The sequence below is a fragment of the Anabrus simplex genome, chromosome 1 (genome assembly GCF_040414725.1).
Source record: "Anabrus simplex isolate iqAnaSimp1 chromosome 1, ASM4041472v1, whole genome shotgun sequence".
NCBI lineage: Eukaryota > Metazoa > Arthropoda > Insecta > Orthoptera > Tettigoniidae > Anabrus > Anabrus simplex.
In genome coordinates, this window is record NC_090265.1 from 1,259,717,171 (window position 1) to 1,260,005,528 (window position 288,358).

Here is a 288,358-nt window from a genome sequence, read left to right on the forward strand (position 1 = left end):
TAGACCTACCTAATACCTGCATCCCACAGTGCCAAAGTTACAGACCTTCCTCTCTTTCAAGAGCCAATAGGAGATGGCTTACCTTTTTTAATTCTTCTACATACAGTGCATTACTTCCAAGAAATTAATAATTGTAATCAGTATTAAGAAACCCAATAGTTCGCTTTTGTGCATCAGTGGTAGAATGTCGGCCTCCGGATCCCATTTTCATTAAAGTTGCAGCGTAGAGGTATTCGGATTTTTGAAGGGCGGAAGGAGGTCCATTCGGCATTCCCTATCATTTACATATTGTAGGGAGATCATTTAGTAGCTGATCAAACATCAGTTCCAAATCAACAACAGATTTCAGAGGTGTACAAGGCTGTTTTCAAGGAACGAACAAACTCCTCTCAAAACTCCATAATTTTAGACTGTTGATAACGAACAGCGTAGTTTGTGACCTGCGAAAACAGGTTGGGTTGATAGGATTCTGTCGAGTTTATACTGAAGTAATAGGTTATGAATTTTTTAATGTTCCTAGAAAGTTGTTCGTAATTTTATTTGTTTTTATTATATTTTAAAGTCAGCAATTTCCGATCTTCTCTCGAAAGTGAAATTTGTTTATCTTCTACATGAGAGTTTTGTCTGTACATTGCTCAGAATTTAAAAAGGGTAGTATTTCTGTATCAGTCGCGTCCAGAGTAACAAGGAAATACACTTTATAATTTTCCGTAATTGTCTGTCTGTCTGTCTGTCTGTCTGTCTGTCTGTCTGTCTGTCTGTCTGTCTGTCTGTCTGTCTGTCTGTACACACATCACGAGAAAATGACTGAAGAGAATTTAATGAAAATGGGTATGAAAATTCGGAGAATAAGTCGTTACAATTTAGGCGATAAGTGATTTTATTCACGCTGAGTGAAATGGTAGTTTAGGGGAATGTTTAAAATTTAATTCTTAAATACGCATATTATTAGTGGTCGTATCTTAACGAAAATCGGTAGGCGAAGTCGGGGAATAAGTTGCTGTAATATAGGCCATAAATTAATTTATTCGTGCTGAGGGAAATGGTAGTTTAGGGGAAGACCTAAAATGTAATTCTGATATTTGTTATTAGTGGCCGTATCGATAAATACAATACTGCATAACTAAAGTTATATAATAATAATAATAATAATAATAATAATAATAATAATAATAATAATAAATTTCCGAGCATTTTTATTTTATACGTTGTTACCGCACCGGTCATGATCGCACAGATATTCATGAATTTGAATTTTTGTTACAAAGTCCATATCAGCGCTGAGTCACGAGAAAATGGGTAGACAAAATTGAATGAACATCGGCATGTAAAAGTCGGAGAATAGCGAACTACAGTCTGCGCTAAAAATAATTTTATAAGACGCCCTAATATTACAGAGTCGAAAGGAAACTAAATGCGAAGCCCTGCGATATAGAAAGCTAATACAGTTGATCAACAATAACATTACATTCACCATTCTTTGTTGTGATGTGCTTTGTATCTTCTGTTGCCACTCATCTCCGATAGATAGGATTACTGCTGCGTGCAGAGTATTTTTTTAAATTTGCCTTAAGACGCACCTACACGGGTCTTACGGCGACTATGTGATAGGAAAGGGCTAGGAGTGTGAAGGAAGCGGCCTTGGCCTTAATTAAAGTACAACCCCAGCATTTCCGTGGTGTGAATATGGAAAACCTCGGAATAACGTCTTCAGGGCCGCCGACAGTGGGGTTCGAGCCCACTGGATGCAAGCTCACAACTGCGCACCCCTAACCACACGGCCAACTCGCCCGTTCGTACCGAGTGTAACAGCCTGCCTGATTTGGCGGGAAGTAGCTGTGGATTTAGGTAACTTTCTTCTTTAGCATGCCTTTCCTCTGGTTCATAATTTTCTGATACTACTGCTACGCAACACTCTGGTACATCATAGCATTCGCGCTATTCAATCCCTACTCTGAGGCACTGATTAGAATGAGCAGTGTGCATGTTTAACGGAATAATGGCAGAGGAGTGTTCGAAGCACGACTATGTAACATGATCGAAGTTAACTACTTCTTTTTCTACCGCTTTTTACCCTACACTTTGTGGGATCGCTGGCGCGAACTGTGTCGAAAAAATATGTGGATTTGGCCCTATTTTACGGCTGGGTGCCCTTCCTGATGCCAGCCCTATGAGGAGGGATGTAATCAGTATTGCGTGTTTCCGTGGTGGTTGATAATGTGGTGTGTTGTGTGAATATGAAGAGGAGAGTTGAGACGAACACAAACTACCAGTCCCCGAACCAGAAGAATAAATCACACGCGATTATAATCCCCGAGCCGGACGGGAATCGAACCCGAGACACTTTGAACCGAAGGCCGCAACGCTGACTATTCAGCCAAGGAGTCGGAGATGATCGAAGGTAACTACCATTCTCCTTTTTCTGTGTGTCCAGTTTTTGTAAAGTTCACAAGAGAAAAAATTGGTTATTGCTAACTGAATCGGGAATCGCTTGGTCAGTAGTTAAAGTTGTTCACTGTAAATTTTTTATCGATATTTTCTACATATGTCAATTTTATTAATCGGCTTTGTTGCCTCTTAATTATTTTTTTCAAGTAGACCTACAGTAGTACGAAGTTCTTGCACCTCCATAACGAAGCATGCCACACGGTTTAAAGTAGGACTGCTGCGCAAGGAACATGGTCGTAGTATTATAAGAGCGCATTTAGGCATATACGATATCTTAATAACAATACCGTACACGTTAATGAATTACTTACTTTTGAACCAATCAAGCAAACCACATGGCGCTACAGCCCTATTGAGCCACATCGTATAAGTCACCACTCTTCAGTCCGAGGGCTGCAGTTTATGAAGTGACGCCGGTGAGCGTAACGAATACTCAAATTCTGACTTTTAAGACCGTCGCTGCTATCCCTCCGTCAGGTAGCTTCTCAATTGTTATCAAAGGCTGAGTAGACCTCGAACCAGCCCTAAGATCCAGGTAAAACTCCCTGAGCTGTCCAGAATCGAACACGAGCCTCTCGAGTAAGACGCAGGCTCCGACTCTCTTCCGTTCAAACAATACGGGGTTTATTCGCATTTTGATACACGAGCCATATTCGTTCCATTACCAATGTAAAAAAAGATCAAATGATGAAAGGAAATTGTGTTAATTTTCGTGCAAAGTATGTAGAGCCTGGACACCAACTTAATGCTAGCTTACGAAGAAGTGGACTCGCCTCCGGTTCATCTGGGGCCCCGTGATCATCACACATGCATCACAAGCTGTGAATTCCTGCAGCGAGCCTTTGTTTTTCACTCGCTGAACTGCTTCGTCACAACTCTTCGGAGGGGTATCAGATTGTTTAGGAGCAAATTGAGTTGAAATCAGAACAGTCTTCCGTGCCAACGGAGGCAATCGAAAACTAAAACTAATGTATTGCCTGAAGCACATTGAGCGCTTGCTTTGTATTTTTTATTACCATGAAAATAAAAGACTAAAGTATTGTTTGATGTGAAGTCTTTGATACTAATTAAAAGTGAGCTTCTGTAGTTTCCATTACAAGACAGTCTTCTTCGTAGCACGAGAGATGATGAATGCGTTGGAGATAGACAGCGCTCATTCCCCGAACTGAAGACGGCAGACCCCGCTCGTGATTACTAGCTTGATAACTAAATGTAGATGAAGGCATAAATAAACAAAAATTGACGAATACAAATTACCGTGGGCTAAGACCGCAGGATGACTCGTTTGAAACTGAAGGGAGTGTGTTTCTGAGAGGTCTTCCGCATTGTTATGTCTCGGCTAGTGCTGCCAACTGTCGTAATACGTAAGACTCCCTCACGCATAATAGAATTATAATAGTGGAGAATACCGAGCTCGATAGCTGCAGTGCGGCCAGTATCCAGTATTCGGGAGATAGTAGGTTCGAACCCCACTGTCGGCAGCCCTGGAAATGGTTTTCCGTGGTTTCCCATTTTCACACCAGGCAAATGCTGGGGCTGTACCTTAATTAAGGCCACGGCCGCTTCCTTCCCACTCCTAGCCCTTTCCTGTCCCATCGTCGCCAAAGGACCTATCTGTGTCGGTGTGACGTAAAGCAACTAGCAAAAAAAAAAGTTTAGAATGGGAATGCGAAGATGGTAAACCATGGAAAATGTAACGAGTTTTGCTTTTTTTATGAATGGGCGGTGGCTGTGACGGATCCACGGCTGTAGGTTTTTTGAGCTTAGAAAAGGCTACATACGTGGGTGTTGGAAATATATGAATACTCCGAGTTTAAGAGAATTTTATCGGGTAGCTCTCCTTTTGCAAATGTTGTCAAATCACACTATTTCCAATCACCATGAACTCTATTACTTATGAGGGTCTCTGTGCTGGACGTGACCAGTAGTAGACTTACTCTGTTGGTCTCACGGCGTTCAGCCTGAACTTCCCAACGTTGTCAATATGCTCCCTTAAGCCGTGTACACACAGGCGTACAAAACAGCGAGCCGCACGCCGAGTGATACGGCGAACCGAACGACCAAACCAAGAACGGAAGTGGTGTTATATGTTCGGTGCGGGGTTCGTCTGTTTTCCTTGTAGTTCAACCCAGTGGATCCATTTCTCGGGAAGCCGAGGCATGTATTTACATTAATCTAGCCTTGAAGAAAGAACTTAATATTAAGAAGGAAAATGATTGTGGCAAACTCAATAGTCTGTAAGTGTTCGGAGGAAGTTCGTCGTTAAGTCACTTGAGAGTAAAAGAAATGATTGGGCAGTTTCATAATTTTGAGAATGGAGTTCTTTATTAAGTAGAAACGGTAGGTTATTAAATGTAAACCAAGCCGATGTGTAAATCTCGTTTCACCCTTAAACAGAAATTATTTTTCCTTAATTTTTGCTATTTAATTAAACTTATTTTTATTAATATTTTACTGTATTAATTAACCAACTAAATCAGTCAAGAAATGACAGCATTGAGAAATGGTATGGGCTGCTATTAATGTATGTACGTACTCTTTCCGGTTCGTAGACTTATTTTCCATTTTTCCACTGCCTCCTGAAGGTAGATTTTTTTTTTTTTTTCTTATCGATTGGTATTTGACACGATGTGTCGACCGATATTTCTGTCACTATTTCATTCCAAGAGCCATTCTTTTAAATTTTATTAAAATGGTCCTTATGTTTCCGATTCCAAATAATTTCCGAGCACGCCTATAGACTTCTATCCTATGCAGTGTGTCAAACCTTTTGGGTCAAATAGGAACGGGTGATAGTGGATCCACAACCGATTATATTGAGACCAGTGGTCGCACCGACACAGTCAGGTCTGATGACGACGATGGGATAGGGAAGACCATGAAGTGGGAAGGAAGCAGCTGTGGCCTTAATTAAGGTACAGCCCCAGCATTTACCTTGTGTGAAAATGGGAAAGGACGGAGAACCATCTTCAGGGCTGCCGACAGTGGGATTCGAACCCACTATCTCCCGGATGCAAGCTCACAGTCACGCGCCCCTAACCGCACGGCCAACTCGCAAATGCATATTTATTGCGCTGTGGACATACACAGTGTACACCACATAACAACAATGTAGCTCATAGTAATTGTTCAAAATGGCGACCGCCAGTCTCAATGCATGTATTGCAACGGCGCAAGCATTTCTGCCGCACTCTCGCATAGATCGCGGGTGTCTGTTGTATGCTGGAACAGGCAGGGGGTGATAAACAACGTACACCCTTGACCACCAAACAGACGTACTGTACACAACTTAGCTCATAGCACGTAGTCAATGATGGAACGTTACTCGTCACGAGAGTTCGCAGACATGCATTTAATGTACGGTGCGGCAGGATGTAGTGCCCGTCAAGCAGCACGAATGTACAAAGAACGCTTTCCCAACAGGAGTCGTCCTAATTGGAAGAAGTTTATCTCCGTGGATACCAACTTGTGAGAGAGGGGGGTCATTCACGCCACAGAGAGCCGGTCAAAGTTTCCGCCAAAGACATGTCCGAACACCAGACTTTGAGGTGATGGTGTTGGATCCGACCACAACATTGTTGACCGACCACACAGCAATAAGAACCCGTCAACTTGCCCGTGAAACGCACTCTTCGAAGCACACAATGTGGAGAGTATTGACGGAACAGGTATTACACCCCTATCATAAAGAACGTGTGCAAGCACTGCGACAAACGGATTTTGAGCCCCGCGTTTACATCCGTCAGTGGATTATCCACCGCAGTACAGTAGCGCCAAACTTCGTACAGTTTGTATTGTTCACGGATGAGGCCTCATTCGCCCGTAATGGTATTTTCAACAGCCATGTCTGGAGTGAGGACAATCCCCACGCCACCAAAATGGGTGGCCACCAGCAACGATTCTCTGTCGGCTGAGGACCTAGCTGTTAGACCCCTTTAAACGACAAAAAACAAATGATCCTCTGTCAACGTATAGGCGGGCATTGCCCAAGATCACCTAATAGGTCATTATTTGATGCCTCCCCGTTTGACTGCTCCACGTGACTTGGTGTTCCTGCGAGATGTGCTGCTACAGTTCCTGGAGAATGTACCACTTTGTTGTCCGCGGAAGGATATGGTTTCAACACGACGTTGCACCACCTCACTTAGGTGTTAATGTCCTCGAGCACATAAACTAAACATATCCTCATCGTTGGATTTGAAGGGGAGGTCCTGTCCCATGGCCGGCACCATCGCCGGATCTCACACCTCTGGGATAACGTCAACTCGTTGGTGTATAAAAACTCCGTAGAAACGGATGAAGACCTGCTTGCTAGGGTCCAAGCTGCCTGTCTACTGGTACAACAGACACCAGGGATCTTTGAGGGAGTGCGGCAGAAATTCATGCACCGTTGCCATGCATGCGTTGAGACTGGCGATTTTCACTTTGAACAATTACTATGAGCTGCGTTGTTGTTATGCGGTGTAAGTTGTTATGTCCAGAACACAATAAATATGCATATTCGAGCATTGGTTCCCTATCCCAATATAATTGTTTGTGGACCCACTACCACCCGTTTCAGTTTGATCCAAAAGGTTTGAGATATCCTGTAGAATTAATCGTTAATTCTTTTAATCACAGCATTGCACTTAGAACTGAATAATTGGAAGCATAAAAATACCACTCGCAAATAAAGATTTTAATAATAAAGTTATGACTGCCCTGCCCTTCATTCAAAAGCAACCTATCAACAGGCGAACACCGTCCACACTAGTTGCAGCATCCGCGTGCAACTTCCTTCGATGGACCGCTGACAAACCTACACTCAAAGAATCGGGGCTTTGTTACAGGCTGGTACTGCAGGATCGCCGAAATGCACGCCATACCGCTCGATTTGGCATTTTGTATGCTAGTGTGTACGCTGCTTTATGGCCAACCTCCTTCATTCTGGCCTTGTCCGATTCCTTCTGGCAGATTCTTTCTACTTATTTTCTTTTGCGATGGGCTTGGACCTTCCTTAAATGACGATATTGGGATTTTTTTAAATCACAAAATTCAAAACTATTTCAAAATTCTTCATCCACCTGATCAACTTTTCCCACAAGTATCATTACATACCGTCGTTTCGCCTGCAGAAACAGCTGTATGAAATATTTCACCTTTGAACGTCGACCAGTAAGGTTCAGTCATCTACCGCTCAATATTGTGCGTGTAATTCCAAAGAATTCCTTCATAATACCACCTATCACCTAGTAAAGGTGATAAACTTAATACACTGCTCGAAAATACATTTGCTCACTCTTGCATATATTCATACCTCCTATGATACGCATTCAGTACATATTGAAATGAAAACATAGAGGCAATGGAAACAAACTTCCTTCTTTTCAACAATTGCGAATTGAAATGTGAAGTGGTCTTTGGACACTCACTACACGACGTCATTCTATAACATATCATAAACAAAGTGGTACGTGCTAATTAAGCGTCTTAATAAGGCATATTGCCACCCTTCTCATGGATAAGTCCAGAACGTCTTGTTATGGTTCTGACAAGGAGCCGGTTTCAAGTCTTCTGGAGAGCACGTGGTGCTCTTGCAGGAATCACCGAACAGTGTTAGCATCAAGTGCTCTGGCATTACATAAATTAAGAGCGCGCATCTCTGAGGTTGCATTCGGGAGGTAGTGCGTTCGAACCCACTGTCGGCAACCCTGAGGATGGTTTCCGTGTTTCGAATTTTCACACCAGGAAAATGCTGGGGTTGTACCTTAAGGCCACGGCCGCTTCATTCCTACTCTTAGCCCTTTCCTGTCCCATCGTCGCAATAAGACCTCTCTGTGCCCGTGCGTCTTAGGGCAACTTGAAAATTATTATTATTATTATTATTATTATTATTATTATTATTATTATTATTATTATTATTATTATTATTATTATTATTATTATTATTATTATTATTATTATCGCCACGGCCGCTTTCTTTCCTATCCCATCGTTGCCATAAGACCTATCTGTGTCGGGGTGACTTCAAACAACTTGTAAAAAAAAAGCTTCCTACTTATTCCAAGCCCTTACTTCTTCCATCGTCACCAGAAATCTTTCTAATATGGTGCGACTTTAAAATATTAGCAGAATATGTTCGTAACGCTATAATCCTCCATGCAGATCTTACTAGTATACCGCAAGACAATGCGTGTCATACTCCTGTCTTCTTCTTGTACGTTGAATAGAAAGTTTTAATTAGAGCTTCGTGATCATTTTGTAATTTGTCTTTCCTGAGATACTTCCAGCCATGTGAGCTAACGTTCTTTCTCCATTGCGTGGGCTGATACAAATTGCCCGATAACAGCCGCTGACCTAAATAAATGGCTGCTGATAGCAGCTACCCGCCGGCGTCTTTAAAGCGTCTGCTGTAATCCTCGTGACAAATGTTGTACTAACACTAATGGATATGATGCCGCTCGCCGTGCGACTAGAGGGCATTATCGTCGGCCGCGACGGGTGTAAATTATTTTTGAATTACGTTACACAGGCTTCTTGATTTCAGTCCGTTCGGAGGTACGTTACGGTAGATATGGGGACCAGTTGAAGGAAGTTGTTGATTAAGCTTTCGGTTTTGTTTGTGTGATATATATATATTTTGCTCATTGTTGTGGGTTCGAATTCTGGGCCAGTCTCTACAACCATTTCAGAATGACAGGTTAAAGAGATCGTTCTCACCTTCACCGTGCGGCTCGTGCAGATATAAGCTTACTTTCGGTCCGTGGTGGGTCGGAATTCCGCTACCAGCACTGAAGGTCGTTTGCCATAGTATCGCATTTTAATTTACCCAACGAGCTAGAATGTAATATTATTTTCTAGTTCGTTGCATTTACCGTAACGCACAGTAGGAATGTATGTTTGCATGACGTATTTATCCACTCGTACCTTATAATGCATTTATGGTTGAGTTTACTTTACACAGAACCAGAGGAAAAGACTCAACGAAAATTGTTGTGGTTGTTGTTATTTGTTGTTTAAAGTGGCCTAAAAACTAGGTAATCGGCCCGAAAATTGTTCTGATGGACTGCATATCAGTATGTAGCTTCGAGGCGTGACGAGTCTCAGCGAAAATAATGGACAGGAAGAGCATTGTCCAATTCGCGATATTAGTTCTTAAACGAGGATATCCTTCGTTCTCTATGATATTTCTTACATATATGGCCGGGATGAGTGGCTCATACGGTTGAATCTCTGACCTTCTTACCCTAACTTAGCAGGTTCGATCCTGGCTCAGTCCGGTGGTATTTGAAGGTCCTACTTCAGCCTCGTGTCGGTAGATTTACTGGCACGGTAAAGAACTCTTTTGGGACTAAATTCCGGCACCCCAGCGTCTACGAAAATCGTAAAAATAGTTAGTGGTACGTAAAGCCAGTAACATTGTTATTTATTACATATATGAATTTATTCCATTCAGATTCTTACCTGAATTTATTTTCGCTGTCCCTTGCGGTCTGTCTGTGTAGATGTTCCTTTCTGTATATCGATGTTTATGCAAATACAGTATACAGAGTTGTTGAATTAGGTCTGTATAGATTATTAATGTTTATGGCCTAGGTAAATGTTTGTATATTTCCTGTTTTCGGTTGCTGTAACTATTTTACATAAGCGAAGATATATTAATGATTTATAGATAATTCGGTTCTCTGCTGTTTCTCGCTCTTAATTAATAAATCTAAATGTGCTCATATGATCCTCCATTGACGTAATGGCAAGTGATTTTAACGGTATCCCAAAAAGAATTCCCAGCCACAGCACTGGCTGTATCTTAAGTTCACGGTCGCTCACTTCCCAGTTCATCACATCCCATCGTTACCAAAATACCCGTTGAAATGATGCCACGTGAAACCACTAGCAAAGAAATAGCCATTTTTTTATCGAGTGCGTTGGCTACACCGTTATATGATGTGGGGTGTGCAGCTGTAAGCTTACATTTGGCATATGGTGGGGGGTTCGAATCCCACCATCGGCAACCGTGAATTACGTTTCTGCAGCTTCCCGTATTCACTTCAGAATGTACATTAATTAAAGCCTATATTGCTTCCTTCCCAGTTCTAGCCTTTTCCTTACTGTCGTCGCCGGAAACCTGTGAGTGTAGTCACGACATTTTTACACAGTCGAGAAAGAAAACGTTTACAGAGAAATTGTTCCAGTATTTTACCATCTCGTAAAACTGATAGTACCTTAATAAACGATAAACGCATTTATTCCATACACCCACGAACCTGCTACGTTGGCGTAGCAGGGGGAGAGGTGATACTCCCACGTGGCGCGTCCCAGGTGGCGGATAGGGGGTCCTCACCGGCTTGCCGGCGGACTTGAGGGAAATAAAATACCTCTCGCGGAACAAACACACTACCCCTTGTGGGTGGGGGACGCAGATGAAGAATACACCCACGGTATCCCCTGCCTGCCGTGAGAGGCGACTAAAAGGGGCGACCAAGGGATGATTAAATTGGAACCATGAAACTGCTTTTGATTCGTGCCATCACGCGGGGACCACCATGGGTTGCCTGTACTAGCGAGTTGTACCACTATATTTGGTACGAAATGGGTTTGTGATTAGTAGCCGCAGAGAGTTGGTTCCCCTGTGGGTTTTCCAGTACCCGTGCGTCGTACCCATGTGAGCAACACCGCGGGTCTGGGCGTAGCCTGTGAGTTGTACCACTATATGAGCGACACCGTGGGTCTGCGTTGCCTTTGATTAGTATCCACTATGTGAGGAACACCACGGAGCCCGTGGGACCGGCATCCGTGCCTAGTACACCTAGGTGAGGAAACTCATTGTTTTGCGTTGGCTATGAGTGGCGCCATTGTGTGAGAAACACCTTAGGTCTGCGTTACCTGTACGAAGCACATTACTTGTGAGTAGTACCGTCTTGTGTGGAACACCGTGAGTTTCGCTACTTTTGATTAGTACCGCAACATGACAAGTACCATGGTTCTACTTTACTCGCGACATGTACCATTCTGCGGGGCCTTAGGTATGGAGTTTGCACCCCTTTAGACATCAAGCATCATTGTGCTTTATGAGTGGTCCCTTGGTCAGTAATCAATTATGTATGATTTTTGTTTGAGTCTGATCCACTGTATTTTGTTTGTTTGTTTCCTCTTGTTTTTTTCTTTTTTTTTTTTTTTTGTGGGGTTCATGTCCATCCATCCATTCATTCTTCATGTCATTATTATTATTTTGGTCAGTGGATAAATTTGACATTTTTGTTCTTTCATTTCGTACTATTAGGGGCCGATGACCTCGATGTTAGGCCCCTTAAAACAAGCATCAATCATCAATATTCCATACATACATACATACATACATACATACATACATACATACATACATACATACATACATACATACATATATAATACACGCATACATCATTATTGTAGACCGTTAAGCCTTTCAGCGTTCTGTGTATTTACTAAACGTCGCCACAATCCTCTGTTTGCAACTAGTGCTGTGGCCTCGCTTAGTTCTATACCTCTTCTGTTTAAATCGTTAGAAACTGAGTCTACCCATCGTCACTTTGTTCTACCTCTACTTCTCTTACCGTCTACAGCAGAGTCCATTACTGCCCTAGGTAACCTATCCTCCTCCATTCGCCTCACGTGACGCACCACCGAAGCCGGTTTACGCGTACAGCTTCATCCATCGCGTTCATTCCTAACTTAGCCTGTATCTCCTCATTCCGAGTACCCTCCTGTCATTGTTCCCACCTGAATGTACCAACAATCATACTCGCTACATTCATGTCTGTTACTTCTGACTTATAGGCGCGCGCGGCTGTAAGCTTGCATCCGGGAGATAATGTGTTCGAATCCCACTGTCGGCAGCCCTAAAGATGGTTTTCCGTGGTTTCCCATTTTCACACCAGTAATAGGCTGGGACTGTACCTCAATTAAGGCCACAGGCGCTTCCTTCAAACTCCCAGGCTTTTCCTATCCCATCGTTGCCGTAAGACCTATATGTGTCGGTGCGACGTAAAGCCACCTAAAAAAAAAAAAAAAAAAAAAAAAAAAACTTCTGGCATATGAATAAGATATCCTGAGTCGAACCAGCGTTCACTCCCGTAAAGAAAAGTGGGTCTGAAGACAGACTGATGTAAAGTTAGTTCCGTCCGAAAGCTGACTTCCTTCTTACAGAACACTGTTGATAGCAACTGCGAGCTCACTGCATTAGCTTTACTACAATTTGATTCAATCTCACTTACTATATTACCATCCTGGGAGAACACATATCCTAAATACTTGAAATTATCTACCTGTTCCAGCTTTGTATCACCAGTCTGACATTCAGTTCTCTTGGATTTCTTACCCGCTGACATCAATTTAGGCTTCGAAAGGCTAATTTTCATACCATACTCAGTGAAACAGTTTTAATGTTAGAGGATATTAGACTCCCGGCTTTCTGCACAATCTGCCATTAAGACGAAGTCGTCAGCATAGGCCAGACTGCTTACTACATTTCCACTTAACTGAATACCTCCCTGCCACTTTATACCTTTAGAAAGAGTCTGCTTTCGTGAGCGCACAAGGCAGGTCGTGCTAGCTGCGCTCCTCGCAAGTGGTTACACATTTGACTCGGGCAGTCGGAACACAGTGTAGCAAACGTTGTTTGTTTGTGTTACGAATCTCGTACTCTTTCAGTTTACTACAGTGTATTGTACATAAGTGAACAGTGTTTTATGATGGACGGTGGAACATACGGGGAGGGAGGCCCTCCTCCTATTCAACCGAACAATGCCATAGCGGATTTCCCCACGCCTTCTTTACATTCTACACTGAAGGCAGCTCTCCTCACCCTCAATGAAGACCAGCATTACGACGTTGAAATGGAGCGTCGAAGCAATTCAGTCCAGAAGTGTCAGATGGATCACCAGCCACACAACAAGGAAAAAAGTTAGCGACACCCACTTCTGAATTACAAGGTAAACCATCTTTGCTATCTTCAGATAAACTTCGGAGTACAGTTAACACGCGCCCCTCCCCCTATGCGAACAACAAAAACAATAGATACAAAGACGATTCTCCTGGTCCATTCTATATTTACATAGATGGTACGGCAGGCAATATTGGAAAATTTCATCCAATGGGATTAGGGAAATTGCTTTACAGTAGTCTGCCAACACTTAGGCCTAGTATTTTGAACATTAGCCCCATTGGACGGAACAGAATCAAGATTGACCTAAAAACAGCTCGCGCTGCTAACTTACTTGTAGAGTCCCCCCTGTTTGCTGAGAAACAATTGCAAGCTTATGTTCCAGCTCATGTAATTACTCGCCAAGGAGTTATCCGTAATGTTGATGTCAGTCTAGGTGACGAAGAGCTCATACAAAACATTTGTTCGCCGATTAGCATTCTCAGGGTACGCCGTATGATGAAGAAAATCCATCACAATGGCACACAAGAGAATATCCCTCTTCAGACATGTGTAGTACAATTCGATTCCCAGTTTTTGCCAGACAGTGTGTCTATTTACGGTATGCGGTGTGAGGTCACCCCATAAGTTGCTCCTGTACGCCAATGTTTTAAGTGTTTGCGGTTTGGCCACACTCAGCTATATTGCCGTTCAACAGGAAGATGCGCTAAATTTGGTAATCAGCACCCTGTAGAACAGTGCTCATCCTTGCAATTAGTGTGTGTACATTGTAATGGTGCACATACTGTCACAAGTAAAGATTGTCCAGAATACTCTAAACAGCAGAAGGTGAACGAACTATCATCTACTAGGAATATTCCTTTCAAGGACGCACTCAACGTTTTGGAACACCGACCCTACGCAGAGGTAGTGGGATCAACCCTTCCCATCGCAGATGAACGGACCTTTCCCTCGCTCCCAACGCAGCGCTCTAATAGATTTACTGCCTTCAAAAAACCTCGCCTAGCCCCACCACCTGTCTCCCGTGCTTATGAGCAACCACCTCTGCTTTATTCCCCTCATGAACTTCCACAAGGCCCCATCAGACAAAACCCCTACCCACCTCAACCTCATCGTATTCCCTCCCAAACGACCGTGGATAACTCGGTTTCAAAGACTAATTCTCCTTTTGTGGTGGATGTATTAATATCCAATGTTCACAATCTTATTTTACATATTCTACAAGGAATAACCTCATCTTCGACAGGCCCCCCAACGTCAGACGAATTACGTGAAATGATTTCTCGGTGCATTAACAATGGCAGTTAATCTAAAAATATTACAGTGGAACGCTCATTCTTTGACAGCTAACAAAGACAGTTTATTAAAGGAGATTCATGGCAGGCAGATTTCTGTCGTTGCCATATCTGAAAGTTGGACATCTCCAGATCTGGAGGTGCGGTTTAGAGGCTTCAGAGTGTACAGAGATGATCATGTGGATGGTTACGGTGGAGCAGCTCTCCTTGTTTTCTCTCAAGTACGACATAAGATGATCCATCCGAATTTTAGACAAGTGCCGTCTTTCCAGGCCGTAGCTGTACGTATAGACTTGCCTCCCAAGCCTTTTACCCTGTTATCAATTTATTGCCCTCCTCGATGTATGATTGAGCTTAACGAATGGTACACTCTGATATCACAACTCGACCCGCCATACTTAATATGTGGCGATCTGAATGTACATTGTAAAGCCTGGGGTTGTGCGTTCACCAATACTGCGGGTACTGCCCTATTGAACACCCTTGACGAATTTAACTTTGTTATTTTAAATGATGGATCTCCAACTCTCGTCCCTCGACTTGGACAGCGTCCTTCTGCGTTGATGTTACATTGTGTTCTTCTACACTCTTGAATACAGTGTCTTCGAAAACTTTCCATATGTCATCGGTTCGGACCATTATGCGATTGAAATTTTGTTGCATACTCTTTATATCTCACCATGCACTATTTACCCATCCACCAAATGGAATACAAAACTTGCAGACTGGTGCGTCTACACTTCTAAAATCGACAACGATCTCCAGTTATTGTGGACTCCGTTAACCCCGTTAGAAGACTATACTGCTTTCCTGAAAATAATAAATTCTGCCGCCCACGTTTCAATACCTGAAAAGCACCCATACACTCTTAAAAGAGGACCTCCAAATCCTTGGTGGGACCGAGGATGTTCATTGATGACTGCAAAGCGTAAGCAAGCTTTTGCCCAGTACCGACACCAACCTACTTGGAATAATTATGTGTTGTACCAACAGACAAGTGCCAAAGTGAAGCGTTACTTAAAAGAACGAAAACGTCAAAGCTGGAGGAGTTTTTGTGAACGTATTAATAAAGATACACCTCTAACTACAATATGGTCGCAAATCAGAAGCCTCCGGAAAGATAGCCACACTACATCCTTTCCGTCCAACATGGCAGAGCTGGGAGAACAGTTTGTTGACATTATTTCACCTCCGTTCGTGCCTCCACCCATAGATACAGTGGATGACGTCTGCGATGATCCCAATCACTTCCTCACACGACCATTTACATTGCGTAAGTTTCAGCGGGCTCTTAAAGACTGTTACAATACTGCTCCGGGAAAGGACAACATACAATATTCCATGCTTAGTAAATTGCCTCTCTCGGCTCAAATTCTCCTTGTCCAGATTTTTAATTCCATATGGACACATGACCCACTACCGGCAGACTGGACTACTCAAATAGTGGTACCCATCTTAAAACCCGGTAAGGATCCTCAAGATGCAGCATCTTACCGACCAATAGTTTTATCCTCTTGCGTGGTTAAAACACTAGAGCGGATGGTTAAAAACAGATTAGAGTGGTTTCTGGAACACTACAGGTTACTGTCTGTATCTCAACATGGATTTCGAAGAGGACGCGGAACCATGGATCATCTCAGCATACACACCACTGACATCGAGCGTACTTTTCAAACTCGGGGTTATCTGGCCGCACTTTGCTTGGACATTGGTTCTGCTTACGACAATGTGGACGTATCTCTACTGCTGCGTAAGTTAGCAGCCTTGAAACTACCAAGAACTCTTATCTTCGGCATTGCAACTTTGATTAAAGAACGCACCATATACGTTCGGAACGGCCCTACTTTTATTGGACCGCGTATAGTCTCTAAAGGCCTTCCACAGGGCAGTGTATTAAGTCCCTTACTCTATGCTATCTACACCTCTGACTTGGACGCAATATTTAGTCCCGCCATCCGTGTTTTGCAATATGCTGATGACGTCTGCATTTATACATCTTCAATCAATTTGACAATTATTCTTCAGCGTCTGCACACAACATCACAATGTCTTCAAGAATGGACTACACAGAGTGGACGTGCACTTTCTCCTACAAAATCATCTGTCACTATATTCACCAAATAGAAACTGATTCTTCCGTCTCCTACAATTCAACTTTGACCATATTCTTTTCCTGTGAAGTCTACTGTACGCCTCCTGGGGATGCATTTGGATAGCAAACTCACTTGTAGTGGACATATTGCTTACATCCAGACTCGGGCACTGCGTGCACTGAACGTCCTTCGTTTCTTAACCCGCACTTGGTGGGGCGCTGCTCCTGCTTCTTTGCTAATTCTTTACCGTTCCTTGATACGGACAGTTATTGACTATGGCAGTATGTTGTACAGCAACGCTCTGAAGTATGTTCTGGAGAAATTAAATGTTCTACAATTTCGTGCTCTCAGAGTATGTCTTAGTGCTATGTCGTCAACGCCTACAAATGCTCTACAGGTCGAAGCTCATGAACAACCCCTGCACTTGTGAAGGAAACTACTGCCATTCGCAGCTCAGCGCTCGTGCAGTGCAGTCCTGTAAGCACTAAGCTCCAGCTACCAAGAACCTAGCACCCAGAACGCTAGTTATCCAGTCGCCAGCTGCGATACCTACGCTCCAGCCAAGTCACAGGAGCCCCTTCACCACGGGAATAGGCCACCTGCAATACTGCCTATTTCAAACCAACAATTGCCAACTGCCACCAACAATAGGCACAAACAGCAATCGCCTGCTCGCCAAGTTCACGGCAGGCCCAAGCAATTTGTCAGAGCCAAGCAATTGTCAGAGCCCTCAGTGTGGTCACTGGTTCGGAACTCGTCCCGTTGCGACACGGTAAAACTACACTTGTTCCGACCGTGCCCACTGAGAGAGCACCTAAACCGCGCGCCGGTCCTCGAAAGAGTTTGACCGTTTCCAGTGCTTCATAGCACCCCAGAACCCACCAAGCACATTCCCTAACCCTGAGCCGGGTCAATTCTGGTGGATTGAGTAGCCAGAACCCCGGCCCCTCCCATCCAACCATGTCCACAGACTCCAGCTTTGACTACAGCAACTGGTCCTGGAAATCTCCTAACAATCCAAAAACTGATACTCTCATCACTGAAGAAGATTATGAAATCCCGTTCCATTACATACGCTTTGATTCACCATTTCCTACCTCTGAAAAATGCGACGTCCTTATAATCCCACTCCAAACAGCCGGACCAGTACCACTTACCAGAAAAGCCGTATTACAATGCATCAAACCCATCCTGGAAGACTACATAGCAGTGGCAGAAGAAACTCATAACAACCTTCTCCTGATCACTCCTATCAAAAATAAATTCACCTCCATTATCATGCAAACCTTCCAGAACTCAGGACTCCCACCACCCATCATGATTAACCCCATCCACTGTACATCAAACCCTAATTACACCCCCGCATCTTATCCAGAAACACAAGACGTCAGCACCATAACCGACCCCGAACCACCCGTCCAAACCGAACCAGTTCCACCACCACCATCACCACCGCCTACCCAATCCACAGAATCCCAAACTAACCCACAGCCGCCACTCAAAGACACTTACACACAAACAAAAAACAAACGCAGAAAACCAGCTCACACAGCACCACTTCACCACCGAACCCAGGCACCTACACACTCATCCCTCATCACACAGTGCTTTAATTGCCTGGAATTAAACCACGTAGCAAATTCCTGCGCTAAACCTACCAGATGCAATAGGTGTGGCGGCTCTCACCACCACACAAATTGCGAGGTACCACGAAAGCAGGCGAGGTGTGCCAACTGCCAAGGCAGTCATGCCGCCTCGTTTCCTGGCTGCCCTTACATCAAGCGCGCAATTAAAGCACACTACAGACGCTCCAAACACTTGCATCCTACCTCCCAACCACCCCCACCACTCATCCAACCGACCCCACCACCTATGCAACCGAACCCAGGACCCATGACTACCCACCCAGCACCGCCCACTCCAGACATAACCGCACTCCTACAGCTACTCCTACTCAACCTCATTTCAACCCAGACCGGATCACTACCCACGTCCATCCCGCAAAACCACACCACCCCCCAGTAACCGCCCCCACCAAGTCATTTTTTCCCCGCCAAGACAAGAGCAAGAACCATGAAATTTCTCACTTCCTAAAAAGCGACCTTCTAGCCTACCAAGCTCACCTACATCATAAAACAGCCTAAATACCCAATTAAATCCACCACTACCACCAAAAATCAGATTACCACAACCAAAAAAGCACTGGAAACATAGCCGACGCCGAGGCGGGACTTTCACTAAGCTGCAAATACATATGCTGTACTTCTAAATTAATAGTATTATAAACACCGAATACTCGTGAATACAACTGTATTCTAGCAAAAATCCAGCGGCAAGGCTCGATTAACCAAGCAACATCGGGCGCGGCTGACGTCTGGATGGGTGACCACCCAGGCTTAGCCCTTGCCGCTGGCCCAAAGCAAATTTAGAAACTTTTAACAACATCCAGCCATGGCACATAATGAATAACGTTGCGATTCGCCATATTTTACATACAACAGCACTCACCTAACAGTTCCAAATTTCACCATTTTTATTATTATTATTATTATCACCATTATCAACTTTTATATATTTTATTCTTCTTATACTTATTATTCTACAACAGGCCAGGTGAGGAGCGCGGCATAGCGCACCGGTACTGGCACCGCAAACGTCACCCCCTAGGGGGTGTCCAAACAGTCATATGGCGAAACTACTGCCAACACAATTTCTCCTTCAACGTTCTACTCTGGAGGATCACCCGTTATTCAAAAGCCTACAACTTCTACATAACCAGTATCGCGAACGTCATGGAAAACATCCACCTCTACTTCTAGAATGTTTAAGAGAACTGAAGTTCTGTCTACCCTTGACTTTGAAGTCCCACACAATTCCGGCATTCCATTTTAACTACGCCTGTTCGATATCTCCAGCTTCCACGTATTATGTCCCTAGGTACCTACTAGAGAAACCTGCTCCAAATAAACACGTAATTGATTTTATTGAATCTACTTGGTCCGACTACATCCACATTTATACCGACGGTGCATAGTTTACAGATTCAGTTGGTTTTGCATATTTTTGCGTGCAAACACAGGAATATGGCCATTTTTCTCTTCCCGTTGAAGCATCCATCTACACTGCTAAACTTGTCGCCATCCGGGAGGCACTGTATTACTCACAATCCAGAAATTTCCCCAAGATATTTATAATTTCAGATTCTCAAAGTGCTATTAGGAAATTGGGACATCCTCGACGAAACATACGAACACACTCCTACATTATGAAATATTAGAATTATCGTCTGTCATGCAATCGCGCGGAAAATGTGTGTCATTTTTATGGGTGAAAGGACACTCAGGACTTCCATACAATGATCTGGTTGACAGTCTGGCCAAACAAGGTGCACGTACTGGCTTATTCCTTTCATTACGCCTCCCCTGCACTGATTTGTATGTTACTAGCAGAAGGAAAACTTATGTTGAATGGACAGCTCTGTGGAACAGGACTACTCAACACAAAGGACGATACTATGCCTGCATTCAACCAGCTATCCCCCACAAACCATGGTATCAAGACGTCATATGGGCCCGAGGCCAAGTAACTACCATTATTCGAATGAGGTTCAACCATGCTTCATTCCCCGCTCACCTCAACAGGATTGGAGTTCTCCAATCAGCACAATGTCCGTGTAGCGCAAGAAACGCGGGAGATGTGAACCACATTATCTTCGAGTGCAGTAGAACTGTATCCTTTCGCAGAGAATTGTTCGCTACCCTTGTGCACCTTCGTGTTCCCTTACCCACACATATTCAGCTATTACTGGCAACTGGAGACTTACGTGTGTACAGTGCAATTGCAACATACTTCACAAAAACTGGTGTTAATATCTAAAGTGTAAGTGTCTTTATTTCAAGTGTGTTTTGTTTCCTTTTTTGCTCTGTTCTAGGTCATTTCTGTTATTTTGTATGTCTTTTAACTTGTTGTCCGTTTTTATTTCTCTGATAATCCTTTTTTACGTTAACAAGCTGCTCTCACTTCATCATTCCACCAAGATGTTCGCTTTTTCCCATCTTTTCACACAGTTGTTCCTAGGCATTCCCTTGCCGTTTCTATTACAGCATCCCGGTATGCCACCCATTCTCTTTCTATATCCCGAATCTGCTTACTGTCCACTGTTCGGAACTTCTCACTAATCATATCCAAGTACTTCTGTCTAATTTCATCGTCCTGGAGATTTTCTATCCGTATTCGTTTGCAGACGTGCCTAGAGATACATAGTTCACTACATATCAGATAGTGGTCTGTATAATCGAAAAATCCTCTGAAAACTCTTAAATTCCTAACAGATATCCTGAATTCGAAGTCTAGTATGGATCTGTTACCCCTACCCTCCCATGTGTAGCGTTGAATGTAGGGTATTCGTAACTGCTAAACCCATACTGCACAGAAGTCCAGCAAATGTTTCCCATTCCTATTAACATTCATATCTTTCCCACATTTACCAATCACCCTTTCGTATCCTTCAGTTCGATTTCCAACTCTCCTATGAAATCACCCATTAGCACTATCCTATACTTGCAGTTGACCCTGAGTACTATGTCACTCAATGTTTCATAAAACTTGTCAACTTCATCCTCATCTGCATCCTCACATGGTGAATACACTGAGACTATTCTCGTCCTAAATCCTCCAGATCTACCCACATCATTCGCTCATTTACGTGTCTAACAGAAACTATGTTGCGTGTAATAGTATTCCTGATGGATAGCCCTACCCTACACTCTGCCCTTCCCTTTTTAACACCCGACAAGTACATATTATAATCTCCTATATATTCCTCGTTATCTGCTATTACTCGAATATCATTTACTCCTAGCACATCCAGATGCATCATCTTTGCTGACTCAGGCACTTCTTTCTTTATTCCATAAGCCCTATTAATATTGATAGCTCCCATCGAATTCCATTTAGTTCGCCAAGTTGTTTCCAAGGAGTTCCTCGCCTGTCAAATGGGAATGGGACTCCATTACTCCCATAGGCTTGCTTAAAATGCTCTGATCTCGGTAAATTCGTGAGGAAGGATGCTACCCTACTTACATTTAGTCCAAGTGAGAATCTCTCCTCTTAACTGGTTAGGGTCTACCGATGGATTGTATAGTCCTAGCCGCCTGAGCACAGGGAAGGCCATGACTCAGAATATGTCCGAGAAACCCACTACCATTCCGTAGCAACTGGTATCCCGACTCTCAGGACCACTTACTAGGCCAGTCAGCCGTTGCGCATGGTTCGCGAACTAGGGCGTGACTACAGTAACCCACACCATGAACCATTATATTCTATTATTATTGAGGCGGTCATGGCGGGTATGAGAAGTAGTGGGAGACCAAGGCGACGATGGATGGACTCTGTTTTTTAATGTTTTAGCAATGTGGGGTATGGGACTAACTTTCAAATACGATACCAAGTGTACGGAATTATTAACCACCCATGCTAATACCGTTAGTGAGCAAAAATGAACGGCGCCTATTTTAAATGGTCAGTTCTTGAAGTGAATAAAATTGCGCGTGGTCCGTTGCCCATTCTGTTCAGTGTTCATTCAACAATTCGCTGTCTTTAAAAGTGAATTAACTGATAGATATACAGTGATTTAACATACCTTGTATAACCTAGTATGTAGTTGGTTGTACTGTCAGCAGGGTCTAATGCCATTGAATAAATGCAAACAAAGTTATAGGACCACACGTCGCCACAGAACTATTGTGTAGGCAGTAGGCACGTTGTTAATTTATAGACTTGCAGACTGAATGCTGGCTGGCATAAAAAATCAATAATGATGATATATGTTATTAACGCATTATTTATTATTATTATTATTATTATTATTATTATAGCCACCCTGGCTCAGGCGGCTGTGCGCCGGCCTCTCACCACTGGGTTTCGTGGTTGAAATCCCGGTCACTCCATGTGAGATTTGCGGGACAGGTTTTTCTTTGGATACTCCGGTTTTCCCTGTCATCTTTCATTCCAGCAACATTCTCCAATAGCATTTCATTTCATCTGTCAGTCATTTAATCATTGCCCTAGAGTAGTGCGACAGACTTCGGCAGCCGGCACAATTCCTATCCTCGCCGTTAGATGGGGGCTTCATTCATTCCATTCCTGACCCGGTCGAATGACTGGAAACAGGCTATGGATTTTCATTTCATTGTTATTATTATTATTATTATTATTATTATTGTTATTATTATTATTATTATTATTATTATTATTATTATTATTATGGGAATCCTAAGTATTAAACTGAGCCAACCCCATAGTGTAGGGATAGCGTTGCTGCCTGTTATCCTAAGGTCCCGAGTTCGATTTCCAGCCAGTCCAAGGAAGGCTGGAACAGGGTTCATTAAGACTCGTGATTTCAACTGAGGAGCTAACTGAAATGAGTGTGAGCGGACCCGGTCACAAAACTAAGCAGTAGAGTTGAGGTTGTTATCTCACTGGCAACGTGGCACTCTAAAATCTGTAGGCCACCTGCGTGGGCAATCGTCGTCTTGGCAAGTAAGGGCACAAAATGGGCTTGTGTGTTACGGTGTTCGCGGGGGGGGGGGGGGGGGGGGGGGGCAGAGAAATAATTGCCAGCGCTAGAGATAGTAAGAGAAGGTGAGGTTGAGAGGTTTCGAACTTAGGGATTATGGAGGCGCTCATTTCATTCATGGAACCTTGCAGACAGAATACTGAAAGACATAAAAGTTTATAATAAAGCGTATGTACGTAGTCCTATGTATGTATAAGAACAGACTGCACAATTTCGATTTCATACTTAACTCCTTCATTCATTGTGCGCTCAATGTCAACCAGATACATCATGGTAGTGAGCTGATTATTATTATTATTATTATTATTATTATTATTATTATTATTATTATTATTATTATTAGCTGACGACAACTGTTCATAATATTATGTTGGTGTGAAGTCATGGACTGTGGAATAGTCAGTATTGTTTGCTAAACAGCTTGCAGACTGCTGGACTTCATGTGAAGCGAATGCATATTATACGCTAATAATTCTGCCCAGAGCCATAGTCTTTGCGTCATGCAACGTAGTAAGCATTGTATTGATAATGTGTGCTCACTGTCACTACAGCTTGTGGTCATGAAGGTCATCAAATTGCAACATACAGTGCAGACGCTGACCAAATAACAGAACTGAAGCTCATGGTCCTTATACAAGGTCTGTCACACTCAGCACCTCACGTGATTTCTTCTTTCAGCGGTAACCATATTCACAAACACTGTGTAGAACGTCATTTAGATGTTTCTTGTTCTTTTGCTTCTTTTTCATGGATGACAAAAGGTATCCGGTGGATTTCTTTTGCATAAAATGGCATGACTTTTCTTTATATATTCCTGTTTTCATAACTGCACGTTATTACAGCTCTCTACTGCAGAACATGACAGTTCAGTACTGAAAATAATATTAGTCCAGCATATTTCCTATAAAGGTGGCAGCTTAGCACATTGTCCTCCAATGCCTGTCCCGACGAGCTGATTATCCAAGAGTGGAGTAGGCTAGAAACGATATGCAATTCATAGATTCGGTAAGGTACGGTAAGGTTAGGTTAAGTTTTTCTTTTCTTACAATTGACTTTGTCACACCAACACATATAGGTCTTATGGCGACGATGGGAGAGGAAAGAGCTACGAGTGGTAAGGAAGCGTCCGTGGCCTTAATTATGGTACGGTCCCAGCATTTGCCTCGTGTGGAAATGGGAAACCACGAAAACCATCTTCAGGGCTGGCGGCAGTGGGGTTCGAACCCACTATCTCCCGACTGCAAGCTCACAACTACGCGCCCCTAACCGCACAGCCATCTTGCCCGGTGTTAGGTTAGGTAACCAATAAACGTTTTCCTCAGCGCCATCTAGCATTTTGAAGTTCCCGAGTTTTAAATGTCTACAGGAAGTTTAATCTGAGACTGTTGTGAGACATCTTCAGAAATTATGTTTTATACTTAAATGCAATCCAAATGAACCGTCCAATTCCAGCCTGAAGGCATAGGACTTGCAATAGGCTTATGCATTAACGCCACTATCTTCACTTATTCATGATTTATCATCTCTTGAATTTAATTGAAAGGAAGTTCGTGATATTCGGGAAATAGCGTTATGTATCGAGATTAGCCTACCTGTCTCGTTACTGAAGATTATTATTATTATTATTATTATTATTATTATTATTATTATTATTATTATACCTAATACGAATACCTTGAAGGGCTTGAAGAAAATACAAATAGAAACAGGAAAATTATTACGAGGGATCTGTCTGAAATAAAATAAAACAACCACAGCGCGAGTTAATGCGCTACGGCTATGGAGTCGAGTACTGCATTCGAGAAACAACTGACTTTGAAACCCATCGTAGGCTGTTCTGAGAATGGTTGTATGTTTTCCATTTTCACTTCCAGGAAAATGCTGGGATTGTTCCTACTTATGGGCCACAGCCGATTCCTGCTATCTCCTTACCGAATTTCATTCATTATCACTCACTGAAGGCGGTAGAGATGGGATCCCTCGCTGAGTACGAGGGAAAAACCAACCCTGGAGTGTAAACAGATTAGTAAAAAGAAATCATTCATTTAATCTTTATTATCTCCTCAGCTGTGGTTGCCATTAGGAAGGGCATCCGGATATAAAATATGTCATATAACTTCATTTCGCCTTACTAAAATCACTGAAAGGTGGGTGAATCAGTGGACCTTTTTCACTCACCCCTGTCTGAAATTAGACGTGCCCTATCAACCTAAAGAATATAAGGTCTTCTCTGTAAAATATATAAACATGTGTGTGTAAATGACTCTAGATTTAATTTAATCATGGCAATTATTTAAGGAGATTCGTTTTTATTTATTTAAGGTGTTGTAAATATGCTTATATGAACGTCTCTAGATTTAGTTTAAACTTCGTAACTATTTTAGGAAATTAGTTTTATTCATTTAAGGTGTATTTGTTGTTTATATTGTTTTATTGAATCATCTATAATCGGGTAAATAACCCGTTGATTATACATAAGCGTCTAAATCTATCTAACGCCGACCCTGTATGAGGAAACGTGACAGTGTAGACATACAAGACTCACCTAAGTCTCCTTTATCACTGTACATGCAACATATAGCAGTGTGCTGCGTTATTATCTAGAGTGTCATGTCGGGAGCTGTTTCGTGCAGAGCCACGTAAAGGTGATTAATGGATACGATACTTAATGTGTACTAGAAACCTCTGCATTGCTTTCTCTCCGGTGTAGAATGAAGACATCATAGAAATAATGTGATCACGCGCATTTTAATTAGTAATTAGAGCCTAGGCTTTGTTTAACTGAAGTGTCTTGTTGTGATAAAGGAACAATGCTATGTAATTTGATAGTGCATTTCTTTCCACGATCATTAACCTCGCCGTATGCGCTTCTTTTTCTTTTTTTCTCTGGTATAGGCTAAAGCTTTCCTTTACAGTACTTTATTTTACTCGTACCAGAACAATGGTCAGAATTCCCTCTCATGAATGGAGTGAAAGGGTCGCTCATTGGGTCCATTGATGTGTACATTTTGTTAGGCTACGCAGACCGGTATGTAACATCATCTTCTGTCTCAGTGAGTAAAGCATCGGGAAACTCCTCTTTTCCGTACTACGCTATTTCCGTGACGCCTAGGTTACCTATGACAGCTGACGATGGAGCTGTAGGGAATTCAACCAGCTTTCGAACTGAGGAGTCAAAAATATTAAGATCATGTCCGTCAATTCCAACTAGCATTGCGAAATGGCAAACTTCGTGCCGTCAAGTAGGCCTTTTTCACATGATTTTCAGCGTGGTTGTGTTATCCAATAGTTGTGCCAAATATTGATTGACTGAATATATTTTCAGGATATATTTTACAGCATATAAAATTATATTAACGTAACATATTGTACATTCCTTCAGCATATTTTTCAACATAGTCATGACGATTGAAATATTTGCTGACACCTATTTTCCAGTGCTTTCCACATAGAATTGTATGTCCTGTGAGTTCAGCCAGTGCTTTACAGCTGTCTCGTCATTAATTCTGAACTTGTGGCTACAGAAATGTTATATTTAATTAGATCCGTAAACAGGGAAAGTCGGCCGTCATGCATGTTCCCGGTTGTCGACAGTGACGTATTAGGATCCTGCCGGTTCATAGCAGTTCGTCATAATTTTTTTGTTCACGTTTTCTACACAGATTTCCACAAACTGATGAATTCTGACAAACATTTTCCTGGAGATTGAAGAAGCCTCACAGAGAGCTCTTCCGTGTATCACTGGTTCAGTGTCGGTCTCCTCTGGATCCGAGGATCGTTGCTTCAAACCCAGCAGAAGTAGTCTGCTTTTTGGAGGGCACATAAGATCTATTATGCGTTCCATGTTTGATTACAAAAGATCTTTGGCGGAACATTCGATGAATCTAAACTCAGCGATAGGTCTATCTATCTATCTATCTTAATCGGTTTACCCTCCAGGGTTGGCTTTTGCCTCGGACTCAGCGTGGGATCCCACCTCTACCGCCTCAAGGGCAGTGTCCTGGAGTGTGAGAGATTGGGTCGGGGGATGAAACTTAGGAGGATGACCAGTGCCTCGCCCAAGCGGCCTCACCTGCTATGCTGAACAGGGGCCTTGGTGGGGGATGGGAATATTGGGATAGACAAGGAACTGAATAGGAAGCGGCCGTAGCCTTAAGTTAGGTACCATCCCGGCATTTGCCTGGAGGAGAAGTGGAAAACCACGGAATACCACGGAAAACCACTTCCAGGATGGCTGAGGTGGGAATCGAACCCACCTCTACTCAGTTGACCTTCCAAGGCTGATTGGACCCTGTTCCAGCACTCATACACCTTTTCAAATTTCGCGGCAAAGCCGGGAATCGAACCTGGGCCTCCGGGGGTGGCAGCTAATCGCACTATCCACTACACCACAGAGGCAAACACGTTGCGATTGCATGTGACAAGTTCCCAAATTTTTCAAAATCTCTTTGTCACGTGAGCTAATCTGATCAGAAGAACAAGTTCAACTCTGATAGTGGACGTGTCAATAATGCTTCACCCTTCTCGTATCTTTCTGTTGATGGGAAATTAAGAGACAATATATCCCCTGCCTGTCGTAGGAGGCTATTAAAAGGTGAAATCCACGAGGGGGGGCCTCTTCTTGATAGTATGGGCTGATGACGATACCAGCTGAATCTCTCACTGCTTCCACTTGCTTTCACCAGGCTCCTTTCTTTCATCTTTCCTGTCTGACATTCCTTCGGCAACTCTTCTTTTCTTATATTCTTCACGCACTTCATGATCCTTACCTTTCTTTTGCCGTAATCCGGGGGCTGGGTGCCTGTGCTGCCCCCAACATTGCTGTAACTCATATTTCACACACGACGCGGTACTTAACCACGCCAACTTACAGTTTCCCTCACACGGCAGATGCCACCCACCCTCGTCAAATAGCCTACCTTACAACGACTGCACCTGGCTAGCGATAGTCAAATGAAATTCAATTAATTATTGTTAACTACCTTAGTTTATGATTCGTCGGAATAGCAGCATTTTAATTAATAAGGAGTTTTCACGACACAATTGTACTCGAAATATACTGTCAACGTATTAGGTCATGTTCAGTACGTACAGTATGTACCGAAGAGATGTTTAGTACAAAACAAAAATTGCAGCGGTGCGATCCAGGCCTCTAGCTTAGATCCTTTCGAAGAAAACAAATATGCGCCAGGCCAACATAGTTTACCTGGAAAGAGCATCACAAGCGACATAGAAAGGTTGAAAGATTGAAAGGGGGTGAAATTTATAACATTTAGAACATACCTTCGAGGTTCAGGCTGCAGAGCGTTGAAGGTTGATACAGCGAGGGATGACTGGCGAAGAAACGCTGTTGAGTTAACCGCACTTCGTACCGAGAGAGAAGCTGCTAGGTGGTCGATTTCTATGACAACCAAGTAAAGTTAACTACAGTAGCTACGATGGGTAAATTGTTTGGCAGCGACATATTTAAATTCCAGCAACCAGTCTCCTATTTTAGTGTTACGGTATGTTTCAATTTCAAACAAACAAACAAAAGTAGTGGTAATAATAATAATAAACAAGCTGAATCAGCCATCACATGCAACAGGCATAATAATAAAATTTTCTGTATGCTGTTGTTTAAGTGCTTGACCATGGTAAGATGTAAAATCAGATATTATCGTACTTGATTAAATGAAGTTCTTTTAAGTAGATAAAATGATGCAATAGCGTAAAAAATGTACAATTCTCGAAATATTTATATTTTCGATAAACATCAGTACAGTACTTTGAAATTTCGCTCTTGAAAGTTGGCTTTTCATTGTGCACGGCCAGTAAGCAGAATTGTTCACGTTTGAAAAATTGTGGTGCGATGTTGGTCTGCTGGAATCACTAGGTTTAGTTCTACCCATTCCATGGACCTTGACCTGCGAGGACTAATGCAGATCTTCAGGTAATGAATCCTTCAGTTTCACTCATCCTCCATTTTCACTGATCAAATTTGAAAATAATATATATGTTTGAACGCTACAATGCCTTCTTCATCAAGCATAAACAAGTAGAAATCCTTCTCGTGAACAATGAATTTAATATGTGTTTTCCAGTTGATTCCGTACTGTTACCATCTTGAGACCTCGCGGGCCACATTGAATGATGCAGGTGGAATATTTTGCTCCCTTTGTTTTGTAGTATGGATATGATCTTTTTTATTAAATCAGGTTGCGCTGTATTACAACTTTTCAGAACTTCTGGTACTGTTGTGAACGAATCTGAGAACATGTAATTATTGTAGTGCTAGAATGGAGATGTGACTGGAAATGAGTCAAGTAGTTCTCCGTGGCTGTTCCGTAATAACTATTTACATTACGTGACATTGGTTCACTCTCATCCAAATGACATGATGTAGGACTGAAACATGACCATCTACATGGCTTAAATATTGATCGACACTATCGTGTAATGGATGTCTTGTAAGTTGATAACTTGTCCTACCTTGATTTTCAAATAGTTCGTGGAAGAGATCTCATACATTCTACTCCTTACTAAGTTAACTGGACTGTCTTTACCTTTCCAAGAATTTCTGGTTATTAACCTTTCCTAACGTCATGCGCAATTAATTAAATACGATGAAATGCAGTCATATGGACACGCCTATGTGCATTCAGACACTGTTCGAAAGAACCGATTATACGCAAGGGAAATCAGGGATTGCAACACAGTGCAGGGGGTGGCCCACTGTGTGTGTGTGTGTGTGTGTGTGTGTGTGTGTGTGTGTGTGTGTGTGTGTGTGTGTGTGTGTGTGTGTGTGTGTGTGTGTGTGTGTGTGTGTGTGTGTGTGTGTGTGCAGTGCACGGGTAAGGCGGAGATGTACATGCAAACACTGGTCAGTACATGGTGTGCCCACCTCGAGGTTCACTACATTGCACGGTTTGGAAGGAATAATTCTGAGGATCACGTCCTAGGAAATTGGGGCCTATGCCTGTTACACCTCCTGGATCTTCCACAGCTTCAGCTGGTTAAGCGGAGGTGTCTGTCTGCACACTTATTCAATAGGGCTTAGATTTAGGGACTTGGTGGGCCACAATAAAGCATGTCTTGGGAAGCTTACCTGAAGATGCCTGCAGTGTTAGGTTGGGCATTGTCCCGCTGAAATATTCAATTTGGAGCTGTCTCTATCTGTGGGAGACATACTGTCAAGCAGTAATCGTGCTCTCAACAATCACTAATGGCGATGTAACATGAAAGCAAATAGCTCTCGTGCCTGTAATGCCTGGAACTGGCCTCGTGGCTCTCGAATATCTGATTGCGCGGCCCCTCTTCTCGGTACACCGTCGGATATAATTGCAACGATAATCGAGGGAAAGACAGAAGCGCGGTTCACCACTGTAGACGATACTATGCCGTTCGTCGGCCCAGCGTGACACTTTGCGACACCAGGACAGACTCACACCTCGATGTTGTGGTGTCAGAGGAACACTTGCTACAGGAACACGGGATCTTATTTTGCTCCTTTCACACGGTCCACTTGCTTTCCACGCCACGCCACGTCACTCCACTCCACTTCTCAGACACTTGCCGTCCACTTCCGTCAACTTACCGGCAACTTCTCGTCCCCACCTCATATTTGCGTCTCGGTTTGAATCTGGTCCATGGACGCGCACATTATCCTTGGGATTTTTATTCTTCCGAAAAGAAGGTTGAGGTGAAAGAACAGTACTAAGGTTCATTGGGTCCATCCATTGAATTCATATCGCCTAGAACGAGGAACTCATCGTTCTTCTAGATGAACGTACCAATGATCTAAAAATGTTCCGTAATTACTTTCGTATGAGTGGGAATTTGTTTGAATTGTTGTCAATCCTTGAAGGAAGTTTACAGCGTCAGGACACCAACATGAGAAAATGTATTCCGCCGATATTTTGAAACAAAATCTTCAAACTTGTGACGCACACAATGTTGACCGTTTGAACGACTGATTTAGTGAGCTACCAGTATGGCCTTGCTACCTACACCTACCTTCTGTAAATAAGACTGGTAGTTCTCACGAATGAGATTTTTTTTTTTTTTTTTTTTTTACAAGTTGCTGTACGTCGCACCGACACAGATATGTCTTATGGCGACGATGGGACAGGAAAGGGCTAGGAGTGGAAAGGAAGCGGCCGTTGCCTTAATTAAGGTACAGCCCCAGCATTTGCCTGGTTTGAAAATGGGAAACCACGGAAAACCATCTTCAGGGCTGCCGACAGTTGGGTTCGAACCCACTATCTCCCGAATACTGGATAATGGCGGCACATAAGCGACTGCGGCTATCGTGTTCGGTCCGAATAAGAAAATGTTATTATGTAATTTAATTGGAAGCAGTTCTTTTGAAATGAAGACTGCTAAAAAGCCTTAATTAATTATTTTTCAATGACAGTAGTATAATGGGAGAGTTCGGCGGCCACCGCCACCTCCGGCTCCCAGTGGCCACCTCCACCTCCACCTCAGCCAGAGGCCTCCCAGTGGCCACCTCCACCTCAGCCAGAGGCCTCTTCCAGTGCTGCCAACTTAACCTAACTAGCGCGAAATTTGAATTTGTAAACAAAGCCACGTGCTTTTTGACAGCTGACATCGACAACAACGCATCGCTAACCTCAGTACTGCCATCTTGACGGGCCTGAACCTCAGTAGTGCCAACTTAACCTAACTAGCTCGAGATAAACAAAGCCACGTGTTTTTTGACAACCACGTGCTTTTTGACAGATTTGTAAACAAAGCCACGTGCTTTTTGACAGACAACAACGCATCGCAAACCTCAGTACTGCCATCATGACGGGCCTAAACCTCAGTAGTGCCAACTTAACCTAACTAGCATGAGGTAAACAAAGCCACGTGTTTTTTGACAGCCACGTGCTTTTTGACAGATTTGTAAACAAAGCCACGTGCTTTTTTTGACAGACAACAACGCATCGCTAACCTCAGTACTGCCATCTTGACGGACCTAAACCTTAGTGGTACCAACTTAACCTCACTAGCGAGAGGTAAACAAAACCACGTGCTTTTTGACAACCACGTGCTTTTTGACAGCTGCCATCCGCCATCTTTGAGCACCGTGCTGCCCTCTTTCGTCACCTGTCATCGGCAGTGCTGCCATCTTGACGGGTCTAAGCCTTAGTGCTACCAACTTAACCTAACTAGCGCGAGGTAAACAAAGCCACGTGTTTTTTGACAGCCGTCATCCGCCATCTTTAATCCATAGAGCACAGTGCTGCCCTCTTTAGCTACTTACCTTTGAAATGTGGTGGCGGATAATTTGAAAAATGCTTTTTGACAGCAGCCATATTGCATCGCAAACCTCAGTGCTGCCCTCTTTAGCTAGATACCTGTGGTAGCAGACAATTCCACGTGACAGCAGCCATCTTTAATCAAGAGAGCACCGTGCTGCCCTCTATGTGGTGGCGGCAAATTGAAAAATTCCACGTGCTCTTGTTTGGAAACAAACTCACGTGCTTTTTTGACAGCTACCATCCACCATCTTTAATCAACAGAGCACAGTGCTGTACTCTTTAGCTAGATACCTTTGAAATGTGGTGGCGGCAATTTGAAAAATTCTATGTGCTCTTGTTGGGAAACAAAGCTACGTGCTTTTTTTTGACAGCTGTCATCCGCCATCTTTAATCAATAGAGCACTGTGCTGCTATCATGCGGGCAATTTCGTTAGCTGTCATCCGCCATCTTTAATCCAGAGAGAACAGTGCTGCCCTCTATGTGGTGGCGGCAAATTGAAAAATTCCACGTGCTCTTGTTTGAAAACATACTCACGTGCTTTTTTGACAGCTGTCATCCGCCATCTTTAATCCAGAGAGAACAGTGCTGCCCTCTATGTGGTGGCGGCAAATTGAAAAATTCCACGTGCTCTTGTTTGAAAACATACTCACGTGCTTTTTTGACAGCTGTCATCCGCCATCTTTAATCCAGAGAGAACAGTGCTGCACTCTATGTGGTGGCGGTAAATTCCATGTGCTTTACAAACCTATGTGCTTTTCTGACAGCTGTCATCCGCCATCTTTAATCTAGAGAGAACAGTGCTGCACTCTATGTGGTGGCGGCAAATTCCACGTGCTTTACAAACCTATGCGCTTTTCTGTCATCCACCATCTTTAATCTAGAGAGAACAGTGCTGCACTCTATGCGGTGGCGGCAAATTCTACGTGCTTTACAAACCTATGCGCTTTTCTGTCATCCACCATCTTTAATCTAGAGAGAACAGTGCTGCACTCTATGTGGTGGCGGCAAATTCTACGTGCTCTTATTTGGAAACAAATTCTACTCGCTCTTCAGCTGTTATCTACCATCTTTAATCAAGAGAGCACCGTGCTGCCCTCTTTGTGGTGGCGGATAATTTGAAAAAATTCTTTTCGACAAGCAGCCATCTTTAATCCAGAGAGAACAGTGCTGCCCTCTTTAGCTACTTACCTTTGAGGCGGTTAATTTGAAAAATTCTAGCTGCCATCTTTAATGAAAAGGGCATCGTGGTGCTATCTTGCGGGTAATATTTTACGTCACAGCTGTCATCCACCATCTTGCATTGCTAACCTTAGTGCTGCCCTCTTTAGCTACTTACCTTTGACAAGCTGTCACCCGCCATATTGCATCGCAAACCTCAGTGCTGCACTCTATGTGGTGGCGGATAACTTGAAAAAATCTTTTTGACAAGCAGCCATCTTTAATCAACAGAGCACCGTGCTGCCATCTTTAGCTACCACCATCTTACATCGCTTACCTCGCTGCTGCACTCTATGTGATGGCGGTTAATTCGAACAAGTTTAATCATGCATCGGGTAAGCTAGAGTAACCACGTGCTGCAGTGATGACGTTATCATGCATGTTTAAACCCGTTCGTTGACTAAAAGCTTTAGTCTTCGGGAAACAGTGATAGAGTGTGGAGTGCAAACATGACGAAAACATTAATAGTTGATGTGCAAGGCTTTAAAGTAAACGGAAACAAGTTTGTGTTTAAAGAGGTGGCTGTGTTAGATTGCTGTGTGTTGTGGGCACCAAAACTTGTTAGTTTAGTATTTAGTCCACCGTTCCCTTACTGTTTGCAAACAGATGAAGATAAAAAGCAGACTCAGTGGATTGAAAACAATTTAGGTTTGAAGTGGGAAGAAAAAGGAATACCTTATCGTTTTCTACCTTTAATGATGAATGCACATTTGTCAAGAGCAGATCTTGTTCTTTTAAAGGGTTGTGAAAAGAAAGAATGGTTGCGTGATTTTCTACCATCGTCATGTGAAGTTATCGACATGCATGAATTGGGGTGCCCATCATTTAAAACTCTTCCGAAAGAGCATAGTAGAGAAACAACTAAACAGTCTTTACAACATGTATGCATGCTTTTTGATTGGTTGTGTCGCAGTGCATGTCGGGAAGTGAACAACATATGTAAAGTGCAGTGTCGAAATAACCTTAGTGTAAAAGAAACATTTGTAGAGTAAAGACATCATGTCATTTCTAACAGATACTAAGTGTAACGCAGTTGAAAAGGCGATCGTAAAGTTTTATGCATGCAAAAAGAAACTAAACACTTTTACTGAAGAAGAGTTAAATGCATTACCAAAGGCATTTTTGGTCAATGTAGCTGCGAATGCTGTAAAGAAGATTTGGGATAAGGTGCCTCGTGAGTGGACTCAAGATCCTGTTTTGTCAGAGCTTCAAACGTGTAGTTTACATCATGAACACGTGAGTTTAGCTAGAAGACCTTCTGTGAGACAGTGCCGTACATGTCAACTAATTAAACTGTATCACGGACCTAAAACTAACGAGTTGTCTTCCTTTATAAACACTTATCATGGCTGTGGAGAGAGTAAACAAGGAAAAGTTGAAGAAACGTGCTGGGAGAAAGATGAGGAAGCATGTTGGGCGTGGACTCATCAATAGAGTGATTGATCTTCTTTTCTTCGTGCTTCATCTCCCCTGCGGCCCTAGAACACGTTCGCCTGATACGTAGTTACATGCTGCCTGCATAGAGTGTAGCTGTTAAAATCTGCTTCGTAAAGTTATGCTGTGTGTGTGTGTGTGTGTGTATGTGTTATTACCTAGTGCTTTAGCTGCTCAGAAGAATATAGCAGCACTTGTCGTTGTTGGTGCAATAAAACGAAAAACTGAGTGACAAAGACCGTAACATGAACAAAGGATAAAAATGTATGTATATAGTCTAAAATAAATATGAATTGTCAAAACATATTACAGGTGTTGTTTAATCCTACAGCATGTCCTAGTGACTTAGAAGAAAGGAAACGTAGAGGATTAAAAGAAAACACACATAAGATTTAAAGTACATCCTCTTTATTAATCCATGAATTAAAGCTGTTATTAAAACCAAGCCATTTAACATACAGTTTATTACCACGACGTCGAATAACACGTTCAACTAAATAGTGATCAGGATATTTTGTTTTCTGCAGTTCTTCGATGTAGAATCCTCCTTCAATAGGCTGTCCTCTGAGATCGCGAAGTAAATACGTAACTGGATTAGTAAGCTTAACACTTCTGATTTGAAAAATTGCAGTGCTCCAGTTAGGTGTGTATCCTTTTGCAAAGATAGACTTGTGTTTGCTGATGCGAACGAAATCACCTTCTTTAAAGCGATAGCGACGTGGATCAGCTGTTTTGATTACAAGATGAATAGCATCTAGACGAGGTGTATTCTTTGTAACAAGACGTGGCTTTGTTCCGATAGTGCGATGAGGTGTATCGTTGTAGGTAGATAAAAGTCTAGGTAGCAGATCAATCCAACGATATGAACCTTGCGCTGTAAATTCTCGCCACATCATTGTTTTGAGTGTACGATTAAAGCGTTCTACAACACTTGCCTTGAGATTACTGAACGTAGAGTAGTGTTGAATGCCAAGTAACTTGAGGTAAGAAGAAAAATCCTTGTTGTAAAACTCTTTACCTTGATCAGTTTGAAGAAGCCTTGGGCAGCGTTTCGATTCTTCAACAATATGTTTAAATGCTTCTTTAACTTGAGCTGCTGTTTTAGAACGCACGGGTTGAGCAAAAGCAAACTTTGAGTACACATCGATAACAGTAAGTAGATACTTATAGCCCTTATTACTAGAAGCATATGGAATCATTTCTACTAAGTCTGCTTGCCAGAGATCATCTTTTCCTCGTGTAATAACGCGTCTGCGACAGTAGGTGCGACGTGCTGGTTTATGTAACTCATGTGCGATGTTTACCTTTACAGGTGAGATCTTCTCTTGACGAGCCATTACAAAATAATACCGGCATAACGTAGTTCTCTTTCTATTTCTAGAATTTCTGATCCGTGACCAGTGTGACCAGCCTCTTGCGATGCTCTTAAAAGTTGTAATCGTTCAACGAGTAAGTTTGGGTCATTCCAGTATCTTACATCCACATACGGCAACAAAGGCTTGTAGATAACGTCTAGACTACGTGCAGTCGGAAACAGCTTAGAAATAAACTCACGATACTTGTAACTCTTATTCGCATTTACAGCTTCTGTTCTCTTGTAATTACGTCGTGTTGCATCGGTAGCAAAAAGTATTGCTTTATACTTTTTAAGATCATCTTGTAAAATTATATCCTTGTCAGGTATTCGTGAGAAAAGAAGTTCTAAGAGTCCTTTCGTAGGTTTATAGGTAACATCTTTTACAATGAGTTTGTTGCTATTAATCTTAACATTTGAATTTCCTATCCGGAAACAGTCATCTTCGTAGCGAATACCATAGGTAGTGTCAGTTTGTCCTGTAAAAAGTTTTTCTATATAAGGTGCAAAGAGAGATCCATAGGTATCTTGAATAAAAGTTCTAAACTGATTGCGATATTCTGGTGTAAGCATAACCTCAGACAAAGATGGTAGATTTTGCGTCGATGTAGTAGGTGTTTCTGCAATAACATCTGTAGTTAAAAACTCAACACGCTTAGATGGTGATGCATCATTAAGTTCTTCTTCTTCTTCCTTATCTTCCTCTTCTTGATCTACATCCTGCTTCTTCTCTTCCGTATCTTCTTCATGCTTTTCTTCTTCATGCTTCTCTTTATGATATGATGTTTGCATAGAAGCAAAACTTGAAGTAGACTGCGGTAATGAAGTAGAATTAAAAATTTCTTTGAGTGGTGTACTTAGTTGTGTTTTTAAAAATAAATCCGTGTCTGCTTGAATACGTTTAAGCTCTTTAAATTTCCGTCGAATATTGTTTCGAGCTTGGATGATATGTTTTGTGATCTCCTTGCTAGATGTTAACATGATGGTGGTTTTTAAGCAAGTAGTTACTGTAATTCTGTGTTAATGCATATAAAATGATCGAAACCCATGCGATATCGTCCATGCTGTACATCACTTTCTTTATCAATAACTAAAAAGCTGTAACGGTGTAATGACCAACATTTAGCACACATACGTTTAAAGTCATCGAATGTCATATCAGTGTTAACATGATCGTTATACACATGTCGCATGTTGCGCTCATCTTGCCGTAAAAGCACAATAACATTTGCGTTGTCGCGTATCAACTGCTTGGGCACACGAGAATAGGTTTGGCACAAATAGATGCAATCAACATATTTATGTCGACCCATACTAAAGAATGCACGAATAACGTTTTGCTGTTCTGTTGCGACATCATCAAAGATCATTAGAGAATTAGGAAGCACATCGTCTGGTGATGGTACTTGCTCATGTGAATTAAATTTAAAATATCTTATTCCATCTTTAACTAGATCGTGCATTACAGTTTGTAGAATAGTATATAGCGGCTGATAGAGTGACTTTGCGAAAACGTAAATATTCTCGAAGCGTATACCATTTACAGAAGTAATAAGTGTGAGTAAAAGATTTGTTTTACCGCATCCCGACGGACCTGATATAATACATCGCACAGTAAAAGGAAACAACGTTCCATGACGTTTTCTTGTAGTTGTACTAGAACTAGGTAAGAGATGTGGTACAATGTCGGTAACAGGTAGCGTGTCTTGCTGCTTTATAATCTTCATGATAACTGAATCATAAAGTACGTAATAGTAATATATATATATATTAAACGAAACAAGAGGCAACGGTTAGTTTATGATTTGCTCTTGACTAGTAAAGTCGTGTCCAGCATGGTGAAACAACGATATCCAAACGACATGAAGAAGAAGAAGAAAGTAAAAACTGTTGGATGGAAAGATGTTATAAAGGCTGCGCAAAAAGCTATTCGAGGGGAATACAATCCTCGTGTAGCTATTACTAAGGCGTTACGCGCAGCAAGAGCGATAATTTCTCCAAAGTGCAGAGCAATATTTAGTAAACGTGCGCGAATTATTCCTGTACCAAAACGAGGAGGATTTCTTCCTGCGCTGTTTGCTGGCTTAGCAGCTTTAGGGTCATTGCTAGGTGGTGCTAGTGCTGTAGCGAGAACTGTCAAAGCTGTAGAGGAAGCGAAACAACAGTTGAAAGAGAGTGAACGTCATAACAAGACGATGGAGGCAATTGCGTTACGAGGCAAAGGTGTGAACATGAAGCTAGCGCCATACAAGAAAGGGCTTGGTATCTACATTTCTCCAAAAAACGTCTACTGAATGCACTGCCATATCGAGCTCTAACGCATGATGAAGTTTTTACGTTTGCTAAACAACTAGGAATTCATTATTTTCGAGGAGTGTATATGCGTGATCAACTACCAGCACGTCCACGTGAACGTGAAAGTGCCGTAATTAACTTGGACGACAGTCGTGGACCTGGAACTCATTACGTTGCTTATGTAAAACGTAAATCTAAAGTATGGTATTTTGATAGCTATGGAGATTTACCTCCTCCTTTTGAGCTCATACGTTATTTCGGAAGCAGTGCAGACATTGTTTACAATAAAAACCGTGTGCAAAACTTTAATACACGCATGTGCGGACGATTATGTCTTATGTTCTTATATCAAACCCAGACAGTAGAGAAAGTGTATTAGTGTCTACGTGATGACGAACAGTGAAAGAACGTTTGCTGTACGTGGAGAAGGACCTGAAACAACCATCTATTTTAATCCGCCAATCGAACTTGGTTATCAGCCGCATAGTCTTGGACTAGTATCGTTTGAAAGCTACAATAAAATCTATAATCTGCGTGATGGTTTAAACAAGTTCTATTACGATGAGTATGTGCTAACACTACCCTCAGGTAGTTATACAGTAGATGATATTCACGACTATATTGAAAGTACGTTAATTGATCAGTTTGGGGAAGATAGTTTTAGTAATCATAATTACAAGTTCTCAATCACTATAAGCAACATTACGCACAAATGTGTTATTGAATCATCATTTAAGATTGACTTCAAATCACAACCTGATTCGATTGGTCCACTGCTTGGATTTTCATCGAGGGAGCTCCTACCGAACGTACGTTACGAGTCTGATCAACCTATAAAACTCTTCGATGATTATAATGTGAACATTACTTGTAATATTATTACAGACTTGAATAGTAATCTACAACCTTCGCACGTCCTGCACGACTTTATTGTTACAGAGGAACGTGGATATACTATTTGTGAGAAACCAGCAGTAGTTCTTTATCATCCTGTGTCTGTAAAACACATTAGCAACATTACTCTTAGACTTGTAAATAAACATAATCAGCTTATTCATTTAGATCAGCACGCGTACGTAGCTTACAAACTACATCTTAAACCAGTATGAAAACCATCTATAAAACACGGTGTACATTCCGAAGGCATACTACATGTGTGCAGAGACTCATCGAGTTAACAGATACCCATAAGCAGATACTCCAAGATTTAGGATATACACTACTACAACAGAATGGAAGAAATGCTAGACATTACGAATACAGTAGAAAGTCGTGAAGGTGTAGTACGAAGTGAGCTTCATTCTTATCAACCTTTTACGTTTGGATTAAATAACAATGATGAAATTCATTTTATTATTAATCAACAAGATGTTTACACCTTACCACACGAAAGCTACCTCTATATTGAAGGACGATTAGAAAAGTCTGATGGAAGTGGACCAAGCACTTCACAACTAAACAACCATGCTCTAGCTTTTCTCTTTTCTGAAGCGCGATATGAAGTAAATAATGTTGAAATAGATCGAACGAAGAATGTTGGTATTACAAGCGCAATGAAACTCTACCCTTCTTTCTGTGATGAAGAAAGTAATCTTTTGCGGATGGCTGGATGGTGTCCAAAATCTACTAACAACTGGATGATTAATGAGGATGGAACTTTTACGGGTATGTTATCACTGAAACATATTTTTGGATTCGCAGAAGACTTTACACGTATTATAATCAACGTAAAACAAGAGCTTATTCTAATCCGTGATCGAAGTGATTACAATTCTCTTAAAGCAGTAGAAACACCTGTAGAATCGAAAATAACACTGCATCGTATACTGTGGCGGATCCCACATGTAACCTTATCTGATCGTGAAAAACTTCGATTGCTCAAGATTGTAGAAAATGATACACCATTACCTATACGTTTTAGAAGTTGGGAGCTGCATGAATATCCTGTGTTACCACCTACAAACAAGCATAGCTGGGCAGTTAAAACATCACGTTTTACTGAGAAGCCCTTGTACATTATTTTTGGATTTCAAACTAATCGTAAATTCAATCACGAAAAAGATAGCTCACTGTTTGATCACTGCAAATTAAGACACGTTAGACTATATCTCAATGGAATTACGTATCCCTACGAAAACATCGACATTAACTTTGAGAAAAATAAGTTTGGGATGCTCTATGACATGTTTTGTAAATTTCAATCATCGTATTATCAGAAAGAAGATCGTCCGCTATTTACACCTCAAGAATTTAAAAATAAAGCACCGATTGTAGTTATAGACTGCTCTTATCATGAAGAATCTATAAAAGAATCTCCAATTGATATTCGTTTAGAATTTGAAACATCTGAAAACATTCCTGCTAACACAGCAGCCTATTGTCTTATTATTCATATGAGTGATGTTACTTACCATCCGCTAACGAATATTGTTACGAGACTATAAATAAGAATAGATCTTTATCATTTTCATTAGTGTGTGCTTCGACATCGTACGCTATGGAACAAAACTGTAAATGTGCATGCTGTTTGCATGCTCATACGCAACATCTTATTTATGTTTCACGAGTGAGTGAGGCTATTAAGATGTTCTATAAACGTAGATCATCGATGCCGAAACATCTTATTCAATACTTACCACCAGGATTTTTATATACGTACGCTGCCTCTTACGTACATAATTTTCGGGACATCCTTCCTCTACACAGTAAGATGTCAATCGAAGTAGCTTTATGCAGAACTTGTGAGCGACATTACAAGCATCGAGGAGAAAATGGTGATGATGATTGGGATGGACCAAATCCGAGGATTGAACACTGTACACAGTGTATGAATGAACTTTCTCTAGTACTTCATGATGATGATGATGATTCCGAAAAGGAATAACAGCAAGGTAAGAAGTACATGGTCTTCTCTGTAAAGCATAACATACTTAGTATAATATATTTCTAAATGCTTTGTTTAATTTGAATGTTGCAGGAGGCATTTCGGAAGCATACGTTGTTAAGAAGCACACCAACCTTGTCAGCAGCAAAAACGAACACTGTTGTAGTACATTTGTAAATAAATATTTGATCGCATTCAAAAAATGTTGTACTTATTGCATTGCTTTACACCGACTTACTCTTAAGAAAAACGATCAGGTCTAAACATGCACAATGACGTCATCACAACAGCACTTGCTTACTCTAGCTTTCCCGATGCATGTTTAAACTCGTTCGAATTTACCGCTACCACATTCCTTTACATCGACTTACTCTTAAGAAAACGGACAAGTCTAAACATGTATGATGATGTCATCACAACAGCACGCGCTTACTCTAGCTTACCCGATGCGTGATTAAACTTGTTCGAATTAACCGCCATCACATAGAGTGCAGCAGCGAGGTAAGCGATGTAAGATGGTGGTAGCTAAAGATGGCAGCACGGTGCTCTATTGATTAAAGATGGCTGCTTGTCAAAAAGATTTTTTCAAGTTATCCGCCACCACATAGAGTGCAACACTGAGGTTTGCGATGCAATATGGCGGGTGACAGCTTGTCAAAGGTAAGTAGCTAAAGAGGGCAGCACTAAGGTTAGCAATGCAAGATGGTGGATGACAGCTGTGACGTAAAATATTACCCGCAAGATAGCACCACGATGCCCTTTTCATTGAAGATGGCAGCTAGAATTTTTCAAATTAACCGCCTCAAAGGTAAGTAGCTAAAGAGGGCAGCACTGTTCTCTCTGGATTAAAGATGGCAGCTTGTCGAAAAGAATTTTTCAAATTAACCGCCTCAAAGGTAAGTAGCTAAAGAGGGCAGCACTGTTCTCTCTGGATTAAAGATGGCTGCTTGTCGAAAAGAATTTTTTCAAATTATCCGCCACCACAAAGAGGGCAGCACGGTGCTCTCTTGATTAAAGATGGTAGATGACAGCTGAAGAGCGAGTAGAATTTGTTTCCAAATAAGAGCACGTAGAATTTGCCGCCACCACATAGAGTGCAGCACTGTTCTCTCTAGATTAAAGATGGTGGATGACAGAAAAGCGCATAGGTTTGTAAAGCACGTAGAATTTGCCGCCACCGCATAGAGTGCAGCACTGTTCTCTCTAGATTAAAGATGGTGGATGACAGAAAAGCGCATAGGTTTGTAAAGCACGTGGAATTTGCCGCCACCACATAGAGTGCAGCACTGTTCTCTCTAGATTAAAGATGGCGGATGACAGCTGTCAGAAAAGCACATAGGTTTGTAAAGCACATGGAATTTACCGCCACCACATAGAGTGCAGCACTGTTCTCTCTGGATTAAAGATGGCGGATGACAGCTGTCAAAAAAGCACGTGAGTATGTTTTCAAACAAGAGCACGTGGAATTTTTCAATTTGCCGCCACCACATAGAGGGCAGCACTGTTCTCTCTGGATTAAAGGTGGCGGATGACAGCTGTCAAAAAAGCACGTGAGTATGTTTTCAAACAAGAGCACGTGGAATTTTTCAATTTGCCGCCACCACATAGAGGGCAGCACTGTTCTCTCTGGATTAAAGATGGCGGATGACAGCTAACGAAATTGCCCGCATGATAGCAGCACAGTGCTCTATTGATTAAAGATGGCGGATGACAGCTGTCAAAAAAAAGCACGTAGCTTTGTTTCCCAACAAGAGCACATAGAATTTTTCAAATTGCCGCCACCACATTTCAAAGGTATCTAGCTAAAGAGTACAGCACTGTGCTCTGTTGATTAAAGATGGTGGATGGTAGCTGTCAAAAAAGCACGTGAGTTTGTTTCCAAACAAGAGCACGTGGAATTTTTCAATTTGCCGCCACCACATAGAGGGCAGCACGGTGCTCTCTTGATTAAAGATGGCTGCTGTCACGTGGAATTGTCTGCTACCACAGGTATCTAGCTAAAGAGGGCAGCACTGAGGTTTGCGATGCAATATGGCTGCTGTCAAAAAGCATTTTTCAAATTATCCGCCACCACATTTCAAAGGTAAGTAGCTAAAGAGGGCAGCACTGTGCTCTATGGATTAAAGATGGCGGATGACTGCTGTCAAAAAACACGTGGCTTTGTTTACCTCGCGCTAGTTAGGTTAAGTTGGTAGCACTAAGGCTTAGACCCGTCAAGATGGCAGCACTGCCGATGACAGGTGACGAAAGAGGGCAGCACGGTGCTCAAAGATGGCGGATGGCAGCTGTCAAAAAGCACGTGGTTGTCAAAAAGCACGTGGTTGTCAAAAAGCACGTGGCTTTGTTTACCTCTCGCTAGTGAGGTTAAGTTGGTACCACTAAGGTTTAGGTCCGTCAAGATGGCAGTACTGAGGTTAGCGATGCGTTGTTGTCTGTCAAAAAAAGCACGTGGCTTTGTTTACAAATCTGTCAAAAAGCACGTGGCTGTCAAAAAACACGTGGCTTTGTTTACCTCATGCTAGTTAGGTTAAGTTGGCACTACTGAGGTTTAGGCCCGTCATGATGGCAGTACTGAGGTTTGCGATGCGTTGTTGTCTGTCAAAAAGCACGTGGCTTTGTTTACAAATCTGTCAAAAAGCACGTGGTTGTCAAAAAGCACGTGGCTTTGTTTATCTCGAGCTAGTTAGGTTAAGTTGGCACTACTGAGGTTTAGGCCCGTCAAGATGGCAGTACTGAGGTTAGCGATGCGTTGTTGTCGATGTCAGCTGTCAAAAAGCACGTGGCTTTGTTTACAAATTCAAATTTCGCGCTAGTTAGGTTAAGTTGGCAGCACTGGAAGAGGCCTCTGGCTGAGGTGGAGGTGGCCACTGGGAGGCCTCTGGCTGAGGTGGAGGTGGAGGTGGCCACTGGGAGCCGGAGGTGGCGGTGGCCGCCGAACTCTCCCATTATACTACTAATGACCCATGTTATTGTAATATCGAAAATTGTTAACATATAACACATATAGCCTATTACTGTAGATATCAACTTCTCTCTCTTTGGAGTTGTCCAGTTCGGCAGAAAGCAGTGGCGGCTCGTGGATATCAGCAGTGGGGGGCGCGCCTTAGTTTCATAATTCCACAAATATCTCAAGTTCTTCAAACTATTTTATCAAGATACACACTTCGAACACTATACGGTGCAATGCATATGCAATTATGATGATTATGATGATGTTGATGATGATGATGATGATTATTATTATTATTATTATTATTATTATTATTATTATTATTATTATTATTATTATTATTATTATTGTATGTATGTACAGTCTTCAGCCCTAAGGATGGTTGGATCCACAAGAGCTCCGCGATCAGCTGTCACAGATAGCCTAGTCATCACTGAAGAGGCGTACTAGGGAAATGAGGAGTGAGGTAGTTTCCCGTTGCTTTCCTCACAGAGCCAGAAGTTGCTATTACATATCAGTCTGCCAAGCCCACTGAAATGTATGCACCAACCGACCCTATGAGCAACATTTTCACACCATTCATAGCAGGGACTGGCTGCAGAAGGAATGGCATTACTAGCATCGCTCATACCTCAGTCACTTTCATATTGTCAAATCCAAGGACAGGACAGACACAGATCAATGAAAGTAACAAAATTACTCTAGCCCATACCAGAACACATAGTGCACTGTAAACACTAGGTCCTGCTGGCAAAGGCAATATTATTATTATTATTATTATTATTATTATTATTATTATTATTATTATTATTATTATTATTATTATTATTATTATTATTATTATTAATGCAATTTAGTACAATATAGTGCATACCTTCATCCTCTGGTCCAGCGGTTACCGTTTTTGGTTGCTCTACAGGAGGTCCCGGGTTTGATGCCCAACTCAGCCAGAGAAATATGAAGCATTGATAGCATTTGGTTCCTGCTACCCCATCCTCGACATAAGAAGTAGAAAATCACCTAATGCTGTGGGTGGAAGAGCGTAGAAGAACTGACCACCCTGCCGCAAATAAAGTCCTGCACAGGCTGCCTGTTCTCTGCATGTCTCTTGTTCCGATTCCTGGCGCTCAGTATGAAGATACTTGCTGAGAAATTTCCAACGTCTCGCGAAGAGGTTATTTCTATTTCACAATTTCACAATAAAATCACGACACTTTTTCCTAACATAATTAACGTGAACAGATGGTTTGATATTTAATTAAATTATTTACACAGACCTAATTAACTAACCCTAATTTCTATAGGAAAAATCCATTCGCCGCTCTTTCAATTTCACAAATTCGTCCAACACTTTCTTGTCAAAGTCTGGAGTTGATTGTATCATATCTTTGCTTATAGACATCATTGCCAAAGCGTTCAACCTCTCGTTTTTCATTGTGTTCCTAAGAAACGATTTTATGCGTTTCAACGTGGAGAAACATCTTTCTGATTCAGCCGTTGTCATGGGGCTGGTAATGATAATTTTGAGAAGTTTATGAACTTCACTAAAAACAATTGACAATCTATTTTTCCTCAGAAAATTAAACAAATTAATTGCTCCTCTAATACTCCGGAAATCTTCTCTTCGGTACATAACTTGAAGTTCTGTTTTGAGTTTTTCTCTTTCAAGCATAGGATAAAATGAACAGACATGGTTAAAAGATTCCTGTGGGAACTTGGTAGAATGTGCCTCGAAGTGAACATCATTCAATAAAACAGAAACTTCCAAATGGCCAGTAAATGAAAATCTCTCTCTTACTTGCATAGAAACCACGTCGCATATTTCTTTGGCCGACACTATTCGTCTACTATGTGGAGAAATATCATCCTTTTTCCTCTTTCGATCCGGTTCTGAAAAGTTTTGTTCAATTTCCCTGTGAATTACATCAACTTGTGCTCTTTCTCTCATTACGTGTTTTTCGAAAGAATCAATGTAATTTCTTATTTGAACACTGTCTTTGTTTCGGGACTGAATTTGATTATATAGAAGATCAACGTGAGGAAATAGACTATGGAACACATATAGCCAGAAAACAAATTCAGGATCACAAAGAATACGTCTTAAGCCACTTGCTTCATTTAATGTGATCTTGTTTTTACATTTCTCTTCAATTTCTTCAAGGCAATCTATTAGATTTTCTCTGTTTTCGTACACCACGTTCACAGTTCTTATGTTATAATTCCAGCGCGTGGGTACAACTTTCGGCATTTTCTTCTTAACGATATTTTCGAGGAAATCCGATCTCTGAGACGAATTCGAAAAGAATGCAGGTATCGCTGATAAATTTGAAAAGAAAATCCTCACTTTAGGAATATGATTTGTTGATTGTTCCATGATAAGATTAAGCTTATGGGCATAGCAATGCACATAATATGCGTACGGATAGTGCTCACGAACCTTTGCCTGAACTCCACCAAGAGAGCCGCTAAAAACATGAGCTCCATCATAGCTCTGTGCAATCAACTTATCGCGAGAATGGCCTACCAGGGGATTAATCTGTTCCAGTAAGGTTTCTGTTATTCCATTCGCCGATTTGTCAGAAGGATAAAAGAATCCCCAGAATCTTTCATGTACCGAGCCGTCGTGAAGGTATCTTAAAACAATGACCAACTGACAATGGTTCGAGATGTCGGTTGTTTCATCACACTGTATACCAAGAAATTCAGCCTCTTTAATCTGTTCAGATATTTCCTCCCTACACACTGCCAGCATGCAACTTAAAATGTCATTTTGAATTATCTTTGACGTTCCTTTAAATACACTAGCTGTTTCTAAGTGTTGCTTCATTACGCTATCCAGATCAGCCGTGAAGTTAACTAATCCCTTAAATACACCTGGATTTAAAGAATTATCTTCTTCATTGTGGCCTCGGAGCGGCAATTCAAATTCCGCACAAAAACGTACGCAAGTGATGAGTCTCTTTAATATTTGCCTGTTCTTGTCCACGATCGAATTATGTTTACGAATAGTTTCACTGTAGTGATCACTTAAACAAGACACGACATTGACTTTACCAAGCATTTCAAAGTCCATAGTACTAGTGATATGTTCTTGGGATCTTTCATGCTTTTTAATTTTCTCATTAATATGCTTGATATCACTTACCCCTGTGGTGATCCATTTATCTCCTTTCCTAGAGCGGGAGAATAGCAGGCAAGGAAAGCAGTAAAAGGTTTCTGGATATCACTTCCACATATCCACAGGTTCTTGTTATATACGTCAGGAGAATTAATTTGTCTTTGGAAAGCCCTATTTTCATTTTTCTTGATCTCCGATTTTTTCAACGAGAAGTCTGGTGTCGGCCTACCGCACTCCTTCAGTTCGACTTTCTTCTCGATAGAAAGAGAAGAAAACGTAAGTTCTTTAATATGTTCGACGGTAATCATACTGTACGAAGTGCAAACATAACACTACGCCTACATATAAATAACAACCTTTCTCCTAATTTCACCTCGTCACAGTCACCTCACGAGATCATTCATCAACACAAAGCTAAACATCGCGCTCTCCAGTGAGTATGGCCAACATGAGTCAAGTGCGAAGAGACAGTAGTTACAGTCATTACTCGTTTCGTTAGTTAATAATCCTAAAAATTACAAGACTATTTTAAATATTTACTGGCATATTTAACTCAGATAAGTGCTTCAGTAAAATAGTTCCTAGTTTTAGGAGAGAAATGACACAAATTGACCCCTGTTAAATAGAAATCAAATCACCAATGTTTCGGGTAGGTTGGCTGGAACGATGGGCCGCGGCAGAAACGCGCCGGATTCTCCGTTAGAACAGCACATCTCTACCGTGCCTCTGATTGGCTCCCTCAAGGCCAGTCAAGCGAGACTCGGAGCTTTTGGTCCGCTATGGAAGAGCGCCCTCCTGCGCTGGGCCAGCATGATCCTTGGCCAGCAGCGTATCGGGCCGCGGTACAGTTCAACTCGCGCCCTTGATAATAATCTTATAGTAAAATATTTCCCTTGTTAACATTTAAGATTAAAATTCCCCATTTTAATGGAACCCCGTGGGGGGCGCGCGCCTTAGCGCCTCCCAGACGAGCCGCCACTGGCAGAAAGTGGAATCACTTCATGGGAAACTTTATTCCACATTTGAAGCCTTTTATTTTATTTGAATAGTCTGTCGTTCGTTAATCCCACTGACAAGGCCGATTTTGTATTTCTATTATTAACTTTTCAGTATCTATGAATGGAACCGACATTTTGAAACGAAATCTTCGAACTTGTAGCTCATTTATATGTTGACTGTCTGAACGAGCTAATCTGATTCAGTGATGAGTGAGCTTCCGGTCGCCCAGAGTGGAAGACACTTCAGGCCGGTCGACAGCAGCCTGCTGTTGACGAGAGTGGACGGAGGTTGCGCCACACGAAGTGTCTCGTGTGAACACTACCGGCCTTTTACCACACCTCTGGTGGAGTGGAGTGGAGTGGCGTGGCAAGCAGTGGATCGTGTGAAAGGGCCCTAACTGCACGGAAACGTTCAACAGTTTTGTTTGTCGCGTATCGTATGTTGACACAGTTTCCCGTTTCCGCTGCCTTTGCTCGGGTCATACGAATGATGCAGCGATCATTCCGCACTGTTGGGTGTCAGGATGGTCCTGTCCCAGGTCTGAGTATCTTTCCCCTTTAATTCGCCACTGCTGCCATACGCTTTGTGCCTTAATGCATTTCGGCCAACATGTGCAGCTACAGCTCACACAGATAATCCACTCTCGTGTAGACCAATTATCCGGGCCCTCCCAACAGATGACAGTATTTTTGATTTCCTGATCACACTCTCATGTCATTGCACCTCACACACTATACGTCAACTAACCTTCGCTTACAGCAGGTGGTTCATCCGTGACGAAACAGGCGGGGAGGGCCGTACTAACAATCCGTTTTGTTTGAAACCGGTGTCGTTAACGTACCCAATTGGCACAGTATCCTATATCTTAATATTAACACGAAAGACCTATTTGATCGTAGTGTTGCAATTTTTACTTTTCACTGTGTATTTCGTTCGATGCGACATGTTCTAGTCTACATTTAAGCAAGCATATCCAACCTCGAGCAGGAGATGCATGCACTGTATTTTGCACGTGCTTTTAGTGGGAGATTCTTTAACATTGTTCTGGTAAATATGAAAACTTATGGAATAGTATGGGTCTTTTGAGTGTTTTCCATCACAACCGTGGAAATGACGAAATGACCAGTCAATAAGGTGGAAGTCCAACCGGCCGACTAGGAACCTGTGTGTGTGTGTGTGTGTGTGTGTGTGTGTGTGTGTGTGTGTGTGTGTGTGTGTGTGTGTGTGTGTGTGTGTGTGTGTGTGTGTACGCAGCCTGAATAGTACTTTTGCATGTCACAATGTAAGAAGCCTCCTGATTGCATTGTTTTATATTTCATAAATGGACATTATCGCAAGAAATCTACTGTACATTTCCACGTTGGTACTTCTTTTAGACAATAAATAAACTATACATTACAATTATATTGAAATATTTTATACTGGCGCCCATGGTTTTTATGTATTTTATTGAATTATTTCTGAATGAAAACTTCTTGTTTCTGTTTTTCTTGTGGATGAAGGATAACACGAGTTACAAAAAGGTTACGCTATGCACAAGCTGCATTATACATCTGGTATCTGTGTGCTCACAACATAGGTATTTTAATGGTATCATTAGCATACGTCTCATTATAGAGTTAATGAAATGTTAGTTCTCTCTCAACAAATAAACTAACTTACGTCGAAGTCCTGATAACGTCAGGCTGGTTTCTTCTCTCCGAGCTTTTCTGAAGCGTAAGAGGAATCAGTTTTGTTTTGATTCGTGTCTTAATCTATTTGTTGTTGGTTGCTGAAACTACATTCTTAAAGCAGATGCGATACTTGGGATGCATGAAAGTCCATCGAGCATGTGTTTCCATTAGCATCGTACGCGGTTTTGTGCGAAGAATAACAAACCTGGAAGTCGTACGAAGCAGTGTTGATTCATGGAGAAAGGGTACTGATTTCTTTAGATACAAGTTGGTTATATCTGATAAAACTGAAAGAGGTGATTCTCATTAAATGAGTTGAAGAGCAAAGTCATGAGCCCATACTTAGATGACTCCACACTTCCTTATTCCTTAGCAAATTAACATCAGCAACATTCACCGATATACTTGAAACGGGAGATATTTAGTTCTCTGGGTTTTGCAAAAATGCAATTCTGATTGGTTCAGATATAAGCTTCAGGCTCGAATATTACTTTATGCGTTTATAACTGTTCAACTTGCATCGTCTGCAGGTCATGTGGCTTATCATCAATCTCAGTAGACCAAGGCTCCTCCTCTGAGCGCTCATGATGGAAGCAATTTTCAGGAGCATACCAACGTGATTATTGGTCCTTTGTAAGATTGTAGATGGAAGAATAATAATAAGCTATTAAGGAAGATTAAGGCGTATGTTAAAAGGTGATATTGTGGAGCTTCTCTCAAGTGAATGTTAGCTAAGTTGGGAATCCGTATTTGCCGCATACTCTTCGAAGTTGTAAGCTACTGAGAAATATTTCTTTAGTCTGGGCTACTGTTATCGAAGTGGATAGGTTCGAGAAGCGCAGATGCTATTCGTCAGACCTGTATCTATCTATGGGTCGCAAGGGATGTGGGTCCAGGCCGGCGATTTTTTAAATTACTGTAGTCGAAACTGAAATTACCAGGCGCTCATTTTTAATATGTTTACCTAGAATGGAACCTAATGAAATCAACATCTGTGAAACGGAGCTGATGAAGCTTTATTCTAAGGATTTAGAGGAGTCTTTTGGAATAAACTATGTTAATATCTAAAGTCTTCTTGTGGATCCCGGCGATTCCTCGACATTGCCAAGTCCCCTATCAGTTGTTTAACCTAGTCTTTTATGAAATAATTTCAAAGAGGTTGGAAATTTATTAAACATCTCCCGTGGTAAATTATTTCAATCCCTAATTCTTCTCCTGTGAACAACTATTTGCCCCAATTAGCCCCTTTTAATTCCAAGTGTAGCATCATACGATGATATTTCCTACTTTTATAAACTCCACTCAAGAGGTAAACTGCTGATAAACGACCAACCCTTGCTCAATCGGGATGGATCCTTTGTCAGGACAATGTGCCCGTTCACCGCACCATCAAGACTGCTTATCCCACACCAGCCTTATCCGCGGGATCTAGTGCCGTGTGATTTCCATTTATTTCTTACAGTGAAAAAAGAGTTTCGGTTCGTCATTTTCATAGTGATCAAGAGTTAAACACTACAGATTCGGCTATACTTAGCAGACTGTCCATGAAATACTTTCGGGAGTGTTTTGAATACTGGAGTGAACGCTAGAACCGTTGTATTGTGTCCGAGGAAGAATACATTGAAGGTGTTTAAGTGAGTGTGAATAAAGGCAGCCAGTATTATCCAGTAATAAAATAATTCCGGATATTTTTTGATACCACCTCGTAGATTTCACTTTCAAATAACGTCGAATCCTTATCACAGATCCATTGTACATCGATTTTCTCTTAAAGATGTGTAAATTTGTTTAACGTTATGAAATAGAGATCAACAACAAAATTTCAAGCTCATACGGATTATATACCGGTACATTATTTAGACAATACCTATCACACGATGCGCATTATTATATTAAAACTTGCAACCGTAACCTGGACACAGCCTCGTTCTATTTTCATCTGTTCTGAGAAGACTCGAGAAGCTCAAATTCAAGAAAGTTTGAATCATATGGCTATACTATATTTAGAATATAATAAATCTGTGAAGCAGGATTTGAAATTCGCTTGAACCAAATAAACAAGACAACCATTGCCTTGTGGAATGCTGTGTTGTGGTAGTCATCAGCTGGACGTGGAAGCTTGGGACTTTTATTAACTGCCGGGCTGGGTGGTTCAGACGGTGAGGCGCTGTCATTCTGACCTCAACATTGCAGGTTCGATCCTGGCTCAGTCCGATGGTATTTGAAGGTGCTCAAATATGTCATCCTCGTGTCGTTTGATTTAATGGCACGTAAACGAACTCTCGCGGGACTAAATTCGGGCACCTCGGCGTCTCCGAAAACCGTAAACGTAAAACCAATAACATTATTATTATTACTTTTATTATGATGTAGTCTTTGCATTAGTAGTTTCAAAGATTTCTGTCGTTATTCTCTTTCCCAAATACCTTACATTGATACTAATAAATAATAATAATGTTATTTGCTTTACATCTCACTAACTACTTTTACGGTCTTCGGAGACGCCTAGGTGCCGGAATTTAGTCCCGCAGGAGTTCTTTTACATGCCAGTAAATCTACCGACATGAGGCTGTCGTATTTGAGCACCTTTAAATACCACCGGACTGAGCCAGGATTGAACCTGCCACGTTGGGGTTAGAAGGCCAGCGCCATAACCGTCTGAGCCACTCAGCCCGGCTACATTGATACTGGTGCTTGTGTATTTAGCATGCCAATATTTTTAACCATTCCTTTCCGCTGCTAGCATTTGGAGACATAAAATTGAATGCTGAGGACTTACGATGCGATGGTAAAGACACGTGCTCCTCAGTCTCTTGTGTATTTTCAGTTAAAACTGATCAGCCTTGAGAACTCAAACTTGAGTAATTTATGGATTTCGAGATTCTTACCAGATAAGAATGAAACACAGAGTGTGATATAGAGCCAAGATTCTGGCCACTATTCAAAACCTTCTTCTTGAATTTCTTATGATGTATATAATTTTCACGAGTTCACGCGCACAATTGACTGGAGAGCGTTGTGTTGGGGCGTGTTCTCACGGGCTGTTGTTAAAGATGCAGAAGATTGCGGCTGGAACTTCCAAGACACATGTGTTCGCCATTAATGATTATTTAGATGTTGATATAATGTTTCTATTAAAATAAACAGCTTTAACCTTTGATCCAACACAAGCACGATCCTCTCTTGATAACAACGTAATGATAACATGACAACGTGAATATACCTCCTAAATTCTTGAAAAATACTTAGGAATATGCTGTAAATGTGGTTATGAAAGACTTGAAAGTCTGCTTGAAAGAGTTCCTACGAAAGCACTGACCTTTCATCTGAGGATCAGCTAAACATATAGTTGTATGTTGTGACCATTCAGAATGCAAAATTAATAACTGGCGCCAGGAAGGTAAACTACCGAATAAATATCAATTCAAAAATAAAATTGTTACGATTGAAGTTAATAGATTAGATTAGTATTCCCAAATATAGTGTAAGACTTGATATAATATGATGTTCTTTCAATGAAACATGCCATCCTTTGTTTAATACTGTGTATACTATTAATAATGTGTTTTTACAGGTTTTACAGCTTTTAAGTTGCATTTAACGGAGTTGACACTGGAAAGTGTGGCTTCCTTCTTAAAAAAAATACTTAAATAGTCAAAATAAATACAACTCGAGGTGCAGATTCTCTTTACCTACATTCTGGAGCTCTCATTGTATTACTACAGATCAAAGAGTTCCAATAGAGTATCAGTATACCAAGCGAGTTGGCCGTGCGGTTAGGAGCGCGGAGCTATGAGCTCGCATCCGGGAGATAGTGTGTTCGAACCCGACTGTCGGCAGCCCTGAACATGGTTTTCCGTGTTTTCCCATTTTCACACCAGGCAAATGCTGGGGATGTACCTTAATTAAGGCCACGGCCTTCCTTCCCATTCCTAGGCGTTTCCTGTCCTATCGTCGCCATAAGACCTATCTGTGTCGGTGCGACGTAAAGCAACTAGCAAAAAAAAAAAAAGAAACAAAAAAAAACAACAGTACGGTTGTGTTTCTTGCCCTGAAGGTGACGAACGATACGTTTAATACAAGATTATTGATCACTACAGCTGGGGTGTTTGTTAGTAATAGGCTAAGTTAGAAAGCAAAGTAATTTGGCTAGTACGAAGTGTCATCCAGCTTGTTCGTCTGCAATGAAGCGAGAGTAACATAACAGCCCGCAACAGCACTGATTTAAATACTTCCGTGTCAGTTATTTCACATAAGCACAGAACTGGTCATTCTGTCTACAGAAAATCTAGCTGACCTATTTATTTCGGATTTTCCGAATGGGTATATACAGTGTGATTCAGCAGCCCCTTCCAATAACGTTTGCTGCATACCAACTAACGTGCATATGGTTATAGGGGTGCTATTCCCCTGCAGGTGCACTGTATGGTACTAATGTTCAGTGAGTGCATTTTGCACACGATTCTGAACCCTAGCGAAGTATTATACTATCATCCGTTCGCAAAACATGACGCCTTGAAATCATGTAGCAACGTCCTTTTACCATGTAACCATGTCGTGCCTCGTGACCGGGTGTAACGAAGAGGGGAATCAATGCATAAAATTAGGTAACAGTGCAGTAATTAATGTCTTAAACACCGAACCGGTTGGCGTATGTACTCTTCTCCTGTTGTACTACCAGCACAGTGCAAGCAGAGTAGCGTAGCGGATGTGGTTAGGCGTTCGCCTAGCAATCGATGGAATGTGCCCGCAGCGGTTCGAATCCTGCATCGTTTAAGAATTTTTGGATCGGTATGATGTTTGAATACGTAAGCACAGGCCCACATTTGCCACATTCAAACACTAGAATGACGCTGTTATTAATCTTGTGCCCTGCGCATACTCCGCTGGTTAGGGCCTGACTCTACTAAACTTTGCTGTCATTCGGCATGTTTTCCACAGAGGAATACGTTGACATGCTCCTCAAAACGCTACGAGGCACTACGTCTGCATCAGGAACGTTATCCCGACAGGCGACACCCGGCTGCTACGACATTACGCAGTGTTGAAAGACGTCTAACGTCAACAGGCGTGATTTCCAACCAGCCACCAGTCTGCGATAGGCCCGTTACATCGGGTGAAACAGAAGAAACAGAGTGGTTTCCCATTTTCACACCAGGCAAATGCCGGGGCTGTACCTTAATTAAGGCCACGGCCGTTTCCTTCCAATTCCTAGGCCTTTCCTATCCCATCGTCGCCATAAGACATATCTGTGTCGGTGCGACGTAAAGCAAAAAAAAAAAAAAAAAAAAGAAGACAGGTGAACACCAGCCAGCTGTCTCTGTGGCGAATACTGCACGGACATAAATTTCACCCGTACCATCTTGAGCTACACCAAGGGCTCCATGGGTGGGATTTCGAAGCTCGAATGTAGTTCTGTCGGTGGCTATTAGGCAGGCTGGACAATGATGCAGCATTAGTATCGAATATCTTGTTCTCGGACGAATCGCGCTTCCACGACAATGGAAACGTCAATCGCCACAACATGCACTATTGGAGTCCGGACAATCCTCAGTGGGTGCGACAGGCGGCCCATCAAGTACAGTACGATGGGGAGTAAATGTTTGGTGTGGAATCTTGGGGTATCGCCTGATTGGATCTTATTTCTTTGAGGGCCTTTGGACGGGCCCACGCTACTTGCACTTTCTGCGTCAGGAAATCCCACTGCTGCTGGAGGGTGTGCCCTTGCACGATCGTTTGACAATGTAGTTGCAACAGAATGGAGCTCCCCCACATTCGACTTTGCCCGTTCGTAACCATCTGAACGAGGAACTGCCAGAGAAATGGATAGGACGAGTAGGCTCTGTTTCTTGGCCCGGCAGATCACCGGATTTAACGCCGTTAGATTTCTTCTTGTGGAGACATTTGAAGAACGTCGTTAACACTCAAGCGCCGGAAAACCAGCTCCGGCAACTCATCACGGCCGCCTGCCGATCAATTACACCTGGAATGCTTCAGCGCGCAAGACGATCTATTGGACAACGGGCCCGAATGTGCATAAACAAACGGTCATCACATCAAGCATTTACTGCCATAAAACATTGTCAGGACAGTTGTGTTCCTGTTATTTCCGGTCTATATGTGTCCGGCCTGCTAACTATCACTATCAGCCATATTCAATCGCTTTTACGATGTGGCCTCTTTAAGTCCGAAGCAAGGTAGGTTTTCATGAGGTCTCCCCATCTGGGACGGTCTTGAGCAAAGTTCTGCCAATTGATCCCAGTAATCTTACGGATGTCTTTATCCCATGTGTCCGGTGGTCTTCCCCTAGGTCTCAGATGATCTTTCGGACTCCACTCAGTCCGGCCTGCTAACTAAATTTGTAAAAATTTGCAATATTCTCCCCGGACTGGAACCTCCCACCTGACATGCAAGGTCGCTCCTCCTCTCCCTTACCAACTACACTACGATTCCGTACGACACACTGGGCAGTTTATAGCAAGTATTAGGTTTACTGCGGTCACAATATCAATTTAGTATTTCGTCGGTGTATCGGGTTAATATGATCTAGTAGGCAAACGCACGTCTTCCCGTCTTTAATACGAGTATAACATTACGGCGTCCTATCATGGTGAGGCGGTAAATATACCAAGATATCCTGTTGTGTTGTCTGAGCATACCGGCAGGGCAGATGTTTTCAGGACGGAATTATATTGTAGGTTGCATAAAAATACATTGAAAGGGGCGGCTGAATCACGCTGTATATTAAGTTACAAACTGTACGCCAGCCAAGTACCAGCGGTGTTCTTTTATCTTTACTTTCCCCTCGCAAGGGCATTGCAATGCGATTGAAGGCTGGTGTACTTATGACAGCTCTTGATAAAGTATAAATAGACTTTCTTTGGTCTTTCCCAGTTTTGTTTTGTTCGAATCCTAAGAATTTAGATTTGCGAGATCTTGGAGTCTTTCGTTTTCACACCCTTCGTGACCCTGCGCTTTCTTTTGTGGATAATTCGTTATTCGGTGAACCAAACCTCTCCCATTTTCTCCTCCGTACAGAGTTTTGAGGGAATGCTAATCCTGTTGTACTCCACCGTAAAACAGTAATCACCACCAGATAAGCTGAGAGGAAAATCAACACATTCTTTTCTGTCGATTATATTAGTTCATCTATTTTTTAAAAACTGTAAATCAACTGAAGATGATGGGATAAGTTTCTCTATGTTCATTCTACTTTAGTCCCATATATGTATTTTATGTTTTAGGTGACAAGTGTTATTTCTCGTCATGAGCAATGTTTCGCGTAATAGTACACTTGTTAGGATTCATTATGGAACTAGTCTCTTTATTATCGAATCATCTCGTTATCACTTCGAAGTGTGTAATATCTGCTACATAACTAGCAGAGATTGCATTTCAAGCTACGATTTTCAGAACAAGGTATTTTTTTTATAAATTTGAAATCTTGGAGGTTCATCGCTAAACTATTCGGGCTGGTATAGTATGTTCGAATTACAGTACATCGAGTGCTGAGGCAGTCGTGCAGCCGCTTTCGTCTGAGCCACTCAGTCCACTACTCAATCTTTCAATCTCTTCCAACGTCGCAAGGATTTTAATTTGGATTCACTCTACTTACGATGATGACATGCCATATCACAGGCTCTAAATTAATTTCTGTTTGCTAGAAATATTGTGCAATTGGTTTGTGCCAGTGTTGAATTCAAATGAAATAGGTTGCATCCTATTCATATGTGTACGGATGTGCTCTGTCTGTATTTGTAAGTCTGTGCGTTTGTATCTTGAGTACAGTCGGTAACTGCAGACTTTGGTAAGTCTTTCTACCTCGTTTTAGTAACTGCTATTTACTTTACGTCGCACCGACACAGATAGGTCTTATGGCGACGATGGGACAGGAAAGGGCTGGGAGTGGAAAGGAAGCGGCCGTGGCCTTAGCTACAGCCCCAGCGTTTGCCTGGTGTGAAAGTAGTAAACCACAGAAAATCATCGTCAGGGCTGCCGACAGTGACGTTCGAACCCACTATCTCGCGAATGCAAGCTAACAGTTGTGTGCCCCTAACCTCACAGCCAACTCGCTCGGTCATTTGTAGTAAGTATATTATGCATGTCTCATAAAGAAAGACAGCTTGACAGGCTACAAAGTATGTTCAACATTACTACTGTTCGAAAAATACTAGCTTTAAAAACAAATAAGATTCTAAAATTTCATTAATTGCCGTGTTTATTTTTCGTAAAATTGTATCAGAAGTTTGGTGGCTCCTTAGCTGTTCCTGTAAACATGTACACGCGTGCACAAAAATGGTGTTCCAACATAAACAATCAACACTACCTCACAGAAAGACAGCACCTAAGCTACTGCACTGATTGTAACCTTCTCAGCATATACAAGAATGAGTACTGGGAGGGTTAATTTGGGACGGGGGGGGGGGGGTGAGCGAAGGTTGTCAGGTCTAACTACGGTATCCCACTGAGCACTGAGCGGATAGTGGATGCCTTTACCTTCCACTCTCGCATAGGTCTTATAACTGAGAAGGGTTCCTTGCATGCATTTATTCTTTTTCAGTTTTCATAAATTCACGTCTTCAAAATGTGTCGTTAAAATAGGTTTCCACGTCTCCACATTAACTTTTAAAGTGTTGTAAGATGCAATCCAATATTCACAGAATTGTTATTAGCAGCATGTTCGTGAAGGATTCATTTGATTAATATTGCTGATCTAGTTTAATTTTTATAAACAATGTTTTCTATTAAATTTATGGAAAACTCAAGCATAAATCATTGAGCAAGTTGTCTAATGAATTTGTGAATAGTTGTTGGAGTAGGCCTATACTTCCACTGACGATTGTTTATTTTTTCTCTGTGCTAGATGATTATGATCATCATAATCTTCTCTCTACCAATCATCTGCTGCCTCCAACAGGTTTAGGTCTTGTTCTAGCTCATCTCGCCATCGCAGCCTTGGTGTATCAAGGGGTCGAGCTTTTTCAGGTATTTCCTCCATCACAGCTCTAGGTGTTGCCTTCTTTGGCATCCTCGCCGCATGGCTAGCCCACTGGATTTCTGGTTGTTGATTGGGCGTAGGGTTAAATATCTCGCCCTGTAATTTGTTTTTAGGGTACTCTTATGAATCCTAAACTGATGCCTTGGAATCTGCGTCAGAATTTGACAAAATTTAAAATATGCGAAATCTGTGTATTTGCGTTCTAAAATTAATGTTATGAATGTTGTTTTTTTTTTTTTTTTTTGCTATTTGTTTTACGTCGCACCGACACAGATAGGTCTTACGGCGACGATGGGACAGGAAAGGGCTAGGAGTGGGAAGGAAGCGGCCGTGGCCTTAATTAAGGTACAGCCCCAGCATTTGCCTGGTGTGAAAATAGGAAACCACGGAAAACCATTGTCAGGGCTGCCGACAGTGGGGTTCGAACCTACTGTCTCCCGAATACTGGATACTGGCCGCACTTAAGCGACTGCAGCTATCGAACTCGGTGTTATGAATGTGTCCTCTGATCAAGAAGCATTTATTTCAGATCATGAACTTGTTACAGTTTGAAGTGAAACAGTTATTAGACCGAGTTCCAATGAATTTCATGTAGAGATTTCAATCTGTTCACTTCGTGTTCGGGAAATTAAATTGTTCTTGATATCGTCAGGTACTATTTACGCATCGAGTACTTCGTTAGTCAAATACTGTAGGTTAACGGACTTAATTCATAGACACATCAAGTGCATAATTCTAATGATCATGTATGCTCAGATTTTATAAAATGGAACACAATCACCAAAGTATTTTTTTTTCTCGAGTTTCTAATAGAGACTTCAGGCTCTTCTTTGAGTGCTGAGGTATACTAGATGGGGATGAACATAGGTGAAGGTATCCTATTGTGAAAACAATTGCTTGAGGTACATTCTCCGTGTGGAGTTGTGATGTTTTAAGCAGCTACCTTGTGCTACTCGCTTGCTGTAATACATGGGAGGTGAAGTGGAGATAAAGATCAGAACCTCTCCTTTGTGCGTGTTATTTCAACAGAAACTTCGGTATTGCACATAAAAGCTTAATCTAGGAATCGGTGTTCATCTAAAACCGTTCTAGATTATTGTTCGCTTGAAATATTTTTCCAAGGCCGGCGAACTCATAATAGACGTGCACTGCTAGTCGTACATCATATCGCTAGGTGAATTACATTGTCTCGGCAAGTACCGGCAAGACGTTAATTCGATAGTGTTCTCTCTCCAGTTGGATGCTAGCTACTTCACATAGGAGGCTTTCTAGCAGAGGTGACAGTCGTGTTGGGTTAGTCCGGAAGAACGTGGGTTTGATTCTCGTCAGAAAGTCGAGAAATTTAGAAACGAGATTTCTACTTAGCCTACTCCACTCAGCCTACACCAAAAATGAATGCCATATTAATTCCTACAGGAAGAGTTGGCTACCGGCTGGGCGTATGACATTTTGTGCCGAGGTTACGAATAGCTGATTCCTTTCATTTTCACTCCGAGGACCTCCATGATCTAGAGTTGGCTTTGTCTACTTACATTAAATAAGAAAATGTGCTTTATGTTAGTCTTCTTATTCCTGTTCTTGTTCTGATCAAATGGTAAAGCGCTGGCCTTCTGAGCCCAGCTTGGCAAGTTCCATTCTGGCTCAGTCCGGTGGTATTTGAAAGTGTTCGAACAGTCAGCCTCGTTTCGGTAAATTTACTGACACGTTAAATCTTCTTCTTCATCTTCTTGCTGTTCTTCTGTGGTCGGCGGCATAGAGTATATCCACAGTAGCCGATGCCTATCGTAAATGGTAAACAGAGTAACTCCCCATGGGATCAGATATTGAAAGCGTAGGTTCGCGGTAACGAGGCAGGTAGCTAAGTCCGGTATTGCTTTCACTTACTTGTGACAGGCCCCTCATTTTCATCTTTCCTATCTGACCTCACTTGGTATTTACTATTCTTTTCCAACCCTAACCGTATTAGGCTTAGGCGCCTTGGAAGTCTCATTTTCACGCCTTTCGCAAGCCTTTCTTTTCTTTTTCCGAAATCATTATTTGAAGGGTACCGGGCGAGTTGGCCGTGCGATTAGGGCGTGTGGCTGTGAGCTTGCATCCGGAAGATAGTGGGTTCGAATCCCACTGTCGGCAGCCCGGAAGATGCTTTTCCGTGGTTTCCCATTTTCACACCAGGCAAATACTGGAGCTGTACCTTAAAGCCACGTCCGCTTCCTTCCCACTTCTAGGCCTTTACTATCTCATCTTCGCCATGAGACCTGTCTGTGTCGGTGCGACGTAAAGCAAATAGCAAATATATATTTGAAGGCTAGTGTTTTTTTTTCTCTCCTTTTTCAAGCTGTACTTTCAAACAATATTCGCCATAATCACCACCCTTCACTTCAGGACAGTTATACGTTTTACATGATTTGAACATAGTTCTTTGATACATATTCAGTATTTATCGTGCTTGATGTGGGCTTTTAAGGTATATAGAATCCTACTTCGGGAATCTCTCAATTTACCGTCTCAAATCTTCTGTGGTGTTTAATGCAACACATGGTATCAAAATTCACTCATACATTTTCCCAACCGACGTTCACTTGACGAAACAAGGGCTCACTCCTGAGAAATAACAAACTATGACATTTTATTTATTAATATACCACTACCAAGACGATGCTCATCCTCGGGCGAACTCTAACTCTATTGCGACCTACCCAGTGGAAACTTGGACAATTAAAATGACTTATCACCGGACAATTGGCGCTATAAAAATGTGGTTCTGTAATAGAAAACTCCGAATACCTTGAATGCAACATCAAATGAATTAATCTGCATGAAACAGCTATGCATCACAAAAATACTCGACTCTTATCTGCCATAAGCAACTCAAGTTCTTCGGCACATTTCCAAGAGGCCAGATCAACGGATTGACTCATCATAGAGGGCGAAGTCGATGGTCTAAAAAGCAGAGGACGTGCACAATTGTGTTGATGAACCAAATCAACAACATGGTCGGGATAATCCTACAGCAGACTCCTGGAGACAGACCGTTAAATACCACTACACCCTCATATATGACTGAACCAAGATATAGATGTACATCGTTGGTAATATTGAATGGAAGACAGCAGCGTGAAAGAGGAAAGATATTCGAAGTTTTGTGTCCCCTATCTACTTACCTCGGTCGGCTGTTATAATTTCAGAATGTTTTCACTAAGCTATTTCATTCAAATGTTAATTATGATTTGAATTTGTAGCGAATGACCATTATCTGGCTGCTTCCATAATATTATTTCTTTAGCTCAGCATATTTTTCTCATCGTTAAAGAATATTTATTGAATAATTATGATATTTTTAAACAAGTAATAATTAAGACCTTAATAACACAGCTTGGCGTACTTATTGGATGCCCCAGAAGTAAAACTAAACATAACGTGTTGCTTATGTTTTACGGGTCGTGTTTTTAGCCTGCTTTCTGGAGAGGTTGGTTCGAACGCCATAGTCGAGATCCTTGAAGATTGTTTTTCCGTGGTTTCCTTATTTTAAATCTAGCGCCGCTTTCCTCCAAGTTCTAACATTTTACAATCTAAAAGCTGTCTGTGCTTGCGCTTTATTAAACCACTAGCAGAAAAACAGAATAGTCTATATGAAGAAAAGCGTCCTTGAATGGTAAAACAAATCGACATCAAAACGGTGTTACGTAAGTTCTGTAAGTTTCAGCATAGAACATAATCCTCTGTTTATTTAAAATGTACCGAGCAAGTGGCGGTTTGGGTCACGTAGCTATCGGCTTGCACTCGGGAGATAGTGGGTTCGAACCCCACTGTCGGCAGCCCTGATGATGGTTTTCAGTGGGTTCCCACTTTCACACCAGTCAAATGCTGGGGCTGTCCCTTAATTAAGGCCATGGTCGCTACCTTCAAAGTCCTAGCGCTTTCCCAACCCATCGTCGCCATAAGACCTATTTGCGTCAGTGTTACGTAAAGCACACTGTAAAAAAAGAAAAAAGGTTGCCTTTAAAACTTCGGTGGCTATAGTCTAATTTGAAGTGAAGTCTTCCTTTGACCCTGCGTACTCGTCATGGTTTTTAAGGGGTCGTTTGCCTTTCGTAGATTGGAACAGTTGTTTGAAGGAGGAGTAGATTGTTAACTATGCTCACTCATATTGTAACAAGGGCCTATGCTGAATTCCTACTTCAATCAAACTCATTTCATAGTTAATTCATTTTATATTTAACACCCTCTCGTGTCTTGACCTTAAATGGACACCACTTAACTAAGGCGCTAATAAGACAGGATGTCGTATAGGCGGTCCGCTCACAAAATACAATTGGTGCGTATGGGCTAGTTCAGAGTGGGCAACCCAGTAGACATTGAGTATGCAGATTATGAACCATGAAAATCAATAACAAGAAATGAATGAGTTATCATGGACATGGTGTTGACAGGTTTTTGGTGCCGCCAGTTGTCTCACCAATTGAAGGTGTCATCCCTGATTACACACAAGTTCCGACGCCAACGTCACGTTCTACGAACAAGTCACTTTTGGTGTATGTCGCTGGCTATAAATATTCAACAAGAGGTCTCTTGGGTCAAGTCTGCACTCAAAAGCGTGTGGGTCATTGACTATTGCATTGGACCGCAAGTTCAGGACCTAGCCATGACTTCGCAACTTCACTGATACAGATCAACAGAAAGTTTCCCCGCGAATTGCTATCAATATTTCTTTCGTTTATTTTGTTGAACTGACAGTTGTTAGGTCATTTGTCTAGAAGATCCAGTGAATGGAATGCCTCGCATTGTCCGCTCAGATATTCAAAACACTGCCGCGGGGAAGAATTGATTTACATTCTATTTCGTAGCAACGTAAGTAATATTCAGTTTTGTTCACAGGCAACTTAATCTACATTTTTGATTTCCTCTCAGCATCGCTGTAGTCTTGCGTCACCTTTCTGCCTGGATGACTCTGGTTCAAGACTTGTTTGTGAATCTGAAAGGAGTGCACGCTAACCCAGGAAAACAAATGGGAAGAAGGAAGGTTAAAATCAATTTAAAATCAATTCTCAGCTATTCTAGTTTCTTCGGTGTGGTTTCCTATCGAGTAGTTCATGATACCGGTAACATTATTTCAAAACTTCTTCTCCTCTTGTTTATATGCCAGCCCACTAGTAGACATTAAACCCTTGGAACTCCTTTATCTTTTGCCGCCATGGTTAGGACCATGGAGAATACATCCACCATATCCTCTGCCATCGTAGGAGATGACCACTGTAAATAGCAACTTCTCCGGGGAACGCGACTGGGCAGCGTTGGTTTACGACCACGAGAACCTGAACCAAGTCTGATAATACTTCCACTTACTTATACCAGCTGCCTTTGCTGGCGAGACCTAGTGTTCACTTTATCTTCTGGTAAGGGTTAGAACAAATTTGTTACTTTAATTGGCCTGTCTCTAGCTTTGACAATATGAAAGGCACTAAGGTATGAGCGATGCTAGTAACACCGTTCCTAATGCAGCCGGTCCCTGTTATGAATGGCGTGAAAATATCACTCATATGGTCGATTGGTGCGTGAACTTCAGTGGGTTTGATTGAATAATACGTAATATCAACTTCTAGATCGATGAGGAAAGCAACGTCCGCCTCCGTAGCGTAACGGTCAGTGGTATTATCTACCGTCCTTGCGGGGTGCGGGTTCGATTCCTGGTACTGCCAGCAATTTAAGAATGACAAGAGGGCTAGCAAGTACCAGTAATTGAAATGGTACATGCAGCTCACCTCCATTTGTGGGTGTGCCTATACAGAGCTACACCACCTGGGGATTAGGACACGAGTTTACTTACTAGGAAAGCAACGGGAATTTTCCTCACCCCTCTTTTTCCCTGTACGCCTCTTCTGTGACGTCTAGGCCATTTGTGACAGCTGATAGCTAAGACCCAGCCGTCCTTTAGGCTGACTGAACATGCATACACTTATACCAGGCTCGTCACTTCCGTATTTCCATTTTGACCTCCGTTGGGCAATTATTGTCCTGTTGAGACTTCGACTTTTGAGACCTAGGGAAAATTCCCACCCCAATCCTTCCATTTCCTTTGACGAATGTCCCCATTCATCAAAAGTTCGAAGCTATCCCATTTACGAGTGTATGGTTGTCTTGGTGCCTGTCCCTTAAAACTATAATCAGTGACACTAACTTTTTCAAATGAACATATATGAACAAAATCAACGTAAATGCAGGAGGAGTGATCTTAAAACTGTTGGATAATAAATGTGTTTTCAGTTATCACACTCCTCAAGTAACGATTACAGTAGTTTTGTTGAGGCAGAACCGTACAGCTTGTAATTGTGGATACTACTAAAATATAATAAATTGTAAAACCATTTTTATGTAATTAACTTAACCACCGCCATTGGTATTATGTCTTTATTTGCAATTGTTTCATTTTCCAACCTTAGCCTTTTATATTAACATTTTTATTCGAGATTTCAAAACATTCCATCACAGAGAATGAATCAACTTTCAAAATGTGGTACAGTTTTATCTTCTTATTGTTTTTTCATTCTCATCCATGAAATCATGACACAAAACACTGGAGGATAGGGCGAACCACATTATGTGCAATATCATAAAGTCTTTTCATTGCTGCCTAAAATATTTGAAACCGACTTTAGTGGCAAAGTGGGTTAGTCGTACTTCTGATTACAGGGTATCGTGTTCCATCTTGGCTGTAGTACACCCGGGCTTAGTAGCTCAAATGGTAGAGCGCTGGCCTTCTGAGCTAAGGTTGACCGTTTCGAACACGGGTCAGTCCGGTGGCATTTGAAGTTGCACAAATATGTGAACTTCGTGTGGGTAGATTTACTGGCACGTAACATAATCCCTACAGGATGAAATTTCATCATTTCGGCGTCTCCGAAAACCGTATAAATAGTTGGTGGAATTAAAACCAATACGGTAAAATTATTGCTTGTTTAATGGTATCCACTACGCCATGACTCCGTATCGTTGGCTTCTTGCAAGTTAAATGCCTTCTGCTACACAACATTACGACGCCTTGACACCTCTTCAAATCCACTTCAGTTGAATGTGCGTTAAGAAAATATTATTTAAATTTTCGCGCGGATGTTTTGAGACATTGGTAAAAAAAAATGGCAAATCTCATCAAACGAGTTATCTATGGTACATTATTCGAAGTCCAACCTCCCGAGTTATCTGTGTTTCCCGCTGGTTAGGAGCGGGTGGGCGAATGACGATGTCGGCTAGTGGTTGGCAGTCGGCTTGCACAGAGCGGTGATCTGCGGTCTTGGCTCGGAAAATTACCCCGTCACTCAAGCTGTCTGCACATGATGAGCCGACGCGACCAGATAACACCAATAATTCCATTACCCTAACCGCAACACGGCGTTCAACAAGTTCTCTCTCTATCTTCCTGTATTATTATGGTAAGAGAAAAATGTTAAGAAATTTCAGCCCTTCGTTATCTTTTTTTGACCTCTATGTAACTCCCCTTAAAATATCATTGTCATCATCACCAGCATTTTTTAAATTAGCGATTTAACGCCGGAGTGGCACTTGCTGGTTATCAGCGACGCTGGGGTACAGCAGGGGTTATAACGTCAGTGGCTTTAAGGTACAGCTGAGCATTTTCCTAGTCTGAAAATGGGAAATCATGAAAAATATTCTTCAGACCTGCTGACTATAAGGTTCGAACTCAGCATTTCCCAAATGTAAGCCTATAGCTTCACGGTTCGAATTATATATCCCTTTCCCAAAGTTTCCTTTTTTAATTGAGTATTGCACTTTGGTTTTCATGCTACTGTAATTTTACCTTGAATTATCATTGACTACGTATTGAAATTAATATAAGTCCGTAATGCGTTAAAAATTATCCTTAGATAGAAAATGTTTCTGATCCTGCACTTTATTACGTGACTTGCAGTATAAACCCAACATTTTCAGTGCCGTATCCTGGCCTTCCTCATTCTGCTGGTTAGTAACTGGTGGTTGGCACTAATCGTAATAGAATTGAAGGAAGGAAGCTTGTAGTTGTACGTTAGTGTTCATATCGTGACCAAGGCCGCGGGACCTCCACTTTTACTAAAATCCAGTACTAACCATGTCTCGGCCGGGATTCGAACCATGGCCGTCTCTGTGAGGAACCAGCATCAATGTCGCTCGGCTATCGTGCCCCTCGGCCATGGGTTTAAATATCTAGTTTCCTGAACAAAAAAAAAACAAACATATTTTGCTCCATTCAGGTCTAAGATGGGAAAATCTATAAATCGCCTGCATTTCGATATGTAAAAGATCCAAAAGCAGTCAAGATCGTATTTTCATGTAAATGTTAATGTCCTGACCATGGATGAAATTCAGGCCACAGAATGGCGACTTTTCATTTAAAGAAGAAAACATTTTATCTGTCGAGACTGGAACAGTCTTTTTATTATGAGGAATATGTCTATAGTTTCGGAACCGTACTTGGACAGGCGAGTGTTACAGTAAGGCCGCTTCCTTCCCATCCCTAGGCCTTTCCTCTCCCATGGTCGCCATAAGACCTATCTGTGTCGGTGCGACGTAAAGCTAATAGCAATTTGTCCCACAGGAAAGAAATCAGGCGATCAAGGCGGCCAGCTGATTGCACTGTCTCTGTTGATTGTCTTCTCCTCACCGAACATCATGTACACTCGTGACAAGGTTGTCAAGGCGGTGGTGTGTGCTGTTGCTCCGTCTTGCTGGAAATAACCATACAGTCGTTCATCTTCTGTGAGTTGATCCACATATGGATTAAACAGTGTCTGGACATATCGGTTAGCATTAACAGTTTGGTGAAAGAATCGTGTTACGATACGGATACCATGCGCACCACACACACCAATCTTGAGATTATGCAACGGCTTTTCGACGTAGTGACGGAGATTTTGCGATACATAATGGCGCGTGTTCTGTGAATTCACATACCCTGACAGGATGAACCAGGCCTCATTTGAAGAAATGAAGAAAAACTGAGGACCAAAAAATCCTGACTCCACTTCCTTCAGAACCCACAGCAGAAATTAGCACTCGAAGGTTCGTCTGGACGCTTCAACGCATGCACAACAGTAAATTTCCAAGTATAGAGATCTCCTTTTTGGTAACGTTTCAACACGACGATCTCTTCTTTCCCACTTGCACGTATACACGCTGTTGAGATTTCGACGGACTTCGTTCTTGGCTTTCCTTCACTCCAGCAGTGATTTCTGGTGTTCGAGTCCGGCTTCATGGCTAAATGGTTAGCGTGCTGGCCTTTGGTCACAGAGGTCTCGGGTTCGATTCCCGACAGGGCGAGCCGAACATGTCCTCGGACACTGCCGGCACTAAAAGCCATATGCCATTTCATTTCTGGTGTTCGAACTATTTTCGGATAGCTACGGTTTTTATTCGCCATTTTGCCACTTTTTAGTGACCAGTTGAATGTAACGCAAAATGATACGATAAAACAGCGCGTGTTAATTGTCGAGTGTTATGTGAAGCACGATGCGTGGAAAACCAGTGCGGAACTGTTTGCGCCAAGGTATATTAATGGAAGTGTTTTGGCAAAATCTCCAGCAAATTCTACACTACAAAACTTAGTCGCTACGGTCTCTGTAGGGAATAAAAACCGTAACTATCCGAAGAGAAAACATTGCTCGAGTGAAGGAAAGCCTGGAATGAAGTCCCACGAAATTTCAACGCCGTTTATATGTGCCAATGGGAATTAAGAGATCCTCAAGTCGAAATATGATCAAAAAGGGCCTGCATCTGTATCCTTAAAAATTTCCTGTTATGCATCCAGACGAACCTGCCGGTGGTTTCTAAGTGAAGTGGAGTCAGGCCTTTTGGATCTTCGGTTCTTCATTTCTTCAGATGAGGCCATTTCCAGCATCCCACGTCAGTCCTGTTGTAAATATTTCCTTGATTAGTTTTATCTTTTCCACCCGGTAGAATACTTGCCATATACAGGCTTCGTCGTCATCATTTTCTACAGACTACGCATTGTCACTTAAACCAATCGTCTCTTCTCTCGGCAATCATGTTCATTATTTCTTCGTAGCTCCAGTATTTGATTGTCTGTGCGACGTTTTCTATGATTTTGTCTCATAGTCTTCTTTTCTTCTTCTTTGTCTTTCTTTACTATGGTCCCCATAAATATTTATGAGGAAATTATGTAGTTCCCAAAGAGTGATGATAGCCTTTTCGTAATTGCCTTCACCAGGTTTCTGTTTTCATTTTCTGTATCAAAACATACTCTTAATAACGGAACTTGCCCATTTGTTTTATTTTGTACTTGCCTAGTTTAATATTTACGTTACTTTTAGCTTTCTTTCATCAATAATATTAACCTTATTCGCATTTATTTGCAAACTGAAATTATTTCAGAATATTAAAAAGAAATTGCGTGTCCCTTTTCGTTCTCAGCCAAAAGTTCTTCAGCAAATCTGATGCAGTGAATGGTATTTCCATTTACTTTTAGTCCTAATGTATCCTGTTAGAGAATTTTAAAAAATATACAGTGTTACTTTAATTCACTAGCGTTGAAAGATTTGTAGTATTTGTGTTTGCTCTTAAAAGAGAGGATGCACTCTTAACTTAATTCGGGACCACTTCAGTCAGACGCAGCGAGTTGTAAATATAAGATAATTCTTATTTCCTTTCCGGACTTTGGTAAATGACTTGTCAAGTTCAGCCGTGGTAACTTTTGTTTTGTAATTGATTTCTTCAGCTCTGCCCCAACATTGGTGCAAGGCGCCATGTTATCGCCCTCGTAAGAGCTGAGATGACAGCTGTAATATCGTGGTGACGTAATGGATGAGAGCCTGTCTCGTAGTTAAATGACAAAGCGGAAAATGTTGAGTTTAATCATGGCTACGACTTAATCAGCTGATTGTTATGGTACAAGGTTCCGCCCTGCACGGATTATCCAGTTTATCTTGGATAAGCGCCAGAACAAGCGGGGTTCACTTTCTTCTGGTGTCTCCCACCAGCGGGGCCACGCTGATACAATCTGGAGCCTCTAGTTCACGCCATTGTTTGGAAATACAGTGATCGACGGGTATACCTCCGAGCGAGTACATCACATGGCACAGACATAGTATATCGCTAGATTCCATCGCTGTGGTATTTCTATTGATGAATGGGTTCATAGTATTGGCAGAGAAGTGTTATTTTTATGTGCGGAAGATGTGCGCTCCCCTCCCGTGACTGGATGGAAAATGTTAATGGTCCGCCACCGTGTTCTGGGGTATTAGGATAATTGGTTTCCATTTCAAGTTATCTTCTAATAGCCAGACTGAGTAACTTGGAGGGCAAAGCGCTTATATTCTGACCTTGTGTAATTAGAGAGCATAAAGCAAACAGTTCGTCGCATAAAAAGCAACGTAATACAAAACGAGGAGAGAAACTTCACTGCGAATATTTTGTAGTGTTAGGAAAAACAGATGTACTTTCAAAAGGGTTGCGGATTGTCATAATGTGTAATTAAACTGCCAACACATACTCAGAAAGTAATGAGTCGAACTTTCAATCGAATATTTTGCAGGAACAAAATGCGTTTGTGGAACATGAGCAAACTTTCATACTATTGCCCTCTTGAGGCCTCTACCCCTTTGTAGCGTAGTTCAAGAAAACTGACACAGGAAGTGCGTCAGCCTGGTGCCGGTAGATTTACCGGCACGTAAAAGAAAGCCTGCGGAACAATAATTCCTGCACGTGGGTGTCCATGTAAACGGTTGGGATGTAAAGCCAATAATATTATTATTGTAACTTTTAATACGACGAACAGGGCCAGTATCATTAACCTTTTCATTCTGAGTTTATTTGTAGGCTCTGACGTAAATTCCAGATGGATTTGAGTGATAGAACAGGAATGTTCTCAGCCTCAGGTAGCGCAGATGAAAACAGTACATACATACATACATACATACATACATACATACATACATACATACATACATACATACATACGTACATACATACGTACATATGTGCCGATGACCTAAATGTAAGACAATTTAGAAATAATAATAATAATAATAATAATAATAATAATAATAAATATACATAGTCACTACTGTTACGTCTTTCAGCGTTGGGTCTGCGAGTTTATGTGGATTAAGTATAGTCTCCTTCACAATCCAACTAGCTCAGTGGCTTGTTTAGTTTCACACTTATCATGCATTAATTAAAAACAGAGTCCAACCATCGTCACCTTGGTTACACACCAGGTAACCTATCATCCACTCGCATCATATGCCCCCACTACTTATGCGTACGGCTTCATCATCTTTCGAGTTTATTCCAAACTTAGCCTTTATCTCGAGTGACCTGCCATTGCTTCCACCTGTTTGTGCCAGGAATCATTCCCGCTACTTTCATGACTATTACTTCTGACTTATGAATAAGAAATCCTGAGTTAACACAGCTTTCACGCTCCTACAGCGAAGTCTGTCTGAAAACAGATCGATGTAAAGGTAGCTTTAACCGAAAACTTTCCTCCTTCTTACAACATACCGTTGGCTGCAACTGCGAGCTTACTGCGCTCGCTTTTCTGCACCTTGATTCCGTTCCACTTAAAAGTACACCACCATCCTGGGAGCAATACACTCGTAAGTACTTGAAATGATCCACCTGTTCCAGCTTCGTATTCCCTATCTGGCATTCAATTTTCTTTAAGTTTCTTCCCTGTTGACATTTCTTTAGTCTTGGAAATATCATACTCGCCGTACTTCGTTTTAGGCTCCAAATTATCTGACTGCAGGCTTTCAGCACATTCTGCCATTATTGCCAAATCATCGGCATAGAGGAAACTGGTTACTGCATTTTCAACGAACTGAATCCCTCTCTGCCATTTTATGCCTTTCAGTACATAATCCACGTGTATTACAAAGAACGGATAAAGAAGTTTACAGCCTTCTCTAACTCCTGTAATTGATTTGAATCAAAAAGTAATTCTACCGTCATTCGTCGCTGCGCCCAGTTCTAAACATAAATGCCTTCTGTTACCTGTAATCCCATAATTCTACCGTATGGTTATTACATTTTCCCTGGGTACTGTGTCATTCATACCTATGCCTTCTCTTGAACTACGAATTGTAAACATAGCTATCTTTTCCTCTCATAATATTTTTCATTATTTTCTTGATGCATACTGAAATCATGGTCCTGACCGCCCCGCTGTGGTCTGGAAATACAGTACACTGGTTTTTATCCAACTTACACCTTATTTTCCAGTGCGCCACTGAACACTTTGCCTGGTATACTGACCAGTGAAATTCCTCGATAATTATTCCGATTCTGTCTGTTCCTTCGCTTATAGTTAAAATTCCAAACTTAGACATTCATGACGTGGTTTTCAGAGATTTGTCATTAGACGATTAACAGTTTTAATTAGGAGAATTCCTACTCCCTCCGCCGGGCTGTGTAGCTCAAGATGATTTATTGCTGGCCTTCTGAGTTCAGGTGAGCAGGTTCGATCACATTTCAGTCCGATTGCACTTGATGATGTTCAGATACGCCAGCCTCGTGTCCATCGATTTACTGACATGTAAATGAACTCCTGCGGTCAAAATTCTGGCACTTCGGTGGCTCCGAAAACCGTACAAGTAGTTAGTGGGACGTAAAACCAATAACAATAATCACTTACTTTTTATATGTATATATGTGCCAAATTGACTTTGGTATTTAGAAATATTTTCATCGATCTGAGAACATGTTTGGAATCTACAATTTACAGTAGTTCTTAGGTTGAAAACGGCGCAATCAATCGTCCTAAATTATAGATCACTACCTCCTTTTTTCCTGATCCTAGCTTTGACTGACTTAAAATATTACAATATTACAATCTAGGCTCATCAGATAAGTTGTTAGTACAGGGCGAATCCCGCAAGTGTTGTCCTTGTTGCAACGAGAGTTCAAAGGCTTTCGCATCGTTCCCGTACGCCAGTAGAAAATCTGTCAAATTCGATGGATAATCAGTTATTAAACAATCAGATACATAAAAATTACAGTAAATGTTCAAGATGCTCTCCTTGAGTCCTTAGGAAAGTCTTGTAGCGCGTGATGATATAACGCTTCACTTTCTACAATTCAGACAACCTCATCAATCTTCAAATATGAATTTATAGGGCGATGAATTTGGAATAATTTATCCAGGAAAATGTTCGATAACTTTCCAAGTTCTCTGAAATCATTTCAGAAAAGGCTTGGTAAAAATGTATGTGGAATCTGCAACATTAAGTGCGTTGTAATGATTGATCAAATCATTCATTATTTGATCTTCAAAATTTCGGTGTGAATTATATTGAAATATCGACAGCACACGAAAATTCGTTGTTAAACACAATTCAGAAGCCACGAAACGCATTAAACCCTTCAATTACAGCTGCAGAAGTAGCAATCACGCTGTACGCAAGTTCATCACAGACTAGCTAAGACCGTAACTTCCCTGGGCGACCTATGACAGGAGGCTATTGCATGATCCACCGGCAACTCCACTGAGACTTGCATTGTACAAGTTATTTCGTTCTATTTTTTTTTGTTTGTTTAACGTCGCACAAATACTTCAAAGGTTTTCGGCGACGGAAGGATGGGAAAGGGCTAGGATTGGGAAGGTAGTGGCCGTGGCATTAATTACGGTACAGCTCCAGCACTTGTCTGGTATGAAAACGGGGAACCTCGAAAAACCATCTTCAGGACTACCGAGGATTCAAAGCCACTATCTTCCGAATGTAAGCTCACAGCTGCGCGCCCCTAACCGCATGGTCGACTCGCTCGGTTTTCGTTCTGTAAGACAGTGTAATGCAAGGCATGTTGACTGAGTGTCTTTCCTGATGGTGGTGATTGTTGTTTAGGGGAAGTACAACTAGGTAACCATCCACTCAGGGACAATGTCTACCAAAGCGGACGTGGTTTGATTATGTAGTCACCCTTTTAAGTGAAAAAATCATCCCTGTGATTCGGATCGCACATGAAACTGTAGTTCTCGCCACTGTAATCATGATATCAACAGTTACGTAGGACTGCAAGCTTTATTTTATTTCTTAAACGTTTACCTTCATACTTGTGTTGACTATGTTGTGAATATTCTGTCTTCATGCATATCCTTAATGGCTATTATTAAGATTCTTAAATAACACGTTTGAGCTTTAATTTATTACCCAAGTAACAAGCAAATGTCTCCGCAACTTATGGAGTGGAACTTCCTTCTAACGTGCACCTGCTGTCATTTATAATCGCTGTATCAGCTTAAGATTTATCTCCCATTGTCACGTAATTTCTGATTGGCTACACCCTGCACCATTGAATAGCAAATGCACAATGACACAATGAAGACACTGAAAACTATTTTTTCTTCCTCTCTAGCTTGCGTATGCTCCCCACCGCAATTCCTCATCACGTTCATCCCCATTTCTCAAGCGGGACTCATTCTGTGTTCTCCGCTGGAGAGGGTCAGATGACTACGCCGGTGTCTGTAGCTGAGTCTGGCACAGTTTGCACTTACTTGTGTCAGGCATCTCGCTTGCATCCTTCCTATCCAAACTGTTCTCCGACCCCGGTGATATTAGGTTTGCGAGTACCGGAAGTATTTCATTTTTACGCCCTTTGTGCCTCTTCCCTGTATTTTGCCATTATCCTCACTCATCGAGGATTATCACCATTACTTTCATCATTATTCTTCTAAAGACAAGAATTCTTTCTTTTTTCCCCTCTGAATAGTGAAATGAAATGGCGTATGGCTTTTAGTGCCGGGAGTGTCCGAGAACATGTTCGGCTCGCCAGGTGCAGGTCTTTTGATCTAACTCCCGTAAGCGACCTGCGCTTCGTGGTGCGGATGAAATGATGATGGAGACGACACATACACCCAGCCAACCAATGGTGGTTAAATTTCCCGACCCTGCCGGGAATCGACCCCGGGACCCCTCTGACCAAAGGCTAGCACGCTAACCATTTAGCCATGGAGCCGGACCACTGAATAGTGTTAAGTGAGAATGGTTACATTCTTACACTTCCTTTTAAATGAACACAACGACTTCCTTGGAATTCATTTTGATGCCCTTCATGCCCCTTCTCTATATTTCGTCATTATCCTATTCCTCGAAGTATCGGAACTGTGTAATTTTCTCCCCTGAATATTGTTACGCAGGATTGGTTACATACTTGTTCTTCCCTTTTAAACAAAAATCAGCACCAGCGGTCTTTCCTCATCTCGCCCTTCGTCCCCTTTCTTATTCTTTTGCCGATAAGTTCGTTGTTCTGATTAATGTTAAGAGACGATGGTTACCTAGCTGATAGATGATAATCACCACCATTATTCACACTGTGCTTTCATCTGGAGGAACAGTCAGAGAACCAATTGCGTACACAATATGTTCTTTAAAACGCATTACCTTATGTACGATAGGGTGACCAAATGTACCCTTTGTAAGAGTATTACACTTTGGCGGAGGGAGGAAGTTCAAAGTACTGTATCGTATTCTTTTCAATCAATAAATTAATCCATCAGTCAGTCAGTGTCGTCATAGATCTGCATTTAAAGCTGTCGTTTAGGTGGCACGTTACCTACAAACTGTTTGCCTAGTCCTCTCTTAAATGATTTCTAAGAACTTTGAGGTTTGTCGAACATTTCCCGTGATAAATTATTCCAATCCCTAATTCCTCTTCCTATAATGAATATTTGCCCCAATCTGTCCTCTTTAATTCCAACTTTATCTTCATATCGTGATCGTTTCTATCTTTGAAAGCTCCACTCAGGCTTATTCGTCTGCTAATATCACGAGAATAAAGAATTTCTAGCAGCAGAGACATTTTTACTGGTATTGTACTCCTCTACTTCAGTAATATTTATAACAGTCGTCTGGCTCAGCTACAATGTTCAAGCATTCGACCCGTTTTAGTTGCCTGCTTTTCAATGTAGAAGTCCTGTTAACTCTACCAAACTACAAAGGAAAAGGATCTCTATTGGCATTTTTAACTACAACCACCGTTCAGGGCTGTTTTCTCTCATTTTGATCGTTCTCTTCACGGTGAGTGGAGGAGAAACAATCATTTTCATGGGTTTCTCGTCACAGAGCTAAGAAGTGTTTCGAACATGGGCTTTGCATTCATTTAAAACCTGCCTGCCGGGCCGAAATCGCGACGGGTCTCCTCGTGTTATCCCCGCTTCACTGAGCGAGCGAGGGAGGTCGGTACCCAATGCCGAACGTCCGCATCGAAGGAGACGCGGCCACGCGGACCGCGACACTCCCGCTGTCGGCGACGGACGGAGCCGCCGCTTACAGACTACGTACGGGACTCGCCTGAGCTCGCAACAACGGGCTCGGCAGGAGTCTCGCTCCTCGAGGGAGCCTCGCCGGAGGAGAGGACCGCGCGGGGCCGTCCGACTCCTCCTTCTCGAAATGTTTTTTGATAAAACAATTTTGGTAATGATCCTTCCGCAGGTTCACCTACGGAAACCTTGTTACGACTTCTACTTCCTCTAAATAATCAAGGTTGGTCATCTTTTCAGACACGTCGGAAACTGCGCGAAGCAGATCCCGCGCACCGGTCCGAAGACCTCACTGAATCATTCAATCGGTAGTAGCGACGGGAGGTGTGTACAAAGGGCAGGGACGTAATCAACGCGAGCTTATGACTCGCGCTCACTGGGATTTCCTCGTTCATGGGGGAGAATTGCAAGCCCCAATCCCTAGCACGAAGGAGGTTCAACGGGTTGTCCGATCCTTTCGGACTAGGAGGACACGCTGATTCCTTCAGTGTAGCGGGCCAAGGTCCTTCAAGGGCTTGGCCAACATCGTAAGGCATGGCGATCCGTAGACATTTTTCCATCTTCAAAGATCCTACTACTCCTGCTGACCTTGAACCCGCATTCTTGGCGTCGCTTTACGATACAGTAAATGGAACGAAAATGACACTTAAAGTTGTATGTTGGGTATTCAGCCCGAAGGCTGGTTTGATCCTCTACAGCTCCAACAGCTGTCATAGATAGCCTAGGTGCCACTGAAGAGGCGTAGTAGGGAAATGACGAGCGAGATAGTTTCCCGTTGCTTTCCTCACTGAGCCAGAAGTTGCTATCACATATCAATCTGCCACGCCCACTGAAATGCATGCACCAACCGCCCTTCGAGCGATATTTTCACACCATTCATAACAGGGACTGGCTGCATAAGGAATGGTATTACTAGAATCGCTCATACCTCGGTCACTTTCATATTGCCAAAGCCAAGGATGTGACTGAGACAGATCAATGAAAGTAGTAAATTTATTCTAGCCTATACCAGAAGACAGTGTACTGTAAACACTACATCCTGCCAGCAAAGGGTTAACACTTAAAGTTATAAATGCTAATGTGAGAGACTCTTCTCAGTGATTGCTTGAAAAAATGTGAAATGTTGATGATCTCTGACCACTGCCCACGTATTTCTTTAGGCGTTGGTCTCCTGTGTTCAAGGTGTCGAGTTCGAATGGTAAGAACGAAATCTTAACGCTTACAGCGTCGTGCATGTTTCGGATAAACTCTATGGGGAAACAGACATCCTTTTCTAGAGAAAACAGCTTGCAATTTGCCTCGTAATGCATTGATTTAATTATCACACATAAGCAACTCGTCTTGTTTCTCGTGTTATTAACGTGTTTCAAATTGATTCGCGCGGTCCTACCTAGCAAGAAAATAAAACGCCTAATGTCCTAATTCTTCTACGCGTACCATGTATATGAAATTGATGCATTTGAATTAGGCGATGAGAATATAACAAGGTTTTAGTCCCGTACTCATCGCTCTACGTTGGGGACTTCCACGAGGGAGGGTATCTGTACCAGGAGTTTACACCGGGCTGAGTGGCTCAGACGGTTGAGGCGCTGGCCCCAATTTGGCATGTTCGATCCTGGCTCAGCCCGGTGGCATTTGAAGGTGCTCGGATATGTCAGCCTCGTGTCGGTAGATCTACTGGCACGAAGAGGAACTTCCGCAAGACAAAATTCCGGCACCTCGACGTCTCAGAAAACCGCCCAAAGTAGTTAGTGAGACGTGAAAGCATTATTATTATTATTATTATTATTATTGCCCAAAAGTTTACTTCGCGTAGGATGGCGAGTTTCCTTATCCCTCTTCCTGATCTTCACCGATTAACATAATGCGGCTAGTGACATCCTGATTCAGGCCTTCTCATTAATCTTAAATCTTTTAATAGAGCTGGGTATAGAAACCTGGCCATCTGTGTTGAAAGCTACTATGCTATTATATGGCGTTCTATAAAACCGTTATTTTTTCGTGTGTGCATTTGAACAAACTAAGATATTGTGATGTTGTAATTTAATTTAATTCGTGACAGTTGGGTCATCAGAGTCAGACAGGTCACAAAATTCACTAAAATCACTTTCTTCACTTCTTCTTCACTGTTGTACAGATGTTCCAGTATGTCTTCAGGGATGGAGAAAGAACATAGCCGGAAAGTACAGTAACAGCAGAAGGTAACACACTATCCTCAATGCAAATGACCTAGCAACTGCCAACTGTCCTTTGAATTTCACAGCCCTGCTCACTGGACCATTCAATATAATTTTCCCAGGGATCTTTTTTTTTCTGCTAGTTGCTTTACGTCGCACCGACATAGATAGGTCTTATGGCGACGATGGGATAGGAACGGCCTAGGAGTTGGAAGGAAGCGGCCGTGGCCTTAAGGTACAGCTCCAGCATTTGCCTGGTGTGAAAATGGGAAACCACGGTAAACCATCTTCAGGGCGGCCGACAGTGGGATTCGAACCCATTATCTCCCGGATGCAAGCTCACAGCCACGTGCCCCTGACCGCATGGCCAACTCGCCCGGTTCCCAGGGATCAGATCGGTTGAAATCTACATTGATATCCATCGTAACTAAGAAGCTCACATACAGGGTGAAACGAAATTCGCGCACGCGGGCGTCGCAGCGCGACTCCTTACATGCCAGAAATAAAAAAAATTATCTCACAAAAGCTCGTTCTTCGAGTATATCAGGCAGGAAAAGGACGCTGACGAGTGGCAATCTGGCAACACTGTAACCAAATGTACGGTAAGTACCTCTGTCAGCAAATATCTGTGCTGTACAGTTGGTGCAGGAGGTCGTGGGTTCGATCCTGGGTTGAGGCGCAATTTTTTATTTGCTAATTTCCATCGGACATTACATACTGTAACACAGTAACGCACCGTTTCCTACATTTACAACATTTTGTACCGCTGAACACAACAAATACTTTGCTAGGCCTACTGGTAACGTAAGGCCCTAAGGAAATGTAATGGACCTGAACGAGGCAAGAATAATATTTGGTACTAATCTATGAGATAGTTGGAGGAGGTTACAAAGAAAACAGGTTTCGCATCTAGTATATGAAGTGGTGCGAATAAATTCACGCCCACGACGTGGAACCTGACCAATGGAAACGATTCTTTGTCCATTTCTAGGATCGTAGTATGTAAGTGGTTTCTACCGAGCTCGATAGCTGCAGTCGCTTAAGTGCGGCCAGTATGCAGTAATCGGGAGATAGTGGGTTCGAGCCCCACTGTGGGTAGCCCTGAAGACGGTTTTCCGTGGTTTCCCATTTTCACACCAGGAAATTGCCGGGGCTGTACCTTAATTAAGGCCACGGCCGCTTCCTTCCAATTCCTAGGCCTTTCCTATCCCATCGTCGCCGCAAGACATATGTGTCGGTGCGACCTAAAGCAAAAAAAAAGGGTTTCTAGAGAACCCGCTGCAATCGCTGTTGACGATTAAATTGCCAGATACGATACCAGCTGGACTACATTTACGGCATAAAACAACATACGCTTCAACCCAGGATCAACCCCTCGACCTCCTGCATGCTAACCCAAAATTCTTTCCATTGCACCAATTGTACTGCACGAATAATATGTGCTGACAGGGTAGTTACCCTACATGTGGTTACGGTGTTGCCAGATTGCCACTCTCCAACACCCTTTTTCTGCCGGATATACTCAAAGAACGAACTTTTGTGAGATACATTTTTTTATTGCTGGCATGTAAGGAGTCGCGCTGCGACGCCCGCGTGCGCAAATTTCGCTTCACCCTGTATACAGTTGACGGAACCTCACCATTACATGTGTATCATTCCGATACATACGACCACTGTAGTAAACCCAAGTGTGTATCACAATGAACATATGCGACGCTCAAAGTGTTAAAATGAAAAAGAAAAAAAGCTCTAGTTTCAACACTGCAGCATTATAGAAACAGAAGTAAACTTAATTTTGCTATAACTAGAATATCCCTAGGAAAGAAGTAGTTAAGCCAGATACAAAAATAGCAGTATATAGTTCGACCAACATCCCAACACGTCGAATGGAAGTGAATCAAGGACACTGACCAGAACGCAAAAACAAAGCTTACAAACGGAAAAAAAAATATCTGAGAAGAGTTACGGGGAAAGTAAGAAAAAAATAGTTAGTAATCAAACTATTAGAATGACATTAAAAATTCTCCCTGTGCCAAATCATGTGGAAAAACTAACCCATTAGCGCCTGAATTATTTTTTTTCTGAGATTTACTTATTTACTGAGTTTTGCCGCATGTTTGAGAACAAAATAAACTAATTAAAAAGTTTCAGAATTTTGGGACCGCTAGGTCATAAGATATTTGATGTTGCCATATGGCAAAGCTAGGCGTTTGCACTACCTATTTTTAAACATTGAGTTTTGAAAGTACAATTCAGATTGCAAAGGGTTTTTTTCATACAATAACAATGTTGAAATATCTTAGCATTATTTATTGTAAGAATATGGAATATCAATTTTTATTCACATCACAGCAAAAAAAAAATTGAACAAAGTAGAAAATATTTGTTTGCAGTACAGCGACATATGTACAGTTCTTTGCCTCTCAAAACAAAACTCACTGGAACAATTGAATAAAATCAAAAATAAAAAAACGAAGAATCAAATAATTTCAGATGCAGTTACATACTATAGCGTAACTACAGTAGTCAGTATTTTCAGAGGCAGGTAAAAGCCCACCCTCAATACTTGCCCTTTTCTCACTGTCTTCATATCATCATGCGTGTCCCAATAAGAGCGCTTGGAGGGCAATTTATTGTATCCAGAAATGAAAAGTATGGCGATAAGGCAACGAATTACATGAAAAGTTATTTGTGGGTCCGTACAATTTAAAAACACTGCATACCTTTTAGTCTCTCGAACTGAATGTTCGATCAGCTGGTTATCTGCAAACAATTCAAAAATGACAACAGTCATGGAATGTCACTTGCTATAATTGGGCTGCGGAAATGTCGCCCAATATTGAAATCAGCCCCTTCGGTCTATCTTGGTTTGTAATTTAATTTAATCTTTCCTCTATCAGTTATCCGCTCTTCAGAAGCATGGGGTTCTTGCATCAGTAGACAGAAGAGGTACTTCATATTTTGGTAACACACCTTCACCATCGTAACTAATCCCGATTCTTTCTCAATTTACAAGCTTCATTTCAGCACTGACACGTAACTGTCGAAAGCTGAGATTATCAATAAGCTCAACATCATCTTCATAACCAGGAGCCCTCATCTGTAAGTACACTTACATCGGGCGGTTCAACAAAAATATCACCATCGAGATCTTCAGCCAGTAGCATATCCAGTGCTTCTCAAAGGGATAATCCCTTCCTGCAATGAAGATGTATGAATTAGTATAAAGTATCATGATCTGACAGCTGCAACAATTTTACTGAGTATAAACGTCTAGCGTTGCCATATGGCTTGATTCAACAAGCACTACTACGGCATTGTGCGCCCGTATTATTTCAAATGCTTACAACATATATAATGAAGTTTACACAACACTACTGTAAACATAATCCAATGGAACAACTTCACTTATAGATTTTATATCCTTCTTACCCGAAGCCAGCAGCCATTTCGCAGGAATCTTAAAATAACCAACAGTCCACAACTCTTTGCACTACGACAATAGATTTTGAAATTAAATAAACGTGATTACTCGATTCTACAAACTCTTCTCTAACTATCGGATGACACTGCAGTCTTCCAGATTATTTCTTGTTGCCAATAGTATTAGAAGAAAAAGGCGCGGAAACCGTTGCCATATGGCAACGCATGGCGCTAATGGGTTGGGCACCTAAACAGATGCAGGAAAGACGACCATGAGGATTTGGAAAAGAGACCCAAAAGGAAGGCCACGTAGGACGTCGAAAGGTATCATACAATAAGTTCTGGAGAATCCGATCATGCCAAGAATTATCTTATAAGAGAAAGAATCGCGAAATCTCTGTGAAACCTGGATAGTGGAAGAGGGCTAGATTAAATTAACCTATCTATATTGAAACACCGCATCCCGTTATACGGCACTAAGCGTGGTCGTTACTAGGATGGATAGTTGATGTCCCGTCGGCTAGGAGAGAAGTGAAAAATATCTGGCCTCTCTACGGCATGTCAACTCCGGTTCAGAATACCTGTGGCAATGATTAGGTCTCCAACATACAGGTTTGGCTAAGGTACTGGATTGTTGTTATTAATACAGCACAGTTTGAGAAATCAGCTTACTAACAGAAAAATCCTGTCTCTTTGAGATAAAGCGAAAGTACTGGAGTTCTTCTTCTTCTTCTTCTTCTTCTTCTTCTTCTTCTTATTATTATTATTATTATTATTATTATTATTATTATTATTATTATTATTATTATTATTATTTAAGAATAGGTTCCTTAAAAAGGAGACAATAATGAAAATAATATTCTCGTGTTTTTTCAAGTGATTTGAAATCTAATTCCATTTTTTGTTCATTTCTCTTTTTTGTAGATGCGTTCAGTTTAATTGGAATATTGTTCGAACCACTAGTTGGAGGCATGATCTTCGTTTTATGTATTCAGTTGCGCTGCGCGCTCGTGCTTTCTACATTGAGTTGTACAGCATTAACAAATTGTGTGGTGATTGCTGCAAGATATTGTCAGCATCTGTCTGAACAAGGTTTTAGAATTATGGCTTATTTGTATCAGGGCGGTTTACTTTACCGACCCGCCAGAAGTGCTAATAAATTGGTCTAGGTTCGTGACCATGACTGTGTAATATCTCAGCCTTATTCAAGGATTCACTGCAGCATTGGCACTGCCCACGACTACGATAAATTTCACCGTACTCGCAAAGTGGGGGAGTTAGCATGAGGTCACCGGAACTCACCAACGTAAGATCAAAATAACAAGGCATTCCTATTTCAAGTAGTTCCCAGTGTTCTGTTTAGTGAAGATCAGACAGGCGCCTGTGTTAATATGATAGAAGGAACCGCCGTTCGGAGACAGAGTTCTTTGAGATTGCACGAGATTGACGTGGGAGGTCCTAGCACCCAGTAGCACCATGACTCCGCAAACTTATCAGAGACAGCTGCTGCTACTGGGAAAATTAAATCTATTTCATGCAGATCGTCGCTTGAAATTGTCCGTTACTGTGATCTTAAAGCTAGGCTTCCAGGAAGCTCTTTCAGTAGTCCCTCGCGTTTTTCATCCATTTCACTTTCTTCACCACTCTCTTTCAATTCACACATTTGACCTTTACTTGTCAATTCTTACTTTCGTATTTGCTAGTAACTTAACATCGCACTAACATATCGGAAGTTTTCAGCGACCCAAGAATGAGAGATTGACAGGATTGGGAAGGTAGCGGGCGTATCCTCGTTCAAGGTACGGCCGCAGCATTTGACTGATGTGGAAATGGGGAAACCACGGAAAGCCATCTTAAGGGCTACCGACGGTGGGATTCGAACACACCATCTCTCGAATGCAAGCTCACACTTACGACATCAAATCGCACTGCAAACTCGCTCGTTCAACTCTTACTCTGTAGATAGTCTTTCTTTTTCACATTTCAAGATCCTTCCCTTTCTTCATTCTTGGATGAAACGAGCTTCTCTTTCCTCATATTATATTTTGTTGTTGTCCTAGCTACTAACTCTATAAATCATTATCACTCACTGTTTAACGTCGCATTGCAGATAGGTCTTAGGTGACTCTGGGATAGGAGAGGGTGAAGACTGGGCAGGTAGTGGCCTACTTGGACTTGGTAAAAGTACAGTACATCACTCAGCCTTTGAATGTGAAATAAATATTAATACGTAAATGCTGAAATAAGGTACGTTACTAAGCATCGAATGACGTGTTTCGTCCAATGAAATTATATTATTCAAACCATTATTATCCTGAAACGAAATTGAAAAATATATAAGTACAAGTGTTATTCACCAAATGTATTTCCGAAAGCAAATTTGTTAATGTGCAGGGAAATTAGATTCTGCTATGTATTTGTGAGTTATGAATGTACTAGTGTAATTTTTAAATGTAATTTGAAATATCTGAGGATGTCCACTTGACTGGAAATTTTCTTCACGTTAGACAGTTAGACGCAGTAAGTAACGTCCTCTAACCAAATATCCAGAATTTGCCCAATGTGAAATGAAGAAACCACTGAAAACAATCTCAGGACTGCTGTCAGTGGGGATCGAGCCCTCAGCCTCCCAAAGACAACCTAACAGGTACATTAACCGTACCCCTTCGTCAACGCACTCGTTTCAGTCTTGTATTTTGCCACCTATAATTCACTGACATTAGAATGGACGTCGGAATTCCTTCGCTGCGTCCTGGATGAAACCTCATTCGATCCACGTGGAATCCTGGCTGGACAAAATGAAGTCAGAGAAGATTGTCTCCGGTACCTTTCGTTTTTACCCTATCGCTTGAATTTCATATGAACACTGGAATATCTGTGAGGATCCGTTACAAGCGAAGGTTATATGCCTCTTGTGCCCCGCATTATGGAACACATTTTCTCTTCATTGTCATCTGGAACACGTTATGTCCATGCCTCCCAGCAAAGTGATTTGCTATTATCTCACATTGTAAATGGGTGATGGGTCCTTTTGTATGGCATGCATCATCTAAATTTAAAATGACTCAAACAGTCTAGTGCCTCTGTAACATGTCTGCTCCAACAGCAAAAGAACAACTCAGCAACTTGTTCCTGTGTGTGTCCTGACACGTGCTTGTGAAAAACATAGTGATACGTCCCAAGTGCTGGGTTAATGGCTCTTTAGATATGAACGTCAGAGCCCCAGTTCAGATTGAATCATGTCCCGGGGATGATGTACATGCTCAGTAGCAGACCACCCGCATTGTTCTGAAGAAAATCATCAGTAAAATCTAATACAATCTATAGTGCTTCTGCAGTATCTAAAACACACCCCTGTGGTTATTAAAATAAAATAAAATCTATTTCAACGAAGTGAATATGCTTGTTTAGATAACATCGACAGGGCAAAATTCTGAAAGAAATAAAATCTCTTTATTTCGGAACATAAGACTGAATCGGAATAATTATTTAAGACTTCGTCAGAACAAGAAAATTTAGAATCATAGATCAGGTTTTACTTTGGAGCGTTTGATACCGTAGGTGAAGAGGCGCTAGTGTGTGTTTTCGCAGTGGGGTGGGTTGACCATAGCGAGACAAGCAGCGGGAGTGTCAGTGGACCTAGGTACAGTCATCACTTGAGTCTCACATTACCGACAGGACAGGATGAAATTTTAAGAGATTTCTTCTCTTCATCGTGTGCATAGACACAGTAACAGCTGACTTCCAGAGCCTCACCCACGGAAAATCTTATACGCTGATGATGTGTTTTTTGCCGATCGAAATCTTCAGGCTATAGAGGACAAGACTGTGAACTGCAAAAAATCATGTAAGCATGAATGACCTCCAACTGAACGCCAAGAAAACGGACTATTTGCCATGCGACGCACAGACCGATGGTGCCATCAACATATTAGGCCATAAACTCTCAAGTATCTACACCACTTAAATGCGTTGGTTTACTAATAACTTCAGATGGTGAGACGTTCATGGACACTCAAGTCTAAAACGGCGTCAATTCAATCAATGAATCAGTCAGTCATTCAATCAGTAATCAATGATTTGCATTTAGATTTGTCGCCCAGGTGGCAGATTTTCTATCAACATTTCACCAAACTTTTTCTTCATAGTTTTCAAATAACTTGCAAATTTATCGAACATTTCCCTTGATATTTTATTCCAATCCCTTACTCGTCGTCCTATAGAAGAATATTTGCCCCAACATTATCTTCATATTATGATCTTTCCTAGTTGTAGAAGCTGCGCGCAAACTTATTCGTCACCGGAGTACTGTACAAGAAAGTACCTAACCGTCTGAAAGGGAAAGTTTACCAAGTCCATGATTCGCGCAGTGGCTCTTTATAACCCAGAGTGCTAACCAGCCACAGTAAACCACGACTAAGCCCTCCATGCAATGGAGTTGAAAACAGTGTTGTCAAATTAGGGATTTTACCCCTAAATTTAGGGGAATTTAATCGTCCCAGAGGGAAAGTTCGGGGTTACAAAAGTCAGGGGGAATTTTAGGGGGGAAAATTACTTTTTGAGGAATTTTGAAGGGCTATGGGGATGACATAATCATTATTTATTTCATTGCAATAGCATGCTTGGGTCCGCTAGTGTGTCGATTTTATCTTGAGGTTTAATATTTTCACTGTTTACCAGCCCGTCTCAGACACTGCAGTTAATCATGCAACGTCATGATTTTCTCTTCTAGCGGCTCTAAACGTACGAACCTTCACGTGTCTTGAGATTCCCTCTTCTTGTCTCTTATGAACGCAGCAGCCGCCTTATTTTCTTTATTTTTTTGTGTGTGTATTGACTACTAGCGTATAGGTGTATTTATATACAATCTACTGATTTTTTAATTAATTAATAACTACCAATACGTCATAATATTCGAGACATGCGTATCTCTCGCCTTCTCTCTCTGTCCCTCCTTCTCCTCGGTAACCGCAGGATCATTTATTCCTTTCGGTAAAGGTTGACGGGAACCACAGACTTCGGGTCTCGCACATAGTTCATTGGTCCATTGGTAGAGTAAACGTCACTAGTAGTCAACGTCATGTAGGAGGGAAATCCCCACAATACGTGAATGTAGCAGTCTGATAACGTAAACCTTCAGTTCATGTAGTTGTAAGGCCATTTTAGCATGGTATTTTAACAAAATAAGGCAATATCTGTGATGCGTAATTAATTCTGTGGAGTGATTTATTTCTTGTGTGCATAACGGCAGCAAAATAATAATAATAATAATAATAATAATAATAATAATAATAATAATAATAATAATAATAATGTCTCATTTAGAGGGATTTTAGAAGTGATTTGGGGGAATTTGGACTTAAGTGTTGGCAACACTGGTTGAAAATGTAGCGTTGGTCCCGTCATAAGAGATGACTTAAAGGTGTGACACCCCTTCAGCTCTCAACTTGGGAACGGGGGTTGGTGGCCACGGGGCTTGAATTGTTTCCACTATCCAATCATCGTTGGGCAGTTCTTGTTCTCTTCTGATCCCCACGGTTTTAGGGTACGGTATCCAAATTATTCCATGTAATTTTCTTTAAACTGGGATAGGTGTACTTGGATTAAGGTACTCTTCCATTATTTCTGCATAAACGATAGAAAACAATATGATAAACCACATGAAGGATAGTATTTGGTAACCGCACCACTGGAGTTTGGTTCACACATCCTGATATAAATCTTACTTTAGCCCCTGATGTAAGCACGGTGTATTTATTTTACGAAGTTTCATTGATACCACTTGCTCCAACAACCACAGGCCAACGCCATCCTCTTCTTCCCATCACCAGCACGTAAGCCCCCTTAACGTGCTGGCATCCTCAGGCTAACTGAAAGGAACTGTAATATCTGAAACTAGATACCCAGATACCGCTGAGGCGTTGCAGATTGAAGTACACAAGGGATACCCTTGACAGTTCAAAGTTCAGTGAACTGACTGAGATGGTATCAAGTCCAAATCAATTTGTTTCACTTCTCATATTCATTTCATGTATTCAGCGGAACTACGTACAACATGAGTCAGCAAATATACTTATGAGATCGACCCGATCGATCCATCGATGGATCGCGTTAATGTTATTGATTTCTGTCTGGCACAGTTCAGTCAACTCAACTGTTACAATGTTGCCCACTTCCCGACACGTTTCGAGCTGCTGTTCTTCTGAAGTATATTGTCTTGATTATTATTATTATTATTATTATTATTATTATTATTATTATTATTATTATTATTATTATTATTATTATTATTATTGAGGCCTCCTTCACAGCAGTTACGTAATATTGGCTTTCCATCCGGACGTCGAAATACAAATCGTGGTCGAAACTGGGTTGGAATTCCTATTTGAAAAATTACGTGGTGCCAGAAAGGGCATTTGGTCTTAAACCACGAACCTAAACCCGTAAATGAGTCAAGGTGGCTCCATAGTCCCCAGAAAAACTGGGATGTGTTGAAGAAAGTCATTTTTTATTTGTGAAACGTCTCTCACATGTATAGTTCAACATTGATTTGACGGCATTTGGTCCTGCAAGTATTCTTTAACGTGCTGGAACGTAAATCACGACATGGAGTTGTTGCAATAATAATAATAATAATAATAATAATAATAATAATAATAATAATAATAATAATAATAATAATAATGTCATTGGTTCAGAAGGCTGGTGTGTTTGAGCACCTTAAAATACCAGGAATTGAACTAGCTCCTATAGCCTACTATCTGAGCCCATCAGCCCGTCTTGTCGCATTTACACACACTTATATCATGCCTCCGACTTGAGCCAGGATCGAACCAGCTGTCTTTGAAACACGTGGTCCACAACTAACCCGAACACCACCAGTTAGCTCGGTATTATTGTTATTAATAATAAATATTATTTGCTTTACGTCCCACTAACTACTTTTAGACGCCGCAGGAGTTCTTTTACGCGCCAGTAAATCTACCATCAAGAGGCTGACGTATTTGAGCACCTTCAAATACCACCGGACTGAGCCAGGATCGGACCTGCCTATTTGGGGTCAGAAGGTCAGCGCCTCAACCGCCTGAGTCACTCAGCCCGGCAGGTATTATTATTGCAGACGTTGTTGCGTTCAGTCTACAAGTCTCTGCGTATGAATAAGGAGTCTTCTTATTAATCCACTTTTGCGACTAAGCCTTGTGGCTGAAAATGGTTTTCCGTGGTTTCCCATTTTCACACGAGGCAAATGCTGGGGCTGTACCTTATTTAAGGCCACGGCCGCTTCCTTCCCACTCCTAGCCCTTTCCTGTCCCATCGTCGCCGTAAGACCTATCTGTATCGGTGCGACGTAAAACAACTAGCAAAAAAAAAAAGCCTTGTGGTCTCTTCGATTTCCATGCTTTTACCTTGAAATTGTACGGCTCTATAGTTAAATGTTTAGTGTGCTGGCCTTTGGTCGCAGGGTTCGTGGGGTCGATTCCCGGCAGGGTCGGGAATTTTAACTATCATTTGTTAATTCCGCTGCCACGGGGGCTGGGTGTGTGCCGTCCTCATCATCATTTCATCCTCATCACGACGCACAGGTCTCCTACAGGCGTCAAATCAAATGACCTGTACCTGGCGAGCCGAACACGTCCTCTAACACTCCCGGCACTAAAAGCACTTCATTTCACCTTGAAACTACCATCGTCTGCTAGAAATACAGTATGAAGGGTGGAAAAATGAAACACCGTGGGTTTTGATTGCTGTACGGCTATCAAGGTTCAAAGTCAGAACATGAACAATAAAATAATTTTAATTATTAGTACGATGAATTTAAAAGTTCGGTTGCTTGGCTGAATGATCGGCGTGCTAGGTTTCGTTTCAGAGGGCTCCAGGTTCGATTCGCGTCTGGGCGGGAATTTTAATACTTATTGACTTGGGATTGGGTGTTTGTGTTCGTCTTAATACACTCCTCTTTATTGACGTACAACCCGCCAAACTAGCAACCACTATAGGAACACGTAGTGAATATCTCCCTCCGCACAGGGTCGGTGTCAAGAATGCGCACTCGGCCGAAAAACTAGATCAATTTTTTCTCTCACCCTCTCTCTCTCTCTCTCTCTCTCTCTCTCTCTCACACACACACACACACACACACACACACACATGCCTTTCAGAGTTCGATTCGAGAGCCTCTGTTATGAACTAAGCACATCGTTTGTCGGCTGTCTGTAGTTTGCATTTCTGCTAAATACTGTGCAAGAATAATAATTGTTTGTTGATGACTAGTCCGATTGGATTAAAGATTACGGTGAAGAGCCCAAATGAAGTAAGTAGTTCAGTGTCTTAAAACCAGGGCCGGGTTTTTTGGTTTTAATTTTTCAGAAATGTCATGAAAAATATATAAGATCTTGTTTATAATTAAAAAGACGAACGCAATTTCGTGAAAATTTCGTGATAATTTTTAGTGCCATACATTTATACACAATGCTCTTAAGGAATTATTTTTACAAGACATAACATTTGCAAAATTTATGGGAACATAAAGGTTAAAAAATAATAAATAATGAATTGAACCTTATGAAAATCAGCTTTACTCGGTTGTATTTAAGTATATTTTAAATGTGGAACGTAAGACAAAGTCGTACACAAAATAATCTGTCTCTCCTAATTAATCATTCATAAAACACAACAAGTGAAAACATTCTTCTCCTTCATGTTTCTTCTCATACCCACTAGAAGATTAGGGAATTATAAGAAAAAAGTTGACAATGTTTTAAATGGCGGAGGGAAAATCCAGGAAAGTAGTTCATATGGATGTGCCTTTCATAACAATTTTAGCTAATAAATAATACTTAAAAACGAATTATTTATAAATAAACGAACTATTCTAAGGGCCAGAGAAACCTTGTCATCGATGGTCCTACAGGTCATACATGAGAATATTATGCTGTTAGGTTAATGTACCTTTCCAGATTACTTCTAATTCCTTTGCAACCAACATTTTCAGAATGAATAAACAATATTTCCTGAAAATGAATTTTAACAAGTGTGACAATGTTTGTGGAGGCGGATGACAAATCCAAGAAAATAGTATACGTTCATGCGGCTGTGCCTTACATTACTCTTTCAGCTAATAAGTACTACTTAAAAAACGAAGAAGTGAATTTCCGCGGGAATTCGCGACACAATTAGTGCTTTAATTAGTCACATTTATGATAAATCGTGGAAATATATATCTTGCTGCATCTCTCAGTTTCATTTCGCGTTTACCGCTAATAACAAACAAACAAACAAACAAACAAACAAACAAACAAACAAACAAACAAACAAGAAAGAAACCTGGCTCTGCTTATAACCAATTATATATGGGGTCTGGAGATGTAGGAGCCCAGTTGGGCACTGCTCCTCCCATGGAAATATTGAAGTGATTCCTACAAATTTTCTCACATTGACTGCGAGCTATTGGCCGGAGGAGGAGCAGAAGGAACTGACCATCCTTCCGCAAGTATTCACCGCCTCAAGATGTCCTTGACCCTGTAGTGGATACTGACTTCGTCGCCGAAGTTTACAATTGGATGAGGCATCATGCTTAAGAAATGCTAATCTTGTCTTACCAATTTTTATCGTAAGTGAAAACAAGACCAATATTCTGCTAGTGATATTATTAGGTTTCTTGTCAGTCCCCTTCAGTCCCTTTCAGTCTGTGAAGTGCACTGTACCCGAGCTACCCCAAATTTTGTGTATTTATATTTTCTTATTATTCCTTTAAATGTTTATCAAGTTAAAAACATCAAACAACTAAGTCAAGAAAAGTAGAGCCATTCGCTATACCGCAGTTCTTTGCCGGAGCGAAATCAGTTCAGGGGCCTGTTCCACGAACGAACTTTCCAACTTTTCAGCTTTGCATTTTGCACTTTTCAATTATTGCAAAGTGCAAAGTCTTTCTCTTCCACCATGATGTATGTATTACTTTTCAATTTCTTCGCAGAGTGAAAAGTCTTTGCGTAAGAGTGAATCGATCAAGTTTATTCCATGAACAAACTTTATAATACTCCATTATTGTAATGTTTTATTTTTTACGCTGAAGACTATATAATTATCTTACAGGTAGTTTTAAAGTTTTGATTTCTGACGATGTAAAAGAAGGATAATTACAAGAAGTTCGGTGTGCTAGGAGTCATCAAGGAGAAACGGGACATCATTTTTGGCAACTTTAAAAATAATGAAAGAATGATTCCCATGTCTATCACCATAAACCTTTCCGTGGTCAATAAGAGCATAAAAATTAACGAGTATACCGTCAACACACCCACACACAGAAGGAAAGCTACCCTTCATTAGATGTGAATTAAAAGACCAACTTATTATGTTAGGAAATATTACATTTAATACAGCATCTGCGACTTTAGAAACAGTTCTGCAAATGGTTGATTTTGATGTCCCATTCATTCCTGCTACACCCTGCAGCTGGGCACTATTTCCTCACCAATGTAAGCATATAAGAATTTGTTCTTTTTCCGAAAGAGACTGACTTCTTCTTTGCTGCAGGTTTCAATAAATGACCAATGATTTAAAGAATATAGTCAGCTTGAATTGGGGTAACATGAAAACACTCGCGAAATTTCGTCGAAGTGAGGTTACGAAAATTAATCCTGTCTTTGTACATTCCTCTTGTTGGATTCTTCATCACTATCCTCAACTTGATGTTAACAAAATCTCTCGTCGTAACATGCTTATACCACTAAATGAAATTCTACGCCAAGCAACTAGCGGCGATACTTGTTAATTAACAGCTGAAAGGAGAATCGACTCTTTGCGAGATTTCTAAAAACTTTTCACATAAGTTCTTTGCACTTCGCAGTCCTGTACCGATGGAAGAACATAAGTCTTAAAAAATTAAAGGATTCCTAACTCTTCACTTTGCAAGACAAATGTGAAAAGTAATGGTGGAACAAAATCTGAACTGAAAAGTGCTCAGTGCAAAGTAAAAATTTGCAAAGTTCGTTCGTGGAACAGTGGTCTCTCCAGCGAGCTGGGTTCCTCTGCCGGCGCGAAAGAGAGACACCCCAGCGAAATTCAAGTCGCATGGTTGACTCATGCGCTTTAAGACTCCATATCGTAGAGTGGCGGGGTGATCGCTGTTGGCCTTGCTCGAGATTCACAGTGTCTTACAACGGAGGAGCAGCTAGCTTGGATGCATGTTAGTTGTAGTAGGTAAGATTCGAAATGTTCAGCGCCACACACCATAGGCTACTAGAAAAATAGTGTAGCCATTTGCATGTATGTGTATGTTCAGTCTTCAGCCCTAAGACTGGTTGGATCCTCAACAGCTCTGCCATCAGCTGTCATAGAAGGCCTAGGCATCACTGAAGAGGCGTACTAGGGAAATGAGGAGTGAGGTAGTTTCCCGTTGCTTTCCTCACCGAGCCAGAAGTTGCTATTGCATATCAGTCTGCCAAGCCCACTGAAATTCATGCACCAACCGACCCCATGAACAATGTTTTCACACCATTCATAGCAGGGACTGGCTGCACAAGGAACAGCATTACTAGCATCGCTCATACCTCAGTCACTTTCATGTTGTCAAAGCCAAGGATAAGACAGAGACAGATCAACAAAATTGCTCTAGCCCATACCAGAAGACATAGTGCACTGTAAACACTAGGTCCTGCCAGCAAAGGCATGCCATTTGCATATAGTCTTACTAATACAAATATGGAATTGATTGCAGTATTTTTGGATTTCGCCATGAATGAAGTTTTGGTAGCGATTCATTGATGACAAGTGTAGAGGAAGTATTTTTTACACTCGGAAATATATTTAGGTTGCCCAGCATGAAGACAGAGCCAAGCGTGAAGTACAAACATTTTGTATTTACAGTCTGTCTCATCATGTTTGAGAGTCGGAGTATGCAACCTTTGCAAGGTTTGGTTTTAGGAACGCACTCCCTACATGAATATCTGCACAAAATTTAACGTTGTTCAACTTACATAGTTTGGAAAAAAATTAACAAGTCTAACATATGATGCTTTTGGTCATTATAAGCAATATAATTCTCGTATCCCTTAGTCCTCCTACACACACATGTATATAAATACGTCACATCTCCCAGACGTAGGGAGGTAAGTCACTTGACGTAAGAGTTTACGGGAAACGACGATCCGTCTCGCGAACATTGTTCTTTGAGACCAGTAGCTGGTTTGCTCATCCGAAGCACATGTATCCAGTTTACTTGTTTGCTTGTTCTAAGCTTATTGTGAATAAAAATAATACACAGCGTTCATCATTTATATTTTTTAATTAGTTGGAAGTGAGCTTCCATGGCTCAGGCGGCAGCGCGCCGGCCTCTCACCGCTGGGTTCCGTTGATCAAATCCCGGTCACCCCATGTGAGATTTGTACTGGGCAAAGCGGAATCGGAACAGGGTTTTTTTTCCTGGTATACCGGTTTCCTCTGTCTTCTTTCATTCCAGCAACACTCTCCACTATCACTTCATTTCATCTGTCAGTCATTAATCAATGTCCCAGAGGAGTGCGACAGGCCTCGGCAGTCGTCACAATCCCTATCTTCGCCGAAAGTTGGGGGCTTCATTCATCCCGCCCCTAACCCGGTCATTGACTGGAAAACAGGTTGTAGGTTCTTTCACTTTTATATTTTTTTAAAATTGTATTAGATATTTATAAACTTAATTTCAACCAAATATGTACACTATTGTCCAATATCGTATCTAGAGTAGCGAGAAGACGTGTGTAAAATGTGTTTTGCAAATTTTGTGAAGAAAATCCTGAAAGTACTCTCGATGAAGTAACACTTGGAGTGGCCGATGTAACAAGTATTTCAAAGGCGAGCGTTTACCTTGATAGGAAAAAAATTAAGGTTGACAGGAAACTGGTTGGTGGTTACTCGTAAGAAAACACGCTAAGTGACAAAGCTAAGTGAAAAATACGTCAGTTTCACGAAAGACGTTATCCGTAAAGAGAAAAAGAAATCACGAACTTAAAAAATGAAATACCAAGTCTTAATCAAATATTAGCTTCAGTTAATAGTGACAGTACATTGCCTATGCTTTCTCGTGCAACTCTTTGCAGACTTTTGAATATTATAAACTTTACATCAGTGTCTCGAAATCGCCAGTGGGCGCTTATTGAAAATAATGAAATACACTCATGTTCATAAAAAAAAACACATTGAAACCTAAGGAAGTTCATGTTCACAGAACCGGATTACTAGTATGTTCTGCAGAAACGATTAGCATTTCAGTCACCTACTTTCGGTATGTGCCCTGTTGCCTAGTAGGCACTGGGTCCTCCAGGGGCGCTGAGAATTTTTTCCATGAGTTACGGCGTCGACGCGTATAAGGCGTAAATCGCGTTTTGGGGCATAGCCATCCATGCTGTATTCACCTGGTTCCACAGTTCATATTTGGTGGTTGGCAGTGGGTCACAGCGCCGCACCCATTGTTTCTCCATATCCCACACATTTTCGATTGGTGACAAATCCGATGATCGGGCGGGCCTGGGAAACAGTGACAACAAGAAGACGCGTGTTTATGCAGCAACATGTGCTTGCGCATTCCTGCTGGGGTGTCGTACGGAAAAGGTACGGCTACGGGTCGCAGGATGTCGTTTACGTAGGTCAAGCTTGTCACAGTGCTCTAGATACGCACCAACTATGATTTGTGGTTGTACTCATAAGGCCTTGAGTTGGCGCTGTGTGTCTTGTGTGAAAGCAGTCAATGTGATGCCTCTCTCCCTGTCTGCGGCGAGCCAAAATGCGGCCATCATTTTCAAACCAACAGAACCTGGATATATCCAAAAACATTATCTCCTGCCATTCCTGTCCCCAGTGACGTCGTTGCATACACCATTGCAGTCTAGCATGTTTATGCACATTAGTGAAAGGTAGGTGGAGAAGTGAACGACGCGCCGGTAACCCAGACCGTAATAAACGGTGACAGACTGTCACTCTTGATCGTGTACGATGTGTTAAACTGTTCCACTGTTACACCAGAGCCGAGAAAGACGCGGATATGTCATGCAATGCCATTCGGAAGCGGTGTCGCTATTCTCGGGGGGTGGTCCGGGTGGTGCGGCCAGGCGCATCTCGTCGTGTGAACCATTCTGTACACACTCGTTGCACTGCCGACACACTTCGTCCCACACGGCAGCAACAATTTCCCGGATTCTCTCATGCCAATAATGCGCCCTCTTTCAACTCACTCATATGACGGTACGTCTGCGACTCATCATACACGTCTGCTCAAGTCACACTGAACCATTACCTTCGGTTTATAGCGACAACGAGAGCCTCAGGCACATTTTACCAGTCGGTGGTGGTGGTGCGCCGAGATATCGATGTGGACCTTGAACTTGAGGGCCGACATGGTTCAAATGCTAATCATTTCTTCATAACATACTAATGCACATGTCCTGTGAATATCATCTTCATATCTCTAGTCTTTGAATGTGTTGTGGTTTTTATGATCATGAGTGTAGTGTTGGGAGAAAAAGGTATTTACTTCAGAATAAGAATTTTTGTGAAGAGGGTATATCTATTTATTTCCTTGATGAAACGTGGGTAAAAGCAGGGCACACTACTACGAAAATTTGGAAAGATGAAACTATAAAATCTAGAAAAGATGATTTCTTAGGGGATTATCGAGTGAGCAGAAATCTCCCTCCGTCAAGGGTAATCGGCTCATTGCTCTTCACATAGGAAATGAAAACGGTTTGCTCAGGCGAAACAGCCTAATGAACGAAAGAGAAATGTTTTGGAACATGAAGTACTTCAGAATACACGTGCTTGCAATTGCTTTCTTCGACTCTCAAACATGGTGAGACACAATGTAGGTAATATTTTGTTGGGCTATTGCTAAGCCTGTTGCGGTCTTTGTAAGGCTGAACTCAGACTATGGGGGGCACTTGCTGTGATATGTTACTAAGCACAAGGTAGCTTCAAAAAATAAAGATAACAGGAGCTCGTATGGAGAAACTTTATTTTACAGCGAGATACACTGTATTAGGGCACTGATACGTTTTACAATTGAACATATTCACCATTCTTGTCTAAGCACTTGTTCAACGGTACGCAAAGGCTTTGGTGTCGGTATTTCCAAATGAGTCCAGTACCTGAAGCCACGTCATGACGGCCGATTCGTCGCTGAATCGCTTACCACCAAGGTGCGTCTTCAACGGCCCGAAGATATGGAAAAGACTTGCTACATGGTCCAGGCTGTAGTGAGTATGGTCATCGCTCAGACCAGCTCGATTAGGTTTGCTTCGTTCTAGGTGAGATAGAGTGAATAGTGCTGTGTTATTATATGTCCTTGTTTTGTGTTGAGGTGCAACGAGGCTCCACCCCGTCTCGCAGCCCGTAGTGACCTACCTGTTTGGCAAATGACCGACAAGCGAGTACTAACGCAGGGACATAACCCAGTACAAGAGTACAGAATAACTTGAGGTGCAAAGGCTAATCTTCTACCAGCTACTTCCACTCCTCCGTAAAGGAGAAGTTATGAGAAACCTTCCTAAACACATCAGGGAATCCCATATCCCCTTTCGACACCAGTTACCCTGTCGCGGTTGTACCAAGACATCCCCGGCGCTAGACCACTGCCGCTCAAGCGCCACTATCATGACCGGTCCATGGCCGCCTGCAAAACTTTCAAGGCGGAAATTCGAAAAGCTACCAGTAGATAGCCAGTGAAATTTTGGCGCGAAGAGACCTGTTTTAGGCGACCTGTGCGTCCTTGAGGATGGGGCCCTACCTATGATGATTTCTAATTATGAAGACAACACACAGAGAGAGAGAGAGAGAGACATCGGAATTAACCAACGAAGGTTACTTCAGTGTGTTATAGCTCCCACAACATTTACGTCTGGTAGAGGAGAAACAACTGATCACATTTCGACATCTCTGGTCTTCTGGAGGGAATTCCCCGTAATATTCACATTGCACTTCTGGTTGTTCGACCAGTAGGGAATGGCACGGGAAAAGGTATAACCCTTTTCACTGCCGGAAATTAAAAAAATTATCTTAAATAGAAATAGTGAGAAGTAGAATAATCTGAATTGGAGTAGAAATAAAGAGGCACCGCTGGGGATAACTGGTGGTGGTGGTGGTGGTGGTGGTTATTGTTATGAGACGTACAACTAGGCTACCGCCCCCTCTTAATGCAGCTGTATCGAGCTCACGTATCACCTTATCTACAGTCTGTCTCGCCATGTTTGAGAGTCGGAGTATGCTATATTTGAGAGGATTGTTTTAGTAACGCACTCCCTGTATGATCATCTCCACAAAAATTAACGTTGCTCGACTTACATAATTTAGAATAAACCTAACGAGCCTAACATATGATGCTCTTTTAGCAATATAATAATTTTGGATTTGATGTTGCAGGGTATTTCTGTTCAAACAGGCAGCTGATGTTTCAATGAGTTTATATATCAAATGAGATGCACTGAAGGCTGCCCTGATATTTGTATATGGCTAAACATTAGGTTGTCCTTACCTTCAGTGTCTCTACTACAAACCTCACAGCGGAAAATCGAAATTTTCTGACTACTCTGTGATAAAAAAAAATCGTAAATGAGGATTATTGCTCAGGTGAAACAGTATAATGAACGAAAGAGAAATGTTTTGGAACATTATCGATTGCTTTCTTCGACTCTCAAACATGGTGAGACGGACTGTAGTTGCTCTGTACGAGTGGTTTTGCCTGTAATTGTGGTATATTGCGAATTTTTGTAGCGTTCCTCTTGGATTACAAGTGGAGTTTTCGCGAGTTCTGTGTCATTCTTCGTGAATATAACAGGGGTATACGTTGTGAGGAACATTTTCTCTCGTACCTACACCCAGTAAGCGAGTGAAACCGTAAACTTTCGGCGACCGCAGAATACCTGCTAAATTTTGCTCATTCAGTGTAGGTTACTCTTTTAAAAGAAACAAAAGTTAGCTCCAATATATTTCTGTGAAAACCACAACTGTACTGTTACGAAGTAACAGCGGATGAAACTGTAAGGAAAGTATTTACAATTTGAGATAGCTTAAGTTATGATGGTGTCGTCACTGCCGTGAATACCGATTTTGAAATATGTGTGACTATGTGTGTCTTATTCAAGTGAATTATAATTTCATAAGTACTTCAATACCTAAATTGTCGTATTCATTTTGTGATCTGTTTGCTTGTTATATTTCCACTTAGTTATCGAGTGAGTTTATAAAATAGTAATGTAGGCTTTAAAGAGAATGGTGGGGCTTTTATTGCTTTATCATATTTTAATTTTTGCAGCTGGGATAACGAATGTGTTCACCGCACGTCACTGGTTCTGATGTTTCTTACCAAGAGAGTCACGAATCGGACAAACCTTGTTGACGATCCTGTCCCGATACGAGAGGTTTTATGCGGACTGCTCGTCTATCTTTGCTCAAATTAATTGCTTGAATTCTCTCCACCTATATTGCTACGTAACGAAACACTGCGCGACGGTTGTCTCACACGTAGATAACTTCCATATAGCGGTAAAATTCCCGCTGTCTCTTGGCGTGATTTACCTAACATCTTGCCAACATGACCCCAACAGTTCGGTCAACACCAGCCCATATGTGTGAGATATCACATATTTGGTACTGTTGTAGGTTCTTGCTCATTACCAGCAGTCTGTGATAGCCACGACTATTCCGCTACTTTTATTTTACTTTTTAGGGACTTAAATTTTAAGCGTGTGCTAAATTGATGATCCGTCAGATCAAACACAATATCACAGCCGCACACTGACGCATTCAGTTGGAAATAATGTTACCGATTTTAACATCCCACTAATTACTTTTATAGTTTTCATAGACGCCGACGTGCCGGAATTATGTCCCGCGGTATTTTTATTGCGTGATGGTTAATACACCGAAATGAGGCTAGAATATTTTAAGCACCTTGAATTATTACCGGTCTGAACCGGGATCAAACTCGTTTCATAAAAACTTCGACTTACCGTCGGAGAATCGAACCCACGTTCTTCCGTGTGAAACATGTGTGCCTTTACCGCGTCGGCTAGGTAGCCCCTCAGATAAATACTATCATAGGTTTCTATTCAATAGGTAGAAGTTATAATTGTACAGGCCATGAAAGCCTTTGGAGGACCGGAAGGTAAAGGTTCCACCATCCGTAAAATCGCCACTGATTTGGATACAGAAGTCAGCAGAAAGAACGCCTCTCCCGCCATAATTAAGCTGGGAGTTCTTGTTTGATGTAGTCTGAGTTAACCTGAGGGCCGCGAGTGGAAATCTTGTTTCTACGTTTTTCTGCTTCCTGGCAAAGAAATGACCACACGCGTGTTCGGGTGAAACGAGCTCGTCTTTACTCCCTCGGCTAGGCACTTTTTCCTGTTGTACAATACTGATTATTATTTTGACATAGGTTAAGAAAGTTATGAGTCGGGTACCTGAGATTCTCAGCGTTTTAGTTATTTCAGGAATTCCCTGAAATTATGATGTTTGAGAAACACCTTATAGTAGGAGAAATTTTCCAGGCTTGGATTGTGAGAAGAATTTTTTCGGTTTTATAGGGCATGGATTAATCGGGTTTATAACTACGCTAGGAGACATTCTTCGGGCTCATAGGACATTGTCCAATTGTGTTTATAATTATTTAAATTATATAAGTTACATTAACATTAATCATATTTATTTTCCAGATTTACAGGACATTGTCCAATTGGATTTGTAACTATAGTAGAAAACCTTATCCTTATCGTATTATACATGGCCCAATTGATTTTATTACTATCGTAGAAGATACTTTCCGAAATTATATGACATGACTCATTTTGGTTTGTAATTATAGTAGAAGACATTTTCCGGACGTATAGGACATGGTCCAGTAGAGTTTATAACTATAGAAGTCCTTCATAGCCTTAGAGGACATGGCCGAGTTCAGTTTATGACTATAAGGTATTTTCCGTGCTTATATGACATGGTTCAACTGCGTGTATAGCTTCGAAAGTTTCATTTGATGTTGAATACGGCATTTTCAAACCGCTACTAGGTCAGTTAGCATTGACCTTCGGTGAGAGAGGACTCTAGAGAATGGGAGCCATAAATACAATTGGATCAGTGTTTCATCGGATACTACGTCCGATATTTTCACGTGTTGGTCCATTACTGGATCAGGAAACATGTGACCTTCTGTGAGAGTGGACCCCCTTGAAAATACCGAGCTCAGTATCCGGTGAAGGATTGGAAGCTATAAACACAGTTGATCCACGGTTTACAAGCATGGAAAATTTATACCACTACCATCAATCGCCACTATTTATTTATTTATTTATCGTGTCAGAAGTACAAAGTAAGAGAGACAAAAATTAAACAAGGAAATTTTAAACATTGGTTGACCAAAAATTGGCCACGACAAGCGCATTTGGAGTTGCCCTCATTAGATCTTTAATGGTACAAGTGGCTGGAGAAGATGGACACAGTAGAAGACGCTCGTTAGTTTCCTTAGTACCACACTTGCAGTAAACTGTATCCACAGGAAGGCCCCATTTCTGTAGGTTGGTCTTGCATCTCGTGGTGCTGGAGCGTAATCGATTGAGAGCCTTCCATGTTGTCCACTGTTCAGAATGTCCAGGAGGAAGTTCTTCCTTTGGAACCATCCATTCTCTCAAATGTTGACATTTTTCCCGCCACATTGAGATTCTTGCTTGTTGTGGTGTTCCTTTAAGAGCTTCAGTGGTTGTCAAGAAGCTCTTTCTTGATTTCAACCTAGGATGTGCTGGTTGACAGGCATACAAAGGATGGGCTTCCATAGTCATAGCCTTGCTTTTCTCATGCCTAGCAGCAATCTCACGTCGGATTTCGGGTGGTGCTATACCAGTGGCAGATTCCCTATCTGTTTTTTACCTAGTCTTTTCATAAATAATTGCAAATAATTTGGAAATTTATTGAATATTTCCCTTGGTAAATTATTCCAATCCCTAACTCCTCTTCCTATAAATGAATATTTGCCCCTATTTGTCCTCTTGAATTCCAACTTTATATTCATACTGTGATCTTTTCTACTTTTAAAAACATCACTGAAACTTACCCGTCTACTAATGCCATTCCACAACATCTCTCCACTGACAGCTCGGGACATACCGCTTAGTCGATCAGCTCGTCTCCTTTCTCCCAAGTCTTCCCAGCCCAGACTTCAAATATTTTCATAACAGCACTCTTTTTTCTAAAATCACCCAGAACATATCGAGCTGCTTTTCTTTGTGATTTTTTTTTCCAGTTCTCGAGTCAAGTAATCCTGGTGAGGTTCCCAGACACTGGAACCATACTGTAGTGAGGTCTTACTGGAGACTCGCATGCCCTCTCCTCTACGTCCTTACTACAGTCCCTTAATACCATCATAACCATGTGCAGAGATCTGTACCCTTTATTTACAATCCCATTTATAAGATTACCCCAATGAAGATCTTTCCTTATACATTAACGTTGGAAACGCTGCTCGAGACGGTGATCTGCTTTCCCCATTTCTTGAATTTCCCGTGGTGGTCGCAGTTTATAAATATCTCGCACTGTGATGCAATATCTTCTCATCATACAGTGGCTGTACACTTGTCGGACAGAAACTGTCTATAAATCACGAAAGACTTCAATTACTTCCAACGTGAGCTGCAGAAGAGGTGACTTGCACGCGATTGTCCATACAAGGAAGCCTGTCTCAGTTTGTAATAAGACTCGTAAGTGGCAATGGAATCTCATGACTTAATACCACTCATTGAGAAGTCCGAACTATAAATCAGTCATTGAGATGGATAAACTCACTCCCGTTCTGAGAACCGTATTTAAGTGCTTGTGTAATTGGAATGTAAATGTCACGACTACCCTCGGTGAATTTAGTACCATTGAAGTATCTCGTTTGGCCAAGTTTTACTCATGTTGAACTAGTCAGAGTTAAAAGTTAACGTCCAGTTTTCTTTCATATTATTTTATTTTATCTTTATGTTAAAAGTGAGGTGAATGACCATGGTGACCCCTTTGCATTGTGTAGGTGAATCTGAGACCCATTACTTGTTGTGATGGGTAACTTGTGGGTTTTACGAGTCCAAGAATTATAAAATATGAAGTCTGATACACACAGATATAACCGTCTGTGGGTGAATAACTAATAAGTTCTTGTATCAGTAAAGTTGAATGATACAGTATATCGGCTCAATATCTCTGTTTAATTATCAACGCTACTGCGATTAGCAAACTAGTCAGCTGTCTTTAGCTGTCTTTCGTAAAGTATTTAAATATTAAAAATATACCTGCAAACTGGATAACACAAGTATTAATTCGCCTCTAATTATTCGCAAGTGAGTGGTTTTATATAGGTACATCGTGGTCTATTATATTTAGTTCTTTATTATTCAGCCCGAAGGCTGGTTTGATCCTCCACAGTTCCACCAGCAGCTGTCATAATTTGCCTAGGCGTCACCAAATATGCATACTAGGGAAATGAGGAGTGAGGTAGTTTTCCGTTGCTTTCCTCGCCGAGCCAGAAGTTGCTATTACATATCAGTCTGCCTAGCCCACTGAAATGCATGCACCAACTGACCCTATGAGGGATATTTTCACACCATTCAAAACAGGGACTGGCTGCAATTATATTTAGTAGGGATGCGAATTCTTCTGATCGAGAGTCTCAAGGCCAGTACCCAAAACTGTCGAGTATCTCATAACCCCTCTAGAGTCAAAGTGAGCAGTTTTGCACTCTGTACGCACGTGTAACGAACCACAACGTGTTATAAACATTTCTCCCTCGGTACTCGAGCTGCTTTAAAGGGAGACAGTGGATGAATAACAGTAAAATTTATAAAATGCCATTGCTTTTGTAATATTTGAGAGAAGAGTAAAGTTTTGAATCCACGTCCACTTTTTTACATTTCTTATTGACACTGTACTCTTCCAGCTAATTTTCATTCTGTTTACATTTTACAGCACTTAGGTACATTCCTTTCAAGAACCCAGTTATATATAGAATATTATAGATATTACGTAAAATATTATACGTAGTTTCACATTAGACATTGGCTGAATTTTAAATTTTTTTTTGGTCATAAAAGTGCCTCTTCGTTGATACTTCAATTACTAACATCACAGAAATATCAGAAAAAGATTCCTATGAAATTTACTCATGTCAGTGAATACTATATCTCCACCGACAGCTCGAAACATACCGCTTAGTCGAGTAGTTAGTCTCCTTACTCCCAAGTCTTTCCAGCCCAAAGTTTGCAACATTTTTGTTTACATTACATTACAGAACATAATGGAGAAAATTGGTGCCTAATTTCATCAAATCCTGCAAATAGTCCTCAGAACGACCAACTACTTGTTTAACGTCGCACTAACACATCAAAGGTTTTCGGCGACGGTGCGATGGAAAGGAGCTAGGATTGGAAAGGTAACCACGTTAAAGACGAAATATACATTTACGGGGCCGTCTTCCTTCCACACACGCTTTGCACTATATTGGCAAGATGACATAATTCCTTCACTCAGCAATAACAAATCTATTATTCTGAACCCTGCAATGTTGTATTATTTCTTGAGCACTCTGCCAAGTTTTACTATCCTGAACCACTAAGCTTACAATTTATTCTTAGTGAAATGAAGATTATGCCATTATTTGTCACTGGATGCCATCAAATAACCACTGATTTCTGTTCCAGGGAACGAAGCACACTAAACGAATACTTAAAAATTACAAACATCTTGGAATCTGTTACCTAGCAGGTCACCTGTCAAAAATCTTCTAAATAGGCTTTCTACTTTCCTGGCATTGTTCCCAATGACCTGGGGGTGCAACTGATGTGGATTACGCTTAGTTTTACGGCCGAATACTCTTCCAGACGCCAATCATATGTGGATGTATTCACTGTTATGTGTATTTGTGATGGTTACTAGTGCCCTATGTTATATGTAAATAAGGACATGTATTAATACGATCACAAACACCCAGGCTCCGAGCTGGAAGAATTAGCCAAACAAAGTTAAAACCACCCACCGGTCCAGAAATCGAACCCGTAGTCCTATAAACCGAAGGCCACTGCACTGACCGTTCAGCCAAGGAGACGGACACTCTTCTGAATACTGAACTTAGGAAATAAAGTTTGAATTTCCGTGCGATATCTTGAATTTTAGATTAATTAGCCCATTAAAAGTTTTACTCCAAGCATGCTATTTTGGGAATATGTTCTTACAAAATATATTTTTAAAAATTATTTGCTTCAAGTTTTCTGCCATTATCTTCCCTTAAAGTATCGAATTTTTGGTTCATTTGTCGTAATGCATGAGGAACATCTTTTTTTTTTAATTTCTTGCCTTCCGACTACCGTCCATTGGATCTTTTTTTTTTCTTTCGCATATTAACATAATTGCTTGTTTGCATAAGGAAATGAAATAGAGGAACTTCAAAAAAATGCCTGGCTGAGTGCCTCAGACGGTTGAAGCGCTGGCCTTCCGATCCCAGCGTGGCAGGTTCGATCTTGGCTCAGTCCGGTGGTGTTTGAAGGTGCTCAAATACGTCAGCCTCGTGTCAGTAGATTTACTGCACGTAAAAAAGAACTGCGGGACTAAATTTCTGCACCTCGGCTTCTCCGAAAACCGTAAAAGTAGTTAGTGGGACATAAAGCAATTATTATTATTATTATTATAATTATTATTATTATTATTATTATTATTATTATTATTATCATCGTCAAAAACGAACTAAATATTAGGCCTATTTGTAATTAAATAAAATGTTTCTTTGAATGATTATTTCTCTTTTTTAAAATAAAAACTTTATATGTAACAGTAGCATTATAACTGTTTTGTTCTGTTCTTGCCCATTTAGCCGGGCAAAGACCTCCCCGAGTTACTTTGATTCCTCGGTCACTTGGAAATGAGTGTCTGTCAGAGAAGAATGGAAGGAAGTCCTGAATGTCCGTCTGCAAAACACTGAACTTGGGCATATGACCGGAGTAAAGGATACTGGAAGAGAAATTTGGAATCAAAATGGAGTTCAGCTGGTCGTAAAGATACCATGAAGTGGACAAGGGTGGTAACTGAACGAGACCCCAAATATCGGTGACGCCGGGGATAAGCTTCAACCAGAACAGAACGTAAATTGCGCTGTAATCACAGTCTGCAAAGAAGAAGAGCAGTTAGCCGATGCTTGACTGCCTTCAATTATCTCATGGTACTCCAAGAGGCACTCAAAGTTTTACATTCAATAAATTATGATCAGAAAGACGCAGATCTTTCCCATACACCATACATCGAAAGCTCAGGTTCAGATAAAATGTCAGATTCTGCTGTAATCAGACCTACAACCTTTCTTCCCGTTTGCATACTAATACGGCAATGCTGTTTACAGTGAATATAAGAGCAAATCGCCTCCTGACTAGTCCGGTTGACAGAGACGTCACGTGTACTCTCTGCGTACTACGTGTTGTAAAAAAACGTGCTTAGTCCTCTCAAGAACTCATGACACGTGTCTGCTCAGCAAGATATCAAGAATTATCGAACGTTTTGAAGACATGCGTTTTCATTTCCCATCCTTAATACTAAGTGTATGTGACAGCTGTCTAATCAGTGTGATTCTAATTAATTGAGGCTAGCCATAATAGCAGTGGCAGGAAATAAGGTCAGTCATTCACTGTTGCATTCTGAGTTGAAATCTCGGAGATTCTACGTTAAATTTATGCTGGACAATTCTGGGGAAGCTTAGATTTTCCCAAGAGCTCTAGGAACAGTTTCGTTTGGCAATTTCATACCAGGAACACACATTCATTGTCGCAGAAGTGTGCGTCAGTTATTGCTAGCCCGCACATACGTACATTTCGATGTTAGTTAGGGATTTATCATCATCTTATGATGTCTTCTCCTCGTATAAGATTGGGGCCACATGAAGGAATGATTTATATTTTTACAATTTCCACTGTCGAAGGTTCAGCGCCCAGGTTAATCTTCTTTACCCGCATTCACGTCTGATCACGTATGATCAGCTGCCTTCTTCCTCTTCTTCTTCTTCTTCTTCTACTACCGATTTTCGCACGTCTGTGGGGTCGTGGGTGCGAATTGTGTCGAACATATGGATTTGGCCCTGTTTTACGGCCGGATGGCCTTCCTACGCCAACCCTGTATGGAGAGATATAATCACTTTGGCGTGCTTCTGTGGTTTTGGTAGTGCAGTGCGTTGTCTGAATATGAAGTTGAAAGTGTTGTGACAAACACAGACACCCAGTCTCCGACCTAGAATTAATGGAACCCGGGACCAACTGAACCGAGCCTCAACGCTAACCATTCAACCAATGAGTCGGACTTGTATGATCAGCTGTATCAAGTCGTATTTGTTGTAACGGAGGAAGTGACCGAAATATGCTGTTTTCCTGTGTCTTGCGAGAGTTAAGACTTAACATGATTTCCCAATTACCTGACACGATAGAGTACGTCCTTAGTGTTGTGGTCTACCCATGCGATCTTCAACATTCTGTAATACAGAGTGAACCGAAATTCGCGCACTCTGGCGTCACAGCGCGACTCCTCACATGCCAGCAATAATAAAAATGTCGGTCACAAAAGTTCGTCCTGCGAGTATATCCGGCAGAAACAGGACGTTGAAGAGTGGCAATCTGGCAACACTGTAACCACATTTAGTGTAACTACCTCTGTTAGCACATGTTAGTCGTGCTGTAGAGTTGGCGCAGTGGATAGAGTTTTGGGTTAGCATGCAGGAGGTCGAGGGCTCGATCATGGGTTGAGGCGTATGCTTCTTATTTCTTAAATGTAGTCCAGGTGGTATGGTATCTGGCATCATAATCGTCAGCAGCGATTGCAGCGGTTCCTCTAGAAACCATTTGCATTTGGACGAACAATCTTTTTCATTGGTTAGCTTTGGAAGACACCCTTTCTACGTCGTGGGCGTGAATCGCAGAATTTACGCTTGTAACTTTCTTATTTCAACGGCGCAGATCACGTTACTTCAAGAGCAACGAACTCCTGTTTTACGCATTTTTATTCGACAAAAGTGTTTAATAAAAATATACCCATGTATGGTCATAAATTTGCCTTTGTAGCTGTGGTCGCCTGTATCCAGCAGCTCAACATTGCGACGAATTAAAACATATCTTCGTTCTTCTCCTTCTAAGAAAACCTTATAGGAATTTTTTCTTCTGTGCATCAATAGTGAACTCTTAAAATCTATGGACTATGATGATGTGACCGCTACCCTTGTTCAACAGAAATTGAAACCTCTTCAGCAGTGACCGACCGTCTATTGATACGTGAAACCATCCATAGCTTTATTGACTTTTGAAGTTTGTTTTTAATGTGTTTATTGATTATTCCTTCCATTTTGTTCCTTTCAATACACATACACATACACCGGCAATTCCGTGGCATTTTATTAATGGCTCGTGGCGTGAGAAATGTTAAATACAACTCTGCCTGCGGAAACAAATTCTAGCACCTTGGCGTCTCCGAGAACCACAAAAGTATAGTAGTTAGTGGGACATAAAAACCTATACATTATTATTTTGCAAGTTTTATAACAGTGACTCGAGTAATATTGTTCTGCTCGCGCTTGGAGCTGTGCAGACATTAATGTCCTCAGGTCGAACTGTCAGTCTGTGAGGCAATGCAGTTCACGCTGACCACGTAGTGTACGTGAGGAGCTGGATTAAGTTGTACCCGTGGGAGTGGTAACTCGAGTGCTGATAAATTATGGGAAACGATGGTAAGTCATTTCCCGCTGAGGCGCCCAACTGGACTCTAACCAATTAAACTACCTTCCGCACGTAGACTAGGATAGATGTCCTGCCGCACGATTCATTTTGAACGTGCTGTCATAATCAAATAGCTTCGTGACAGTTAAAGAAAGCAGCAATAAATGTTACTACACATTAGTTTTATGGAGTTCATCACAGGGGATGGAATGATTTGAAGAGTTACACCGCTACAGTATATTAATGCTTTAGTCGACGAGACGCCCAAGTTCAGTTAGTCTAACGAACCCATTGGCACGGTTAGTTGCTCGTTGTCCTGTTCCCGAAATGTCGAATGTCTCTCTAGAAGTCTGTCGCTTTTGAAGGATTTTTAAATGCTATTCTGACACTGCTGCTAGGCAAAGTTTTTGACATCTACCGTCAATAACAATGTTATTTGTTAGTTTAATTTGAATGTTTAAATTAAACTAATTATATAAATTCTACAAACTTTTTATTTTTTGTATTGTCTTTTACTGCGGAAGAGTCTTACATTACTGAAGGAAGACGCTACTTAAGATGTTTGCATACCACTGTATTGAGATTTTCTTCCAACCTCTCATATCTTTATAGACCGAAAGGTAAAAATAATTTCGATCACTATTGACAATTGTGATCAGTTTCTTTACACACTGCAGATAAAATATTTTAACTTTTTTCCTATTCGTTTAACTCCCCACTAACACATCGAAGGTTTTCGACGACGGAGGGTTGGTAAAGGACCAAAATTGAGAAGGTAGCGGCCGCGGCCTTAATTAAGGCACAGACCCGGCATTTGCCCTGTATGAAAATAGGAAACCACGGAAAACCATCTTAAGGGCTGTCAACAGTGGGATTGGAATCCACCATCTTCCGAAAGCAATTGTTGCAAATTAATAGAGATATGTAGTATCTGTATTGAATATAAGTAAAAATTCATTATACTTAGATAATTCTTGTAGGCCTACATCTATTAACAAACAAGAATCTGTCTCCCATGGAAAATACGGCGCGGTGTGTGGCGGAAGTGCAGTGTTCAAATGACCACACATACATGGCAACGTTTCCACTTTTCTCGGAATACAACGGAGTTAGGAAAAAGTCACTGCATATCCAGTATATTCAGTGTTATCCCCCTTTAATATTATTATTTGAAGGACTAGTGTCCACTCGTGGAACTATCTAAGGGCGTTACAATGCAGAATAAATCAACCTTACAGTACACCTCGTCTTCCTCAGACTCTGGAATAACGTGTAGAATAGAATAGAACGGAACAGATTTATTTTGTCTGGAAAGGTTAAGACCCTCTGTCCTATCTCACCAAAATAATATTTACATGTCCAGAATTAAGAGAAATACAAATGAACATCTGGCAGCTGCAAAACAAGGCCGCGTAATAGATAAGATATTAGTGTCGTAGTGCAGCTATGACGTTGATGCACTTTGTTCAACCGGAAGAACTTGGGATCGCCTCACCGCCAGGAAGTAGTGTATTTTAGAGAAAAGTCGATCAACTCTGGAGATCCCCGTAAACTTCACCCTCAGGTTCACTTAGCTTCAGTGAGAGTGAGTGCCAGGTCATTTCTCACGAGACACTATGCCACTTAGCTCCTACCGAGTGAGTTGGCCGCGTGGTTTGGGTCATGTAGCTCTGAGCTTTTATTCGAGAGAATCCCGCTGTCGGTAGTCCTGAAGATGACATTCTGTGGTCTGCCACATTCATACCAGGCAAATGCTGGGGGGCTGTACCTTAATTGAGGCCACGATCGCTTCCTTCCAAGTCCTAGCCCAGACCAGTCCCGTCGTTGCCTTAAGATCTGCCTGTGTCGGTGCGACTTATAACAAATCGGAAAGACCACTTAGTTCCGAGGTTACAGGTTGTAGAAATCTTCTCCCATTCCTCTAGGAGGCCTTTTTCTATATTCTGTAATCACTGATATAAACATTTGCGCGCCAAGAATAATTTATTGGATTGAAACCATAATTCCTTAATGCGGTGGTACGGACGAATGAGCTATCTGGCTCCTTGTCTGAATGGTCAGCGCCGAAGTCTTCGGATCAGAGGTCCCGGGTTCGACTCCCAGTCGGTCTGGGATTTTAATCGCGTCTGATTAATCCCTCTGACTCGGGGCCAAATGTTCATGTTTCCCCAACATTCTCCTCTTGACGTACTTTACACAAAACACTACACTACTAACCAACACAGAGATACGCAATTGTTAATACTTCCCCCGCCCCACATAGGTTTGGCGTTAGGAATGATATCCGGCCGTAAAGTAGGACCAAGTACATATGTGCAGTTCGCACCCGCAACGCCACCAGGGTGTGGAAAAGTGAACAACTAGAAGAAGAAGAAGAAGAAGAAGAAGATGATGATCATCTCTCTGCCCACAAACCCTTTGTACTTTATGAAACGCGTGATTTTACTGAATGCGAATGGTACTGAAATCTTTGCACAGTACACTTTGTATCAACCGTGCTTTATGCGCACAAACGTGTGCATATCCATTTGCAGACATAATACTCCTTGTTATGGAATGTATGAATGCATACAGTGCAGCTACATGAAGCTATTACAGACCATGACATGCAAACACCTGTGTGGTAGGTCCAATCTAAGTTTCTCCTTGGCTAGCCGTTCTGAGGCTAATTTGACCAATGACATTTTGTTACAGACATTTTCATATGCAACCTACTTGCCACCTTGCCCTTAGAGATAATGAGGTACAAATGCAGCGTCTTCGTGCACGTGCATTCTCCAGTGTTTGCATTATAAATAATCTATTTGCTTCTAGAATTTCTTGACTGTCGTTTCAACCATATTTTGAAGTTAATTTAGATTATTCCCTATAATGTATAGTACAGCGGTTTCCAAACCTTTCGCACACACGTCCTCCTTTCCAAGAATTAAATTATTGGTGGCCCGCTCAAGAAAAAAATCACTGCTGCAAGATAGCGCGCACATTTCGAGTGACAATTAATACATTGCATTCAATCACACTAGTTAGTGTTGTATAACTGAAGAAAATAATAATTTTATAACAATACAGTATGTTCTTGAAAACCGACGTGATAATTGTTTCTGCATGCAACAACTTCTCTAAAGATGTGAAGAAAGGGGAATCTCGTGGTATTCTGAAAATTGTTTACAATTTGGTTTCTCGGTGATGAGTGATGGACCACAATGTGTTAAACGTTTACATATATTCTGTATACTTATGTGAAGTTGTAGTATTGATGTATTTCTGAAAAATAAAACATAGAACTGTTTAAATGTCATACCCCCGCACCATCACCACCAAACAATATCCCGCGGACCCTAGGAGTCGTGACCCACTGTTTACGAAACAGATATATCACGTTACATTACTTTAGAAATATGAAATGCATCAGTGGAGTTGTGAAGCGAAAATATATCACCTCCTACGCTGAGGATCCCAGAATATCGTGTAGCCCCGGAGGTGGTGATCTAGGTTAATTAAATTGGACTCTCTTTTTATTTTTTAGAATATTAACTTTTCCGAATTATTCGAAGTAATTTTTCTCTCTTCACACTTACTCTTGTTTCTTTTCCCCCGAATATGATCATGTTCGGTCTTAAAGAGATAGGAACAAATAACATTGTAATCACTAGTAACGACAGTATTTATTACTCTGACAGGTGATCCGATACCATTTACACTGATGAAAATCTCGTTATCTCCAACATTGCTGGTTCTTTAGATCACGTTTATTGCTGTGTTGTTCCATATTCATTTGTATCATTGGAAGAATCTTGAAGGCCAGACTGTTTGCATAATTTGAGGATTGTTGGAGCTTCGTCATCTTACTCGGAAGTAAACAGAAAGGGCTTCACTTACATTAATAACTTTCCCGTTAAAATCCAGGTAAATGTAATTTTACAATTCACACAAAGATATCTTAAAAGAAACTTCTCATATATGTATACTTCCTTTTAATTATGTTATGTGATAATATTCATGCCAACCGTGTGTCCCAGGGCTAGGCCCTGGTGTCCCAGGGCTAGGCCCTGGGTTCGATTCCCGATCAGGTCGGGGAGTTTTACGAAGGTCTGAGGGCTGTTTCGAGATTCACTCAGTATTAATCATTACAATCGAGGAGATATGACTGTGAGATAGCGGCCCCGGTCTAAGAAGCCGAGAATAATGGCCGAGAAGATTCATCACGCTGACCTCACGTCGGCTCGTAATCTGCAGGCCTTTGGGCTAAGCTGCGGTGGCCTGTTAAATCAAGGCCTGTGAATGCTTTTGCGCCAAGATCCGCGTGGGTGGGGGTGGGTGAGCTCATATTCGTGCACGCCACTCAGGGAGTGAAGCATTTAGGCTAAAACTGTGACATTGAAATCGTCCGACACTTCGTATAGCATGTAGGAAGAATATCGCCCTTTAAACAATTGCGGTGAAGTAGGGGTCTGAACAATTAAAAAGAGAATTGGAATTTGCCTTCTGACTTGCAATTCTCATTCAGATTCAACTGGGGCAGGTAACGTGATGTCACTTCAGATTAAATCTGCGGCTCAATCCTTGAAATGTCTCTCGCGTCGTCTTAACTCAGTTATGCTCCATTTTCTGCTGGTCATGAAATTTCAAGTTCAGGATGTAGATTTTTGCATGAATATGTTACTCCCTTCTCTCACTCCGTCGTTCGAAATTTAATTTTAAAAATGGAATTGAAATTAAGCATAACGACCGCGGGGACTCCCACCTAATAAATTATGGTTGTCCACTATATTAAACTACTAGCTGAACATAACCGTCATGAACGGGTTCAAAAGGATCAAGGTACATCTACTTAACATTGTATTGAATGATAACACACTCAGATGTTGACTCAAACGACCCGAATAATGCCTGGCAAACACCGTTCTCTGTGGTGCGCAAATAAGCAGTGCTAATTGCTGATGACCCGGAACAGGCGACATACAGTACAGTTCGAACGCACGTCAGCGTCTGCAACCTGAAACGTCTGCCCTTGAGGTTTGTTGATAGTCATCGCGAAGCAGGTGCTTACTGGAAAATGCAGTCGTTTAGCTGAAAAGGATGAATGCAGCTGCGCTAATCACTATAGCAGACCGTCGGGGAGTGGAACGAGCAGGATGGAGCTCTTGAGAGGCTTCTTTCCCCTACAGTTTCGTATGTTTTTGGCTACTTTCGGAATGGAGAACAAAGTTCAAGTAGTTGCAACACACATGGATAAGTTAATTTAAAAGAACCAGCGGCAGTTTCGTAAGCAGTAATGTAAATGTATTCAGTCGAGAGACTGCAGCAAATGATGGTCATGTACTTAGTCGCTGGCGGGCGAATGCGTCTGGTCTGTTATCACTGCCGGAGAGTCGGGTAGGGAGGAGAGATAATTCAGAAAATGTCATTCAATCGAATTTTTTTAATGTGAAATTTGCTTCGAAATTTCTAAAATTTCTTTCTTCTTCTTCAATATTTCTTCCTAAATTCACTGTTGAGGGAGATACTTCGAGGTTTGTTTCACGCTTCCTTGTAAGATAGTGTTCAAATTTGAATTTCTTAACAGAGGGTAACCTAAATTTTTATCGAGGCCTACCTAAGTTTCAAGAAAATCTCTTCAGTGGTTCTTGAATGATGTCGGAACTTACGTACACGCAACCTACCTTCGCCATTGTCATTAAATAGGACCAAAACGTTCAGAAAACTGTAATTTCCGCGAACATAATCTAACGGACCGATAGATGTTATTTTTTTTTATTTATATACATACTGAAACCCTGCCTAAATCAGAGCGTGACCATTGCGGTATTTTTTTCGTTAACGGAGTTTTCTGGTTTACAGAAGGTTGTTTTAAACTAGCAATGTATTACGGTGGAAGGAAGAACGTGAGAAAAATTGCTAAGTTCTGTTGCCTGAATTAACTTACATGGTTGTAATATCTCCTAGTTTCTAAGACGTTTAGAAGACATTTTTATTACTGTATAGCAAAAGTACAGTACGAATGTGAATTAAGAAATCTCTGCGGTTCACAGCACAAACATGAGAATAAACCGTATCTACCCTTAAAAAAAACTCATTGCAAGAGGGGTGGAAGGATTAACGGATTAACGGTACACCTTTTACAGCCCAGTAGGGTCAATCTTCTGTAGCACTAAATAGAAAGTCGTGTGTTAAAAATACCGAGGAATCTTCCAGTGTTCTTGAAGATGGCAGTCACCAAGGGTGAAATTATTGGTTCCTAGAAGTCCGAGTACATTTAGTTTGTTATGCTTAAATGGTTCCGTTTTCATCAGGTTATGGTTTCATTTCTGCGTTTGGCAGTTCCACGATTTTTAATTATTATTTAACATAAATTCCTTCGTTCCGATATTTATTTTCCGGTTTTACAGGTTTCCGGTGTATAGACAATCCGGTTTAGGCAGGTGTACGCAGTGTAGAGTTGGGTCCTTCCCTCATTTTATTAGTCCTGATCCTCTTTATCACTGCCAATGATTACTGAATGGTGTTAGTCTCAGCCTGTATTCACTGCAACTGCAGGGAGAGTGTAGAGCGGGCTTGCCGACCTTCCTCCAGTACCTTTTCACTGCTATGCTGTCGTTGCCATAGCAATGTCTCAGCTAGTGAAGAGCAGAATCGAATATTTTAAAAATCGAAACTTACATTAGAAGACATCATTTCGAATGCTACGTAATCGTTATAACTCAAGTAACAATTTCAACCTCGCGTAAGTTGTTCAATACTTCACTCAAATGGGAAACGGGAATTCTCGCAGAGGAACGCACTGATTCTCGGATATGGACGTTTGAAATTTTAGTTTAAAAGCACTCGTATTCTTATTATACAAGATTAACTACAACTCAACTGTATATTTAATTTGACACATAATTCTATATATGATCGTATGCAATTAAATAATCAAACATGTTTGAGCTATCTCATATCAAGGATAAATGCCTAACTGCAGTATTTGATATATCGAGTTTTCATTTTCGGTGTAGGCTTATTGAGCCTCAGGATGTGATTCTCCAGAAACTTCAGAAGATGCATGCTGTACATGAGTGATGACAAAGCAAAGCAATCTCCGTTCAGCTCAAGACCCTAAGCAGGACTGGAAGGAAAAGGAAGTGGTATAGAGGGGTTAACTCTACGTCCGGGCGCCTTTGCTACCAGGAATTAACCGGTACTTATTTTCGGTGTAGGCTGAATGAATCCCAGGAAAATGTACCACTCCCTGAAGTGGGTGCATCGCTACTCAGTATTTGAGGCTGGGCTGAGTGGCTCAGACGGTTAAGGCGCTGGCCTTCTAACCCCAACTTGGCAGGTTCGATCCTGGCTCAGTCTGGTGGTATTTGAAGGTGCTCAAATACGACAGCCTCGTGTCGGTAGATTTACTGACACGTAAAAGAACTCCTTCGGGACTAAATTCCGGCACCTCGGCGTCTCCGAAGACCGTAAAAGTAGTTAGTGAGACGTAAAGCAAAATAACATTATTATTATTATTATTATTATTATTATTATTATTATTATTATTATTATTATTATTATTATTATTATTATTTGCACTTACTGACAGGGAACGGAACCTTCAGCTAGACAGACACTTTCACATAAAATTAATCATTTTTTTTAATTTTGTGTTTTTGCGTCTCACTGACTACTTTTCCGATTTACGGAGACGCCGAGGTACCGGAATTTTATCCCGCAGGGTTATCTTACGTGCCAGTAAATCTACCGACACGAGGCTGTCGTATCTGAGCACCTTCAAATACCACCGGACTGAGCAGCAAGGATCGATCCTGCCAAGTTGGGGTCAAAAGGCCAGCGCCTCAACCGTCTGAGCAACTCAGCCTTTTCACGTAAAGGTGTAGAAATGAAGTTTCCTAACTCATGCATCCACAAGAAACAGAAATTATTCTGTTCACCTTCAGGTAGGACTGCAGCATAGTACACTCAATTTTTAACAGGTTTGGCCATGCCATAAAAATAGCTCTGATGGAATACTTATGATCGACTTTGCAGGATAGATACTTGGCAAACGACCCTGGGACAAACAAAACAGTGGCTGGATAACGCAGCCAGCACAAGACAACCCTTTTTGACAATTCTTGTGTCTTTGTGGTCTAGACAGTGTACAATTTGCAAATCTTAAGAAGTATTTTACCTTCTATAGTCCTTCATTGCCCTTACCCGACATTCTATACATTATTATTCGAAAAGTTGGACCTCTTTCTTCTTCCTTCTCAATCCGTCGTCGAAGTGTGCGATAATATAGTTGATTTACACCCTTCAGGCAATGGTCACAACGATATTTACCACCACAACAAACATCAGATTACATGTACATATTAACCTATCATTTAACGTGGTCATGCTGAAGAACTAAATAATAATTCGCTGGGTCACAAATTCTAAAATGGAATAACTGTAGGGCACAGCAAACGGAATATTATTCTAGCCACAAACAAATTTCCTAAGTAGAGACAAGATGTGAATAAAATGACGTTCTTTTAAGGTAAACTGTTCGACTTCGACGAACCTTGCTAGGATTTTTAGATCATGCTTATCATACTTTACCTTATTAGTTTTACGTTTCTCTAACTACTCTTACGTTGTATGTTTTTTATATTTTCCCTGCAAGACACTTTCCCTTTTTTTATAACCATCAACTGAAAGTATACATTGAAAGTCCATGTTTGTATGATATCACTGCATCAATTACGTGTTTAAGTTTACTTTACAAACAGGTACTCCATTTATTTAATTCATTGACGAGCATTTAGTAAAAATCTTTCTTCTTACGTTGGGTACAAGCAATACGAAAGCAGCGAATCATGCTTCACTTGTTTACGTTTGGCTTGGTCTCGCTAGATCTTGCTCAATCTCGCTTTGCTTGAATACGTGGTCAGATTCCGCCGTGTGTTGCTGGGTAATTTGAATCATCCACGTATTACTCGTAGAGAGTGAGAAAACCGGTACTATTGAATAGTACATTTAGGTGACATGTATCAGATTATAGTCAGTAATACGATGTAAAGGACGACAGTAATAGTGTGTATTTTAAAATTCACTTAATTCGCATTCAGATTCAGCTACTACAGTATTTCAGTATACACATGGACTTCTTCGAGAAAAAGGAAAAGACTTCAGTACAAGCCAGTATTTCTGGAGAAAAATGAAAGGAGAACTTTAGTTGTATAGGACAAGGAGCGGTGAACAGTCGTGTGTAAAATAAGCTGACTAGAAAAGAAGCACTTCTCACTGGAGGTTGGGGATAATTTGACCTTAAGCAACATACTGAATACTAAGATCACGAAGCAGTTGAAAAGGGAACCTTTGGTATAAGAGTTTTGTTGTTATTCTGAGGTAAGGAAGTTCAGAAATTTAGAAGTGATCTAAAAGTTCTGGAGAGGAACATGGGCCTTAGGATCACAGACTATACTTGATGGCATCTAACCTGCCTTTTACTCTTGCCAGATGGCAGAGAAACGGATCTCTATTGGGCGATGTATGGCTGAGTTTTAATTAATTTGCATGGTAAACACCAAATGTGTAACCAGAGACACTCTATGACTGATCCACAGAGAGGGAAAATCAAAATATAACTTGTATTTGTCAAGTTAGGACGAGAGTCCTTAATGATTATGAGAGAGACCGTTCAATTTAGGTCAAAAGGTCAGTTGAACTGAACGTAAGACTCTCTGATAAATAATTATAAAAATCACACTCTGTTAACAGGAATATGTTCTCTCCGCCGAAGTTTTAACCAAATTGCAGAATTTCAGCAAGATGTGGAACGTTTCGCGGATTTCTGAGAGTCACTTCCGGTGGTAGCAGAAGGTTGTTGAGGTGGCGGCGCCGGCTAATGAAGTACTCTCATTGTGTCCGAGCCGCTCGCCCGTGACATTGATTGATGCCCTCATCGTTGGCTCGCTGCACTTTTTATGGTCCACATTATTATTTCAGGCCTCATTCTATGCGCTGCTGTATTAATTTGTTCGACTGAGGATAGATTCATTTCCTTACTTGGCCTTTTTCTTATTTTATTTCAGTTATCGTCTCTCACCTGTCACCTGCTATGATCTTCATGTTAATGCCTGGAAGGATATCGTCTCTGACACCCAGGCATGTCTTCCATTTCGGGTTAAAAATTCCTCTAGATAATAAACAGGTGTAACAGTAGACCACCTCTTGACCTGTACCACAACAAGAAGCTGTACATACACGAACATCAGTCTGGAACCGCTCGTGCTTCCACATCTTCAAGAATCCCCTATGTTATATTTCAGGACAACGCCAGTGTGCATAATCTGGTCCAAAAACATCTTTACTTCCATGAGAGACGAGTTGGCCGTGCGGTTAGGGCCGCGCAACTGTGAGCTTTCACGCGGGAGATATTGGATTCAAACCCCACTGTCGGCAGCCATGGAGATGGTTTTCCGTAGTTTTCCATTTTCACACCAGGCAGATGCTGCGGCTGTACCTTAATTAAAGCCACGGCCGCTTCTTTCCCACTCCTAGGCCTTTCATATCCCATCGTAGCCGTAAGTCCTATCCGTGTCGGTGCGACGTAAGGCAAATTGTATATATACTTCCACGAGAATAGTTCATTTTAAAGTTAGTGGCATATACGTGAGGGTTTAAAAATAATGTAGGAAGAAGAGACAATCTCTCCCCCGGTGTTGTAGCTGTACATTTACTTTTCTTATGCCAGTTATGTCTACGTGGGTAAGAACACAATGATCTCTTTAATTGGTTGAAGTATTGTGCTCTGTTGGTTGAACCACGAGCGACTGCCTCATTATGCTTTAACCATCCACACCGCGTCGATATTAACGTGCGTGAACGCGACCTGTTTACAACCTGAGAAACGTGGTTCAGTCAATGCCAGTTAAACCTTCAGCTGCTGGTTGCTTTACGTCGCACCGACACAGATAGGTCTTATGGCGACGATGGGACAGGGAAGGGCTAGGAGTGGGAAGGAAGCGACTGTGGCCTTAATTAAGGTACAGCCCCAGCATTTGCCTGGTGTGAAAATGGGAAACCACGGAAAACCATTTTCAGGGCTGCCGACAGTGGGGTTCGAACCTACTATCTCCCGAATACTGGATGCTAGCCGCACTTAAGCGACTGCAGCTATCGAGCTCGGTACCTTCAGCTGGAGGCAGGTTGGATCCTCAAGCAAAGGTTATGCAGTTGTAAGGAAACTGCCAATACCTATGGCAGTGCCATAACGAGGCGTGTAGGGTGTGGCAACGAGTGAGGTTTGCCATTGCTTTCCTGACTGGACCTGGTATTATTGAATGACTGGCACAATTAGTAGCACTTTTTCTAACATTCATAACGGTGCTTAATTTTCTTTTAAATCCAAATTGTTCAAAATAATGGACTATTCCTTTTAACTGTCCTTCTTTCCTCCAATCTCCCCTAGGGGGTCGTTCCTTCTATGTAGGCACTGGGCGTTAATGCGTTAATATAAATTAGGCCTATAGTTCCTCATTCAAAAAAAGAGCACTGGCACCGGAACATTTCAGCAGTCTGCCAGAATGTTCAGTTCGTCTGTCGCACCCGTCCAAGTAGCCGGCGGGTAGTAATCACAGGCCTGTTAACCCTTCATATACGGTATTATCGCCTGTAATTGGTGCAATCTCGTGTGCTAAATACATCCTGTTTACGTGTTTCTAAGGTAGGCTCTTCAAGAGCTTCTCGGAATTCTTCATCGGAACGTTGTTTGAAGTGGTTTCTCGGTTAACAGCACTGGCTACTCGTAAATGGCATTTCCTTTCTCCAACACTGCTCAGACAAAACTACTAATAATCATTTATGGAGGCTAACTGGAACCGCTGAATAATGGTTGACACAGGGCTGCAAACTGTCGAGGCTGTGCTAAGAAACATTTCGCACTCTTGAGGGTAATTTTTCTATACCAGGTTGTCAGTGAGTCGAAAGTAGCATGATCTCAAAATGGTGGGTTCGATTCCGACCTAGTTTTGAAGGGTGGGCACTCATCGAAATGTTGGCGTGAAGAAACCTCTGGTGATGCAGTCAGCGTCCACACGACAAAATTACTACTTAAAAGGAGGCCACATTTATGGGGTCACCGATTTCGTTCAAACTTCGTGAGCTCTTTGTGCATTAAAAAATTAACAAGTACATGTCAGAAGGTTTGTGATGTTGACACTTATTTAACGAGAAAATTGCCTTTTAACTTAACATTCTGCATGCCGGTTAGATATGGATGTTTGTAGTATCGCTGGTTGAGTGGTAAGCATCCCAGACTTCCTCATAGATGTCGAGGGTTCGAGGCCCACTAGCACCTGATTTTTAGTTTTTTTCTTCTTCCTTTTCCTTTTTCATTTATCTTAAACCCTCTCTTAAACGGAATAGCAAGAGACCAGGGCATTTTTCCGCTAAAGGTAGACTTCCGTTTAATGAAAGTGTGCTAGATAATAGTGCACAGTACATTCTCCATTTATTTACCCTAGAAACTTGAAAACCTGTCACTTACCGGCAGAGTAGACTGGAATACACGTCAAACATTATCAGAACATACAAAATTGATGAGTTTTCTTACCGGTACTTAGTATTAAATTCTCCAGCAGCCAGATACAGCTTTCTCAATTGCAGTGGTCTTACCGTTCATTGCCTGGCTTCCACGAAAACTCTGACCTCAGAATTTAAACGAACATACACGAACTATTAGGTTGAAAGGCGATTTCGTGTAGCTTCTATAAACCTCTGAGAACGTCCTCGTAAGTCTTAAGTCTGCACTTGAACATTTCTCCTCTTCTTGTTGTTCCCATAGAGAGAACTACTGACCCACAGGTCATGAATTCCATGGTACCTATTATGAACAGAAAGGTTGACAAATTTTTGAAAAATTCTAGTTGAAGCACAAAATATTAAACATTTAATCAATAAAAGAATACGGAAATGTCGTAAAAACAAGCTGTAAAAATGTCATTTTTCTATCTAATATCGATTCAGAGAGAATATTCTTTAAATTTGATCAAAATTTGATCTGCTGGTGAACAATTGATAGAATTCCTGAATACTTCGGTTAAGTGATCACAGAAGAAATATTAAAAAGTTGGAATAAAAATGCAGATATCCTTTGTACTACACATTATAATTTTTAATTTGACCACCCATTCAAATTTTGGCATTTCATTCCACATTGTCGGAAGAAGAAGCCGAAATTGAAGTATTAGATTGATTTTTCTGTATGATAAAGTAATACTTCATATGTATGCAATGCGTATCTTACACATGCGGGCTTGACCCTTGAGTGAAGATCCTTTGGATAACTGTTTTTTAAATTTTTTGCACCGTCATCGTATTCATTTATGAGAGTATATTCCATCTTCATCAGACCTGATCCGATGAATAATGAAGTTTGGCACCAGTTAGGGTGAAGTAAATCTGATAGACAATCAGTAGTTAGCTCCACAGTGTATGTGAGAGAATGTCTCTTGCATTGCAAGCGTTGCAGCATTCTGTGGACGAGCCAAGCTAATCAGTAATGACAAGACCTGCAGAGCCATTAATTTTCTTGCCTGCCAAATACCTGCTACTGCTCATCCGGCTAGCCAGAGTGTGTGTAACCAGTGCCATTGGAACTCTTCATTCTGCCAGCTAACTCCTAACTACATCCAACTCAGCAATCGTGAAAGGAAAAGGTATTGCGGTGATATAGCCGATGATTATGTGAGTGGAAATTTTGTACATTTAAATTTCAAAACCATTAAGTTTGGGGGCTTTGATAGCGATTTTGTATGTTTATTTTGTAGGTTCGCCAACTTCTTTTACGATGCAGGTGATCCAAAGTGACGACTCCTACACAGGGATTCATAACTTGGGAGCATGGGATGGTATAAAAGGGCGCATAGTTGAGTATAGTCTTCCTTTCTGCTTTTGCCCCAGATTCCTCTCCTATCCGATCTTACTACTGAAGGGGAAGGCGGGCCTCTTAGTGACGCCGTCTCACAGGCCAGGAGATTTGTTTACGAGGTGTGTATGAAGATGAGAGGACTGGCGGCCGTGGCCTATACTAGAAACCGGTATTCGCCTTGTGCAGGAGAAAGGAAACCCAAGGAAAACCATTCCCAGTTCCCCTTTGTGTTGAACCACGCCGTGGCCCACTCGTCCTGTGCTCGGTTGGTCGGTCGGAATGCAGAGCTGTCGGACCACATACCAGCCATGGCCAATTGTAGGCCAAAGCCTACTCTTCGCAAGCATAATGTTTGGTCCGGCTCCATGGCTAAATGGTTAGCAAGCTGGTCTTTGGTCACAGGGGTCCCGGGTTCGATTCCCGGCAGGGTCGGGAATTTTAACCATCATTGGTTAATTTCGCTGGCACGAGGGCTGGGTGTATGTGTCGTTTTCATCATTCTTTCAACATCACGACGCGCAGGTCGCCTACGGGTGTCAAATCAAAAGACCTGCACCTAGCGAGCCGAACATGTCCTCGAACACTCCCGCCACTAAAAGCCATATGCCATTTCGACACTTACTCCCTTAGACCCTGACAGAATTAGATTCGTGAGACTTTTCAAAGCAGAATTATTCCTTTGGAATATATATAGTAATGAGAATGAGTAAAATTTGCCCCCGGATACCAAAATCATAGAAGTCGAACTCGTGTTCTTTCAGTATCGTACTCGAAGCAACCATGGTATTCGAGCTGTGAGAAACGTGTATCGCCCTCTGTTGGCGAGTTACACCGTCAGTAAGTGATGTAATAGGAAGCAAATCGCTGGCCTCTGGGGCACTAGCAAGCTACGCCTACTCTTTACAGAGCTCCCTCTGTACTGTAATTATCTCACACCTCGCTACCTTATATGGCATATATCATAGTCGTAATGCCTTCATTTAAAGTTACGAACTTTTTGGCCCGTGATCTTGCCCTCGACACCTTGATTACATGTGAGTTCCGCAATTTATATCTTACCAGCGATGCATTTTAACTCTGCTATTTATTGTGAAGCGCTTGTGCAAAGTCGAATATTCTTATGTGGTTAGTATCTAATAAAAGCATAATGTTTTTCATATCTGATGGGGAAGGTTCGCCTTGTTTTTCACAGTAATTGATATTATCATAAGAGGCATCCGAGTCGGTAATAAAGACATGTTTGATTCACCTGGAAGGAAGGTTCGATTCAAAACGAAACTTCAAAATCTCAACTGAAACCTTGGCGTTATATTTCATTCATTCTGTAGCAAATTTAAATATCCGAGTACGTATGTTCTTGTGGCAAAGCAGTTGGACTTAGCTAATTAATGTATTCCTCTTTAGTGGCGAAGTTATAAATAGATGAAGTTTACATCATCTCATGCGGGCTATCATGGATATTTACGTACGTATGTCTTTGATTCTTTTCCATTACCAATAACTCCAAGATAGTTGAGATTACAAATAATCCCCTTGAGACTGAAAATTTATTTGCACTTTCACCCACATCATTCACGTAATAACAACAATCACCACGACTTATCTGGATTTAAGGCTGTCTTCCAGGTAGCAAATTCTCTATCACCTGTTTATCTATCTTTTCTTAAATGACTTCCAAGAATTCGAAGATCAATCGAGCATCTCCTTTGGTAAATTATTCCTGTCTCTTAATTCCTCTTCCTATAAATGAGTATTTGCCGTAATTTGTCCCATTAAATTCCAACTTCATCTTAATATTATTATCCTTTCTACTTTTATACACTCCAAGCTTAAATCATTTTGGTATAATTGGAGCTCCGATTGGCAAAGAAGTGGTCAAAGTGATTATATTAAGTATTGCACTATCCAAGCATTCTCCTGTGTGACTTGTCCCTTGTTCGAGGCAGTCACAATGATTGTTCGTGTGAATTACGTGACCGGCAGAGGTTTCCTTCAAATTTTCCTCTTTTCTCCTTCCAAATCAATTGTTAAAAGACAGTAAGATAAAATATCTAGGCACAGGCATGTAAATTAGACTTGGCTACCTATACACTTACTAGCATCTGCATCAGCTTAAAACATACTGACAAAGAATTCGATCACATTTCACCCTGTGGATATGATTGAGTTAACAGATCTTGTCCCTAAATCAGAAGGGGCGATCGACCTTGGTCTTGATCGCATACTAGCACATATATTTGTCCGGCCCCGCGGTGTAGGGTGGGAAACGCGCCCACCTGTCACCCGGCGGCCCCGGGTTTGATTCCCGGCCAGGTCAGGGATTTTTAATTGTAAATGATTAATATCCCTGTCCTGGGGACAGTCGTCCTTAACGTTCCTTTCCTCACATTCAGCACATTACACATTTTACAAAATACACGCAGGTTCCTCACATATTGTGCAAGTATGGGCAAAAGAGCTTTCTAGGACGATGCCCAGAACAAATAGCATTTTTTTTAAATAAGCACGTATACTTACGACACTAATTCTTATCTCCTGCAGGAACCGACGAAACCAAATTGCTCCGTAGAAGGCCTGTAAATTTGAAAAGTAGAGACTAGTTAGATAGAAGAAGTTTCTGTACACTTAATTATATTTGATGCTCACAACGACGCTGTAAATAATATGTAAGGCTTTTCGGTACAGTGCGGTGATAGTCATTAAAGAAACACCAACCTTGTTCGAATGCATTGCGGCAATACTAAATAGGCTACTGTACTTCAAAACGCTGAAGGATTGAACATTACGAGCAAGATAAGCTGAAGCACTGTTACATAGATTGTCTACACTTAAGTTACCTGATAATAATAATTATAATTTCGGGTGGCTATTTCTAGCCGAGTGCAGCCCTTGTAGGCAGACCCTCCGATGAGGGTGGGCGGCATCTGCCATGTGTAGGTAACTGCGTGTTATTGTGGTGGAGGATAGTGTTATGTGTGGTGTGTGAGTTGCAGGAATGTTGAGGACAGCACAAACGCCCAGCCCCCGGGCCATTGGAATTAACCAATGAATGTTAAATTCCCCGACCCGGCCGGGAATCGAACCCGGGACCCTCTGAACCGAAGGCCAGTACGCTGACCATTCAGCCAACGAGTCGGACAGTTACCTGATGACCCTGATTAAATTGAGTTTAACTTACTAGGTCCTCGTGTCATCTTTATGCGGTATTATTTTGATATAAGAAATTTGACATTTTAGCATTTGTCATCGTGGGTACTGTAAAGGAACTTCACTTTAGTGATGTGGAGCTGTAGAATGAATGTTTAACTCGAAAAGAATGGCATGCAAAGATCATTACTATTGGTATCAGTATGTAATTGAAGAAGTATAACCCAAGATTTCAAACACCCTGAGCGGACGATCTTCTTTCCCTCAAACGATAAAGTAATTTCACGCAGTGGAGAAGACGACGTGTCAACTGACGGAAAATAGAAAGGAACCAATATACTGTTTCAGATTTAGCTTTCCTGACATGAAAATGTTATTGTGCTGCAACTCCGTACCTGGGGAAGAAAGGAAGGATATTTCGGTTTCCTTTCTCACATATTACGTTCGACCAAAATAAATAAATAAATAAATAAATAAATAAATAAATAAATAAATAAATAAATAAATAAATAAATAAATAAATAAATAAATAAATAAATAAATAAATAAATAAATAAATAAATTCCTTTATGGCTGATCATTGTTGTCATTTCAAATTTGCGTGTTTCTCCATATTTAGGTTGACTCGAATCATGTATTAAGGGCTACCCAGCCAAGGCGGTAAAGACATACTCGCTTCACCTGGAAGGACGTGGATTCAATTCTCCGTCAGAAGGTCGAAAATTTCAGAAGAAATAAGAAAAACGAACATTCAGTGATTTGGAAAGTGACTATACAGGAGGTTACGAGAGTCATTTTTCCTGTGCACCCTGACCATAATCAGAGGTAATGACAATAAGGGAGTACATTTCCCTGTTGGTGTCGGTTTTTTTTTTTCTAGTGGCTTTACGTCGCAGCGACACAGATAGGTCATATGGCAACGATAGGATAGGAAAGGCCTAGGAGTTGTAAAAAAGCGGCCGTGACCTTAAATGCGGTTCAGCCCAGCATTTGCCTGGTGTGAAAATGGGAAACCACGGAAAACCATCTTCAAGGTTGCCGACAGTGGAATTCGAACCCACTATCTCCCGGATGCAAGCTCACAGCCGCGCGCCCCTAACCACACGGCTAAATCGCCCGGTTGGTGTTGTTTTGAGATGTTTTACGACATATTTACCTGGAAGGACGTAGATTCGATTCTCCGTCACAAGGTCGAAAAATTTAAGAAACGAAAATTCAGTGATGAGTTGGAAAGTGACTATACAGGAGGTTACGAGAGTCCTTTTCCTGTGCACTCTGACCATAATCAGAGGTAACGACAATAAGGGAGTACATTTCACTGTTGGTGTCGCACCGACACAGATATGTATTACGGCGACGGTGGGATAGGAAAGGGCTAGGAGTGGGAAGGAAGCGGCCGTGTACTGAAGTAAGGTACAGGTCCGACATTTGCTAGGTGTGAAAATGGGAAACCATGGAAAACCATCTTCAGGGCTGCCGACAGTGGGGTTCAAACCCACTATCTCCCGGATGCAATCTCACAGCCGCGCGCCCCTAAACACACGGCCAACTCGCTTGGTATTAATGGTGGAAATTGTATCTATTTTACCCAGGTTTTTGTTGTTGATGGCTGATCATTGCTATCATTTCAAATTTGCGTGTTTCTTCATATTTAGGTAGACTCGTATTCTGTAATACTGGCTACCCAGCCGTGGCGGTAAAGGCGTACTCGGTTCACCTGGAAGGATGTGGATTCGATTCTCCTTCAGGAGGTCCACTTCTAAAGGAGCATATTATCCTGATGTTCATTCGGCCTACCCCAAAAATGAGTATCAGGCCAATGTAGCCTGGCATAGAGCCAAACCATTCTAACCCACGCAGTGTCGAGGTTATGAGTAGTGGAAGTCTTTACCTTCCCTCCTTCAAGGCCTGTTCAGAGATGGCTTTGCTTTGCTTGTCCTGTAATAAACGGAACTCCATATATGTTACACAGCTCATTACTCCAATCATCAGTATTGTTCTATATAAATGCAATTCATAATTTTGTTGGTGTACTTCAAATTTTTTCTTCATACTTTGTATTCGTCTCAGATCAGGTGTACGAACATAGGTACCGTTTAATTATTTTGTTTGTTTGTTTGTTTGTTTGTGTTTGCTTATTTGTTTATATAACCTTAAATTTTTACGGCCTGTCGAAAACACCATTTATAACACCCTAATATACGTGTAAAAAGGAGTGTTAAGGAAAGAATGACATGTTTCGTTCTACAAGAGCATCCTCAGATTCTATAAAATCATTTTAAATCATGCGCATATATGTATAATATTGCTTACATTGCGTAAACTTGTCATTGACTGTGAATTGGTGAAGTTGTAGACAAGTGAGATAAATTATGAATATAGTAGTCCTCCTCTGTCACCTTAGTAACTTTGAGAATGTTTTCTGTAGTATCTGTTGTTTAATAGTGTGTCTTTTTTAAAGGCATGTTGTAGTGTTATATTTCTTATTATTAGTGTCTTAGATAGACTGAAAAGCTTAGAAGTCACATTAACTGAGTCGACAACAAGGTTGCTTGTTTGTTTGTCACGACATCACCGGAAAGCGGCTTAACATAATTTCTCGAAACGCGGTTTTTCAGTACAGGGTTAGCTGGGGTATATATATACATAAGTTTATTTATTTATATGACCCAGTATGTTTGGGTTTGCGGAATGACGGAGAATAGCACACAATCATTTTTTCTGTAAAAACAAGAAACAATTACTGTACTGGATCACTTAAAGAGAACAGTTACACTGAATCAAACCACGAACATATACAGGCTGCAGAAGCAACAGACTAGAAATTACGTGGTAGGTACGCCATACAGATGGTGTCGCACTATAGGGGCAGAATATTTAATAACGTTACGATTTTATCCTGGAGATTTTTTTTGTCCAATATCTATATTTCTGCCGCCGGTTCACAACTGATGTCGGAATTGTACCCCTCGCGTTAAGGAAGAGATCCGTCACAACAATCTGCCTCAAATCATATACTCTAATTGAAGAGAAATGGGGATGGAAGGTTCATATACGTTCTTATTTTCCTCGTCAAGGTCAGGAATCGTACAGTTCGATTGATGACTTCAGCTTAATCCTTCGTTCTGTTGATTGCTTTGATAATCGATCCTGCGATTGTTGCCTTCAACAGCAACATCGTGCAGTTCCTCAAGTACTTCAAGTTGGTTGAAACGAAGGGCGTTATCGATCATGGTTCTGATGTTGTGGCGTTCAATCCGAATTAACTCCCCAACAAGCACGTATGTGTTGTGTGTATATCAATGGAATGGCGTATTTCAGAAATAAACCGTCAGATTTCTTCAAGAATTTGAGGTATACTTTCCTATGACACTAATTGAATAATCCTGTAAGAGTTTTCTTGTAAAACTGGCACAAATTAAATCGTTTAAATTGCCAGTCAACATATTTTATTTCTGCCTCTTCTCATCATATCGTTCTCTTTTAAAACGACCTGTTACTACATGTTATTCCTTGTGCAGGTGGTTATTTTTAAGTTACCTTAGTAAGTGATAGACGACCATTCTGTTACTTGGCGAGTAGGTTCAGTGTTATAAAATATTTAAGTATACAGCGTCACGAACAGAGGACATGCCACTGAAATTCATGGGAAGACGGGAAATATGCGGTCTGCGTGCTCGTTTTACTCAATTCCCTCTTGAGACAGTTTGCTAGACACTCGTTGTCTAGTGCCAAACGAAACGCTGCAAATGTAGTATCCGTGTGTGGGGAACAAAAGCACCAGAAAGGTATTACTTGGTTACGTAGAAAGTGCTTGTGCGGTGTTCCAAAATTTGTGTTATATTGCACGAATAGTTTTCTCTCACTGCCTTAATAAAATGAGCTGAATGAGGTAGAGACTACATGTCTTCATGCAATTTGTTTTATGTACGAAAGAAAATCGGTAGTCATAATAAATGCCAGACGATCTCAATTTTCCGTGATGAGGGAATTCTGTAACAGGCTGAGAATATAGTGACAGACTACAGATTTCTAGTACTTGACCAGTAGGCCTATTCAATCTGAAGTGATGGGTCCTGTTATTTTCTTCACACGATGGTCTTGCCATATGAGCTACATAGTCGATCAGAAACCTTTTAGATTTAAGATTGGATAGGTCCTATGCAAAATAAGGTAACGTTTTTTTTTTTTTTTTTTTTTTTTTTTTTTTTTTTTTTTTTTGTACAATTTCCTTAACATCACACCGACACAGTTGGGTCTTACGGCGACGATGTGATAGGAAAGGGCTAGGAGTGTGAAAGAAACGGCCATGGCCTTAATTAAGGTACAGCTCCCGCATTTGCCTGGTGTGAAAATGGGAAACCACGGAAACCCATCTTCAAGGCTGCCGACAGTAAGGTTCGAACATACTACCTCCCGGACGCAAGCTTACAGCTGTACGTCCCTAACCGCACGGCCAACTCGCCCGGTGTGTATGTATGTTCGGTCCTCAACTCTAAGGCTGGTTGGATCCTCAACAGCTCAGCCATCAGCTGTCATAGATGGCCTAAGCATCACTGAAGAGGCGTACTAGGGAACGAGGTGTGAGGTAGTTTCCCGTTGCTTTCCTCACCGAGCCAGAAGTTGCTATTACGTATCAGTCTACCAAGCCCACTAAAATGCATACATCATCCGACCCTACGAGCAATATTTTCACACCATTCATAGCGGGGACTGGCCGCATAAGGAATGGCATTATTAGCATCGCCCATACCTCGGTCACTTTCATATTGTCAAACCCAAGGATAAGACTGAGACAGGTCAATGAAAGTAACAAAATTGCTCTAGCTTATACCAGAAGACAGTGCACTGTAAACACTAGGTTCCGCCAGCAAAGGCACACTCGCCCGGTAAGAATGTTAAAGGAGGTGGTTGAACTCCCTCGTTGCGTATCTCAAGAGGCTGCAAAATATCATTCATTTAAGATATGTCATCATCTCCACAACGGTTGCTTAAAGTGTATGTTGATTCCTCAGCCCGACGGCTGGTTTGAACTTCAACAGGTCCGTCAGCAGTCACAGGTGTCTTAGGCGTCACTGAAGAGGTGTTGTAGAAAACCGAGGAGTGTTGTAGTTCTCGTTGGTTTCCTCACAGTGTCAGAAGGTGCTATTATGTATCAATCTGCCAAGCCCGCTGAAACGCACGCACCAACTGACCCTATGAGCGACATTTTTACACCCTCCATAGTGGGGACTGGCTCCATTAGACTTATTATCGATCATGCCTCAGTTAATTTTATTTTTTCAAAGCCAAGCATGGGAATGAGTCAGGTCAATGAAAGCAACAAAATTTGTTCTTTCCCATACCAGAAGATACAGTGCACTGTAAACACCACGTCTCACCAGCAAAGACATGTTTAAAATATTTAGAACTAAAAACAAATTAATTTATATATCTATGCGTATATCAACTTACCTATTAATTTATCTACTTATCTATGCATTAATATTTGCTATGTATTTTTAAAATTATCTAATAATTGATAATTTAAATAGTGATGAAAACTGGAAATGGCATATGGATTTTAGTGCCGGGAGTGTCCGAGGACAAGTTCGGCTCGCCAGATGCAGGTCTTCTTATTTGACTCCCGTAGGCGACCTGCGCGTCGTGATGAGGATGAAGACGACACATATACCCAGCCCCCGTATCAGGGAAATTAACCAGTTATGGTTAAAATTCCCGATCCTGTCTGGGAATCGAACCCGGGACCTCTGTGACCAAAGGCCAGCACGCTAACCATTTAGCCATGGAACCGGACTTAAATAGTGATTATCAATGTGGACGGTACTATTGATCTGGATATTAATTAAATGGTTTAAAGTACACTAATCCCTATAAACATGTACTGTATTTTTCAATTATATACAACGTATATTTTTAATCCTCAGGGCCTTTATATTCGTTGGAGGAGCTACTCGAGGGTATAAGGTCAATTGGATGACCGTGTCTTCGGTTTAAAGACGTTTCCATGAAAAACTTGGCCCTGGCTGACATCCATCCTGGGTACTGGAAAAGTATTGCTGACATCAAAGACCCTTGACGACGACTGATTTTACGGAACTCAGTCGAGGGGGGGAGGGGGTCGACGTTATCGCAAAGAGAGTCAGAGGGAAAGAAAGGGAAAACGGTTTCCGACTTGCCCCCTCATACTTCACGTACTTAAATTTTACAAGGGCCTCACACACGAGTAAACTTTTCCGACAAGACTTAAACCACTGTGCTACACCATTCCACTAAGAGGACAGGCGACAGCCTATCTACCTTGTCTCGGAAAGCTTTAGAATCAACATAAATATAGCCTAATCATGCGCCTGATCGCGAAAACACCCGCTGCCTCATCCCTCATTGCACTACTCAACATTAAACAATAATTTAAAAGATTATTTCGAAAAAATAAACCTAACAAAAATATACTACGTATTTAATACTAGCTGTTACTAGTTTCAAGGAGACTCCCATTACGTACATGCATACAAACTGACAACTCACGACCGAGCCACTCATGAGAAAATGTTGCGCGGATAAGACTGTACTTGTGCGGGGACTATTCTAGCTCGTTAACAGCGTCTCCATCTTCTGTAGTTTCGTAGTTACTGTAAGTAATTTGTTGAGGAGGACGAATTTGTTACGGCAATATCAATGTAACATGATCGTTGTTAATAAAAATTTTTCTTCGTGCTCATTATTTGCACTCAGTACCAACTACGTCTCCAAATGAAACTAAGTTGTACGTTTTCTGCCTTGAGGGGATATGATGTAGACCTACGTACGTCATTCGGTGGTAATTAACCCTCTGTCGCTCTTTTTCAGTTTCAGATTCTCTTTCTCACTTCACAACGTATCACGTTCACTAGCTGTAGGTAACAGGGCACATTGATTAAATTATGTACATTAAGCACCTCGATCACTTGGGTGCAGTGTTCATATTGCAATATTTATTATGAATAGTCCTCTTGTTTGTGCATTTTACGAAATTACTTGTTGTCTTAGTGTTAAACTGTTACTTAAAACATGAATAACGTGCTCAAGTATTGTTTCTCCTTTCCACTAATTTTTTGCTAGGGGCTTTACGTCGCACTGACACAGATAGGTCTTATGGCGACGATGGGATAGGAAAGGCCTAGGAGTTGGAAGGAAGCGGCCGTGGCCTTAATTAAGGTACAGCCCCAGCATTTGCCTGGTGTGAAAATGGGAAACCACGGAAAACCATTTTCAGGGCTGCCGATAGTGGGATTCGAACCCCCTATCTCCCGGATGCAAGCTCACAGCCGCGAGCCTTTTCCACTAATTTATCTGTTTGTCCTGATCTCAATCGTTTCCGGCACAATACCTAGCAATAATGCAAACGTCATCTCGCTGTGAGTACAGCAAGTGGCAATGCCTAAATTTTTTGGCTGATTTTCAACTTTGTCGTGATAGACTTTTAATAGCTTCCCTGCATCTTCTATTGTCTTATTCCCTCCAAGCTTAAATGGAAAATGAAAATCCACAGTCTGTTTCCAGTCATTCGACCGGTCAGGAATGGAATGAATGAAGCCCCCATCTCGCGGCGAGGATAAGAATTGTGCCGGCTGCCGAAACCTGTCACACTCCTCTGGGTCAATGAAATAAAATGAGATGAAATGATATTGGAGTGTGTTTCTGGAATGAAATACGACGGGGAAAACCGGAGTACCGGGAGAAAATCCTGTTCCGCCTCCACTTTGTCCAGCACAAATCTCACACGGAGTGACAGAGATTTGAACCACAGCGGTGAGAGAACAGTGCGCTGCCGCCTGAGCCACGGAGGCTCTTCCCTCCAAGCTGAAATATTGTTTGCTAATTGTATGGGAAATGATTTTGAAGCGGTCTGAATCACTGCAGGTAAGGGCATAGAATACATCCTAGGCGATTCCTCAAGTGTTCCCGATAGGGGAACGTGCGTGGCCGCCCATACACCCTTTACTGAGTGTGGCGTTGCATCTACTTACTGTTGCCAGGCTCATGACTTCAACTTTCCTATCCGATTTCCTACTATTGTTCTCTTTTCTTTATTTTCACGCCCTTCGTGACTTCATACTCTCTTTTTCCGATACATTCATTCTTCGAAGGGTCGGCTGTTCTCTTCCTCTTTCGAGCGAAGTGGTAATGGTTATTTGATTGCACTTCTCTCTAAAGCTTCGTGAGGGTAGGAGCAGTAGCATACATCCACGATATTCCCTGCCTGCCGTAAGAGGCTTCTAGCCAGGACAATGGGCATAACGAAAAGTATTTACCGTTATTTATTTTTCAACCACTATAATAAACGGTCAGGGAAATTAAGATCTTTTTTTCGAAGTAATTTTGACTTTTTTTTTCCACATAGTAACCTCAGTGGTTCAGGTATTTGTTCCGTACCACAAGTTTGGAGAGTCCACTGTTGTTGAATTCGGTCGGTTGACTGCGAAACCATCATCGCACAGCGGTCTTCACGGCGTGTTCGGAAAAGAACCTCTGTCCTGCCATGAATTTCTTCAGTGGACCGAACACGTGATGGTGTGTGCGAGTGCGAGACCGCTGCGCCGACCGCTCATTAGGTCTTCTCGGCTAAAAATGAACTCGCACCACCACCACCACCACCATCACCATCACCACACACTTCTCTAAAGGAGTCACTTGTCCCCATACGTCGGCAGCATTTCATTATGGACCTCGACGGTCGTTCGTTCCTTGCTCCATAGAGAGAGAATAACATTTTTTTAAATTACCGTAATATGACCTTTGTCCGGAATGCAATTAGTCATCATCACTGTACAAAAAATCAAAATGTTGCTATACAAACACTCAAACAATATGGAAAATACTTAAGGATTACAGTTTTTTCAGTGTTCTTTGAGGATTCCTCTGAAGAGAAGACACATGCACACAATAATAATAATAATAATAATAATAATAATAATAATAATAATAATAATAATAATAATAATAATTGTACCGGGAGGTACCTCAACCCCGTACATTTAAAAGAAGCGCCTTAAGGGACATAATCTGTCGAACAAAACGTGAAACTTCTAATGCATAAAGTTGGGACATTGATCAGATGTCAGTACTGATTAACTGAGTAATATGTTATTTTTAAGTTTCCTAAAATAATTGCATTTACTTGTTTTGTTTTGGTGTACATCAAGAAGTTTGAACTTTTCTCCATAGATGTCTCTACAAAAACTGAGATCATGCACTCTGGTGCAAGGTGGAAGAACGTGATTTAAAGAAGTTATGTGTTTATAGGTTTCCTCAGCTAAATTAACTTTAATTTATTTCCGCACTTCCTTCTCATCCTGCCAGCTTTTGAATCTGGCAAATAACAAATCTTTTGTAATTATTTTTCAGCCAATCATAGGCTTCTTGTAGCTTCTTGTTTAGCCAATTAAAATGAGAGGGTGTGTCCGGATTTAGTTCAAAGCCTTCTCGTACCCTCCTCTCGGGTATATAACCTGCGGCATTTCCAAGTTACCTTGTCTTATTGATCGTCGAATCTCTGAGTGTGTAAGTTAAGACAGGAGGCGGGGTTGCTCATTCTTCGGCAGGCAGAACATCAGCCCTGGTAATGGCCACCAGTTTTTAGCTATCTCCGCAAGCTGCCCCGAGGGGAAGGTTCTACTTCTTAACTATGTAACCATCTGTTTTCTAAAATGTAAACTTCGTCTTCTAATGTAAAATTTCATAAATACTTTAAATGTAAATCGGGATGGAGAGTGCGTTACTCTCTCGAGTTCCCCTTCAATTTATCTTGAGGTGACTACGATTTTGTAACTGTTTCTCTTCCTGTACAGCATTAATTAACCTTTCTTTCTAGTGACCTCAGTAGTGTGGGATTAGCCTCTGCGTCATCGGGCCACAAGCTCAAGTAGGGTTTTAAAACTTGGTTTTCCAGGAGTGCAAGTGTACGCCTCCATACATTTTTGAGTTTGGGCCAGTAATTTAACCTGTTCTTCTTTTTCACGAAGGCCCAGTAGTATGGGTAGAAATACCCCTGTGTAAAGGTATTGTAAATTGTAGGTTGTACCTAGAGAGGCCAAAAATTGTAAGGTTTTGTGTAAAGTTCCCGTGACTAGGCTGTAAGAAATTGGGAGCCAGCCTCCTTGGTAAAATTTGGAGAGCGTGTAAGCTCTTTCCTAAGATTTGTGTAATAATGAGTGGTGCATTTGGAAGACCGTAAATTGTAACTGTTGGAGCAAAGTGCTCTGGAAAATTATTTATTAGTATATATCTCTCCTTATATAACTAAACGCTACATTAGCGACGTTGTAAAATTGTAAATTTGGAGCTTAAAGCTCAAAGAACTTGTAAATGATCTATTGTCAGGTTTTCTATTCTGGTTTCGTTGTATCCGATTCCGCGTTCTTTCACATAGTGAAGAATTTTGTTAACAATTTGATTTTATGAAAGGAAATATAACCTTTATTTCAAAGTTTTAAAAGATTCTTTGACTATCGTAGATACACCCATTCAGCCCGCACCTTCTTTCACCCCTCTGCGTTTCACAGGTAACACCGGAATAATAATAATAATAATAATAATAATAATAATAATAATAATAATAATAATAATAATAATAATAATAATAATAAGAAGAAGAAGAAGAAGAAGAAGAAGAAGAAGAAACTAGTTACTCGAAGTCATAGGTAAGGGCAATTATAGCTAACGGCATGAGCGCGTTAAGAGCCTAGAGCAGCTGACTTCTATAATAGTGTGTGCTGTAAAGACTGGATGGCGTCATAGGCACAAGCAAAGGCACAGCAATGTACCTGTCTAAGCATATTATAAAAAACCCCATGGCGCAACAGCCCCGAAGGGCCATGGCCAACCAAGCGACCGTGCTCAGCTCGAAGGCCTGCAGATTACGAGGTGTCGTGTGGTCAGCATGACGGATCCTCTCGGCCGTTATTCGTGGCTTTCTAGACCGGGGCCGCTATCTCACCGCTAGATAGCTTCTCAATTGTAATCACGTTGGATCAGTGGACCTCGAACTATCCCTCAGATGCAGGTATAATTCCCTGACCTGGCCGGGAATCGAACCCGGGGCCTCCGGGTAAGAGGCAGGCACGCTACCTCTCCACCGCGGGGCCGGCAAATATAAGTTATCATAAGTTTACGCAATACAGTCGTACAGTTCGTTTGTCGTCCTTTGTTTATGCTGTATTCCTAAACAAGCTTTGATGCTGGCCTACAGTATTTCTGAGACTGCAGGTACAGGTAAAGGAGTATGTAGTTATGACATGTAGAAATAATTAATTTTGTTTTCTTCGCATAGCTTAAGGAAATGAATATAATTAAACGTATTTACTTACCACAAGGTGTTTTTATATGTTATAACTTATCCTTTGTCTGGGACCATTGTCATCCTAATGATCCTCAGGTTGGATGAGGAGGATTCATTATAGTTTTGGACATTTTTTGAAGTTGTATGGGATGGGACTGGCAAGTTTTGTGTTAAAATGCCATTGATTTGTATCACATTTGTGTATTATTCACATGTTTTGAAGTCTTATTGTGGCATGTTAGTTTTGTAACAGCGTCATATTTCATACTGTATATGGATGGATGGGGTCCCGGACCTTGACCTTAAGGTTGACTACAGCTAAGGATGCCCAGGGGAGGGTGAAAGATGTACCTGATAAGTCTATATAAATTCATGTAGATTTGATCCACATTGGACGTGGTATGTGTTGAATTTTGGTAAATTATCTTTAAGATATTTTTGCTTAAGTGGTATTTTCCAAGCTGTCAGTGGAGAGGTGACGTGGAATGACACCAATAAACGAATATGTTTGAGTGATGTCTTCAAAAGTAGGAAAGATCGAAGATAAAACTGGAATTCAAGAGGACAAATTGGCAAATATTCGTTTACAGGAATAGGAGTTAAGGATTGGAATAACTTAACAAGGGAGATGTTCAATAAATTTCCAATTTCTTTGCGATCATTTAAGAAAAGTCTAGGAAAACAACATATAGGGGATCTGTCGCCTGGGCGACTGCCCTAAATGCAGACTAGTAAATGAGAATTGTATATAATGTACTAAAAAGAATGATACATTAAGCACAATAAAACTGTTAAAAGTTTAATTATGTTTAATACAAGCGACTTCGCATGTTGTAATTGAGAGCCGTGTAAGCAGTAGATAGGCTGCTCCTTCCGTCAGAGCGCGTACTCTGCTCCTTTATCTGTCGGAGCTAGAGCGCTGCTCATTGAGCCGAATTGTGTCCGCCTTTGCCTTAAATTATTCACACAGTGCACTTCACCGAGCAACAATTTTGCAATATTTTATATTTTAATTTCGTTTCTCCTGAGATGTGTTAACAATGTCTCAATATACTTGAACATTTCATGTGAGAAGTAATACTTGGATACTTGTAGCATGACGAAATCACTCACCGAGTTCAAGCGCGCTCCTGCAGAACGGCGCTAGTGGAGCCTAAAACCAACGCTACACGGTCAGCTGTTTTACACTGATACTGAAGTAACCGTCCGGCTCCATGGCTAAATGGTTAGCGTGCTGGCCTTTGGTCCAGAGGGTCCCGCGTGCGATTCCCGGCCAGGTCTGGGATTTTAACCTTAAATGGTTGATTCCAATGGCTCGGGGGCTGGGTGTATATGGCGTATTCAGCATTAGTCATCCTAGGTAGGGCCCTCATCTTCACAGGCATGCAGGTCGCTTAATAGGCCGTCTACGAGAAGAAAAAAAAGCAGCACCAGGCCTCTCCGGAGGCCATACGCCATTGTTATTATTATTACTGAAGTAACCAAATACAACACTCATTTCCTTAGACGTATGAAAATACGGTCTGAGAGTTGTAAATACTATTCATACACCCCACGAAGAAATATCTGTGGGTATTCTGCTTTCGGCCGACAATAGCTTACCTTTCCGCGGAATAAGTCTCGCTCACTTCGCACACTTTATTTTCTTTTGATGGTGAAAAAATCATCTACCATCAGGCTTCCTTCCGTCAGCCGATTTACAACTAGGAACGAAACAGTACGACATTTCCTGGAAATAATAGAAAACTAGCTGATTTCACACGCAAATCACTGCACAGATACACAGAATTTCGCAAAATATTAAAAGAAGCAAATTCCCTCGATAAGCCTTAAAGTTATTACCATGACTTTACGCACGCACGCTATTACCTACGTCTACAATTTGGCGCACGTGTTGTTGCAGTTGGTGCGTTGCGACTGCAGCTTCACACTCTGGCAGGACCACCAACGACAATGTTCAGATAGGGGAGTGATCACACTTGATATTCTATTCGTCAAGCTTCTAGGCTGTGCGAAGTAATACCTGGATACTTGTAGGTTGCGAATCTCTGACTTAACAAGGGATTTAACTAAGGCTGGAACTTATATTCATTCGTAAAGAATAACACTTCGCTGCTCGCACGACGTGAGTGTGTTCACACATCAGCAATCTTCGCCGCCTGTAGTCTACATAGCGGTGTCGCACAGTGTGTCGAATCCCAATTCTAGGTGGAAAAAATTAAGAACTTCGTTAATAGTGCTGGGATCCCATTAAAAATTGGCAATATACCGTTTTCGAGGTCGCTGAATTCATGTCTGGCATCGTCTAAAGTGAACGATCTTCGGGGGATAAATATATAGGGGTGGGGGCAAGGGGAGGATTAAAAAATGACCGAAAGCAACAAAAGAATCGTCCGTTTATGGGAGTAAAACACGATTTGGATGTGTATATTATAGTTTGACAGTGGTAAGCATAACTATTTAAAACTGGATAAAATATGAATAACAATGAGAATTTCAGTCCAGTATTCTTGTTACACCTTATTTGAGGGAATAGACGAAGGCACTGTATGTAAATTCTTCCAGACTGAAAACGTATTTTAAATTGGTATTAAACATACAACAAAGAAATATGCACAAAAAAGAACTTTAAAAAAATAGAAACATATTCGTCAAAATCATAACAATATTTCGTTATGAGAAAATTTCACTTTCGAGTCCTGTTGATGACGTAGTTTTAGTAAGCACACCTTGCACACGAAAACAATATTATATTGTGTTTTCCACATAAAAAGTCAAGATTACACTCAAAAACACTTCATAAAAGACGTGAAAGTATCAATTATTCACAAGTAATTGTCTCATCAATCTCATCCCGTTAATAACAACATGTCTAACGTTCTTTCGTAAACTGATTCGTCCGTCGATTCCAGGGTAGCCATAAAGTTAACTCAATAGCTTCCATAGGTAGATTACCAGGAATTTTACGTGGCATTATTCGGTACTTGTTTATTAAGGGATCTGATGTAATAAAAAAATGTTAAGCAAGTCTCTATTCTTTGAATCCCTGCTAAAGTTTCGAGTATGAAGTTCACGAGACCTCCGACAATCTTTATTTCTATCTTCTTGAGCTTCTTCCAATAAAGTTCCTATTGGCACAAGAAAATGTTCATTTACTTGAGTACTGTGTACTAAAATGTTATACACAGTTACGGGCATATAATACCATGGATATAGTTTAGCATACAAAGCCGTAGTTTTTGCAGTAACTTCTTTGAATTTGTTCACATTTATTTCAGTGCCAAAATAAAGAGCAATTAGTAATACATGAAATCTTTTTATTAAGCCTTCATCGACGCCCGGTATTTCATCACTTTTTTCAGCTTCATGAAAAAATTTTCTAGCCGTATAGCCGTCATTCGAAGTGCCGAATCCTGGCTAAGGAGCGTCAACTGTCAAGCCTAGTATTCGTTTAAAATTTGTTTTTTCCTTTCTTCAAATTCTCTCCTGATTTGTGAACGAACCTACCTACCTTAAATGGAATTCTGTAACAAATGTTTTTTAGACATTCGAATGTTTTTATCCACGAATGTAATGTAGATAAACCATAAACGTAGTTATTGACAATAACACTTCCAGACATAAGTGAGTTAATTTCGCCTGGCTTTGCGCCACAAATATAGCAAATTTGAGAGCCTGGGGTATATATCAAAATATTGCAGATTTTCCATCTACCATGGTTTGCAGAAAGCTCTGAACTACAGTCCAATTTCCAGCCAGATATGGCGTTAGGTCTTTTATTTGGTTTTCAATTAACTCAATTTGAATATTTCAGATGTTCCCTTCTCAAAACGAAATGTTATTAGCCGGCAATAACGAGTTGATTAAGACCTGGGATTTGTCCAAATGACAGTTTTATTGACATCATTCAGGTGCAGTTTTAAAAGAACGAAACAGATTAGAAACTAATTCTCATCTGTGTTACTTTGGTCCTTAAATCTTTGTTTGTACAAACTGTGACATGAACTTTTGTCACATCCCTATTTGCTGATAAGGGTAGCAGAGGAGTCAGTACTTTGCACAGGCAAGGTGTCAACGGAGCGTTTACCGTCAGATCTAATATTGCCTGTAATTTTACAGTAGCTGAGGTATCGCTAATAGTCATATTTTTCTCCGCAGGATAACACGCAGATTTAGCTTTCTTTAAAGCGTAATATGGCACGTTTCCTTATTAATGTATAACCGTACGAGGTAGACTTGATGTCAACGTATAACGCTAACGCTTCCTCCAGTGTAAATGGACGCTTGTCCTGTTCCTCTTTGTGAGCAAATAGAGCTTTCTTAATTTTTGTGCCTCTTTTTGGGGAGGAATAACGCTCTTTCACGATGTTTGCTGCATATCTTTTCCCGTTTGATCGAAAATCTTCAGCAGCAAACGCGACTTCCTCCAAACTACGCGATTCGGTAATATCACAAACTTTTTGCTTCATCGTCTTTACGAGAGAGTCCTTAAATTTCTTAGGGTGACGGCCGGCTTTGTTAGGGACACAACTTGTTTTCTGATCATACGCTGGATCAATATCGTCTTGTTCATTTAACACGATAAAATCCGTCCCATACCAATCACCGATTTTTTTCGGAATCCTTGTTCTCTTCTTCCTGCACTCACCCATTCTTTGTTTATATTATGGGATATCAACTTAATTTTGATTTTTAGCTCCTGAACCTGAGTGTCAGTAAGAGTTGTACGCTCAAATTTATTCATAACATATTGAAATATGACTTTTGAACGCCCCTCTTTACGACACGACCACCACGCGTTGAAAAACTCTTCTCGCGGTAACGCCCACATAGTCACTGAAAATAAGAGAATAAATCATCATGCACATTCGTGCGCAATCAAACCATTACAGATTCTGGATATCCATTAAATTTCCCATCTAATGACTATTAAAGTAAAATGGCACTATGAGGCACTCATGAATTTTTTTCGAGCAAATCTAAAAGCAATCTAATTTTTTACAACCGCTTCCTTTTAAACGCACTGTAAATCATTTATTTAGTGAGGAACGATTGTATTACGCATAAAAGTGAGAACACATACCCCTTTTCACTATTCCATGAGCCACAGAAGACAACATCTCGTTGAACTCGGCACAAACACAACGTTCGGTTTACTCCGACAACTCCAATCAACTGAGCTGATAACTGCCAGGAAGAAGTTTCAGCACCTAATAACCTGTCTCCTCGCTCCTACGCACCAGAAAGCAGAAAGGAAGACCGAAGGTCACCATCTTGGTTTGTTCACTATCGAATGAGCCAGGTTTCGCTTTGATTTGCGGCAGTGCATTTTTCCCACCTAGATATGGGATTCGACACACTGCGTGTCGTGCCGCGGAGCAGCCAAGAATTGAATGTTGGGCCGGCCCAGCAGGTATACCCTGTCGCATCCAATGTATATCTCGAATACACAATTACTTTGATGTTTCGAATGAAAACAAATAGGGTCTAAGACATTTCGCTTTAAACTAGTACTCGTTCGCCTTATCTTTCGTATCCGATCTCCTTTGATAATTTTTATTTTCTTTTACCCTGACAATAATCCTTTCTTTTGTTGATGCCTTTTTGATGGGCCATAGTTTTTCCTCTTTGCCGTCCGATTAATGTTTTGAGGGACCGGGCGAGTTGGCCATGCGGTTAGGCGCGTGCGGCTGTGAGCTTGCATCCGGGAGATAGTGGGTTCGAATCCCACTGTCGGCAGCCCTGAAGATGGTTTTCCGTGGTTTCCCATTTTCACACTAGGCAAATGCTGGGGCTGTACCTTAATTAAGGCCACGGCCGCTTCCTTCCTAATCCTAGGCCATTCCTATCCCTTCGCCGCCATAAAACCTATCTGTGTTGGTGCGACGTAAAGCCAATTGCAAAAGAAAAAATGCTGTGATGGGATGGTTGCCTAGTTTTCCCTTTCTTTTTAACGGTAATCACCAGGGCTCGGATTTGGTTGACCTAAAAATGCACAAACATGAAGTATAAAAGTCCTCAAAATTCTTAAATAATGACCTAAAAATTAAAAAAATGGCCTAAAACACAAACGGTTTATTGTTAACAACTAAATTTTATTAATTTCTAGGTATGTACAGTATTCATAATGTGTCCTTTTTGTAATTTTTACACTACACTATTTCAGTTTGCTTTAATCTTGGTTTTTCGTAGAAACAAAATGGGCTAAGATCTGTTGGTCGTAATTATTTTGACGCCATATAGTCCGTAAAAGGCAATGATCTGAAAAAAATAACTTTCCTATAAAGATAATCGTACTCCAAACTTCCGAAGATGAATATTCACATTAACTTTCTAGTACGTAAATAGAGAAACTGTTTGGATGATGGCGTAAAATATGTATGAATACTTAAAATCACCAATAAGAAAAGACAAACACTAAAAATGACAAAATAATGGCACTAAAAATAAAATACGAAAATCACGAAAAAACGACAGCGAATATGGATTTCTGTAATCTGGGAGCCATGAACAGGATTTGTCTATGATGCACCAATTAAAAATGACATGTCATCAAAATCAGGGCCTTGGTAATCACCATCACCATCACCACCACCATGATCAGTCCGCAGCAGAACTATATTAAGATACTCATACGAAGCATAAAGCGTTGTGTTGTTAAAGGATAGGCCTATCATAGTCTAGTTATTGTATCTTGCACAACACTGGCGCCGTGTCAGCATGACAGACACAGCAAAGTAGCTTAGTTTGTTGCCTACGTAGTTTGTTTGTAGCTGGCAGAACCAGTGAAGGGCAAGTGGTATGAACACCTTCGAGAAAAAAGTAATGATGATAAATAATAGTTCCATTGCATCGAACATGTTCATACCGACAGTACCATATTAGTAGACTGTCTTAATAAGGTTACAGGAAGCCGTAGAAACTCCTCTTGCCATGGATATATTCTAACTATGAGAAATGTTTCGAAGCCTTTCGAAGTGCATGATGATCACATATCAAAATACAAACACGTTACAGAAATAAGAGTTTGTTGCGTTCATTAAGCCTCTATTCTTACATAATATATACATTAAAATAGTTCGCTTGTTGCAAAAAAAAAAATCCTCATGGATGTGTGGATGGATACTTAAGACCTGGCCTTATGGAACAAAAGCGGCTGCCTGACCGAGGCGGTAAAAGGCGTGGTCGATTCACTCGGAAGAACGTGGGTTCGATTCCCGGCCAGGAACTCGAAAATTTAAGAAACGAGATTCCCACTTCCGGAGTTGCACATGGCCCTGAGGTTCACTCAGCCTATGCCAAAATTGAGTAGCGGTAAATTCCTTGGAGCAAAGGCGGTCGGGCGTAGAGCTAACCGCTCTACCCGACCATGTGTCGAGGTTACGGGTAGATGAAACCTTCATCTTCCACCCTTCCCAGGGCCTTCATGGCCTGTACGGAAATGACTTTGCGTGGCTTTACATTACAAGTGAAGAGCAAGTGGTATGAACACCTTCGAGAAAATGATAAATAAGTTCCATTGCATCGAACATGTCCATACCGACAGTACCACCGGTTAAAATATTTGAGGAATGTATTTCTAGTTTGTACTTGCTCTTTTCGTAGAAATTATTTATCTCCAAATGCAGGTTGAGATAGTGAATTGAAATATATATTAATACTAATAATGTTAATATTATTATTATTACTATTAATATTGATAAAATGTGCAGCTATTGGGTGAACTGGCCGTGCGGTTAGAGACGCGCAGCTGTGAACTTTCATCCGGGAGATAGTGGGTTCGAACCCCACTATCGGCAGCCCTGAAGTTGGTTTTCCGTGGTTTCCCATTTTCACACCAGGCTGTACCTTGATTAAGACCACGGTCGCTTCCTTCCCACTCCTAGCCCTTTCCTATTCCATCGTCACCGTAAGACCTATCTTTGTCGGTATGACGTAAAGCAACTTGCAAAAAACAAAGAAACCATGTTCTTCAGCTTATCCTAGTTATTTTAAAGGTCCCTTGAGGCTTATTTCGGTTTTGGCTTGGGATGCCCTTCCTGACGTAAACTACTACTACTACTACTACTACTACTACTACTACTACTACTACTACTGCTGCTGCACCTTCTAATTGTACGTCGTTCTTTAAAGGTGCCCTTGTTATCCGTATGTGCCACCCGCCTCAGAAGAGATAGGTGCTGTATAGGTCCCCACGAAGATACGTAGTTAATTTCTCACGTATTTTTGAGTAAGTGACGCGTATGTAAATCTAGTTCATGATTTTCGAAATTCTAATTGAACAGAGTGTATCATTCTCCTTCCTTATTTTCATTTTCCGAAAGTGATGACTAGTAGGGCGGAACATTCACGCATGACCTCTCTCGTTTTACTATAGAGAAAAGACAGCCTATGCGACTGCTGTACGCCTATTATCGTCGCCATCCACCTAAAGTAACCATTGCTCCTTGAAATCACATTATCCGATTATTGTATTCACTGGAACTTCTCCATACTTGCATACAACGGTCTCCCGTTACTTTTCTCACCGAACCAGAATTTGCTATTACATATCAGTCTGCCAAGGCCTCTGAAAGAATGCACCAGCAGACTCTATGAGTGACGTTTTCACACTATTCATAACAGGAACTGGCTGCGTAACGAATGATATTACTAGCCTCACTCATACCAAGGATGCCGGGCTGAGTGGCTCAGACGGTTAAGGCGCTGGCCTTCTAACCCCAACTTGGCAGGTTCGATCCTGGCTCAGTCCGGTGGTATTTGAAGGTGCTCAAATACGACAGCCCCGTGTCGGTAGATTTACTGGCACGTAAAAGAACTCCTGCGGGACTAAATTCCGGCACCTCGGCGTCTCCAAAGACCTTAAAAAGTAGTTAGGGGGACGTAAAGCAATTAACATTATTATTATCATACCAAGGATGAGATTGAGACAGGCCAATGAAGTTAACAAATTTGATCTATCCCATAACAGAACACAAAGTGCACTGTAAACACTAGATCTTGCCAGCAAAGGCGCTGTGATAGTTTATTCATAATATTCCTGTAAAAAGTTAATAGAATGGAGACTGAACGGAGGTAGCTGATATTGGCAGTCTGATTCCTTTGTACGGCCAAGAGGGAAGTAGCGGTTACATTTTAAGCCATTCATTGTCCTTTCCGATTCCAAATATCTCATTCAACCCCTAGTACCGGTAATTTCAGTCCGTGATTGTCATTCAAGTAGAGGGATTCGATCTATACTGTATTCATGAATACAGTATGTCGTCGTTGCGCCACGAAATACCACTCACTGTGACAATGATGAGGGGAGAAATACTGACCCGCAGCACATGTATCACCTAGAACGAAAATTTATTGATTTAGTTCATGCAATACTGAAACTTAGATGACAGAAGCTTTATGGTCAGAGTTCTAAGCTGAAATATAATCACGCTTTATGGTCAGAGTTGTAAGCTGAAATATAACCACATAGCGATTTTTCTAGGCGCAGCGATGATATGTTAAAATTGTGCAGTAAAGTTTAATAAAAGATCAGTTGTATATTTCACTAGTGCCTTATTATAAAAGTATAGTTTAATATTAGTATGTCAGCATGGATGTGGAATGAATTCACAAAACTATACAGTAAGTACTGTAGTGTATTACAGACACCATTGTAACTTTCACTTGACTTTCGTACTGTATAAAGAATAATTTCAAGCAAACTGTTACAGTGTTGGGTTGAACTTCATTTACGCGAATTCGAGTGGGAAGGGAAGGTCTCACTATCCGTGCTTCGAAATGAGCTTCACCCGTGATTCAGCCCGCGAGTGCTCTCCACATGTTGCAGACATGTTCAGGAAAGCTCGAAATATTTCCCTCCTCCTCCTCCTCCTGCTTATCTGAGGAACAATTAGGCCGGCCCTACACTAAGTTATGTTTACAAAACAACGCGAGTTACTCGAGTTCCAGTTCCCATATTAAAAGAATGATCCCTGTTGTAGCATGTTACTAATTAGTATTTAGTCAGCCTTCTGGGAACTAGAGCCATCACTTCTGACAGGCGGCATGGCAGTCATACGAGGTGTAAAACGTATTCGTGAGCGCGGCCAGAGTTCCGTCACGCACTCTCATTATGGCCTCTGTAGCGAGGTAATACGTACGATCACTTTCATCCTTCAGATATCAAACCAGGTGCGTAATGTATGTTGTTTGTAGATTATGACCTGTAATATGGTTAAGTGCTGACCACTGTTGTTCAAGATAAGATATGATCTTTGGGACTTTGTACCGATTTTATCATATGGGTCCGTTTTGAAGAATGATTAAGAAACTTTCTAAACTTCATCATAAAGCAAAATTACTTAAGCTTTCACAACAAACACTACATCTAATTTGAAGGACTCCCCAAGGGCTAATCTATTTCAAGAATTTAAGGAATTGAGATCTGCGTAAGCAGAAAGCAATAGAATAAAGAATACACCGTTTCGGTTAGAACGGAGGTGGAAAATCATAGAAATTATTTCTAGGACGACAGAGAATTTGATTTTAAGCTACTTCTATTCTCCATTGCACCTGAGGGCACATCGTCGCTGATTCTCAATCTAATCTTATAATCATATGAAAGCTGGGAATCAAATCCAGCTCTATTGTGTGGAAATGTACTGTACGAAATGACTTAACGAAGTTCCACCTGTTCAATACTTATACTTATCATAATAATGATATTAAAATCATCTTACACATCTGTATATATATATATCATGTTTAAGTATTGAATAGATGGAGCTTTATAGTAAATAATTTTCAATAATTGAGTTCATTCAACGTTATGCGTCAATACGGAACCAAAAATGAAATTTATAAGCTAAAATTATGATCTTAAATGGTATTTTAGATACATGCACTGGTCAATGGCGCCCGCCATCGTATAAAGCAAGTTCATCAAGCGTTGTTCTCGGAATCGGTAGTAGAAGAGATTAGGACTGGCAACTTGGTCTGCTAACAGCCTCAGGGTCATATTGCTGTAGTTTTCTCGCCACTGTACTTAAGTTCATTAAGTACAATCTCGTCATCTTAATGGGCTACTGTAAATTTTATTCCGGTTATAATGATCTTTATTTAACTCTCATTCTACCTAACTCTCTTTAGAAATGCGAAGGTGTCGGATTTGTTCCCTATGATTTCCTCAGACAAGGAGTTAACCACATTTAAAGACACTCAAATGCCAGTTATCTCATCAGGAATCCAACCTGCTATCATGGGTATGAAAGGTGAAGGACTACAGCCTCCGCCCCGAAATTCGATATTCTGATTCCATTCATGTGCTGGATCAATGAACAGGTAGCGCTGATTTACGGGAACCTGCCCACTGCCGACTCCTGTGTTACGCCTCTAGGATGATGTACGAATGATTGCAGAACGTTACGTGCAAAAGAGAGGATCTGGTTTCACATTCACTTCATCCCAAGTCATAGTTCGAATCCCAGTCATACTGAGATTTTCAAAAAAGAAGTTACATCCTTGTAGTTCAAAACATGCTTATTTACTTTGCCCTTCGCAGATGTGCCCTACACTCTTCAAGCTTTGAATCTGGGTTGAAGAGGAATCGGAAAGAAAGAAATAAGAGTCTAAAACCATCTGAATCCCGTGATTATGGTTTAATATATCACATATGTAATTCCATTTTACGTCCTGCAGCACTTGGGTCTGTAAGCGTTCGTGAAAAATCTTGGTGTGTATAGAGGATGTATTTTAGATAGAATTTCACTTGCTTTCGGTTCTGTTATCTCGTAAATATTGAACACAGAGTATAACCTTAACGATGAAATCGTAGATATCATTAGACAATTTCATAGTCATCTTCTTATATGTTGGTTCTTTATAATTATAAATTACAAGTATTTCGTCACACAAACTCTGCCTTTCTTTTCACTTTGTTCAGTCATGCTCTCATCGGTTACGTAATTTTATAAATTGGCGTGTGCTATCCAGCGCTTTATTAGTGAATATTAAATCGTCTGTATTATATTACTATTGATGTTTTTCGTGATAAGTAATCAAATCAAACCCTGTAGTCGTTCTTATATCATGCGTTTGATTTTTGTTTCGAAGTGAAGTAGGCCTATAGTATTTTCCCCATGCATACTGATGTTCGGCGCCATGGCTAAATGGTAGCGTTTTGGCCTTTGGTCAAGGGGTTCCCGGGTTTGATTCCCGACATGATTGGTGATTTTAATCCTCATTGGTTAATTCCAATAGTTCGGGGTGGGGTGTTCGTATCGTCTTCACCATTAGAATTCATCATAGACAGGGCCCATTTCTCAAAGATGCGTAGGTCGTCTTTAGAGTGTCAACTCGAAAAACCTGAACCAGCCTCTTTGAAGGCCACATGCCATTTATTAAATGCATTCTGATCTAAAAAAAAAACACTAAATTAGTTCCTGTTATCTGAATGTGGAAGCACTTTCGCAGCCAGATATAGAAAATTACTTAGCACGGAAGTCAGATACTAATTTGGCTCACATTGGAGGCTGAAACACCTAGATTCCTAAAATATAGAATTATAATGTGCTCTTAATAGAATAATCGTATTAGTGGTCCCGTACATGATGGCAAACGATAAAACCGGGCTTTATGAAAAGCTCTTCAGTATTTTGAACCAATGAAATTCATCTCTAGGCCTACTGCGCTGTAAGGAAAATGTATATCAGCACACATTATGCTGTTGACTGCACTTTCCTACGTACATTCTATGCAGCAATAATGTTATTGATCTTACGTCCCGCTAACTACCTTTACGCTTTCCGAAGACTCTGAGATGCCGGATAAATTTATCGACACGAGGCTGGCGTATTTGAGCATCTTCAAATGCCACCAGACTGAGCCAAGATCGAACACGTCATGTTGGGCTCAGCAAGGCAGTGTTCTACAAACTGAGCCTCTCAGCTCAGCTCATTCAGTAGCAATGATGACAGCTGTAAATGGAAACGTCGATTCTTGGTTATATTCGCTCGTGAAAAAGTCCATTCGGATACTAATTAGTTAGATTTAATAACAAAAAGCAAAAACCGCAAATGTAAGTATTATCATTCACAAATATAGTAACTATAAAACACAATAATTACCGAGCGAGTTCGTCGTGCGGTTAGGGCCACGGACCTGTGAGCTTCCATTCGGGACATAGTGGGTTTGAACCCCATTGTCCGCAGCCCTGGAGATATTTTTCAGTGGTTTCACATTTTCACACCAAGCAAATATTGGGCCGTACCTTAATTAAGGGCATAAGACCTATCTGTGTCAGTGCGACGTAAAGCAAATTGAGAAAAAAAATCAACCATCAAGAAACTCGTAATTACCATGAAATTATTCATGAGGAGAGCATGCGGGCATGAACTGATCAATGCCAGGGCAGTCTGAAACTACATGAAAAATGCGTAACGTTCTACGGAACAGGTTAGTTCAGCGCGTTGCGATGCGGCTAGTTATGCTTGCTAGCTCTGTACTCGGGAGACAGGTGGAGGTCGAATCCCTCGTCGGCCATCCTCGAATTGGATTTTTCGAGGTTACCAATTTCAGCTCCAGGCAAATGCCGGGATGGTACCTTTATCAAGATCACGGACATTTTTTTCCATTCCTAGCCGGTACAATTACACCTATACCCAGTGACAACCTCCTCACACAGTAGTACATGTAACGCACCCCGGTGGTGTACCAAGGAATAGAGCCTACAGAACAGGCGAGCAGAACATATCCTTGGATACGCCCTGCATTAAACGTCATACGCTATAAAAAACTTAAAAAGAAAACATTCTTGTCACAACGACAGCAAGGTAAGGTGTCAACCTCTCTGAATCCCACTCCGCTTGCAAACTCATCAACCCCCAAAATTTACCTTGAGGATCATGTATTGAGCAGATCAAAAGCAATAAAGTGATGAATGATACCGTAATCATAGTCATGGGGCCTGCGTGTTAAGCGCAATCCAAACCACAGGGACTGGTTTTGCATTTTAAACATTCTGCGTACAGTTGCTGGAACTCGAACCCAAACAGTCTTATTTAGAAACCAGAGAGGTGTCATACAAATTTATAATTTCTCTCTTCTTTTAATTTGACAGTGGTGAGTTGTCATATCCGTTTGAAGTACCTTATTAGTCGTTTGGAAGATGACCAATATATTCTTGTTGCTATCACGTCCATGATTTGAGATGATTACCAGAAGTATTTCTGTCAAATGTTGGAAATATTAATGCGCGGTGTAGCACGGTTCCCCTTTACACTCCCAATATTTTGAATGTATGGCTAGGGTACTGTAAGAATAGCCTGAGGGTTTTACGAGTGCCACTTTTCTTTCCTTTTTAACTGTATATACGTATTCATCCTTATAATCAATCGTATTAAATTTATCTTGGACAGATTGTGATATTGACAAACCATGACATGGATGCTCTTGAGTGATAAACGAGTGTATAGAAATTTTTCAGAAATATCTGGGTATCAGAAATGAACGTACCGCATTCCTAGGTGGATGGAATCAATTGGTATGCGTTTAGAACAAGTAAGCAATGCATATTCATAATTTTCTGTGACTTTCTGGTAAGATACTTAGTATATTCCACCCGCGTTGAATTGTACTGTCTTAAACGCGATAAATCCATTGTAGTGCCTTTTGACCGGTTTAATATTGCCTAAAGATAGTTTTTTTCTTTTCAAGACAATTCGTCATTGACCGTAAAAAGCAATGAATCTTATATTTTTAAAGAAGGGTTGATATCGAGATCATAGTCACGGGTTCCTCCAGTTTGACATGGTTTCCGAACTACTGGGATATATTTAATTTCAAAAATCCTACGTGATTTGCCGGGATTCGAACAGCGGTGCCTTTGTAAGAAACTTGCACCTGCGTGATTCGGCTATCGCGCCACTTGGCTATCATGCCCCTCTTCATAGACAGAAATATGTAGAATTGTTATGACATACTGTATATACATTATGAATATGGTATTACGTATTTCGTTCAACATCGTAAAAAAATTATTTTGCTAACAAAAACCTGACGCTTCACGTTGTTTTGACGCAACTCAGCAACCTTCCTCTTCATTAGATCTGCTGAATGTTTCGATGATATTTCTCCCACAGGATTAAGCGATTCTGATTTGATAGCATGATTGTGTAAGAGTGACTATTAGTGAAGAATACTTCCCAAGTTTGGCCACATATCGAACATAAATGTTATAGTGAATATTCACCAAAACGCCTCTGAAGCGTTGATTCAAAAAGAGTATACCTTCATTTTTTTTTGCTATTTGTTTTACGTAGCACCGACACGGACAGGTCTTATGGTGATGATGGCATAGGTAAGGCCTAGGAATGGGAAGGTAGCGGCGTGGCCTTAATTAAAGAACAGCCCCAGCATTTGCCTGGTGTGAACATGGGAAACCACGGAAAACCCTCTTCAGGGCTGCCGGCAGTGGGGTTCGAACCCACTATCTCCCGGATGCAAGCTCACAGCTGCGCGCTCCTAACCGCACGGCCAACTCGCCCGAGTATACCCTCATTACACTTTACATATGCTCCCACAAGTTTCTGGAATGTTTTACCCATTGCATTCATGGTAAGCTGAAAATATAACTTTATCTCATCTATACTCCTTTCGAACATCATTTTGAACAGTTCGTTCCTACTGATCAAAACTGCAGTTCACTAAAGTGTCAAATGGTTGCTGAATTATCTTGTGTTTTCCAACAGTATGACTGTGTAATACGCCTTGAAACTTTCCAAAGACATTTATATCCATCCTGAAACACCCCTCACCCCTAATGGCCCTTCTTTGATTTTGTGTATTTGATATGTAATTTGGTAACACTTTCCTGTCGAAGCAGTTTAGCATTTGAATATTTACTGGATCTGAAATAGATTTTTTATTGTTTCTTGAGTCTCTCGGTAACATTTTGTGGACAGTTTATATAAATGGAGATATAAAGTCTCATTTTGTATTTTTTGGATACATCAAGGTTAATAACCAAGTTGTTCAGGCTAATCGGATACTTTATGTTCCGGTATAAACTGTCCCAGTGGTGTGACCTATTACATAACAGGCTTCTTTGTTGCTCCACTGGAGCGAAGATATCATGTTTCACGATCTTTGGGCGCGTGGGCCAGGATCTTAACGATACTTCTTGCAGCTTCTTATCTTCTAGATGAAATCTGATCTGCAGAGATCGATATTGCGAATTAAAATGTCCGTTAGGTGGAACAAGCCCCCGTTATTCAGCGCTGCTCACGATGTAGAATAAGTTCTTGCGCACTGATTTGCATTTTTTCGGAGTTGCACAAGTGTATCATTTTTAATGAGGGAGTTGTGATAATATTAGTGACCATTAGTACAATGTTACTGTCTATAGTAGTGAACAGCACGATTAATGTTAAAGCTTAGTACTGACTAGGACCGAGCTCGATAGATGCAGTAACTTAAGTGGATCCAATATAAAGTATTCGGGAGATAGTGGGTTCGAACCTCACTATCGGCAGCCCTGAATATGGTTTCCCGTGGTTGCCCATTTTCACACCAGGCAAATGCTTGGGATATACCTTAATTAAGGCCACGGCTAATTCCTTCCCACTCCTAGTACTTTCCTATCCCATCGTCGCCGTAAGACCTATCTGTGTCGGTGCGACGTAAAGCAACTTGTAATAAAAAGTAGTGCCTAGAGGAGTGAGTTTTGTAATTTCATTTGCCTTCATAAAAGTAAGGGCTAAGATATCTCAAGAGTTCTAGAAGCTTTAATTGGGTAGTTTGCTGTTGTCTCCAGATATAACATAAATCCCCAATATTCTGCTTTACTCTTATACAGATTAGATTTATGCTGTCGGACCACGTTATTGGACAACATATTTTTTCAGTTTTTACTATACAGTATAAAAGAGGCAAAATGCAGGGAATCTTAACGTTCCACGAAGACTTCACTCTACATCCTCAGAGGAGAAAATCAGCCGACCACGACTACTACTGTTTTAACACTGCCGAATTGGTCGTTATATCCCGCGAAGAAATTCACGATCGCCATTATGGCTTTATATCTGATGTTTTTATCGTCCGTATTGTAGAATGGTCTTGGTTATGGACTTGGTATTGTCTGTTTTCTAAGAGTTATTTTCATAAAAGTATCAGTACCCTCCAGGAACTCAAGACTTCGTGAGACGTAAGGCAGTCACGGGTCTGTGCGTCCTCCAAGAAATAGAAACAAGCGGAGATAGTCTTATTTGTACGAGATTATTTTTAACTACATTTGCTACGTTGATAGGGTACGTACCGTCACCTATACAGCTTCTTTTATAGGGTAACAATGCTGTTCTGACATCTTGAGGCAATTATGTGATGTTTATTAACAGCACAACAGCTCTCAGTCGTAGCGTATGCAGTAGGCAGGGCGGTGGTAATGTCCGGGAGGCGTCCTCTAGGAGTTTTAATTTCCATTCATTACGTCAAGCAGTGCTCCGCCTAGCACGAGTCAATAGTACTAGAGCCAATGGCGGCACCCGTCACATACGATAATTCTTAAAAGTGCAGATTGGTAATGGCACCGGCGCTAAGAGATGCACATTGTGTAACTCAAGACAAATGAGCTCCAGACTCTACCTCGCAGCAAAGTACAGGTAATATAAATCAACACACGAATGTAAATATGATAGAGAAGTCTTCCTCAAGGAGACAAGAACGTCTTGGAATTTAATTTAATGTATACTTAGGTTCCTACACTGGCAAGTGGCGAAGCGTCTCAAAGATATTCCCAATATCGAATAATAATAATAATAATAATAATAATAATAATAATAATAATAATAATAATAATAATAATAATATTATACAATCTTAAAAATGAGTTCGTCTATATTTGATCGACACGCAGATCATTTTTAAACGTTCATGTCCAGAATAAGATGCAAATGTAATGAATACATTTCCATCATGTATGTATGTATGTATGTATGTATGTATGTACCTACGCGCATCACGAGGAAAAGGACCATATTTTAATAAAGATCGCTATTGAATGTCAAGTGGGAAAGCGCTACATCTAGGATACAAATAATTTTATTCACGCTGGGTGAAGTAGTAATTTAGGAGAAAGTTAAAAATTAATTTTCCAATATCTCCGTTAATACTGGTCCTATCGATAAATGTTTCATAATAATAGTTGCAGAAAATATAATTTTCGATCTTATACAAAGTACAAACTGATCTTACGACGAATGATAACGGAAATATTTACGTTTTAAAAATTGTACTTGCTACGTCCTACCGAAGAATCTTCTGTAACGAAGAGAGGTAGGTAGGTAGGTAGGTAGGTCTGAACCTCCGCAGAGGGTGTTCCTGAGCCGGAGTTTACGTGCGGTAGGGTGTCCAGTTCCTTTTCGCTCCTCCATTCCCTTACCCCCAACCAACAGCGCGTGGCAACCCATCCAACTCCTGACCACGCCCAATGTTGCTTAACTTCGGAGGTCTCACGGGATTCGGTGTTTCAACACTGCTACGGCCGTTGGCACACGAAGAGAGGAGGAATAGTAAATTTTGATCTTCCATGCCATACAGTTCCATCGTAGTTGAAAGGTGACTAGTCCCTTATCCCCCATGGCGCAACAGCCCTGAAGGTCCTTGGCCTACCAAACGTCCGTTGCTCAGCCCGAAGGCCTGCAGGTTGTGAAGTATCGTGTGGTCAGCACGACGAACCCTCACGGCCGTTATTCGTGGATCTCTTGACTGGGGCTGCCATCTCACAGTCAGATAGCTCCTCAATTGTAATCACGTATTCTTATAATAATAATGCTATTTGCTTTACGTCCCACTAACTACTTTTACGGTTTTCGGAGACGCTGATGTGTCGGAATTTAGTCCCGCAGGAGTTCTTTTACGTGCTAGTAAACCTACCGATACGAGGCTGACGTATTTGAGCACCTTCAAATACCACCGAACTGAGCCAGGATCGAACCTGCCAAGTTGGGGTCAGAAGGCCAGCGCCTCAACCGTCTGAGCTACTCAGCCCGGCAATCACGTATTCTCAGTATACCTCGAACCAGCCTCAGATTCAGGTAAAAGTTCCTGACCTGGCCGTGAATCGAACCCGGGGCCTGCGGATAAGAAACAGGCACGCTACCCCTACACCGCGCGGTCGGCCTACTAGTCCCTGTTCCTGAATATATTTTGTCCCAAAATATTTCAAAATATTTTCGAGCGTACTTCAGTATGGTGTGCGATCTAGAAGGTTACCTTGTCGAGTTGATCAGCCTCTGTCCGAATATTGGCGAGGAGGAGCTGGGGATATGCACAGTTTTACTTTTCTATCTTTTCATTCCTCATACATATATTACACACTGGTCCATCGTAGAATTAGAGCTATACGTCCCGCGTTATGAGGGTCCTGAAAGGAATGGGGAGTTTACACGCTGAACGAACATTGAGATGGCTTACTTCTGAAACATCGTATGTCCCAGCGCGCTTCTTATCCGTTATATTCCTTAAAACTGGTCACGCCCCTCAGTAACACATGGATATGCAGCTCATCAGAACAATTTTCGTTGTGTTCATTTTCCTATGCATAATCTCATTTATACAATAGCCAGTTCCTCTATCCAGGCGGAAAGATCCCAGAAACCACTACGACAAGGAAGCTCCAAGTTGTTCGTATGCATGGAGTCTCCAACTCCTAAGAAATTGCAAAACGAGTCGTTCACCTTTCGTAAAAAGTTCATAATTCCTATTCATTGATTGAATTTTAAGGAAATCTCTTAGGGCAGTTTGGAATCGGAAATTCACAAGAATGTTCGGATAAAGGGGGTTTCAAAAATGAACAAAAACTCTCTACGAATAGAAAGCCCACTAAGCTGCTGCAGGTAGGCTCTAATCGATACGGTACAATAATACTTGGTGACTTATAATTCTCACAAGTATCCCAAGAGACTTTTTTTTAAATATCCAAGTTTCTTTACATCGCACCGACACAGGTAGGTCTTAAGGCGACGATAGAATAGGGAAGAGCTTGAATTCGGAATGAGCGGCCGAGGCCTTATGTAAGGTACAGCCCCAGCATTTGCCTGGTGTGAAAATAGGAAACCGTCTTCAGAGCTGGCGACAATGAGGTTCGAACCCACTATCTCCCGAATGCAAGCTCACGGCTGGCGCCCCTAACCGCACGGCCTACTCGCTCGGTCCCAACAAGGTTTTTTCTTGTAAATAATTGCAAAAGTAGTCGCTTCTGAGTGTCTCTCAAACTTACCGTTGACACTAGGAAGACTGCAGTGAGTAATGCACGAAACATTCCTTTAACACTGTGCGTGTCTTCTGCAGAGTGTCTGTATTTTCTGTTGAAATGAAATGGCGTATGGCTTTTACCGCCGGAAGTGTCCGAGGACATATTCGCCTCGTGAGGTGCAGGTCTTTAGATTTTGACACCCGTAGGCGACCTGCACGTCGTGATGAAGACGAAATGATGACGAAGACGTCACATACACCCAGCCCCCGTGCCAGCGAAATTAACCAATGATAGTTAGAATTCCCGACCATGCCGGGAATCGAACCCGGGACCCCTGTGGCCTAACCACGGTAAACACGTAGCCAAGCAGCCGGACTGTATTTTCCGATAGACAGGTATAATATGTTGCTCTCATCAGAACGAAATTCTAATGTAATTCTTTTTCCTTCAAGGCAAATATAAATAAAACCCAATACTACGAAATGAATAATATGTTTCTCCAATTGAAATCAATAAACAGGAATCTGGAGTGTACTTTCTCTAGTATCTCTTCTGAGCTAAATAACTTCAAAAGTATTTTGAAACTGTGTAACGATGTCCTTCTCCACCCATGGTTGCAGGAGCGAATTTTCCCTTCATTCAGTAAGCATTTAATAATACCAGAATGTGAGAGACCCATACTTCTGTAGTTTATGACAATAGAAACGTCTTCAGCAAAATATCGGCACCTCTTATCGCAGATCGTTCGCAGTTACGCCAACATTAAAACAAAGTGATTATTACTCGTCATAGTAAGTTATCAATGAATTGATGTGCCTTTCCTAACCCTAACTTATAGACAAGTACAAGGTAACAAACATGTAGGCGGGCAGAAAAAATACAGGTGATTCAAAAATGTAGACAGGCTGCGCAGGACAGCTAAGGAGGAATGGCTGAAAGAGAAGTGCAAGGTTGTTGCAAATCGTATGGTTGTAACAAAGGTAGATGTTACATACGGTAAAATCAAGAAAATCTTCGGAGAAAAGAAAACTAGGTGTACGAATATTAAGGAAAACTACTTCCAGGGAGGGAAGATAGGGCAAGATGGTAGAAATATATTCTTCAATTGTATCAAGGAAACGAAGTAGATGGTAATATTCTGTAACAAAAAGAGGCTATAAGAGCTGATGAGATACAGCAGGAGACCCAATTTTGAGGTCAGAATTCGACAAAACTTTGGGAAATCTAAGTAGGAAAAATGCACGTTGAATTGAAGGTGTATCTTCAAAATTACTGACTGCCTTAAGAGAATCCGGTATAGCGAAGATCTTCCATTTATTCTGTAAGATTAATAGTGCAGAAATAGTACCACAAGATTTTAGACAGAATATTGTTATACCTAATATATTCCTAGAAAGCAGGAGTTAAAACTTCACCACCATTACATTAGTATCTCACGCTTGCAGAAGAATTGGAAAGACAGTTGAGTGAGTTAGGACATCAGTTTGACTTCAGGAGAAATGCAGGAACACGTTAAGCGATCCTGACTTCACGTGTGATCTTAGGATACAATTAAGGAGGACAAGCTCACGTACATGGTATTCGTAGATCTAGAAATAGACAAAGATACCAACGTACAGGCCACGAAGGCCCTTGGAGGAGTGGAAGGTTCCACCATTGTTAACCGCGGCACGTGATGGGGTAGAGTGGTTAGCTCTACGCCCGGCCGCCTTTGCCCCCAGGAATTAACCTGGTACTGGTGTAGGTTGAGTGAACCTCAGGGCCATATGCACCTCCGGAAGTGAAAATCTCGTTTCTTAAATTTTACGACTTCCTGACGGGGATTCGAACCCACGTCCTTCCGGGCGAACCGAGCACGCCTTTACCGCCTCGGCCAGGCAGCCCCTAGATCTAGCAAGATAATGTTGATTGGACCATGCTTTTTAAGATTCTGAAGGTGATTGGGGTCAGACACAGAGAAATCAAGATTATCTACAATCTGTACAAAAATCAGTCTGCTGTGATAAACATAGAGAGCTATGAAAAAGAAGCAGCAATTCGGAAAGTGTGAGCAATGCTTGTAGTTTGTCCCCTCTCATTTTTAGAACGGGTGGTAAAGGAAATCAAAGAGGAATTTGGAAATGTAATCACAATCCAAGGAGAGAAAATCAAAATTCATGAGGTTTGCCGATTATATTGTAATTTTATCTGAGTCTGCAGAAGATCGGGAGAAATTGCGTAGTGGTATGAACACAGTCTTGGAGAAGGAGTAGAAAAGAAAAGTAAATAAATCTAAAATTAAAGTCCACAAATGTGATCACTATCACAAAGGACAAATTAGTGAAGATCTCTTCTCCTTCAGGTGCCTTCTCGTCACAGAAGATGGGTGACCGTCGTGAAAACTAACCCTTCAAAAAGGAATTTAAAATAATACGCAATTTTCTCTCACCCAGGAAGTAATTGCTTGTACCTGCGCTTTCCAGAATGGAATTTACTGACGCTCTACTCATGTGTGCAACTCGTTGCTGAGTCTCTCTTCTGAGATTTACATGGTGCGTAAATAAAACATTATTATAAATTAACTGTCGCAAGTATCTATACGTATGTGTCCGGCTCCTAGGCTGAATGGTTAGTATAGTGGCCTGCAGTTCAGAGTGTCTCGGCTTCGATTTCCGGCCAGGAACTTTGTGTGATTTATTCATCTAGTCCAGAGACTGGATACGCAGCCTAATTTACATACAACACATCACACTACAAACTACCACGCAGACACGCAGTAGTGAGTACATTTATTAACATACGGTTGGCGTCACATCCGGGAGTAAAACTGGGCTAAAATTAATATAAAGTGTCGAACCCCGATAATCTTTGTCTATAAGTATGTGACGTGACAGACTAGCTAAGTGATTTAGGTGCAAGCTTCTAGCTCTATATGGCTAAAGTACCGTGATCGTAACCATGTGACCCACTGTTTTACACGAAATATGAACTACGAGAACGAGACTTTCCTTTTCAAGGATTCCACAGTGGTGGCTGCGTTGGTAAGAATGTAATGCCTGTGTAACTCGGCTATCACGCCTCTAATCAACAGAGTTCATAAAATGCATGAACAATAACAAAGTACATATACTCGTCTATTTGATATGTAAATACACTAATATATTATTTTTTCTTTTATTTGTTTCGGAAACCATGAATATTGTGAATAGCATCTAGTTGTAAATTTCACTTAGGAAGTATTGTGATATGCGGCTATGTAATGCTCACCTCTTTTTACCAGGTCTAAAATTTCTGATGTCAGAATTATAGTATACAATATTACTACTGCTACTACTAAAATTTCTTTCGGTTGCTACAAATTTTTAAGACTAAGAGGGTGTGAAACGTTAGAAGTTTTTTAAATCGTCGGAACTCGATGTCACAGACTTGTCGCCTATAAACTCCTAATGTTACTAACCACTGGCCAGGAACGAACACGCTACTCGAGAATAGAAGGACAGCATACTGATTGTGCCATTGTGGTTGGCAGAAAGGAGAAGAAAGGTGTATAACTCTGTCAGCAAAGGCTGTAGCCTTAATATTAAGGGGTTCACTTGTCGCAAAGGTACGACGCTGCGCTTAGAGCATCTCAAGGGTGCAGATGAAGAAATTCGAACCTCTGTCTCCCGAATGTAAGCTACATATATTAACTCGCTCTTGAAGAGTACTTCCATTCCAGAAATGGGATGTTAAACTACTTCTCTTTCCAGTTGTGTTTCTTCAGGCTCGGCACGCATTTCTCCTTACTCTTCTCCCAGTATTGAGTTATTGACAAAGCCTAGATTCTAACAGGTTGGATAGCATCTATTCAAACTTCTAAACCATCACGGCGGCTTTCAGTGTTTTAAGTAAGGTAGTCTATGATGGGTTAGCAGCCGTGGACCATCGGGGAGTGCACTATGGTTACGTAACACGTTAATGGTTAGGCCATGTTGCTTGAGAAGGTGGCAGTTAGAGGTGAAGACCTGGAAGGCACTCAAAACTCGCTGATGGCTAGATTAGAAAGAACAACGGTAGCTTAATGTGTAGAAAACGGGTCACCTCCGGATTGAAATAGACACTCTCCGGTATCACTCTTGGCTCGCTTCCTTTGTCCACCAACCGGCAGTTCAGAAGATATTGCGGCTAATGACACGCAGCTATCAACCGTGTGGATTTAGTCTCTCTCAAGAACTTGTGTGGCTTTGTTTGCGAATTCGTAATTAATTGTGCTAGACTTGGGAAGTAAGCAGCTGTGAACTGTATCATCCCAACATTCTCCTGATATTAAATTGTGTTGAGATTCTGTATGCAGCCAGTCCTGTTATGAATGGTTTGAAAGTCGGTTGGTGCGTGAATTTAATAATATTAATGTTTTTACGTCCCACTAACTATTATTTTGATGGTTTTCGTAGATGCCGAGGTGCCGGGATTTTGTCCCGCAAGAGTTCCTTTTATGTACCAGTAAATCTACAGACATAAGGATGGCGTAATTGAGCACCTTCAAATACCACCGAACTGAGCCATGATCGAACCTGCCAAGTTGGGGTCAGAAAGGCAGCGCCTCAACCGTCTGAGCCACTCAGCCCGGCGGTGCGTGCATTTCAGTGAGCTTGGCAGACTGATACGCAATCGCAACTTCTGGCTGGCTGAGGAAAGTAACGGGGAACTAACTCGCTTCTCATTTCCCTAATATGCCTCTTCTGTGACTTCTATGACAGCTGGTGGTGGTGCTGTTGAGGATCAAACCAGACTTCGGGCTGTACACTCACCACAACAAGTCTGTATATTTTTTTAAATTGATGTTTTTCCGAATGTGGCCCCTATTGACCGTATAGGTAACAGCTTCATGGCCTTTGTTCTCTCCTCCTTCTCTTCTTCTTCTTCTCCTCCTCTTACCAAAACCTCTTCATTCTTTCGCTTCTCTTCGGAAGTGATCCGTTCGTACCGGGCGAGTTGGTCCTGCGGTTAGGGGAGTGCTGCTGTGAGCTTGCATCCGCAAGATAGTGGGTTCGAACCCCACTGCCGGCAGCCCTGAAGATGGTTTTCACTGGTTTCTCATTTTCAACCGGGCAAATGCTGTGGCTGTACCTTAATTAAGGCGACTGCCGCTTCCTTCCCTCTCCTAGGCCCTTCCTATCCCATCGTCGCCATAATACCTATGTGTGTCGGTGCAACGTGAAGCAAATAGTAAAAAAAAAATTTAAAAATACGATCCGTTCGGTCTCCCTTTTAGTGGTTTTACTTCAAATGATTTTAGACAGTCGACTTTTCTTCTGAACTCTCTTCTCTTGTGGATCATTTGTAGTGTAATTCCAACTTCTTCCGAATCCCTATTGACCTCTTCTACCCACTTGGATGTGTATTTGAAGAACTTGTTGGTCAGTCGTTTGTCGTTCATTCTTATTAGGTTTCCGTAGAATTTTAGCTTTCGTTTCCGCATTGTGTCCGTGATCTTTCCAGTGTACTTGTGCAGCCCTTCATTTTTCCTTTTCTTTCAAGTCCCTTTAAGTTTCTGTATTTGTGTACGTACAGACCCAACAAAATCAATAACGTATGCCAAAAACATCTCCGTAATGAAACCAGATTATTCTTATTATTATTCTTAGTCTGATTTACAATTTTTTGGTGTTATCACTAGTGTTTATTAAGCCCAGTTTCGTGGTCAGATGCCCTTCCTTATACCAATCCTGTGTAGTGGAATTTATTCACAATGGCGTATTTCTGTGGTGCTTGGCAGTATGGAATTTTATACTCGTCTGGGATGTGCATAAAGACAAACTCAAACTCTCAGTCCCCGAGCCAGAGGAATTCACAATGCACTCAGTTAAAAACACCACTGTTTACAAAAAGAGTTCTTGGGGTTGGAACAAAAATGAGGAATGGCTAACACTTAAGATATGGGAGTTCCCAGATTATTTACCGTGCTTCAGACTTCGGCGACCTCGATCAAGGTAGAACTTTTGATATTCGGATCTTGAGTCGAGTACTCCACTTATCCTCAGAGGCAGCTCTTGCTATATGTAGTGTGATCATGGTTATTTTTACAATTGAAATTGTTGAACGCTGTGAAACTTGAAATGGACTATAAATTTCAGTGGGACAGCTGAGCATTATGCTAATATCGGCAGTGTACGTTATGAAGGCGCTAACCCATAATCCAATGGACAGGCGCTTCCTTTGCCAAGTTGCCGCCCACTTTGGACCGGATAACCTTCGCTTGGCTACTTCCTTGCATCAACAAGTTGCTGACGGATCGCGTGCAAGCCTTATCGACCACCATAGTCTCACGCATCTGCTTCCAGTATTTGAATAGTGTTCAAGAATCCTTAGCCTAGTTAATTTGATGCTCGATGCAGTACGACAACCATTTATGAGATATACTTCTTTAGAGCACTTTTTGTTTTACATCGCGAATGGCGGACATTTTTCCTTGATAGTGCCTCCTTTTTTTTACAATTGTCTTCACGCCGCACCGACACAAATAGGTGTTGTGGTAATGATGGTATAGGAAACGGCTGGGAATGGAAAGGAAGCAACCCGTGGCTTTAAGTACGGTACAACCCGAGCATTTGTCGGGGTAAAATGGAAAACCACGGAAAACCATCTTCAGGGATGCCGGCAGTGGGGTTTGACCCCACTATCTCCCGAATGCAAGCTCACAGCTGCGCACACTTGACCGCGCGCCTTGACGTACCAGGTGACCACTGCTCAGCCCAAAGACCTGCAGATTACGAGGAGACGCGTGGTCAGCGCAACACATCCTTCCGACCGTTATTCTTGGCTTTCTAGACTGGGGCCTCTATCTTACTGTAGACTGAGTTGAGCTGGAATCAGCCTTCAAATTGAGGTAAAAATCCCTGACCTGGCCGAAAATCAAATTTGTGACCTCTAGGTAAGGGGTAGGCACGCTACCCTTGTATCGTAGGGCCGACTTTATTTCATTGATGGTAACTCAAATTTATTCGAATTCGAGTTGTTTTTTTTTTTTGTGTGTTTGGCAAATTTAGGCTTATTCACTATGTTAACGGTGACTCAAATTTCTTATTAATTGATAACATTATTCACAGTCCATTTTTAATATCTGACTCAAACTCTTCCTTACTCATGTTTTCCTTAACACGGGTCCGAATCATTCGGTGTTTGTAGCAAGTTGCTTTCCTTGATATTGCCAATAAACTACTGTATTCATCTTTATCCTCCCAATGGTTTAGACTCCTTAGTAATACCAACAAGATTCACTGTCCAGTTTCCTAACAAGCATTAGCCTCAACTCTTTTGTATTCCTAGCGATATCCACTCTATCTTTTTTAATTGGCTTTGGTTCAGATCCCTTAGTGTTGTAAACGAAGTTCGTTATCACCTTTTAAACTTGCCCCATCCCTCATTAACGGTAACAATGTTCGCTATTAATATTTCTCTAGTCATACTATTAATATCCGCGTGGTAAATATAATTACTTCACTTCTCACAAGGTAGACCTAAGGAAGAACTTGGTATTTCACGAAAAACATTAATTGTTGAGCTTATTAACGTCTTTAATCTTCTCTCACTATATTAGTTTTATATTAATCTTAATTTCAATTCTATACGGTTTATTCTTAAGTTGGTAGATGTACACCTCGCTGTACATACAGTCGACAGTAAGTTTTACGAAAAATATTCCGTGATAAAAGTACGTTATCAGCGGAACAGTTCGTGTTACAGAATAATATAAATAAAGATTTGTGGCAGGTTCATGGCGTTTCATAATTAAGGAGTCGAAATTCATCCAATAAGACATGCATACATATTATTTTTTTTGTTATAGATTTATGTAACATTTTCATTAGTTTCGTGTCGATACATGTGCTTAGTTCCTAAGGTCATAATTTTATATTTCATATCATGTACCTAGATAATATGAATCCTGTAATCTATTGACCCAGACACTTCCGATCCCCAATTGGTGCTCATTAATATTTTACCGTGTAGGTAGGTACTGTATTTGTAGCAGACAGCTTCTCATACTACCAATCTTGGGGTTCACAGGAGTGGGGGCTACCTTTATTGATCAGGCCTATGTATACACACTTTCGTAGTATTTTGAAGATTTCCCTCAATGTAGTCTGAGTTTAATGATTAAAAGTAAATTTGGCCTTCAGGAAACTTCCTGCGAAGTCAGTCATTCATGTCTGTTGTGTAAGTCGTTACACAACGATTTCACTTTTTATTCTTTTAAGAGTATCGATGCGTTACCGGATTCTGATGTTTCAATTCGCAATTTTTCTTTTGTTACTATAGTTTTAAGTAGTTCTGAAGAAGTATTGAACAAAATCTCCAAATATTCTAGTCAGGTTATCAGGTTATACTCCTTTGACTGCCAGCTACATTACATACTAATATATCTTTACATATTAACTGAAGAAGTCCAAACCTCTCAAGATGTCTCATTATGTGCTCCAGATTGAACTTTTCTTCTCTTAACGGTTTTAGTATAGATTATTACAAGTAAGAAGATATATACAGATTCACAAGAAATTCGCCATACTTATCGATGTAGCGTGCGATACCGTACGAACTAGGGCAAGATCTCCTGAACGAGAAACTCAGGGGCCAAGAAACAGAATAAGCTTTTACTTCCCCCTACTAATGATTACCATCTGTGGCTTTATGGTTGTAGTATCTTTTTCATGTGTATCATGATACAGACGACACTAAACGTAGCTTCCACTGAAGTCTCAGATTTATTTTCCTAGCACGACCAGTATGTATCGAGTCTTAGTAAGGTCGTGCTGTAATATAACTTTCTGCCCAGTGAGGAAAACAATGGCACACTATCTCACTCCTTGCCTTGCACCGCCATCAGAATTCGCAGTTTCCCTTCAATCGTTTAACCTTTGGTGGTGCTATTTGGGGATACTAACGAATCTCCGAGCTGATGAGTTCACAGACAGACATTTAATGACTACCACGAGGAATATCACGCGTTACTAGCTGTAGAGCGTGTATAGCAGTGATACCTAGATTGGAACTCATACTTTGTTCTATAATTTAGAATCCTCTCTTGTTAGTTCTTTCACATCTTTTCGGGTTATTTGCCAACTTAAGCTTAATGCTTCTAATACAATCAATAACACGTAATCTGAAGTTCACTATATATTATTCTGGATCTAAGGAATGGTGGGAATAAGAGAGTACGTGCGGCGACAGCTAGTCGTCGACCAATTTGATTCTACTTGATACTCCAGTAGAGTTATGTAGGTTAGGGACAGATATATGGCCCCATTCTTGTGTCTTGAATAGCCATGCTTCTCTCAAGTCGTTTCATGCCTCGCCACTTCTCCATATAATGAGATTATTATCTATTTACGTCACTAAAACTCTCTGTAGGGTTAATTGATTGAACAACCAGTTCCTCGCAATAAACATATCATGTTTCCTCATGTCATATTATTATCTTTTTTCTGTTCTTTCGTAAAAATCCGTGTTTAAAATGCGAATTAAACACATATCTACCCCTTCAGGCAGTCACCCGTGAGAGGACATGGAAGCCAAGGTTGTAGAGTTTCATCCCAAGACATTCATTGTTTATCCAAAATATAATTTCCCCTGATTTGGTAGCGTTGAATTAAAGACACGTAACGAATTTCACTGCAATCATTTTCCGCACGATGACCGTTAGAGTAATCATCCTTATGGCTAGTCAACTTTACGGACATTAATTTACGTGGTACTCATTTGTTTAGTACATTGGGTGAACCCCACGGCTATTTTATGCAGAAAAGATTGTCATGTTCCTAAATTTATAAACTACTCCACAATTAAGTGAATGTTCCTCTGAATGTCTTCTTCCTGACAGTCACCCTTCGTACCACAACTAATAGATTTTCGGCGACGATGGGATGGGAGAGGTGCGGTCACGAACTTAATTTCGGTCAGTCCCCGTATTTGTATGGTGTGAATATGCATCACAGAACACGAGTATAATTTGTGGTTCGATAGGCAATATAAAAACACTCACTCCACGAATGGGTCTCAATTTTCAATCTCCCAGTTCAAAAACGAATATTTACCGTCATTTCTGTTTTGTAGTCCTCCTTATGCATTACATAAATAATGAGCCCTACCCTAAGTAACAGAGCTTTTCCATCCGGTTTGTCAATATTTCCCTTGCTGGTTTGTACCTGAACGCATTAGAGGTAGTCTTCTTCTTCGAGTGTTATTTTCAAATTCATATATACTGTAGTTACTTTACAATTTTCGCTGTGTACGTAAGCATAACCAAATAAAAAGTTTTTTTTATAGAATAGTGTTTAAGGTAGGTAAATGAAAGATGCCATTTTTTTTACAAATGATCTGTTATTCATTTGGTGGAAGAGTAAGAAACTACTTCTACTACTACTCCTGAAGGGGGAGGCGGGCCTCTTAGACGGAGACGCCGTCTCACAGACCAAGAGATTTGTATCAAAGAAGGAAATTAGCGGAGAAGGTAGGAGGGTTGGCGGCCTTGGCCTATACTAGGAACTGTGCCGGCATTCACCTTAGTGCACGAGAATGGAAAACCACGGAAAACCATTCTCTGGACAGCCGACAGTGGGGATCAGCCCCTCTCCGTCTCTCCAATACAGAGGCGTAGACCCACGGTAGAGCCGTGTCCACCCCTCCTCTGCTCGGTTGGCTGGTCGGAGGGCAGAGCTGTCGGACGACGGACCAGCCGTGGTCATTTGTGGGCCTAGACGCACTCTGCATCCGCCAACCGGTGAAGTAAGAAAGACACAGATAATGAAATGTGATATTGAAAACTGTTAAGAAACGAGCATGGGATCCTCATTCTGTTTGGGTAAAGAAAAGTAACCTTTAACTACTGGTGTGCAATGGAGCCATGAGAAGTTAAGACATTTGCTTTCTGACCTTGGGTACTGAATATGATGGTAAATATGGCCTTCCATATGAAAACTGTCACGTTGAATATGTCTTCGTACTAAACACTGATGTATCCAACATACCTTATCCCTTAAATGCACAATTCAGACATAGTTCAGCTGAAGGTCCCTCGATTTTCTCTTTTTTTTTTTTTTTTTGTAGGTATTTCTCCTTAAAATGCCACGAACTCGCATTCCATTTCCAACAGTTAATTTCCTTGAAATTAAACTCGGCAATACAAATTGTAAAATTTATTACGGGATCGTGGAATGAGTTTAAATCACGTCAGTTTTGTTTCCGAGTGTTGCTGGTGATACCGCTGTCTGATGAGGACGGCAGTGCGGGTTGAAAGAAGCGAGATTATGAATGGAACCTAACATTAGCCCGCACCTCACCTTTTTGTTTTTCTTAGTTCCTCTGCTGCCCAAGGCTCTGACTGCTGCCCATTACTCGCTGCTTTTTATGTTTAAATTACGGTGAATGTGAAGGCTGAGGGACGGCTGGGAGTTGTATGCAAATGAGTTCTCGGCGTGTAACAATGTTTTTTGATCTCTCACCGTGCTTCGCAATTCCCGGTTCTATTTCCGGACATCTTCAAGTCACTGTTGGCAACTTTGAGGGTTCCTCGCCACGTGATTCCATATTTAAGTTGTACGGAGAAGATACAATATAATATTGGGATCTGCGTGTGGAAATCAAAACCATAATCCGCATTACGAGCAGTGTGTTTCTGAAACTAAAAAACAAGTGCAGCCGTGATCTCCAACTTGAAATTCGTATCAGTTCGGAGAATAAAAAATGACAGTTACATTTCTGTTCAAATCTCCGGTAAATTTTTGATCTTACTTTAATTTAATTTTATGAATAATTTGTTGAGGTGGTGGTGGTGATTATTGTCTTAAGAGGAAGTACAACTAGGCAACCATCCTCTATATAATACTAATCGGAGAGAAAGAATGGAAGATATTCGACACTTCGAAAAATAAATGTATCAGCCAAAGAAAAACAAGGGCCACGAAGGGCGTGAAAATGAAAGACTCGAATGCTCTAATACTGTTGGAGTCGGAAAAGAACAAGAGTTGACTGAGGGAGGTCGGATAAGATAGATGAAAGTGAGGAGCCAGGCACAAGTAAGTGGAAGCAATTCCAGGACTCAGCTAAGGGCCCCGTGGTCACCAACCCACGCTCCTAAGTTGAGAGCCCCTACGGCCTCTTTTAGTCGCATTTTACGACAGCGAATACCGAGGGTATTATTGTACCACCCTCAACCGCAGGAGGAAATAATTTTGTTGATTAAGAGGAAGGCCAACAGTAACGATTATCGAAAATTGTATTTCAGCTTACAATAACCGTACGTATTTTCGGAGGACTTATCGGTACTTGCTCAGAATGACATACAGATGGCGTTATCAACAGCCGTATAGTGCATTCATGTTCTCAGCCGCGGTCATAGTTCCGTGGGGGTGATGATGATGATGATGATGGCGGTGGTGGCGGGGGGGGGGGGGGGTGTCGGTGATTTCTGCTTTAAAGGAAAGTCAAACTAGGCAGTAATCCTCAGGTCATAGTTACCATAAACCACTCTTATATATAAGCTAATTTCCATATAACATTTTTTCGTTTAGTTCTGTGTATTATAAACACTTCTCAGGGAAAATTATAATATTGTTGATCTACTAAAATAGTAATAGTAGTAACACATTGAAAATAGTTAAGCAATATTAATAAAAAAAGTAACGTTCCTGTTCCAGTGAAAATGAGCGAGAATAGTATGTTAGTTTTATTTACTCGTGTCAGAAGCATACTTAATCATACAGTTAAAAATATAATAATTAAACTATGTACAAAAGTTAACAGACAAAGGAAATAGACCAAATTTACTGTACATCTAGATGGTGTTTTTCCAAAACTGAACCACACCTAGGGCATTGCCATCAGCAAGCATTAAATCTTGCTCTGAGCATGAAAATGGGCAGAGAGGACATTGATACATATGGCTCATTGTTCTTCACCACAGTCGCACTTGCTGTCCTCTGATGTGAAGCCCCATAACTTACGTTAGTAAAATATTATAAATACAATTTTTTAGTTACCTGTTTCTTTCCATTCTTATAAAAATATAGTTTACGTGTGATGTTTTCATAGAAATTGTTTATTTTTTTCTGTTTCTGAATGTTTATTTGTTGTCTTAGTGTCTGGACCACGCATTCATTTTATGAATTGTACTTGTTACTTAATATCGTCTTTGTTTCTTGTTTCAATTTTTTTTATTGCTACGTCCAACAAGTCGCATTGTTTCTACCTAATCTGAGTAATAAACACTGTTCATTTTCATAATCCAATCAGCTGATTAATTTATATGTTGTGAATAATGCATGTGGCCACCTGAATCCAAGATGATTTGAGATTTGTATAGGCTGAACGACTAGAAAAGTACTTCACTGGATTTCATTAATAACACCTTCCGCGAATTTTGTGGTCTGTGGAACACCAAGGCTCAGCCTGAGACTTACCTGGGTATTTCTAAGCCCAGACACTCTTCCTGTCACCACGCGTTGATCCTATTGAAAATCACAAACGAAGTCCCGGGATTCGACCCGAGGGCATTCTGACTGAGAGAGCAGACTGGCTAGACACGGAGATAGTATCTTCATCGTCTCCCCCACAAAACATAGTTGAGAAATATTAGAATCGCTTATTATTTTGGAGGATTATTCAAATGTTATCTTTCTGATCATACTACATATCCCGACTTTAAAAGCGTGGTGCCTTCGAACTTTTGTTTGTTCATTTATTTCGAGATGATTCTTTTTGCAACTTCTACATGCATATCGGAATTTTTTAAAGTTTGTAGCGCCATTTCAAGTTTTCCGTTTGGCATCACATTTTACCCACCTGGCTGCTGGTGTAACGACCAGGTGTAGTAACGTCGTTGTGTTGAACTGACAACACGCATACCTACAGTGATTCCCTTCAGCCAACTTTATGTCCTCCTCCTTTCTACAACAGGTTTTGCAAGCATAGAAATTGCCTTTAATACATGATATTTAACTTTAAATGCTTGTTCTTGAGACGGGATTAAAGAATCGTAAAGAAATAGCAACTGTAAATGGCGCATTCCCTTGCGTGTGCTTGTTGCCGTGTGTTTGCCATAGATATACGAAAGGAAGTTTTTAAAACATATACATTTTCAAACAGCAAGACATGGCATCCAATTCGTAAATATTTAAAAAGTTTCTATGTGATTCAAGAGAAAATGTATAGTCTCGAACCTTGTGTTTAATGACTTTCTTGAGAAGGCAATAACTGTTTTCTGACTATGCTAGTTTCTTTTTCCTTAGAGTAATTCAGTCATGTAATCATAGAAGGCCAATATGTGAAATTTAAGGACGTCCCCACCTTTTAACTACTTCCCTTTTTGGAGAAGGTGCTTTAAAATTATAACACTGTAACCACGAAGTGTGCAGTGGGAACATAGAAACCACATTAACAACTCGCTCATTGGCCGTAGAGAGCGCGTTAACCACGTAGCACGCCTTACTGCCTTTTATAACACGGGTGACAAACTTTGCCCGCCGTAAGCACAGTGCCCGTGTTAGAAATACGTGTGCACGTGGATAGAAGTCCCTTACCTTCAGTCGGCTTGTACTTCTCCACGTTGCTGACTCAGGCCGAGCACTCCTATCTATGACAGACAGGCTCCAGTTACCTGTTTTGCTCTATACATTTACATAGACTGTGGCACAAGGACTGACATAGTTATTTGTTAGTGTGTGCTTTGTATTTGTGTACTTTTATATCAACACGGTTGCTTGAGGAGATGCTACTCTTATCAAGGCCTATTTTCCTTAGTTTAAAAAAAAAAATAAAACCATGACGTTCGGCCAAAGAAGCGATATAGAAGTTTGTTATTAAACTGCTTCATAACTGTTCATAGGAGAGTTGAGAAAGTTAAGCCCCTAAAAACTAAATGCCTTTTGCGTTGCACTTCATACTTTATGCCAACATTTAAAGTAATTATTCAGTTTCCTAGTACACGGTAATTACGAAGTATGATGTATCGTGCTTTTTATGGAAACGCCATGTTAAACACGTTTAATTACGTATTCCTTTATATGAAAGATGGTTGGCACGTACCGTAATTACGAACGCGTAATGTACACCGCTGCAGGCGTGAACTATCTGATAAGCCTATTACATGTCAGTCTGTCAAGCCCACTGAAATACACACCAAACGACCCTATAACCGACACTTCCACACCGTGACTGGCTACATAAGGAAATATATTAATAGCAACGCTCATACCTGAAGTCACATTCATATTGTCACAACCATCGATTAAACTAAGACAGGTCAATGAAAGTAAAAAAGCGTCAAAATAATAATAATAATAATAATAATAATAATAATAATAATAATAATAATATCAAATCCCATTTCTCTACAGCCCTGATAGGCTTTGGCCTACCAAATGACCGCTGCTCACCTCGAAGGCCTGCATATTACGAAGTGGCACGTGGTCAGCGCGACGAATTCTCTTGGCCATTATTCTTGACTTTCTCGACCGGACCAGCTATCTCACCGTCAAAGAGCTTCTCAATAATAATTGTTCTCACGTAGGCTGAGTTGACCTCGAACCAGCCCTTAGGTCTTGGTAAAAGTCCCCGATCTGGATGGGAATCAAACCCGTGGTCTCTAGGTGAGAGGCAGGCTCGCTACCCCTAGATAGAGGTGAGGTATGGGTGTATTCTGCCCGAAGGCAGGTCCGAACCTCCGCAGAGGTGTGCCCGAGCCGGAGTTGACGTACGGTAGGTTGGCCAGTTCCTTTCCGCTCCTCCATTCCCTTACCCCCACCAACAGCGCGTGGCAACCCATCCAAATCTTGACCACGCCCAATGTTGCTTAACTTCGGAGATCTCACGGGATCCGGTGTTTCAACACGGCTACGGCCGTTGGCCCTAGATATAGGGGCCATAATAATAATAATAATAATAATAATAATAATAATAATAATAATAATAATAATAGCGCAGTAATTCGCTATTAATATGAGTAACACAGCGGAGGGTACTAGAAACAGGCAAACCCTATGTGCAGTAGGGCCTACACATGAATGCTCTGAAGTATAAAAGAAGATATTTATTTAGCTAGTTTACTCTTATTTTCATGAATAAATTCATTATTTCGCTATTCATTCGACATTCCTATCAAATATACGTGTATCTAGCCTATGTACGAGTAATAGGTTATGATGAATGATGCCATTAATTAAATTAAAGTAGTAAAGAGCTTAAGGTAATCGAGGTATAAACACAGTAATTAAATTTACTGTGAATTCCAGTCTCGAAACATTAAGACTCCAACTCATCACATTTTTTGCCAAATGCAAGTTTACAGCATCGAATCACAGCCCTGTGAGAAACCCGTGTCAATAGATTCACTGACATGATGAAGAGCTTTCAGAATTCCGGCATTTCGGCGTCTCTGTGTTATTATTATTATTATTATTATTATTATTATTTATTATTATTATTATTATTATACGTAATCCACCAACAACCGCAATGACGATTTTCCAGTTTCGTTTTATTGTTCTACTCTTGCTGGTAACTTTCGGGTAAGACAACATCGAAAGCTTAGCCAGTCGGCTCTCCCAAAACGATTGTTCCCGGCTCGAATCCCGAGTCTTTGGGTAGGATTTTCAATAGCAACAGCGCAAGGTGACAGGGAGGGCATCTTTACTTTAAAAAATCCTCAACCATTTCCCAAAGTGAGACCGAATGTTTCACAGATCTCATAGAAACTTTGAAATTGCTATTAAATAGAATTTCACTTCAGTGTTTCCTACTTAGATCAGCCGACGCTATAAAATCTCAAATCTTCTCCGGTTGAGGTGATCAGATGCCTCGGGAGTTCCGTGGAGAAATGTGTGGAAGTGAAAGAAGACTGCGTGTCGTAACTCGTGGCATAGAGCACACACACACGCAGCAAGACACTCTTGTTCCCGATCGTGAACGGAGCCATAAATTAGCAGGTGAAGGATGGTGCTCCCAACACCTATTACCCCGATGTTATCGCCTCAGTGCTGATCCCGCTTTGATAACTAGTGCTGCCGTGAGTTATTTTTATTGCAGCCCAAAAATAATTATGGGTCTGTGCTATGAAAATGGAATAGTAGGTGTTGCTTGACCAGTATATATTTGATGTTCGAATTAATCTTACTGATGTCGCTAGCACACTCATTTGAATGCAACCTTCCAGAGCTTGTATAGCACTGGTAATTACACTAGAGGAAGTTTTGTAGAGCACGAGAAAAAGTTCACAATATAGATTCTTCTAGTGTTTTAACATCGCATACTGAAGGGTTTCGGCGACACAAGGATGGGAAAGGCCTAGGATTGGCAAAGATAGTGGCCGTGGTCGTAATTAATGTACACTGACTGACAGAGCAAATGCAACACCAAGAAGGAGTGGTCAGAACTTTATGCCAATTGCAGGGTAGACTGACGTCACTGAGGTATGCTCATGATGTGAAATGCGCCGCTGTGCTGCGCACGTAGTGAACGATAAATGGGACACGGCGTTGGCGAATGGCCCACTTCGTACCGTGATTTCTCAGCCGACAGTCATTGTAGAACGTGTTGTCGTGTGCCACAGGACACGTGTATAGCTAAGAATGCCAGGCCGCCGTCAACGGAGGCATTTCCAGCAGACAGACGACTTTACGAGGGGTATGGTGATCGGGCTGAGAAGGGCAGGTTGGTCGCTTCGTCAGATCGCAGCCGATACCTATAGGGATGTGTCCACGGTGCAGCGCCTGTGGCGAAGATGGTTGGCGCAGGGACATGTGGCACGTGCGAGGGGTCCAGGCGCAGCCCGAGTGACGTCAGCACGCGAGGATCGGCGCATCCGCCGCCAAGCGGTGGCAGCCCCGCACGCCACGTCAACCGCCATTCTTCAGCATGTGAAAGACAATTTCCCGTCGATTGGTTGAAGGAGGCCTGCACTCCCGGCGTCCGCTCATAAGACTACCATTGACTCCACAGCATAGACGTGCACGCCTGGCATGGTGCCGGGCTAGAGCGACTTGGATGAGGGAATGGCGGAACGTCGTGTTCTCCGATGAGTCACGCTTCTGTTCTGTCAGTGATAGTCACCGCAGACGAGTGTGGCGTCGGCGTGGAGAAAGGTCAAATCCGGCCGTAACTGTGGAGCGCCCTACCGCTAGACAACGCGGCATCATGGTTTGGGGCGCTATTGCGTATGATTCCACGTCACCTCTAGTGCGTATTCAAGGCACGTTAAATGCCCACCGCTACGTGCAGCATGTGCTGCGGCCGGTGGCACTCCCGTACCTTCAGGGGCAGCCCAATGCTCTGTTTCAGCAGGATAATGCCCGCCCACACACTGCTCGCATCTCCCAACAGGCTCTACGAGGTGTACAGATGCTTCCGTGGCCAGCGTACTCTCCGGATCTCTCACCAATCGAACACGTGTGGGATCTCATTGGACGCCGTTTGCAAACTCTTCCCCAGCCTCGTACGGACGACCAACTGTGGCAAATGGTTGACAGGGAATGGAGAACCATCCCTCAGGACACCATCCGCACTCTTATTGACTCTGTACCTCGACGTGTTTCTGCGTGCATCGCCGCTCGCGGTGGTCCTACATCCTACTGAGTGGATGCCGTGCGCATTGTGTAACCTGCATATCGGTTTGAAATAAACATCAATTATTCGTCCGTGCCGTCTCTGTTTTTCCCCAACTTTCATCCCTTTCGAACCACTCCTCCTTGGTGTTGCATTTGCTCTGTCAGTCAGTGTACAACGCCAGCATTCACCTGGTGAGATGATGGGAAACCACGGAAAACTATCTTCTGGGCTGCCGACTGTGAGATTCGAGCCCAGGCCAACTCATTCGGTAGCATAGAGTTAAATGTTAATAATAATAATAATAATAATAATAATAATAATAATAATAATAATAATAATAATGATAATAATAATAATAATAATACAAGCAGCTTGGCCAGTGCAACAATGAGGTCCTAATGTCAGACATTTCTTAAATTTTATCATGGGAATACAAAGCTGGAAAAGGATGATCATTTCAAGTAGGCTACTGAGGATGTGTGTTCTACCGGGGTGGGAGTAGGGGAATTGAAATCGAGTCGAGGTGTAACAAGTCCAGTGCCATGAGCCTGTAGTTGCGATCAACGGTATTCTGTAAGTAAGAAGTGAATTCTAGGACGAAACTAAGTTTACATCAGTCTAGTACAGCACAGTCAGTCTGAAGACAGAGTGAAAGTTTCGTAGACTAAGGATATCTTATTCATAAGTTGGAAGTAACAGACATGAAATTAGCGAAAATCAGTGCTGGTACAAACAGGTAGAAACAATAGCAGAAGGGTAGGCCGTTCTTGGAATGAGAGGATATAGGCTAAATTAGGAATGAACTCGACGAATGAAACTTTGAGTATAAACGTATGGAAGAGGATAGGCTACCTGGGAGGAAACTGGACTAAAAAATGGATGGTAAGAGAAGCAGAGGGAGATTCTGTGTTAAGTAAGAGGTATGGAACTATACGAGCCCACAGACTTCGTAGTCAAAATATTATGCAGATGCTTCGGTAATTCACAGAGGCTTGCAGAAAACCTCCTCTTTCTTCTTCTTCGTATTATTATTATTATTATTATTATTATTATTATTATTATTATTATTATTATTATTATTATTATTATTATTGCAGATTAACAAAACAGATATTGAAGTACCTCTGGGACAAAAGTCAACAACGAGCTGCATACAAGAGGTCAAGAAAGATTTAGAAATAAATAAAATAACAGAAAACTATAGAGAGAGATTTTAAAAAATGTTTTCAGAATAGAAGGATTCTAAGGAATAATTAAAAGGAAACCCTGTCCAATGTGGTCTGAAGAGAGAAGAATAAAGCATGATGAAGGAATACTGGAAAGAACGGAAGTTGGGAAGAAGGGATGAATTGAAATTGATATGTGGCCCCTAGCAGGCCTCATCGTTAATAATAATAATAATAATAATAATAATAATAATAATAATAATAATAATAATAATATTAATATTAATAATAATAATAATAATAATAATAATAATAAAATGAATGAATTTGTGCAAAGACATACAATGAAGCTATATTAACAAGAATGACAATTGCAGATTTGAGGATGTGGTTGCGATAGTAATTAATATTAATTAGTAATTATTATTATTAATTATATTATTAATTATACTTAACTCTAATCACATAGGAAAATGATCTTGCACTTTAAATAATGAAGGTATATTCGAAAGGAGACAGTTGCGTGAGACGAAAATTTTCTTACAAATATGTAATGTCGCCGGGAGTGCAAGTGGCCATGGGAGATCGTATAGGACAGATGAGAGCAAGGTGCAAGAAATACCAGACACGAGACAGAGGCTGAATGTTCCATACCCTACGCTCCTAATTTGAGGGCCTCTGAGTGTGGTAGCAATGTTGAGCTACAGAAGAATTTTGGAAATGGTATGAACTGAAGAACGAAAGCAAAGTCAGTTTGTAGATTTACGTGCCGTGATCATAGCCATGGGACTTCCACTTTTAGGTCTAGTTTCGACCACAGTGACATTCCACATGCATGAGCGAAATTCGAACGATGACCATCGTGGCGAGAAAGCGACAATATCTCTCAGCTCTCACGTTCAACGAAAGGAGAAGGACTTAGCCAGATTAGGTCAGGAGAAAAGAGATTGATACGAGATCTATTGAGATATGTAAGATTCGCTCAATCAGGTTTAGAGAAAAATGTGTACCAGAGTTGGGAGAGAATTGGGATAAACCAAGATGTTAACCATTACGTAGAGATGAAAGCGTATGCCGTAAGCCAGCCTCGTGGTATGGGGATAGATTGCCAGCCTCTTAACCCGTCGCTCCGGTTTCAGTTCCCAGCCAGTCCATGGTGTTTCATTCTAGACTGAAATCAGAAACGGGGTTCATTCAGTCTCATTAGATAAACTGAGCAGCTTCTTGATATGAGCGAAAGCTAACCTGGTCACGAAAACCAAGCAGTACAGCTTAGGATGTCGTTACGCTTATCATGTGGCACTCCAATATCTGCAGGTCATCTGGATGAACAGCAGTTGTCTTGGCAAGCCAGTGCCATTAATGAACTGTATAAGTTACGACCTGTTTTACAGTGTCATAAAGAAATTCTTCAAATCAACCAGTGGAATGATATAACACAATCACAACACAGTTTCAAAGAAAAAAGTACCTACTTCTCCAAGTTACCAGAGTTTAGGACTGTCGATAAAATAATGTCCGAAGACGTACCATTTCTTTGCTGTCATTATCATTAAAATTTATTTATTTTTATTTATTTAATTTATTTATTTATTTATTTATTTATTTTTCGTTTCTTCCTGTGTATAGTTCAGCATCTCGTACTAAATATTCGTTCACCAAACTACAGTTTATTGTCATAGAATTTGTAACACACAAAAACAGACGTTTAAAACCACCACCATACAAATGAGTCGAAATGCAAAGTCAGTTTCGAAAACAAATTGCATGGATGAAAACATTTTTAGACGCAGAACAGAACAATGCCTGACACAAGATCATCTAAAATTGTTTTACTCTGGCATTTCAAACTACTTACTTCTGCATTAATATAGTGTCGCTAATTGAACTTCGTTCTTCCTATTCATATGTATGTACTATCATGTAAAGGAAAGAAAATTATGCTAATTATAAGAATAATAAAGTACCAACGCTACTTTAATCGGATGAGTGTGTATCATTTCATTCGTAACTATGCCATACTGAGGATAGCTGCAGTCGCTTAATTGCGGCCAGTATCCAGTATTCGGTAGATAGTAGGTTCGAACTCCACTGTCGGCAGCCCTGAAGATGGTTTTCCGTGATTTCCCATTTTCACACCCGGCAAATGCTGGGGCTGCACCTTAATTTAGGCCACGGCCGCTTCCTTCTCATTCCTAGACCTTTCCTGTCCCATCGTCGCAATTAAACCTGTCTTGTGTCGGTGCGACGTAAAGCAATTTGCAAAAAAAAAAAAAAAAGTTAGTGAATTATTTAAATATTCAAGTTTCTAATGCTGGCCACTTTACATTTTACATCCATATATACACTGACTGACAGAGCAAATGCAACACCAAGAAGGAGTGGTCAGAACTTTATGCCAATTGCAGGGTAGACTGACGTCACTGAGGTATGCTCATGATGTGAAATGCGCCGCTGTGCTGCGCACGTAGCGAACGATAAATGGGACACGGCGTTGGCGAATGACCCACTTCGTACCGTGATTTCTCAGCCAACAGTCATTGTAGAACGTGTTGTCGTGTGCCACAGAACACGTGTATAGCTAAGAATGCCAGGCCGCCGTCAACGGAGGCATTTCCAGCAGACAGACGACTTTACGAGGGGTATGGTGATCGGGCTGAGAAGGGCAGGTTGGTCCCTTCGTCAAATCGCAGCCGATACCCATAGGGATGTGTCCACGGTGCAGCGCCTGTGGCGAAGATGGTTGGCGCAGGGACATGTGGCACGTGCGAGGGGTCTAGGCGCAGCCCGAGTGACGTCAGCACGCGAGGATCGGCGCATCCGCCGCCAAGCGGTGGCAGCCCCGCACGCCACGTCAACCGCCATTCTTCAGCATGTGCAAGACACCCTGGCTGTCCCAATATCGACCAGAACAATTTCCCGTCGATTGGTTGAAGGAGGCCTGCACTCCCGGCGTCCGCTCAGAAGACTACCATTGACTCCACAGCATAGACGTGCACGCCTGGCATGGTGCCGGGCTAGAGCGACTTGGATGAGGGAATGGCGGAACGTCGTGTTCTCCGATGAGTCACGCTTCTGTTCTGTCAGTGATAGTCACCACAGACGCGTGTGGCGTCGGCGTGGAGAAAGGTCAAATCCGGCCGTAACTGTGGAGCGCCCTACCGCTAGACAACGCGGCATCATGGTTTGGGGCGCTATTGCGTATGATTCCGCGTCACCTCTAGTGCGTATTCAAGGCACGTTAAATGCCAACAGCTACGTGCAGCATGTGCTGCGGCCGGTGGCACTCCCGTACTTTCAGGGGCTGCCCAATGCTCTGTTTCAGCAGGATAATGCCCGCCCACACACTGCTCGCATCTCCCAACAGGCTCTACGAGGTGTACAGATGCTTCCGTGGCCAGCGTACTCTCCGGATCTCTCACCAATCGAACACGTGTGGGATCTCATTGGACGCCGTTTGCAAACTCTTCCCCAGCCTCGTACGGACGACCAACTGTGGCAAATGGTTGACAGAGAATGGAGAACCATCCCTCAGGACACCATCCGCACTCTTATTGACTCTGTACCTCGACGTGTTTCTGCGTGCATCGCCGCTCGCGGTGGTCCTACATCCTACTGAGTCGATGCCGTGCGCATTGTGTAACCTGCATATCGGTTTGAAATAAACATCAATTATTCGTCCGTGCCGTCTGTTTTTTCCCCAACTTTCATCCCTTTCGAACCACTCCTCCTTGGTGTTGCATTTGCTCTGTCAGTCAGTGTATTTTTCCCTTATTTAACTTATTCAGATCATCGTTATGGGCAGGCTGCATTCCTGTTTTCTCAATAGGTCCAAAATGTTAGCCAGTTTGTGGCGAGATCAGAGTGGCCGGATAATTCCAGGGCCAAAATGAGTTCATACGATTGTGAAGACTAGCTTAATGTAACGTTTGCTGTGTAAAGCACAACCTAATTTTAAGACATTTGAAGGGCAAATTTGTTCCTCTCATACACAGATAAATACGATAAGTATGATATTGACTTTGTCAGTCCAGCCATCGTGATATGTTTGTTTCTTTTATTTCAGGTGAGTTTGTATCAGGCGCTATCTTCAAGTTTGTCGACGGAAAGTTTCGAACATCCCAGGCGGCAAATGTAAGTTTGTAATCATGCGGCTTGTATCTCGTAGCTAATTATCGCACATTCTGAAGACTAAGTAAAACTGTATATTCTCTAGTAAAGGACAATTTAATTCATGCTGTTGATACTTATTTGTGCAGAAACTCTACTGCTCAGTTTGAGAGAAAATCTCTGTGAAGAAACTTAACTCATTAACTTGTACTTGTTGCTGACATTGAGTAATTCGTTTCTAGGAATCTTGACTGAAGTTTGTTGCTTGAGGAAACAGTTCTTTAACATTTTCTCGCTATTCCAAACATGTCAATAACAATGTTAATTTATTTTGTATTTTCAGTTTTCTGCAGAGTAGATTTCTGTACGTTTTAGCCAGCTGGATTCCATCTCTCCAGGCGGCAGTGGTCGATTTTGAACCATGCAGATACTGGCAAAGGAAGATGTGCTTAAATTCCTCATAAATGGGGACTGCTGACTTCACCAACTTGTGACTGTGAGGCTACACTGCATACCATTCAATATGTGGCCATTGCCTGTCTTCCACAAGCATTCTATGGTTCTTTGATGAACAATTATGATGCGACGGACAAGCCAGTGTTGTGGATTGATATAGTCTTGATCTGGAGATCTGAATTTCAGTATTCGTTCATAGGTTTTAGAGCTGTTTTTGTTAACAGACTGGACCTTTGGGCATTAAACGCTAATATATATAGATTAGGTATTAAGTTCATATTTGACTATACATTTACATCTACCATTCAGTGATTAGTTTTATTTCGATCTATCTACAAAAGCGCATTTCGTTATTCATTGTCTTCAACAAACATGCTGTTTAAGACTATCGTGATTATAAAAAATGGGCCGATTCTCCGTATTGAGCATCCCAGAAATGTATTCTAGCTTACCTTGGGTGGTGTCACCCTACAAGACGTGAGAGGTCTTGGAGATGATGGTAGGGTCTTTGCCGAACGCATCTTCAAAGTGGAAGCCGCTGTGTAATTTTTAAAAGGAAAGTGACATTTTTACTAAATATTTTAGCGGGGCGATAACGAAAGTTGCCAGTCCCCACCCACACTTCAGACAATGGAAATGGTATGTTGGAGCGTGGGATTCCGCCGTGGTCACATTAAACAAGCCACTAGGGCTAATATCTCAATTAGAACCATTAAGCAAGGTATGCCCGACCCTCCTAAAACAGGCGCCTGGTTAGGAGACAGCTCAGGGACTTCAAAGCACGTCCTACAAGTAACCACTTGGTCGCTTATTATACAAGGTATAATTAACATATCTAGTGTCCAGAGCTGCCTTCTTGGATCGAGTTCTTAGGTGCCATTTTCCACTACCATACTTTTAGATTCTTAAGCAGGAGAAATATATGAAATTCATGTTCAGCTGATACAGGTGAAACCGAGCTCGATAGCTGCAGTCGCTTAAGTGCGGCCAGTATCCAGTATTCGGGAGATAGTAGGTTCGAACCCCACTGTCGGCAGCCCTGAAATTGGTTTTCCGTGGTTTCCCATTTACACACCAGGCAAATGCTGGGGCTGTACCTTAATTAAGGTCACGGCCGCTTCCTTCCCACTCCTAGCCCTTTCCTGTCCCATCGTCGCCGTAAGACCTATCTGTGTCGGTGCGACGTAAAATAACTAGCAAAAAAAACATACAGGTGAAACTTTTATTTTTGTACCTCTAGCTATCCCTATTATACTTTTATATTGTTATGAATAGAAAGATATATGATGCCGTGGTTGAGTCGTCAGCGTCTGGGCTTTCGGTCTTCGGGGCTCTCGGTTCAATTTTCGACTGGGTCAAGGGATTATAATGTTAAAGTTTAAGTTCGTTGACTCGGGGACTGGGTGTTTGTGCTGTCCTCAGCATTCCTGAAACTCTCACACCACGCACTACACTATTCTCCATCGCACTAACGAGCAGTTTCTTGCTCATGGCGGATGCCGCCTACCTTCGTCGGAGGGTCTGCCTGACAACGGCTGCACCAGGCTAGCAATAGCCACACGAAATTAGTATTATTATTATTATTATTATTATTACTATTATTATGAGTCTTTTGGTGCAAAACCCATGGTACATATTTTCAAATTCTTTGAAGTTTTAACAGTCGTCAAGTAATAATAATAATAATAATAATTAAAGCTTGATACCAGTTGCTTACAAATTTTTTTCCAAAGCCCTGCTCACTAGATTTGAGAAACAAACAGACCATCTAATTGGTGAATACCAGGCAGGTTTCCGAAAAGGAAGATATCGTACAGAACAAATCCTTAATCTCAAAACTGTCCTCCAAATGCGCAAAACCAGACAAACAGTCATTACTTTTGTAGATTTCAGAAAAGCATATGACTCTATAGACCGTCAAAAACCAGACAAACAGTAATTACTTTTGTAGATTTCAGAAAAGCATATGACTACAGACCGTCAAATACTTTTCAATACTCTAGAAGAATTTCAAGTGGATAAAAAAGCAAGAGAATTAATCAACTTCAAAAGTTAAATTTCTAGGCGAAATATCTGATCCTTTTCCCGTTAACACAGGGGTCCGTCCAGGGGATGGTTTATCACCGTTACTGTTTAACTTGGTACTTGAGAAAGTAATCAGGACCTGAGAAAAGGAAACTAAAGGAATAACCCTTGGAAGACTACGTAAAGACAGAATTCACGTGCAATGTCTGGCCTTTGCTGATGATATAGCAATCCTTTCCAATAATAGGCATGAAGCAATTCATTCCATTGAAAAACTACATGAAATTGCCATCAAAACGGGACTTCGAATTTCGTATGAGAAAACTCAGTACATGGAAGGAGCCTCACGATACTTAGGTGGACAACCTATGAGGAATTATTCAGCCCTCTGGTTTAAACCGCGAAGCAAATAAAGAATTTCCAAATTACAGAAAGTATACAGGATCATTTGGAACAGGTATAATAAAAAATCAATATCTCGGAGTGCAAAACTTAGACACTATAATACAGTGATCAAACCTGAAGTGTTATATGTCTCAGAAACCTTAATCATTGCTGGCGGAACCAAAGACATTGAGAAACAAGAATGGAAAATTTTACGAAAAATGTTTGGCACAGTTTGTATAGATGGAATATGGAGAAAAAACATCTTCCCAGGAGATATAATGTCAATCTGAAAAAATTTCTCACACGTTTCGGAAAAGACGATTGAAATTTTATGGACACATCAGAATGAACACTAACACCCTAACTAAAAGAATTCTCAACCTGGCCCTTTCATTATAAACCAAGAACAGCTGGCTTCGTGAAATTGAAACAGATCTCCAGGAAACCAACATCTCAGAAGACATTGTACAGGGCAGATGTCAATTCAGAACCAAAATCAACAATCACCACTTTGAAGACAAACCCAACACCAGAGCTACTATAACTTGGACAGAAGAACGAGGGAAAAAGCTCAGCGAGAGGATGAAGAGATTTTGGGAGGAAAAGAAGGCCAACACATCAGCCAAGCAAGTTCACCCGTGCTCCTGAGTAGGGCATAAAGATGTAATTAAGGTTTGTTTCAGCTGCTAATGGTCCTGTTAGATATCAGCATGTCGGAATTTTGACGTACGTGATTAGTGATTACGTTAATCTGTCTGAATCCAACAGTAATTTTAAAATCTATTTACCTTTCGCTATATTAGAATCCAAGGATTTCAGCATCTCGAAATACCTCCAATAGCAACCGTGATCGAACTTGATAACATGAGAACCATTTTTTTAAAAAAATCTCAACCTACTTATTCCAGCAAGGAGTTTGTAACTACTATCATGTAGAAAAGCCGTCCCCGTGGTGTAGGGGTAGCGTCCTTGCCTCTTACCCGGAGGCCCCGGCTTAGATTCCCGGCCAGGTCAGGGATTTTTACCTGGACCTGAGGGCTGGTTCGGGGTCCACTCAGCCTACGTGATTAGAATTGAGGAGCTATCTGACGGTGAGATGGCGGCCGCGGTCTCGAAGGCCAAAAATAACGGCCGAGAGGATTCGTCGTGCTGACCACACGACACCTTGTAATCTGCAGGCCTTCGGGCTGAGCAGCGGTCGCGTGGTAAGCCAAGGCCCTTCAAGGGCTGTAGTGCCATGGGGTTTGGTTTGGTTATGGTCATATTTACTTGAGGTCGGCATGGCCTCAACTACCAGATCTTTTGGCACCTCCTTCTGTACAGATGATTCTCCGCAACGTCTCCGTCCTTCCTTGACCTACTCTCGATTCCTGGATTCGTTGCCTAATTGGGCTTATTCTTAAAATTACCACCACAACCACCACCACCCTTATCTCTTCAGCATCCGTGGACCACTGTAGGGGATGGAATTCTTCTCCTCGCATTTATGACCATTCAAGCGAAACCGTTTCTCTTGAAGTTTCTCGCTGATGTGGCCGACCTTCAACGTTTCTCGTAGTTATTCATTTCGTATCCGAAACTTCCCTTTGGCGTTAACAAACCAGTACAGGATTTGCATCTCCGTTACATCCATTTTTAATTCATGTTTTCTTTTTCTTGTCCTAAATTCAGAACTGTGCATGGGGAATAAAAGGAAAATGAAGCCTGAGAAGTAGTTCACTTACACACAGATTTGTAAACTTCCAGAAATACAACAGCTTTCATTGGACATTTTAATATCAATTTGCGAATTTCATCACTTCAATGTTATCGACTTTTTGTGTAGCCGCTTAACACTCTAAATGCTCTGATTTGAATATCCTCTTTGAAAACTGAGGCTGTATGTGTTGGAGACAGGTCTGTACGCGTTAGTCAATGAAGTAGAGCGTGTTCGTCTGACCATAGCGCCTCCCTCATGGTGGGGCGATTATATCAGATATGTGATCGATTTATTCAAAAATTAAACCCCCATCCTGACCAGAATGTGTAATGATCCCCGCCCATTTGCTCCAATTCATCAGAAAACTTCACACCTTAGCTGTTATTAACATGGCGCCCACACCGATGTTCACCAGACTTCGAATATAAATTGAGCCATTCTTATGCGTGATAATCATCACGATGTCTTAAACGTTTCCAGACCGATCTGTGTCCCTTGCTGAGCGTATACGAAAGTGGAGGCATGGGAGTATTAAATACCATATTTAATTATGACGATGTTCTTTTGGAACAATAAAATTTCTTTCGAGTTAGAAACGAATATTAAGGGTTCATTTTCCGTGACTGTTACATTTTTTTTCCCTTTTTAAGTAATGATGTAGAGGACCCAAGTGGCGTATATAACTGTTAAAAGCTTTTCTTAGTTCCATTGTGAATTAAATCAAGGATCTTTTAATTCAAAAGTATCTTAAAACTCTCGCACCGGAATTATATGACGTCTCATAAGTATGAACATGTTCGCAGATAATAAATTAAACCTGTTTCATGTCATAATCTTTGTTTCATTCAACTAATATAATAGGCTATATGTTTCACATTTATATTTTCTCAGACATGACAACCATGTTAACACTGAAGGGTAAAAGAAAAGTTTTTTTTTTTAAATTGCAGTACTATTTCGCTTAATACCTTACAGTGTAACAGTAAAATGCATTTCTTAATTGCCGTACTATTCCGGTTAATACCTAAGTAAGAGCATATAAAGCTGCACTTTTTGTAAGTCACTTTGGAATGACAGTAGAAAACTTAAACACTTAACCATCAATTTTTTTTTTTTTTCTAAAGGTTTAACTTTACACTAACACATCGAAGTTTACCGGCGACGCAAGGTTAGAAAAGAGGTAAGATTGGAATAGTAGTAGCCGTGGCTTTCATTAAGTTGTGAAAAGATGCTAGCTGTAAAAATGGGAAATCGAGGAAAACAATCTTCAGGGCTGCTAACGACTGAATTAGAGCCAACCACTTCCCGAATTCATTCTCACAGCTACGCGAATCTAATCGCGTGGCCAAACCTTCAAAAAACCTAATGTTCATTGAAAATACCTTTACTCACGTAGTAAAATATTGCGGTCTCATGGATATTAATGCATGCATATTATTTCATATCCGTGTACATGACTCACCGGTTAGTGTCTTTGCATTCGGGCCTTGGTTCGATTCTTTTAATTGTAAATGGTTAATACTTTCATCCCGGGGACTGGGTGTTCATGCTTCTCCCAACATTAATGGAACTCATTCTCCACCATAATAACACGTAGTTCCCCATACATTGCAGACTCATTGGGGATCTACCTTACAAGGGCTGTATCTGGCTTTAATGCTACAAGATTTATTTTTGTCGTAAGTATGTCTTATGGCTGAGAGACATCTGAACATTAGCTGCCTTTGTGGATCAGTGGTAGAGTCGCCCACCCTCTTCGGAGGGACTGCCTTACAAGGGCTGCACTCGGCTAGAAATAGCCACAGTGGTAGAGTGTCGGCCTCCGGATCCCAAGATAGCGGGTTCAAACCCGGCAGAGGTGGTCGGATTTTTGAAGGGTGGAAAAAAGTCCATTCGACACTCCATGTCGTACGATGTTGCATGTAAAAGATCTCTGGTGACACATTTGGTGTTTACCCGACAAAATTCATTAAATCTCAGCCATAGACACCCAGGAGAGTTTCGGTTTACTCGGTCTGCCATCCAGTGGGCCTAGAGTAAAACGTAACGTCGAAATTGACGAGCAGACAGCCAGATGGCGTCAAATTGAAATGTCTGCACACGGTAGCTGAGGCCATACGATTATTATTATCTGAACATTTGCGATACAAATGTGTAACGCAATATTTTTTTAAAATTAAAAATGCTATTTGTTCGGGGCGTCGACCCATGTGGACCTTTTGCCCCTAACGCAATCTTACCTAGCAACCGTGCTGCCTATGATGTGAAATATTGATGGATGACCATGACTGAAAGACACAGGTGGAAGGCTCTTTTATCACGACATCATAGTCTAGAGAAATAATTTCATTTCATAGGTCCTGAGTCACATTCTCTCTTTCGATGCATTGAATCCTACAGTTGTTGACTCCAAATTCCATACACATGTGTCTCGAAAACGATTCGTTACATGGAAGGAAATTAATAGTTACCAACTTTCCAGAAGAAAATGTGACTCCATTTCTTCTTCAAATTTAGTAATACATGATATTTGTAGAAGAAATGAAGTAGCAGTCGCCAGCGGGATACAGGAGAGCGTATCAACACGATGCCACAGAAGATGACTACCGCAGCAGTAGTCGAAACGTCTGGAAGAAGCGAGAGGAGTGGACCACGGCATAATAGCCCGGAAGATTATTATATTGACACCGGCCGTGAAAACCGTCATACTTTAATGAAGTATAGAATCAGCAAAGCATATGAGTGATTGTGTCGCTTGATCGTCGTGTCCGTCCAAAATAATTATGAACTTGCATAGACTTCAGAGCCTCCTCCCCCTACAGCACACTCGTACACGTAGCTAATGTTCTGTGTAACCAGCACGACACTCTCTCTCGACCACTTTTATATTATGAACATTATACTGTAGCTTCTAAATTGGCGTTTTGGCCTATTTTGGCTCTATCTGGTGGTTATGGCGGAAACACAGGCATTCAACCAGTCCCAAACTGCAGCTCATGCCGATTGATGTCGATAGAGCGCGATCTAGAAAATCCTAGTTGGGATTGTGATTGAGACTGTGTACATTCATCTCGTTCGGCGTATATCATGTTGGGTACGGTTCGCTATCTTTTGCATCTTCAGTAATTTTTGTTTTTCACGTTGTTATTTTATGTTTAGCTTCGCATAGCATAGCATAAGTTAGTGCAATAGCCTATAGTTATTTACAGGTTTAATATTTCAGTGCAGCTTTAGTTTTCCTTACATCCGTGTGTTGGCTAGTGTATCTAGTTTATATGTGCATACCATGTCTCAGTGTAGTTCGGGAAAGACAAGTGTCAAGGTGACTCTGAGATCAGTGGAGTGTTTCCTTTGTAGGCCATAACCTCCTTCCTGTGCCATCCCTTAGTAGCTGTGAATAATTAATTCCCTCACTAACTTGTACCTGTCTGTCTGTCTGTGTTAGGTCATCAGCCCAGAGGCTGGTTGGATCCTCAAATAGCACCACCAAAGGCTATGCAGCTATAGGGAAACCACAAAAATAAATGGCAGTACCAAAATGAGGCGTACTAGGCAAGACGAGGAGTGAGGTAGTTTGCCATTGCTTTCCTCACTGGGCTAGACAGTGCTATTGTAGCACAACTAACCCTATGAGCAACACCTTCCACGACACTCGGACACACTGGCTGTGCTACGAATGTCATTACTCAGGACCACCCACACCCCAGCAGCTTCCATATTGTCATAGCCACGGATGAGACTGAGACTTCAGTGGAAGCTACACTTTGCTCTGGCCTGTGCCAAAAGATGGATGCAAAAGTACTGTATCCATCAAGAAATGACAGCAGGCAGAACTTGTACCTATATAAATAAAATCGTAACGACTGTATGTCTGTACATTGACTATTTTGGCGAAATTTCAGTTTTATGGCCAATATTGTTTCTGAATGCCTAAATTTACTGGAGGTTTATCCGAAACCATGATTTTGCTCTCCCACAAATCTGCACATCCAAAATTAATGGAAATCTACAATCCTTAATGGAAATCAATTTCTAAAACTTTTCTCGTTTGCATCATTTCGATAGGAGTATTAATAAGGGAGATATCACTAATGGACGGATTTTCAACACAAGTCCCACCGGACTTAACTCAAAAGCGGATGCGTGTAAATCGTATTTCTTATAATTTGAGAACTACTGAAGATATTTCAACCAAACTTTATATTTAGCATCCTCCTGTCCAAATGTAAGTTTTAAGGTCTATACCATTTCAAATTCCCGGAATGGATTGAAGGGTTCGTACGGAACCGAAACAGTGATTTTACTGTCCCACAATATAGATTATATACAGACCAATCTGACTGGAAATCGATCAACTTTGATGAAAATCCATTTCTAAAACATTGTTCACGGGTGCATTTTTTTCGACAGGTAGTTTAATAGGGGAGATATCATGAACGGCCGGTTTTGCAGGCTATTTCCAGCGGATATAGCCCAAAAAGTGGTGAACATAGAGCAGATTCCTTATCTACCTATATAAATAAAATCGTAACGACCTTGTATCTGTACATTGACTGTTTTGGGGAAATTTTCGTACAGCTATCCGTTTAAAGGGTAATAATAACCATCAGCATAACTTTTAGTTAGCTTTAGTTTCCTAAAAGTCCTAATTTTTACCCTCCTCCCCCAAAGTCAAGATTGCGGCGCAATCTGCCAGACGAACTAGAAAATTGCGACTTGGCAAAATTAAAAGTGTTAGCCTGTAACCGAGGGAAAATTTCAAAGGCTTTAATTTTTTTACTTTTTATCCCCGAAAAATCGAAATATGGAGGGAATTTTAATGACGGTCGGAGCCTCCGTGGCTCAGGCGGCAGCACGCTTGCCTCTCACCGCTGGATACCGTGGTTAGAATTCCGCTCACTCCATGTTAGATTTGTGCTGGACAAAACGGAGGCAGGGCAGGTTTTTCTCCGGGTACTCCAGTTCTTCCTGTCATCTTTCATTCCAGAAACACTCTCCATTAACATTTCATTTCATCTGTCAGTCATTTATCATTGCCCCAGTGGAGTGCGACAGGCTTCGGCAGCCGGCACATTTCCTATCCCTGCCGCTAGATGGGGCTTCATTCCATTCCTGACCCGGTCGAATGACTGGAAACAGGCTGTGGATTTTCATTTTCATTTAATGACGGTGCAGACCTTTGTTTCGAGGTATTTTGTGGCTAAGCGGCAAGTCCTATCACAAGACGGATGGCACAATCTCAGTTCAAATTGGTGTGATCTACACCTTTGGTCCTATGACTTTTTGTCGTATCTCTATCCCTTGTACGTTAGATTTGTCTCTATTTCTCAATTGTAAGTAAACTTTGCACTTTTTAAATCCATAATAATTTATACTTTGAATTACTTAGATAGAATCACCATATTCTACACGAACATTTGCCCACTCAGCAGCCATATGTGAGCCAATGTTATGTTTGTAGCATATCCGAAAAGTAATCCACTCTGAGACAAACTTCCCCAAATTTCACCCTATTCAACGTTTCTAACTCAATCTGACCCATGAATAGATGAGATGCTGGAAAATATCACAGGACAAGCCATTTAGACCGTTGAATACGGCGTCTTATGGTACAATTCGTTTCCGATATGACGTACCGTTTAGCAGCAGATAATCTGGAAACGAAGAGTTGCAATATTAAACATGCATATACTTTCGTATGTCGATCTATATACATATTCATTGATGTCGATTTGTAGCGATCGAGAAAGGGTGTGTCTGCTATTGTAATCAGTTCTCCCCACATCGACTTTGACTGGCAGTAGGAATGGGGTCCTTCTTCAACTCCTGTGCAACTGGCATTAGTAAGGAGGGCGTACCATTGTAATGAACAATTCCCTTCTCGATTTAACTTGCAAGGGAGCATGCAATTTTGTTCAAAACTCCCCTACTCGATTGTGTTTGGCTGCAGGCAAGAGTGCACGCCATTATAAACAAATGCACCCATCTAAAATGTGACTTGCATTAGGAATAGCGGCCTGCTATTTTAATTTAAACTCACCAACTCGGTGTGACTGGCAGTAAGCTGGTTGGCAGTAGGAAAAGGGGCCTGTCATTATAATTATAACAGCACAACTCAATATTGATTGGCAGTGGGGAAGTTGCCTGCCATTATAGTAAACTCCTCTACTGCAATTTTCCTGGAAATAGGAAATAGGACCTGTCATTGTAACGAGAACTTCCCAAATTAATTGTCACCGCGCATTAGGCAATGGGACCTGCCATTATAATGTAAACTTCCATGCTCGATTGTGAATGGCAGTAGGCAAGCAAGTCTGCCGTTATCATCATATTTCCGCTACTCACACTTTACACTGGAAACAACGTATGGGGACCTCCCCATGCTGTTTCTCTGATAACGCTAAGAGAAATGCAGTTTTAAAAATTCTTGTTTACTGCGTGTACAGTAATTTACTTCGATATCCGTATACACTGTAGCATACCGTAGTGAAGCACGGGTACATTTGCTAATTCTTAATAATGTGTTCGCGTTGTACTGTCGGGTGTTTGTATGTGTATTTTTTTAAAATTTATTTTCACTCGTGATTCATTACCTTTTTCTGAGTACAGGATTACATTTTACGCGGGCTATGTGCCACGGTCGTATTGCATCAGCTGATTTCGCAGCAGTAGAACGCTGGCAACATAGGTAAGGTGACGCTCACGTGTTTTGTGCACTCTCAATTCAGAAGTAAAGCCGTGAAGAGCAAAATCTTTTTCTGTTTTATTTATTTCTTTTTCCTTTTACTTTCTAAGGACGACACACACACATACTCAGTCCCCGAGCCATTGGAAATAACCAACTATTGTTAAAATCCCCGCCCCGGCCGGGAATTGAAACCGGGACCCCTTGAACGATAGGCCAGCACGCTAACCATTTAGCCATGGAGCCGAACAGTGGACCAGTCTAACCACTGAAAATCCTTTGCGTAGCAGTGAGCTGTAATAGTGCCTTGCATATATGTTGACTTTAAAACCTTAGATTGTGTAAATAACTCGTTCTAGTGTCACACTCACCGCTCTTCGCATATAAATGGTGGCGATATGCAATGTAAGTGGAAGGCAGGTTTTTACCTCGAAATTAATTGCATGATGCTGATGCAGATGCTATCACTGTGTAAACTGTCTTCTTGCTGAAGAAAGGAATGAGTGTTTTAATTGGATTTGTAATTTATGTAACAATTTTCCGCCATTATTTAAAAAAATTAACTCATAATCCATCATTTAGGCTACCGAGCAAATTGGCAACGAGGTACGTTTCGTATAGCTGTGGTTAATGGGAAATGGTGGGTTTGTACGCCACGGTCATCAGACATGAAGATAATAATCTGTGGTTTATCTGTTTTTAAGGCTGCTATTTTCCCACCCGGCGTCGCCAAAGGCAAGGATGTGTTGATACGACGCTAGACCACCAAGAAAACCGTTAATTAAGATATTTCACTAGATTCGGACTGAAATCTTGGTAGACCCCTTAAAACAGATATCATCGTCGGCATCGTCATCATCATCATCATCATCATCATCATCATCATCATCATCACCACTATTTGTGTGTCCAGCCCCTATCCGTTTCTCTATGGGGTCGTGTATGAAGTGAAATTAATCTTCATGGCAAGTTTTGACGACCGGATACCTTTCCTGACGTCATCAGGAGAGTTAATGGGATGGAATGAATGACGTGATATGCTGATGGTTGCAAGGGAGAAGGTGAAAACTGGTTTCGGCACATAGCCTACTCTTGTCGGTCAGCCCTAAGGGGTCTGCTGAAGGCTTAACGTTACCGTCCGACGGGACCATCAACAGCGTCGTATGCCCTCACTCCATATGAAAACCAAGGTAGTACCTTGATGAAAACTGCGTTGAGATTTGGTGTTGAATCCAGGCTTTGGTTTTGACACGCAATCTACTGATTGGAAATTGTATAACACCATAGCTTAATAAACAAAAGTAGCATGAAGTTGACGGATTATCTAGGCTTGGTGCATGAACGAAAAATATGTATTTTTTTATATATATTAGCTGCCATACCTGATGTTGACCTTGAACTACTCGGCTGACATTAAAATTTTCCCTCGTAGTCCGACCTTACGTAAGGGTGTAGTCAATGTCATCATGGTGTAAGGCTGTTGATGGCCTATCTCTAGGAGTCTCACTTTTGTGCATGGTGACTTGTTTTTTAAGCCATACCCCAAATACTGACTCTGCTTGCTATAGTGCTGTAGGAAAAATTATCTGCCATTCCGCGGAGACTTTCCAGCACCTGGTAGACAGACTCCCCACGGAAGTTCGAGGTGATAATCATTATTATATAATTCTCATAGGGTCAGTTATTACACCATGCTCTTTACGAAAATGTTACTTAATTTTTCCTGGCCTTTTCCCCATTTTATTGGGGTTGTCACTTGATAGCGATTTGTTCCAGTTTGAAGGTCAGACACCATTCCTGACGTCAACTCTATGTAGGGGGATGTAATCACTACTGCTTGTTTCTGTGGTAGTTGATAGAATGGTGTGCTATGTGTCAAAGAAGAGAAAGGATACTTGAATGAATAAACATTGTACATAAAAAACCTATGGTGCAATAGCGCCGAAGGGCCTTACCAAGCGACCGCTGTTCAACCTGAAAGCCTGCAGATTACGAGGTGTCGTGTGGCGGATCCAATCGGCCGTTATTCTTGGCTTTCTATACCGGGGACGCCATCTCACCGTCATATATATCCTCAATTGTAATCACGTAGGCTGAATGCACCTCGAACCAGCCCTCAGACGCAGGTAAACAGTTCCTGACGTGGCCAGGAATCGAACCAGTGGCCTCCGAATAAGAGGCTCTGTGGATTAATTAATCGCTCCACAATCCTTTTTTTGCTACTGGTCTTGTGGCCTGATTTAATCCCATTCATAACATAAAATCCTTAAAAACTTCTAATTATAGTCGCCTTGGTCTCCCTCTACTTTTCTTACCCACCATGGCTGAGTCCATTACTATCATAAGTAACCTATTCATCTCAATATCACCTCACCACCGAAGCCAGTAGACGCGTACAGCTTCATCCATCGAGTGGAATTCTAACCTAGCCGTTATCTCCTCATTCTGAGCACCCTCCATTGTTCCCATCTGCTTGTACCAGCAATCATTCTCACTATTTTCATGTCCGTTACTTATTACTTATGAAAACGATATGTTGACTCCACCAGACTTTCACTTCCGTCCAGTAAAGTCAGTCTGAAAACAAACGGCTGTCAAGATTGCTTCGTTCGTAAATAATACCGTTGATAGCAACTTTTGTCAAGCTCCATTATTGAAGATTTCACGCTTTCAGCACAGAAGATGATTGTAAAGATATATTTATTAAGTAATCACTGAAGGGGAGGATTGGGGGGGGGGGCGGTTTCCTGGAAGACGCTAGCTAGGACGTCGACCATACTTCAATATTCGAAATTACTTTTCAGCTGTATTTATTTATTTATTTATTTATTTATTTATTTATTTATTTATTTATTTATTAGCAGAAGTACCCGTTCTTCGTACGGGTTATCAGAAACTGGCTTTAGTTCCTCATACTATCGGTGTGACTGACTTCATTAGATATTTATATCACTGGTGTTACTTAAGTACGTAGAAATTATTTGTCATGTTTGGAATTATAGTGTGTCTTCTTCTTTTCTTCATGGGGGCCTATAAATATTAGTTCCTAATTAGCGTCGAACTCTAAGATCTTTTGCTACCATGTTTTTCCTTCATTCCCACCTAGATATACCTGCTCCCTTCACAAAGCTGCAGGTTTAGTGTAAGTATACTTCCGCTAGATAGTACCACAAATATAAATATTATTGTTTGATCCGACATTCCGTAACTATTACAAATGATCAAGAAAATACGCGATGCATAAAAGAAACTACTACAATTATCGAGAATTATAATTCTCACGGCTTGTCACTCATGTCGCACATCATATAATGAATCTAAGTATAAATGTTGAGACATTTTTTTCAAGTCATGGGCGCACAATCTTGACAATTGTGTACAGTATATAGATTGTTTTCATGGTTATAATGAACGTAAAAGTGGAGCAAAATATCGGCACTAATAACATCAGTGATCCTACTACTCCATGATTTGATGGAAAATAGTTTAAACTATAGGTAACAGACTCCGCAGAATGCTGAAACCTAAGCCAGTACGTAAAAACGGAGGCCAGTCGGCAACCGCTGGTCGCTGTACGACGGAGATCTCTGGGGCTATTCTTTTTATACTTCACTCCCTTTCCATCCCCGCCCAAACGAGTGCTATGAGCGTCTTACACAACAATTTATTGTTTTCGGATAGTAAGTCATATGTGTATCAATTTTGGTTGGCAGCTATGCCCAGCTATGCATAATCTAGCTGCTGTAGAATCCTAGAGTTCACGTTGCCATGGTTACAGCCGTTCGTTTCTCTATCCGATTCCTAGAGCAGGGGTAGTGTGGTTCCAATATCTCCGTAACGGTTGGTTTTAGGGGCTTAAAACATGGTTTTCGGGCCCGTAGGCTTACCGAGTTTTGTTCTTTGCGTTAAGAGGATTAAATTGAGCTTTGTCTCGTCCTTATACGACAAATTCGATATTTTGCCTATATTAGCCTATTATTTTTTATCTCCCCACTCCCGTTGCACCCCACCTCGAATTGGTTTGAAAATAAAATACAGCCCATGTTACTCACTGGCAATGTAGCTTTCTATAGGTGAAGTAATTTTAAAATCGGTTCAGTAGTTTTTGAGCCTTTTCTTTACAAACACATTTTTCCTCTTTATAATATTATTAATATAGATTTATTTATTTATTTATTTATTTATTTATTTATTTATTTATTTATTTATTTATTTATTTATTTATTTATTTATTTATTTATTTATTTATTTATTTATTTATTTATTTATTTATTTATTTTACAATTGGCTTTACGTCGCACCGACACATATAGGTCTTATGGCGACGATGGGATAGGAAAAGCCTAGGAGCGGCAAGGAAGCGGCCGTGGCCTTAATTAAGGCGCAGCCCCGGCATTTGCCTGGTGTGGAAAAGAGGAAACCACGGAAAACCATTTCAGAGCTCCCGACAGTGGGGTTCGAACCCACTTTCTCCCGGATGCAAGCTTACAGCTGCGCGTCCCTAATGGCACGGCCAACTCGCCCGCTCAGCTTTATTTAGCTGAGTCTAAATATATCGTCTGCCTTGATCAAAGTATTGGTGTTACATTTTTCGACTTATATGCGAAGTTCGATTTCTGGTTCTGCCGGGAAATATGTAGTTTAGAGGGTTTGGACAGGTGAATTTGTAGTTCTAATCTTCTTCATCTTAATAGTTATTTTCTGTGGTTCCCCACTCGAATTCGGAATATTATTCGACATTAATTTATGATCGCTTTTTTCTCTACCTTACCCCCTATTAATGACAAAATGCATATATATCTCTAATTAAACTAAGCTAAGTAGCACCGAGATCGATAGCTGCAGTCGCTTATGTGCGGTCAGTATCCAGTGTTTGGGAGATAGTAGGTTCGATCCCCACTGTCGGCAGCCCTGAAAATGGTTTTCCGTGGTTTCCCATTTTCACACCAGGCAAATGCTGGGGCTGTACCTTAATTAAGGCCACGGCGGCTTCCTTCCCACTCCTAGCCGTTTCCTGTCCCATCGCCGCCGGAAGACATATCTGTGTGGGTGCGCCGTAAAGCAACTAGCAAAAAAAAAACAAAAAAAATCTAAGTAGCAGGGGCTGTTGACTACAGTGCTCAGCAACAGCAGATATAACAACTTGCATTGTAATTATTTTGTGAATTTTCTTTAAAGTAGATGAAGTACAGTACATTATCTTCATGGAGCACGATGTACAGTGATCTAACAGTAAAACCGGCTCCCAACGTGTTGGGGTGAGGAGCTCAGAGATAAAATTGAAAGGTTCGACCCAATTTGACTTGAACGTCGCCAGCATCATGTCGATAGATTTACTGGAACGGAAAAGAACTTATTCGGGACAAAATTCCAGCATCTCGGTGTGTCTGAAAATGGTAAATATAGTTAGTGGGGCGTATAAACAATATCATTAGGCACATTACTTCGATCTAGAATGTCTTGGACTGAAATCCTGGATATTTTGAGTGGGGTTTTGAATGGGATCAGTGCGAGGCGACATCAAGGGCATCCAGCCTTAAAGTCCGCGCCCTATTCTAAATCAAGACTTGGTGCCCCACTGTCCCCTATTTCACGTGGGATGGATGTGTCAACATCTTAGATTAACTATTCCTTTTTACTTTGTTTTGTTAAGAACAGTAATCACATCATCAGCTTCCGTTATGTTTTTCAGTGCTGTGTCTGCAAGCCTCACGAACGGTCTTCAGTTTATAAGATATTCTGAGTCCACTGAGTTTTTCATTTCGACAAGGTAGGCCGAAAACAGCGTCTGGGAGTTCGCTTCTTGTAGAATGTTGTTGAACGTAACTGCGAGCTTGCTGCATTAGCATTGCTACAGCTTTAATATAATAATAGTAATAATAATAGTAAGAAGAAGAAGAAGAAGAAGAAGAATATGATGATTATTTCAACAGCCCGAAATCCGATTGAACTCCTGAAAGACATTTCGGAAAAAGTCTGCCCTCATATATATTTTGAAAAGACAGAATACATGACTTGCAACAAACAAGCACCAGAATTCATGGAGACAGCATACGGCACAATTATACGACTACCACTTTTTAAGTATCTTGGTGAAACAGTTCAGGAAAATGGACTCGAAACCAAAGGCAATGAAATTGGTTGCCAAAATATATATGGATATATGCATACCGACTAACCCAAACTATCTACAACATAAATGTATCTCCAGGTAGACAAATCTAAGACTTTTTTAAAATAAAAAATGTTATTTGTTCGGGGCGTCGACTCTTCTTGCACCATATGTTATGAACCTGCGTGTATTTGTATATTGCGGAAGTGTAAAGTGTTGAATGTGAGGAAAGGAACGTTAAGGACGACATAAACATCCAGTCCAGGGATGTTAATTATTTACAATTAAAAACACCTGACCTGGCCGGGAATCGAACCCGGGGCCACCGGGTGACAGGCGGACACGTTGCCGGAAAAGTAAGACATTACAAAGCAGTCATTAAACCAGAATGCCTTTATGGGTCAGAGACGCTCACTGTGAACAGGAAAGCAGACAATGAAAACATTGAGAAAAAGGAACGCAAAATCATAAGAAAAATTGTAGGCCCAAAATTCGCCGACGGAAAATATTCACTCGGAGGCAGACAGGAAATCAAACAATACACAGACATTCACAGTGACAGGTTAAGATTCTATGAAATTAAGAGTATACATCCAGGCAGACTTACAAAACAAATAGTGCCGAGCTGAGTGGCTCAGACGGTTAAGGTGCTGGCCTTCTAACCCCAACTTGGCAGGTTCGATCCTGGTTCAGTCCGGTGGTATTTGAAGGTGCTCAAATACGACAGCCCCGTGTCGGTAGATTTACTGGCACGTAAAAGAACTCCTGCGGGACTAAATTCCGGCACCTCGGCGTCTCGGAAGACCTTAAAAAAGTAGTTAGTGGGACGTAAAGCCAATAACATTATTTTATTAAAACAAATAGTCGAATTCTACGAGAACAAGAGTAAAGCCAAAACAGATACAATACAATGGATTGGACTAATTGAAACAGACTTGAAACAGGCAGGAATTACCAGCAGATATAAAAAACAGGGTAACCTTCAGATCCAAAATTCACAAGTGTCAAGTTATCCAAGAGGAAAGACGAAAGAGGAAGACCGGAACAACCTGGTCCGAAGACAGAAAGGAAGCCCACAGTAAAAGAATGAAAGAATTATAGGCACAAAGGAAAGCAAATGCACACTTCTAAGTAGTTTGCGTAATCCTAACGGGCATATTCGCATATAAAATAATAATAATAATAATAATAATAATAATAATAATAATAATAATAATAATAATAATAATAATAATATTTTAGGATTTTCTGTTATGCCTAAAAACATTCTTTGAATAGAGTTCTTCCACTGGCCATTAACTCTATAAACACGGATCTATCGTATTTAAACAGCCGTACTCGCAAAATACAGTTCTACCTGTTTACGTGAAGAGAGTACCTAATAAACTATTCTACTTTGCTAGGCATGCTTCATTATATAAATCATAATTGGAGGTGTGCCTTATAAATATCAGTGTAGTATGTGTGTATCAATATTAAGTGAAGTCATCTTGTAGACTTCTTTTCGTTTCTTCCTATTGAGTCGGGCTCTCAAGCATCTTGTTGTACATTCACACTGTCGGTTAAGGTAAGCGCCCCGCCTACGAGTTTCGTGGGGAAGTAAACATATACACACAGGGGCTCTAACCAGGCTGATTGCTGTGGGAAGCTCACAGATCGTTTACCCATCTCGTTTGCTCCCTCAACTTGACATTAATGGGCACATAGAACCAACCAATCACACAGTCCGTTCTTCGAATACTTTGTACAATTTGAGGAGAATAGTTTACCCTTTTATGTATCTAACAGGGTAGCTTGATCCCCTCCCTTCTTTTATGTCATAATTCGTTAAGAGGCTCGTTGAATTGAGAACTTAACAGTGATAAGTCTCTTACCGCATGCCGCCCAATACAGAATCTATTAAACTTGAGATTTAAGTATTGACCATTATCATAATCTGATATATGTCGCAGCTGTTTACAGCTCAGTTGACGTATGCTAGATTCCCGTCTCAGTCAAAATTAAAGATTGCTCCATTCTGCAGTACATTTGGTTTAAGACCAAATTTTCGGAACGCAGTGTCGTGATTTTCGAACCACAGTTTCGATTCTTGGCCAACTTGTGGGATTTTAATTGTAAAACAGCTCGCGGATGGGATGTTTCTACTGTCTCTAACATTTCTGAGATTCTTACACCACTAAATAACACGCAGTTTTCCATACATGAAAGAAGTAGACCACACTCATCGGAGGGTCTTTGCTGTAATAGCTACGTGAAATTAATTTTCTCCTACGAAAGATCAAAAATAGGAGTGACTTCATCAGCACGCATTCGAGAGAATACGGCAAAGAAAGTCCATATTTACCAACGTAGATTTTGGAGTATTATGATTATAGACATCTTGGAGGTTTTCATTCTCCCTTACCCAGTGTCCGAAAGTTCAAACAATTCTCACAATACTGATACAGATACAGATATCACAAGACAAAGTTATGATAGTGTTAAAGGAGAGTTACAGATTCGAATAATGGTGATCCATTTTAATCTACATGACAAATTTCGTAGCACACTACAGGATCATGAATTACGAATGAACACTCTGTTTAAGATAGAGGCGTATTTCATTCTGTCCACGAGAAGTCGAACATGAAATTAGAGTTTCTATGGCCCATTAAGAAAACATTTAACAAAAATCACAATCTTTGTTTCTTGATTATCATCTCGATCTCACTTTTAGTACGGACCATTGACGTGCTTCAAAATTGTTGTTAACTGCAAGTCTGCCATACAATGCAAGTGTATTACGTCACTATATACAGCTGGTTATTTAAATAGCGTCTTGCATGGATCAGAAAGACCGCAGGTAGGACACGCCTTTCAATAGTATTCATGTGCCATCTATGCATACCAGTAATTCTGATGTTAGTGTAACTGGCTTAGGGCAATCAAATGGGAGTAGAGGAAGTAAGGGTGTGTGTTGGGGGAGGGGACAACGGTCCTTATTTGGAACACAATTAATATGAGAAGTGCGCCACACCTGTGCCTCCTGAAAACAGGTGGTTCAGTAGTCGCTGCAGGCAGGCTTTCTCCTCCTCCGAGTAGCTTAACGCAACGTCTCAATTGTTTTTTGAGAAGTCCTTTCGGATCCTAATTTGGTTCGTTAATTAACCGGAAGTCGCCAAGAATGTGGTCCAGGAACGTTTCTACCAAGTGGCAGTCCATCAATATATTCAATTTATTAAAAGATTTTCAGATCTTGTTGTATTCATGAAAAAACTAGAAATGTATTATTGTAAAATATCTTCGGATATTTGTACAAAATAATGATGAAAATAATAATAAATTTTAGTCAGTTTTATTGAATACGTTAGAATACGCTTCTCAAAACAATGAAACACAAAAATGTAAATGAAAATAATTACTGGCCTACTTAACTCGCTCCTTAGAAACTTTCAATTATTCCAAATATCAGCTACTGAAGAGAAAATACTGTTTATATTAATTTTACATAAGTAGGCCTATTTACAAAGTATTTATAATATTACTACAATTTTTAAGCGATGTTTACCTTAACATGATAGCACGGGTATATTGAGGCGTGAAAAGTGCTGTGATGACGAGCCGTGACCAATGTGGAATATAATAATACTGTTATTGGTTTTACGTTCCACTTAGTACTTTAACGGTTTTCGGAGACGCCGAGGTACCGAAAATTTGTCCCGCATGAGTTCGTTTGTGTGCCAATACATCTGCCGACACCAGGCCGATGTATCTGAGCACATTCAAATACCACCGGACTGAGCCAGGATTGAAGATTTGAAGTTGGGGCCAGCTCCTCAGCCTTCTAAGCCATTCAGCCCGGTGACCAAGCTGGAAAGTGGCGTGTTCGCCTGCCTCTTCTTCACGGTTATAACTCAGTTTTCAATGTGAACACTTGATTATTTTGGACGTATTACACGCCTGAGGTCGTGAGCTTCGATTTAATTATTCATTCAGAACTGTTTTCAGATGATACCTGTCTAAGGACAGGTTTAATGGAAAAAGAACTGTTTTAGCTGCGCCGTGATGGAAGGAGTGTTGCTGATGGATAGTGTTATTGCTCAATTTATTGAACTGAAATTGATGATTACTGAAAGGAATTAGAAATGTAAAAAAGTGTAGAAGGAAAAGAAGGCGGTGGATTAAAAACGTGGAACACCTTTCGAATGTAACCATCGTCGGCTCGCGTGCTGGATATCTCACTGTCTTCGATCTTCTTCAGTACTCTCAAATAAGAACTCCTTATTTTTTTAAAATTTTAATGCAACTTCCTTGGGACTGAAGCCTTCAAATGACGATGCTGCAGTACATCACCTCATCACATTTTCGCAAGAAAATCAGACAGTTGCTCCGAAACTTCTTCACTCATTTTTATTACTCTATCCTTGACAGCAGTTCAGTTGGCTGGCATTCCTTTCATTCCGTTAATTATTTGATGTTAGGAAAATTTTCAAATAATTTGTCGGACATCAATAAGTAAGTTTAATTCAAGAACTCACCGTCAGAAAGCGGTTTCCCATGCATGCTGTACTATGCAGTGAGACAGATGGAAACAGCCGCACTGATATTATTCCTTGACCGGGAAGATGATACAAAAGAACTACTCTAGGTTGTTTTGTGTAATGTTCAATATTTGTGAAACGAACTCTCTTATTTCTTCATTTGGCATGGAACAAACATTTGGATGATCAGTTTCGAAATGGCGCTTTACATTAAATGTGAGCGATACAATTGTTTTCGAACACAGACAACACATCTTTCTATCAGTCCGAATTTCGTTGTCCACTGTTCTTGAAAAATCCGGTCACTACCTTTGTTAGTTTCTGTTCTTTTCGGCACCGAAAACATGTTTGCGAGGTCCGTATACAAAACCACCAGAAAACGACATTATCTCACTTGACTTTCGGGCCTATCAGTGTACAGTATCTGTATTGCCATATTGCACGTCCGGATGGAACTAGTATTTAGATTTTCGATCTTATTTCTTACACGTGAAACACTATAATATGTGTATTGTCTGTGGTACGAGACATACTGTATCTTAAAACATTATTATGTTCATGTGGCGTGCCACAAAAATCGTGTTCGCGTGTCACCTAGTGACACGCGTGGCATAGGTTCGCCATCCCTGATTGAGACAAATTGTGAGAAACAATCGCACATACTGTTTTGTCCATCTACTTTTATGTGTGGTCAGTGGAGTGCGCAGCATCAGTTTGGGATTTGGCCTGGATTTCATGATTTGAGAGGTGGACGCTCCTCAGTCTATCTATTTCTACTGAATGTTCCGACAGAAGTTGGCGGGATTCGATCCTGAGACAAATCAGGTATATAAATATGATACAGGGCGAGTCCCCAGAGGGTTGCCGTCCTTCCTGCATGCCGCGTACAGTTAAACGAGAGCGCGGTCGCCGTCACACCGAAACTGTGCGCCCGCAGAAAATCTGTCAACTTCGATTAATGGATCATATTGAAAAACAGATAGCAAAACATAAAAAGTATCCCATTAGAGTAAGTATTGAAAAGCCGGTCTGAGTAGCTCAGGTGGTAGGGCGCTGACCTTCTGAGCTCAAATTGATGTGTTCAATTCCGTTTCAGTCCGGTGCTATTTGAAGGTCAGCTTAAAGTTGGTAGATTTACTTGCAAGTTAAAAAAAAATCTCTTATGGGACAAAATTTCGGAACCTCAGCGTCTCCAAAAACCGTAAAACTATTCAGTGGGACGTAAAACCAATAACATTAATATTAAGTATTGAAAATGTTTTCCTGCCGGGCTGAGTTTCTCAGACGGTTGAGACGCTGGCCGTCGAACCCCAACTGGCAGGTTCCATCCCGGTTCAGTTCAGTGGTATTTGAAGCTGCTCAAATACGTCAGCCTCGTGTCGGTAGGTTTACTGGCACGTAAAAGAGCTCATTCGGCACGTCAGCGTCCCCGAAAACCCCAAAAGTAGTTAGTGAGACGTAAAAACAAATCTATGTATATAATGAGAGTTTTGCTTGTACATTGCTCAGATTTTAAAAAGAATGGTATTTCTGTATCGGTCATGTCCACAGTAACACAGAAATGCACTTTTTACTTTCTCGTAATGTCTGTCTGTCTGTCTGTCTGTCTGTCTGTCTGTCTGTCTGTCTGTCTGTCTGTCTGTCTGTCTGTCTGTCTGTCTGTCTGTCTGTCTGTCTGTCTGTCTGTCCGTCTGTTTGCGCATCACGAGAAAATAGCTGAAGAGAATTGAATGCAAATTAGTATGTAAAGTCGGGGAATGATCCACTATAATCTAGGCTATACATCAGGGCCACTCAGGGTGCATGCGCCCGGTGCATGCACTGTGCACGGTGCAAAAGACGACTTCACTTGGTTGACCAGAGTGCAGATCCCCACTCCTCGATTTGGAGCAATAGCGCTGTTTCTCTTTTCCCCCACGCCTGTCTCGCTCACTCCCCCTGTCTCCCTCTTCCACACTTGCTCCGTAGCGCTCCAAATCCGAGCCTAGCTTAGCCGAGTAGCCTAGAGACGAAGCGTTGGTCCGAGCCTAGCCGAGCGGGACCGATGCACTGTGCACGCGTGAGATTTTGAGCGTTTGAGAGGCCCTGCTATACATTATTTTATTCAAGCTGAGTGAAGTGGTAGTTTAGGGGAAGGCCTAAAATTTAAATCTCAAATATTTATGTTTTTAGTGGTCCTATCGAAAAATACTACATAACTAAAGTTATATAGAATTAAATTTCCAATCATTTATGTCATGTACATTTTATTTACATTTTACCGTACCGGCTATGATAAGAGAGTTATTCATGAATTTGTGTGTTTGTTGCTAAGTCCATATCAACGCCGAGCTACGAGAAAATCGGTAAACAGAATTTAATGAAAATCGCTATATAGAGTCGGGGAATAAGAAATTACAGTTTAAGCTATAAACAATTTTATTCACCCTGGATGAAATGGTAGTTCAGGGGAAGTCGCCTAAAATTTAATTTTTAAATACCTATGTTATTGGTTGTATCGAAATGTACTGTATAACAAAAGTTAATACAATTTCCGATCATGTATGCTTTATTCAGTTTTACCGTACCGACTATGATAAGAGTGGTATTTCAGAGTCGGAAGAAAATTAAATTTGATGGCCTACAAAATCGAAAACTCATTGGTCATTGTTTGTTGTGATATTCTTTGTCTCTTATGCTGCCACTTATCTCCGATAGGTGGGATTACTACTGCGCATCGAGTGTAACAGCTTGCCCGAATATTGGCGATAAATGGCTGGGCAGTTAGATAAGTTTCTTTTTTTTAGCAAATGTAGAATTCCGTAGCGAAGCACGAGTGCATAAGCTAGTAACATAATTTCGTAATAATGAAAATGTTTTCCCTCAGTCTGCAGACAAGCTTTTCAGCATGTCATAATATTCCACTTAACTCCGCAATTTCTTCTCATGAATCTTCAACATTTCGGTGCGATTTACATTTTACGATCTACAGCACATAAAAACGCGCTGTTCAACACTTAATTATGAAGCCATGACACACACTAAACCGATCAATTACTGCTGTATAAGAAACAGTCACGATATACGGAAGCTTATCGCTGCCTAGCTGAGACAGTGACATCGGATGATGTTATTCTGTATAGAGTAATAAATAATTTACAACATTCTGAGAAACTGCAACGTGACATCGATGATGTTGTGAGATGGACAGCAGGCAATGGTATGTTGATAAACGGGGTTAAAAGTCAGGTTGTGAGTTTCACAAATAGAAAAAGTCCTCTCAGTTTTAATTACTGCGTTGAAGGGATGAAAGTTCCTGTTGGGGATCAGTGTAAGTATCTAGGTGTTAATATAAGGAAAGACCTTCATTGGGGTAATCACATAAATGGTATTGTAAATAAAGGGTACAGAACTCTGCACATGGTTATGAGGGTGTTTAGGGGTTGTAGTAAGGATGTAAAGGAGAAGGCATATAAGTCTCTGGTAAGACCCCAACTAGAGTATGGTTCCAGTGTATGGGACCCTCACCAGGATTACCTGATTCAAGAATTGGAAAAAATCCAAAGAAAAGCAGCTCGATTTGTTCTGGGCGATTTCCGACAAAAGAGTAGCGTTACAAAAATGTTGCAAAGTTTGGGTTGGGAAGAATTGAGAGAAAGAAGAAGAGCTGCTCGACTAAGTGGTATGTTCCGAGCTGTCAGCGGAGAGATGGCGTGGAATGACATTAGTAGACGAATAAGTTTGAGTGGCGTTTATAAAAGTAGGAAAGATCACACAATATGTAGATAAAGTTGGAATTCAAGAGGACAAACTGGGGCAAATATTCATTTATAGGAAGGGGAGTTAGGGATTGGAATAACCAAGGGAGACGTTTAATAAATTTCCAATTTCTTTGAAATCATTTCGGAAAAGGCTAGGAAAGCAACAGATAGGGAATCTGCCACCTGGGCGACTGCCCTAAATGCAGATTAGTATTGATTGATTGATTGATTGATTGATTGATTGATTGATTGATTGATTGATTGATTGATTGATTGATTGATTGATTGATTGATTGATTGATTGATTGGTTGATCACTGGGCGAACTGAAAGGGTCAGGTGACTATTGTACCATCCACTCGCCCAGGCACGGTACAGGGAATAACCGGCAACTCGATTGAGACTTGTACTGTATAAATGATGAACGGTAAATAGAGTCGGAAGGAAGGGATGTGCAAAACGACAGTTCTTTCATTCAATTTGGATGGTATGTGAAGAAAGGTACAACGTTTTATCACGGTTAATAACGAAATGAAAACTGTTAGTTTAACTTCCAGAACTTGGTTTATCTCCCGTTTCAGTTCAGAAGAAAGACATTCTGCTATATATAAAATCTTGACATTCTTTACAGTCGCTAAGAACAGAGAACATAAAAAGTTTACAGATTTCAAAAACATCTGCTGACTACACAAAATTTCATGCATTGTTGTTACTGATTGTTCAGTCCAAGGAACTAATTCGGAACAATTGAGCCGGGCTGAGTAGCTCGGACGGCAGTGCTCTGGTCATCTGAGCCCAACTTGGCAGGTTCGATCCTGGTTCACTCCGGTGGTATTTGAAGATGCTGAAATACGTCAGCCTCGTATCGGTAGATTTACTAAGGACAAAATTCCGACATCTCGGCTTCTCCGAAAACCCTAAAAGTAGCTAGTGGGATGTAAAAATCAATAAAATAATAACAATTATTATTATCTCTTCCTCTTTCATTTCCCACCAGCATTACCCAGCGTTGCAATCGGCTTCTCATTTGTCTTCTGTACCCAGTGGAATCGATTCCGACTGAGCTCAGTGTCATTTGAATGTGTCTAAATGCCATAACTGTCTTATAGGCTTTTCGCATGTTTAAAAGTAACGAACGAACCTAGATATTCGAGGGCACATGGTCAGCATTTTGACTTCCTCAGTCGCAGTGCATTGTTTCTCCGACTGGGTCCACTGTCTCTCGTACCGCACAGTTTCTCAGTTTCTGTCATTAAGCTGAGTGAAGCTCGTTCCAGCCCTCAGTCTATAATTAAAACCTGTGAATTAACCTGATTTTTTTAATAAGTCAACTCCATGAGAGTAAGTTACCGTTTGAAGACTATGAGGAAATGTTTTGCTGATGAAGCCTTGATCTTCAAGGATCCCGTAGCTATTATGAGCGTGCCTTTAAGAATCCTACAGACTGACGCGATGGCTGTAGCAATGAGGTGCTGTGGTACATGCACAGCGGTACTATGAAGGCGTACGGACTGTCATGCCAAATTGTGGACTCAAATTCTGGACTATCATTTCAGTTTTAGTAGCATAGCTTGAAATTCTACATATTACGTAATCTACACTATCCATTTTCATATTTGTGAGTGTATACTGAGTCATATTAACTACGTTCGTTAGAAGTTAGTATTTCCGAAACAATGTTTTTTTTTTAAACACTTCTTTCCACCGGCATTGCAGCGATATAGTTTGCTGCGGCGATAATACTGCCTCTTGCACAATTGGCAGCGTGTACCGCTTGTCATTTTGACCGTGTGTTCCGAAGAAGTTCTGTTACTATTGGCTGTGACAGAGGAAAATATAGTTTTTTTTTTTTACAATTCTGCTTTACGTCGCACCGACACAGATAGGTCTTATGGCGCCGATGGGATAGGAAAGAGGTAGGAGTGGGAAGGAATTGGCCTTGGCCTTAATTAAGGTGCAGCCCCACTATTTACATGGTGTGAAAATGACATATCACAGAAAAACATCTTCAGGGCTGCGGACAATGGGGTTCGAACCCACTATCTCGCGGATGCAAGCTCACAACTGCACGCCCCTGACGTATATAACTGAAGTTTCCATGTTTTGTAATGCACTCTAAAAATAATATCAGCTATATTTGACTTGTAACGGTACTGGTAAATACTAACTGTAAAATTCCGAATCCATTTTTGCAGTAGAGCAGCACATGAGTCCATAAAATAAAAGTTAAGATTGAAAATGAAGGGGAATTACATACTCTGGTTGCTGAGCTGTAAGAGGAAAAGTTATTTTAGATATTTTTCCGAATATCTGTTGCCTGTTACGATGAGATTATAAATGTTATGAGAGATGACGTTTCTAAGAAGATGACGAACTTTCGCAGGTCTGTTCCTCCTGAGGAACAACTAACGATTTTCTTGCTGTATTATTCAATCAATTTTCTTCCAAATCTTGTCTTCATTCCTACTTTCCTTGTAGTCACGTTTCGTATCATAATATATACTATACAGCTTCACAAGTTAAGTAATTTGTTCCTTATCTAAGAATGTATTCCCAGTAGCCGCCATTGTTCAAATCGCCGTGATGCTCAGTGGATGGAATCACTTCAGAAGAAAGCTTCGATACGTCCTCATTTGAACTTCGGAGTCACATGCTCCGATCCTATTCCTCTAAGAATTTATAGGAACACACTAGTCCAAGCATTACAAAGGCAGTAATGACATTGATATTCTTGAACCATGAGATAATAAATGGTGACGTAGATGTCAGAGTTAAGAAAATTGCAATACAGTAACATCATGTAACTTTATAAAAGTAACTATTCTTGTGTCATCACCGGTTACTTTTCCTCAACGTTCTCCTTAACACCTGGAACATTTTTGAAATCTATCCGTGCTTATAAAATAACTTCCAAATTTTCTTTTACGACATTTTATTTGACATCAAAGTTCTTCTTAAGATGGTTTCTTTTTCCTACGTGTCTTTTTTTCTTTCAGTTTTCATATTCCTTCTTAAGGCAATTTCCAGTGATTTACAATCATGATATCGTCTGCCATAAACTAGTTCTTAGAAACGCATTATTCTTCACACAACTGCACATCACTAAACACATCACTAATGCACATTCGTCAGCGTCAACCGTGAGAAACGCCCGCTAGTATATAGTCAACTCACCTTATCTCTCGAAACATAAAAGATAAAAATACATTGTCATTTTGTCCATTACGTTATCAGCCTGGAAGTTCTTTGGCGCTCAGAAACCACAATCATAGGACATTGTGGCCTTAATAGTGCTCGTTAAAAATTTAAATTTCGTCTGGCTATTTCCAGCCGAGTGCAGCCCTTGTAAGGCAGACCTTCCGAAGAGGGTGGGCGGCATCTGCCATGTGTAGGTAACTGCGTGTTATTGTGGTGGAGGATAACCTAGTATTATGTGTGGTGTGTGAGTTGCAGGGATGTTGGGGGACAGCACAAACACCCAGCCCTCGGGCTACTGTAATTAACCAATGAAGGTTAAAATCCCCGACCCGGCCGGGAATCGAAGCCGGCACCGTCTGAACTGAAGGCCAGGACGCTGACCATTCAGCGAACGAGTCGGACAGTGCTCGTTATATTACCGGGAGTGTAGGCTACATCGCAGTGCGGGATTATAGCTGTAAATTCACATTTGGTCCCATTTAGCACACCACACAAATTGGGGTGTCTTATAATATCATCGCCGAAAAGCTGTACGAGTTTACAGCCACGTTAAGCTACTAGCGAAAATGAAGTATATTTTCATCCATGTTTACTTTTCCACAGTCCTTCTAACGTCGCACCGGTGATGAAGCGTGCTTCGAGGAATATTTATTCACGTCTACAGAATTTATAGGAACGAAGAAAGAGTTGGAAAATTAGTCCAAGTCCAGATTGATTTATATGCGAGAATATTTTATCGTGGTGTTAATTGTCGTCTTCCATTAGAAGTTTTTAACGGGCGTGTTCTGTTGCCAGGAAGTCTGGCAGACATAAACGTAGAACTACCAAGAACACTACTGCTGTGTACCCTGATCGTTTGTTTATACAGGTATTAATGTTTTCTCTGTAAAGTGCAAATATGCTGCTGTGTAATTTCTTCGCCTTGATTCAGTGTAGAGACAGTTCCAGGTATCTTCAGTGGCATACTTAAAATCTCAAGTTTTGCTGCTGGCTTGGACTACTTTCATGAGTCATTACACAAATAAAAAGAAGTCTTATTGTATTTTGTCGCCGAGATTGAGATTTTGTGTTTATATATTATAACCTTCCAATGAATGTCAGGATGAGATTGGTGGACACATTGGAAGCTTATGTCGAGAAATGGTGTCAATGAAATCTTATATCCGGTTATCACACCTCCAGATGAATTAGAAAGCAGTTGATTTGTCTAATTACGTGAACGGCATCGCTGAATTGAAGATATCAGCAGATTGATAACCAGCTCTAAACCCCGTGGTATCTCGGAAATATTAGCAGAAAGTTAAACATCGTGAAACATAGGGCAGGATTATATGAATAATACGCATTCTTCAAGTAAAGTTTCCGGAATGCATGAACGGCAGTATATCTGCGACAGAATGTTATTGAGGGCCATGAAATACGTAAATAATAAGTTTATATGAGAGGGCCATACCTTGTACATCTAGTCTCGCACGATCCGACGATCGAGATGAAGAAAGGAAACTGTCGATTACTAACCTAAATACGAGGCGGCAATTATTAAATAAGTTCCTTTACTAGTACAGCTGATTTGTACGAGATCATCTTACATTATGTGTCAAATGTTTCCAATTGTCAGAAACATATGGGAGCTAGAAGCTGAGAAGAATTCTGAAAAGCAAACCGTCTCCAATTATTATGTTGTAGTAGAATCTGTTTTGTCTCTGAAGAAGTTGATATACTCTCAATCTGCACCTCAGAAAGATCGAAAGCAAGAATTCATAGGGAAAAGATTGTATTGAAAGGAGTTACTAAAGAGATATTGGCATATTATAAACATACAATATTGTAAAACAAGATATCTTGTTATTGAATGAAAAGGCAAGTGTATCACTTGAACTGTTAAAATTGTATTAAGGTGTATGACCTTGTTCTAATTGATATCTCTGAGTTTCAGGTAACATGGAACCGTCAGCAGTTATTTATTCAGATACAATGTGTGCACGTATCAACATGAACAACTAAAATAGAGGGACCTCAAAGGATCTGATCTGAAATGTGGTGGACAATACTTGATAATGTTATTGAGTGAGAGCTGAACTCGGAAGGTGACACCGTCGTGGAGCAACAACCCAGGATGAGTACTTGAACATCTTATACATATTCCGCCACGTAATTGCTTATTGTAGTTGTAGAGTAGTATTTATTTTGTTGTCAATTTTGACATGAACAATTTTAACTTGAAAGCGACCGTTATTTGTTGGACATTGCGTTGTAATATTTATGATCGTTACGACTAGTGTGGTGTGCCAGACTACGTTGTGATAATATGCGATAGTTGTGTAAGATTTCTTTAATGTTTGCTAGCTAGGTTTTGCGAAAGTTTCTTCGACATGGATGTTATTGGTACCGTAATGGTGTTATGGTAATGAACGTTAATTTTAACCTGTAGCTCAGAATACCTCGGAGGAGCTCGGTATTTTGCGACGTGCGATTCTGTGGTCTTCAAAACGTTATGTGCTTGTGTGGAAATACAGTGTTTGATAATAGAAGTGTGATACTATTGTGGTGATATGGAATTAATGCGGCAACGTATTTAGTAATTTTACGTAATTGCCTGAATAGATTGTTCTTTAGTATTGTGAATTCGCTGTGCATGACGAGTTGTGCGATGTAATAAGGTGTTAGTTACGGTAGGATCTTTGAAAATATTTACGTGGATAGAGAGATGTGATGATTATAGACGTGTCATTGGGATTGCGAATTTTATGATGATGTTATGTGAAGGTCCTGATGATGGTATTGACGGTTAGAATTATGTTGGTCATGCGTGAATTTTGATGTTGTCGTGATGAATAATTTATTTAGGTACGAAGCCGTATTTTAGAATAATGTTATAGGATGTTGCACTCACGAACACTAGTAGTTGGTCGTCACATTTATCCTATTTAAATACAAGATTGACCAGAGCGCACGATTTTAAAGGGATGTTTAGGATCTTCGCAAGATAATCGGTAACGTAAAGATATTAAGGTCATGTCGTAAAGGAAGTATGATCTTCTATGGTAAGTAAACCATTTCTTTGCTAGTTGGATTTTGTAGATCATTTGAGTTGACGCCTAGTGCTAATGTAGTATTCCAGGTCAAACGTCGCAGTGGCATCCAGAGGCGCAGAATCAACGTAGTTAGACAAGGTTATTGTAGATGTTGCAATGTCTCTTGATGTTTTTATCTAGGTGCGGTCACCGATGAATGTACGGGAGAATCGAGTCTGTCTTTTAAATGCATGATGTTGATGGATGTTACATTATGTTATGATCCTGTGTCTTCCAAACATTTCTATTGCATTTATGGTGATTTTATATGGTTAGAATAACGGTAATTTTCAAGTTGCTAGATAGACAGATACTGACATATAGTGCGATGATTTTTAAAGGAGAAATGACGGAATATTATGAGATATTCGGGTAGGAAATAACATTCTGAAGTGGAAGATTCTATAATTCCCAGTGATTTATTTTGAAAAATGCGAGGTTGATAACTGATATCTCACTGTAAGCCTTCAGCAGAGGGACACTTTGTCTCTTTTTTTTGTTTTTTTTTCGATTTACGATGTTATAATTTATTTGTAACAAGAGCCTGAAGTTAGGTGTTTATTTTCAAGTTAACAGAATATTTTCCTTCCTATATTCGTTTGTGTTGCCAATAATTTGTTTTTAATGTAGTTGATGCATTTAAAGTTATTTTAAAGTCATTAAACGGGAGATCCTTCCATAATTAAAACATTTTACAGAGTTCTTATTTAAAGTAGCGTAGGAACATTAGTTAATTAATTTAAGATAAGATTAAATGTTGGTCAATGTATCTCGTCGAATATGCCAATATCTTCGATCTCTTAATACTCTATTGCGGAATATTCACATAATTTTAGGCAGAAATGATGATTACATTCCACGTTAAAATGCCACGATGATAACAGTCCACTTAATTAACCTGTGTCCCAACTCGTCGGACTTGCACGTCCCTTGAGTGGAGCCTTCATGGATCTCCGACTGCATTGCTTCGCCGCGGCTTAACCCAACACTGAGATACAGAAGTAAAATTTACAAAAATGGTCACAGGGACTGCTGTCAGGGCACATATAGGTTATATAATTTTACTTGACACCCAACTGTGGGGCCAGAGTTGAGTTATTTTATTACCGAACGACTAGAGTCGAATTACTTATCGCGTGGCAGTGGACTTAAAGAAAGGAAAACTCGAAAAGACATTGGTAATCAGAGAACATTGAATCTACAACGTTGTTGGTGAAGAATGTTTGAAATATTTGTTTAATCATATATTTTATGAATAATATTGGAAGGATTTGACCGTTAATTAATACTACGATTTTTACTTAGTTTCATTTTATGACATTGTGGAAGGATTTTCCGTAAAGTTTCAGCTCTTGTTAATCGGGATAATGAGTCATTTAACTCGGATAGAGCGATAGGTTGTTCCGTGTCACTTATTATTGGATGTCCGTCATATTTCGGGTCAGATCCGGAGAGACCCATACGTTCATTTATTGAATCTAATTCGTGAGGTGCTAGACAGGTATAGGTGTTGAGGAAACACTAGATAAAGACTGTAGAGTGAGATTGAGAGTGATTTATTATCAATAAGGAACGATATAGGAAATTACGATGGCGTCTCTTGCTCAAGTAAAACTGTTATTGGAGGAGCTTGCTGGAAAAATGAATAAAATGCAGGAATCGCAAGAGAGTACGGAAAAGAGAATTCAAGAAGCGCAAGAAAATACAGAAAAAAGAATTCAGGAAGCACAAGAAAATACAGAAAGGAAAATTCAGGAGTCACAAGAAAGTACTGAGAAAAGGATTCAAGAAGTACGAGAGTCGCAAGAAAATACCGAGAAGAAAATCCAGGAATCACAGAGGACTACTAGAGCAGAAATTCACGAATCCCACGAGAAAATGCAAGGAACTTTTGACAGAATCACCGATATGGTGCAAGAAAATATGAAGGTGATGCAAGAAGAGATTGTATCATTAGGATCGAAAGTCGCTGAGGTACAAGGAGAAGTATTAAATTTAAAAGAAGAAGTGAATGCGGCGATGATTGAGAATAAGAGGAATTTTCAAGAAAAATTCGAAGAATTGAAAGATGATTTTAAGTCAAGCATCCAAGAGTTGCGAGTTCAAGTCGACCATGACCTTAAAGAGCTCAAAGAAGAGGTAGACGGGATGCAGGTGAAGATAAAAGAGACTGATAATAGTTGGGATGAAAAACTCAAGAAGGTATCGGATGAAGTCATTATCATCAATGAGAATATACGGAAAGAGATAACCCAAGCAAGGGAACAAATAAATGACAGATTCAATTTGATAACGGAAGAATCCGAAGAGAATAAAGCTTTGATGAATCAGCAATTAAAAGGATTAAAAGACGACTTAAATGCTATTCAAAAGGACGTACAGAACCTGAGAATTGAAAACGAAACAAATAGAAATTTGGTATCATCGTTGAACGACCGGCAGACGATAATTGAGGATGGAAGGAAGACTGAAGTAAACAGTCAATTTGAGATACCTCAGTTTTGCGTTGATATTAATGACAACGGGACAATTCATACAGGAAGTGGAACCCAGATTGTTAACATTATACGCACTTATGAAGATAGGCCTAAGAAATTCAACGGAAATATAGGATCCAGTATGACTCCTCGTGGTTTCCTAAGAGAGATTGAGGAATACTTTAGGGAAACAAAGGTATCTACAGAGCGTCAGTTAAAGACAGTGGAGAAACACTTAGAAGGTGCACCACTCATTTGGTTTAAAGCTTTTCGCTACGTTTTTGAGGATTATGCAGGCTTTAAACAAGCTTTCTTGGATAAATTCTGGGGAATAGACGTACAGCAAGGAATCAGACTCGATCTATACTCGAAGAAATATTCTTTAACAGGACCGAGTAGGTTTGCCGAATACTTCACGATGCAATTTCATCGACTGAAGGAGCTTGATTCTCCACCTACAGAAACGGAAATGGTACGAGCAATAATCAAACAGTTCCCTGCGGATATACAGAGATTATTGACGGCGGCAAACATTCAATCAGCCGTGCAAGCGGAGTCGATACTTCGGCAAATTGACAGCACGACAACACATACTAATAGCCGCATAGTAAGACACGTCGATCCGACGGTAAACGTGGTAACACCAGCAGGAGACGAAGGTGTAGAAAGAAATCAGGGATACAATAGACACGGTCAAGGAGATAGACCTAGGACGAATGAAAGCTACAGAAGAGTGGAACATAGGGACGAGAAGAATGACAAGACGCGCCATAAGTGGGCACCGTCTCGGAACGAAGAGCGGAGATATCCTAGGTATTATAGAAATACAAGGTGGAGTCGAAACAGAGATAAATGGCCGTACCGCCGAGATAGGTATCGAGAAAATTCAAGACAATCAGGTATTCGACAGGACGAGGAGACAAACAAGGAAAGAGAAAGGTACCTTGGCGAATTAAGAAAGCAGCAGGAATGCAAGCAATGGGAACGAGCGATATTGAATCAAGATATGAACGCTGATTGCGTGGGCGCGACTAGTCTGTTGTATCAGCAAGAACAAAGAAAAGAAGGTACTGATAAAACGTTAAATCCCGCAGCCACACCATTTGACAAGAATAATCAAGGCAATGACGGGGTGAAAAAAAAACTTCGTTTTGGAATCAGTAACAAATAATAGAATTAGTAAGTTAAATCCAAATTATAGGCAGCACGAATGGGTCATAGCAGGAATCGAATCGTGGGAATTTGAACCCGAGGAATTGTTGCACGAAGATGGTCTACCTAAAGCAATGAAATTAAAGAGAGGACTGCCCGTTATTTACGTCACAATATTGGGTATTCGAGTATTGTCATTGTTGGATACTGGAGCAAGCATAAGTATCATCTCCAAACTACTATTCTCAGAGTTACAAGACAAAGCACACTTGCCTGTAATTCCGATTGCCAACATGAAAATCAAGGGCATAATTCCAGACAAGGTCACGAAATGCAAGATACAAACTTATTTGCCAATAGAAATCGGAGGAAATTTAATGGAACATCCATTTGTAGTCATGGACAAAATCCAATATAACTTAATTATTGGATCAGATTTTATCAGAGAAAACAACATAGTAATTGATTTAAAGAAAGAAGAAATAAGGATCAGATGTGACGGTGAAAGAGGACAGGACATTACAGCTAGAATAGAAAACAAGGAAACGAGTGAGCTACAGAAAACCATGAACATTTCATTAAATGAAGCTGCACATGTTGCCGAGAAGATAATGGAAAGATACGACACAGAAGACGCTGTATGTGGACAGACAATCGACAGTGGGATAGGAGGAAATCCTGAACAGCAAGGGATAATTGAGAATCTGCTGAAAAGGTATAGCAATGCTTTTAAAAGCCAGCCTGGAGCAATAAAGAACTTTGAGTACAAGTTATTAGTGAAAGATTGGAGGCCGTTTAAGATTAAACCGTACCCTATACCAGATAAATTCATGCCCGAGGCTAGGAAGGTAATACAGGAGATGATGGATAATGGTATAATATCTAAAGCACATACACCATTCGTTAGCCCTCTGGTAGTGGTAAGAAAAAGCAACGGATCAATTCGCGTGTGCATTGATGCGAGACAGGTCAACTCCAAATTAATTCCAGAGTATGATAAAGCCCCAGTAATAAAGGAGATAATAAGAGGATTTCGGAACAAGAGATTTTTCACGATTTTAGATTTGACTTCCTCATACTTCCACATAGTTTTGGAGAGTAAATCCAAGCTATTTACTGGTTTCATGTTTGATAATCAAACGTATATCTTTGAAAGACTCCCATTCGGCATTTCTAACTCTGCGGCTGCATTGGTACGAGCTTTAGACAGGAACTTGAAACCGGAAGTAAAAGAATTTATAACCGTTTATGTTGATGACATCGTACTGGCGACAGCAACTTTCGAGGAGCATGTAGTCAAGTTGGAACAGCTGCTAAGAAATTTAGATGAGGCTGGATTCAAAATCAATCGATCCAAGTCAAAGTTCTGCCAATCTGAAATCTTGTTTGTTGGACATGTAATTGATGGAACTGGAATAAGACCAAACCCAGTTAAGATACAGGCCATATGTAACTTTCCGAAGCCCAGAAGGATTAAGCATATCCGACAATTCTTGGGAATGACGAGATTTTTCGCTAGCCACTGTCCAAGGTATACAGAGATATTAGCTCCCCTACAAGATTTATTGAAGACCAATAATCGTTGGCGGTGGAATGAGAGACATGATCGAGCTTTTCTTAAAGCGAAGGAATTACTAGCTAACTGTATAAAACTTGGATATCCGGACTTCGATCGTGAGTTTATCATTCAATCTGATGCCTCAGCAGTTGGAGTTGGAGCTGTATTGTATCAGGAGAGTAATGGGGAAAATAATATAAACTATCTGGCCTTCGTTAGTAGAAAATTAAGAAACCATGAACTTAAGTATACGACCACTGAACTTGAGATGCTGGCCATTGTTTACGCATTACAACAGTGGAGGAAAATAGTGTATGGGTATCCGGTAGTTGTTAGGACGGACCATAAAGCACTAACGTTTGTGTTAAAAACCACATTATCCAGCGAGAGAGTATCACGATGGGCACTTTATGCGCAACAATTTAATTTAAGAATTGAATTCTGCCCAGGTAAAAGTAATGTGTTGGCGGACAGTCTAAGCCGAAATCCAACAGAAGAGCCTCTGGAGGTCAATGTTATCGAAATAACTCAAGAGGATGAAGAATGCTTGGAAAGCTTAAAACGATTGCCGGAGCTGCAACTTGAGGATTCATCTCTGAAAGAGATTATTGAGTGTTGCCTAAGAAGGTCAGCTAATGATGGACCCGAAGATCAAATAGATGATTATGTGCTGACGAATAACATCTTGTATAAGTACATAGACAAAGATCGGAAGAAATTAAGAGTGGTGGTGCCACGCAAATTAAGATGTAAACTCATATGGTACATCCATAGAATGATTGGTCATGGTGGCCTAGATAAATTAGCAGCTACAATAGGAGAGACTTTCACATGGACTGGATTCCGGAGAACCATCGGGAGAATAGTAAAAACCTGTGATATATGCCAGAGGGTGAAATACAACTCCGTATTATTATATCAACCACCGATAGCTGTAATACCAGACCGACCTAGGGAAGTATATGCCATGGATTTGTATGGGAGTTTACCCGTAGGTAAACGTGGAAACCGTTTTGTATTGGTAGTCCTCGATGTGATGTCAAAATTTGTATCACTTCAGCCCATTAGGAAGGCCAACTCTAAATCCATAATTAGGAGTTTAGAAAGAGTAACGATACCAAAGATGGGTAAACCAAAATGCATAATAACGGACCATGGAACACAGTTTACGTCAAACGAATTTGCGGAAGCTTTAAGGAAAATGGACATTCAACACCGGTTCAGTTCCATAAGGCACCCTGAATCCAATGCAGCTGAGAGGGTCATGAAGGAAGTTGCGAAGTATTGTAGGATTTTCTGCCATGAACGTCATTGGACATGGACTTCGTGTTTACCGACAATAGCCGATTGTATAAATTTTACTTGGCACGAGTCTATCGGCAATATTCCAAGCGTTCTTCACATGAACGAGCAGCCAAGACGTCCCTGGAACGAGATCATTGCTAGACCAGTCGAAGAAAGTCCTAGCATCGAAGAGATCATAAAGCAAGCTCAGGCGTGTATGAAAAGGCAGGCCGAAAAACGTCTAAAGAAGTTAAGGCATAAAAAATTTCGAGAACCTTTGGAGGTTGGGACATATGTTCTCGTAAGAAAACCAGCCGTATCTTGTCCTACGGAAAAATTCTATTCCAAGTTTGCACACTTGTATATCGGGCCGTTCAAGGTTATTGAAGTACTGGGCAATAACGCCTATAAAATACAGAGTTTGGAGTCCAACAACATTGCTATTTTCAATGCTTCAAGTCTTAAACAGTACAGTTTCCCGATCGTTGAAGAGGAGGAAGTCAATATCATCGTGGAAGACGAAAGAAACGGAGATGCTTGGGATGTTTATTCGCTGACCGACGGATCAGATGACGAATGATAAAGTCCAGACAGGATTCGAAGACAGGATATGGAATAACAGTATCTCAAGACCAGAGTTAGTTTCGTTCATTTCAGACATGGTAAAAGAAGATTTCATTGAAGAAGAGAATTATGATAAGATCTGGAATGAATATGAAATTTCTCCTTTCATACGAAATTTCATTTTTTGAGTAGAGGAGGAATATAACCTTCCAATGAATGTCAGGATGAGATTGGTGGACACATTGGAAGCTTATGTCGAGAAATGGTGTCAATGAAATCTTATATCCGGTTATCACACCTCCAGATGAATTAGAAAGCAGTTGATTTGTCTAATTACGTGAACGGCATCGCTGAATTGAAGATATCAGCAGATTGATAACCAGCTCTAAACCCCGTGGTATCTCGGAAATATTAGCAGAAAGTTAAACATCGTGAAACATAGGGCAGGATTATATGAATAATACGCATTCTTCAAGTAAAGTTTCCGGAATGCATGAACGGCAGTATATCTGCGACAGAATGTTATTGAGGGCCATGAAATACGTAAATAATAAGTTTATATGAGAGGGCCATACCTTGTACATCTAGTCTCGCACGATCCGACGATCGAGATGAAGAAAGGAAACTGTCGATTACTAACCTAAATACGAGGCGGCAATTATTAAATAAGTTCCTTTACTAGTACAGCTGATTTGTACGAGATCATCTTACATTATGTGTCAAATGTTTCCAATTGTCAGAAACATATGGGAGCTAGAAGCTGAGAAGAATTCTGAAAAGCAAACCGTCTCCAATTATTATGTTGTAGTAGAATCTGTTTTGTCTCTGAAGAAGTTGATATACTCTCAATCTGCACCTCAGAAAGATCGAAAGCAAGAATTCATAGGGAAAAGATTGTATTGAAAGGAGTTACTAAAGAGATATTGGCATATTATAAACATACAATATTGTAAAACAAGATATCTTGTTATTGAATGAAAAGGCAAGTGTATCACTTGAACTGTTAAAATTGTATTAAGGTGTATGACCTTGTTCTAATTGATATCTCTGAGTTTCAGGTAACATGGAACCGTCAGCAGTTATTTATTCAGATACAATGTGTGCACGTATCAACATGAACAACTAAAATAGAGGGACCTCAAAGGATCTGATCTGAAATGTGGTGGACAATACTTGATAATGTTATTGAGTGAGAGCTGAACTCGGAAGGTGACACCGTCGTGGAGCAACAACCCAGGATGAGTACTTGAACATCTTATACATATTCCGCCACGTAATTGCTTATTGTAGTTGTAGAGTAGTATTTATTTTGTTGTCAATTTTGACATGAACAATTTTAACTTGAAAGCGACCGTTATTTGTTGGACATTGCGTTGTAATATTTATGATCGTTACGACTAGTGTGGTGTGCCAGACTACGTTGTGATAATATGCGATAGTTGTGTAAGATTTCTTTAATGTTTGCTAGCTAGGTTTTGCGAAAGTTTCTTCGACATGGATGTTATTGGTACCGTAATGGTGTTATGGTAATGAACGTTAATTTTAACCTGTAGCTCAGAATACCTCGGAGGAGCTCGGTATTTTGCGACGTGCGATTCTGTGGTCTTCAAAACGTTATGTGCTTGTGTGGAAATACAGTGTTTGATAATAGAAGTGTGATACTATTGTGGTGATATGGAATTAATGCGGCAACGTATTTAGTAATTTTACGTAATTGCCTGAATAGATTGTTCTTTAGTATTGTGAATTCGCTGTGCATGACGAGTTGTGCGATGTAATAAGGTGTTAGTTACGGTAGGATCTTTGAAAATATTTACGTGGATAGAGAGATGTGATGATTATAGACGTGTCATTGGGATTGCGAATTTTATGATGATGTTATGTGAAGGTCCTGATGATGGTATTGACGGTTAGAATTATGTTGGTCATGCGTGAATTTTGATGTTGTCGTGATGAATAATTTATTTAGGTACGAAGCCGTATTTTAGAATAATGTTATAGGATGTTGCACTCACGAACACTAGTAGTTGGTCGTCACATTTATCCTATTTAAATACAAGATTGACCAGAGCGCACGATTTTAAAGGGATGTTTAGGATCTTCGCAAGATAATCGGTAACGTAAAGATATTAAGGTCATGTCGTAAAGGAAGTATGATCTTCTATGGTAAGTAAACCATTTCTTTGCTAGTTGGATTTTGTAGATCATTTGAGTTGACGCCTAGTGCTAATGTAGTATTCCAGGTCAAACGTCGCAGTGGCATCCAGAGGCGCAGAATCAACGTAGTTAGACAAGGTTATTGTAGATGTTGCAATGTCTCTTGATGTTTTTATCTAGGTGCGGTCACCGATGAATGTACGGGAGAATCGAGTCTGTCTTTTAAATGCATGATGTTGATGGATGTTACATTATGTTATGATCCTGTGTCTTCCAAACATTTCTATTGCATTTATGGTGATTTTATATGGTTAGAATAACGGTAATTTTCAAGTTGCTAGATAGACAGATACTGACATATAGTGCGATGATTTTTAAAGGAGAAATGACGGAATATTATGAGATATTCGGGTAGGAAATAACATTCTGAAGTGGAAGATTCTATAATTCCCAGTGATTTATTTTGAAAAATGCGAGGTTGATAACTGATATCTCACTGTAAGCCTTCAGCAGAGGGACACTTTGTCTCTTTTTTTTGTTTTTTTTTTCGATTTACGATGTTATAATTTATTTGTAACAAGAGCCTGAAGTTAGGTGTTTATTTTCAAGTTAACAGAATATTTTCCTTCCTATATTCGTTTGTGTTGCCAATAATTTGTTTTTAATGTAGTTGATGCATTTAAAGTTATTTTAAAGTCATTAAACGGGAGATCCTTCCATAATTAAAACATTTTACAGAGTTCTTATTTAAAGTAGCGTAGGAACATTAGTTAATTAATTTAAGATAAGATTAAATGTTGGTCAATGTATCTCGTCGAATATGCCAATATCTTCGATCTCTTAATACTCTATTGCGGAATATTCACATAATTTTAGGCAGAAATGATGATTACATTCCACGTTAAAATGCCACGATGATAACAGTCCACTTAATTAACCTGTGTCCCAACTCGTCGGACTTGCACGTCCCTTGAGTGGAGCCTTCATGGATCTCCGACTGCATTGCTTCGCCGCGGCTTAACCCAACACTGAGATACAGAAGTAAAATTTACAAAAATGGTCACAGGGACTGCTGTCAGGGCACAATATACTAACTGTATTGGCAATCTCCTAGGTGAATGTTTGGTATAATGGTCGTTCGGTTCAGAGGTCACCGGGTTCGATTCGCAATCGGGCTAAGAATTCTTGTCGCATCTTATTAATTTCTCTGGTTTGATGACTGTTTTCACCTTAATGAACACTATCTCATATACGCACAACACACCCCACTACCACTCACCACAGACGCATGCAGTATTGAATACATCCCTTAGACATCCCTCCTCATTGGGTTGGCGTCATGAAGGTATCAGGCCCTAAAACTGGGCGAAATCGACAGTCACAGTCACTTGGAAAAGGCTGGGAAGAAAAACATGATCTTAATAATACCCAGCGAGTTGGCTACACTGGTCGGGTCACGTAGCTGTGAGCTTGCAATTCAGGACGTGATGTGTTCGAACACCCATCGTCGGCATCCCTTACGATGATTTTCCGTGGTTTCCTATTTTCGAAACAGGATAACGCTGGTGGTGTGCGTTTCCATGTAGTAATGCGATGCTAAAACACTAACTAACTAATAACAACTTACTCGTTCTTCTGATACAAAGTCCTATTAGCAACACTTTCCATCTTGAAACAGTCTGCATTAGTTACCTTTCTCACAAGTAACATTTTTGAGTAGATAAATAATGTTATTTGTTTTGCGTCCCATTAACTACATTTTAATGGTTTTCGGAGACGCGGAGATGCCGAAAGTTTGTTTCGCACGAGTTCCTTTACGTGCCAGTAAACCTACGGACACGAGGCTGATGTATTTGAGCACCTTCCAATACTACTGGACAGAATCAGAATCGAACCCACCAAGCTGGGCTCAGGAAGCCAGCGGTCTACCGCTTGAGCTACTCAGCCCGGCTTACTGAGTAGAGATGTTTGTGGGCTATCGTAGATATGTTTTCGTGTGGTTTCCAATTTCAACCCCAGGCAAATATCACGATGCTACCTAACACACAGAGCACGTCCGCTCTCTTCCCAGTCTTCCCTGAAATCAAAAATACACATATCAATTTCAGTTTGTTTTTTAATATGTGCTTATTCCAGCTTTGTGATGCAGACCCTCCCTGATGGGAAGTAAACTAAGTGTCATTGTCGTGATGAAAGCATAGTAAGTTGTAGAGAGATCTGAGTCCTAAAAAGCACTTATAAATAGGATACCTTGAGTCCAACCAGCCTTCATCACGTACAGCGCAAACAGATCAGTTCAAAGATAGATTCAAGTACACTTGTTCCTGGTCTTGAGATATTAAACATTTAGACCTGGGCTTTGTTATTGTGCGTAGTTATACTTCAAGCTCCAGATATATAGAGAAATTTCGGATTATCTGAAATATTATAAAACATTTTGCCCGATCATTCGAAAATATTTTAGCTGCATCTGGTACAGATCTGTGCATGATACTTTATGAAATGTCAGTTTTTATATCTGAAATATTTAATAATTGGAATATAACAACCAATCGCTAACTTGCTTCAGAATTACATGGATATTTTCCCGTTCTCATGTCAGTAATGGAACGTAGGATCATATTTCTCCGCCCGGCGCCTCTTCATTTCAGAATTTGTTATCATAGCCAGGTATCTACGTAAGCAAATGAGCTATACTTAGAGTAGATTATGTGTATTTTAAACCTGGCTTACTTTACTGCCGGGAATGTAATAGCACTTCAATAAGGTAGATTGTATATAACAGGACTAAGATTAGCTCGGTAAATTGCACAAATAACTGTCTGTTTTGATTTCAACTAAAGAAAATATACTCCGTGCTGTAGAGATGGTTTTGGAAGGAATGAGTGAAAGTGAGTCTGTCACTGCTGTTGGCAGAAGGACTTCATTCATGAAAGGACCACTTAACTGTACCACAGACCCTTTTTACTCTTTACCATAATATTTTTCATGGTTAGAGCTTTTTTATAGACGGGGATGTTTGTATCCTGAGACTTAATTAAATATGCGTCGATTCGAATCCCAAATTCTCTTCACATTTTAATTACATTTCAATAAAAGAACAGAGCGCTATCGTTGACAATGCTTTTCAGTCTCTGTGTAATATGGTGCAAGCTGCAAGGTAACTTCCAGTGCAGTGGAGGATTGTGGACTGATGATGCGTGGTCACTCTGAAACGTCGCAATAGAATACACCTTCGACTCCAGTATTCAGTCTCGGCTATGGCAACATCTTTTTTACGGAATGTAACAATGTGGCAAACTGCTCAGTGTGCCAAAAAATACTATACATAGTAAAAAATCAAATATTCGTGTCATATTCAGAAACTTGATAAATATAACGAAGGAGAATATCTGAAAGAAGACCCTGATGGAAGTAAGTACCTCTCAAATTTCGAGTGACGTCGTAAATTGAGTGTCTTTATAACTTTTTTTTTTTGCTAGTTGTTTTACGTCGCACCGACACAGATAGGTCTTACGGCGACGATGGGACAGGAAAGGGCTAGGAGTGGGAAGGAAGCGGCCGTGGCCTTAATTAAGGTGAGGTGTGAAAATTGGAAACCACGGAAAACCATTTTCAGGGCTGCCGACAGTGGGGTTCGAACCTACTATCTCCCGAATACTGGATACTGTCCGCGCTTAAGCGACTGTAGCTATCGAGCTCGGTCTCTTTATAACTTAGACCGACAAGGGAATTTACTCGTTACTTGTTGAAGACAACTTCTTTCTTTCCTTTGCTATCGCTTTTTCCCACACTTGTGAGGTTGCGGGTGCGAACTGCGTCGCACATTTGGATTTCGTCCTATTTTACGTGTGGATGCCCTTCCTGACGCCAACCCTACAGTATATGGAGGGATGTAATCACTATTCCGTGTTTCCGTGGTGGTTGGTATTGTGGTATGTTGTCTGAACATGATGAGGAGAGTTTTGGGAAGGACAGATACACACCGTCCCCGAGCCATAAGAAATAATCGGAAGCGATTAAAATCCCCGACCCGGCCGGGAATCGAACACGAGACCCTCTGAACAGAAGACCAGTACGCTGACCATTCAGTCAACGAGTCGGGCGTGTTTAACGCAAACTACCTGTAATTTTCTTGCAGAGGAAAACCAGATGTTATGCATATGCAGAAAAGAAGTGACAGTATTTACACATAAGTTAAAAATCACGTTTTGATAATACGAAAACATTCTGTACTACTTTTTATATTTATATTTTTTACACATTTTTCCATAACTGAATTGCTAGGGAACGGATTCCTATGTGCTAAAATGCTTGAATATATTTATTTTCTTATGTAGTAAGAATGTGGAAAGATATGTATAAGAATGTTTTTTTCAATATTACAGAATGTTATGCATTATAAAAAATGCAATCATTGGTCATGTTGAGACCATGGTAGGGTAAAACTGTTCGCTGTTGCAGTGAACAAGGAAACTTTATAAAAGTTTCTTCATCACAAACAGTTGTCGATTGTCTCAGAAAAAATACCGTTCAACGTCATATTTCATATTGCATATTTCACGGAATAAATATCAATGACGCACAAATTCTCAGTTTCATCAACATTTCTTTCCCTTCCAAATTTTGGCAACTTTTAAAGTGAAAACCATGTTTTAAATACCTTTTTAACTTGCTGTTTCATATTTTCTTTAGAGAGCGATATAAATAACTTAAATTTTCATATAAGACCATTTTAACGAACTATCCTTAAGTAAGTTCTGAAGAATGTCGGTTGATGACTGGTTATCTCTGTTTAGTTCATCTGTCACTGATTCAAAGTTCTCTGAATAATTCGGTGCTGATTCTGACCGTGTACTCCAACGAGTAACTATGGATCTAGGTGGAAGCGTAAAATCTGAAAATTTTGCTTTGAATACGTCGGTTCATGTGGGGGCTTCCACGTACCCTCTTTTGCTGTTTGAAATTAATTTGTCCACTTAAGAGTAGAAATTACGTACTTGTTCACATACTTGGTGTAAACCAAGGATTATATAAGTAAAGTGTATCATGTTTGGGAAGCTTACACACAAGCCTTCTGCTTCCTTTATCATATATGCAGCAGCATACGTAAGTAAAACATTACCAAATTTGACCCCATTCAGCCATAACAACTAGCCTATAAAGTTTCATTGAAAAACGAGCCGTCGTTACATTGTTCAGTGCTGTTAATTCGCTACATGCTAATAGAAAACACGGCTTGAAAACCCATTTCATTATTTTGTAGTAAATCGTCTATTCTTACTCGTATTTTATTAATTTTTACATTCCGGCCTGATCATTCCCAGTATTTCTCCGTAACACGCAGGGCTATACAATTTTCTTAATGACGATTCTTTTCATGTTAGAAAATATATGTATTCTGTAAGAAACTTAAGCTCCGAAGTCTGGACTTTTCAGTTTATATAAAGGAATATCATATGTAAGGAAATCTCTGCAAAAATCTGAAAAATATTCAGAAATTTCTGAAAATGTAAATTGTGAGGTGAGAGTTATGTTAACTATCTGATGAATGCTGCAGTACTCGAGGTCGAGTTTACAAATTTCCCGCATTGCTGGCAGGACCTAGTGTTTACAGTGCACTATGTCTTCTGGTATGGGCTAGAGCAATTTTGTTACTTTCATTGATCTGTCTCAGCTTTATCCTTAGCTTTGACAAAATGAAAGTGACTGAGGTATGAGTAATGCTAGTAATGCCATTCCTTCTGCAGCCAGTCCCTGCTATGAATGGTGTGAAAATATTGCTCATAGGGTCAGTTGGTGCATGCATTTCAGTGGGCTTGGCAGACTGATGTGTAATAGCAACTTCTGGCTCGGTGAGGAAAGCAACGGGAAAATACCTCACTCCTCATTTCCCTAGTACGCCTCTTCAGTGATGCCTAGGCCATCTATGACAGCTGATGGTGGAACTGTTGAGGATCCAACCAGCCTTCGGGCTGAGGACTAAACATACATACACATTTTTTTTACAGAATATAATGTTTGTCTCACTTGTAAAATTTACACTAAATACAGCAATTTATTGCTGAAAATGAGAATAAACACTTTTCTTTATTTTTAGAATTATATCACCAATCACTTCAGTAACACGCACTGTAGCCTATAAGCAATCCATACCATTCAAGGCAACACCAATAACTAAGGAACATTCGATTCAAATGTATTGTTTCATTTCGTAGACAAGGGATGACACTTCAAAAGCAGAGCGAGTCAGCACGTGCAGTTCAATTCACGATGTATTACATTTAAGAAAGAATTGCATCCACATTTTTTCATTCCTATGTACAGCGTTTGAAAAGTGTTTTTGGATTCACTTGACAAATTATAAATAAAAATTAAGTTTATTGAAAATATGTATTTATATCCGAATAGAAAATACATGGAATATTTGAGCACTTTCAAAAACCGCGGAACTGAGCCTGGATGGAACACCCAAACGTAGACTCAGGAAGGTCGTTTTAACCTTTCAAGCACAGCTGGATCAGTTGATCTACTGAGATATGAAAAACATTGATGTATTGGTCTTAGTAATGTTTTTTTCTTTGGTTTAACGTCGCACTAACTCATGGACGTCCGACTCGTTGGCTGAATGGCCAGCGTACTGGTCTTCGGATCAAAGAGTCCCGGGTTCGATTCCCGGTAGGGTCGGGGATTTTAACCTTCATTGTTTAATTCCAGTGGCCCGGGAGCTGGCTGTTTGTGCTGTCCCCAATATCCCTGCAACTCACACACCACACATAACACTACCCTCCACCACAATAACACGCAGTTACCTACACATGGCAGATGCCGCCCACCCTCATCGGAGGATCTGCCTAACAAGGGCTGCATCCGGCTAGAAATAGCCACACGAAATTAAATTAAATGGACGATTCTTGGTGAGGCAAGGATGGAAGAGAGCTAAAATTGGGAGGGAAGCGGCTGTGCCCACCGTTAAGGTACAGCCCCAGAATGCCCCTTGTGTGAAAACGGGGAAATAATGGAAAGCCATATTGAAGGTTGACTCACAGCTTCGTGACCCAGACTGAGCAGTCATGTCGCTAAGTTTCCCTAGTAAAGAATCGGAGATAATAATAGTGATACATGTCAACAAATGTCACGTCTGAGGAAATATATAGGAGGATTTAATTTTCCTGGCTGTACAAGAAACATGACGTTCCTCTAAAGATTATCATGAACGCACCAACGTCCCGCTGATGCCAAATGGTATCGGTGGGCATCAGTAGGTTGAGTTATCATTGCGCTTTACCAGTGCCATCATTACCATTTATAAGAAACGGTGTCTGCTGCTTCAGTCTAATAAAATGTACTATATGACAGACAAAGAACCGTGATCTCTATTTGATCTCGTTGCTTCCTATTTCATTATCGTTTGGCACCTTGGAATTTTTAAATGCGACTAGTCCGTGTCGTTGACTACCGGAACATACTAATATGCCCGAAAAATTAACAAAATCCTCTTAAGAGATAAAAGTGAAAAATACTCCAACAGATATATCTTAAAATGCTCCATTTATGATATTGTTCAATAATCTATGTTTGTATGTTACCAGAAAAAAGGATGAAATTCCATGCATTAAAATGCTTCTAATAAAATCTGCAACTCTGTCTGTGTTATGCTAGACTATAATTACTTTTCAGTCGAGGACGAATTATATATATTGTCGTGCAAAGTAGGTTTATTAAAAGGCTCCGTGTTATACAAATACATATTTATTTTTTTACAATTTCTGCTTTACGTTGCACCGACACGTATATATCATATGGCGACGAAGGGATAGGAAAGGCCTCTAAATGAGAAGGAAGCGGCCGTAGGTACAGCCACAGCATTTGCCTGGTGTTAAAACGGGAAACCACGGAAAATCATCTTCAGGTCTGCCGACAGTGGAGTTCGAACCCACAATCTCCCGGATTCTAGGTCACAGCTATGCGCCCCTAACCGCACGGCCAACTCGCCTAGTAAATAAATAAATAAATAAATAAATAAATAAATAAATAAATAAATAAATAAATAAATAAATAAGTTGCTGTGACTCTAAGTGGCAAATCGAACATCTGGCATTACTTTGTGATTCAATTTCAGGCCAGTCCACTTACATGTCTTTAGGCAACGGAAGTGTAAATCATTCTACAGCAGTTCATTTATGTGGAAATTCCTCGTCTCTTCTGTGGCCAGATGCCATCGAAGGTGGTACCTTCGATCAGTGATGCTGCGTCTTATATGTTAAGAGCGGGTAAGAGTATCAACAACCTATATTCAAATAATACTATAATTGTATCCGATGTGAAGGAGGCATTTGTAAAATCTCCTATGGTGTTAATGTTTAAGCAAATGTTCCTTACATACCATTACCTCTGAAACGATATGTGATCCGGCAAGGTAATTTGCTGGATGCAGTATTCTGTTCTGTCAAGTATTGCCCAGAAACGCATTAAAGTTATAAACCGTTTCGATATTGAAGACAGTTCTGCCGTTTAGACTGCAAAATCCATAAATCCGAAATTATACGCACATAGCAAATAATTTCAAACTCTTGGCAGAAGCCGTATCCTATCGCAAGGCTTTCAGTATTGAAAATTATCTGAAAAAAATAGCAAAGACCCTGATGACAGTGTCAGGTTTTTTCTTGTCTAGCGTATGGTGTAAAATGTTGGGAGTATCCGAGGACATATTTTCGATTCGCTAGTTCTTTAGTTGCTATTTCTCGTACACCCCATTGGGGGTAAGCTATATGTGGCTGTGTGAGGATGTTGTATTTGGGTGTAGATGTAATAATACTCTCAATAAAAGTGTTGAACTAAAACTGAAGTGTGTTCTTGTAAACTGTTAAGTGCAACATGAATTAAATAGTTATCAGGCATAATATAACACACGACAGCATTCCGATATAAACTTTTCCATACTCGAATCAATAATATCGTGTGATATCGAAAAAGACATTTTCTCAGTACATACACTGCTTGAGTGACTGAACAGGTTAATATTCGATAATATACGAATGTATACAGTTGTACATTGCATTAAAATTAGTGCCATTTAAAGTACACTATTTTTAAATGTAATACCTTTCTTCTACAATGAAGAGAATGAGATAAGTCACTTTCGTAAATATATGTTAAACTGGTTTTTTTTTTCACATAAATTTACCGACCAATATTTTGATTGAAATATAACAGTGCTCTGTACAAAACCACCCTGAGTTGATGTAAACAAGATGAAAGTGAATGGAAACCTACTTCTCGGATATCTGAGAGAATTTTGTCACCGAACTGAACGGCATACTTGTAATTATGAGTATTTTAGATATGTTTGTTAGTTTTGTTTCCAACATATTTGGTTGAAATTATGTTTATGAATGTCTAGTCCAATTATATAAAAAATATAAAAAGTGCAGTTCTTAAAAAGAAAATAGAAATGTATTTGCTACTTTCCTGCTTTTTATTATTAATATTGTTATTTTCATTTAATATAAATATTAACATTTTGTATATGATATGCATAGTGGTTTATCTATATAAATAAAATTGTTTCTGTTTGTCTGTTTGTCTGTCTGTTTGTCTGTTCCACCATCACGTCGAAACGGCTGGATAGATCTCAACCAAACTTCATATTTAGAGTATACTGACCCCGGGGAAGGTTTCGATATGCATATCATTTTAAAATCTTTGAAAAGACGGGGGTTTTATAGGAAAAACGGTTTTCCTCCATTTTCTCTTATACTATTATAGGCAAAATATCGAATTTGTCGTATAAGGACGAGACAAAGCTCAATTTAATCCTCTTGACGCAAAGAACAAAACTCGGTAAGCCCTACGGGCCCGAAAACCATGTTTTAAGGCCCTAAAACCAACCGTTACGGAGATATTGGCACCACACTACCCCTGCTCTAGGAATCGGATAAAGAAATGAACTGCCGTAACCATGGCAACGTCAGCTCCAGGATTCTAGAGCAGTGAGATTATGCATGTACGTTTGGGCATAGCTGTCAACCAAAATAGGTACAAATAAGACTTAATATCTGGGAAAAAAATATACTGTTGTGTAAGGCACTCATAGGACTCCTTTGGGCGGGGATGGAAAGGGGGTGAAGAACGAGTGTAAAAATCTATATAAATAAAATTGTTTCTGTTTGTCTGTCTGTTTGTCTGTTCCACCATCACGTCGAAACGGCTGGATAGATCTCAACCAAACATCATATTTAGGGTATACTCATCCCGGAGAAGGTTTTGATATGCATATCATTTTAAAATCCTTGAATAGACAGGGGGTTTATAGGAAAACCAGAATGGTTTTTCCACCATCACGTCGAAACGGCTGGATAGATCTCAACCAAACTTCATATTTAGAGGATACTCATCGCGGGGAAGTTTTCCATATGCATATCATTTTAAAATATTTGAATATATGGGGGGTTTATAGGAAAATCAGAATGGTTTTTCCACCATCACGTCGAAACGGCTGGATGGATCTCAACCAAACATTGTATTTAGAGTATACTAATCCCGGGGAAGGTTTAGATATGCATATCATTTTAAAATCCTTGAATAGACGGGGGGTTTATAGGAAAACCAGAGTGGTTTTCCCACCATCACGTCGAAACGGCTGGATAGATCTCAGCCAAACTTCATATTTAGAGTATACTCATCCCAGGAAAGGTTCCGATATGCATATAATTTTAAAATCTTTGAATAGACGGGGTGTTTATAGGAAAACCACAGTGGTTTTCCTCTATTTTCTCTTATACTATTGATTTTCTGTAAACTTCGTTTACCGTACGTGAAACGTCTCTTCATTATAAACAACTTTCGTTATGTTCATAATTTACCTTACTCTTCACATGACGGAGAAATTTACAATTTTCTGCTGGTATCATGCTCTGCATTTAGTGACCGACAGACCGACAACGAACCTACAGGTTACCATGGCAACGTCTCTGACTGCATGCCAGTAGGGAAGTAACGTATTGCCATTTTCCTCATCATGCTTTTAAATTCGTGGTTGTTCCTTGGGTAGATGGCAAGAGAGGCATCAATCGGCTCATCTGCGGGATATTGGCGGAATATCGTTGGAGGTTATAACCGCCCTCGAATAGATTAAGTAATAACACCATTAGTCATCTTCATATTTGTTTACCTAAGAATCACTGAACCTAAATTTCTCCTCTGTTAGCGCTTTATTATATCCATAACTCACGGCATTTATTTATTTGTCGTTATCCGGCTGTCCTCAGTTATAATCCATTTTCTATTAGTTTCAACATTCTTAACTGTATTATTTTCTTCCTTAATTACGCCGTATGTACGTGAATGCTAGAAACTACTGGATGCATTTCCACCAAGATTCGTATTTAGAATACACCTGTCCTTGATAGGTTTCAGGGCAAATATTGTTTCTAAATCCCTGAACTAACTGGGGGTTTATACGAAACCGAAACAGTGATTTTGCACTTCCAAAAAATATACACAACAAAAGTTTATGGAAGTCTACCTACCTTGGTAGAAATTAATGTCTAAACCTTTTTTTCTCATGTGCATCATTTCGATACGAGGATCAATAAGGGAGATATCATTAAAGGACCGTTTTTCTGTACAAGTCCCATCGGACTTAACTCACGAGCGGGTGCGTGTAAAGCGTATTCCTTACAACTTGAAAACTACTGAAGACATTCGAAACAAAATTTATATTTAGCATCCACCTGTCCAAAGGTAGGTTTTAAACGTAAATAACATTTCATGTTCCGGAATGGACTGGCGGTTTATAAGGAACCGAAATGGTGATTTTACTCTTCCACAATATATACAGAACAAGACCAACCTGACTGGAAATCGACCAAACCTGATGGAATTCCACCTCTAAACCTTTTTTTTCATGTGCATTTTTTCGTCAGGAGGATTAATAAGGGAGATATCATGAATGGTCACTTTTGCAGGTTAAGTCCAGCGGACATAGCCCAAAAGGTGTTTTACATGGAGCAGATTCCTTATCTATATAAATCAAATCGTAACGACTGTGTACCTCTACACTGACTATTTTGGCGAAATTTTCGTACAGCTTTCCGTTTAAGGGGTAATAATAACAATCTCCATAATTTTTGATTTCCTGAAAGTCCTAATTTTTACCCGCCTCGCCCAAAATCCACATTGTGGCATAATCTGCCAGAAGAATAAGAAGATAATTGAAATTTGACAAAATTATACGTTTTAGCCTGTAACGAATGAAAAATCCTATATCATTAAATTTTTCATTTTTTATCCCCGAAGAATATCGAAATATGCAGGCAATTTTAATGATGGTGCAGACCTTCGGAAATTCCTATCACGTAACGGATTGCACAATCTCCGTTCAATTTGGAATGATCTACAACCTTGGTCTTATGACTTTATGCCGTATCTGTATCCCTTTTACGTTTGATTTTTCTCTATTAATCGATGTTAAGTCAATTTGGAATTTTCACATGCATTATTCATACTTTCAATTACTTATATGAAATACAGAATCATCAAACTCTTCACGAAAATTGGCCCACTCAGTAGCCATATGTGAGCCAAATGCTACGTATGTAGCTGTCACATTATTATCCGAAAAGTAATGTAATGTGAGATGATCTTACAAAACCTTTACCCTGTTCCACGTTTCTAAATCTGACCCAAGAATAGATGACATATCATTGGACCAGCCATTTAGGCCACTAAATCCGGCGTGTCTTATGGTATAATCCTTTGTCGATATGACGTACGTTTAGTAGCAGTTAATCTGTAAATGAAGGTCTTCAATATTGTAAACACGCATATACTTTCGTATGTCGATCTATATATATTCACTGATGTCGATTTAGCGATCGAGAAAGGGTCGGTCTGCTATTGTAATCAGTACTCCCCACACCGACTTTGACTGGCAGTAGGAAAGGGTTCCTTCTCCAACTCCTGTGTAACTGTCATTAGTAAGGAAGGCCTACAATTGTAATGAATAGTTCCCTTCTCGATTTGACTTGCAGAAGGTAAGTGAGCATGCAGTTTTGTTTAAAACTCCCCTACCCGATTGTGTTTGGCAGTAGGCAAGGGTGCCCGCCATTATAAAGAAATGTACTCATCTAAAATGTGACTGGCATTAGGCATAGTGGCCTGCTATTTTGATGGAAACTCACCAACTTGGTGTGACTGGCAGTACGCTGGCTGGCAGTAGGAAAAGGGGCCTGTCATTATAATGATAACTGCACAACTCAATTTCGAGTGATAGTAGGGTAATTGCCTGCCATTATAATAAAAACTGTAATCTGTCTGGAGGTAGGAAAGGGGGGCTGCCATTTTAACGAAAACTCCCCAAATCGATTCTGTCCGCATAGTAGGCAATGGGGCCTGCAATTATAATGTAAACTTCCCAACCTGATTGTGAATGCCGGTAGGCAAGTGAGCCTGCCGTTATATCACAAATCCGTAACAAACACTTTACATTGGAAACGTACGGGGACCTCCCCATGCTCTTTCTCGGATAACGCTAAGAGACATGCAATTTTAAAACTATCTTATTTACTGCATGTACACTATTTACTTCGATATTCGAATACAATGTAGAATACCGTAGCGAAGCACGGGTACATTCGCTAGTAATCTATATAAATAAAATTGTTTCTGTTTGTCTGTTTGTCTGTTTGTCTGTCTGTTTGTCTGTTCCACCATCACGTCGAAACGGCTGGATAGATCTCAACCAAACTTCATATTTAGAGTATACTGACCCCGGGGAAGGTTTCGATATGCATATCATTTTAAAATCTTTGAAAAGACGGGGGTTTTATAGGAAAAACGGTTTTCCTCCATTTTCTCTTATACTATTATAGGCAAAATATCGAATTTGTCGTATAAGGACGAGACAAAGCTCAATTTAATCCTCTTGACGCAAAGAACAAAACTCGGTAAGCCCTACGGGCCCGAAAACCATGTTTTAAGGCCCTAAAACCAACCGTTACGGAGATATTGGCACCACACTACCCCTGCTCTAGGAATCGGATAAAGAAATGAACTGCCGTAACCATGGCAACGTCAGCTCCAGGATTCTAGAGCAGTGAGATTATGCATGTACGTTTGGGCATAGCTGTCAACCAAAATAGGTACAAATAAGACTTAATATCTGGGAAAAAAATATACTGTTGTGTAAGGCACTCATAGGACTCCTTTGGGCGGGGATGGAAAGGGGGTGAAGAACGAGTGTAAAAATCTATATAAATAAAATTGTTTCTGTTTGTCTGTCTGTTTGTCTGTTCCACCATCACGTCGAAACGGCTGGATAGATCTCAACCAAACTTCATATTTAGGGTATACTCATCCCGGAGAAGGTTTTGATATGCATATCATTTTAAAATCCTTGAATAGACAGGGGGTTTATAGGGAAACCAGAATGGTTTTTCCACCATCACGTCGAAACGGCTGGATGGATCTCAACCAAACATTGTATTTAGAGTATACTAATCCCGGGGAAGGTTTAGATATGCATATCATTTTAAAATCCTTAAATAGACGGGGGGTTTATAGGAAAACCAGAGTGGTTTTCCCACCATCACGTCGAAACGGCTGGATAGATCTCAGCCAAACTTCATATTTAGAGTATACTCATCCCAGGAAAGGTTCCGATATGCATATAATTTTAAAATCTTTGAATAGACGGGGTGTTTATAGGAAAACCACAGTGGTTTTCCTCTATTTTCTCTTATACTATTGATTTTCTGTAAACTTCGTTTACCGTACGTGAAACGTCTCTTCATTATAAACAACTTTCGTTATGTTCATAATTTACCTTACTCTTCACATGACGGAGAAATTTACAATTTTCTGCTGGTATCATGCTCTGCATTTAGTGACCGACAGACCGACAACGAACCTACAGGTTACCATGGCAACGTCTCTGACTGCATGCCAGTAGGGAAGTAACGTATTGCCATTTTCCTCATCATGCTTTTAAATTCGTGGTTGTTCCTTGGGTAGATGGCAAGAGAGGCATCAATCGGCTCATCTGCGGGATATTGGCGGAATATCGTTGGAGGTTATAACCGCCCTCGAATAGATTAAGTAATAACACCATTAGTCATCTTCATATTTGTTTACCTAAGAATCACTGAACCTAAATTTCTCCTCTGTTAGCGCTTTATTATATCCATAACTCACGGCATTTATTTATTTGTCGTTATCCGGCTGTCCTCAGTTATAATCCATTTTCTATTAGTTTCAACATTCTTAACTGTATTATTTTCTTCCTTAATTACGCCGTATGTACGTGAATGCTAGAAACTACTGGATGCATTTCCACCAAGATTCGTATTTAGAATACACCTGTCCTTGATAGGTTTCAGGGCAAATATTGTTTCTAAATCCCTGAACTAACTGGGGGTTTATACGAAACCGAAACAGTGATTTTGCACTTCCAAAAAATATACACAACAAAAGTTTATGGAAGTCTACCTACCTTGGTAGAAATTAATGTCTAAACCTTTTTTCTCATGTGCATCATTTCGATACGAGGATCAATAAGGGAGATATCATTAAAGGACCGTTTTTCTGTACAAGTCCCATCGGACTTAACTCACGAGCGGGTGCGTGTAAAGCGTATTCCTTACAACTTGAAAACTACTGAAGACATTCGAAACAAAATTTATATTTAGCATCCACCTGTCCAAAGGTAGGTTTTAAACGTAAATAACATTTCATGTTCCGGAATGGACTGGCGGTTTATAAGGAACCGAAATGGTGATTTTACTCTTCCACAATATATACAGAACAAGACCAACCTGACTGGAAATCGACCAAACCTGATGGAATTCCACCTCTAAACCTTTTTTTTCATGTGCATTTTTTCGTCAGGAGGATTAATAAGGGAGATATCATGAATGGTCACTTTTGCAGGTTAAGTCCAGCGGACATAGCCCAAAAGGTGTTTTACATGGAGCAGATTCCTTATCTATATAAATCAAATCGTAACGACTGTGTACCTCTACACTGACTATTTTGGCGAAATTTTCGTACAGCTTTCCGTTTAAGGGGTAATAATAACAATCTCCATAATTTTTGATTTCCTGAAAGTCCTAATTTTTACCCGCCTCGCCCAAAATCCACATTGTGGCATAATCTGCCAGAAGAATAAGAAGATAATTGAAATTTGACAAAATTATACGTTTTAGCCTGTAACGAATGAATAATCCTATATCATTAAATTTTTCATTTTTTATCCCCGAAGAATATCGAAATATGCAGGCAATTTTAATGATGGTGCAGACCTTCGGAAATTCCTATCACGTAACGGATTGCACAATCTCCGTTCAATTTGGAATGATCTACAACCTTGGTCTTATGACTTTATGCCGTATCTGTATCCCTTTTACGTTTGATTTTTCTCTATTAATCGATGTTAAGTCAATTTGGAATTTTCACATGCATTATTCATACTTTCAATTACTTATATGAAATACAGAATCATCAAACTCTTCACGAAAATTGGCCCACTCAGTAGCCATATGTGAGCCAAATGCTACGTATGTAGCTGTCACATTATTATCCGAAAAGTAATGTAATGTGAGATGATCTTACAAAACCTTTACCCTGTTCCACGTTTCTAAATCTGACCCAGGAATAGATGACATATCATTGGACCAGCCATTTAGGCCACTAAATCCGGCGTGTCTTATGGTATAATCCTTTGTCGATATGACGTACGTTTAGTAGCAGTTAATCTGTAAATGAAGGTCTTCAATATTGTAAACACGCATATACTTTCGTATGTCGATCTATATATATTCACTGATGTCGATTTAGCGATCGAGAAAGGGTCGGTCTGCTATTGTAATCAGTACTCCCCACACCGACTTTGACTGGCAGTAGGAAAGGGTTCCTTCTCCAACTCCTGTGTAACTGTCATTAGTAAGGAAGGCCTACAATTGTAATGAATAGTTCCCTTCTCGATTTGACTTGCAGAAGGTAAGTGAGCATGCAGTTTTGTTTAAAACTCCCCTACCCGATTGTGTTTGGCAGTAGGCAAGGGTGCCCGCCATTATAAAGAAATGTACTCATCTAAAATGTGACTGGCATTAGGCATATTGGCCTGCTATTTTGATGGAAACTCACCAACTTGGTGTGACTGGCAGTACGCTGGCTGGCAGTAGGAAAAGGGGCCTGTCATTATAATGATAACTGCACAACGCAATTTCGAGTGATAGTAGGGTAATTGCCTGCCATTATAATAAAAACTGTAATCTGTCTGGAGGTAGGAAAGGGGGGCTGCCATTTTAACGAAAACTCCCCAAATCGATTTTGTCCGCATAGTAGGCAATGGGGCCTGCAATTATAATGTAAACTTCCCAACCTGATTGTGAATGCCAGTAGGCAAGTGAGCCTGCCGTTATATCACAAATCCGTAACAAACACTTTACATTGGAAACGTACGGGGACCTCCCCATGCTCTTTCTCGGATAACGCTAAGAGACATGCAATTTTAAAACTATCTTATTTACTGCATGTACACTATTTACTTCGATATTCGAATACAATGTAGAATACCGTAGCGAAGCACGGGTACATTCGCTAGTTATTATTATTTCTATTATCACGGTCTCTATTTCTGCTCTTAATTTGTATTATTCTCATTTCCTCAGTAGATACATTATTCCATGTGTAGCTGTTTGTTGTTAGAAAGAAAAAAAGAGCAGGTTTTCAGCCCACTACTCTAATTAGTTTATGAGGCTGTATGTGCCCCATTCGAATCATTAAACAGAGCCGGGAAACGAACCCGGCAAGTATTTACTATGATAACCACTGCACCACAATAGAAGACCTGATTTATCATCTTAAGCTGGAGTAGGTGGTAGTCAGTGGATTCATACATCAATCCGACCACAGCACAGGCAATGAATTAGTCTGCAGTCGAGTTTAGGTGGAAGCATGTTATGACGAAAGTTTTCTGTATAGCGAGGGCAGATATGTCATGTGCGGATACAGTGTCCTTCCTGGTTTCATTAAAGTTGAGAAATCAGTTATGTCATTTCATTCTGCAGCGTTCATTTAGTTACTAACGTGATCAGAAAGAGCAATCGCTTTCATTTACAATGCTCGAACAAGATAATTTATTATTTTTATTACCAACAATATTTCACTTTCTACAATACCTGTTCATTAATTGTTCGATAACATATCTGGGAGCAATTCATATAACATTTTGAAGATTTACCTTATTGCTCGTTAAGTGTTTTCTCTTTCAAAGTTCGTTAGGCTGTCTTCTTTGATGTTGAGCAGGATACGCAGGGGTCCTTTTCCCAGTGGTAGGTAAATTGCAGTCCACTTCAGACATTTATGAGCCAGTTCATGCGAATGTTCTTCTGGGAAAACACGGTAGTGAAGCTGTTCTTCTAACAATACAAATATTGTGACTCAGAATCCAGAAGATTTGTGTTCTAAGGCTGGGCGAATGTTTGGTTTAGCTCGTGCCAAAACTCTCAGCGGGAGGAATTTATCACTGTGTTGTTATATCGGTACAGTCACAGGACACTGCAGGTGGATCCTATTCCAGGAGAAAATGTCACCGTGTGTTGAATTTCTCTCTCGGTGTTGTTCTGTTCATACAAAGACGGTTATTACAACTGTACTGTCATTTATTTTCGAAATTATATTTAAATTTAATTGTTCTAAAATAAATTCACAAGCAGTTTTAATCTTCTTCATAGGGGTGCTGATTTTTCTCAATAGTGACATTACTTGAAATGTTTAAAAATTCTGTATTTTTCACTTTTCACGACATGTAAACCAATTTTTAATGTGTTAAAATGCGATTTAAGTGCGAAATAGACATTTTTTTTCAAACAGAATTTTGTTAATGTCTTTTAATTTTATTCTGGAAACTTAAACCGATTTAACTATATAGCCTAAACTATGTTTTTGGTTTACAACGCCATAACACACAGAATTACTCATGTATAAAAGTACAAGGAAATTCTAAATGTACAAATAAAATGGTGAATTTATGACTGCCGAACTTACAGGCCGCTAAGCGTTTCTCTTTGAAAATGCATGGCCCTGAGCCATGTATGTATGTATGTATGTATGTATGTATGTATGTATGTATGTATGTATGTATGTATGTATGTATGTATGTATGTTGGGTATTCAGCCCGAAGGCTAGTTTGATCCTCCACAGCTATGCCAACAGCTGTCATAGATGGCCTAGGCATCACTGGAGAGGCGTACTAGGGAAATGAGTGAGGTAGTTTCCCGTTGTTTTCCTTACTGAGCCAGAAGTTGCTCACATATCAGTCTGCAAAGCCCACTGAAATGCATGCACCAGCCGACCCTATGAGTGATATTTTCATACCATTCATAACAGGGACTGGCTGCATAAGGAATGGTATTACTAGCGTCGCTCATACCTCAGTCACGTTCATATTGTCAAAGCTAAGGATGAGACTGAGACAGGTCAATGCAAGTAACAAATTTATTCTAGCCCATACCAGAAGATATAGTGCACTGTAAACACTACATCTCACCAGTAAAGGCATTCCTGAGCCATGATACGGGGTAATCTCAAGCGAATATTTGTTCTACTCTTGTAAGAAACATTTTTAATGAAGCAAATCTTTCCCAGCGAATAATCATAAAATCTTAATGACAGCTCAGAATCTACGTTGTATTTTCCATATCCTCTTGTGAGTCTTCGGAATTCTGACCAACTTATACTAATCGTAATAATAATAATAATAATAATAATAATAATAATAATAATAATTGTTACCGTGTATTCGTGGATCACAGAGGTGAAAGAAAGTGCGGGTTTCAATGGGTCTATCTACTATAGTCAAAGATTCATTTCACAATTCACAATTTCTTTTCACATATTAAATTTGAACAAACAACAAGATTTCAGGTACAGTGGTAGTTTTGTACAAAATAGAAAAAAGGAAAAAACAATAATTGGTAAGTTACAATCGGGGCTTCAAGTTCATAATTTACAAAGGTCCCAGCATTACTAACGTTGCGTTTAGGCAGATAGTTAAGGAGATGACTCTCCCAATTTCTTTTACAGGATATTTACGACACAATTATGAAGAGCACTTTGCTCCAACGGTTACAGGTTTACGGCCTTCCTAAGGCACCACTCAATATTTACACAAATATATTTGACACTTGAAGAAAAGAGCCTCAGTGCTACCAAGGAGACTAAGCTCCCAAACTCTTACAGCCTACTCAAGGCAACCATTAACCTTTTAAAATTCGGATTAGAGCATTCGGATTAGAGCGTCTTACTCAATAAAATTACAATTTCAGGCCTCTCTAGGCGCAACATACAATTTAAAAGACCATATCAATTATTTTTTAATTTTACACAGGGGTATCTAGTACCCATTCTACTGGGCCTTTTTGGAAATCAACAGGTTCAATTACTGGCCCCAAAAACAAAATGTATGGAGGTGGACATTTGCGCTCCTTGAAATCAGGAGGTTAAAACCGTACTTAGGCTTGTGGCCCGACGATGCAGAGGTTAATCCTAGACTAGTGAGTTGACCAGAGGGACAAGTAAAGTTACAATTTACAGGCGAAAATGGTTACAAAATCATAGTCACCTCAAGATTAATTGAAGGGGAATTCGACAGGGTAACGCACTCTCTACCTCGGTTTTCAGTTTAAGTACTCGTGATTTAGACGAACTTTTACATGAGAATGAGAAGTTTACCTTTTAGGAAATGGACTGTTACATAGTTAAAGATCGGAAACTTCCCCTCGAGTTTAGCTGGCAGAGATACCTACACAGTTAAAAATATGGTGGTCATTACCTTAGCTGATGTTCTGCCCGCGGACGGATGAGGCTCCCGCCTCCTCTCTTAGGACACACACTCACTAGCACGACGTTCAATAAGACCAGCTAACTCGAAAAAGCATTAGCTTTTATACCTGAGAGGAAGGTTCGAGAAGGCTCTGGGCTAAGACCAGACACACCCTCCCATTTTTATTGGACAATCGAAAAGTTACAAGAAGCCTATTCTTCTTGTTTCCGAATTTGGCCGCCTATGGACCGCATTGATCTTAAGGCTTTCTATTCTTCTTCTTCTTCCTCTTCTTCTGTTTCTTCTTTTCTCCCAGAACCTCTTTATCCTTTCACTTCTGATCTTCCTTTCTTTCTCAGATATGACCAATTTGGGTCTACGTTTTGGTGGTTCCTCCTGGAATGTTTTGATGCTGTCCACTCGGCTTCTAAATTATTTTCTGTTATGAATCAAATCCATTGTAAGTCCTCTTTCTATTGCATCTCTTTTTACCTCTTCTACCCACTTTGCCGAAGCTTTCAGTCCCGTGATGTACTTGAATATTTTCTTAGCCGTTTCTCATCCATTCTTTCGAGATGCCCATAGAATTTTAGCCTCCGCTTTTGGGTGTATTTGTAGAGATAATCATTTTTCTATTCCTTTGATAGGCTGAAAAATAAATATACAAAATTTCTGATTGGCCAGAATCCAAAGTTGGCGGAATGAGTAAGAAGTGTTGCAAACCTTGAAATATCAAGGACAAGTAAAGTCAATTCAGTTCAGAAAGCCTATGAATACAAAATTTCTATAAATTTCTAGTTATTCCACTTTGCACCAGAGTGCATGAGATCAGTTCTTAAACAGAGACATCTTTGGAGAAAAGTTCAAACTTCTTGAAATAGTTGTTACAAACTGTGATACACCCCAAAACACAAAAGAAGTCAGATTAGGAAACCTTACTCTACTCTATCACTTTAGTAGTGGCATCTGTTGATCAACGTCCCAACTTCTTGCACTGTTTCAATTTTTATGTGATAGCGTTCTTCAAGGCACTTCATTTAAATGCACGGGGTTGAGATGTACCTCCCGGTACAGTAATAATAATAATAATAATAATAATAATAATAATAATAATAATAATAATAATAATAATGTAAGTGTTTGGTATTCAGCCCGAAGGCTGGTTTGATCCTCCACAGCTCCGCCAACAGCTGTCATAGATAGCCTAGGTATCAATGAAGAGTCATACTTGGGAAATAAGGTTTCCTCACCGAGCCAGAAGTTGCCATTACATATCAGTCTGCCAAGCCTCCTGAATTGCATGCACTAACTGACCTTATGAGCGGCATTTTCATACCATACATAGCAGGGACTGGCTGCACAAGGAATGACATTACTACCATCGCTCATACCTCAGCCACTTTCATATTGTCAAAGCCAAGGGGGAGACTATTATTATTATTATTATTATTATTATTATTATTATTATTATTATTATTATTATTATTATTATTATTATAAAGCCACCGAGCAATTGCCTGCGTGGTTTGGGTCACGTACGTATCAGCTTGCATTCGAGAGATAGTGGGTTCGAACCCCACTGTCGGCAGCCCTGAATATTGTTCTCTGTGGTTTCCCATTTTCACACCAGGCTGTACCTATCGCTTCATTCCGACTCATAGGCCTTTCCTATCCCATCGTCGCCATAAGACCTATCCTTGTTGGTGCGACGTAATGCAAAATTATAAAAATAAAAGCCGGGCGAGTAGGCTTCGTGGTATGTGCCCTGTAGCTTCATACTGGCATTCGTTAGATGGTGGGTTCGAAAACCTACTATTGCCAGCACTGAAGACGATTTTCCGTGCTTACCATTTTCACACCAAATATTGGAGCTGTATCCAAATTAAGGCCCTTTCCTATTTCAAGTCACCAAAAAGCAATCAAAGTTAGTGCGATGTAAAATCTTTAAACCACAGCCGCTAGCAAATAATAATAATAATAATAATAATAATAATAATAATAATAATAATAATAATAATTGTACCGGAGATACACCCGCAGCGTGTATTTAAATTAAGCGCCTTTTAAAAGACCATCTCTAACATTAACTGTGAAACTCATTTCTGAAGAAGTTTGAACATTCATCGACAGATGTCTCTTCTATCAACTTCGGTGCTCCCTGCGATGAGAGGATGGACAATTAATTTTCAAGAGAAGTTTTGTAAAAATAATTTTCCTAAACTGTGTTGTTTGTAGATTGTTTTTGGTGTTATAAAGGTTATCAGCACTTCAGTCTCTTCCCGCCAGCTTAAAATTGTAGCCAGTAGGAAATTGTGTACATTAATATAAGTAACCAATCAGGGATTTTGATATTTAATTGTCCAGTGGAAATTGTGGGTGTGTCAGGGCTTCGGCCCAGAGAAATTTGGAACCTTCCTTTCGGCTATAAAAGCTGGAACCAATCGGGCCATTTTGTCTTTCGATCGCTCCAGTTCAGCAGTATAGCAGAGGAGGCAGGGGAGGGCTTGTTTCGTCCATCTCCGGAGGGTCCATCTATGTCCATGGCAGACATAATTTACGCATGTAATAGTCTCAGAAAGTTAACTCGAGAGGAAGGTTTCAAATTTTTTAAATGTAATCCGGCAATGCAAATTCTACATCTGGTTTAAGATCTTAATTTAACTTGGGGAATAAAGAGTGGGAACCCTCTTATATTCTCCTTCAACTTGGTCTTGAGGTGACTGTTTTCGTAAATTCTAAATGTATCTTTTCCTTGTAATTTAAACTTTCTCTCCATCTGGTCACCTCCGTAGTGTAGGCTTAGCCTCTGTTACATAGGGCTATCAGCCCAAAATAGGGTTTTAGATATTTGTCAAGTGTATTTCAGAGGAGTGCAAATGTTCGCCTCCTAACAATTTGGTTTTCGGCCAGTAACTTTATCCTTTCCTTTTTTAACTAAGGCCACGTAGAATGGGTACTTGTTATCCCTGTTAAAGTTAACTTCCATTATTCGTTTCCTTTTAAATGTAATTGTTGGGCAGATGAGATATAGATTACTGTTTGATTTTGTGAAATGTAAATTGTGCCTTTAGAGGCCTGGAACTTTTAAATTTTGGAGGATAGTCTCCTAGAGAGAAATTGTATGGAGCAGAGACACTCTTCCTACTGTTGTAAATTTTGGTGCGTATTCGGGAGATAGTAGGTTCGAACCCCACTGTCGGCAGCCCTGAAAATGGTTTTCCGTGGTTTCCCATTTTCACACCAGGCAAATGCTGGGGCTGTACCTTAATTAAGGCCACGGCCGCTTCCTTTCCACTCCTAGCCCTTCCCTGTCCCATCGTCGCCATAAGACCTGTCTGTGTCGGTGCGACGTAAAGCAACTAGCAAAAAAAAAAGTTGGTGCTGAGTCTCGTAGATTTATTGAAGGGAGTCGTGGTGCGCTTGTTAAAATTGTAATTGGGGAACTTCAAGCTCAGGTTGTTACCTCATGTTGGATTGTTCTAGACCAGGGGTTTCCAATTTGTAACGGCTCGAGGGCCATTTTGGAAGCCTTAGTCATGTTCGCGGGCCGCACTTGAATAGGCCAATTTTCATAAAATTCTGCAAATAGTACAGAAGCACCATTGTGAAATAATATGCATAGTTCAATTGAAAGGAGGGTTTGATAATTGTAATTGCTTAAAACATTATTTTAAATTTGCATAACAGAGTGAAAATTGGAGCCGGGCTGAGTGGCTGAGACGGTTGAGGCTCTGGCCTTTTGACCCTAGCTTGGCACGTTCGAACCTGGCTCAGTCTGGTGGTATTTGAAGGTGCTCAAATACGTCAGCCTCGTGTCGGTAGTAGAGATGGCTGAAAAATAACGTAGCAGTTACTTTGTCCCAGTTACATGTCTGTCACTGTTACAAATGTAACGAGGACGAGAAATAACAAGTTATCGAGTAACGACAACAGAAAAACATACTAGTGAAAACAGTAACTGGGAAGTGGGGACCAGTCACTAGTAGCAGCTTGCACACTAGTAGCACCTTACAGACACAGACTGTGACCTTCAGATAGTACGCATGTCTTCCAAGTGAGAGCGGTTTCGTAGGAGATTGCTTTAAGTTCCTGCTGTCATCTGGTAGTGGTAACTAAAGTGTAAACTGTTATCACACATTCAACTGTTCGTGCAAGGCTATCTACATTATAATATTATAAGTTTCACCCGTATAATTTTTCTTGTACCATAAATAAATTATTATGCTAACTTTCCATACTGAACTGATATTATGGAATGAACGTAGATAAAATGCATTTTGTAATACTATTTCACTTTGACATCATTATAATTGAATAAACCTGACCCCGCCGGGAATCGAGCCCGGGACCGCCAGGTGACAGGCGGGCGCGTTGCGCCCTACACCGTGGAACGCAATGAGCACAATTGTTTGAATATTCATAACAAGTACAATCAACATTTCAGATTGTCATGAATGAAACGAACGTGATAACGTCTCTTCACCCACTTAAGTTTTTATTAATTCATTTCACACAATCCATTATAACAAAATAACACATTATCGGTTCTTCATTTTACTTAAACGATCCTCTTGTACCGGTTTGTGCAAGGTTTGGCAGACAGATCATCATGTTTTCTTGTCTTCCATCCTTAACTGGGGCATTGTCAAACTCACTCCTCTAGATTTCAGAAAAAGATGCTATGTTGTCTTCTCATTTCATCCCCTGTCTGCCTCTTGATAACTTTATAGCAAATTGGAATGCGTGTTTTGCTGTTCAACAGTGTGTGTAGTGATGCGTGCGCGCATGTGTGAGTGAATGAATGGCAATTTGCAACACAGCTGTAAGGGGACAAGCTTGAAGCCGTGACTAGGCTGTGACCAGTAAAAGGTGAGTAACGTTGGACGTTAAACGGGGACAAGCTTGAAGCCGTGACCAGGCTGTGACCGCACAGAACACCAATGTGTGACCGGTAAAAGGTGCGTAACGGTGGACGTTATTTTTCACTGATACTTTTCACAATTACTTTATTGTAGCAGTGACAGATGTAGCAGTTACACAAAAGTAACCGTTTGTCACACCTCTAGTCGGTAGATTTACTGGCACGTAAAAGAGCTCCTGCGGGACAAAATTTCGACACCTCGGCGTCTCCGAAAACCATCAAAAGTAGTCAGTGGGATGCAAAAATAACAACATTATTATTACTTGAAATTTGGATTTTAAATGTTTTAAAATTAAAAGTAATCTATTGAGAACAAGTGAATACTTGAAAAGAGGAACTAATATTAAAGAATAATTAGTTTTGACTTGGGTCTATATGGTGTATAAAAAATAAATACGTTTTTGAACGTTTTGTGACTTTTCTTCACATTATTTATTGCAGTGCTCTCGCGGGTCGCAAAAATGGCCACATGCGGCCCGCGGGCCGCCTTTTGGAAACCCCTGTTCTAGACCTTCCTGACATTGTTTCTGGATCTCACTTTTGTACCTGGTTATTTGTTATTGCTTAGTAAAGTTCAAAATTTGAAAAGAAAAGAATTAAAAAAAGGCAAGAAATAAAATTACTAATTTTAAAGTTCTTAATTATAATTTTATTTTTCTCTATCCACCCATTCATTTCCGGACCTTCTTTCAACTCTCTCTTCCACAAAAACACAGTAATAATAATAATAATAATAATAATAATAATAATAATAATAATAATAATAATAATAATAATAATAATAATAATTTGACCGGGTCAGCAATGGAATGAATGATGCCCCTATCTAGCGGCGAGGATAGGAATTGTGCAGGCTGCCGAAGCCTGTCGCACTCCTCTCGGGCAATGATTAATGACTGACGGATGAAATTAAATGATATTGGGAAGTGTTTCTGAAATGAAAGATGACAGGGAGAAAAGTCTGTCCCGCATCCGCTTTGTCCAGCACAAATCTCATAAGGAGTGACCGGGATTTGAACCACGGAACCCAGCGGTGAGAGGCAGGTGCACTGCCACCTGAGCTACGGACGCTCTCAATAATAATAATAATAATAATAATAATAATAATAATAATAATAATAATAATAAGCTATCTCCCTCCGTTCTTCTCCAAGTTCTGCAAGACATTTAACCTCGACCAGGCATTAATAAGAGAAGTTGCAGAGACTGCCTTGAAATATTGCATCCGATCCTGAAGAAGTATATCTCCCAAACTTTTTGACGAAATGCTGTAATTCACAAAATACTAAATAAAGTTCTAATTAAGTTTTAAGTACTCCTCACAATTATTTTTAAGTTCTATCTCGCCATTGCTGTATACTTCGCCCCTGAGGAAAATACCCAAGTGGGGAAAATTAAAATAAACAGATACATTTTCTTCTTCTTTCCTTTTCTTTTTCTTCTATCAAAGGTTAGCGATTATCATGGCTATTCGAGTATTTCAGTCTGCCACATGATAAAGCGACATCGTGCTCTTCTCGAATCAGTCCCTGGGGTTCTTCAGCCAGGAGATACTTCTTAGGCCAGGTCTCCTTGTCCTGAGATCTTCCACTGCATCGCTAACTGTAGGATTATATTCTTTTTATTCCCCATCACGTGTCAGAAATATTGAAATTTCCGTTTCTTGGTGGAAAAGGGTACTTCGGTCTTCTTGCTTAGAAAGAACAATTACTACTACTACTGCTACTACTACTAATACTATAGTAGTGGGCTAGGACTGGGAAGGTAGCAGAAAGCCTCGGAGTTTGTCGGGCAACGGGCATGATGACGGGGAACCACGGATTGTGAATGCCATTGTCAGTGAAATTAGTAAAACGCAATCACTGAGCACATTTTTGTTTTTCTTCAGTTTGTAAAGAACTCCACGTTCATAAACCATATTACCAAAGTATCCCTGATATAGTGTTGTGGCCATATGTAAGAAGAGTTTCAACATTCTAACCCAACCCGACGCGATTCTATTGTAGAATGATGGGATTCCTTAATTCCTTCATGATAACAAGAAAGAAATGCTACTCTAGATCTGGAAGAGCGTTCACATTTCATTAGTATTCCTCCCGACCGACCGTAAGGTAGTTTATGACGTAGAAGATGTCAATAGTTTCGGAACCGTACTTGGGCCGGTGAGCTTTGTTTTCAGCTATTAGAGAACATGCTCGACGATGATTTTCGTTACCACAGTGTGAAGGGAAAGGACCAATGTACTCACTGAAAAGGAGTCTTTCCTCGGTATTATGGCATCGGATGATAAAATAACGCCGCCATCAGGAGGTACTAAAGTCGATATTTTGCATGTTATCTCCGATTCTCCGAAAGGAGATGGACAGACCAAAAGCTAACAATTAGTGTAGCTCTGGATTCCACCGTTGCAGCACGTAGTGTGGGGTGTCGCTTGTTTCGTCTCGGTGAGTAGTACAAGTATATGGTATATGAGAAAATGTTGTAGAGATGAACAGTGAACAGTTTATTTCTCACCATGTCGCGATACATGGGAAATAAAATGCTTCAAAAGAAACCATTTCCCTTTGCGAAAATCAAATTATAAATATGTCTCTCAGTTATGGCCATCCATCAACGGTTGCTAATTTCACATGACTACCAGCCATAACATGTAGCCTGCACGGTTGCTAGGTAACACTGTCTGACCATCCATAGGCATATATTACACTATCACATTTCTGTGTCACAGAATATAATAAAATCTTTGATCACATGAATGTGATCAAATTTGCTCATTAAAGACTTCTTGAGTATATTACACTATGTCAAAGCTTTTATCATATGTTATGTCACAGTACTGTAATGATGAATCCAGGCTCCGGGGCCAGATGAGATACCTCCGATACTCCTACAGGAAGGACGGGAGATACTCGTCAATGTCCTGACGGACCTCTTCAGAGCTAGTCTAGCTTTAGGGTACGGTCCGAAATCATGGTCTGAAGCTAAAGCAGTATTCATACCTAAACCTGGGGGGGCAAACTATGCCCAAACCGAAGCACACAGACCATTATGTTTAACCTCCTTTATGCTAAACGCAATGGAGAAAATATATCAGAAAAACGGTGCAACTGAACTCAACGTTATAAAAAGTAATCATAGAAAGAGATGTCAAGATTATAGAACGTTAAGCTTGGTACACATGCCTCCAAAATTACTACAAGAATTGTTTACCATCGCATGGAGAAAATAGAAGAAAATCTCTCAGAGGATCAATTCGGGTTTAGAAGAAACACAGGAACAAGAGAAGCAATTCTGAGCCTTAGAACAATTATTGAACAAGCCCTAAGAATCAATAAGAACGTCCTAATTGCTTTCATTGATATAGAGAAAGCGTTTGATAATGTTAACTGGAATATTATGCTTAAAGCCCTTAGAAGTCTGAAAGTGGACTACAGAGATCGGACAATCACCTATCGGCTGTACAAGAACCAGACAGCGCTTATAGGAAAAGAACAAATCGACGAGAAAATAAAAAAAGGAGTACGGCAAGGATGTGGTCTGTCACCTCTATTATTCAATGTGTATTCAAAAGAAGCAATGAAAGTGTTTTCAGCCACCTCCACCTATATAATAAAAATAAATGGCCAACTATACCAAACAATACGTTTCGCGGATGATGTTGCTTTCATAGCCGAAATTGAGAAAGAGATACAGTCCTCGCTAAAGAAACTGACTGATCTACTAATACTAAAGTGTAACATGAATGTTAACAAAACAAAAATCAAGAGAATGAAGTGTACTCCGGATGATAAACAGGAATTTTAATGTTTGATTGGAAGGAGAAAAACTGACTCAAGTAAATCAGTTCATTTACTTGGGAAGCATCATTACATCTGATTGGAGGTGTGAATGATTGGAAGGAGAAAAACTGACTCAAGTAAATCAGTTCATTTACTTGGGAAGCATCATTACATCTGATTGGAGGTGTGAAAAGAACGCCCGTTCTCGAATAGCCCAGGCTAAAGAAGCTTTCAATAAAAAAGAAGCCTATTGACCTGTAAGGCAATATCCCTACCACTAAGAAAGCATTTCATTAGGAACTTCATTTGGAGCATTGCGACCTATGGCTCTGAAACCTGGACTCTATTAAAGGCTGATAAGGAAAGAATAGATGCATTCGAATTGTGGTGCTGGCATCGAATGTTACGAATACCCTGGACTCACAAGCTAACAAATGAAGAATTTCTCAAGAGAGCTGAAGACACCATCAGTCTAGAGAAAATGATCGCGAAAAAATGTAGTTGAATACGTCATTTACTCCGGCATTCATCATGGTGCACCACACTGGTTGAAGGGAAACTGGAAGGAAAGACTAGAAGAGGACGACCAAGAGCAGGGTTCCTCGATGGCATTAAAGGGCGACGTCCGTATAAACTAATCAAGCAGCTGGCTCAGGATAGAAGATCGTTGGACGAGGACAGTCATGCTACCCACCAATCATCAGGTTGAGGAGAACGACAGAGAGAGACAATGCTTTTGTCAATTTTCAGCCTTCTGTTCATGTTTTTATAATCTTTATGCTTCGAAATGTGATTCATAATGTAAAATAAGAAGTTTTGTGGTTACCACAAACCATGTGCACTTATTACCCGCCATTTTCTTTCTGCCTTGTCACAGATTTGATCAAAGGTATGATCGTGAGTATAACTTATCACACAACTGTGTCACAGTATGCTGTATTATACTGTAAAATATTGTATCACATAAACATTATCAAACTTCTGTGACACAGAGATGTGATAGTATAATATAGGCCATACCTACATCACAGCTTGCACGGTTGCTAGGGTTAAACTTCCGTCACACGAACCTCCGTAACGCGGATGTTCAGATAACCCCAAGCCATAACACACATATACGTCAAAAACAATCGAAGACTCATTCGAGAAGATACAGGGGCTTGTCCGAATTCCAGGAAGACCAAACTTACCACTGCCGAACTTCGTGAGGCGAGTTCTTCGCAACTGGGGTCCCAATGGTGGAAACATTTCAAACTATATTTCAACAATGCCTGTCAGCAGGAACGTATTCTGCGTCGAAACATGCGGCCATGAACCCGACTCAGTCTCGTTCGGCGATTCTCTAAATGATTTGCAATACTCGAAGAACAGATTCATGGCGTCCCCTTCATGAGGTAAATCTAATCACAAATTCTACCCGTGATGATCGTTTCGGTACAGCTATATTCCATAACTTATCAATTGTACACCCGTGATTAGGAACATTTTTTGTTCATGCAACTGTCATGCCCGAAGATTTGCACCGCATGAAAGAGGAATTATTATTTGCCACCTCGACTATGAATTAGTTGAGTCATCTGAAACACATTAGGAAGCAGGGTACTCTGACAATCTTGAAATCTGAAACTAATAATAGTTGAGAAGCAGTAAAATACATGTACAAAAACGTCATGCAATAAACCGTACATTACACGGCTCTTTGACGCGATTCGTTCCATTACTTAAACCAGACATCGAACAGACTCGTGAACATACACACCTACCATATGGACAAAGGATATCGTAGAACTGTTAAGGGCCTTGTCCTTCCAAGACGTCTGCTATCAATTTTGGAGCTACACAGATATTAGAGTATCACGTGGCCAGCGTAGCGACACCCTCGGCTGCCTTCCATATTAGGCAGGTCCTCAGTTTGTTCCACGAGGCAGTGAGGCATTCGTCCGTCACAACTTCATATCGCACCTGAAAAAAGCTTCATTTAAAATAAACTCGGACTTAAAATAAACGCGGACTTTAGTGAAATAATCGCAATTTTTTTGCTAGTGGCTTTACGTCGCACCGACACAGATAGGACTTATGGCGATGATGGGATAGGAGAGGCCTAGGAGTTATAAGGAAGCGGCCGTGGCCTTAATTAAGGAACGTTCATAGCACTTGCCTGTTGTGAAAACGGGAAACCACGGAAAACCATCTTCAGGACTGCCGATACTGGAATTCGAACCCACTGTCTCCCGGGTGCAAGCTCACAGCCGCGCGCCTCTAACCGCACGGCCAACCCGCCCGGCAATCACAAATTTAAAAAATGTAATTCATTAATAATAATAATTGTACCGGGTGGTACACCTGTACGCCGCAATTTTAAATCTTCCACCAATAAATCCTCCTCTACAGGAGAAACTCTGAACTTTAACAACTGTATCAACTCATAAGTTTCCTCAGAAGATGTCACTACCGTGAATTTTGTGATTACGAAGTTGTTAGTACTGTGTGGAGTTCAACGTGTTTTGTTTTCTATTGATCAAGAAGTGTGGACATTCTCTGATAGATGTCTCTACGAAAAACTACGACCATGCACCCCGGTGCAATGGGGAAGAAATTTATTTGAAGAAATTTTGTATTCATAAGTTTGTTCTTTACTAAATTTCGTTCTTTAATTTGTGGGTTGGCAGTATAAATATTTTCTTTCCGCCAGTTTTGAACTTAGCCAATCCAGAATTTCTGTAATTAATTTTTGACCAATCGTGCCTCTCTTTTTCGATTTTGATGTGTAACTGTAAGCTACCCAATAAACGCCTGTCGGTGGGTCTTAATTATTCATGAAAGGTCTCGAATCTTCCCCGAGAGTATAAAAACTGCTGATTTTCTTGTCTCTCCGCCACTCGAAGTACATCTAGCCTAGTGTATGGAAGTGTAGCAGGAGGCGGGAAGCGCCTCTTTTTCATCCGGCGGCAGCTCTTCAACAAGGTAATGGCCACTTAACATCTTCATTTCTCGGTAGCTCAGCAGTTTAACCCTCGGGGAAGGTCCGAAACCTTTTTGATGTAACGTATCTGTCCAAAAATGTAACTTTTGCCGTTTTGATGTAAAATTTTCATACAACTTTAACTGTAAATCGGGGATAGAGAGTGCTTTACCCTGTTCATTTTGAATTTGAGGTGGCTACGTTTTCATAACTGTTCTTCTACTCTTCCGTAATGTATTAAATTTATTCTGTATACGAGTCACCTCCATAGTTCGGGAATAGCCCCTGCTTCATCGGCCTAGTGCCTCTTAGGTTTTAAGAAGTTTCATGCAGGAGCGCATATTCACGCCTCCATTCAGTTTTGCATTTTGGCCAATTAACCTTTTTTTTTTCTACGAAGGCCCAGTAGGTTGGGTACAAGATACCCCTGTTTCTTTGTAAGTGTGCCTTGAGGGCAGTTGATAGTAAAGTTTGCTGTGGCCTTTGATAGGCTCAAAAAATTGAGAGCGGGTCAGCTCTTTTATTTGTGGTAAAAGCGCCTCAGAGAGGCTTGATACTCGAAGGCGGGAGCAAGTGCTCCATGTTATTAGGGGTTTTCTGCCCTTTGGTAAATATGTTTGGGAGCTGAGAGCTCAGAAAATGTAAAGTGAAGGCTTGAAGCCGAAGTTCTGTTATACCATCAATCTTGTCGTTCCTAGATTTACAAATTTTGTTACTGGTATGGTACCTGATTGGACTTGTTACTTGTTAAAATCTGAAGTTTTATGTGAAAATTGTTTTGCTATTTTTGAAAATATAAACTTTAATGCCATTTTAATCAATATCTCAGCTTTGTAGTTAGACCCGTTCCAACCCGCACCTTCTTTCACCTTCGCATTCCACGGGTAACCCCGTAATAATAATAATAATAATAATAATAATAATAATAATAATAATAATAATAATAATGGTTCTACGTCCCACTAACTACTTTTACTATTTTCGGAGATGCCGAGATGCTGGAATTTTGTCCCGCGGCAATTCTTAATGCACAGGTAAATCTACCGACACGTGGTTTACGTATTTCAGAACCTTCAAATACCACTGGACTGAGGCAGGATTGAACCTGCCTACTTGGGTTCAGTCACTCATCCCGGCTGTAAAAACTTGCAATTTTTCTTGTTATTACTAGTGGGTTTACGTCGCACCGACACAGATAGGTCTTATGGCGACGATGGGACAGGAAAGGCGTAGGAGTGGGAAGGAAGCGGCCGTGGCCTTAAATAAGGTACAGCCCCAGGATTTGCCTGGTGTGAAAATGGGATAGCATCTTCAGGTCTGCCGACAGTGGGATTCGAACCCACTATCTCCCGGATGCAAGCTCACAGCCGCGCGTCCTTAACCGCACGGCCAACTCACCCGGTAATCTTGTAATTTAGTAAACTATCTGTTTCCTGTAAAATGTATATATTGCATTGTAGCCTGTGGTCTTATTCCACTACCCTGTTTGGAATTAGCACCAGTCCATAATTCCTGTATTCTTAGAGTATATACTTCCAGGAATAAGTCTGTATTAGTGTATTTGGTTCGATTATTGTATTCCCAAATATGTTGTACCTCTTGCGGGCTATAGCCTTGTACGTTCAGATTGTTGGTAATTCATTAATGCATTCTACGTTGTTCTCTAAAATTCTAATTTTATTTAAATGTTTCTTCCATGTGCATCTCCTGTGAAGAGTGCTACTAAGAATCGTAACTTTACTTCACTTAAGTAGTGTTTCAGTTGTTTCCTTACTTTGTCGTTTATTAAAAAGTTTCGCATGTTTGATACCTGTTATTGTTTTCCACCGTTAAGGTGTTCATTCCTGGACTAGCTCTCGATGACTTCCATAATGGAACACTTAAGTATATCAAGGGCTAGTTCTGACCATATTAAGCATGATGTTGATCCTTGTCTAGCAAGTACGTCAGCCTTTTCATTTCCCTCAGTGCCTTTGTGACCTGATACCCGCAACAGATTGATATCAGTGTACTCTCCAAGGTTCAACTGTGCATTAATTCATTCTTCTGCCAGTCACTTTGGGGCATGATAAAGCCCGAAGTTCTGCTTGACTGTCTGAAATATGAGAATTTTTTTTCTTTTGAAAGATCTTATGTTTTCGTACGTGCGCTGTAGTATTGCATATATTTCAGTCTGGAATACTGTGGTGATTCCGATGAAGAGAGAGTGACTGAGTGACAAAGAGACGGAGACAAGTGTAGTATGTGTGTTATGTGGACGGCATATTTTTTAACAGAAAGAACTCAAGCATTACAAAATTCAGCCTTGGCAAATATAGTAGTACAACAAAAGAAAACTGTCCTTTCTTTCTGCATTTAGGACGACGCCTGATATTTCTTTGATTTCGCCTGGGCAGAAACAGAGCAGCGTCAGAGCTCCCTAGCTCTCAAATGCTGAGTTGGAATGGCCTGCCTTACAAATTCGGGTAGCTCCAACAGGCATTATTATACTCTGGATATTTTTATATAATATTATCATAAAATATATATAAATATGTAAAAAGAAATCTCAATTATGTATTAATATATGTCAAAATTGTACATAGAGTTAAAAATAACAACTTTTCACCAAACGTAATTTAAGAAGAAGAATTTCATACACACTACACATTTCAATAAGCCACAATAATTTTTGTTCCTATTTTCAAGTCTATATAAATAAAGTTGTAGGGGGTCCGCTACCTGTAATTTGTTTTGTTTTGCCGATTTTTCAGATATTTATCCGTTTTATGTCAACTTAAGACCGAATCATTGGTTTTTACTTTTCGTGTCTGTCTGTTTGTCTGTTCCACCATCACGTCGAAACGGCTGAATAGATCTCAACCAAACTTCATATTTAGAGTATACTCATCCCGGGGAAGGTTTCGATATGCATATTATTTTAATATCTTTGAATAGATGAGGGGTTTATAGGAATACCAGAACGGTTTTCCTCCATTTTCTCTTATACTATTGATTTTCTGTAAATTCCGTGGACCGTGCGTGAAACGTCTCTTCATTATAAACAACTTTCGTTATGTTCATAATTTACCTTACTCTTCACATGACGGAGAAATTTACTATTTTCTGCTGGTATCATGCTCTGCATTGAGTGACCGACAGACCGACAACAAACCTACAGGTGACCATGGCAACGTCTCTGACTGCTTGCCAGCAGGAAAGTATCGTATTGCCATTTTCCTTATCATGCTTTTAAATTCGTGGTTGTTCCTTGAGTAGAAGGCAAGAGAGGCATCAATCGGCCTATCTGCGGGATATTGGCGGAATATCGTTGGAGGTTATGACCGCCCTCGAATAGATTATGTAATAACACCATTAGTAATTTTCTTTTCTGTTTACCTAAGAATCACTGCGCCTAAATTTCTCCACTGTTACCGCTTTATTATATCCATAACTCACACCAGCATAATTTGAGGGACATTTGATTTTCCAATACATTCACCTGGCATTTAAATATTTGTCGTTATCCAGCTGTCCTGAGGTATACTCCATTTTCTATTAATTTCAACTTTCTTAACTGTATTATTTCCTTCCTTAATTACTCAGTATGTAAGCGAGTGCTAAAAATCTACTAGATATATTTCCACCAAACTTCATATTTAGAATCCACCTGTCCTTGGGTAGGTTTTAGGGCAAATATTGTTTCTAAATCCCTGAACTGACTGGCGGTTTATACGAAACCGAAACCGTAATTTTGCACTTTCACAAAATATACAGAACCAAACTTAATGGAAATCTACCTGCCTTAATGGAAATTAATTTCTAAACTTTTTTTCTCATGTGCATCATTTCGACACGAGGATTAATAAGGGATATATCATTAACGGACCATTTTTCGGTACAAGTCCCATCGGACTTAACTCAAGAGCGGGTGCATGTAAAGCGTATTTCTTACAACTTGAAAACTACTGAAGATACTCGAACCAAACTTTACATTTAGCATCCACCTGTCCAAAGGTAAGTTTTAAAAGTCAATAACATTTCATGTTCTCGGAATGGACTGGTGGTTTATAGGGAACCGAAATTGTGATTTTACTCTTCCACAATATATACGGTACAAGACCAACCTGACTGGAAATTGACCAAACGTGATGGAATTCCATCTCTAAAACTTTTTTCATGTGCATTTTTTCGTCAGGAGGGTTAATAAGGGAGATATAATGAATGGTCAGTTTTGCAGGTTATTCCAGTGGACATAGCCCAAAACGTGTTGTACGTGGAGCAGATTCCTTATCTATCTATCTATCTATCTATATAAATACAATCGTAACGACTGTGTGCCTCTACATTGACTATTCTGGCGAAATTTTCGCACAGCTACCCATTTAAGGGGTAATAATGACCATCTGCATATTATTTTGCTTTAGTTTCCTGAAAGTCCTAATATTTACCCTCCTCGCCCAAAATCCAGATTGCGGCATAATCTGCCAGGCGAAGAAAATGGAAATTTGACAAAATTATACGTTTTAGCCTGTAACGGACGGAAAACTTCCAAGATCTTTAAATTTTTTACATTTTATCCCCGAAGAATATCAAAATATGGAGGCAATTTCAATGATGGTGCAGACCTTCGGGAAGTCGTATCACATAACAGACTGCACAATCTTCGTTCAATTTGGAATGATCTACAACCTTGGTCTTATGACTTTTTGTCGTATCTGTATCCTTTTTATGTTTGATTTTTCTCTACTAATCGATGTTAGGTAAATTTGGACTTTTCACATGCATAATTCATACTTTCAATCACTTATAGGAAATATAGAATCATTAAACTCTTCACGAAAATTGGCCAACCCAGTAGCCATATGTGAGCCAATGCTATGTATGTAACTGTCACATAATTATCCGAAAAGTAATCCGAAAACTTTACCCTGTTCAACATTTCTAACTCAGTCTGACCCAATAATAGATGAGATATCATAGGACCAGCTATTTAGGCCACTAAATCCGGCGTCTTATGGTACAATCCTTTGTCGATATGACGTACGTTTAGCAGCAGTTAATCTGTAAATGAAGGTCTGTAATATTGTAAACCTGCATATACTTTCGTATGTTGATCTTTATATATTCACTGATGTCGATTTATAGCGATCGAGAAAGGGTGTGTCTGCTATTGTAATCAGTACTCCCCATACCGACTTTGACTGGCAGTAGGAATGGGGTCCTTCTCCAACTCCTGTGTAACGGGCAGTAGAAAGGAACGCCTACCATTGTAATGAATAGTTCACTTCTCGATTTGACTTGCAGTTGGCAAGGGAGCATGCAGTTTTGTTTAAAACTCCCCTACCCGATTGTGTTTGGCAGTAGGCAAAGGTGCCCGTAATTATAAACAAATGTCCTCATCTAAAAATGTGACTGGCATTAGGCATAGTGGCCTGCTATTTTGATGGAAACTCAGCAACTTGGTGTGACTGGCAGGAAGCTGACTGGCAGTAGGAAAAGGGGCGGGACATTATAATGATAACTGCACAACTCAATTTCGACTGATAGTAGGCTAGTTTCCTGCCATTATAATAAAAACTCCTCTACTGTTATCTGTTTGGAAGTAGGAAAGGGGGTTGCCATTGTAACGAAAACTCCCCAAATCGATTGTGACGGCGCAGTAGGCAATGGGGCCTGCAATTATAATGTAAACTTCCCAACTCGATTGTGAATGGCAGTAGGCAAGTGAGCCTGCCGTTATATCACAAATCCGTAACAAAGACTGTACATTGGAAAGAGCGTATGGGGACCTCCCCATGCTGTTTCTCGGATAACCCTAAGAGACATGCAATTTTAGAACAATCATATTTACTGCATGTACAGTATTTACTTCGATATTCGAATACAATATAGAATACCGTAGCGAAGCACGGGTATATTTGCTAGTTAATAATAATGTTATTTGCTTTACGTCCCACTAACTAAATTTACGGCATTCGGAAACGTTGAGGTGCCGGAATTTAGTCCCGCAGGAGTTTTTTACGTGCCAGTGAATCTACCGACACAAGGCTGAAGTATTTCAGCTTCTTCAAATACCACCGGACTGAACCACTCAGCCCAGCATTTTTAAGGTAATCAAGGTATGAAATCTAATATACTTTTCCACATTTTTAGGAGATAATTTCATCGACGATCGGAAAGTTTCTTATCCACCGAAAACAGTCTCTAAACGTCATATGATGTCATTGGTGCATACTTCAATACATGAATGTGGCTGAGGTGGCGTGCCAGATGCGACCGTGCCGCATGCGATCCGTGCCACTAGCGACCGCATAATCTGTAACCGTGCCGGATGCGACCGGGGTTGACAAGCAAATTGTCATTTGATAAGTTGTGTCATCACCCAAGGTAAGGTAAGCTAAACGAAGTGCAATGTCATTTCAATAATAACACTTCTGGGGGAAACTCGTTTTACAACACGAAACATGGTGATGCGTTTACGTCTTTTCCCACCAGGCGAGTTGGCCATGCGGTTAGAGGCGCGCGGTCCTGAGCTTGCGTCCGGGAGATAGTGGGTTCGAATCACACTGTCGGCAGCCCTGAAGGTGGTTTTCCGTGGTTTCCCATTAACACAAGGCAAATGCTGGGTCTGTACTTTAATTAAGATTAGGGCCGCTTCCTTCCCATTCCCATTCCTTGCCTGGTGCAAGTCTTTTTACCTGACGTCCTTGGGTGGCCTTCGCGTCTGGATGTGGGATTATGATAATGAAGTAGGGAAAGATGAAAACCGGTTTCGGCACGTAGCCTACTCCTCTCGAATAATTCCAAGGGGTCTGCTCAATGCTTTACGTCGCCATCCGACGGCCGAATCACCGGAACAGCATCATATCCCCTCACTCCATTTGAACACTCCTAAAAGGTTTGGATTTGAATCCCGGCTTTTGGCATGCAATCTAGTGATTAGAAACTGTCTACCACCAACTTTCCTACCCTGCCGGCCAACATTCTGATGATTTTTTTTTCATCCAGGCTAAGTGGCTCAGACGACTCCAACTTGGCAGGTTCGATCCTAGCTCAGTCCGGTGGTATTTGAACGTGCTCAAATACGTCAGCTTTGTGTCGGTGGATTTACTGGCGCGTAAAATAATTCCTGCGGGACTAAATTCCGGCACCTCGGCGTCTCCTTAAACCATAACAGTAGTTACAGGGACGTAAAGCCAGCAAAATTATTATATTTTTCTTTCGACCAATGGCACTCGAACCTGCTAACCACGGTGTCAGACCTTTATTTTAGAAAAGACCAAGTTAGCTACTTATAAGCAATCTGCCACTTGGTGACAGCCCTTAATGCAGATCAATTGTAAGTGATTGATGGGTCGCATGCGGCACAGTGCTTATCCGCTCGGTTGCTATTGGCACGATAATGGCCGGGTCGCATCTGGCACGTAACCGTGGGTGATAGCAATGTCTTCTGGAGGGGTTCCCGTTTCTCCGCTGAGGGTCTTGGTTACAGTAGATAAAGTGGCATAACCCAGACTTCTTGTGAGAGATTGTTTCGATTCTTCGACAGTTTTTACCTACAGTTCTACTAGCAGCATTGAAATTACTTTGTTGCATAATAGATGTCATTCATTTCCATAACTGACTGTGGTTGTGGTGGTGGTTGTTTGTGCTTTCAGGAATCGAACCGAAGTTGCAATCGTTGTACACCACTTCATATACAATTTTAGAATTATTCTGTAAGACACATTGTACATTACGGCCTTCATCGATATAATATAAATATTTGTTTGATACAAATTATCTCTACAAGGTGCACGGCTCCATAGCTGAATGATTAACGTAGTGGCGTTTGGTTCTGAGGGCCCCAGTTTCGATTCCCGGCTGTGCCGGGGATTTTAACGTCGTTTGGTTAATTCCTCCAACTTGAGGGCTGGATGTTTGTGTTCGTCGTAATACACCTTTTTATTTACATGCAGCACACTACACTGCGAACTACCCTAGAAATACGCAATAGTGAATACATACTTCCACATAGGGCTGGTGTCAGGAAAGGCATCGGGCCGTAAAACTGGGCTAAATCCATACAGAGTGCCGACCCGAAAATCTGGGATAAGGCCAGAAAGAAGAAGGATAATTCTCTCTACAAGGTGTTTGATTAAACAACATTTGGCGTGCATGAACATTTAATGTAAAAATACGCAATTATCTTTAAAATATTTAGAATAGTGCGAAATATGTAGTGTTAAAATTGACCTTAGTAGTCTAATTCGACTATATTTTGAGTTTTCAGACGGACACATACTAAGGGGAAAAGTGTAATTACATAAAATTCCGGACTCGTATATTCCACCTTATGCCAGCGCTTTAGCGCACTGTACGAGGTGTTGCGGGTCTGCATTAGCAGGGGGCAGTTGACTACTGGCTTGCACGTTTGGGTTATGTTGTACCGCATGAGAGGAAATTTGCAGAAAAAGTTTTATCCAACCCACAATATTGAAGTTGAGTTCAAGCTTTTAGTGCAGATTTAGAAAATATTTGTGCCCCGATTCCTTTTCATTTGATAACCGTGAAGCACTGCAAAATTGACTAATTTAGTTTGCAAGCAGGCAAGCAAGTTAATTTGTAGGTTTACATTACTATTGAAATCGTGATTATAACCACTGAATGTCCAGTTGCAGTTAACATACGACTTACTTGTTGAAAATCCGAGAAGCTATGTGCGATATTCTAATTACGGCCCGCTTGATGAGGAGTCAGTGACGATACCACTTGCTATCACACTCCTGATTTGGTTGGTATTTTCAAAAATAGCACTTAATTATGACTAGAGCTGAGTGCGGTACATTCTGAAAACATTTTTATTGCTAGTATTTTAACGTCGATTCACTCAGATTATCGGTAACGAAACTAAAGGGAACAACCATGGCCTTAATTAAGGTATAGTCCTAGTACGTGCAATTGTGAAAATGGGAAACGACAAAAAAAATCTTCAGAACTGCCGATGATGGGGTTTGAATATACGATTTCCTGAATACAAGTTTACAGCTTCATGGCTCGTGCCACATTGATTTTCACAGTAGTATGTATAATATGTTTGCACAAGGACCGCCTAGTTTAGTTCAAACTTTAAGGTACGTGGGGCGTGGAAAAAGGACCTACTCTAGGAAGATGATTTTAATTTCCACTCCACGTTGCCCATACATGAAATAGTTTCCGATCTTCCTAAAAGCCTATCGGCAGTTAAATTGGCCATTTTTGCTCTGTACACAACTCTTCGGCGTCTGATTCCATGACTGAGAGGCCAGCGTCTTGGCCTTCAATCCTTGGGGGTCCTGTGTTAGATTCCCGGCCGCGTCCAAGGATATTAATTGTTAATAATTAATTTCCTTAGTACTGAGACTGAGTGTTTGAGCTGCTTTCAACATCTTTGTAAATCACACACTGTGCACTATACTATAGACCTACTCTACCACACTTAAACTTCACTTAAACCTATTTCCCATACACGATACGTCACTCACCCTCGTTGGAGGGTCTGCTTTACATACTTCTTTTTTACAACTTGCTTTACGTCGCCCCGGCACAGATACGTCTTATGACAACTATGGGATATGAAAGGCCTAGGGGTGAGAAGGAATAGGCCGTGTCCTTAAATAAGGTACAGCGCCAGCATTTGCCTGGTGTGAACATGGGAAACTATGGAAAACCTGGAAAACCATCTTCGGGGCTGCCGACAGTGGGATTGGAACCCACCATCTCCCAGATGCAAGCTCACAGCTGCGCGCCCCTAACGCCACGGCCAACTCGTCCGGTGGTCTGCCTTACAAGGGATGCACCACATTACCAATAGCCACACGAAATAATAATAATAATAATAATAATAATAATAATAATAATAATAATAATAAAACTATATTGGTTTTTACGTCCCTCTACTAGTTCTACGGTTTTCTGAGACTCCAAGTCGCTGCAGTTTAGTCCCGCAAGAGACCTACCAACACCTGGCTGTGGAATTTGAGCACCTTCAAATACTACCGGATTGAATGGTGGTTCGAAACGTCCTACATGGGCTGAGAAAATCAGCACCTTACCACTTGAGCCACTCTGCCAGACAACAAGCACTGGAGAACAAACCGGTAAAATAACTCATTAGTAAAGGATTTGAACGATAGTCCGGTAACCAAAAAGATGTTTCAGCGAGGCAAAAATCTGCTAGTGTTATATCGTCGCTGCGCGAGAAATACCGCGTTTCTGTGTTTTGCGAGGATTAAGACTGCCGGCATGACAGACTACCTACTCTTTGGTGATGCGGTCAGCTCGTGGGATCTTCTACGGTACATCCACATTTAAAAGGCCTTTGGTTGGTTCTTTGACGATCCTCTTAGTCTAAAGCAGCACCGATAGTACACTTCACTGCACGGCTATGAGTTTCGAGTAGATGGTCACGAGATTTTTTTATTTTACATAATATATCGGCTACTTATTGAAATGCCGATTCTGGATTTTATTTGTAAGTACAGATCCCACTCTTGTGTTAGCTAGAATATATTGTACTAGTTTTTTTGAAATATGACACACTTTCTATGGTGTTTCCGTCCATTACAATCGTATAGAAGTGTCTACGAAGTACTGCATTATCATTTCGTACAGTTTGCTTGTGTGTTTCGTTCTAATTGTTTTGCTGTTGCTGTAGAATGTATGGAGTACTGTTACATTCCGGGTTGTTAGGTAGGCATTATTGCCAAATTAGTATTCATACTCGCTACACATCTCGTATATTATGATGCTTGATTTATACAGAATGTTGACTCTCTGAGAAAGTCGTATACATTATTATAATGCAGAATGAGCTAATGTCTCTATTTGCGATGGTATTAAGTGCTTTGTGTACATTGTAAATTTGCCCTGACGATCCACCTGATGATCCATGTCTGCTAATGGCTCAGCCATAATGGAGTTGTTTATAATGATGAGTATTCGTCTCATCGAGTTCGCCGCCAATAACAAGTGGATGTAAACAGTTCTTGGAAATAAAACCGCAACCTCACCAGAGGATATACGTCTATGACCTACGTATACCTAGTTAAGACCTCTCCGCACGTATGTCGTATGAGTTTTGTACTTGTTACTAGTACTGACGCTGCTCAGTTATGAAATTACTTCTAATTCAATATTTAAATCGCTCCGTTCTGATCGTTATTCACTGTTCACGTCTCGCAAGTATTCTCTCTGCGTAATGACTGGAGAGTTTTATTTGGAACCATGAACTGTCAGCTCAGGCGTTATTTGTGTATCCGTGTCATGCATCGCAATAATGGTGATGGGATCATTGCTAAAATTCAAATGAGGACCTGCTAACTACATGGTTGAACTATATTGCTTGTAACTGCATTTGAAACTCGAACATTAATCAGATTGTATTCACATTTTAGGATATTGTATTTCATAATTTTCGTTTTAAATACGGTCGTTACGTTTTCTTCATAGTAGGCATATCAGTTATTAACACAGACCTGCACGGGGTTTGCACTCACCTTGCTCGCTCAGGGATTACTGCCACTCACTTTCCTATTCGCGCTGGTGAAGGTTATTGCTTTACTGTATAAAGATGCTCTCTGAAGAGAAGTGTTACATACGCCTGTTTTCATATAGTGTTACTTAATGAGAACCAGGTATACGATAGGCGAATAATTTTCGAAATATTTATATTTACAAAAGATGATTTCATGGAATATATTTTAGTATTACAGTACTTACCCCTTCGGCATTTATATTGTCGCACTAATTCGAATAACTCGAGATTTCTTTTCTCATTTATTCCTGGGAAGTACTGAATTACTATCATTTAATGGGAACTATACCTATTCCAGTCAGAAGTATCCATACACACACTTGCAGACCGAATAGGCCTTTTAGTGTAATACAAGTCATCAAACTGTCTATATCCTCGAACAACGGGGATATTGACTAAGGATGTCGTTACATGAGGGAAGTTTGAACCCTGAAAACGGTTATAATTTGGACAGTTTGAAAATTTCATTCAGCAAAGAAATTTACGCTTTCTCTTATCATATTTTAAGAAATTCGTCGCAGAAATGTTTGCGAAGTTATAGTTAAAATTACTCAATTTTTGCAAGTTTCTATTGTAATATCCTCATGTCAAAAACCATGTGACAGAGAAGGCTTTGATTTCCACTCATTTGTGTAAACGTATGTATTATTTATGTTGCCTTAAAAACATGCCTGCCAAGAGTGAGGGACTTCATTTGTTATATGTACTTTACGTAGTGCATGTAATTTCTGGAATTCGAAATTCTTCTTCTTCTTTATCTGTGTACCCTCTAGGGTTGATTTCTCCCTCGGACTCAGCGAGGGATCCCACCTCTACCGCCTCAAGGGCAGTGTCCTGGAGCTTCAGACACTGGGTCGGGGGATACAACTGGGGAGGATACCCAAGACCTCGCCTAGGCTGCCTCACCTGCTATTCTGAAAAGGGGCCTTGCGGGGGGATGGGAAGATTGGAAGGGACAGACAAGGAAGAGGGAAAGAAGCGGTCGAGGCCTTAAGTTAGGTACCATCCCGGCATTTTCCTGGAAGAGAAGTGGGAAACCACGGAAAACCACTTCCAGGATGGCCGAGGAGGGAATCGAACTCCCCTCTACTCAGTTGACTTCCCGAGGCTGAGTGGACCCCGTTCCAGCCCTCGTACCACTTTCCAGATTTCGCGGCAGAGGCGGGAATCGAAACCGGGTCTCCGGGGGTGGCAGCTAATCACACTAACCACTACACCACAGAGGCGGACAGTTCGAAATTCATAATATAATATATATCTATAACTCTCAAACAACAGAAGGGAGAATAGATACGTATTTACCAAGCCTTCAGAACAACTAAACGGGGCCGCTGAACAAAGCATTGTAGTAAAGGTTTTATCACTGCCCGGATAATAAATCTTACGCTCTATTTGTCTGTCTCAGTAATTGCTTTCTGTACTGTATCTAGACCAGGAGGTAAAACTTTACGTCTGGTCGCCTGTTCGCCGTTTCCCCCTTAGCACCACCCAGGGGTCACGTGTAGGGTACTTTCAGGTCAAACCTACGGACGCGAGCAACGTTGGACCCCCAACCATTTAGCGTGGAAGAAATAAACATAGCTATCAGTGACACTAAATCAGGTAAAGCCCCTGGTGAGGATGGTATGCACCCAGAGTTCTTCGCTCACTGTGAAGGGAAGGCTTGTGCCTGGCTGGCTAAATTCTACACTGATATCCTTGAAAGTGGCAAGACACCAAAACTTTTCAGACAGACAAAGATTATTGCCTTGCTTAAGAAAGGTAAACCAAGTGAAAAACCGAAGAGCTACCGCCCTATTGCCTTGCTCAGCGATGCATATAAACTACTAGAAAGACTTCTGCTCAACAGAATTGGTCCCGAGATACTCAAGAAAATTTCTGTTGAACAGGCGGGCTTTAGACCACAGAGAAGTACGACAGATCAAGTTATGTCTCTTACAACCTACATAGAAGCAGGCTTCAAAAGAAACTCAAGACCTCAGTGTTCATAGACTTGACAGCAGCCTATGACACAGTCTGGAAAGATGGATTACTCTACAAGTTCCTGAAAGTGGTCCCATGTAGGATAACTGCACGACCCCTGAACAACATGTTGAGTTAAAGACAATTTCGTGTGTACAATGGGACAGCTGTAAGCAGCCAAAGATCGCTGAACAACGGTCTGCCACAGGGGTCAGTTCTCGCTCCTTTGCTGTTTAGTTTATATATTGCAGACATGCCGAAGACACTTTCAAGGAAATTCCGATACGCCGATGACTGGGCACTTTCTATTAGGGACAAAACAGTTGAGAAAACAGAAGAGATCCTGACTGAAGACCTCAAGACACTGACACACTACTTTAAAATATGGGGGACTCCAACCAAACATCAGCAAAACTGAAGCTTGTTGCTTCCACCTAAACAATAAAATGGCTAACAGGGAGTTAAATGTGTACATGGACAACCAGAAATTGAGACATAACAGGTACCCTAAATATCTAGGAGTCACAATGGATAGAACACTGTCGTATAAACAACATCTCTGCCAAAGTAAGAACTCGCAACAATAGAATTCATAAGCTGTGTGGAACAACTTGGGGATCTACAGCTGCAACTCTGAGATGATTAGCTTTAGGGGTGGTGTACTCGACTGCTGAATACTGCGCTGCTGTTTGGCTGAATAGTGCCCACACAAACATCATAGATACCCAGCTGAACACTACAATGCGTCTCATCACTGGAACAATCAAATCTACTCCCACCCAGTGGCTACCAGTGTTGTCATATCTCTCCTCCAGATCTCAGACGTAAAGATGCTCTCCTAAGAGAACTCAGTAAAATGTGAATAACCCAGAACTCCCGATACATAATGACATCGGGGATGCGAATATTAATCGTCTGCGTTCGAGAAAACCACCAACTAGAGATGCCATGAACTTGTGGAACAGCAACTACCAAACTTCAGCTGAATGGCAGAAGAGACTCAACGACAAATACTGCCCGACAATGCCTTCTCGCCACCTGGTTTCAACCTCCCTCGTAGACTATGGTCTGCAGTGAACAGGATCCGAACAAATCACGGGAACTGTGCAGCCTTCCACTACAAGTGGAACAGAATCCCAACGCCTGAGTGTGACTGTGGCGCTACACAACAGACAGTGAAGCACATAATCGAAGAATGCAGGACTACAAAATACAATTGCTTTTGCGACTCCAGAGGCTAATGACTATATAAACAATTTGGACATACGTATATAGTGTAGATTTTATAACAATAGATGCTGTATCTCTAGCCATACGCTAAATAAAATAACTAATTGCTTTAATTCCGGCTAACTGGTTAGCATGCTGGCCTTTATTACAAGTGGTCACGGGTTCGATTCTCGATCTGGTCTGGGATTTTAAACTGAATTAGTTAATTCCTTTCGCTCAAGGACTGGATGTTCGTGCGGTCTTCAACATATTCATACAAGGTAGAGCCCCATTCTCACAGATGAACAGGTCTCTCATTGGCAGCAACTCGAAAGACTTGCACTAGGCCTTATTATTTCTTTAATTACAATTAAATCATATACGTGATGCGGCCTACGAAACCATGCCACTTTTTCCCAAAATTATTTTTTATTTTTGTCCCTCATCTCAATTCTGATTATTTCTTGTAATTTACCTCTAGCTGTAAGATTACATGCTCTATAGTATATTAAACTTAAACGTACATTTTTACTCATTTACGGAAAAGGCAATGAATGTTGAAGAGAAGGAAACACTTGTACAAGCATATCGTTAAAGTAAGTTTTTCAGTCGGTTAAACTCTTAACAGATGGCGAAAATCCTCAATTGGCCCGACTTACGTTTTCCTCTTTCCTGAGAAGATTCTCCAATCGACATGTGATGTGGCCCATCATTTTAAAATTAATGTGATCACGTTATTCTGGTTGCAAGTTGTCATTAAAGGAAGGATGTATTTCAAAATTATCACTGAGGAGGTTTCAGAGGCATAGGGACAAAATTTTGGCAGCGTTTATCCGGAGGTGAGCAGCATTGCACCTGTGCAAAGGAGAATTTACTTATGTATTCTACATTTCCTTGGACAGTTCAGACCTTATTTCCGTTTCACAAGTTTCCAAAACTGTGCCTTCCTTTCTGCCTTTGAAATGAACGCGATAGGTGCCGCTAGTGTAATAATAATAATAATAATAATAATAATAATAATAATAATAATAATAATAATAATAATAATAATAGACAACCTCTTTTGTCAGTACTTTCAGTGCTAATTAAAGTTCAAAATTCAGTCCAGCTAATCAGTAAGGTAAAATCGGCACTAAGATGTACATTTCATAGCGTCATGATTTTGGACATTTCCCAACGCTGAAACATAGTAGTTGCCTATGAAATTAATTGAACAATTTTTCATCTCTTCAAAAACATTGTAAAATTCGTCATAGTTTGATTTGAAATGAGAAGTTAAAAAAGTCAACTGAATGTTATGGTTTACTTTTGGAATGATAAGATTAATATATGTAAGAAATATAAATTGTGCATTGAAGGGTTAACCTATGTCAGGAATGACAACTCCCCTTAACATGAATAGACAATCACTTCTAATGGACTGAAAAAACATTAATATGAAATCCAGCAACATGAATAATATTTTACTTGTGTAGTATGGGAAAGTGGGAGTATAGTATTGGAAAGTGGGAGTAACGCGTGCGGTGGGTGATCATACGCATAAGTGTTTCGACGTGAACTCAAGTGAGAGGTTAGTCTGACAGCTCCCACCCCGTGTTAGTGGTTCTGTAGGACATCGCTGTATAACAGTTATCTCACTGAGTTTTGTTCAGTGTCAAGTGAGGATGATGGAATCCAAGCTGCTCATTCTTATTATTTTCCCTGAGATAATAACGAGGTAAGCGTCATTTTAACTGGTTGTGTTTATTATGTAAGATATTACATTATCTATCTCCTTCACTGAATTGTCAGCGTACTGTTCTGTTTAGAGGGCATCGGCTTCGAATCCCGTCCGAGCCGAGGACTTCAACTGCGCATGGTCATTTCATCTGGTTTGCGGTCTGGGTGTTTATGTTAATACACTTCTATTTACCTACACACAACACACCAAGTACTAACCACCACGGAAATACAAAATAGTTTATACATCCCTCTCCTTAGTGTTGGCGTCAAGGTCATCCGACCATAAAAAAATGCGACAAATCCATATCAAGTGCCGACATCAATAAACTGGGGGAAAAGGCCAGAAGAGAAGAATAAGAAGAAATAGATCACATTGTGCTATATATAGTGTGTCTCCACTTGCAGCAGTTACCAATAATGATTTACAATTTTACCTGGTAGAAAGATATATGCTTTAAAACGGGGTAATAAAGTGCATTCTGCGCGTAATTGCTTGCATTGAATGCATCCTATTCCAACAATATCGCATTTATGTTCTCAGATGCCACGGAATTACCAAAGAAAACAAATTCCTACTCGACAGAAAAAGTAATGGCTCAGGAGCTATTAGGAAAAATGGCAGGAAAATAAGTTACGTAGGCAGATGTTTTGGGATTCCTTAGTCGACGATGAAAATGCAACTTAAGCTAACTCAGCCCCAGCGGATTGAAAGTGCTGAATAATTATATTCTTTTGCTAGGCTTCAGAAGGATTATCTTAAGATACTCTGAAGAAAATAGCATGTCTGATTTAGTGATAAAGACGTTGGTATGATTTTCTGAAGCATTAATATCATTCAGGCAACCTCAAAGAGCTAACCTAAATATGAAAACACATCCTATTCACGGGAGGTGTTAGTAGAAGTATTTTTCATGAATAAGACAATAAGTGTCGCCATCGAGCTATTTGCTTTTATTTTATTCCTTTCAGAATAAGTAATTTTTTAATTAAAAGTATGAGATGTATACTGTATGTATGTATGTATGTATGTATGTATGTATGTATGTATGTACATCTACCTTTTAGTCCCGTTTCTTGATACGGGGTCGAGAATGAGGTGAGATGACATTTTATGGATTTTTTTACGGCCCGATACCTTTCCTGACGCCAACCTCAGATGAGGAGTTAATGAAAGTGAAATAGATGATGGTGAATGCAATTGGGTAAGGAGCTAAAAGGAATCGGCTGCGGCCTATGAATAGGTACTGTCCCGGTATTTACCTGTAAGTGAATATGGGAAATCACAGAAAACCATTCTCAGCCCAGCCGACGGTAGGGTTCGAACCCACTCGCCTCCCAAATGCAGAGGCTGGTTCCGTAGCACGTTAACACAGGCAGCCAATCCACTCAGTAATGAGAGTTGTAATTGTAAGAAAAACGCTATGTTTGATGCGTACCATTGCCCAACCTCTGCGAGTCATTAGCCCAGTCAGAGGAGATCATGCGCAAGAACTTACTTTTCACTATCTCACCCAAAAAATCTGATTCTTAATTTTGAAAGAAGTACCTACGATATTGAATTATAATAATTTCGATTTAATAATACCGTACATATGCATGCTCATTTTTTGCTTTATACGCATTGAGTTTCAGTATTGAAAATGCATTAGGTGCGTATAAATTGCCCGCTTTCACGTAAAAAATGTGTTAGCGTAATTACAATCTATAAAACAGAATGAACATCCTACATGTGACACGTAACACTATTATTCTAGCTGGAAGTTTCTAAGCACAGTGTTTCGCTAAATAGTGGGAATGACTTTTCTCTCGTCGGTTTAGGAAATGAGCCATATCATCATTACTTTTATCATTTAAGAGTTGTTTGGTGATGATTTGATTGTGGTAATTTAATATGATACAACCACCGCTTGTAATAGATATACCCTTGACGAAGCCGTCCCGGCCTTGTTCAACTTTCCCGATGTGAGTCGTACACCCCGCCGCCGGCCGCATCGAATAAATTTGCATGGCATCATCTCTCCAGTATAGTGTGGAAGCCAAGAAGGATATGGTCTACGTGAACTGTTCCGCGTTTCTCTGACAGTCATTATGTGTTGTGAAGAAACTTTTGGAACTACTTTCACCCTTAAGTCCTATTTATTATTATTATTATTATTATTATTATTAATATTATTATTATTATTATTATTATTATTATTATTATTATTATTATTTTACTGGATTTACGTACAGCTCCTTGGCTGAGTGGTCAGCGTCTTGGACTTCAGTCTGTGTGGCCCGGGATTCGATGTCTTGAATTACCATTGTTAGTTGTGACAACCATGCTGTTCTTACTCCATTTTATTGCCTGCTGATTTCAATACCATCATTGTCGGAGTCCCTGATAACCGTTCATATACATTACATCCGTGGAGCATTCTCTAGAATGCATAACATCGTTTCTTTAACAACTGAATACATGGAGTAATATGTTTAAAGTGACTTAAGAGCTTTTAACGGGATTCTGTAAGCTGCTTCTTTTGACTTAATAGCTTGTGATGAGCCAAAGCCTTCTTCAAGGTAAGTCTCTGTTCCACTTATGGTATTCTTCTAGGACGTAGGAGTTTCTCTGTCCATGCACCCTCCAACCCAGCGTGATTAGGCCCTCCTCGTGAGTACTGTCCTCGAGACACAGTTTAATCTTTATTTTTTCCTTTTTAACTTTCTTCCTTTTGCCCGACTTGTTGTCACTGATTGATTCTCTCTTCTAGTTTCCATAGCAGTGCGTTTTAAGTGGATAGGAGGCTCAACTCCCCACCTTAGAGGAGCATGGAACCTTCTGTCAAGGCTGAGAAATTCCGCTTTAAGAATCCAGACCCTCACCCTTACCCATCACCGATCAGGTTAGAATGGACCGCCGATAATAAGTACACATTCAAATGTATTGACTGCACCAACTCAATATGACTTCATCCCTTGATGCTTCAAAACCAGCTCTTCAGTAAAGATTCTGTAACTATTCCACACAATGTTTTCACATCCAAGACAGCCCTATATACAGAGATGGAGAATAATAAGCCTTAACTGGTACTTACAGGCCCTGAAGATGGTGCTCGAGTTTGAATTTATGAAACATATTCATTTGGTACTGTCGGTAAATACTGTACATTGTTTGTTGTTGATGGAGAGCAAGTGTATTGCGTCTGTAGTAAAAGTGAGTGTTGGATAGCCCAGCAGACTTGAATTACTTCAGCTTCGTCATTTGACATGTTTATTTTTTTATAAAGATGTTGATTCCCATAGAGAACCTGAAATATTTGTTCCGAGTGACTAAATTTACTATACCAATATAGTTGGTCCGTTATTGGATATAAGCTGGTAAATTTATAATTTCCAATAATGGACCAACTATATGGGTATTATGTTTATTTTTTTCCTTTCGTAGTTTTCCTTATTACTAAAGTTCGTGAATCCTCCTTGGGATCCTTCCCGCATGACGTTATATTTATTTTTATCGAAGGCAATTAAAAGCGAAAGTGGTGAGCAAAATAGTGTGTTTAGATTGGTATGGACCTGATCGGACCATCGCAATGTGCAGTACTCTCTTAACAATATTTCATCGACCTTGTCAGTAATTATAATACTTTCCATGTTGCCACCGACTTTTCTGGTGATGTGGCTGGAGAATTCTAGCATCTTGTGGATATAAGCCGTGGATAGTCTTGTGTGAATGATGAACTTATGTTAGGTGGATCAGCTAGTCCGAAATTTTATCCATGGAATCTGCAGTATCTTCCTCCATCACCACTTTTCAAATCGGTTGATACATGAGCGGTCGGTCTTTCTCGGTGTCCAAGAATTACAAAATGTTCACAAGCTTGATTTTCATTTTCCCTCAGATTATAAAAATGGTTTCAGGTAAACATTGTCTTTTTTTCTACTAGGACGTAGGAGTTTCTCTGTCCATGCACCCTCCAACCCAGCGTGATTAGGCCCTCCTCGTGAGTACTGTCCTCGAGACACAGTTTAATCTCCTTTTAATTTGAAACACGAAAAAATCACTTAATGTCAATTCAAGATATTTTAAATTTGTCTTTGATGTAAAGATAATTGTTTATCTTGCAATGAACCAATAAACTAATAACATTTCTCTATTTTTAATTCAAATTTAGCATATAATAGACATTATTAACATGTAAAAATTCTATCAAACAACCCCACTTTAAGCCAGATTGACTAAATTAGGTCTTAATAATTGAATGAATTAAATAAACAGTTTTATGATCCCTTCCCTATCAGATATGGCAAAAATGTCTACTCCTACCAAAAAAAAATATTTGTTACCTATGAATTGCCCTACAAAATAATATGTTGTACTCCGTTCTATTCTAATTATAATTGAAATCTAAGAGAGAGGGATTCTAAAGCAGTGGGTACTTCGTCACTCTCCAACAGGATGCACTGAGACGCCTTTGCGCTTGGCGGTAAATGCTACTTCTGCTACTTTCTGAGGAAACACAGTCAAGTTTCTATCATCACGTACCTACGACTGAAATAAAAATCGTTTGAGAGAAGTCCTCACGTTTGAGCAATGTGTATATTCAGATCCTCGCCCGCTTCCCCTTGTATTTACGGAGAAGCTAAGACACAAACAGACAAACATCAAAGGTTCCACTTCACATTTTTTGACGTACGGACCACCAGCACGGCTTGCTACATCTGTTACGCTGTTTTGTAAGTCGTTAATATGCATACCGTATTGTGAGGAGGATGACTGGAGCTTACTGCAAATAACTTGGATTTTCTACGATCATTGCTCTTGTCTTCGATGATTTTTTTGTGCCAGTCTGTTCGTTTTTATCTGTCCTAACCGACCACCGTTGGTCAACTCTTGTTCTTTCCCTACCCTGACAGAGATTCTAAGGCCTATGTTTGGCTGTCACTTTCTCGCCGTCCGGCTCCATGGCTAAATGGTTAGCGTGCTGGACTTTGGTCACAGGGGTCCCGGGTTCGATTCCCGGCAGGGTCGGGAATTTTAACCATCATTGGTTGATTTCGCTGGCACGGGGGCTGGGTTTATGTGTTGTCTTCATCATCATTTCATCCTCATCACGATGCGCAGGTCGCCTTCGAGCGTCAAATCAAAAGACCAGCACCTGGCGAGCCAAATATCTATGTCCTCGGACACTCCCGGCACCAAAAGCCATACGCTATTTCATTATTATCACCACAGTGCTTTTAGGTTTGGTTTCATACCAACAAAGTTATAAGTATGAAGATATCCTCACATCATGGGAAGCTGGGTGAATTAAATCTACGTTCACATCACATAAATTAATTGCAGTAAGGAAACAGTTCTGGTCACTGTATTTTAACTACATTTTGCTGCTTTAAGAGAATATTTGAAGTTATTTCGTTAACCTGCAGTTTCTTGTTTTGATAACATATATTTGTGAAATTTTGATTGAGCAGATATTGCCACTGCGATATCTGATAATTGCAGTGTATTTTTATTAATAATCATAATAATAATGGGTTCGAATCCCGCTGTCGGCAGCCGTGAAGATGGTTTTCCGTGCTTTCCCATTTTCACACCAGGCAAATGCTGGGTCTGTACCTTAATTAAAGCCACGGCTGCTTCCTTCCAACCCCTAGGCCTTTCTCATCTCATCATCGCCATAAGACATATGTGTCGGTGTGACTTAAAGCCACTAACAAAATAATAATAATAATAATAATAAATTTCCATATTCGGTCAAAATAAGATTTTCCAAGTATTAGCAGCCAAGATGGCCTTGTCAGTTGCTTGACAGCGCTGCAGTCGCCCAGGATATCTACATCTGGTGCAAGAAATCCCGACTTCCATAGGTTGGTCTTGCACGGTACCACTCCCACTCTCATATAGGGCAGATTACTTACCACCTGGAGCTAGGTCTTTTCACTGGGATGCGGGATTAGCCAGCGTTTTTCTCCATAACAACAATAATGTTTGTTTCGTATGGCCTACTTCCTTGACAGAGTCTTTGAAAGGCCAGTCACGTGCAAAACGGAGAGATTCCCGGACTTCCTTTTCAACTAGAAACGAAGAAATGTAGAAAAATTTAACACTTGAGAAGTCCCATTGTCTAATACTGTCAGAATTTGAAGTGGTCAGTATTTAACGAATGTAACCCGGGTGGAAAGAAGGAAACGACGAATTCAAAGACAAGTAAGTGGAAACATTCAGGCTCCTCTGTAGCCCCGAGATTACTATAAGCTACCTGTGTGTTAGGTTAATGTTGAGAATTCCGGTTTTTTTTAATGATCTGAGAAACATGAAGCATCCCAGATCTCTTTTGAAATAAGAATGTGCTGAATAGATGTACAACCTCCGCGTGTTTAGTCTCTGTCCTACGATGCTGAAGACTGTGATATGGAATTCCGACGCAATCGGTTGCAGTATGTGCTTAAAGGCGCGAGGAAAGTGTCTTCTTTCTTCCAGGTCATAATAATAATAATAATAATAATAATAATAATAATAATAATAATAATAATAATAATAAGGAAAGTGGTTAGTTAATTCATAGAGGCCTGCACTATGAATGCTAGAATACATCTCAGCGAGCAAGTGGCTGTGCGGTTTGGATCACGTAACTATTGGCTTGCATTCGGGATATAGTTGGTTCGAACCTCACTGTCGGCAGCCCTGAAGATGTTTTTCCGTGGTTTCCCATTTTCGCACTAGGCAAATGCTGGGACTGTAACTTCATTAAGGCCACGGTCGCTACCTTCCCACCTCTAGCCCTTTCCAATCCCATCGTCGCCATAAGAGCTGTCTCTGTCGATGCGACGTAAAGCAGATAGTAAGGATACAACTCTCTCAGTACAAGATGAAAATGAACAAATTCAAGAGAAACGTAATAAAATACAGTCGAATAAACTGAGATGTTGCAGGAAATATATTTTTTAGGAAGTGAAGTCCTAAAGTCAGGTACTGAATATTTTTAGTTGAGCAGTAGAATAATTCACGGCGGAAGAAGTGAGGACATAGAATACAGACTGCATTAAAGAAGGAAGGAAGGAAGGAAGGAAGGAAGGAAGGAAGGAAGGAAGGAAGGAAGGAAGGAAGGTCTTTCTTAAGAAATAAAATTTGCTCTCTTGAAACACAGATATGAGGGATTCACAGCCATAGTGGACCAAGTCTACTTAATATCAATTGAAGAAATCAAGCCTTGAAGTTTTTAGAAAATAAACTTTCTTTAAGTGGAATGGGGAATTGAATTTGGTAATCTATTGCTAGGTTATTTACTTGTTATTGCCATAGACCTAGAAATAATGTATTCATTTTCCTGTCTGATACAACATGTTTTCTCCCAAGAATTGGAATTCGTTCTCTATGCTTGTGAACATTCCATACACATGTTACGGAAATTCACCTGTGTCTTTAAACAATCGTCGAAGTGACGTAGGTCTGATGTTTAATTTCAGGGCTGTTCGCCGAAGACTTCGATTTGGAGACTGCAACACCTGATTGAGGACACGCCCATGAATTTCATTTGTAGACACAGTTACTGGCCTACCAGACCTTCCCTTGCGTTGACACAATACACTACTCGTACGACGAAATTTTTTAACAACAATAGATAGCATAACTGTGCTGGTAGGTGATCGCTTATTGAAGTGTTCACGATATTGTTCCGCCACTAACTTTAAACTCGGCCCACCTTGATAACCGTTTCCGTACGAGCGAAAATAATACTCCACTATAAACACTTTTTCCTCCGTCACAAGACCCATTGCCACTTCCAATCACAGAACACAACGTTCTTTACACAACTAATAATTCATCATGGCGATGTAACAACACGCAGACGCTCAGGCGTGCGCATGCGTACTGCGCGAAAACGAGTACTGTATTTTTTGGCGCATACCATACGTTGAAGAATTTTGTGTGGAGCAAGGCATTGTATTGAAGTGAAATATGGGCTATAACTAGCACTTAGAGAAAGAGAACACAACTATTAGAGTATAGTTTTACAGATGAATGCTGAAAGTTAGATTGATAGATGGAATCAAAATAAGTACACTGATGCTAAATCGAGTTGGAGAGGAGAAATATGTTTACCGATCGAGTTGGCTGTGTGGTTCAGGCCGTGTAGCTGATAGATGAGTTCAAACCCCACCATTGGCAGCCCTGGAGATGATTTGTCGGTGGCGTGCCAGATGCGACCTGCCGCATGTGACCCGTGCCACTAGCGACCGCATAATCTGTAACCGTGCCGGATGCGACCGGCGTTGACAAACAAATTGTCATTTGATAAGCTTTGTCATCACCCAATATAAGGTAAGCTAAACCAGAACCAGAAAAAGTTACAAAAATGGCCAAAAATTGAGAACACTGCTTACGGGGTAAGGAATGAAATTGTCTTTGTTCTGTTCAGCTACTAATCCGCAGACTGTGCACATTACTGTACACTGAATTAGTCATCGGGAAATACAACCCATGCAGCTCTTTACGGATAACAATTCGAACGATTCCTTGAAAGGCTCATAAATAATAATGAATAAGTACACTCTTACGAAAGTTTAAATAAAACACCCATCACTTCACACACACACACACACACACACAATATTCAAGAACTCGTTGAAATATGTCAGTGTAATGTATAATTTGGAATGCCATAAACCGAGGTATTCCTTCCCCAAAGAAACCTTAGATGGGTCATATATAGGCATAACGCAAGAGATATTTCAAGGACAAAATACTAAACATTTGGAGGAAATCTACAACCAGGTAATCTACTCAATACTATAATAACACAAGTTCGGTTACATTTTAACAAGGATTATTTGTTTTACAGTTAACTGATCTGTAAGTACAGCTCTTGGGGATCATCAGGACCAGTTTCTGGATTTTCGAGAAACAGATGACAAGCAGCATCTTCTTCAGTTGCTTTTCAAGAACTTTCCTGTGAAGTACCAGTACGGAGTGTAATGTCATTTCAACAAGTCCTATAAGCAGCTGCTGCCCCTACTTTATGTAACACTTCTGGGCGAAACTCGTCTTACAACACGAAATATGGTGCTGCGTTTACGTCTTTTCCTAAAATATGTCCATATATGGAGCTGCGTTTCCATGTCTGGGAGAAGGTACCAAGCAGATTAGGTCAGTGCATATCAGCACGACTAGTTACAGCTATTTCGGTAGGCTGCTGGGTTCGAATACCCCGTTGGCCATCCTCGAAAATGGTTTCTGGTGGTTTCCCATTTTCATCTTCAGGAAATGCCTTGATGGCACCTTTCTCCAATTTCTAGCCCGTGCAGTTACTCACAGGCAACACCCTCACACAGCATACATCCTCAGACACTCCTGGCACTAAAAGCCAGATGCTAAAAAATGTTAATCAATGATATGTTGTGTATTCTAGTGAGGAGTGTTGTAGCAGGTATAGGCCCTACAGATGTCCATGCGTGAAGCTGGTGGGTCTAGGCCTGATCTTCGTACAGAGGACCGCATATTAGAATTTACTGCAGAGGATTCCCAGCAGCAATAGTCGCCAAATCGCGGCAGTGGTGAGAGTGGACCATTCTACGATCATAACGGGAAGACCGGCAACATCAGTATCATTTGAAGTGTGTTCAGCACTACTGGAAAGAAATTATGCACCGCAGATAGCCTTCTGTGAATAGGTCCATCCTCAACCCAAAGACTTCGTGTTCACAAATGAGGTCTCGTTTACGAGGATTGACAGCTTAGTTTTGACAACACGTATGTGTAGTCAGAGAACAAGCCCCATGCTATGAGACGTTCCCACCATCAGGTTCGGTTTTCCCATAATGTTTGGACAGGGATTTTGGGGAGCATTATCAGAGGATCCTCATAGAATGGCCAGCGTATCTTATCTACAGTTTCTAGAAGGCACTCTACTACTACTACTGCTACTACTACTACTACTACTAGAGGATGTTCCACTCCATACGTGACGGCATCTGTGGTTGCAACATGATGGAGCACCCCCGTACTTTACCAACGCAGTGCGCCGTCACCTGGACGCCGCCTATCCGCGGCGATGCATCGGCCGACAGGAAGTCCCGATCAAAACCCCTTAGATTACTTCTTTTGAGGGTACACGAAATCTAAGGTTTATTGCAGAGAAGTGGAAATTCTGTAAGAGTTCCGGGAATGTGTCTTGGAAGCTGCTCAGGACATCAGTCAAAACAACGAGGTACTGAGGGGTGTTCAAGAGAATTTTCTCCGAAGGTGCCGAGCATGTAATGCCGCCAATTGTGATTTCGAACACTGCTGTAACAATGAAAATCATTTTCCTCGGCCAATCTGGTCAAGTGTGGTATTCTCTAAAAGGTACATAAACGCTTTGTCGTTGTTTTAATGTTTTTCTATTAAAAAGTAAATACGCTTAGAGTTTTACGTGACGTTTACTTTTGTGATCATAAGCCTCAGGACCTCCATTTTTATGTAGAATCCGACCCATAGGACGTGGCATTTAAGTTCGTAAATCCCACACGTACTGGCCGGGAATCAAATCGGAACTGCCTTGGTGAAAAGCGAGCAGTGATACCACTGGGCTCGTTTCTATTACTCCCCACTTTATTCGGTTTTTACTGCGGGTCAGGGTTTGTAGCAGATTTGGCAGATTTTCACGGGTGGATGTTTTTCTTGAAGAAAACCATTAGATGAGAAATGCTACGTGTTAATTTGGTGGTAGTGTTTATCAGAGAGAAAAAATGGAAGGCGTCCGACACTGCAAAAAATGAAAATTTCAGCGAAAGAAAGACGAGGGCCACGAAGGGCGTGAAAGTGAAAGACTCCCTAAGTACCGTCGGGGTCGGAAAAGAACGAGAGTTGACCAAGGGAGATGGGATAGGATAGATGAAAGTGAGGAGCCTTGTACAAGTAGGTGGGAGCAGTGCCAGGACTCAAGTCAGTGCCCCTTGGTCGCCAACCCACGCTCCCAAGTTGAAAGCCTCTTACGGCAGGCAGGGAATACCCTGGATGTTATTCTACTGCCCCCACCCACAGCGGGATTTGCAGTTAGATAACTTTGTTCTTTAGCATGACATTCCTCTGGTTCATCGATTGTCTGATACTACTGGTACGTAACGCACAGGTTTATCATAGTAGTCCACGCATTTTATCCCTACTCTTAGGCGCTGATTGGAATGAGTAGTGTGCACTCTTAAAAGAATAATGGCAGAGGAGTGTTCACGGCCGTCTGCAGCCTGGTCATTCCAGGTCGGGAACTTTGGATTGTTAGATCGGCAGCATAGCACTGTTCGTTAAAAATGAGGAAATGTGCTATTTTCTATTTTATTATTTCATATGATAATATTGCTTGTAATCGTGATATTCCTACTGACTTCATTGTAATGACCTATGATGATTCAGTTGGGAAAACTACAAAGACAGCCTTTCTAAGGATGTATAAACGTAGGTGGAGAGTGATTGCCATTATCATCAAACTTCCCAACTCGACTGATTGACAGTAGGAAGTGGGCCTGCCATCGTAATGAAAACTCCCCACGTTCATTGTGACTGATAGTAGGCAAGAGGACCTGCCATTATAATTCTCTAATCCAGTCTTCACATGAGAAAAGACGTATGGTGACTTTCCCGGCGCTTTTCTGGGTAACTTTAAGAACTATGGAATTTAGACTCGGTTTCTAACGATTTAAAGATAAGAGGTATAGAACTAAATGAGGCCACAACACTAGTTGCAAATCGAGGATTGTGGCGACGTTTAGTAAATTCACAGAGGCTTGCAGACTGAACGCTGAAAGGCATAACAGTCTATAATGATAATGTATGTTGGTATGTAATGTTACTCACAACGTGTAGAGTACTTCATCTAGAATTCTGAATACAATGTAGGATTCCGTAGCGAAGCACGGGCACATCAGCTAGTCATATCTAAATTTGTTTCAGAATCTAATTACACTGTACCGGGGACTCCGAAATTAAGGTTGAAACCCTTTCAGAAAATAATCGATAATGTTTGGTAACAAAACACACGAGTAACCTTACAAAAATGTTGCAAATCTTGGACTGGGAAGACTTAGAGTAAGAAGACGAGCTGCTCGACTAAGCGGGATGTTCCGAGCTGTCAGTGGAGAGATGGCATAGAATGGCATTAGTAGACGAATAAGTTTGAGTGGTGTTTTTAAAAGTAGGAAAGATTACAATATGAAGCTAGAATTCAAGACGACAAATTGGGGCAAATATTCGTTTATAGGAGGAAAAGTTAGGGTTTGGAATAATTTACCAAGGGAGATGTTCAATGAAGTTCCCAATTCTCTGAAATTATTTATGACGTAGGCCTACTTACTTATCGTGTCCTATTAGTGCCGGGAGTGTCCGAGGACGTGTTCGGCTCGCCTGGTGCAGGTCTTTCTACCTGACTCCCATGGGCGTCTTGCGCTTCTGGATGTGACATTATGGTAATGAGGTAGGGAGATAGTGAAACCCGGTGTCGGCACGTAGCCTACTCCTCTCGAATAACACCAAGGGGTCTGTTCAGAGCTTTACGTCATCATCCGTCGGACGAATCGCCATAATCAGCATCATATTTCCTCATTCCATTTGAACAATGCGAACAGTTTTGGATTTGAATCCAGGCTTTTGGCACGCAATCTAGTGATTTCAAATTGTATACCACCAACTTTCCTACCCTGCCGGCCTACATTCTGATGGTGAAAACTTTTTTCATCCAGGCTAAGTGGTTCAAACGGTTGAGGTGCTGGTCTTCCGACTCCAACTTGGCAGGTTTGATCCTGGCTCAGTCCGGTTGATGTGTGAAGGTGCTCTAATACGTCAGCTTCGTGTCGGTGGATTCACTAGCACATAAAATAACTCCTGTGGGACTAAATTCCGGCACCTCGGATTCTACTTAAACCAGAAACATAGTTACTGGAACGTAAAGCTAGCAACATTTTTATAATTATTTTTTCGTCCAACGACACTCGAACCGGCTAACCACGGCATCAGATCTTTATTTTAGAAAGGACTAAGTTAGTAACTGATAATCAGTCTGGCACTTGGTGACAGCCCTAAATGCAGATCAATTATTGTGATTGATGGGTCGATGCGGCACGATGGTTATGCACTCGGTCGCTATTGGCACGATAATGGCCGGGTCGCATCCGGCACGGTCGCTTCTGGCACGTAACCGATTTGTCGTGGTTTCCATTTCTTTCCTAGTCCTAACCCTTTCCTATCCTGTCGTCGCTAAAACGAACATGCTTGAGTTGGTGAGACCCTAACCCAGAAACAAAAAGGAAAGAGATAGAAGAATGATTTGGCAAATTTCGACCAGAGGTAGGAATAGATCGATTGAGATAGACTGAGACACCTAGGGCTTCTTCAGTTTTTTTGTGGTGGAGTGGAGTATATCGGGTAAGAATGGTAGGGCTAGACCGAGGCATGAAGAACACAAATGGAGTAATGAAGCAAACATTATTAATTCTACTATTTCCTTAGAAATTAATTGAACGTTAAGGAGTTGCATTGGACAGCCTTCTGGCTCCAAATTTCGAATCCCATCTCGAAGGCGATGTTGGTCTGCATCGATCACCCAGTTGGCACCCTCAGATTTTCACACACGCTTATGTTACGGTGCTCTTGTACCACGTGACAAGAAATGATAACTGTCAATTCTCTCAGAGTCATTCGTCATTGTCTTTAATTGTAAGACAACAGTTAATGGACCAACGCCAGAATCGTTTGTGGAATACCAATGATTTGATATAAACTGGTTAGCTTTCGCTGTGCGTGCCGATACTCTAGAAGGTTGGGCAATATAATGGCTTAAAAAAATTTCATATGTGGCAGCAAGTATCTCCACCAGCACGTGAGCACCATCGGTCATGAAGTAGCTATTTTATTTCAGTTGCGTCACACTTCGATTGAAGGAACAGGACGTATTTTTGTGGCATATCCTTACCATTCACTGCACGAAGGTGGCAAGATCCGCTGTTCGACTTGCGAAACAACGATTGCCTGAAGAATTTCCTACATGATAATTTTTGATGAAAATGATACCTCTTTTCATTTGTGGAAGATCATCATCACACGTCAAAGAATATTCAGTTACTGTAATCCTCATATACCAAAAGGTGTGTTAAGCGCAGTGGTTTACCTTATGGCTTTCCACTTGGACGACTGAGGTTTGAATCACGGTGGATCGTGAGTCAGAAGTTTCTCTTAAAAATCCCACGCCCTCAGGAGGGACGTCTTCCCTTAGGCAAACCAAAAATGAACTACAGTGGCTTGTTTGCAAGCCTCCGTGAATTAGCCATGCACCTCTACAATCCTCTATTTGCAACTATTTATGTGACCTCATTTAGTTCTACACTTGTTATTATTAAACTATTAAAACGTGCAATTAACCGCTGTCTCTGGTCCCTCTCTGCTTCTCCTACTCTCCTTGGCCGAGTTCATTATTCTCCTTGGTATCCTATCGTCCTCCATTAGTCTCGCATGACCCTACCACCGAAGGCTTATTCCTGGTACCTTCCTGTCATTGTTCTCATCTGTGTGTACATGACTTCATTCTGGTTCGATGGCGTCCGTAACGTTGTCAGGTAATCTTGCAGCGTCTTTCTTTGAACAGTCGCTACCCTCAGAACACTAGCTTTTGTTTTGAAGAAACTTCAAAATAATGCCTAGCCGAGGCGGTAAAGGCGGACTTGGGTTCCATTCACCGTCGGGATGCCTATAAATTTGAGAAACAAGATTTTCACTTCCCGGAGGTCCATACGATCCTGAGGTTCACTCAGCCTACACCAAAAATGAGTAGCTAAAAGCTCTACTACATCATGTTCCGAGGTTACGGATAGTGAAAGCCTTTATCTTCACCCCTTCAAGGGCCTTCATGGCCTATACGGAAATGACTTTGCTCAATGATAGGTCAACAAGCTTGCGTCCGAGTAACAAACAACGGAAAGTTAACGTTCACAACATTAAAACAACGCAGTTACTACCTTGCTGCTAAACACACTTCCCACTTATTCATAGTCGTAATCACTAGGACTGAACACAAAACAATGCGTGCACCAGCAGCATATCCCGTGCCCGAACTCTACCCGCCATCAACAATATAATGCGCCCCGCGAGGATTGTCAGTAACAACGCAGAATATCATGTAAATTTAAATAATTAATGTTATTTGCTTTACGTCGCACTAACTACCCTTTTATGGTTTACGGATCTTTCTTTCTTAATCTACTTACCCTCCAGGGTTGGTTTCTCCCTCGGACTCAGCGAGGGATCCCACCTGTACCAGCTCAAGGACAGTGCCCTGGAGCGGGAGACTTTCGGTCGGATACAACTGGGGAGGAGGACCAGGGCCTCATCTGCTATGCTAAACAGGGGCCTTGAAGAGGGATGGGAAGATTAGACGGGACAGACAAAGAAGAGGGAAGGAAGTGGCCATAGCCTTAAGTTTGGTATCATCCCAGTATTTGCCTGGAGGAGAAGTGGGAAACCACGGAAAACCACTTCGAGGATGGCTGAGGTTGGAATCGAACCCACCTCTACTCAGTTGATCTCCCGAAGCTGAGTGGACCCCGTTCCAGCCCTCGTTCCACTTTTCAAATTTCATGTCAGAGCAGGGAATCGAACCCGGGCCTCTGCGGGTGGCAGCTAATCACGCTAACTACTACACAACAGAGGTGGACTACTAAGAAATTATATGTGGTATATTCTTTAATATTAATGTTTATAATATAGTGTAGTCGTTTCATCAAGAATTATATTTTGTTTTACTTCTTTTGCATAGAACACTACCATTTAAATATAGTACTAAAAATTACATTGTCTCTATTAATGTTTCCCTGATCTTTAATTTGAGGTATACTTGTTTTGCCAAGGAACTTATCCCCCATCAGAACAAAAGTTACACACAAAATAACAGTTCACAAGGAAAGGACAGTGATATGACCTAAACCAACAATAAAATATTGATAATATTACGTTTTTATCGGCTTGCAATACACTTCCACTTCACTGCACACTGCTTATTATATTTGGTACACAGTACTCGTAGTACACAAACAGAATCTTAACGCAACTGCAGAGAACTAATAGTGAAGCTGGACTAGAGCGGAGACGAGGAGTAAACTACCGCTTTCATCCGCGATCATGTTCTAGAAAATTGAGCCATCCTATTGTAGTAGAAATCGAGACAGTAACACACAGCTCAAAACAGCAGATAATTAGACCTAGTGGAGCCCGGGACTAAATGTAGGTCAGTGGTAATTAAATGAAATTAATGAGGAGTTTAGATGTCATGTTCTAAATCTTTTGCATTGGACACACGAATCAGGTTCTATTTCTTCGCTCTATTTATTGTATTCGGCGTCACTAGGTTGGGAAAGGACTACCTTCTACGTGCCAGCGGTTTAATGTCGCAGAGGTTTTCAGCGACATTGGGTTAGGAGCTTGGAGTGGGAAGACAAGACGCGTGGCCTTAATTAAGGTACATCCTCGGTATTTGCCTTACGTTAAAATGGGGAGACATGGACGTTCATCTTCAGGGCTGCCGACGATGGGATTGCAACTGCAGGGCTTGCTTAGCCAGACCTCTCGGTGAAAGGACCAGCAGACGTGGCTTTAATTCAGTGTAGTCACGGTATTTGCCTTGTTCCTTTCAGACCAAAAAACGAATTTAAGAATATGTTAGTTCTACTGGAAAAGAATATCAATTGCAGGGAAAATATCAATATAATTTTCATTCTTTAAACATAAGTTTACGAGTTGCATTCTTTTGTGATGTGGGTCATAACCGTTAATGTTTTACCGTCGTCATTATCGTCGTCGTCGTTGTCGTCGATCACGAATGATCTTCATTTAGAGCTGTTGTCAGGTGGTAGATTTCCTGCCAGTTGTTTACCTAGTCTTC